At 41.0% G+C, this 202184-nt stretch overlaps 1 protein-coding gene and 1 non-coding gene across 2 annotated transcripts; both read left to right on the forward strand.

Annotated features, from left to right (window-relative positions):
• Positions 1 to 41143: 41143 nt before the first annotated feature.
• On the forward strand, positions 41144 to 173322 carry NPSR1 (neuropeptide S receptor 1). Its single transcript, XM_065883563.1, is given in 11 exon segments — positions 41144 to 41335; positions 64430 to 64562; positions 131534 to 131637; positions 137211 to 137304; positions 143373 to 143574; positions 153708 to 153764; positions 153766 to 153782; positions 166620 to 166634; positions 166637 to 166705; positions 171970 to 172150; positions 173232 to 173322. Coding segments are annotated over 11 exon segments (1155 nt in total).
• Positions 151082 to 151188, forward strand: LOC136128674 (U6 spliceosomal RNA). Its single transcript, XR_010656259.1, has one exon. It is a non-coding gene; the product is annotated as a U6 spliceosomal RNA (small nuclear RNA).
• Positions 173323 to 202184: the final 28862 nt, after the last annotated feature.

Below are 202184 nucleotides of genomic sequence, written 5' to 3' on the forward strand. Positions count from 1 at the left end.
CCAATATACTTATTTGTTTCCCCTTAGCTAACAGCAATAAAAAGCTCTTACATCCTTCATAATCACATATGTAGTTTTTCAATTGTAATCATATCATAAAACAATAACTAGGTGTATCCTTATTTCCCCCAGTCATTAAACACTCTTCAAAACACAATTTGTAAATGATATGCTTTTTAATCTGACTATATAAACGGATACATTGTGTAATACTTGGAAGTGCAAGAGAAGCAATAAAAAATTAATTTAAAAAATAAATAATTAATTAATTTAAAAATTCTCTGTATGCCTACTACTTGCAGCTAACAATTGCTATCTTTCTGCTGTCTTTCCTTCTGGAAATATTTTAATACAGGTAAAGATATTGAAAGTGACATATACATATCTATCTATCTCTATACGTGTGTATATACACTCAATATGTATAAATATTTTATATTTACATGCATTTTATATTTACAAAAGTATGATCATAGTGTACCCTGCTTTGTAAACTTCACTTCACTTTTACTGAACAACGTATGGTAAATATTTTCCCATGTCTGTTTTTCACAATACCAACCCATCCAATATGTTATGAAAATTTTCAAACATTCAGAAAAGTGTAAAGATTGTGCCTTGTGTGCCCATATACCACCACCTAGATTCTACCATTGATGACAACAGTTCTCATTACTCTTAGGTGGAGAGTGTTCCTGGGACTCCCGACGTGCTGGGCAGCAGGGATGGGTGGGTGCAGTGCACTCTCCCACAGACAGCAAATACCCCCAGGCAGTGCAGGACCTTTCTTCCAGTGACACTGCGGTGGGTGAGGGTCTGTGGGTGGGTCACTGACAGCTACAGAAAGAAAGCATCTCTGGTTAAATGGTCCATGGTCAATGCTCTACTCATCACACTTCTTGGAAGCCTTTCTCTGAGGAAAGGTTTTCTGGTTCCAATATTGTCAGTGTGAAGCAGTCATTTCTGGGTTGGTCAGCATTTGTTGTACTGCAAAGAAACTTTATTTTTGTTCTTGAAAATGTTTGAGATTGGTCTTTTAGCTTTACACTCTAGAACCCCCGAATACCCTTGCTATTTGAGCATATAACGATCCTTTAAGAAAGCACAGACATTTATAACAACAACAACAAAAACCCACATTGACCATAAAAAATATAGCAGTTAGGGAAAAAAGCACTGCACTCAAATTCTATATGAAACAGCCTCAGTGCCTGTGGTCTAAGTGGTACCCAAAAATCTGCAGAGGTGGAAACAGCTGAGCTGGCTCTCCCAGAGTTCACTTCCCACCAGTGGAACTCCAGAAAGAGTTCCCCTGTCCATCAGGGGATGAGATGCCACACCCTCTCACTGAGCAATAAAACGACCTTAATCTTGACCTCTTCCCCTCAACAACTCTTTCTCAAGGGTAGAATGAAGTAGCAAAAAGCTTTGAGCTTCTCCCTGAGAAAAACAAGTAATAACCATGAACTTTCAACAGCCCCATCCTGACATTATTTCATTTGTGTTTCAACTACCTTTGTGTGAAGTAAGGAAAAATATGATCACTCCCCCATGCTGGAGAACTTGATTCAGAGACTCAGACAGGTGTTCAAATCTACATTTTTTGACACCTAACCGACTGCTCCTTCCACCACGCTACCACCCTTACTTACCTCTCCTCAAAAGCAAAGAGGAAATTGGTCAAGACAAAAGGCTGAACAAAATAGCGGGCAAAAAATATATATATAGCGGGCAAAGTAGCTTTATTAAAAATTACTCAACTGACAGCTTTCTTTCGTCCACAATATGGTGTCTATAAAATATACATGGCCTTCAAGGAATTTAAGAAGTTCAATCTTCCTCCTTTTTCTCATGCAAGTCCCTGAGAAATGAAAGCTATTCTGATGAAATGATTGAAGGGAACAGTGTGCTTGCACCAAGTTTCCTTAACTCTCATTCTGCTAAAGTAAAATTATGAGGCAACTGCCCACCTGAGAAACTTTAGACAAAGTAATAGGGCAGGGTCCATTAATAATTAATAGGGCTGGGCATTTGTTTACCCCCGTCTGGTTCTGGCTCTCTGATGACCACCTCCTCAGCCTCCAGGCCACAAAAGAACCTCAGTAATTTAGTCATAAAAATGAAAAATCACTGCATGGAAGTGAAGTAAATGAGTTCTGTGCAATGAATAGGAAATGATTTTTTTTTTCCTCCCACAAAGTGCTCATATCAAAGAAAAGGACTAAATCATGGAATTTCCAAAGAGCTGTCTCTTCTCTTACACAAATCGGTTAACCTGAGCTCCTGGTTTACACTCACAGGAATCTGTCATTTGGCCAATGTTTACTTCTCATGACGATTTCTATGGGGTTTTTCCAGAAGGACCAGGATGTTGCCATATTTGACCAGAGAAATTTTAAGTCATTTTCCTTTAACGATTTATGTATGCATTATCTCCACAGTGGTGGGCCATCTTGATTTTGATATTAACAGGCTTTTGAAAGATTAAAAGCTCACATCACATCAGAGCCTCTGGCACTCAGCAGTCATTCCCCCGCCAGTGAGTGAAAAGATATAGAGGCAGACAGAAAAGTGGAAATCCTGAAAAAGTAAGCTTTTCCCCAAATGAAACAAATATGATAACTCAGGTGTCAGCAGATTTTTAAAAATCCTACTCTAACACATTTAGATCTCACCATTTATTTCCTCTGATCTTAATTAAGGAAGCCCTTGAGTCTCCAAGGCCTGCCCAATCATCCAAGGACAAAAATTCCAGGAATTCCCCAGTCTCACCCACGGGAAAGTTTGCAGCTAATCAATGTAAGCAATTATCATGATTTCCCACAGAGACCAAACATAAGAACCTACTAAACGTCCTACTTTATTGAGTTCCAGCCTTCTATTTCAAATCTACAGCCTCAAGCTCTTAATCTGCTTGAAATCCTAGTTGACATGGAAAATTGATATACAATCTAGTAATATTTCATGGGGTGATTTGGCCACTTTGGGCTCACGTGGGCACACTACCTTGTTTCCTGGGCTGTAAGATGAGCCCATGGTGCTAATGTATTGTGCTTCATATATTGTGCTTCCTTTACCTTCTCTCCCTTCCTGACTTCTGCAACCACTAACCTCTTCTAACATTGCTGTCTACATCTTTATTTTAATAACAGCTTGTGTGGCTGGCATAAGTGTTTTGTAATTAGTCCCAGTGAATCACACAAAGTTAGAGTGGGAGAAAAAAAATGAAGATCACCTAGTCAAACCTCTTCCTTTTTAAAATTGAGAAACCACACTCAGAAAGTTAAGTAATTTTCTCAAGGTGTCGCTACTTGTTTTGACAGAAGATCTATCCTGATCTTCTCACTCAACACTATACTCTTTACACACACACCACTGGTTCACAATATTTTTAGCCACTGGACTCTTTCTCCAGATGAAATAAGATGGGGAAGGCAATACAAAAAGATGATAAATTCAAAGCAGGAGTGGGTCCTGGAGAGCCACCTGCTGGATCCTCCCCACCTGCTGGATCCTGCCCTGAGGCATAGCCATAAGACCTCTAGGGAAGGTTATAATGAGAATATTTAACCACATGGTAAGGCAAAGTCACAGAACAATCAAAAGGAATGCACCTGTCAGCCACACAAATGCATACTGGCTGTTCACCACTACTGCCTCCAAGGGTCCGCAGCACAGTCCGAAAACCACTACACTCTTCTGTGTTGGCAGGGCTGCAGGTGGAAAAACATTAGCCATCCGGGATATCACCAACCAGAAATGTCTAGAAATTGGACTTTACCACATTGCCTGATAGAGCACTCATGTCTAGTCACTGTTGAGTCACAGTATCAATTTCCTTTGAAAGAAACTACATAAAAAATACCGATAAAGTTAGTGCAGGGTGCTTCAGCTAAGCAGAAAAAACTCAGTGTGGAGAATAATAACTTTGCCAAAATTTTACACAGTGGGAAAGCAGGAAGTGTCAACAATCCATGGAAAATGGCAGGCATTTGAAAAAAAATAAAGTTTTATATATATATATTTTAAATTTATGTATGAAATAAATATGTATTTGTGTGTGTGTTTGTAGGTAGTTCTGAAAAGTAATGTGACAACTGAAAAATACTTGCTATGAGTCATGCTTTTTTAAAAAGCATTTAAATACACACACAAAATCCTAAGACACCTCTCCATCACTTGGCAGATGGAAAAAACCAAGAGGCTGAATCAATGTTATTTTCACTCACATCAAAACCATACTTTCTCTTAGTTGGAAGGGTAAATATAGGAAAGAAAGTTTAGAATATCTGGAAAATGACAAGTATCAATAAGTAGGTTTGAAAGTCTAAAGTTTTCCACTTGTTCATTTCCTGGTTCCTGTCCCGGGGTGTCCATCCTGTGTACCTCAAAGACAGTGTCACCCAGCAGGTCTGACTTTTCTCTTCCAGCTCAGTTTATGATGCAAGGGACGAGTCATGGAACCACAAGTTAGAATCCAGACCCTGTTTGATTTACACTACTCTCCTGGTTCTAAGAAATCATTAATCTTTAGGATCCTCAGTTTCCTCATCTGTTAAATGTCACGAAGAATTTGTATTCACTTTGTTGCTAAAAGTAATAGCTGCAGATTATAATTTTACTGCTATTATTAATATTTCATGTTTAAATTATTTTATTTAATTAACACTTATACAGCCCTTATTATATGTAGGGACTATTTTTAAAAGCTCTGTAAATATTAGCTTATTTAATGCTCAAACTTATGAGGCCAAACTTTTCCCAATTTACAGAGAAGAAAACAGAGACACACAGAGGTTAAGTAATTTTCTCAACACCACACAGCTAGTAAGTAATAAGGTTGAAATTCAAAGCCAGGTAACTGATTCCAAAGTTCTTGTTCTTACTTATTGCACTATGCCCTACGCAGCATTGAAAGTAAAATATTATTTTTAAAATATTTCTTGACTTTGTAGAAATTGAAAAGTAAATCAACAGCCTCAAACAATGTATTAGGCGTAGTGGGAACCAACAATCAAAAGGTAGAATGATTTCCCTAATCTCCTCTTGACTGCTGGAATTGTGTAAGTATTGAATCCTCTTCATGCAGAGTATTAATCTTCAGCAAGTGGGTGCCTCCTGAAAGTCTGGAGCGATAAACTAAAGTGAGTCTTACAGACAAAGCCGTATTTTAATTGCACTCTCTGCATTAGCAGAATGATGAATGAGTAGGTTTGGGGCTATAGTAGAGTTCCTCTACAATAGCCTTCCTCCAGCTTTATAGAAGCTGTTTGAGCAGAAGCTACACTTATTGCTGTAAACATAAGGTTGCAATGGCTATTATCCTGGGGTGATCCCTTTCATGGGGACTTAAAACTTAAGTAACTGAGTCAGAGCCCTGAAACCTACAATGTCTCTTTATTTTCTTTGCAAACATTAAAGAGAACTGCCTCTCCCTACCATGTTTGTCTGAGAGCCCCAAATCATGAGTAAAACACAATAAGACATCAAGACAACAAATGACTGAACTGAAGCATATAAAGGACATCTCCTTGATCATGGGGACTCCATCTATGGGTCCAGGAAGGATGCTACTGCATCTTCAGCAGTAGATCAAGGTAGGGTCAATGTCATTGCTAATATGTAAATTTGAGTTCCTCAAGGGAGCCAACTCTAGCTTCTCTTTGGAAGAAGATACATAATCATACTAGTTAATGTGTTTTTCTTTAGGTGATTCAGGAGAAAATAAGCTATAGCCCCACAGATGGAGAAAGCAGACATGTAACTTAAGCCAGTTACCCACCCCCGTGCAAAAAAAAAAAAAAAAGAATCATTCCACCCTCTTCAGAACAAAGAGAAGCCCAGGAAGAGAAAAACTTCATTAGCGTAGAGCTGTAGACCAGGGCCAGTGTTTGTTAGATGTGGGGAGAGTTAATGGGGCTACTGAGGAAGAGGAATGTCCTGAGAAAGGAGAGAGAATAGAGAGATTAAATACAGAAGACTGTAGAGGTGGAGACGGTTGGTTGAAAAAGGGAATGTCCCACATGGGACACTCTCCAAAGACCTAAGCAGAAGGTCTTGTCTCTGACTTCTCCTGCAGCTCTCTGCTTTCCTATGGAGTTCAAGGAAAACCAGATAAAGTCACAACTCCCAGCCCTCAAATTCTGTACTGATTTAGGATACTTACTTGAACGCTTTAATGGAGAAAGTGGGGTGCTGGTAAGACAGATCTCTCTCTCTCTCTCTCTCTCTCTCTCTATATATATATATATACACACACATATATATGTGTATATATATATTTAAAATTCCTGATTTGTATCATAGGCCACTTTCCTTGATGTAAATATGCCCATTAATGCTGATTTCAAGCTACCAAGGTGATGGCCCTGTATGCAGAGTTTGTAAGCAATGCCCTCAGTCTCTTTCTCCTGAGTCAGTACCGTCTGGCTTCTGCTCACGACTCCACTGGATGGGGGCCACATCCTTTTTAGATCATCAGCCTATGTCTCCTGCATATCTCATTCAAAAGCTTATAAACCAGCAGTAGTAGTAGTGCCCGCAGTTGAGAGACTGTTGGACTAATTTCCCTGCCTCTCCCTTCCCCCAGAAAGTTTGAAAGGGATGAGTACAACTAAAGTAACGGCCATGAAAATGCATGGTGATTATAAATCTATTCAGTGTAACAGTACCATGATCCATGACCTTACACAGGGCAAGTAAGTAGTCTCAACAACATCCAAGTACTGATATCCACCCAACATGAAAAATAAGTCAAAGAGTAAGCAGAATATCTTATTACTGGAAACAGTTACTAAAGGCAGGGCTGGATAACAGAGCTTATATCTGTGGTCAAGTGGGCTTCCAAATAGGAAATTCCCTGGAAGTAAGGAGTCTGGAGGAGTAGATACCTTTAAAATGAGAAGCATGGAGGACAGTAACAGAATTTATGCTCTCTGCAGGAAGATTTTCTCCCAAGAGAGTTTACAGGGAGGAAGTGATGGAAGACTATGACTCAGATTGAACAGGTAGGGCTTCCCTGGTGGCTCAGTGGTTAAGAATCCGCCCGTTGATGCAGGGGACACAGGTTTGGGCCCTGATCCGGGAAGATCCCACATGCCACAGAGCAACTAAGCCCATGCGTCACAACTACTGAGCCTGAACTCTAATGCCCGCGAGCCACAACTACTGAGCTGGCACGCCACAACTACTGAAGCCAGCGCACCTAGAGCTGATGCTCGGCAACAAGAGAAGCCACGGCAATGAGAAGCCCGCGCACCGCAACGAAGAGTAGCCCCCATTCGCGGCAACTAGAGAAAGCCCGCACTCAGCAATGAAAACCCAACGCAGTCAAAAATAAATAAATTAAATAAATTAAAAAATTTTGAACAAGTACATATCCTGACGCATGCAATACTGGAATACAGGGTTCCTAAAACATCTTATGGATTCTCAGTCCTGCTAAAGGATGAGATTTACAATGTAAGGAGCAGAGAGGAAAATGGGTTCTAGGACCTGATATACTCTTCTGAGAACTCCCTAAAAGAAAGTTTTCTCTTTCTTGTGGAAACACCTTTACATCTAGGGCTCCTTCTCCTCACCAGTTTCCCACTGGCCCTGAACATCCAAGGGCAAGACCTTAATCCAGGAATAAGTAAGAGAAGGGTGGACAGGGACCCAGTGGGAGAGATACAGGCACAGAGAAGGAAAGCTGGGGAGCTCTCTTTCTCTCTCTCTTTCTTCCTTATCATTTTGTCATTTCAGGGAGAAGAGAAATGCCTTAATAACTGCATGAGATTATTACAGATAACTCCAATCAATATGTGATAAAAGCATAATCTTCTTTTCTTTCCCACAAGCTTTTCTGGAAACTGAAGAACCAGGTTATTCTAGCCCAAGCTATAACCCAGAAAATTGGGTAACTGTGAAACTGAGTCCCCCTAAAACTGAGTTCCCTTACTAAGTTTATAAGGGAGGGGAGAGGGAAAGACTGGTCCTGTTTCCCCTACATAACTCACCATCAGATAAGCTATTCCAGAGGCCAGGAGTATCACACTAATGGATGTCCCACACATGAAGGGAGGGAAAGGTATCAGCCCCAAACCCTTACATCGCCTAGCTTATTTTTATCTTTGTCCATTGAGCTTAAGCTTTTGATCAGCTTAGGGGTGTGACTGCTCCCTGTGCAGAGAAGATCACCACAGGGCTTAGGGAAGACCTGTTTCCACTTTCATTAGGTCCCTGCCCAAGCACGGACTTCTGCTACTTTGTGTATCCTCATGAGACTGCTGATGGGCAATATACAATTTGCCTCCATAAGGCTTTGAAATTGGCCAGAATAGTTAATTAATTAGGACAACCACAAGGCTATCCAGTTACCAAGCTGAAAATTTGCTCTCTATTTTATTTCCTATGCCAAATTATGTCCAGCCAGCATATCAGAGGTTCTGCAATAAAAGCAAATGAATAAAATGCCAACTAGATAGATACACCCTGAATGTGATTACTAAAACCTCTCCCTTAACCAAATTCCAGAGAGAAATTAAAGTTCTAAGATTAACAACACCCTTGCTTGTTGGAATCCAAAATTTATTCTCTCTAATCTCATATTTTGTTCATCTCAGCTAAAAGAGTTATTCTAGAGCTTTTAATTCCACCTGTAATGGTTTCTTGCAGAACTCTCCAGAAACCACTCACACAGCTGACTTACCTCCTTCCAGCCTCACAGACCTCATGTAGCAGTACTAAGGCCCAGGGTTCCTTCACTCCTCATACAACATGTCCGTATTCTTTCTCATTTTCAGTGTCTCCCCTTCCCCTTCCCAACTCCCTATTACCTCCTTCTTTATTATCCCAAACAATAGAATTAGGATGGAGTTGAAACACACAGATGTAGATGTGAAGATGTTTCTCATCTCCTGCTTCTGTATGGTCACAGACTTCGGTGGATGTTCCCACTTGTTCAGATAGAACAAGCAAACTGGACATTTGATACACTCCTTTTTCTGTTATTAAGAAAGGATAAACCCCAAAGGTTTCTATTCTTCACTTTTGGAAAACACAGATCTCTATGGTCCATGCCTCTGCCAAAATGTGCTAATGTCACCTAGTAAGAATCTACTCTTCCAGCCTTCTGGGAATTTCTGAGCATTAAATGTGTTAGGCCAAAAAAAAAATGTCCATTTTTTTGCCATGCTTCATTAAGAGAACCTTAAGTGTCCTCAAGGACCATGCCATATAATGAGACCTACTTTGCTTTGGAACACTGCTTCATAAATAAGGAAAGTAGTTTTACTTACCTAAAGCTATAGTATCAATTTTTCTACTTCTCTAGTCCTTGCAACCAACTTTGATAAATAACTTCTGACATTTAAAATGCAGCTCTTGAATCTCCCTTCTCATTAAAAGAAAAAAAAAAGTTTTGGAAATAGCCATCCCTCCTGGCCCTATTAGTGGATGGATCACTTTTTAAATAAATGCTTTCAATATAAAACTAGAACATGCATATTAAAGAACATTTGGAAAACCCAGTAAAGAAGACAGAAGGAAAAACCACACTTAGTCCCATTATCCAAGAAAAAAACACTGATAGCACTTCAGTGTTTTCATTTATGATTTCTTCTTAGAATTTATGCTTATAAGGTATTTCCGCAGATTGTAAATAGGTCAATTACCCATAAATAAAGCTATCCATTTAATGTAACTCTAAATTGTGATTCTTAATTAGAATGAGATTGTAATAAAAATCCCCATGGGTTTCTTCTAGAACTTGATTCACTCTAAATTCAACCTAAAGTATGAGTGAATGAGACTATGTAAGAAAATCTTTTGGAACAGCAAAAAAAGGGAGTTCGGTAACATATATTAAAATTAAATATGCGTACACTCTTTGACCTAACAATCTAATTTTAGAAAACTTTTTTAAAAAGTATAACATTAGTATGTACTTTGGAGTGGATTGTTTGTTTTGTTTTGGATCTGCAGGTGCAGAGCATTGAATTCATCACACTTCCCAATTCATGGAACATTAACTGATATCATCCACACAGGGAAGGAACAAAGGCCTCTTGTTTTTGTTTTTATTAGTTTCCTTTTGAACTTCAATCCTCATCTCCCTACCCCTATTTCTTCCTTCCCCAGTAATCACACATTATTGCATTACAATAATCTAGTCTTTTAGGAATGGCACCTAAATTGCCTCAAGAACCTTTTAATCACAATGCAGCAATGAACATCCCCACACACTTTTCCTTATGAATCTATGTACAAATTTAGCTGGGACATAGAAGGGAGGGAGAGAGAGAGAGAGAGACTTACTTTTGCAAAGTACTTTTGAATTGCTTTTCATATTGCTTGTATCTATTTTATTCTCACCAGTGGTCCATGAGGTTACCCCTCTCATTCTCACCAATACTTGTTATTAACTTTTGTCGATGTAATGGGAATAAATAGCAGTTCAAAATTGTTTTATTTCACATGTACCCGATTAACTAATGAGTTTGACTATCACTTCATATACTTAATAGCCACTTGATTTTTCACTTCTGAGATCTGAGTATACATGTTCTTTGTCCACTTTTTCTTTTTTGGTGTCCTGACTTCTTCCTAATGTTTTAGAAGAAATCCTCTAGTCTAGATTTTAATTTCTTCCCAGTCTTAGATTTGCCAAATATTTTTGTCTAGTCCATTGTATGTCTATTAATTTTGTCCATGATGGTTTTAACAGAAATCCAGTCATAACGGATTGTTCTCCAATCTTTTGGTGTAATCCAATCTTAATATTTTATATTGTGGATTATACACTTTTGAGTCTCCTTTAGGAATATTCATCTGACCTGAAGTCAGAAAGATAATCTTCTATATTTTTTTCTATGAGAGTTTCTGTTGCTCCACATCCTTATCAGCATTAGATGTCAGTATTCCAGTTTTGGCTATTCTAGTATGTGTATAGTAGTATCTCATTGTTGTTTTAATTTACAGTTCCCTAGGGACATATGATGTGGGGCACCTTTTCATATGCTTATTTGCCATCTACGTATCTTCTTTGGTGAGGTGTCAGGTAAGATCATGGCCCATTTTTTAAGGGTGTTGTTTCCCTATTATTGAGTTTTAAAAGTCCTTTGTATAACAGTCCTTGATCAGATGTGTCTTTTGCAAATATTTTCTCCTAGTCTGTGGCTTGTCTTCTAATTCTTTTGACATTGTCTTTTGCAGAATGGAAGTTCTTAATTCTAATGACGTCCAGCTTATCAATGATTTCTTTTATGCATTATGTCTTTGGTGTTGTATCTAAGACACGCTGTACTCAAAGTCATCTAGGTTTTCTCCTATGTTATCTTCTACTATTTTTATAGTTTTTCATTTTACATTTAGGTCTATGTTCCATTTTGAGTTATTTTTTGTGAAGATGTGTATCACTCATATTCAGCGTTTTACAGGAGTCCCTACTCAGCACAATAAGATAAGAAATAAATATATATAAGGAAAAATATAAAACTGTCATTATTTACAAGTGACAAGATTGTATACACAGAAAATCCAAAGGAATAGGCAATATTAGTTTTAGATTTGAAACATGAATTTATCAAGGCTGCTGAAATCAAAGTCAATTTGCAAACAATGACTGTATTGCTATATGCCAGCAACAAACAAATAGAAAATATGTTTTTAAAAAGAGTCCATGTAGAATAGCATCATAAAACACCAAGTAGTCAAGAATAAATCCAACAAATATATGTATGGCTCTAGATTCAAAGCTACAAAACATTATGGAGTGAAACTAAGAAAGATTAAAATAAATGGAGACATATACCATGTTTGTATTCACCTGCTCAGGCTACCATAACAAAATACCATAGACAGCGTGGCTCTAACAACAGAAATTTATTTTCTCACACTCTGGAGACTAGAAAGTCCGAGATCAAAGTCCCAGCTAATTCAGTTTCTGATGAAAGCTCTATTTCTAGATTAAAGATGACTGCCTTCTGTCTGTGTCCTCACATGTCAGAGAGAGCAGTCTCTCTGGTGTATCTTCTTATAAGGATAGTAATCCTATGGGATCAGGGCTATCCTTATGACTTCATCTAAGCTTAACTACTTCCTTAGAGGTCACACTAGAGGTCAGACTTCAACATATGAATTTTGGGGGGAACAAACATTCAGTCCGTAACCATGTTCATGACTAAAATCTTCCATAACCTAGATGTAGGTACAGGCAGTCTAAGACTCAAAATAGAAGAAGAAAATTCCTAAGTTCTTTTAAAATTTTAATAAATTTTTAAAACCTTCTGCATGGCATATATATATGTATATATAGCAAAGCCAAAAGACAAATTGCAAACTTGTGGAAAATACTTGCAACATACATTGTAAGTAAAAATTTAATATCCCTAATATACAAAGAACTCTTTAAAAATGAAAGAAAAAGACTAAAATTCTGGTAGAAAAATAGGTAAATGACCTGAACAGAAAATTCACAAATAAAAGATCTAAAAATGACTCTTAAAACATATGAAAGTATATTCAACTTTTTTCACAGACATAATAAGAGAAATGAACACTTACATACCACTTCTCACCAACCAGTGTGACAAACATTAACAACCTTCACAACAAATTCTATTAGCCAGGCTATGGGGAAACAAGCACTCTCCTACGCTGATGATGTAAATGTAAACTGTTACAGCCCTCAACAAAGGGAATTTGGCAATTTCTAAAAAAATCACACATGCATTTATACTGCGACTCAGGCTTCTCACTTCTAAGAGTTTTCCATGAAGTTACACCTCAAGCAGTAGGAAAACACATATGCACAAAGTTATTCTTTGCAGCTTTGTGATTGCAAAAATATTGTAAATAATCTAAATCCCTATAAACGAGAAAGTGTCTGAATAATCTATGGTACATCCACACAATGGAGAACTATGCACCTATTAAAAATAATGAGAATGATTTTTAAAAACTGGTACTTTGTGCAAAGTGGCCACCACTTTGGAGGGCAAATTATGCAGTTGTCTCAGAGGGTACAGAAGGACAAACTTACCAGGATGGTGGACTCTTTGCCTCTCTTCGTTTATAGATCTCAACTCTCTAGTAATCCTAGGCAGGACAGTTCAGTACACAATGTAGAGAGCCTAGCACTTCATCTGTGAGATGCTCACATGCTTGGCACTGGATCCAAGTCATTCCTGAGCTTTCTTGCTCTCAGAGTGATGCTACCAAGCCAGGATTCCACTGCAGGTAGGTGAGCACCATCCTCAGAGGTAGAAACTGCACCTAGGCTGTCCTCCTGCTGGAAACGAGTGCATGACTGTGCTTTCCGTGGTGGGACTTCCATCAGTCACTTTTGCTCTTTTCCCAAAGTTTATAGCCTTTGGGAGCCTTACTTGGAGGACTGAGGACATTGTCAAAAATTAGTGATAGAGAAAGGGGCAGGATTTTGTGACCTGGAAAGTTGAGTACACATAATAACTGGCTTCCACTTTCCTGAAACCACTTAACCAGGGAAGAACACTTGGGCAGACTCTTTCCTAGGAAAGTTCTAGAGAAAGGTAAAAGGAGGCTTCCAGCATTCCCTGCAGTAGAGGGAGAAGGAGAGGAAAAAGCCCCTTCAGTAGAGAAGCTCCTCCCTGGAACATAAGCCTTAGGGAGACTCAAGAAATCTGGAATGGACAGGACAGATCTAACCTGGAGAACAGAGCAGGGGAACATGAGCCACAGAACTGGCAGGTGTTCTTCCTGCTTCCTCATGTTTATCCTTCATGTCTCAACTTCTGGTTACAGTGGTGTAAGGAGACTATGATTTACTGAACAGAGGGATGCAGAGTGGTTCTCAGCAAATTGCCATCACTTCCTATGAAATGGTTCTTGAGCAGGTGAAAGCCTGAGACCCCTTGAAGAATGTGCGGCAGACCATCCTATCGCTTTCCTTCAGGCACTGGAATAGGCTAGGAAGTCACCTGTTCATCCTCAATGAAAAATAAATATTTCAGTGCCTACATTTATGGAAAATTTTAGTTTGGTAAACTAATTCTATTCACATACCTCCTTATGAGAGGAAAGAATCACATTTTCAAGGAAACTTTTAGAAATCATTCTCGTCTCATTATGAAACAAAATGCAAAAATCCATTAAGAATTTATGTTTCTATTATATGTAAGCTTACTGTAAAAAATACCGTAATAAGAAAGGTCCAAATAAAAGAGAGCTAGAGATTATCCTAATAAATATTCATTTAGCAAAAATCCCAATTGTCAGATCCCTATCTCCTTTATTCTCTTGCAATAAAAATTGAAACAGCAGCTGAATGAAAATGTACATCAAAATAAATTGTTTTGAAAGATTGCATGAACACTATCTATCATAAGGGTCATAATTCATAAAAAGGACATGCTCAAAATAAGTTTTCTGTACTCAGCCTGACAATTTGTCTTATGTCCTTATCTTTGAAAATAGAGTTTTAAAGAAAACAGGTCTTTAATGGTTTGCTCTGTGCTGTTTTTTGTTCTGGTCAATATTTTTATTAAGGTCTGGGACATGGATAGCAAAGGTATGCTGATCTAATAACCCTGGCCAAAGAGTGGGGAGATGAGCCTGACTACACCAGTGTGAGAAGCAGAGATCACTCATATGTCAGAGGTGGAACGAGGGTCCAATATGGATCATCATATTGGCTGGGAGTCATTCTCTATCAGCCAGGCATGTGTTTATTTGGCTGCAAGTTTTAGTAGAAAGCAACAGTTCTAGGTGGCTTCCAATATAGTTGATGTTAAGTCTTAAGTTTGCATGGTATCTGGAAAAAGGAAGGTCATAGCCCCAATGTGTGCTGAGCCCGTCATAGAGTTTAGCTGCGGCATGGGGTTTAGTTCTAGATTCTACATATGAACAGTTACTCAGACAAACTGCAGCCAGTCCAGAGGACAGCTGAGATAGTGAAGACATGGAAGTATTGTCACACGGGGAGCAGTTGAAGAAACAGAGAGAAGAGAAGATTTATGGAAGACATTATATGTGTTCTCAGATACTTGAAGGGCTGTCATACAGTGAGAGGACAAGACTGATTGCTACTGCAGAGAGGCTGGCTGCACAGCTGTGGGAACCAGAGCAAGAAAAAAATACATAGGCTGCCTGAGTAGGAAGTGAATGCCCCAACACGGAGGAGTCCAAACAGACCAGCATTTGTTAGGGCTGTTTGGGGGCATTCTTGGGTTAGAAGTAGTGGTGGCTGGAGGACTGGAAGACTGGCCTAGGAAGCCTCTGCAAAATTCTACAAGGTCGTAGGTGTGAATTGGATTTCTGATGTCTCCCTCCCCCCGTCCCTGTTGCCTGGAAGTCCCCTCTTCTGGGTGCTGCCTTCTTCAGTGACAAAGAGCACTTTTTCCTCTTGTTTTTTTAAGACCCCCTAACAGTACTTGCCACATTCTGTTCTGTACCACACTGCTCATTTACCTGTCCTGTCTTTCTTCCCCATCCGACTGTGAGTTCTGACGTGTTAGGAGAAGGCTCTCACTCCCAGTCAAGGGCATGCCCTTTGCCTGAAGGCTTCTTGTCAGAGGTGAATATGTGCACATTTGTAGATACTTGTATAAACAACTCTGAGAAAACAGAAGAATCTGCTTTGAGAAAGGTGGGTGGGGGTGAGGTGTTGGCGAGGGAGAGACCTCAAATAGTTGTTATGAGGAATGCAAAATTTAAGAGAACAGGCCAAGCACAAATGTTCCATTATGTAACCCGATAATACTGTACTTATGTAAAAAATAATTTCTTCTGAACTGGAAAATATCCTTTATATGTTGAAGAAACTAGTGTTTTCTGAGGTCAACCATACTGCTGCTCAGGGATGAAAAGAACAGAAATCAGGAATTCAGAAACACAGAGTAGGGGCTCATTAGAGCATTGTTGGAAGCCCAGCGTTCTGGTTACACTGAGTCTCATGTGCTGGACAACCAAGCCCCAGACAATATTTGTTAGTTTTACAGAATCATTAAATGGGTAATTTTATCCATCCATCTTCTGGATGTTCACCTCTTCATGGGGTTCTACTTAGGTGACCTGAGGTCCAGAGTGGACCTGCAAAAGTGTCATCTTCACTCTGTGGGGAGAAGTTATGGGTCGGTTCTTTCAGATTCTTCAAGCCCTGGGCGAGCGGCACTGTGGATGCAGCCTGGGGAGCTGCCAGCCTTGGCCCCAACTATTACAATGGCTGGGAGCAAAGCAAAAGTGCACACGTTCAGTAAGAAAAGATATATTTGAGACCAATATATTTAAGGCCGTCAGGAACAAAGTTATTAGAAAAGTTTCTTGTAATGACAGAATTAGAATGTGCTTTCATGTCATTGTTTGGAATTCACTTTAATTTTTAAATAATTTGTGTTAACATCTGCTCATGCATTTACTTCTCATCAACATCACATTACACAGAGTAAGGGTTTAAAGCAAACAGAATAAGGAGGCCCTGGCTTCAGGGCGATTATAGGCCCTCTGGGGTGTAAGTCTAGGATTTAACACAGGTTAACGTCAGGAAGTAAGGGACAGAAGAAAAGCCAAAAGAATTGGAATAGTGAGTATAGGATATAGCACTGAAGTCTATGACATTAAAGTTTGTATAAAGTTCAAGACAACCAAGATCTGAGAAAAGGTTTAGCACAAAGGTGGTGATGGTGACTGGAGACATTTGAAAATGTGTTACCCCTTATGTGGTGGGGATAGAAGTCAGAATAGAGAGGGTTTAGAAAGGAGCGAGGTGGTCTGAGAAGCTCACTCACTCTGGAGAGTAAGAAGCAGAAGGAAGGAAATGAGTTAAGTAGCTAAATCAAGTACCGGATCATTGATTTTTTAGTAGAAGGGACAATATCACAGTAATATTAAAGGGCCTTTGAAAGAGATAATGATAATAAACCATCCATCATTCTGCCCTCGTGTTTATTCATATTACCATGCTTGCTATTTTATAGTCAAGTTTAACTATATATTATGTCAAGTACTTTCCATATTTGTAAAAACATATTCATAGTAGCTTCATGTTTCATTATGCTTTATGTACCATGGTTCATTAAACCATAAGTATTTAGGTCTCTCACTCCCTTTTTTTCTTTTTTCTAAAATGAGTGGTACTACAATGTATGTATTTGTGTATGTTCTCCTTCCAATAGATTATTTCTAATCCCCCATGTGGCTGTAAATGGAATAAGGAAGCAACTGAAGTTAAATGAAGTCATAAGGTCATAAGGTCACAGGGTAGCATTACTGTTCTTACAAAAGAAACATCAAAGAGCTCACTCTCCCTCTTCTCTCCCTCTCTCTCTCTCTCTCCCCACGTGTACTGACAAAAGGCCATATAAGGATACAGCAAGAAGACACCCACCTACAAGCCAGGAAGAGAGCCCTCAACAAAAATCAAACTTGTCTGCACCTTAATAATGGACATCCAGCCTCTAGAACTATGAGAAAATAAATGTCTGTTGTTTAAGCCACCCAGCCTGTGGAATTTTTTATGGCAACCTACACAAATACATCATGTCATAAAAGTGTCAGTTCTTCTCAAATTAACCTATAAATTAAAATCATTTCAATCAAAATGTCAATGAATTGTTTTTGAAAAGTTAACTTTGGTGCCCCCTACAGCCCCTTAAAATTTAATTTGAGAAACAAATTATTTTCTCAAATGAATGGGAAGAAAAAAAATGCATGCTACACTAGCATGCACCAACAGTAAACCACATGGTTATACTAAAAGAAAGGCTGGCACGTAGTAAGTACTCATAAAATGTTAATAATTATTGTCATCATCCCACTCATTATTATTACTCACTTTTGGTAGATATTAAATGTTTTAACCTGCATTGAGGGAAACTGGGCAAAATTTGGTTTAAAAAAAGCCATAAAGATGTAGTTAGACTAAAGGGCCAAGATGTTTACTGTTTATAATGGCATGAAACTGAAGCATCCCTACTGTTCAATGAAGCAGTATTAAACATATCATAGCATATGCATAAAGCAGAAAAGGTTTCAGCAGTAGAGTCACTGTCAGTCACAGTGCAATCAGGGAAGTGGTTACACAGGTGACAGAAAAACTGAGAAGGCAAATGGGATGATGAGGCAATGCAGCATTTAACAACAGCAGGAAGCCACTCACATCTCCACACCTGGATTGATGATGGGGAGGAAGTGGTGTCACTGGAACCAGAAGTCGAGACCTTCTTATGGGAGGTATGGTCCCAGAGCAAGGTTCCAGGCGAGTCTGGGACCATAAAGGAAAGGTCTGTCCTACTCTTGCTGGAACCACGGAAGAAACTCATGGCTGTCAAAAGTAATACTCAATGTAAGGAGAAAGGCAGAGAAATACCCTGGTTTTTTCCTTTCCAATCTTCCACCAGTTCCTCCCTTTGGTGAATCTCTCTGCAAACTAGTGAGGCAATAGCATCTGGGATATGTAATTCCCTGCAATTCAGAGGAGTGTAGGACAAGATGGGGAATGAATCTGAGAGGAAACAGGCAATAAGCCAACATAACTATTCTGTGATACTTACTGGTGAGGAAAACATATTCATGATATATTTTAAGGAAAGAAACGGGTTATAAACATTTATATATTTCCAAATAGGCATATAAATACATACATAAATACTTAAGGACATAGAAAAACGTCTAGAGAACACACACCAAGATATTAATGCTAGCACTGTCTGGATGATAGTACTTTTGGCTTATCTGTATTGTCTAGTTATTCTAAAATAAATATTTAACACTAATGACTTAAAATAAAAGGATAATTGTGTTTAAGAGCAATTAGATTGTTGGCTCCTTGAATACTGAATATAAAGATGAGCTATCTTTATCACGTTTAGAGCCTTTGTGTTAGAGGGGGGGAAAAGAGCTTAAATTCCTCTACCAATATGAAATACACAACTGCCTCTCTTGACATTGACCATCAGACAAAATGTTCAACGTATTTTGACTTCTGCTTGCCCTTCTCTACTTCCACATATAACTGAAATAATAAAGTATACTGCACCTGATTCCTTTTTATCTCTTTCAACAATACATTATGAATCACCTCCATGAAGAATTCCTTTCACATTTGTTTCTTTTATTATCATGTTAACCTCTATAATTCAGGTAGGTCCATTTTATGGTTCTCATAGTAACATTTATTCTATAACATGTATTCCCTCTCCCTTAGATTTTAATTTTGTTTCTTTTCCCTCTCAAAACACCATCCATATTATTTGAATAGTATTAGAATGTAGTTCTTGTTTGGGAGGATAATTCTGATGCCAACCTGAAATAGTAAAATGAGAACCCCTTAACTTCTCCACCAAAAACCAGTTAACCTTCCTCTAGGTTCTTCTCAGTCGAGATCCAGCCTGAAGGTAACAATCACACCAATTATTTTTACAAAAAAATGTAATACAAAGTACAGTTAATTAGGTTTTGGAGAACTGAAAATGCAAACAAGGGACACTGAGGTATTACACAAGTTGTAACGGCAAGAATTAGCAACTATCCCTAGGGTTGGGAGGACAAAGGGAAGGAACTGGGATTATTAAAATGTCAATGCTTAGAGGAGGGGTCCCAAGGAACTAGGATGGAGACCTCTGAGGAGAGGGTACCGCCCGGTTGGTACAGCCTTGTAGAAGGCTTCCTGAGGAGCTGGGACTTAAAACCTCTTAGCAGGGGTCCCTGGCCGGCCAGCGCTGCAATCCCTGAGCGGACAGCATGAGGCTGGTTCTACCAACAAACTGTGTAACTGCTGCTACTGCCAGGGTGAACAGCCACTGATACAGTGTTGCTGGGATGAACAGGAAACAGACGCATGAAGCTGTCCCTTCTCACTCTTCCCGCCGGCCACCCTCCCTCTAGCTCCCCCAGACATAGCAGACATAGCAGGGAGCAGGCTGACAAAGCAAATGGTGTTTGCAGAGACCTGGTCAGAAGCCGAGTACAGAAGAGTGTTTTGAAGCTGAGAGATATTAGCAAAAGTACATGCCACACAGCTCCTGTCCAGAGTGTCTGCAAGTAACAGGACTCTATGCCTATTTCTGAGAGTGACAAGGAGGACTGGGGACCAAAACAGGGTAAAATAGGCTTAGAATAAAAAGTGGGGGGAGTTGTTTACCTTAATTAGTAAAATGGCAAAAGACAGAATGGTCTTCCCCCACCCCCCCCCACCCCCGCTCAGTCAGTGCTCAAGAGGAACAGGCTTTGAGCTTCCTGATGCTGAGAGGCCCTCATACCTTATTATTATATTTATTCGGCTCTCTGCAGTTCCTGGTATTTTTACCTCATTTCCTGCTCTTAGTGCCCATTGAACCAAATAACAAGTTTGAATTTCTGAATTTGGACCCTAAGAGCCCTCCCTCAGGTACAAACTATATTCACTCTCAGGCCTTCTAAATGATATGCCCTCCCCCACCTCCAACAATACGGTGGTGCATCGTACCCTGGCCTTTTATCATGTACTCCCACAGACCTGTGTTGGTCTTAGAGAGCCTTATTCATCCATGTATTCATCCATTCACTAACTAATTCATTAAGTGTTTGCTTATGACTTTCCGTGTTGGACATTGTTCAACACACTAGAGATACAACAGATCTGCAAAGCAAAGCAGATCAAGTCTCTGCTGGAACTGCCATTCCAGGGGGCGCTGAGAGGGAAAGGCAGGAGCGAGGCAGGTAATGCACAAATACGTGACAGAAGGTCAGGGGATAATAAGTCCTATAGAGAATAATACAGCAGTATGAAAAGATAGTAGCAGGGATCTAGAGAGTGATCAAGAAGGACTCTGAAAATATAACCGTTGGACAGAGATCAGAATGATATGCATCTTAGGAACATCTGTGAACAAAGCAATACCAGGTCGAAGGAAGAGCAAGTGTAAAGATGCTGAAGCAAAAGCGTGTCCAGCATGTTGACAGAGAAAAGCAAAAAGGCCAGCGATGCTGGAAAGGTGCTGGCTTGGAGTCAGGCAGGAAGCTGAGGCCAGAGAGGCAGCGGGTCACACAAGGCTGTATCAGCCATGGTAAGGACTCTGCAATGTGCTCCAAGTGAAATGAGAAACTACTTAGAGGGGATGACCAAGAGAGAGAGAAAATAGTTGATTTAAGTTAAGAAAAAAATTCTCCTGGCTACTGTGTAGATAGTACGTCATAGACTCTAAGAATCAATGAATTAAAAGAGACAACGTTGTATGTACCACTAAGAAATTATAAAAACAACAACACTGCTAATTAAACCACACATGAAGCTTTCTAATGAATCAGAAAGTTGTTTAAAAAAGCTGTTTTAAGTTTATTCAGATTTTTATCATATATCACTCTTGTACATACAGAAAAGGAAAATATACATGAAATTAATTGGTTAAAAAGTTTGTCTTCACATTCAGAGTTCAACCCTTCTGAGATGCTTTTCAATTCAAAGTCATCAAGGAAGCTCAGCTATTCACTGGTTCTTTCATTCGTTCACTCAACAAATACAACCAAGCACATGCTCTATGGTAAGCACTGTTCTTGGTGCTGGGAGGCATTAGTTAAATATGTTAGACGCAGTCCATGGCCTCACCAAGCTTACAGTCCAGTGGATCACAAAAAGCAAGGAAAGGTAAGGGCAGCAAACAGAGAGGAGAAAGCAACATTTCTGCAAATGCTCTGTTGTCATAAGGCACCATTCACAACAGGAACTTTAATGTCAGACAAAGCTGGGTTTGAAACGTGTCTCTCCATTTACTACTGAAAATGTATCCTTGCATCTTGGAAACAATTGTTTAATCTCCCTGGTCATCGGTTTCCTTCTAATATCCACCTCATAGAGTTGTTATTAAGGTAAAATACAATAGTGTATGTAATTCCCTTGGAGGAGCATTGACTCTAATCATGGAATTCATGGTTACTATATGAGCATATATTTGTTTGTATTTAAGTATGTCTTGTATGGTTCTCATATTAATTCACATGCTCATGATACCCCAGATTCTTCTTGAGTCTGTGCTTATTCCTTCTTTCTGTAAACTTTTAGGTCTTCTAAATATGCTACAAGCACAAAATTGTAAAAACATGACTATTTTGTCTTCTCACAATTATACATTGAGTTGACATCTCGTTTCTCTGTCCCCTAGCTCATAAAATCTCAGGGAAAATAAAAAGCACATTTTGCCTCCCATTGTGTAAAGAAAATTGTTATCTGCCACTCCCTTTGTTTGGCAGAGGTAAAAATTAAAGGACTGAAAGGAAAGTGACTGGAACACAGCTCAAAGACCCTGAAGGAAGGTACCAGATTACTGCATCTAAACAGGTTGAAGGAAGTTAAAGGAAATATTGGACTGGCTCCATCCAGGAGCTGCCACTGTTTACTTGGGTCTCGTGTGAGTCACTATAATAAACAGTTCTCTGTCGATTCATTGAGTTCCATGTGAAAGATCCCTTAGCCCTACAGCCAGGAGGCTGATGACAGTCATAATAACACACTTTAGGATGCTGTATTGTAATCACTGTTCTAACAGAACTTAAAGTATCTGTGGCCTGGTCATATTCCTGGCCAAATATTTAAAACTTTGATCAGGCACTGTTTGTTTCCACTTCAAAAAGCCTTATGTAGACAAAAAAAAAAAAAAAACACAACTACAACTGTTTCTTTCCTTTAAATCTTAAATGATATAAATTGTTTCTTGGTTGAAGTTTTCTTGGCAAGAGCTTCTTAGAAGCAAAGTAGATAATCTATCTCCAAAATGTAGTTACATTCTCTTTCTCTTTTAAATTCTAGACCTGATTAGAGACCTCATTCGCCATCTGGCTCAGTTGAGAGAATCCCAAAAAGCTGGAGTTATGAATTGGAAAAAATATATATCTTCCTATATGTATCCTCTATTAATACGTTAGCATAGTGCATGTACGATCAGCACTATTTCCATGTGTGTGAAAGAGGTAATGTTCTCCCTGCCAACTCTTTCTGTTCCAAAGCAGAAAAGATCTCAGAGATCAGACAGTACAACCTTAGAATAAAGAGGACGCCATGGTTCCAATACAATTATGAGGGCATAAGGTACCCTTTCAATTCCTAAATGTTTTTAAATAGATGACAAATATATATATGTACTATTTGATTTATTCTCTTCCAAAAGATGTTTTCATTGTAATGAGCAACTTGAGGCAATACGGATCTAGAGAATGGTCACAAATGGTTAATGATTAGAGTCCCATTACAAGCAAATAACCAAAAAGCAACGAGGAGAAGAATGAATTCTTATCCAGGCAACATACGGCCTTTAACTACAACAGACACATGAGTGTGTTCTCTGTTTACAAATTTTTAATTTTTCAAAACATTCCAAGCAACTCAGATGAATTGTCGGCATGTGTTACTTCCAGTATATGTGCTGCTGAAGCAAGCACGTGTGTTACTTCTTAAAATACATTCCATCTTTTGATTCACAAAATACAATTAATTTTTTTTCACCTGAAGGTTTAACTGATGTGGATAATCAGATGTCAACTGTGTAGAGAAATTAATTTCATCCAAATTATGGGTAAATTATTTTCTAAGTCAATGATGTTTATTTCTTTCAAGTCTTGCTTGTCTTGCTTTCCACACAATTCCCTTTATGTCCTGATCTATGTTATATATTAATTCCTCCATCTTTTAACTTGCCAAAGGGTACTGTGGAGCTGAAATGGGACATGCCCTGTACAAGGCTCATACTTGATTTCCTCTTTCTCTTGAAATGTTCTCATTTTACTCCTTATATTTATCCATGATGATGATGATAATGATATCTTTATTTCATTCATTCAAACGTCATTCAACTGTCTAGCACTAGAGTGCTCCTATACCACTTTCACATTTATTACCTCATTTAATCCTCATATCAATTCTGGAACAAGCAGGACAATAATATTATATCCATTTTTATAAATAGTTTAAGAGGGATTAAGTAATTTCACTGCATTGTGGAGTTATTAAGGACTGGTGCTCAGAATAGTACCCAGACTGCCTAACCCCAGCACACAATGTTTTCTGTGATGTCCTTACGAAAATAATTTGAGTTTTGATATCGCACATACCTCAGTTGGAATTTCCTCTCATAGCTAGCTAGGTGAATGTGATTTAGGTAAACTTTAAAACTCTCCTTGAGCTTCAGTTTCCCCATCAGCAAAATGGAGATAATAAATAACATATATAAACCACCTGGCACAGTTCCCAGTGCAGCCTAAGTTTTTAATAAGTAGTTATAGAGAGGATGTTAGTTGGTGCAACACAGACGTTCCATAAATGCAGGTTTCTCCCCTTGCAGCCAGATCACATCAAAGTTCATTGCAAGTGAGACTTTCACTAAATGGGGACTGACAGAGTAAAACATATTTACAAATTAAGTTGAGCAATTACTACTAATAACATTTATCGAGCACCTACTATGTTCCACACACCGCCTATTCTAAAATGCATGACATGTAAAATGTATTACTATTATTATCTTCGCTTTACTTATTAAGAAACTGAGTCACAGATGGGTTAAGTAACTCCCGAGATCACACAGCAAAGAGTGCAGGAGCTGGGATTTGAACCAGTTAATCTTGTTCCAGAATCCTCCAGGTATAGGTCAGTTCCAATATCAATACTATATCCAAATTATATACAAAAATATATGCCAGAAACATGCAAAAATAATCCAAGCCTACATAAGAGGATGCCCTGCTTTGTTTTATACTTCTGTAATAATCAGTTTCTGTCTTTCCATCACTCAAGTAGCTAAACTTAAAAAAAAAAATTACCAATGTCTTGACATAAGGCATAAAGTTGCTCCTGAGAACCAGCAGATTGACATCTATTTTTTTAACCATCAACTATCAATCAAAATGTCTTTAAATATTAGGATAAAGGAGAGAAAACTTTCCCTCAGGTAAATCAGGATGGGATTATACCACTTCCTTGCTCAAAAATCTCCAATGCCTTCATTTTTCTTACAGAATCAAGTTCAGATTCTTTAGCTTGTCACTGAGGATACTCCAAAATCTGCCAGCATTTAGTTTTTGTTTTATCTCCCCCTACTCACAGCCTGAAGTCTCCACTCTTCTTCTAATATTACTTTCAAGTTCTTATCTCCACAACTTTTCTCTAGTTATTCCTATATCCAGACTGTCATCTTGCGTCTCTCTTGTCCCTACCTATTCCCAAGTTGCACACAGTCTACACAATCGGCAGCATTTCTGTGAGTTACCCTCACTTTCACTATCTTCAAGGGGTCCTTTTCTCTCAACTCTGGGAGCACACTGACTACTCCAGTCATTTGTTGTTAATCCTCAATTTGATTGAGCACCTATGTTGTTCCAGGTGCTCTATATGTAAATTTGCATTTACTCCTTACAAAGCCTGGTATGTACATCACTGCCTTCATTTCCCTTAGGAAGAAATCAAAGCTGAGAGATTTAACTTGCCAGAGGTAGCTAGTTACTGAGAAGTGAATTGGATAATCAAATCAAAATGGTCTAAAGCCAGAGATAATATTTTTCTCAAAAATTTCCAAAACAGAACCTAGATTCTACCTTTTAAGCCAACCTGATTAATTTCTCATGGTACTATCTTGAGAATAACTGCAAGGATATACTAGGGTGCAGCAGGACTAAGTGCCGTGGTCCATTAGTGGAGTCCTCAGTGGGTGTGGGAAAGGCGGCAGGCATGCAGAGTGGGGAGTGCATCCAGGGCTGACGTACAGAAGGAGAACATGTTGACATAGAGTTAGGTTTCTTCCCCCCTGACTTCCTTGTAGCCATTTCCCAACTCAGCTACTCTTCAGTCATCTCTAACACTCTTCTTCCTTGCTGTCTCCCACTACTGAGTCTTTAAAAGCCAGACACTCATTTTCCAGACTCGCTTACAGCTAGGGGTTGCTGTGTGCTCTCCTTTCTTGCCACCAAGATACAAAGCGATAACTGCCAGTACCTTCATGAGCACCATGAAAATGTTTTCCTCTAGGAAAAGAGACACAGATAAGAAGAATGCCCTCCTCCACCAACCCCCACCCTTTTTTTCCCATTATCATCCTTGCTTTTTGTTTTGGACACTGACTTGTGAAAATATGATGACTAGGCATGGCAGCCATCTTGTAATCATGAGGGGACACTTTGGCAACATGATAAAAATGGTCAAGAGGTCCCCTATGGCCTTGTTAGACCACCAAACCTTCCCTGATACTGCTCAGCTCCAGCCTTCTGTGGTATAAACAATATGCCTCCATGGTTTAATCTACTGTGAGTTGAGTCTTCTTCTCCTTGCAGTCCACAGCATCCTAAAGCAGATGTACCATCAAATGGACAACAGCAATAACTTCCTACATGCTCTGCCCAATTTGTCAACGTAGATACAGCTCAGAACGAGGAAGTCACTGACTCTTTAAGTGACGCTTTTAAAAAGCGGTAGGAGCAAAAGGCCCATAAATCTTGGAAGCCTTAACTTTTCACTGTTAGATCCAGATTCTTCCAAAAATTCCTGGTGAACTCAGAGTCTAAAGTTTATACAGTAAGGCAGGAGGAGGAGCATTCAACCTAACAGCTGTTTTCTCACTGTACACAGGGAAGATAAGAATAGTTCCTATAGAGGATTGGAAATGAAGAACAAGAAAATAGATGTTCATGTTGGGGTCTGACTTCTGGATGCCCTTTTCTGCAGGTTTGACCCATTGACAGGGTATTGGATAGAATAGGCTTGGGAATGTGAACACAGAAAGGGCTTGTACCACACTTTTTGCCTGGAATTCAGAGAGAAGACAGCCATGCAAAGTGCCTTGCATCAACACATGTGGACTGCTATAGATTAGTAATAGCATAGCAAGACCAACCCATCTCAGACCTTGGAAGAGATTCAAAAATTTCCCAACCGTTCCCCAGAAGGGGCCCAGAAGACAACTGAGAATTAAAAGCTGGAGTGCAGGGCTTCCCTGGTGGCCCAGTGGTTGAGAGTCCGCCTGCCAATGCAGGGGACACGGGTTCGTGCCCCGGTCTGGGAAGATCCCACATGCCGCAGAGCGGCTGGGCCCGTGAGCCATGGCCGCTGAGCCTGTGTGTCCAGAGCCTGTGCTCCGCAATGGGAGAGGCCACAACAGTGAGAGGCTGGTGTACCGCAAAAAAAAAAAAAGAGCTGGAGTGCAGTTAGGGATCCATGAGCTCATAGCAGATGCAAAAAGTGATGACATCAGAGACATGGGAAGAAAAAGTAGAAAAAGAACAATTCAGAGATTGAGTTTTAAATGAGTTACCTGAAAATTAAAAGACTGGAAAAATGATGCTTTTTTTTCTACTATAGAACAGAAATGGTATTTCATGAACTAAGTTGATTTCTGTAATAAAGTTTCATTTTTCCCATCTGAGTTGGTATTATAAATTTTAAACTTTTAGCAGACAATTTGACATCCCTGGAATACAATATGTTAGGAATCATCTATCTGAGATAACAGCGATTTTCCCAAAGATTCACCAGCAGCAGCCCCATTGCCATGATGTCTGACTCTGATTTGTCTAAGCCAGAGGACTATTGACTTGTGTTTCCATCTGACCCAGGGGAGAAGACCCAAGTTGAGGATCCCGAGGTGCAGAAATCCTACAAGCTAAGAAGTTTTAAGCATGAATTTTATTTCACAACTGCAAAGAGGAGGCACAAGCCCACCAGATGAAGATGGCTTGATCAGCCTTTCCACCTCTCACCACAGAGCACTTCCACACTCGAGAATGGACCTTGTTCACAGGAAGCATCACTCAACTGGGTCTGTCTCTGATACCAGCTTCTTGGGGAGACCTGCCTGTTGTAAGTGACATTTCATTGTTGACACACAGGCTTCTTAGTTCACTGTGAATGATGTTTTATGCCATTCAGCATTCTAAAGAACCTAGAAAGAGAAAGTTCAACTTACAGACCCAAGTCAGATACCACAAGAGAGTTTAGAGCAACCACCTAGGCCACTGCAGAATATCAGAATGGTCATGGATGTGGAATCAGACTACCTGGGTCAAATCCCTGTTCCATAACCTCCTCTGTGTATTACTCTTTCCTCAATTTCCTCATTTGTGAAGTGCGAAGGCTAAAATCTATCTCAGCATGTTTTTCTGAAGATTAAAAGAAGTAAAAGCGCTCAATTCCACTGACTCATAAAAGAAATATAACAAATATCAGTTTCTTTTTCTCCCTTCTTTTGTTATTTCATGCTCTAAATTTTACCTTGTTCTGAGTTTAAGCACAATGTGTTTATGCTAAGGTTTAACAACTGTGGTGACTTCATCCTTTAGTCAATCTAATTAATTTCAGCATTAGCTGTACCCAGTAGCCACTGTAGATAATAAAAGGACCATTAAACATTAAACTCTCAGGCACACACCTGTAATCCACTTAAATAGCTAGAGATGGCTCCACTGATACTCATTCAACAAATGTTCACTCTGTATCAAACGTGTGCCAATCTCATCCACAAGGCCAGAGAATAGAAAAGGGGATAGTCCAGGCTCTGTAACACATGGCAGAGATAAAACAGGGTGATACAGGACTAAGATGAAAGATATCAAACTCAAAACCAAGACTTAGAAGCAAGGAGGCTGTATCAGACTGTTTCAGTAATTCAGGTGGGAGATGATGGTGGCCTGAAGTAAGATTAGCATGGTAGAGATGGAGAGAAATAGATAGTTTCCAAAAAGCATCACAGGGGAGCACTGGCAGACTTTGATCATTGAACAGATATAAATAGCAGGTGGAATAGAGGAGGTAAACATGACAACATGATACAGTCTATTAATTCTAATTCAGGGTCTGGGCCGGGGAGACACCTAGGTTATTTGGGAGATACAAAGAGAAGAAGCCACATTCCTGACCTCTACAAAATTTATAATATTTATTTAAGGAAATTTATTTAAGGAAATAAGACATAGCCCCCTTTTCCCTTCTCCCCTAATTTTTTTATTTTTTAAAGGGCCCTATTCGGTTATCAGGAAAGAAAAAGGTAGTGAAAATGCAAAGGGGTGGGGCATCTGGGAAGAAGTTTTGGGAAGCCTCAAGGAAATCCCATTGAAACCTCCACATAATCATTTTTGTCTTACAGAGAAAGTGGATGAGAAGAACAGCTTGTGTCATTTACTTCTGAGCAAGGTACCCCAAAGCCTAGGGGTCCCTAGTTTCATTTCACTAAAGAGGAAGGGAAGGGGCTTCCCTGGTGGTCCAGTGGTTAAGACTCTGGCACATCCACTGTGGGAGGCACAGGTTTGATCCCTAGTCGGGGAATTAAGATCCCACATGCCATGCTGCGTGGCCAAAAAAATTCATTATGCTGTACACCTTAAACCCATATAGGGCTGTATGTCAATTACATCTCACTGAAATTGGAGAAAAAAAGAATTTGAGAAAGAAACCACAAAACGTAAAAAAAAAACTGAAGAATGCTAATAATACTGTATAAGTTGGAATCGAATAACATACATGAAACTTTAGTGTTGTTTACAGTAAGATGGATTACTTGTTAAACAAGAGAATCCTACACTTAAGTTCAGTCAATCCAGGTTATCCCTGACAGACTGCTTCTCCTCTTGTGGGGTTTTAAAGTGTAAAGCATTTCATAAAGAGAGGAATCAAATTGGATTTGTTACTGCTTTAAGCAGTAGAGGGCGATATGATAGCGGTGATGCTATGTAATTTCAAAGGTTAGGTCATAAAAGGCCATTTCGCTGTAACTTCATGCTCACTTTGGGATCCCTGAGCCGCCATGCAAGATGTTCAATTATCCTGGGGTTGCCAGGCTCTGAGGAAGCCATATGAAATGACTCTGTGTAGGCTCTCTGGTCAACAGTCCCAACTGAGCTCAGCATAGAGACATCCCAGCTAGAGTGCCAAACATATGAGTATAAAGTTCTCAAAAATATTCCAACATTCTGTCATTTAAATTATGCAAAGTTTTCAAGTTCTCCTAGGGAGGCCCCAGACATCACAGAGTAATGACAAACCATTCCTGCTATGACCTGTCCAAATTCCTGATTCCCAGAACCTGTAAGCCCAATAAAGTGGTTGTTGATTTGGGCCACTAAGTTTTGCAGTGGTTTGTGACACAACAATACACAATCAGAACATCTCCAGACTTTTAGGCAAGAATAAACTATGTGATTAAAGTCTTAGGTATTTACGAAGTGTTGTTCCATATTGTTATGCTTTTGACTGTGCTTAGTGTTTGAAATACTTTTTGGCCAACCCAATAGAATGCATTCTAAAGACAAAAGTCAAGTAAAGTAGGACGATAAGAGCTCAAGAAATTTCTACTAAGTATAATCGAAGTTTGAACCACAGCAGAATATGCATCAAAACAGCCCACAAATCTCCTTTTTTTAAGGCTCTTACTAATTAAAGTTCTCAAGAAAATATCTTAGTGCAGTGATTCTCAAATTTTGATATGTATCAGAATCATCTGATAAATAGTTAAAATACAGAGGCCCAGGCCTTTACCTACTTAATGTGTCTGAGTCTCTCTATTCTTCATTAACTCTCCAAGTAATTGCGATTAATGTTTGAGAATCACTGATACAGTGTTATGGAAAGTAAGTAAAGTGCAGAAAGTAGGTAGGATGGCAACATTTCCTGCCTCTCTACCTGCGGCATGTAGGAAAATTTTGAGGAGAGGTTCAGCTGAAGGCAAAGTGAGTATCCTTTTTCAGCTTTTCTCAGACAGTTTCTTAATTGTAGTGCCTTCTTCCTCTGACTTGAGTGAAAACCCCATACCCGCATACACACTGCCAATCTGAAAGTTATGTGGCCATGCACACAGGCTAACCAATTTACTTGCCAACTAAATGTGCAGGGGTGGGTCATTTATTGTCAACAGACAGAAAACCTTCAGGCCTAACCGCTTTGTTTAACTCAGTACTTCTCAACTTTGACTGCACATTAGAATCACCTGCAGAACTTTTTAAACTCCCCATTGCCCAACCTGTACCCCAGGCTGTTATGACAAAATCTGGAGGCGAATCACAGGAAAACGGTTATGTGTAAGGCTCCCCATGTGATTCTATCCAAGGTTGAAATTCTATCCAAGGTTGAATTCTAACACAAATTCTCACAAATGAGGCTGATTCATCCTGACTTAAGAGAAAAATCTGTAACTCTAAGGTTACTTTTTCTATTAAGATACTCTTATAATTTGGTATCAGATTAAGTAGTTTAAAATATGAGAAAATATGCAGGAAGTCCCAGAGATCTGATTGTCTGGATTCCTGCCCTCTCCTTGCAGTCCTCAGTCTAAATGACACAATGTTAATATAAATCTGCTCTTTTCAGGAAGAAAGCATCTACCACATTAGTATATGGAAATAGAAAGGCTGTATAGACTACATCCCTTTCTAAGATGATAAAGCAATAAACAACAACAACACATATAGAAACCATAATACATGAATAAGTCTTTCAACTCAATAAGAAGACAAATAACCCAATTTTTTGTATGGGCAAAAGACTTGAATAGACATTGCACCATCGAAGGTATCCAAATGACTGATAAGAACGTGAAAAGGGCTCACTACAGTTAGCTATTAGGGAAATGCAAATCCAAACCACATAAGATAACAGTTTATACCAACTAGATGGCAATAGTCAGAAAGACATATAATAAAAAGTGGAGGTCATAATGTGGAGAAACTAGAATCCTCATACATTGCTGGTGGGAATATAAAATGGTACATCCATCTTGGAAAACAGTTTGGTAGTTTCTTAAAAATTAAACACACCACAACCAAACGGGATTTATCCCAGCTATGCCAGGCTTGTTCAACATTCTAAAATCAATTAATGTGATCCATTACATCAACATGCTAAAAAAAAAACCAAACAAAAAAAACCACACGATCATATCAATAGATGCAGAAAAGACATTTGATAAAATCCAACACCCATTCATGATTAAAGACCTTCAGCAGCCTAAGACAGAGGGGAACTTCCTCAACTTGATAAATAATATCTACAAAAAATCTGTAGCTGACATCATACTAAGTGGTGAGACACTCAAAGCTTTCTGACTGAGATCAGGAACAAAGCAAGGATGTCTTCTCTCACAATTCTTTGCAACATATTTCTGGAATTCCTAGCTAATATGATATGATAAGACAAGACAAGAAAATGTATATAGATTGGGAAGGAAGAAATAAAATTGTCTTTGTTCACAGATGATATACTGCCTATGTATACAGAAAATCTGAAAGAACAGACCTCCCCCCACCCAAAAAAAGAAAGAAAAACCCTCCTGGAACAAATAAGCAATTATAGCAAGGTTGCATGATAAAAGGTTAAAAGGTTACTATATGAAAGTCAATTACTTTCCTGTATGCCAGCAATGACAAGTGGAATTTGAAATTTAAAATATAATACCATTTGCATCAGTCCCCCACCCCAATTACTTAGGTACAAATCTAACAAAATATATACAAGGTATAATAAATGAAAAAAGTACCAAACTCTGTTGAATTAAATAAAAAAAGAACTGAATAAATGGAGATACATTTCATGTTCATGGATAGAAACAATATTGTCAAGATGTCAGTTCTTCCCAGTTCTTCCCAGCATGACCTGGGTTATAGAGGTATAATGCAATCAAAACAAAAATCCAAGAAGTTATTTTGTGGATATCAACAAACTGGTTGTAAAGTTTATATGGAGAGGCAAATGACCCAATATAGCCAGCACAGTATTGAAGAAGGACAATGTTGAAAGGCTGATTTTCCTGACTTTAAGACTTACTATAAAGCTGCAAAATTCAAGACGGTATGGTATTGGCAAAAAAAAAAAAAAAAAAAAAAAATAGACAAATAGATGAATGCAACTGAATAGAGAACCCAGAAATAGATCCACATAAATGTAGTCAAAAGATCTTTGACAAAGGAGCAAAGGCACTACAATGGAGCAATGACAGTCTTTTCAACAAATGCTGCTGGAACAATTAGACATTCACATGCCAAATAAATAAATAAATAAATAATCAGTCTAGGCAAAGACCTTACACCCTTCACAAAACTTAACTCAAAATGGATCATAGACCTAATGTAAAATACAAAATTATAAAACTCTTAGAAGATAACATAGGAGAAAATCTAGATGACGTTAGGTATGGTGATAACTTTTTAGATAAAATACCAAAGGCATAATCCAGGAAAAAGTTATGAATAATCTGGACTTCATTAAAGTTAAAAACTTCTGCTCTGCAAAACACATTATCAAGAGAATGAAAAGACAAGTCACAGACTGGGAGAAAATATTTGCAAAAACCACATCAGATAAAGGACTGTTATCCAAAATATACAAAGAACTCTTGTAATTTAACAATAAGAAAACAAACAACTCACTTAAAAAAATAGGCCCGAGACTTCCGGGAAGATGGCGGAAGAGTAAGACGCGGAGATCACCTTCCTCCACACAGAAAACACCAGAAATACATCTACACGTGGAACAACTCCTACAGAACACCTACTGAAGGCTGGCATAAGACCTCAGACCTCCCAAAAGGCAAGAAACCCCCCACTTACCTGGGTAGACCAAAAGAAAAAAATAAACAGAGACAAAAGGATAGGGACGGGACCTGCACCAGTGGGAGGGAGCCGTGAAGGAGGAAACGTTTCCACACACTAGGAAGCCCCTTCACGGGCGGAGACTGCGGGTGGCGGAGGGGGAAAGCTTCGGAGCCGCGGAGTAGTGCACAGCAACAGGTGTGCGGAAGGCAAAGCGCAGAGATTACCGCACAGATAATCAGGGCCGACTGGCACTCACCAGCTTGAGAGGCTTGTCTGCTCGCCCGCCGGGGCGGGCGGGGCTGGGAGCTGAGGCTCAGGCTTCGGTCGGAGCGCAGGGAGAGGACTGGGGTTGGCGGCGTGAACACAGCCTGCAGGGGGTTTGTGCACCACGGCTGGCCGGGAGGGAGTCCGGAGAAAAGTCTGGACCTGCCGAAAAGACAAGAGACTTTTTTTTCTTTGTTTCCTGGTGTGCGAGGAGAGGGGATTAAGAGCGCCACTTAAGGAGCTCCAGAGACAGGCGCGAACCGCGGCTAAAAACACAGACCCCCAGAGACGGGCATGAGACGCTAAGGTGGCTGCTGCCTCCACCAAGAAGCCTGTCTGCGAGCACAGGTTACTATCCACACCCCGCTTCCAGGGAGCCTGTGCGGCCCGCCACTGCCAGGGTTTTGGGATCCAGGGACAACTCACCCGGGAGAACGCACGGCGCGCCTCAGGCTGGTGCAACATCATGTCGGCCTCTGCCGCTGCAGGCTCGCCCCGCCCTCCGTGCCCTTCCCTCCCCCGCGGCGTGAGTGAGCCAGAGCCCCCAATCAGCGTCTCCTTTAACCCCTTCCTGTCTGAGCAAAGAACAGACGCCCTCTGGCGACCTACACGCAGAGGCGGGGCCAAATCCAAAGCTGAACCCCGGCAGCTGTGCGAACAAAGAAGCGAAAGGGAAATCTCTTCCAGCAGCCTCAGGTGCAGCGGATTAAAGCTCCACAATCAACTTGATGTACCCTGCATCTGTGGAATACCTGAATAGAAAACGAATCATCCCAAATTGAGGAGGTGGACTTTAAGAGCAAGATTTATGATTTTTTCCCCTTTTCCTCTTTTTGTGAGTGTGTATGCATATGCTTCTGTGTGAGATTTTGTCTGTATAGCTTGGCTTCCACTATTTGTCCTAGGGTTCTATCCATCCGTTTTTTTTTGTTTTTTTTACTTTTCTTAATAATTATTTTTTTATTTTAATAACGTTATTATATTTTATCATATTTTATTTTACTTTATCTTCTTTCTTTCCTTCCTTCCCTCCTTCCTCCCTCCCTCCCTCCTTTCTTTCTTTCTTCCTACACAACCCACTGAACCAACCTTAGCCACTGGGGACTGACACCAAAAACAATGGGAACTACGAATCTGCAGCCTGCAAAAAGGAGACGCCAAACACAGGAAGATAAGCAAAATGAGAAGACAGAAAAACACACAGCAGATGAAGGAGCAAGATAAAAACCCACCAGACCTAACAAATGAAGAGGAAATAGGCAGTCTACCTGAACAGGAATTCAGAATAATGATAGTAAAGATGATCCAAAATCTTGGAAATATAATAGACAACATGCAAGAAACATTTAACAAGGACCTAGAAGAACTAAAGATGAAAAAAGCAACGATGAACAACACAATAAATGAAATGAAAAATACTCTAGATGGGATCAATAGCAGAATAACTGAGGCAGAAGAATGGAGAAGTGACCTGGAAGATAAACTAGTGGAAATAACTAATGCAGAGCAGAATAAAGAAAAAAGAATGAAAAGAACTGAGGACAGTCTCAGAGACCTCTGGGACAACATTAAACACACCAACATTCGAATTATAGGGGTTCCAGAAGAAGAAGAGAAAAAGAAAGGGACTGAGAAAATATATGAAGAGATTATAGTTGAAAATTTCCCTAATATGGTTAAGGCAATAGTTAAAGTCCAGGAAGCACAGAGAGTCCCATACAGGATCCAAGGAGAAATACAGCAAGACATATATTTATCCAACTGTCAAAAATTAAATACAAAGAAAACATATTAAAAGCAGCAAGAGAAAAACAACAAATAACACCCAAGGGAATCCCCATAAGGTTAACAGCTGATCTCTCAGCAGAAACTCTGCAAGGCAGAAGGGAGTGGCAGGACATATTTAAAGTGGTGAAGGAGAAAAACCTGCAACCAAGATTACCTACCCAGCAAGGATCTCATTCAGATTTGATGGAGAAATTAAAACCTTTACAGACAAGCAAAAGCTGAGAGAGTTCAGCACCACCAAACCAGCTCTACAACAACTGCTAAAGGAACTTCTCTAGGCAAGAAACACAAGAGAAGGAAAAGACCTACAATAACGAACCCAAAAGAATTAAGAAAATGGGAATAGGAACATACATATCGACACAGATTGGCTGCATGGATACAAAAACAATACCCATATATTCGCTGTCTACAAGAGACCCACTTCAGACCTGGAGACACATACAGACTGAAAGTAAGGGGATGGAAAAAAGATATTTCATGCAAATGGAAACCAAAAGAAAGCTGGAGTAGCAATTCTCATATCAGACAAAATAGACTTTAAAATAAAGACTATTAGAAGAGACAAAGAAGGACACTACATAATGATCAAGGGATCGATCCAAGAAGAAGATATAACAATTGTAAATATTTATGCACCCAACATAGGAGCACCTCAATACGTAAGGCAAATACTAACAGCCATAAAAGGGGAAATCGACAGTAACACATTCATAGTAGGGGACTTTAACACCCCACGTTGACCAATGGACCGATCATCCAAAATGAAAATAAATAAGGAAACACAAGCTTTAAATGATACATTAAACAAGATGGACTTAATTGATATTTATAGGACATTCCATCCAAAAACAACAGAATACACATTTTTCTCAAGTGCTTGAGAATGAAATATCATTCTCCAGGATAGATCATATCTTGGGTCACAAGTCAAGCCTTGGTAAATTTAAGAAAATTGCAATTGTTTCAAGTATCTTTTCCGACCACAATGCTATGAGACTAGATATCAATTACAGGAAAAGATCTGTAAAAAAATACAAACACATGGAGACTAAACAATACACTACTTAATAACGAAGTGATCATTGAAGAAATCAAAGAGGAAATAAAAAAAATACCTAGAAACAAATGACAATGGAGACACGACGACCCAATAACCCCAGGTTATTCCAATGTGCAACCAGGACTGAGAACCCCACCCTGGTGAGCAGTAAGCATGTAAAATACAGGGCTTTGAGGGGGCTCCAAGTTTCTACAGGGAATGTAGAGGTTTGAGGTTCACTTCATTGCAATCTGTCAGCAAACCATTTACTAAGGCTTGTATTAGGGAGGTGGCATGGTGGGTAATGGTGCACTGCCTCTAGTGATATACTGGGCAGAGACCAGTCCTCTCAAAACAGAGTAGAGTCACTGTGAGCGTACCTGTCAGGCTCTGCCATGAGCCAGCCCCCAGCACTGTTGGATATTCAAGGCAAAGATTCTCTACTGCACCATCACAACATGCTGGGTTTGTGGGTATTGTTGTTTTTGGGTAATAGCTAATTAATAAAGTCAAAGTACTGACATTTTCCAATGATTTACGTTTTTTTGTTAAATTTAAAAATTTTCAAGGTTATCCTTGTAACAACACCACACTCACACACTTGCACTCTGATGGGTTCATTCATTCAACAAATATCTATTTAATGCCTATCATACGTGTGCCAAGCACCGTGCTAGATGTTAAAGATAAAGCAGTCAACCCAACAGCTGTGGAGCTTATCATCTATCAGAGAGCAGAGATATTTAAATAAAGTATTAAACTGAGATGAGCAATATGATGGGCAAAGTAAAGGCTACCAAGAGGTCACAAAGCAACAAGCTCTTGGAGGTTCAGGGAAGCTCTTTCCTGCCATGAGACCTGACTGGTAAGTGTTGAGTGAAAGAGCAAGGGATGATGTTACAACTAAGGATGAGGAATTGCCCCAAACGAGGTGCCTATTCCCAAAGCTATAGAAAGTCACTATCCCTGAAGGAAATGAATTGTAACAGTTATTAGCTATCATAATATTGTGACACAGTTTACTTCCCTACAGATTTGGGGCAATTCATCAAAATCTCAGTAAACACAGGAGAGAATGTTCTAGGCATGTGAATACCATTTTTATATGCATCATGTTAGAGAACAACAGAATTGATTCTGGAAATATATCAAAAGGTATGGGCTGCCCTGGTGGCGCAGTGGTTGAGAGTCCACCTGCCGATGCAGGGGACGCGGGTTCGTGCCCCGGTGCGGGAAGATCCCACATGCCGTGGAGCGGCTGGGCCCGTGAGCCACGGCCGCTGAGTCTGCGCGTCCGGAGCCTGTGCTGCGCAACGGGAGAGGCCACAGCAGTGAGAGGCCCGCGTACCGCAAAAAAAAAAAAAAAAAAAAATGGTAATCACATTCATTTTATGCCTAAACGCCAATGGATGCATTTCAATCCCTCACCAATTCCACTCATGCTCCTCCACCCAACATCATTCCGTTCATCCTTCTCATGACACCATGAGTTTTGGCATGCTTCTCTGGGAGAGTGCTTCTCAAACTGTAGCAGGCTTCAGAATCACCTGGAGGGTTTTTTAAAATACAAATTCCTTAGCCCCACCCCTAGAGATTTTGATTCAGTGGTTATTGGGTGGGGCCTCAGAATTTGCATTTCTAGCCAGCTTCCAGGTAACGATGTAGATGATCCCAGTCCTTAGGTCACACCGTGAGTATCACTGGTCCTTGAAAGAAAATCCCAACTAAATTCACAGTCACCTGAGACCCTGCTCCATTCTTTAGCTCTGACTACAATATCCACAGAAGCTTCTGAAGACAGATGCAGACTTGGAATCTGCTATCCCCACATTTTTGCTTTGTAGCCCCTGCAAATGAACTTCCAGAATCAGGTTTCCAGGTGTCAGCTACTGAATATGGCGAATGTGATAGTCCATTATTTGGACTCTTTGTGTGGTAAATTTATATTAGGACTGAGGAGGCCTCCCAATTATTGACCCAATAAAAGGTATTGGGTTGGCCAAAAAGTTCGTTCAGTTTTTCCATGTGTTTCGGAACAATCCAAACAAACTTTTTGGTCAACCCAATACTTGCCTTAAATAGCAAAAGATGAGGGTTTTTTAAATGTATAAAAGTCATATCATCATGTGTAAAATATGCTGCTCTGCAGAATGGTGTCAGTAAATGTCTCAAATTATACATTTGTTTTTCTTTCTTTTTGAAAATAGTCTGGTATTCATGTCAAGATCATCTGCCAATCGTATCACCCTCCAAACTAGATCACTTTGGAGCCACGAATGTCAGAAAAAAATCATTATTTATACTCACACATAAATTATAACTTTTCTAGATACAAAATTCTAGGTACTTGCATCTGATATTATTAACAATCAGATACCTATGTGATGTTTGTTTCTTTGTAAGAGTTCTGCTTTTCCTCTTTAGAAATTTTTAGAATTTTCTTGTCTTCAGTATTCTTAAATTTACTATTATTTGTTTAGACTTTTATGCTCCAGTTTCACACTTGCTGTAGCCTTTCAATTTAAGGCCTTACACCATTCTTTAGCCCTGCGAAATTTTACATTTGCTATAGATTATTCATTCTCATCGATGTATAGTATTTCATTATATGATTACATAGAAATTTATTTATCCAGTCTACTGTTGATGGGTATGTGAGTAGTTTCTGGTTCCGACCTTCTCAATTGATTTTGTCACCATAAATATTTAGGTTACTTCTGGTTTGTTTCCAAGCAATACTGCAAAGGCATGTTTGTGCATGTTTCCTGTACACATGCATAAACATCTCTCTTGGGTAGCCACAGGTCAAAAACTGATCCAACTGGACCATGAGTGGAAAGAAAACAGCACAACCCGAGGTTCTCTCTCCACCTATTCCCTGTCCATGGCATCTACCATTTTCTCTCTCTTCTTCCTGACCACACTATGACTTAACTGACTTCTGTCCTTCCCCAGAAGTTTCTCACAGATTTCATTTTATAAATTTTTATTGAAGTAAAACAGACCTACAAAAAACGTGCATGCATTTTATGTGTGTAGTGCAGTGAATTTCCCTAAATTAAATACCTGTAAGGAACCCAGATAAAGAGATGGAAATTATAGACCGTGTAATTTCAGCTTTACTGGATACTGACAAATTGCTCTTCAAGGTGACCATATCAGCTAACTCTCACACCAGAAGTAAAAATGTACACCCATTTCTTCTCATCTTTGTCGACACCTGGGGTAGTCAGACCCTAGTTTTCACTATGCCAATGAATAAAAATTCTGTCTTAAGTTGTTTTTCTTTAATTTAATGTTTAAGCACTTTTTTCGTGTTTGCCAGTCAGAATACTCTGCTCATTTTGCTATTGGGTTGTCGTCCTGTTTTGACCCTTTCCCTAAGAGTTCACAGCTCATCCTGTTTTCTGAACAGCTCCCTCCTATTTGCTACCCCTTCAGTATAGACTTAACATCTTCTCATCTCTATCACACTGCACTCTTTCTAGGTGGGATGGATTATGCTACAACTTTCCCAGGAAATATCATGGGGGCTATATTCTTTTATGACCATCACTACCTCTTATACTAGGTGTCGTTAACCAGGGGCTGTGCATATATGGCTCACAGAACATTTTCAGTATAAGTTACCAGGTATCATGCTTGGTTGTAATACAAGCAGCTTAGTCCTTTTGCTTTGCACCTGGCCTGCTCCCCTTACTCATGTTAACTTCTTGCCTCAATAGGCCCTTGAGATTTGATGCAAATCAGTGTATGTTACAGTAAAAGCACCTCTGTCTAGGAATTTCTGAAGAAATGAGTTATCATCTCATTTCCATCACCAGCTGTGGGATCTGAGCAAGTCATTTCATGGTGAGAAGCAGTCTCTTCTAGTGTAAAATGAGAACATAAAGATATGTTCCCTGCTTACCTCGCAGAGTTGTTTTGAAGATCAAATAAAAGAACATCAAGGTGATAAGAGTATCTACCAGGCACCAATCCCAGTCGCATCACGAGGGGTCGTGGCTGACTGACAAACACAGACCCCAGGCTTTTCTGAGCACTGCCCTCTGAAAACCTAGAATAGAACCACGGGTGTGAAATACAAATGTGCTCTTTGCCCACATTTACTGAAATAACGTACAGGCTACTAAGTAAATGACTGGGTGAGGATTTTAAGTCAGAAGGCACCCTCAGCTGAAACAAATGCATCATTATGATTTGATTTCAGAAATGCAAACATGACCTGAATGAATCGACTGTCTGTTGAGTCCAAATTCCTATGTTGTTGAAGCTGGAGCAGATGTGTGGTGGTCTGTCCTGGAAGTGAGGAAAAGTACAACTGAGCAGGGAGGCCTGTCCGGGGAACCACGTGGATCGCTGTGAGGGGCTCCTGCCTGTTCTGGGGACCAGGCCCCCTGTGCTGGGTGGGAATGTGGGGTGTTGAGCAGCACGTGCTTTCAGGAAGCAGGCAGGGCTCTCTAGTGAGGTGGGCTCCACAGGGCTCCGTGTCTCTGCTCAGCTGAGCTCCAGCAGAAGCTTAGGGAGGCAGGGGAGGTGTAGAGCTGCAGCTGCTGTCCCGCTCTCATGAGAGGGCAGGACTCTGTCCCCGGCTGCAGGCGCAGAGACAGCTGGGCTCAGCCCCACCTCACAGAGGGCAGCCCCAAGTCCAACGGGACTGGGCAGACACTGGATTCTCCCATCCTCTGCACGGAAACAGTGACTTTCACTGCAGTGGTGGAAGGAGAGGAACGGGGCTCCTTCTACTACTCCTTTAAGGTGAGTTTCCTGCCTTCCACTCTGAACACTGATTTTAAGTCATAAGACAAAGTAGAATGCTAGACTGAGTTAAAAGAGTGTAGCCAATATTGTGAATTAGTGTAGTTTATTTTCTTTACTGAAAAGAGTTTAAAACAAAAAACTGATGATCTAAAGCAATGAATTTTTCATACTGTGCAAGGACCTATATTGTAATTTCTTAAGAGTACTGGTGGGGTCTGTCGGTTTGTTTTTCTGCTGCTGCTGCAAATGTGTGAATCATGAGTAACATTCATGAGTGGATGACTTTTTAATTTTCCCCTTTTCCTTAGGTGAAAGCACTTTGAATTGATCCTGTAGTAGTGCTTGAAATGTCTGTTTCTTGTAAGGGTTACTGTTGTGAGTTTTTTGCTAGGAACATCAGAGGAGTGGAAAGCCCACATTGCCCAGGACAGTACATGATGCAGTGAGAGACAGCGCTGAGGAAGGAAGGCAGGATCACACTTTCTTTGTTGAGTCTTTGCATTGAACATCAGTGAGAAATAGGGTCTTTGACTGTAGTTGGTGATGTCACTGTTTGCAACAAGTTGCCCTCCTAAAACAGATGCGGAAACCGGAGTTCAGTGAGTTTCACCTTCAAAGTATCCAAGGGCCATATTGAGGAAAATGTCCTCATTAAGCTAATACTGTTTGCTCTTCTGAACAAGACTGTGGTCAGGAACAAACCAGGCATCTGGAAAACAGTGTCCTGCTTCTTGCATGGGAATGCTGGGACGTCAGGTTACTTCACAGGCTGCCTGATGGTGCTTTCAGTTGTTACACTAGTTCCCAGGGCTCAAACTGGTCTTTTATACCAAAAAGGAAAATACTTCAGGAAAAATTCTAGCAGTTTTTTTTTTTTTAATCCTCTGGGTGTTCTTGAAATTATTATTTTTTACTGACAAAGTAGAATTGCTGTAATATCCATGTTGGAGCTTTGCTTCTTTGCCAACACTCAGAATAAAGCTTTCAGCAGGGAGCTGTCCCGGGAGCCAGCCTCACTGGTGCTGGAGAGACCAAGAGACAATATAGCAAAGCAGAGCCGAACAAGTCACTTGAGCTGACTGCACAGGACCTATCCCTAGGCACCACCTCCTAACGCATGAATGCTCACACACAGCCCAGCTGCCCGGCTCCACGACAGAAAATAGAAGCTGAAATTGGAGTTTGGGGCCATTTACTGTTGACTGAATAATCCCCTCTATGAAATCAGCCTGCAGGTCCAGAGATTCTTAGAGAAGCAGGCTTTTTGCACCCAGGAAACACACCACTCCTCTCAGCGATGCTGCCTCTGCAGCCTCTTTGATATTGATAGAACATGACAGCAAACAGAATGAAGAGAGACGGGCCACTGCAAGAGGGATGATAATCAGCAATAAGGCAGTTGTTCTGAGATTCAGGCAATAATCATTCTCAGCTGAAATCTCATTTGCCATTTTTTGAATACAGCTCCTAAGGGGATGTTCTGAGTATGTGGACAAACAAATCCCTGCTCAGTCTCTTCTAGTGTTTGTACTCTGTGCTAGCAACATCATCTCCAGGCACTAAGGAACATCACATCGTTTTCATCTCATTTCTATTAATAAGTTTTCTCTCAAGAAATTGGACCATTAGACAAGGAGAGGAGCAGAAAGAGAGTAACTATGTTTGGCCAGGAGCTTAGAATGTTGTTTCCTTTTTTGAGAGGTATAATCATTCATTAAAACAGTGATTTTTAGTTACGCAGAAGTCAGTAGTGGTGTTGGTGGGAACTAGCTTAAGTGTCTTAGTGTAACTTTTTCCATGGTCCCCTTTGAGCACAAGCAGTTTTGATGCACTGTTGATACAGAAACAGCTCTGATGCACTCTTGTTCCTCTTGTTCTGATGAAAACTGTCACCCTTTTATCCTACAACCTTCTCAAGAAGAAAGTCAGAAATGTGCTTCTTTACTGTCACCCAAACTTGTCCTTTTCATCCACTGCCTTTTCCAAAAGCAGTAAAAATGTCATCAAAATTGAAATGGTAACAGCCTTACCAGAACTAATAGCAAGAGCAATAGTCATACCCTTCATTGGCTGTGGGCTTTCCTGGTGGCAGGAAGTTTTCTAAACGATTTTTGCGAAGTATCTCATTTAATTCTTAGCCCATGTTGTATCTTCCCATCTGGAATTGCCTTCCATCTTCACCTGTGTTTATCTAAATTCTTCCCACTCTTTAAGGCTCCTCTTGGGTTGTTTCCTCCCTGAAGCCCCCCTGACCCACCCCTCCTCTGAGTTCCAGTAGTGTCCTGGAGTGTACCTCTCTCCTTGCCACTTAATCCAACACTCCTTAACTGCTCTTGCAATAAGCATCAGGTAAATGGGTAACAGTTATTAAGCTCCTTGAGTGAAAGGAATGCCTGATGTTTGTTTCCTGTTTTCTCCAGAAATGAGCACCATGCTAGGCTTACTCATAAACACTTCCTGCATAAATGAAAGGTGGTGTTCTGTTTCTGTCCACTGTCTACATGTTGTCAGACTGGGCAACAGGAAGTTTGCTTTCTTAGTGACGGAGGTGGGGGTCTTGTTAACTGCCGCTCCACACATCAGCCCCTGCCCTGCTGGGTCTCTATCAGCTGTACTCACCGAGGTCTTTCTCTGCAGGTACATTCAGCTCAATCTATTCCATTTCTAAACCAATGTGATGAAGGTAAGTTATAGTTGCCAGCGGGTGGGTACGGAAGTAGCTGTGCCATCATACCTCGTACCTGGTTAAGCCCTGGAGAACCCATACCCACCCCGTTGCCGCCTTACCTAGCCTCAGCTGCCTTATTGAGTCTTCATGCCTGGACTTCTAACCTAGTTACCAACGTAGCCCTGTACTTCTCTGAACCCAAAGCTCTCTTGGCAGGAGGCAAGACACCCCTGTCTAGATCTTACTAGCCCCTTCTTCACAAGCTCAGAGCCTTTTCTTTCTTCCCCATCTCCATCTCCAAATTCTTACACCTGCTCCCCACTGCTCTAACCTACTCTGTCAACCTAAGTGTGTCCTTGGATATCAGCGGGGAAGGCAGAGGGGAGTTCACCTCCCCCTTCCTCTATCCTGGGCTTCACATGACTAATGCTCTGTGGTCCTGGGTTCAAGGTTCTCAGCTCAGGCCCCAGTTTCCTTCACAGTTTCCAGTTTCTCATATGTTCAAGGTTTCATCCAGTTCACCTCCTCCATTCCTAGTCCCCAGCATTAAGCAATTATATGGGCTTCAAGAGTCTACCAGATGCTTTCAAGGAAGATGGGACCTGGCTCATCAGAAAGTGAATGGAGGACCTGAATATAAGCCTGCCCAAGTGGAAGACAAAGATGAAACTCTCTTCTTAATAGCCTTTAATTTTTTTTTTGTTTTGTTTTTTAAAAATATTTATTTATTTAGGCTGTGCTGGGTCTTAGTTGTGGCACGCGGGCTCTTTTAGTTGCGGCATGTGGGATCTAGTTTCCTGACCAGGGATCGAACCGTGGCCCCCTGCATTGGGAGCGCGGAGTCTCAACCACTGGACCACCAGGGAAGTCCCAATAGCCTTTAATTTTGACTGTGAATTTGTTAGCAATGTTTCTTGAATCCCTGATTCTTAACGATGAGAAAATTAATTCAAAGTAACGGGGAGGGAAACCTGCTTGAATTAGTAAATTGCCGAAATTATAAAATAATGCAAATGAACTCAGTTTTATTACTCTCAGGTGAGGGGAGACATGAACCAAGACTGTGAATATATCACCTGAAGAAGATCTTCTATTGAATCTCCTTCAGTGAGTCATTACAAATGATATGCAATTAGTCTAACTATTGTTTATATGTAAATGGCTGCTTCTAAGTGCTTGAGGGTGATTGGACAGTTTGTTGCCTTTGTTTTGCACCCTTTGCTTGCAGTCTTACTGTTAATTTTGTTAACACACCCTTCCTCCATTAATATAACAAGAGCAAATTCCAGTTCAACCCATGCCCCAATTATTTCACACTAAGCTTTAGGAAAAGCTTAATTTAAGAAGCTTAAGTATACTGTGCTTGTTTTTATTATATTTAGGCTGACAAGTCATTTCTAAGAACTCTCTCTACCTACTGTGTACCAGCATTTTCACCTTCAGTGACTGTCACTTCAGCTCCTCTCTGCCCACTTGCCTGCTTCCCTGAACCCTCCTCTTGTCCCATCACAGCCCTGCAGGACTTGCCTGTCTCACTTCCTGCTTGGACCCCAGGACAATGTCAGGGATGCCCTTCCTGGAATCCAGGAGCCCTCAGTCCTAGACCTCCCAATGTATCTCCTGCAAGTTATAACAAGGGTCTTGCATTTACATTTTTTTGTCCTCTTCTAATCAGTTTAACTCAGTATGTTCATTTTGAGTTTCGAGAGTTGAATATTGTGGCTGTTCATAGGGAAATTACTACTAATTTTGCCCAGTTAGATAATTATTAAAGAGCTGCTATCACTGCCTTTTTCTGCACACCACTTTCCAATCCCTTGCCCTGGGCCAGCTCTACCATGTTCACCTTCACTCCATGTCCTTGAGAAAAGCACGTGTGTCATCTGTTGGCTCCACAAGGCTGTTGTGCAGTTCCCAAGCTATGTACTCTAGCGTGTGAGAAAGGGTAACTTCCTTAACTAACTTTCTCTTTGGGTCACTAATATATCTGATGCCAGGAAACAATCCTAGTTAATTCAGAGTAAACTCAGAATTGCAGAGTTTTCCAGCCTGTGAAGGGTTTTCCCACTTTCTGACTCAGGAAAGGCATCTAAGCTCTAGGAATGATGCTTCTACAGTGTGTGTGTTCACATGTGTGTGGTCAGAGTGAGGGAGGGAGGCTGACCTTGGGAGGAATCTGGGCAAGTTGGCGTCAGCTAAGATGAAGAGGACTGTCTGGGCTTCATAAGTGGTCATGCTAGTTCCACACCCTTGTCTGGATCCCCGTCTGGCCCGGGTCAGACTGCACTGCTTTCTGCAGCAGCATACCTTTGTCTCGTTTCCTTCAGGTACACGGGTGCCCACATCTCCCTCTTTCCCTCCCTCAACTTTGGCTGAATTTCTGGATCCTGCCTGGGAATAAAAAGTTTGACTGCTTCCCTCCCAAATTTGGGCTGGTCTTCTCTCTCCCCATGTGGCCATCGTATCTATTCAACTCCCACGCCATAAAAATCTGGGTAAATCCCCAGGGGCTGCCATCCCCTGGTTCCTATACAGTAAGTGTAGCTCAGCACCCTTTAATCCTGTGCTCGCAGCCTTGGTCTCTTCCTCTCTTTGTGGTAGCCTTATAAGGGGCCAATACAATATCCTCTCACATTCTGTACCACTATCGTACCGTCTGACACTCCTGTCTCCTGCTGCCTGCTTTCTCTCTGGTGGGGAAACGGACTTGACTGTTTTCTGACAAATTTATTATTCCAGACACTCTGCTCTGAATGCTCAAATGACACATCCTCTTGCAAAGGAAAAAGACACTTCTCTTCAAGCTACTTATGATATCCTCCATGAGGTATTTTTGAAAGCCCCGGGCTGACTTTTGTCTCTTTGTCTGCACTGCTGGAGTAAAGACTGCCCTGAAGGCAGATCGGGTAGAGCTCTCTGGCTGCCTGGACTCTGGGAGTTTTTCTCAAGGAAGTAGAAAGGAGCATATCCATTAATGCTTCAAAAAAAAATGTCACCCCGTCATCCTTGAAATAATTTCCTGTTGATAGAGTGGGTAAGAATGTTTCGAGCTATGTTCTCAAGTGGACAAGAAATGTAACTTTATTTTCTGTAACTGAACTTAGCTTCTCTCTGGACCTCTCAGTCTAGCTGATGGCAGAAGAAGTAGCCTAGTCATCCCCAGGTAAACTCAGGCTCTCGACTCTTCCCCATCACTGTAGAGAGGCACAGGCTGGAAAGTCAGACTGCTGGGGTCAGGTCCCAGTGCCACCACCATCGAGCTGTGAACTCGGGGAAGTTTGCTTCCATCTGTGCCTTGGTTTACTTACCTGACAAATGATTCTGAGAATTAAGTGTCCTTCAGAGGGCTGTTGTGACAAGTTAACCCTGAATCTCAGTGGTTTAACACGTCAAAAGTTTATTTTTCTCTCACGTCCCAGTTGCAGGCAGATCAACTTGTAGCTCTGCCTTCTAGCACAAGCAGTTTCCAAGGGAGATGGCAAAGCTTCTCATCTGCTTTGGCCTGAAATGACACATGACTGACTCCGATTCCATTGGCAAGAATTAATTAGCTGATGGGCATAGGAGATGTAGCTTAACTGAACGCCCCCAGTGAGGGGAACATAGTACACTGCTGTAAAGCTTGGTTTGACCTTCACCTTCTGCACAATAAAACCCAAACTCTTCAGCCTGGCCTTCTGGCTCTGCACAGTCTGACTGGACCCCCCCCCCCCGCCACCTCCCATCTCCTCTCCTCTCCTCCTGTACCATGCTGCACTGAATACCATATTCCAGGGAAATATTACCTTTGGCAGGAATGCCTTTCTCATAGCTTTTTCTTCTGATATCACATCTAAGCTCAATTGCCCCCTCATCTGTGAAGAATTCAGATTGTTTAGTAGATCAGCATCATCACTATTCTTATGCTTCCAAAGCACTTCAAATCTCTGTGCAACAAGATTCATCTCTTGACATGCATGTCTGCCTACACATACACAGACATACGTGTGCACATAAACATAGACCAACATACATACACACACACACACACACACACACACACACACACGTCAATCATTTTAAGGCAGCTCTAGATCCCACTACCCCTAGCGTAGTGCCTGACACATGGTAGACAAATGGTCAAAAAATATTTTGTTGAATGAAAGGGCATATCAAGAAACAATCTGTATAACAAGTTTATTCCTAAGGTCTCAGTAAATTCGTGTGAACGCATTAGAGTGGATGGAGTCTTAATCCTTATTCTACAAGCCACTGGGTTTGAACTTAAAGGTACCATGATTTTAGGGAATTCCTGACACCACAGCATGCCCTATTGGCGGGGAGGATGCATAGACAGGTCATTAGACCTGAAGCAAACAACATCCAAGATCTGTCTGTTCCCCTTCCCTTGCCACCAGCTCTGGTTCCACATCTGAGACCTGGAAGCCATCCACTTCTGAGACCTAAGACATCGGGCAGGTTTTGGAAAAGGGTGTTCACATTCACATCCCTGCTCTCCACTTATGTGTTCTGATGCCTGATTATAGAAACTCAGCCACAGAGATCTTCTGCAAAGTGCAGAGGGCAGAGGGCACCACCTGTGGACAACAGGATCTGCTCCAGTGGGGTGAAGTCAGCCTTGTCTACTAGAATCTCAATCAGGTAGTCACACATCGTTCCTGTCTGCTGCCTCTGGACACTTCAAGCAGGAAATGTGTCTCTGCTGTGAACAGTGAGACTACAACGGCTTTCGCTGGGTGGAACCCTATACTAGGGACTAGGGAGCCAAAGAGGATTTATCACTGTCCTAAGGGGCTGGGAAACTAATGCTTTCATTCAACAAATATTACTAAGGTGATTTCAGCCTTTTAAATTCTTAACAACTATAGATAAACATAAATATTTCTCTCTCAATTTAAATTTCAAAATAAATTAAATATCATATCTAAAAATAAGTCAAAGTATAAACATGCAGAATACAATCTTCTAAACTGTATTCGTTTATTCCCCATATGTCATGTACCCCTTTACCTTACCCAGTAGAGAATCACAGATGGGCTTGACTATTACTTTAGGCACTGGGGTTTCAAAGATGAACAAAACAGGAACGTCATTCTCAGACAATTCTGTGTAATGGGGGAAAGAGAGAGCCAATAATTATGATACAAGGGAAGAGAATGCAGTCACTTAGATAAGGGGAGAAAAGACAGGGGTGAGGGGGAAGTGACAGAACGAGGCATACGCAAATTAAAAAGGAGGATTTCCACAGAACTAGAAGAAAAAATTTCATAATTTGTATGGAAACACAAAAGACCCCAAATAGCCAGAGCAATCTTGGGAAAGAAAAAAAGAGCTCGAGGAATCAGACTCCCTGACTTCAGACTATACTACAAAGCTACAGTAATCAAGACAGTATGGTACTGGCACAAAAACAGAAATATAGATCAATGGAACAGGATAGAAAGCCCAGAGATAAACCCACACACATATGGTCACCTTATTTTTGATAAAGGAGGCAAGAATATACAATGGAGAAAAGACAGCCTCTTCAGTAAGTGGTGCTGGGAAAACTAGACAGCTACATGTAAAAGAATGAAATTAGAACACTACCTAACACCATACACAAAAGTAAACTCAAAATGGATTAAAAACCTAAATGTAAGGCCAGACACTATTAAACTCTTAGAGGAAAATATAGGCAGAACACTCTATGACATAAATCACAGCAAGATCCTTTTTGACCCACTTCCTAGAGAAATAGAAATAAAAACAAAAATAAACAAAGGGGACCTAATGAAACTTAAAAGCTTTTGCACAGCAAAGCAAAACATAAACAAGATGAAAAGACAACCCTCAGAATGGCAGAAAATATTTGCAAATGAAGCAACTGACAAAGGATTAATCTCCAAAATTTACAAGCAGCTCATGCAGCTCAATATCAAAAAAACAAACAACCCAATCCAAAAATGGGCAAAAGACCTAAATAGACATTTCTCCAAAGAAGATATACAGATTGCCAACAAACATATGAAAGAATGCTCAACATCATTAATCATTAGAGAAATGCAAATCAAAATCACAATGAGGTATCACCTCACACCAGTCATAATGGCCATCATCAAAAAATCTACAAACAATAAGTGCTGGAGAGGGTGTGGAGAAAAGGGAACCCTCCTGCACTGTTGGTGGAATGTAAATTGATACAGCCACTATGGAGAACAGTATGGAAGTTCCTTAAAAAACCAGAAGTAAAACTACCATATGACCCAGCAATCCCACTACTGGGCATATACCCTGAGAAAACCATAATTCACAAATAGTCATGTACCACAATGTTCATTGCAGCACTATTTACAATAGACAGGACATGGAAGCAACCTAAGTGTCCATCAACAGATGAATGAAGAAGATGTGGCACATATATACAATGGAATATTACTTAGCCATAAAAAGAAACGAAATTGAGTTATTTGTAGTGAGGTGGATGGACCTAGAGTCTGTCATACAGAGTGAAGTAAGTCAGAAAGAGAAAAACAAATACCTTATGTTAACACATATATATGCAATCTAAAAAAAAAAAAAAAGAAAAGAATGGTTCTGAAGAACTTAGGGGCAGGACAGGAATAAATATGCAGACGTACAGAATGGACCTGAGGACACAGGGAGTGGGAAGGGTAAGCTGGGACAAAGTGAGAGAGTGGCATGGATATATATACACTACCAAATGTAAAATAGATAGCTAGTGGGAAGCAGCTGCATGGCACAGGGAGATCAGCTCTGTGCTTTGTGTCCACCTAGAAGGGTGGGATATGGAGGCTGGGAGGGAGATGCAAGAAGAAGGAGGTATGGGGATATATGTATAGCTGATTCACTTTGTTATAAAGCAGAAACTAACACCATTGTAAAGCAGTTATACTCCAATAAAGATGTAAAAAAAAAAAAAATGAAGTGGGAATTAAAAAATAAAAGGAGGATTTCTACATAGAAAATCAAGTCGCTCTTCATTGAAGACAGGTAAACAGAAGCTTTGAATTTAGATAAAAGAGAGAGATAAAAAGACCCAAGTGGACCATTAGACTAAACAATATGGAGTTTTTTCCTTATAGGCAAGAAGAAATCTTTGAAGTTTTATTAGCAAAAGTGTTAGCAGTGAAAACTGTGACTGAGAGAGATTAATCAGGCTGCAGAGTGCTGGATGGGATGTAGGGAGGGGACACTGAGGAAAGAGAGTCAGTTATAATGACCCAATGAGTGGTGTCAGTGCTCAGACAAGGATTGCCATGGGACTTCCTGTCCAATCATATGCAGGTTTGGGGAATTAGAGAAGATTGGCAGAGGCAGGGAAGGACGATGACATGGGGGCTCAAATTGATAAGATGATTCTAAAATGTATGTGGAAAGACAAAGGAAATTGAACAGCCACAACAATTCTCAAAAAGAATAAAGTTGGGGAACTCACACTAGCTTGTTATGACTTACTATAAAGCTACAGTGTGGTATTGAGGAAAGGATAGACAACCAGAAATGGAACAAATAGGGAGTCCAGAAATAGACTCAATCATATACGGTCACTTAATTTTTGACAAAAATAAAAAGGCAATTCAATGGAGAAAAGCAAAATTGTTGCTGGAATAAATGGATACCCATATGTAAGAAGGGAACCCCTGCCCAAACCTTACACCCCATAAAAATTAACCCCAAATGGATCACATACCTAAGTGTAAACGCTAAAATAAAACAAACCTAAAATAAAATAAAAAGACAATATAGAAGATAAACTTTGTGACCTTGGATCAGGCAAAAATTTCTTACATACAACACTAATGGCACAATCCATAAAGGAAAAATTTATTAAATTGGACTTTGTTAAAATTAAGAACTTCTATAATTTAAAAGATGCTATTAAGAGAATGAAAAAGCTAACCACATACTAGGAGGAAATATCTATAAACCACAAATCTAATAAATAATTTTTATCCAGAAGATATAAATAATTCTTAAAGCTCAGTACAAAGAAACAAAAATCCCAACTTAAAACAATAGGAAACTTTCAAACAGATATATCACCAAATGGTGACTAAGCACATGAAAAAATGCTTAACATCCTTGATCACTGGTGAAATGCAAAATAAAACCTCAACGAAATACCACCACACACTTATTAGAATGGCTGAAATAAAAATATACTGATGATATCAAGAATTGGCCAGGGCATGAAGCAACTAGAACCAGCATACATTACTGATGGCAAAGCAAAATGGTAAAGACAGTTTGGAAATTTTTGCCATTTTCTTATGAAGTTAAACATACATTTATTATACAACTCCAAAATTCTACTGCTGGGTATTTGCCCAAGAAAAATAAAACTTATATCTACATAAAAGCCTGTATGTCAATACTTATACTGGCTTCATTTGAAATTGCCAGAAACTGGAAACAAATGTCCAGCAGTTAGAGAATGGATAAACTGTAGTACATCTATACAATGGAATATTACTTGGCAATAAAAAGAATAAACTTACAGATACAGAAAACAACATGGATGAATTTCAAATGCATTATGCTAAGTGAAAGGAGCCAGACTCAAAATGCTATAATGATTTCATTTACATGATGTTGCTGAGAAAACAAAACTCTAAGAACAGAAAACAAATCAGTGGTTGCTGTGAAGAGGTTGACTACAAAAGGGCACAGGCAACTGTCTTTGGGTTATCGAACTATTCTACATCTTGATTGCAGTGATGGTTAAGTTTGTCAAAATTCACAAAACTAAGCATTCAAAGGCTGAATTTTCCTCTGTATAAAGTATTACTTAATAAAAAGTATTCTATAGCGATGTAACTTTCCTCAAAGCATGTTTCATTTAAAAGTTGTAAACCCCCAAGTGACAGCATAGTGGAGGTAATTCTACAACCCCCAGAGGACCTGAAACAGGATACAGATTTAGAAGGTTAGTACGGAATTCAAGATGGAGGAGCCTCCGAAAGCACAAAGTATGGATCAAAATAGACAGAATAATGAAGTTCTCACTCCACATAGGTATTGCTTAAACGTCACCTCCTCAAGAGTCTTTGATTTAATGACATTATATGTCTATGCATTTGTTATCTATCTCATGGTGTCTACAAACTATGCTCCATGAGGACAGGAGCTGTATCTTGTTTTATCACTTGCCTCCAGTGCCACCAGTCATGCCTTGACAAGACCCTCAGAGAGTCTTGAAGAGTCAGTGAACCCTATCACAGACTTAGCACTGTGCTAAGTATAAACATTGACAAAGAATTCAGGATATAGCTCCACGAATGTTTTCCAAGGGTCCTCTTTATTCTACTTTACAAGTAGACATCAACCATTAGCCATTTAGCATGAATCTTTACTATATAATATTTAGTACTAGTGAGGAATATTGAGGATGCTACCAAATTTTGGAAAACATCAACAACATTGGTGAAAGGAGGAACTACATGAGCCTGGAGAAGGGGAAAGTGTGTTCAGGAACAGGTCCTGAATAGACTCCTGTAAGATAGCAATGCTGTTTGCCTGACCCCACAGTTAATCTCAACATCCTTCTCGCTTTCCCAGCTGAATACTCCCTTGTAGTAAAAGGTAGCACAGTTTGAGAAACTAATTGGAAGTCTATGAGATTTCTGATAAAGGTTTCTCTCTTTTTTTTCTTTCTTTTTGATAAAAAGAGAAAGACATGGCTGGAATTTTACTTCCTCCCTTGAATTCAGATACAATGCATGGAGCTGCAGCAGCCATTTGCAAACACAAAAGAAAAGCTAAGGCAATTTCAATGAGTTAGGACAGCAGCTAATTATCTTCAGATTTCTTATTATGTGAAAAAAATAATTTGTTTAAGCCATGGTTAAGTGGGCTTACTTTTACTTTTGAGCTGAACACTTTCCCAAGCGATACAAATACCAAGTGCAAAACTACACATTTAGAGTACTGAAGCCAAGCCATTGAAAGTGAGAGTCAAATAGACATTTCATATATTCTACCTTTGGGTGGTGCAGGGCCTGGCTCTTCTCATGTTTCTCATCCTGCTATTTTCTAGATTACAAAGGTATTGAACAGAGTTTTATAAACAGTGATTCAGAATGGATTGTATGTTTCCGAGTAACCAAGGAAGAGAAAGTTTCTCCCCCTTCCCAAAGAAAAGAGCCCTAAATTTTTCAGAATTATTCTTCACATTTCAGATAATGACCATGTGATTCACTTAGGTAATGCTATGAAAAAAAAATACTAAAAGTACTTTTAAAAACACTAGTTCAGGGCTTCCCTGGTGGCGCAGTGGTTGAGAGTGCGCCTGCCGATGCAGGGGACACGGGTTCGTGCGCCGGTCCAGGAAGATGCCACATGCCGCAGAGCGGCTGCGCCCGTGAGCCATGGTCACTGAGCCTGCGCGTCCGGAGCCTGTGCTCCGCAACGGGAGAGGCCACAACAGTGAGAAGCCCGCGTACCGCAAAAAAAAAAACAACAAAAAAAACACTAGTTCAAAAAACTACCCAAAACAATGGCTCATTTTTTCATGATGGCTCAATAAGAGGATTTTTATTCTTCTCCCTGAAGCACAAGGAATCACAACCCTTCCTGACATTAAAACAACCAAGAAAAGTGTGATAAATGAGCTGTCGACCCTAAACCAATACTATATGGTGCTACCCCGACCGCATCACACGGTTTCTCTGGACCCAGGCAGCTCAGCTGTGGAAGCAAAACAATAATGATGTCCCTGCAGGATGGTGAAGAATGGAAGGAGTCACATCTCATGTGAAAGGTGAAGTTTGTGGGGAGAGAAGAAGGAGGATGATCATGGAGAAGTTCTACTCACTAATCTCTTGGGAGGGTCCCCCCAACCCAGAAGGGGTTAGGGGTGAGGGTGGGCTAATGCCCTTCTCCTCAAAGACCAGCCTCACAGACTCTTCATCTTCCCACACTCTCCACCCATCCAGACTATTACCCATTCTTAAAGGTACACAGAGCAGAAACGTCCCCGGACTCCTCCTCTTTTTAGTTCCATTGATAGTTCTCCTACAGATAGAAGTAGGTGGTTAGAGAGAAATAAGAAGCAAGCATAACCTTGACATGATTCACAGGAAAGTAAAGAAACCTGTTTAATTCTGCTTAACCTGAATTTCCTAAATTTATTTGACCACATAACATTACAGTATTACCTCTAATTATACGCACCATGGAGACAATGTCCCCTGGAACATACCTCAGGAAAGGCTCTGCAACATCGTGTTGAGAGGTCCAGAGAGGTAAAGTGATCTTACCAAGGTCACACAGCGATTAAATGGTAGTCAGGACAAGAACCGTAGTCTCTAGAAAAAAGTCAGAACTCCTGGTCGGCTTGTTGAGAGGATCATGAAAATAAGAGGGTACTTTATAAACTAGAAAGCACTAGTCAAATTTAAGATAGCAATAACTCACAATGCTAAGCATTACTGAAGTATATAGAATATTTGAATAAATGAAAAGGTATGTGGTGCTTCAGGATAGGAAGACTAAATTTTGTGAAGATGTCAATTCTCTGCAAATTTCTTAATAATGTTAAAATTTTTAATCAAATCTTCAATGTGACTATTTTAATTTGACAAAATAACTTAAAAGCTCTTTTAAAAAAGGTAAGAAAAGCTAAGAGATTTGAATACAGATGCTAATGAGGAAGAGGGATTTTTCTCTATCAGTTATTAATAAATATAAACCTGCATTAAGCAAAACATTTTAGAATTAGCACAGTAATTGAAAGATTAATAATAAATAATTTGCCCTGAAAATAAAATCCTAGTACATATATGAACTTACTACTACAAAGACACTGCAAAAATTAGTAAGAAGAAATGAATGTTTTGTAAAGTTGTAAGATCGATTTCTGTTGGATTTCGTAACTAAGTTTTTACAAAACAGACAGCAAAAAGCATAATTAGCAGAGTAATTTTGGGATGAGCAATAACTTTCTAAGCCTAACAATAAAAATGTAAGGGGAAACAAAGAAAAGTATTTTCAATAAAAATAAATATATAATATTTATATGTACATAAACATAACATTACATATTATAATATGAAATAGTTGTACTACAAATATAACATGACTAAAGTCCTTAATATATAAAAGCTCTTAGAAGAAAAAAGATATTTCTAACAGAAGAAACAGGCAAAGGAAATAAAAAGAGTTTTAGTTTAAATGCCGACTTAATGTATAAAAAAATGTTATTTGCTTGTGGTCTGAACAATTCAAACTTAACCATGAAGCATAATATAAGACATATCAAATTAGCAAGGATTAAAGACAAATGTTACAAAAGCATGTGACAGTCTTGTAGACTGTTGGTGGGAAAGTAAATCGGGACAACTTAACCCAACTTTTCTAGTAATATACAGCAAGCATAAACAGCACATTTACACTTGGACTTAGTTAGTAGGTCTACTTGCAGGATTAAACCTTAAGAATAGTAAAGAAATATTCAAGGAAACTTTAGACATAGTCATTTGTGTTAGATTATTTCATTGAGTACATATCTGACAGTAGAAAAGTGAAATTGTGACACAGCCACAGGATGGAATATTAAGAAATATTATGCACCTATAATAATCATTGTTCCTTATTCAATGTTAAACTTTTTAAAAAGCACAATAAACTGCATATATAATATATTCCAAGTTTTACAGATATATAAATACCTATTCATATCCAGATATATAGCCAGAAAATATAAAAAGGAATATACCAAAAATGGGAAAGTGAGAAATTCTCTCTGGCAGATAGGGTTTTGTCCTTGCACTGTTAAAATATTTCACTAAATTTTTGACAGTGAGCACCTATTACTTTTATTATCAGAATCAACAAAATAATCATGTAAAATACACTATGTAATGTCTCAAAAATATTTTGCAAGTCGCAGTTCCATGAGAGCAAATGAAAGGATCTATTTCCTCTGCAGACAAATCACAAGGGAGGCTCTAAGAGGCATCTGAAAGCAGACACCTTTGTGATGGTAAAGCAGGCCAAATGGAAGAAGAGGAGGTTCCAGATAATGCACTTGGCCCCCAAGAATCACACATCGAAGGGTCTGAAGACCTGCCAGCGTCTCCCTAGTAATGAACTGTCTGGGTGCGAGAGGGATGCAGTCTTTAAATAATGAAGTTTACACACTTTCAGAGCCAAAGCAGAATTCAGGAATTTAGTGATGAATGCAGTGATTCTCCTAATTCATTTCTTTCTCTCCTCTCTCATATTGCTCCTCTTAGAATTTTTTCCCCACTCTGACCCCCAATTAGTATCTTAATAGTGATTTCTGGATTAAGCATGCAACATGTGAATTATCTATTCCTTTAAAACTCCGTTTTCCAATTGTGTCATTTTTCTATTATCATTGGGATGGGCTGAACCATAAAGTGCACTTGGGCTTCCATGTTAAGTTGAGAATAGTAGGTAGGTGGATTAGACAGAGGCAGGCATCAGGCTTAGAGAATCAACCTGGCCCAGGGCACTAGCCTCTGCTAGGAACCAGGGCTCCTAAGCATAGGCCCAAGGTGATGTGGCCAACTCCATCGAAATCCAAGAGGCTCGGGTGGAGTGGGAGTGATGCTCAGAGTCAGGCAGGTGCCTGCATGTGTCGACTTTGGATAGGCTCCCAGGGAGCCTATGAAGTGACTAATAAGAGGTGGAAGGATTAGTGTTCAACCCTGGGCTGGGAAGGCTTGCATGTAGGGGATCAGATAGCATGTAGGGGACTAGAAACACAGGCAAGAGAATGGGAGGACAGTGGAAACCAAGGCAGATGACCAGCGGTCATTGGATGTACACCAATCATTAGCTTTTTAAATTCTGTTGACCAGCCACCCAACTTAGATGCACAGAAAATGAAGCCGCCAAGAGTAGCAATATAGGACTAGAACCATCTCCCTGGAATCATACAGAGCCCTTCTCAGGCCCCTTTCCCCCACCTGTTCTCATCTACCAGGATGTTCAGCTCCATGCCCTGGCCTCACATCTGCTTCTGTCCTTCCATTTGCTCGCTCCCCCAGATTTCTCCTAGCTACCTGATTTTGAGCCTCCTGGAAGGACTGGAAATGACAGATTGATTGTATCATGGTCTGAGCTGAGATAAGCCCTCAGGGGGATGTTTCCTTGGACACTTTCCCTGTTGAGTAGCACCTCCAAAACAGAAAACAAATTCCCACAGTGTTATTTTTTTAATTGTGTGGATCATGAGGAAGAATAGTTTCTTGGTATTTTTATTACATAGAATTACTTTGGTTTCTACTACATTGTAGAGATTTGGACCTAATTTATCCAAATGTTAGTGTTCTAAGTTTCAAGGATCTAGAGCTCAAATAGCAATTTAAATGTTAATCTCAGTTCTTGGTACACAGCAGACACTTCATTTATTTGTTCAACAATATTAATTTCTACCTAGACTGGAGCCCAGTGGGTTTTAAGATGATTTCTAGCATCTGTGGTCTGATATACTATGGGAATTCAGATGGAATCCCAGAATTTAATTGCCTCAAAGCTTCCAATGTACCCTATTTGTGATTAATCCGGAGGTCATTTTGTGATTCAAGAACGAGTCACAAGAAGGGACTCACATTAAAATGAATGTGGGACATGTGCATTTCTGTTTCTGGTGAAATTCAAGGATTCACTAGTAACCAGAAAGCTGAATCAGCCTGTCATGTAAAGGCAGTCCCTGATTTGCACCAAAGCCTGATATGAATGAGAACAATTAGGCAGTGGGAAGTTAACACTCTAATTAAACTCGAAATATGACCCATGGCAGTAATGATCAAATACTCCAGACTAGTAACTAACCCTTTCTGGTCAGAGTAGAAAGAGCTGTATTGAATAATACAGTTATTCAATATGTCCTGGAGGCTAAACTAAGAAATAAATGTTAGACAGTGAATTGCTTTCTTGTTCAGCCCCAGCTTGAGGGAGCTAAAGTTGTATTCTGTCACCTATGATGATGGTGTTGAGAAGTAGGGCAAAGGTAGTACATGCAATGAAGACAATTGGGGAAGATTCCAGATGGGGAGGAATCTTTTCTCTTGGTAGCAAGTTCTTTTAACTAAGGACAAAGACTCAGTGTGGACCTTTCTCCACTTTTAAAATAGTTTTTAGGACACAAGTCCAGTTTCTCATTATAGGCCTTTCTCTGATCTGTGACCACACTTAACGTTCCTGGATGGTGCCTGTCTGTCATCACTAACCTGAAAGTTTTCAGTCTGCCTTCATGCATACTCTTGCCAAGCAACCTACTTGTTTGTTTGGCTACTTCTACTCATTTCTCAGACTCAACTCACATATTAATTTCTCCAGGATATACCTTTTGACCAACCATGACCAGTCCCTCCTCAAGTTCTACTACATGTCCCTTATTGGGGATCCTACAGCATCTCCATTACAGTAGTTCACACTGAACATTTTTGTTTACATATATGCCTCTACCACCAGACTAGAAGGTCCCTGTCCTAGCCTTCCTTCTATGGTACTATGGAACTTCTGTGGAACTACGGTAAAGTTCCCAACGTATGTTGAACTTAGCTGCTAGATTCTCAATAAATGTTTGTTGAGCTTGATTATACAGACTGTAAACCAGTATAATCATTGTCACAGCAACATGACTTCAAGGACAGCTTCCTACTTTGGGCCTGAGTATCATTTCTACACCATCGTATAGGTATATGCCAAGGCTCTCCCTTCAGGGTAAATGCCTTCCCCCTCTGGTACACTACATGAGAGATCACAGGATGACACTTAGTGCCCAACTATTGATATTTGGGACCATCTTGGTCCACAGCCCTGCCGTCCACCTCAACAGACCCAGGCTGTGACAATACTTCCCATTCCATTCACGTTCTCTCTTCTACATGCAGGAGGCCTCCTGCCAGCTGGTCCTACCAGCCCCTAGTCAGAGGGTGCAACCTACATTTCTGTTCAAGACCCCTGTTAAAATGATATTAAGAGCCTTACAAAAATATAAGACTGGAATTAACATCCACACTTACATGCAGCTTTATGTAATTCTCTAATTTTTTTTTAATTTAAACTAATTAAATAATAAACTATAAATATATAGTTTATTTATAAATAATAAACTAATTACTTAAATTAATTTAAGTAACTAATTTAAAAGTCTCGTTATATATTTTTTCATAATTGAGTATTAGCAATGAAGGCTATCCTGAAAGTAATCCAAGACGGAATTCCCAGAGGTCCAGGTAAAACAGCTAGAAAATGTGAGTGCAGATAAGTGGTTGTGATGACAATAATTCCATGGTATTTGCAAGGATGTCTCCAAGCTGGGTTACTGGGAGGGTGGTGAAAATGCAGATTTTCCAAAGGGGAATCGGCAGGAGGAGGGGGTCGTGGGGAAGTAGCCGAGGCAGAGGCTCCCATGAGCAAGCCTGGTCCTACCCCCGTGCCTCCCGCTTGACCTCCTTAGTGATTGCTGACCACCTGGCAATGCTTCTGAAGCAGCAGGTAGCGCGAGACACAGGGAAAAATTGGGACAAACTCCTGAATGACAGGTTTCCGATGGTTCAGAAATGGTCACTGCCCAAGGGTCTACAGATCCTCAATCCATCTCATTCCCCAAGTCTAATGAGGCAGCTTTGGGAATCCAAAGCTTTGCAGTCTGCTCCTGCCTATCTCACTTCAGATTGTGTGTTCCCTGTGGTACAAAGTGATTCAGCCTCAATGGAATTAGATGCTTTCAGAGCTCTGCTTTTGATATTTCCAACCCACCTAAGCCAATTACTGAGGCTTGGAGCAGACCTCAGAGCCTGATGCTGTGAATGACAGGTGGTACACTGGTCTCAGTGACAGGACAGCAGAGCTTCTTGGACTGCTGGCTGAGAACTGAGGCTGAATCATAACCTTGAGACTTCATTTCCTCTCTTGGGAAGTATGATGTATTCTCTCCTTCCTGTGTTTGAGATATTCATCTTCAACATCACAGAAATAACAGGAACCATAAAATGAAACATAAAAATGTAAAGGGTAGAGAAAGCCCTGTGATCCCTGGGGCAGACGACGCAGCTGCATCTTGTGCAATATTTACGACTTCTGCTGTGTGGAAGCCACACGTTACTCCAGAGTCCATCCATCCAAACACATACTGAGCATTGACCTTACTCTCAGTCCTGGGGAAGACAGTCATGAAACCGACTCAGCTTCAGAAACCCAGCTTCAGACAAGTTTGGGTCAGAAGGAAAATGAAGATCAGTTTCCCACTTGAAAATTGAAAAGAAATGAGGCAGCTTCACCGTCTCTGGCCTAATATTTGAGCAGAAAGCCACTACAGTAAGCAGGGCATGGACTTTCAGTCAAGCAAAGCCATGTTCAAACTCCATCTGTATCGCTTATAAGCCAGGTATCCTAGATAGCAACTTCTCTGAGCCCTACTTCCTTACCTATAAGAATGAGGACAGTGTCATCTCATCAGTCAGGCTGTGACGATTGGCAGCCTGACCAATGAGTACCTATTTACTGAGTACCTATTATACATTACAAACTAAGTCAGTCAGGTGCTAGATTAAAAAGTGATTCGCTCAAATAATGTTAGTTCCTATTCACTCTGTGATTGTTAAAGATACCTTAGAGTTTTTTTGTTTGTCTTTGTTTGTTTTCAGTTTCCGGGACTGCAAAGGAAAAGAGGATTATTATTCCTTGGATTTGAATACATCATGTCTTCCTCTCCAGACAAATCTGACATATCTAGTTTCAACAAGTCATACAGCTAAATGTCCTGTATTTCCTGAGATAATTTTCATTTCAAGTAACCTCTTACGATACTTATAAGTACCCTTGTCCTTGTCATCAACCATATATTCATCCATCAGATATTTATTAATCACTTTCTATCGGGAAGATAAAATTTCAGTCCAAAATGGTGACTCAGACTTAATGTCTGGCCTCATGGAAATCTTTTTGGCTCTGGAAACATATCCCATGGAATCAAATCCCAGGTATCAGCCCCATGGCAGCATCAGCATCGTCAAGAGAACACTGCAATTCATCCCTCTCAAACCAAGGTTGTAATTTTCTGCTCTGCAGGAAGCTGGGGTCACTGCGTGACCTCAGTAACTTGAGGTTAAAAACCAATTAGTCATAATCCCACAACTATTTAACTGAGCTTAAAACAGTCTCTAGTCACTGAAAAATTCCAAATTCACCTATTCCCTCTACTCACTATTGAGCATCTGGCTTGAATTTTTGCCTCACATGACCACTAGGGGGCGTTTAATCCCCAACTATATTCTTAAACACTGGTTCTGAGAATGGTGTTGGTATACCATCCGTACCTGTGGGGAAGAGGCGCAGGTGGAAAGCCTGTGAGGCTCAAGTGAAACTTCAGCAGACTGGAACTGAAAATAGGACAAAGAGGGTAAATTCAAGTATCATTCTTAAAAAGTAGTGAGTTATTTATAAATCACTGCTCAAACCTAAATGTAGTCCATGAAACTAAGAAAGGAGATAAACCAAGTTCTCCAAACCCTCGTATTACCCTGGGATGCATGTGTTTAGGTGTATGTGCAAGCATGGGTTTAAGTATACTATGAATAAATGATCCTACAGCTATGTAATTGTTTTCATACTTAATGACCTTTGTACAACTTGATGAAACAGGACTTAATTTTGGCTGGGTATAATTTATACAATCTACATGTTTTAGTCTCCTTTGTAGTGCCAACACTTTATACTAGAGACAATTCACTGATACTGAATGAATTAACAAATAAATAAACATGGCTCTTGGAAAGCAACAGTAGGGAACTTCTCTCATCTGGAAATTTCCTGGAGCCAGTGACTTAAGGTTAAGATTGTCTTTCAATAGAAAACTCCAAAGCAGAAGGAGTGGACCTGATTTCACAGGATTTGTTCAACCTGCTCCACACACATCATCTAATCCCAAGGAGAACAGACCCTGACCTGTTCACAGAGCACCCTGGGACACCCAGCCCAAAGCACAGTTACTGCAAGCTCCTAAGAAAAGGCTCAGCCGAGCCAGCACTGACTGCTCCAGCCCTCCTGAGGCTTGACCTCCAAGTCACTGATACAACTAACCGGGATAATTTGATTTGCAGTGTTTCAGACTGGCAAGTCTGAAATCCTTAAAGGATATAGCAGGCTGGAAACTTAGGCTTGATTTCTATGTCCCAAAAGGAATTCTTGAGGAAGCATTCCTTCTTCTCTGAGAAACCTCGGCTTTTGCTCTCAAGGCTTTCAACTCATTGGTTGAAGTCCACCCATATTAGGGAGGGTAATCTGCCTTTATTTAAAGTCGAGTGATAGTAGATGTTGATCACATCTATAAAATACCTTCACAACAACCACCTTACACTAGGGTTTGACCAAACAGCTGGGTCCTCTAGCCTGGCCAGGTTGACACATACAATTTTACCATCACAAGGGGTTTCTTCAGGCTCTTCTTACCATCTTCTCCAAACAGAAGCACTTCTCATCCCAGTCTTAGACGTGTGCATTCTTACCAGGACTCTGCCCAGACCTTTTGGGCTGAAGTCTCTTGGCTTCTGATTTCCGACTTGCCTCTGGATTCCCTTGGCTCCCTGTTCCTCACCCACAGCTCAGCCCACCCCGTCCTTACGTCCAGCCCATCCTGTTGCCCCGGGATTCTGCTTATTCTGGGCTATGGACTTTAGGTAGATGGAAAGTTCCATTTGAAGGAAGAGTGGAAAACTTTTTATGAAGAACTTGACATTTTAAATGAGTAGCATTCCTGCTTTTTTCATCTTTACTAATTATACACTATTCAGTGGAACTTTAATATTACTATATTATATAATTCTGTCAAAGGAGAAATAGTAAGATAACCCATAATCACACTACCCTAAAATAACCACGCTTAACATTTTAGTATACTTCAGTCTTTTCCCTGCATGTATAATTTTGCAGAGTTGTAATCACACCCAACATACAATTTTATTATGTTTTTCCATTTACCATTATAAGCATTTTTAATGTTGCCACATAATCTTCATGTCTTTGTTAATAGCTACATAATAGTTCACTGAATTGAAGTGCTTTATTTACTTAACTATCCTATTATCTTTCAACAATTTCCAATTTCTTCTTACAGTAAATATGCGTAGTGATTGTAGTGCTCTTTTTCAAACTTAGAATTCTTTCACATAGGCTTAAAATTGTTTGGCAAGAATACTGTGTATACATTTTTATCTCTTGACATATATTTCCAAATGGATCTTTTTAAAGGTTGCATCAATTTACACTGCTGCCAGTGTAAATAAGGACCACTGTGTCTTTGTTCTCTTGAGAGTAGAGCTTTGACAGGTGGGGATAGGAGACCAGGAGGAAGACATTTCAACACCAAAGCCTGAGCCTTGCATTCTGTAAAGTACCCTGATCCTCACTGATACACCAGTTTCGTGTTGCTTTGTTTCTCACAGACTGAGCAGTTGATAACTCTGTGGGTCCTCTTCGTTTTTACCATTGTTGGAAATGCCATCATGCTGTTCTCTACACTGAGAAGGAAGAGGAAGTCGAGAATGACCTTCTTTGTGGCTCAGCTGGCCATCACAGGTACATAACTGCAGTGTGTGCAGAATTCCAATGGCTCCTCAGTTTCAATTATTTTACCAATAGAATTGGTGTATTATCAGTCCAAAATGCAACCGCAAATTTGGGAGAAATTTCTTTAGGGATATAAAGCTCAAATTTGAATTTTTCTTCCAGCAAATTTAACATATTTAAATATTTATAAGATTCCATTATAAAAATAACTCCTTATACAACAAACTTGAAAATATCATTATCAGTGCTACCAAAGCATTCTAAAGAGTTCTACTTTCCCTATACACAGCAGCCTCCATGGTTCACTAAGGTGATATTACCATATCATTCCGTCTTATGAGCTTAAAGAATATATCCCAGTAAATAGAGTAAAGGGTAATTAGGATTACCGAGTAAATGCAAAATTCTTGGATGAGGGTATAATAACTTTATTGCACCATATTTTTTTAATTACAGTGTTGTAACCCACATTCTACAAAACTATGTGTTCTTCTAAAGTGTAAGAATTTAGAGGTGGTAAGGATATCAGCTTAGAATTTAAAGTACTGTCAAGAATAATAATAAATGAACTGAAATTTCACCATCTATTGTCAAAAAGAAGAGTTGCATGTTCTAGTCAAATCCATAGTCTGCTGTGTTAACCTGGGCTTAATTTCTCACGAATGTTCTAGATAGTCTAGATAAATTAATTTGTTAATTCCCTCTGGAAAAACTCAAGGGGTCAGATCAGGAGCATTTCAACTGAAGAATTCTTGGAGAGAGAAAGTTTGCCTAGAGTCTGAGATTAGGCTAACTTCTTATTTAAGGTGTTAAAATTTCCTTCATACACATTTCACCATGATCTCAGATCCTGTAGTAAGCGATTTGAGAATACATATCTGAGTCTTTAGTATGTATAAAAAGGTTACTCTGGTATCAGCTGAAGGATCCTATTCTTTCAGATTTACATAAATTTGATTTGAGTCCCCTATACTATGCTAATGGCCTCCCCAAGATTTCTTCAAATTTTCTGGACTTTATATTTTTAGTCATCACTTCTGGTTCTTACTTGCTAACTCTGCTGAACCTTTGCTCTCTTTTACAGGCATCTCACCTTCCCTAGTCTTTTTTTTTTTTCTTTTTAAGCCATACTGACCCTAACAGGGCACTCAGCTCCCCTTTCTTTTATATTCTTTAAAATCATCCACAGAAACATAACTTTCTATGTTTAAAAGACTTTGTCAAATGTTTCTGGCAACAGAGGGAGATTGCATTATAGCAAAGCAAATATATTAAAATTGAATATTATATATTTTTGAAACTTTCAGCTACAACCAGTTGTGTCTTTGACTCTCCAATGTTGTTTTATAGGATAACCAAATTTTTTCACATAAACATATTCTTGAATCATCAGATTCAACTGACATCATCAGTGACACACATATTTGGAAAATTAAATTCAGAGACATTAATTCTTGGCTCTTCTGATAGAGAAAAATAAGCGTTAAGAGTTATTACTGGGTAAGGCAATATTAATGCCCTTCATTAAATAATATTTTCCATCATGACTCACCTCCTAAGAGCAGCTTCCTACTTACAGGCCGGTATCCTTGAGTGATTCTTTAAGGAATATTTTGATTTCCATTTAGTAGGTGAATCAATTAGAGTCAGATTCATCTGCACATCTATAAAATCCAGATAATGGTGGCTTAAGTTTACAAGGATTTATTTTCATCTATGTAAACAATTCTGGAGGTAGACGGTCCAGGGCTCATATTTTATTTTCTTATCACTGGCGTCTCAGGCTCCTGTATATATATTTTTACTCTATTAAAGGATTTTCATACTCAAGGTCACCTCATGGTATGGATGGCTCTTGGTTCAAGGTGGTTGCTAGAACTCCTGCCATCATCCCCAGATTCTAGTCTAACAGAAAGGACGAGAGGAGGAAGGACAAGAGGGGCTCATGTCAGATATGTGTCCTCTTAACTGGCATTCCCAGAACTCCCACCCATTCATTTTTGCTTGCATCTCTGGTAAATGCTGGTAAATGTTTTTGTTTGTTCATTTTTAACCCATTGGCCAGAATAAAATCAAGCTTCTTTTCCTAAGGAAGAATGAGAGAACAGAGATAAGTAGCAGTCTCTGGCATAGCTTGCCTTCCATATTTCAGTTTCCATTGAGAACTGAGAAGTTTAGACAATGAATCTCTGTTTGACTACCCATTTGACTGCTTTGAAGGTGCTTCCTCCAGAGTGACATGCTTTCTTCTTTAGACCTCATGTCTTGGAAGGCCAGCACTTCGCATGTTGTCCAAACACTGCAGTGACCCATTGGATGACTGCCCCATTAAGTAGATAAACTCCTATTGTTGACTATTCACATAACCTCCCCCCCCACCACCCAGTTTTTGGCTATTATTAGCAATTCTGCAATGAATATTCTCACAATTAAATCTTGTGAGCATTCTTTATTATTTATTTAAGAAAATTTATAGACATGAACTTACTACATCAAAAGAAGACACTTGTGAGCTTCAAACTGGCCAATGTCCTGTTAGGTCACCCAGGATTAAAAGATGATGAAAAATGTCATGGGACAAATGCTCTAAAAGCTACCAACACAGATCCACACTGAGTCTTGTTTAAAAAGGACCCTGAAAACAAAAGCCCTACTGGCTTGCAATAGTTATAGAATCATGACCAGTTCCTTGAGGACACGGATTCTCTTTGTTCGCCTATAAATGTTCTATCTGTACCTACTCAAGTCTAATTTGCTTATTTTAAAAAGGAGCATTTTCTTCCACCCTAGCCAGTGTATCAGAGAAGAAGCCACACCTGATTTGGCCTTTCTTTCCCCCACAGTAATTATAGCAGCACTCGTATTTGTGAAAACAAAGAACACATCATTTACAAGACATTTGAAGAATTGTTTTTATTTTGCATCTGTATATTTTAATTCACTTCCCTCTTCTCCACATTTCTGATCCCTTCAAAAAATCTTACCTAATTCTTCTCTATATCTTCCATTAGGAATTTTAACTGTAGGTTTAGTCTTGAGAACGGAAGGAAACCAGAAGTTCTTAAAGCTGCTATTTTGGCATATTCTGCCATTCTTAGCACTTCCATTTTAACAATCTATTGGATGAATTTAATGACTGTTTATATTTTATGAGCTAAAGTGCCAATTAAAATTTATTAGTCATTTATCATCTTCAAGACTGACTTGTCTGTTTTATTCAAATGTCATAAAGAAGGGGAGCTAATGAGAGTAACTCCCATTGAGTGTTCAACCAAGGAAAGACAGAAAATATATATTTTTTGGCACATATTCAAATAACGTCCTTCTGATAGGACCAAATCTTCTCACATTGGTGGAAATTAGCTTTGCCTCAAAGCACTTTCTGGAGAGCAATTTACTAATAAACGAAGGTATGTGCCACCCTCAAAGCCTTCCTGTTAATTATCTGACAGCAGAGAAAATTGAGAGGTTCAGGCAGGGAGGTGAGACCAGGAAGACTGAGGTATTCAAGGCCATCCATGGAGTTCACTACCACTTCCAATGCTAATTTCACTCACTTTTTCCCTGGGGTTTTGAGTTGCATACTCAGTTCATTTATTTATTTTAATTCTGCTCATTCGTTTTTAAAATATTTTTTCAGCTTTATTGAGATAAAGTTGACATAGACTATGTATAAGCTTAATATGTACAAAGTAATGATATGCTGTATGTACCTATTGCAATAAATTCAGTTAGAATCCATCACCTCACATAGTTACAATCTGTGTTTGGCGGGGGAGGGGAGTATGTTAAGAACTTTTAAAATCTACTCTCTAAGCAACTTTCAAATATACAATACAGTATTGTTAATGACGGTCACCATGTTGTACATTACATCCCCAGAACTTATTCTTCTCATAACCAGAAATTTGTTCCCTTCGACCATCTTCACCCATTTCCCCCAATCCCCACCTCTGGTAACCACCAATTTGTCCTCTGTTTCTATGAGTTCTTTTTTTTTTTTTTCAGATTCCACATATAGCATTTGTCTTTGACATTTCATAATGCCTTCAAGATTCATTTATGTTGTAACAAATGGGAGGATCTCTTTCTTTTTATGGTTGAATAGTATTCCATTGTGTATGTGTACCATGTATTCTTTTTTTTATAAATTTATTTTATTCATTTATTTTTGCCTGCATTGGGTCTTCGTTGCTGCGTGTGGGCTTTCTCTAGTTGCGGCGAGTGGGGTCTACTGTTTATTGCAGTGCGCAGGATTCTCACAGAGGTGGCTTCTCTTGTTGCAGAGCGTGGTCTCCAGGCGCATGGGCTTCAGTAGCTGTGGCGCTCGGGTTTAGTTGCTCTGCGGCATGTGGGATCTTCCCGGACCAGGGCTCGAACCTGTGTTCCCTGAATTGGCAGACATATTCTTAACCACTGCGCCACCAGAGAAGCCCTATACCATGTATTCTTTATCCATTAATCCACTGATGAAAACTTAGGTTGTTTCCATGTTTTGGTTATTGTATATAATGCTGCCATAAACATGGAGGTACAGATACTTTGAAGAGAGAGATTTTATTTCCTTTGGATATATATACATAGGAGTGAAATTGCTGGATCATATGGGAGTTTTTAATTTCTTAAGGAAACTCCATACTGTTTTCCATAGTGGCTACACCAATTTACATTCCCACCAAAAATGTACAAAAGTCCCCTTTTCTCCACATCCTCACCAATACTTACCTCTTGTCTTTCTGATAATAGCCATTCTAACATTTGTGGTGATAACTCTTTGTGGTTTTGATTTGCGTTTCCCTGGTGATTAGTGATGTTGAGTATCTTTTCTTGTACCTGTTGGCCATTTGAATATTTTCTTTGGAAAAATGTCTATTTATGTTCTGTGTCCATAATTTAAATGGATTATTTCTATTTTGGCTATTGAGTTGTATGAGTTTCTTATATATTTTGGATATTAACCCCTTATCAGATATATTGTTTGCAAATATTTTCTCCCATTCCATACGTTGCCTTTTCATTTTGTTGATCATTTCTTTTTTTATGTATAAGCATTTTAGTTTGACATATTCCTGCCTGGTTATTTTTTTTGTTACCTATGCTTTGGGTGTCATATCCATAAAATCATTGCCAAGAACAATATCGAGGAGATTTTCCCTATGTATTCTTCTAGGAGTTTGATGGCTTCAAGATCTTACATTTTTCTTTAATCCACTTCAAATTAATCTTTGTGAGCAGTGTAAGATAGGGGGTCCAGTTTCATTGTTTTGCATGTGAATATCCAGTTTTCCCAGCACACTTATTGAAGAAATTCTCTTTTCTCCATTGAGTATTCTTGGCTCCCTACAGTCAACTATTAGTTGACTTTATATTCATGGGTTTATTTCTGGTCTCTCAATTCTGTTTCAATGGTCTATGTGTCTATATTTATGCCAGTACCATACTGTTTGATTATTACAGCTTTGTAGTATATTTTGAAATCAGAATGTGTAATGCCTCCAGTTTTGCTCTTCTTTCTCAGAATTTGTTTGGGTATTTGAGGTCTTTTGTGGTTTGATATGAATTTTAGGAATTTTTTTTCTATTTCTGTGGAAAAAATGCCATTGAAATCTTGACAGGGATTGCATTGAATCTATAGATTGTTTTGGGTATTATGGACATTTTAACAACATTAAATTTTCCAATCCATGAACAGGGGGTATCTATTTATTTGTGTCTTCTTCAATTTCTTTAATCAGTATCTTACAATTTTCTGTGTGCAGATCTTTCACCTCCTTCATTAAATTTATTAATAAGTATTTTATTGTTTTGGATGCTATTGAAAATGGGATTGTTTCCTTTATTTCTTTTTCAGATAATTGTTAGTGCATCAAAATGCAGCTGACTTTTGTATGTTGATTTTATATCCTGCAACCCAAATCAGGCAAAAATACCAACTAAGCTCCCTAGCCAAATGGGGTCACCATCTGTGATCTTTGCTCTGGTGCATGTGTGAAGAGAAATGTCACCTGCCAAGATCTGAGCACTGGTTGTTATAAGCTCCACCCTTCTTCTCTGCTTGTTTCTGATCCACAGTGGTCAAGCCCTGCAGATTTTCCCAGTGATTCTTGTGAGTTGAGACCAGAGAGGGCATCCTGGGAAGCATCCTGTAACACTGGGGGAAGTGGATGTTCACTTTGGGATATTTTTTCCCCACTGGAGAAATTGTAGGCCCAGTAGGGCCCTCTCAGTGTGGCCTTGTGCCTACCTGGGGGAAGGACGATGCTGTCAGAGTGTAGTTCTTCAAATTACCCTTCTAACGTGGTCCTTCTTGGTCTCTGTGGTCCAGGGGGTTGTTTCACATCACCCCTGTGTAATAGAGTTTTCACAATCATGTCTTGTCTATGGACACTTGCTAGTTGGTCTTCTTGTGAGGGGGACTGAAGTCAGGAATGATCTATGTTGCCATCTTGATGACATTACTTGTAATTCTTCCCTTTCATAATGAAAATGCTTAAGACTAAGGATTTTTTTCTGAATTCATAAATTTTATGAGATAATTCTTATTGTTTTTATTTTCCAAATATTTTAGTGTTGAATTTTTAATTTCCTCTTTCACTACTAAATAACTATTTAGTAGTTTTTTGTTATTCTTATCTTTAATTTCCAGGCAACTTTATTTTTCTTTAACATTTTGTAATTCACATTTAATTTTATTGCCTTGCAGTCAGAGAATATTTTTAGAAGGATTCCTGCTCTTTGGAATTTACTAAAAGTACCTTTGAGGTATAACATGTAATTATTTATTTTGAAAAATATCTAACGTTTACTAAAAATTAGGACATAATAATTAAAATTGGGGAAATTAAAAAAAAATCACCTAAATGAAAAAGAGCAATGGTTGTTTACTTTAGAGCTTACTATAGCAAGGAAGTCAGTCAGTATCATTTGTGTTGGCAGGACTCAAAGGTAGGCAGAGGAGTGGGAAAGCTTTGTAACACACACAAAAAAAGAAAAGGCTGCAGGTGTGCCCTGATTGGAAACTGTTGGCATGGGAAGCAGTAGGCAGACTAACCAGAAGCACAGCATCCTATGTGATTGGTTAGCATTGCATATTTGTCTTTCTCTGTTTGGTCCTAAGTTGGAAGCAGAGTCGGTTATTAATAAGGGAAGCTGTCAGTTATTAATCAAGTGCTTCCTATTTGGGGCATATCACTACAGCAGTTATTGTTTGGCTTTCTGGACTGGTTGCTACAGATAGTAGGCTGGCTTCCTGAGCTGGTTACTTCAGGTTGCAGTTCAGAGTTCCATTTTTATATACAGTCTGGTCATTGTCCATATGTATATTCAGTCTCTCAATGTATTCTTTGTGCTTATCTTTCTGAATTTGCCCTTATTAATTACAGTCTTCAGATTTTCTCTATTTCCGTATATGTACTTCTTGCCTATTTGATATGTCATGAGTGACTAAAAGTGCTGTTAAAAAGTTTCACACTTTGTCTCATTTTCTCCCAGTATTTTTTATCAATATTTATTTTATAAATTTTAACATTTTGTTATTTGGCTCCTAAAGGCTCCTGACTAATTTATCTTTAATATAGGTCTGAGTGCTTAATGTTATAAACACACACACACACACACACACACACACACACACACACACACACAATCCTTCTAGTTTCATTTATTAGCTTGCTTAAATTTTATTTATGTGATATTAATATTAAATGTGTCTATTTAATTTTTATTGCATTTGTTTTCCAAGCACGGGACTAAGCATTTTAATAAAATCTCATTTAAAAAATATATTTATCTCATTTGTCTTCTGCTTTATGACTATGCTTGCAATAATTATCAGCAAGTATTTCTATATTTGAATGTTTCAATGCTCACCAATAGTTGGCTTCCCCATTCTTGGTTCTTTTATTTTGATAGAGCTTCCAATTTTCTGGAATACTTTGAGTGCTAATATTTTTCCTCATTCAGCCTGGATAGGATTCTCAAGCACCCGGCATCAATGAAAAAGACTTTCTCTTGCCTCCACAACAATGGCAGTATAGATGAGGAAACCTTGAATTCACAACTCAGATGACCATAGATGTTGCTCCACTGACTTCTGGCACCCCACGTTACAGAGAAGTCTAAAGTCAGCCTGGAATTTCTTCCTTTATAGCTTACCAGATTTTTTCTTTTGTTTCCAGATTTTCTTTTCCTTTTTTTGCTGTGCTGAGCTGGGTATGAGATCTTAGTTCCCTTACCAGGGAAAAAACCTGCACCCCCTGCAATGGAAGTTCAGTCTTAACCACTGGACCTCCAGGGAAGTCCCTAATTTTTTTTTTTTTTGAGGATTCACACTTTTACCTGGTTATATCTATTTATTGATCTACTATATCAGTTCTGCTTTTTGCCAAGTAAGCTCTTTGGATCTGCAGATTGAAGTGATTTCGTAGCTCATTTTATTTATGTCTGAATATTGATTATCTTCCATTTATTCTTATTGTATGTTCAGGAGCACTAACTATTCATACATCAGTAACTATGGTCCTTCTCTCTCACCATTTAGATATCTTGGTCCTATTCTTCTAACTATTACAACTTTTTCTAATTATTGATTTAATTTTGATTAGCAGTGTTAACTCTACTTTTTAATGTTTCTAAAGTATCTTAAAAGTTCCTTTTCCTTTGAGCAGTTTCAAAACATTCATTCCTTACATTATCCAGTACCTTTTTATCTGTCAACTTCTCAGTATTTCTCTTTTTACAACTTACCTAATGTCTTATTATCTCATCTTTCTCCTTTTACGCCACAATGTCAAAGTTTTTCTAAAGTGTAAAAAGAACACAAAACACACTGCTTAAGATTTAAGTATGTTTCCTGAACTAAAAGGGGTTTTTTTAAAGGATTTTTTTCTGACATTTGTGTATTCTTTTCTACTTAATATTACAAAATTTCTCTACCATATGACTCACTCATTCCACTAAAAGTTGCTTGATTGGCTAACATCTGAATAAATGTGCATGCTTTTCATTTAGATTACTCATACAGTGGCTAGACAATACCATCATTGTTTCCCACTCTGAGAAGAGATGGTCTATGTTTGTAAAGCAAATCAGTTTCTCTTGAGCAGGAAAAGAAGGTATTGTCCTTTCACTATGGGAATAATTTAACTAAAAGGAATGAACTCTTATCCCAGGAAAACTTTTTCTTCTTTAGAGAAATTGGGTTTTTTTTTTTGTTCCCTCCGTTTGCTCCACCATTAGCACACTGTGTGACCTGGAAAGGGCACTTAATCTCACTAAGTGTTCGTTTTCTCATCTCTAAAATGAAGGAGTTATCTGGATGATCTTAAGAGACCAGAAGTGATCTGGCTCTAGTAGTCCTGTGCTTCTAATTAGAAATTTCCAGTTGTAGAAATTGAGAGGAATTTTTACATTTTCAGATGTCTGCCAATTAAACAACTTTTGCTATAATGAGTACAGGTCACCTTTATGAATTAGCTCTGTTGCTTAAAAATGGTAATATCTGTCTCCTGGTCCACATAGAACGTGTCCAGTGGAATGTAGTAATAATAGTAATAAGATTGACTCACTCCTCTGCTGCTTGCCACCTCACTGGGCTTCCCAGATCAACACACTACAGTTCTTTTTGTGGCTTATTCTTTCATTCCTTCCTCTAGTCATTTAACAAATACTATTAAGCACTTACTACGATGAGGCTTGGTTCTAGGTTACTAAGGACACAGTGGCGTACTTGGTTATTAGTTACAGTTGAAACAATAAAGCAAAAAGGGGGACAATTTTGCTTTTGTCATGCAAAGTTCAGTGACAGAATAAGCTCAGGGCTTGATTTGCTTAGCGATTCAGGAATGCCACCAAGGACCCTGTCTCTGACGTGGTAGAAGGCATCACTCTCAGCCTTGTTCCTCATCCTGGTTGTAGGATGTTGTATTCATTTGCTAGGGCTGCCATAACAATTACCACAGACTGGGTGGCTTAAACAACAGAAATTTTTTCTCACAGATCTGGAGGCTAGAGGTCCAGGATGACGATGTTGCCAAGTTTGGTTTCTTCTGAGGCCTCTCTCCTTGAAGTGGTGGCCATCTTCTTCTTTTGTCTTCTGTTGACCTATAACAAATAGACTGCCAACTATTTCTCCAGAAAAAAAATAGGGTTTATTCAGGATCAGTAAAGAATTGCCATTCAGGGTGTGCAAGTATGGCAAGCCATGTGCAAATCCTCTCACAGGAAGGAGAGGAGAACTCTTTTAAAGAGGGGAAAGGGAAGCTGGGAGGGCTATAGGAAACAAAGGGTCCACCGGAGGACTTGAGAGTTCAAAAGATAATGGTTTTTCATTGGCTGAGTTGTGCTGACGTTTTCTCATTGGCTGAGCTCTTGCCAGGAAAGAAGAGAAAGTCTTTCTTCTTCCTGTTGGGCTCTGCTGTCTTCATAGGACAGGAGAGCTCCCCCTTCTGGCTTCCTGACTATTTTAATTGAGGTTGCTGTTTATCAATTTTGACACTTCACATGGTCTTTCTTCGAGTGTGTGAATGTCTGTGTCCTAGTCTCCTCTTCTTATAAGGACATTAGTCAGGTGGATTAAGTCCAACCCATATGACCTCATTTTACCTTAATTACCTTTGTAAAGGCCCTATCTCCAAATACTTTCATGTTCTGAAGTACTGGGAATTAGGACTTCAACAAATACATTTTGTCGGGGGGGGGGGGTAGGGGGACACAAGTGAACCCATAACGGATGCTTACTAATGACTCCTGGGGAACTCTTGTCCACATGCACAGAGAAAGACTGTGATTTTTAGAAATTTTCTTAGAAATGTAGGAAGCCACCCTTCCCGGCAGTGCTTAGCAAACACGTACATGACCCTCACCAACCTAACTTGAGCTATATGCTCATATATGAACTAATCAGTGTGAACAAGATATGCAATTACTGATGAGCTCAATTGAAGTCAAATGCCCCACTCCTAGGGATTCAGCTTTCCCCAGAGCACACTGGCTGGGATGAGATATTTGAACTAAAAGTTGGGTTCTTACTAAAAGAAGAAGTAGATGTTGGAGAGATAACCTCATTACAAATGGTAGGGTGGAAAAGACAGAGTGCTTAATCCTCAGGAGCTTCTATTCAGGGGAGGGGTCGGGGGGAGATTTTTCTCAGGGCTTTAGGACTGGGGCAGCTGGGCAGTTAATGCCTGGAATCCAGAGCAGGACAGAATATATCTCTACCCAAGAGTTGGGAGCCTCCCAAATATATCTGAAGATTTAAAACATTAAAACTCTGCCTGAGAAAAGTAAAATTTATGAAGTTATAAAGTTAGCTTATTCGATTCAACTCGGGAACTTACACAGATCAAATGAACTGCAATTGTGTTTGTCTCCCTGATATTCAGATAGAAGGGTGATTGGTGAGCACAACCCTTCAGGATGTTTACAAATATCATCACTTTCAAGTTTTATACCAGCCTTGTGAGATAAATATTCCCGTTTTCCAGATGAGGACAACAAGGCTCAGAGAGGGTAAGTGGCCTGGCAAAAGTTTTCGAGTGCCTTCTGCCCTGCCCCATAGCCCCTCTGCAGCGTGAGGACACAAGAATGAGCAACCTGGAGTTGCAGGTGGTTCTTTTCCCCTAAAGGGGTTTGAGAGCCACCAGCACCTGTTCAAGGGGTCCTTGTGGTCACACCTTGAGGATCCTCCGAGTAGAGCAACTTAGTATACAGACAGGCACCACAACTCTGTCCTGTGCAACTCTGTCCTTGGCTCAGCAATTATTGGCTCGATTCTAGATGAACTCTGCCAAAAATTTTAACATTAAGAATTGTTGCCTGTTTCTAATTTTAATAATTAATGGAAGTTTTACAACTCTCAGTGACTTTTAGCTCAGTTTTCTTTGGCTTACTGTTTCTTGGGCAGTAACAGTGTGATCACTGTTATACAAACAAAGGCTGGACATGATCTATGACCAACTTCTTCCTCCATGGTAATATCGTTGAATGCTTCTGAATTCCCCAGCTTTTTGTACAATTGGGTCACTGTCTCAAAATTCGAGCAATCAACACTTGAGTTTAAAACGTGTCCTTGTAGCATACTTTTTAGGCTAATCCAATTCACGATGCTCTGACTTTTGTTGCCAACCGCTTACTTGACACGTCTAAAAATGCCCTTCTTCATGCACAGCTTTCCACACCTCAACTGCTGCCAGCACATCTTTATCGCTGCTTAGAACAAACAAGAAGTCATCCTAGACTCCTCTCTTTCTCTCACACCACACATGCAATTCATCAGAAAATCATCTGCCTTAAAAAAAAATTCAACCACTTCTTGCCATCTCTATTGCTTCCACTCAGTTCTGAGCTTTCAGCATCTCCTGCATGGATTACTTCAATAGCCTCCTGATAGGTCTTCCTGTTTCTATAGTTGCCTCTTTATAGTCTATGCCAAGGGTGGCAAACTATAGTCCTTAAGTCAAACTCTTTCAACTGCCTGTTTTTGTAAATAAAGTTTTATTACAACACAAATAGGCCCATTTGTCTATATATTGTCCATGGCTATTTATGTGCTACAATGGCACAGAAATGAACAGATTTGACAGAGATCATATGGCCCACAAAGCCTAAAATGTTTACTATCTGACCCTTTAAAAAGAAGGTTTTCTTCTCTTTAGGTCCCTGGAATACTCTCGACTTGGCAATCTGAAACGTCCTTTTGAAATAAAAATCAGATCAGGTGATGCCACTGCTCACATCCCTCCTATGACTCCCCAGTTTACCATGAGTAAAATCCAAAAAGCTTTACAAAGACCTTTTAAGGTTACATCATCTGGCTTTTCCATTACCTCTCTGATTTCTTCTACTGCTATCTCCCTCATTCACTCTGCTCTAGCCCAAAGGAACCCTTGCTGTTCTTCCAACATGCCAGGCACAATCTTACCTCAGAAACTTTGCACATGCTGTATCTTCAGCTTAGAGAGCTCTTTCCCCAGATGTCTGCATGGCTCACTCTCTCGTGTTCCTCAAATCTTTGCTCAAATATCAGTTGCTTGTGGGTTTCTAATTAATACAACCCACCAGCCCTATATCCCAGAATTCCTGAGACTTCCTTCACACTGTTCTATTTTTCCTTTTTTTTTGCATAGCAATTGTTACATTCTACTATGCTATAATTTACTTATGCATTGAGTTTATTGTTTGCCTACACTCCCTAAAATATAGGGCAGGGATTTTTGTTCTATAACAACTTAGAAAAGGACCTGGACACATAGTAGTCATTCAATAAATATTTGTTGAGAGAATGAATGAACAAATGAATAAATGAAAAATGAATATAAAATACTTACAGGTCCTAACATTCTGCTAAGCACTATTGGGGAATACACACACACACACACAAACACACAGAAACACACACACACACACACACACACACTCCCCAATATGTGACATGTTCCTCTATCTCAAGAATTTATTATCACACACAAAGTTGAAGGAATTTAGGAAAAGTATAATGGAATATAATTAGCACTAAAATGACTAGTATAGCCAAATGTACAGAGTAGATTAGAATAAAAGAGAACAAAGTAGGACAGAGTTGTTTGGGAAGGCCCCTTGAAACACCATGAACCACTCCCAGAAAAGTAGAGAGAATTAAACTCAATTAAACAGTGGTGGCAGGAGGAGCTCACAGTATTGCATATGAAGGGCACAGCATAAGCAAAGCCAGGGAAGCGAGGAAGAACAATCTTTACCACACCTGTTGCTCAGCAAATTATTAGTCAGCCCTAGCTTAACAATCCAGGGTTGAAGTTTTGATCTTCCTCCATCAATCGTCAATCAATCAATGGGACATTGAGGAGCTTGGTCTAATCCACCTAGAGAGTCAGTACAGAGAAAACAGGCTATAGAAGGGAACATGGAGCCCTCTGGAAGACCCCTGGCCAGGTAGTGCTGGAAGAGCACAAGTGCAGGGTATGCCTTTAGTAGAGCTTCTTGGCATCTGCATGTAGGAAATCCTGATGGACATTCACAAAGCTCCAAGCCCCGGACGTAAAAGAAAGGGAAAGAAGGTTTCCATTTAATAGTTAAATTTATTAAACCGATCCATGATGGGAAAAGGCAGAGTCTTCTAGATCCACTGAAATAGTTACTTTGCTATAGATTATTCAGTAATATGCAATCCTCTAAATAGTAATATGATAATATAATATGTAATAATACATGTATATACATTAGATATATACATTATATAATATATATCTATAACTGTATATATAATATATAGAGAAATATATATAATATACAGAGATACAGTTTATAATACATGCAGATACATTATATCATATATATGGATATATATTATACCTATATGTCTATATATCACATATCATATATATCCATATATATCTATAGATTCAAAAAGACTGACAATATGAAATTTTTTAATAAAAGAAGAGAAACCATGGAACTAAGTATCTACTACCGACCAAGGGAGAGAAGTACTAAATCAGGTCACTAGTGTAGTGCTCTGTCCTTTGAATCAAGGATATGTCATCAGGCCTCACGATGATTATGTATCCATTCAATTAATCAAAGTTCATGGAGCATCTACCATGCACCAGGCTTATGCTAAGTGCCAGGGATTGAGTGGTGAGCAAAACAGACAGTGTGCCAAGCCCTGAGGAACAGAAGTCTCGTGTGGGTGCAGATATTAAACACACACTGGTCTAGGACAGCTTGGAGGGGTCTCCAAGACCAGCCACCAATTCTTTCTCTGATTATATGATCATGAAAACCCCTTCTGATGACTACTTAAGTCTCTCATATAGATTGTTCAGGAAACTGTGAGGTTTGGGGGAGGTGGCTACAGATTGAAAACCTAATTTCTGAATCTGCCGTGCTGAGGACTAAACCATAGATTTCAAATCACCACAGGAAAGTCACTCTGTGAGCCTCGTGGGGGCACCTTCCTGCTGGCTACATACTCTGCTTTCAAGAGAAATTTTTTCTTGAGCTTTCTTTCTTTTTCCCATTTACATTTTTTCTCACATCTTCTTTTTCCCCCCCTAAGTCTTCCTCCAAATAAGCTTGTCTTGACTTACCTTGAGTTCATTTTGTCAGATTGTCTGTTATTAATTCCATGTCATCACTGCCTCTCTCCAGGTTTTGCTTTGCATCACAGGGGAGAAGGCTGCATTTCCCAGAATTGTTTTTCCCATTTACTTCCAGGTCACATTCTGCCACTGAGGGGTACAGACATGAAATTTGGAAGATAGTTGAGAAGGAGAAACCACTTTCTCCAGTGGCAGTTCTGCCAGAACACGAGCAGATGGCAAACATGCGATTATCAGCAGCAACTTCTAAGCAAGTTCTTGTTAGTTACCTGATTTCCTGGTGCTTCCAAAGATTCTTGAAGTTTGCAGGCTCCTGGTGAGCCCCTGTAAACCACCTGCTTTGGTGCCACGGGCAAACTAAGGTCATCTGCAGGTGCTTTGTAGCCACTCAGGTGCTTTCTGCTTTTATGAGCTCAAGCCAAAGCCTCCCTAAGCCCTCTTAAGTCTCATTCCCTTTATCTAAAACCTTTTCTACTTGGAATACCTAGAAAGGCTACTTTCTGACCAAACTTGAAAAGTTCAGTAAGTTTGTATGGGAAGGACTATCCCCAGTTATTTTGGCCCCCTCCCCAAGATCCTTAAACTAAATATACAATGGCCTCCCTTCAGGTAGAGAAGAGAAAACAGAGGGAGGAAATGTAAATTACCTGTTTCTAGATTCCACTATTAGTGACTAATGTGCTCTTTGTGCTTCCTATACTGGAGCCTCACAGACCAATCAGAAGCTTGAAAAGAAGTCCTTTAGCCAATAAGAGAAAAACCTTTTTACCTGACCTCATATTGGATAATTGAGAAGCTCTCCTTGGCCTGTGGGTCTTCTTAGTGATGTTTTCAGGATATGGAAAACAGGCTTGCTTGGCTAGGGAACAGGGACTCCATAAAGGAGTGAGTAGGTTTATAAAAATATGATCACCTAGTGGACTCCAAAGCTGGTGGTTCTCAACATCCTGCAGATAATCAACTGCAAGAGCAGTTACAAAAAAAAAAAAAAATGTCCAGACTCATACCAAAGATTTGATTTAATTGATCTGGGGCCAAACCAAGACGTTAGTAGTTTTTCAAAGTTCTCAGATTATTTTAATATGCAGCCAGGGTTGAGAAACACTAAGAAGATGTCCATGAAATGCTCAGCACAGATCCTGCTCAAGAAATGTTAGCTCTATCTTCTGCTGTCATTGTTGGGAAATCTGAGACTTGAGCCCAGGCTTCTTGGAGGATTGTCCCTTCCATTTCCCCACAGCAGCCCGGAAGCGTGGATAAGACCATACAACACACTCCTGGGCACTGACTGAACATTCCAGTCAATGGAGACTTTGCAAAAGTACTGATGCCTGGTAATCCTGACCCATTAAATCAGCGCCACTGGGGTGGGACCCATGCATCAGTATTATTATTAATTATTCCACAAACATCGCCACATGATCTGATCTCTATACCCCATTATAATTTATTTGTAGCTCTTTATGCCACTTCAGTCACAGCTGCTTGTTTATATTCTCTCTCCCACTGTACTGTGAACCACCTGACGTCAAGGTGGATGTTTTGTTTCGTATTGTTTTCATACATTCTCTTTCCCCTTACCCTCAGAACCCACCAGAGTTCTAACATTTTGTATATATTTAAGTAATATTAATTTAATTAATTGTCTAATGCTGCAGGTACCCATCTGAAGCTCTCCCACTTCTCCAATCTACTTTTTCACTTACATTCCCAGCTGTACTTTCTTCTTTTGTTGTTTTATAATATCTTTTTTCACACTGTAGCCAAAATGATCTTTTCAAAATTCAACTCTATCATTGAAGTCTGTTGGTGGGTATGGTAGTATATAGACAATGATATAATTAGCATTTTTGTGTATGTGAGAAGGCACCCACAATTTACAAATGTCCCCAGTGATTCAAAAATGCACCCAAGGTTAAGAATCACTATTCTAGGGGTAGATTGAGGCCAGATTGCAGAAGCACCTGAGACCCAAGACCAACCCTAGGAGTTGGAGTGTAATAAATGCGGGCACTGGGTCATCACTGATGTCTTTGAGCAGAGATGCAGTGGAACCGGAGACGTGTTTAAGTGTATAAGCCAGAATGCAGCATGTGGATATAAGAGAGATTTAATTACTTCTGAGAGGGTCCTTTATTCATTTCTCAAAGGACTTACATAATCATCTCAGTTCTGTTTCCAGTTTCCTTCCTTCTATAATTATTTTTTCCTCCATTCACTTGCCCTGATAGCCTTATACTCATTTGAGCAACTGTCAAAGGGTCACATTTCAGTATATTAATTCTCTTGCTGAATGTTACAGATGAATTCCCATCTGCTAGTTTTATTAAAATATAAATGGGGAAAAAAACCTCTACATTATCTAGAAGATCCATGTGAGCAGCCTGGCTCCATTAGCTGTTGTCTACAGTGGATATGGGTTATGAGCGGTCATGATCCTAAGGACACAGCTCTTTGTTAAAAAGAAGACCAGACTGGGCAGAGACGGTGCCTCCCTGATTTGTAACTGCCATTGCTGGTCCCCACAGCTAATAGAATTTCAATCGTCAGAGCCATCCTGGAACAATAAACTATAACTATGAATTTAATCATCTAGAAACCAACGACATAGTTTCATTTTTCTGAAAGAATTTGCATCTTTTAAAAGAGTTAGCACATTCATGGTTTTGCTAGCACAGTCTTGTGATGTGGGGGGCAAATAACCAAAAATATTCTAGAAAGAAGATAAGGTAATGAGGTTAAAATATCAGATGGAGCAGCCTCTGGAACGCCTCCTTTGCAGCCCACCTTCACCCCCACCCCAAATTAAAACTTCTAGAAGAAAAAAACATAGATTTTTTAAAATTAATAACTTATCATAAAGGCAGAAGGTGAAATCTTCACGTGCCAGAAATAAAGAGCAAATCCTTAGGCTGGAAGGCTATGGGAGCTGAACCTCTGCAGAATATAGTGGGAATCAAGATGTGATATTTTAGATGCCGTGCTGTCACATCTCTGAGACGGTCAAGGCTTCAGGACTCGAGCACGGAACTGGACTGCCTGAATGAAGCCTGGAATTGGGGAAACTGCATCGTCTGTAACTGAGAAATGGAAACTCTCCCCACTGGCTGGGAAGCCAACCATTTGTCCTAGGCCTTGTTTCAGGACCCTCCAGATATGAGAGCCTCAGGAAATAGGATCTCAAACCCACTGTGCACCACACACCAGGCACCAAGTCCACTGGACACCTCTGGAGGACCTCTTTCACATAAACAAGGGTCCCCTGTTCTGGTCATTGATTGCTATGTGACAAATAATCCCAAAAGATAGTGGCTTAAAATATCAGTTTACTGCCCCTCATGTTTCTGAGGGTCAGGAAATCAAGCAGGACACAGCAAGGTCCATGACGTGGACTCCATGATGTCTGGGACTTGTCTAGGAATAGCGTGAATGGCGTGGCTGGCATGGTGACGCTCACTGACCACGGGAGCTTAGCAAGGACTGTAAGACAGCTTCCTCAGCTCCTCTTCACATGGGTGTCTCCAGAGCTTCCTTGGAGGGTGGCAGCTGGGTTCCAAGTACACGGGGTAGAAGCTGAAAGGATACCTATGGACCAGGCTTAGAAGTCATGACGTGTCACTTCTGCCAGATTTCATTGACCAGGCATGAGCCACACACCAGCCAGGATTCAAGACGAGACCACACAAGGGTGTGAATAACAGGAGACTCGGTTCTTGCCGTGGGAGGCGGGCCGGGAGTGGATTTTTAGAGACTAGTGACCACACTACTGGAATCAGGCAATGTGTCAGTCCCTGGCTGCGGTTGTGGAAATTCCCATGTAAAAGCCAAATAGAAACATGGATTCAGAATAAGACAATCCAATGGTGCCCTTCAGAAATGATCGCAAAACTCCTCCCATAGAAGGACCTCTTCTCATTAGAGCACCTGCAGGACGGCCTCGGAATTCCCAAAGGTGATAGGTCCCCGGGAAGATGAAGTCAGGTAGAACGTAGGCGCCATTTAGCTGGGATGTGAGCTCCAAGGCTGACTAAGTGGGGATCTGCAGGGTTGTTCACCACCGAAGACCCAGACCCAGTTCCTGATTAGCCTTAGGAGTAAAGCAGAGCTGGGGTCAGGGCGAGATGGGTAGATGGGCTACCAAGTGAATTTAACTATGCATTAAGGAGTTCCACAGAGACCAGGAGTCAAATGAATGAAGATGTGCCATTATTTTGAAGAACATAAGACCACATGCACGTTTATAAGAAATTTTACTAGGATCACAAACCTCCCATGTCAGCCCAGCATTGATATCTGAACGGAAGCCCCAGGGTAGCACAATTCACAGTGGAGATGTGTGCTCAGATTAGCACAAATGACAAGTCCTACTGTGTTTCCTCTGTCTGGAAGAAGAGTAACTGAGGACAGCCTATGTGGGGGAGAGCGTGAGAGGAGCATAGCTGTCAAGGTTGTGGCAGGTTCCTTTCTGCCCTGCTGATGCTTCAGAATAGAGTGGAGATCTATGACTGCCTCACAATTCAGACTGCTTGAAAGGCAGCAAAGAAAGAATACCTAATTTAATAAATCAAGAAGCTCAAGCATGGAAAGGCAATGCTATCCCAAGCCAGTACTCCTGTTGGAATAAGCACATGGGAATGTGAATTCAGAAAGTCCTTCTCCCAAGGAAATCCCCTTTTTGACAGCTAATCCAGCACAAGTGGATAAAGTAGCTCATGCAATGAAACATTTAGAAATGCTTCAGAAAATCATATCATTAGAGCCTCTACCAAGGAATTGTCAGTCAGCCGTATAGAATATTCTGTGTGACCTTACCTTAAATGCTTAGCAGAAATACTTCTTCCCTTCTGGATGGGGTCATATAATTCGTTCAAGCCAATGAAATGTGAGCAGAAGTGATTGTGTCACCTCCAGGCTGAAGCCATGAAAAAGTCCCTTTAAGATTACCCTGTCTGGAATGGCCATCATCAAAAAATCTACAAACAATAAATGCTGGAGAGGGTGTGGAGAAAAGGGAACCCTCTTGTACTGTTGGTGGGAATGTAAACTGATACAGCCACTATGGAGAACAGTATGGAGGTTCCTTAAAAAACTGAAAATAGAACTACCATATGGCCCAGCAATCCCACTACTGGGCGTACACCCTGAGAAAACCATAATTAAAAAAGAGTCACGTACCACAATGTTCACTGCAGCTCTATTTACAATAGCCAGGACATGGAAGCAACCTAAGTGTCTGTCGACAGATGAATGGATATAGAAGATGTGGCACATATATACAATGGAATATTACTCAGCCATAAAAAGAAATGAATTTGAGTTATTTGTAGTGAGGTGGATGGACCTAGAGTCTGTCATACAGAGTGAAGTAAGTCAGAAAGAGAAAAACAAATATCATATGCTAACACATATATATGGAATCTAAAATAAAAAGAAAAAAAATGGCTCTGAAGAACCTAGGGGCAGGACAGGAATAAAGACACAGACATACAGAATGGACTTGAGGACATGGGGAGGGGCAAGGGTAAGCTGGGACGAAGTGAGAGAGTGGCATGGACATATATACACTACCAAATGTAAAATAGATAGCTAGTGGGAAGCAGCTGCATAGCACACGGAGATCAGCTCGGTGATTTGTGACCACCTAGAGGGGTGGGATAAGGAGGGTGGGAGGGAGACATAAGAGGGAGGAGATATGGGGATATATATATATGTATAACTGATTCACTTTGTTATAAAGCAGAAACTAACACACCATTGTAAAGCAATTATACTCCAATAAAGATTTTTTTTTTTTAAAAAAAGATTACCCTGTCTGTCTCTCCACTTGCAATAATGAGTATGGAGGCTGTGTTGACACATCAGGGTCTTTAGAGCAAAGCAGCCTGACTCACTCTGCATTTGGAGGTCGTCTGCTACTGCAGGCAGCATAAGCCTCATCTATGCTGTTACTCTGGAGACCTGGCGGGCTCATTTTGTATTCCTAGAGGTGCCCTGATGCTGGAGCCCTCTCATGGGAGAGCTATTGGTGGGGGCAGCACAGGGGTGGGAAAGCTTGTTGTTCAGCTTGGAGAGGTGTTAGCGGAAGCAGTCCTAGGATGTGCCTCCAAGAGAAGAAAGCTGAGTGAAGCCACAGTCAGAATGAGGGAAATAGTATTGGTTAAACTCAAAGAAGGAAGCAGAGAAAACCTGGAGAAGGAGTGATGATGTGGTGGCCCCCAGAGCTGAGGTGCCAGGACATGGTATAAATTGTGCTCGGGATTGAGCTGTTCAGGTCTCAGCTTACAAACAGGTAAGACATGCTTCAGTGCCCATTCAGCAGAGAACGTACTTCAGATGAAGGTTGTGCTCTAAATTCTATTAATGGAGAGTCTTGTTACTTGAAGCGTGAGATGATTATAACAAAGACATCGTCATCCATCCACCACAGAGGAAATGAGCCCATGTGCGGTATTTACCAATGTATAAAATGATGACAAACATCACACTCCTCTGGGCACTTTAGCTGGTACCTTGGAAAAGTTGAGAATTGTCACAAAAACGCTGTCTTCCTACATCAACCCTGACCTGAGAAGAGCAGGAGAGCATACATACTGGCAGCAGGTTGCAGAGACAGTGTTTCTGCTTCAGATCCTTGCTCTCCCACTTTCTATTGGGAGATCTTGCAAGGTGGTTATTTGACTTCTTTCTGCTTCTATTTCCTCATCTGTCAAATGGAGATGAAAGTGTTTCTTTTTTCATGAGGTCAGTATGAGAATTATACTGGATCAAGAAGAAAAGTGCTAAGTACCGTGTCTGATACATGAGTCCTAAATAATGCTAGATATCATGATTTAACCAGGACCCTTTAAAGTACTGGACAGGTATCCCTACCCACCCCCTTTCCCCTCTTTTCCCATCTAAATGCCTAAGACAGGTCACTTCTCCCCTCTCCACACCTGCCACACAGTTCCTGGGAGTACAGAACTACACTGTGGGATCTCGTTCTGGAATGAGGGCATCACAACTTGAGGGTCCTAATTCCCTTCTGTCTCTAACTTGCCACTATTCTTGTCTGCTTCACGCCTAACCGGGGTGTTTAGGAGCAGATTACACGTGGCCCTGCAGCTGCTGCTTTGTGAACGAGGGCTTCTCTTAGAGGGAGAGAAGTCAGACAATTCCCTTCTTGGTGCGCTTTACTGGATACCAGAAAATTCCCACTACCAATAACATTTTACCACCATTCACATTCTCATGTCTAAAATTCTGTAAGGCAGGGCACATTCGTTTAGCTAAAATATAAGAATTCCAGGGAGAAGATATATAGCAAGAGTTATCGGTCACATTTACCTCAGTACAAATGAATTTCTCAGATTTATTTTCTGAAAGCAGGTTAGACAAGGGGGAGATATAAGAGAGGATGAAAAGCCTGAGGATTTCAGAAGCAGCTGAGAAGGAAAAGGATCCAAATGAGAGCCCTGGGAACTCCAGAGATGCTCACTGTGGAAGTACCATTTGGAGCAGGGCTGCTCTGAATGGGCCATGTCCCCAAATGAGTCGTATCCCCAGAGGCCTCGTAGGGTTCTCAGGGTCTCACCCGAGGAGGAGAGTACTTTCAAAGCCTGGGATTGCAGAGTGTATAACAGTAATCTGAGGAGCTATTCATCAGCGAACAGGAAGTAATCAGAGTGCACAGCCAGCAAGTGTGGGCTTTGGAACCAAAGGCATTTTTTTTAGGACACGTCCCGCATGGGGGATTTTGAGGGCCAATAAATATGTCAAATGTCCACCCTGCCCCTCAGTTAAAGGATTTGAGATCGCCTGGACCTCTAAATGTGCCACTGTGGCCCTTTGGGGGAGTATAAACATAGGAATAAACACAATGGATGAGCAAATCTAGCTGGGATTTATTTGGGTATCATATTTTAGAGGAGAAGTTTAAAATTTTTTAGTTTACACACTTTAAAATAATATTGAGGCTCCCAAAGAACTTTTGTTTATGTGGATTAACTTATCTCTAGAATTATTTACCACTTTGGAAAGTAAAATTGAGAAATTAAAAATATTTTTATTAATTTATTTTAAATAACAGTAATAAAATATTAACAGAAATAACATACATTATGAAAAGTAACTTTTTTTCCAAAAAAAAATGATTGCTTTGTTTCTTCATCAGTCAGCTATGATATTGTATGTGTGATATAGTAGGAAATACATATATTTAATCTTTGTCCCATCCTTGGCTCAGAGCTCCTAAAATCCCTGTAATTTCCTGAGCGATGGGGGTGAGAGAAGCACTTTTTGTTATTCCTAAGAAGCCCTTTTCAACTGTACCTGCGTTTATACTAATGAGGTGACTCTTGGAGGGCCCCCAGATAGCTTCAGGGTGAGAGCTGGTACACAGAGGAACCAACCTTGTGATTAGAGGGTTGGAAATTTCAGCTCCACCCCTTCTGGAGGGACTGGAGATTGAGTTCAATCAACAATGACCAATGATTTAATGTAATGTAATGAATGTAATGAAACCTCCATAAAATCCCCTAAACAGGGTTTGAGAAGCTTCCTGGTTAGTGAACACATGAAAGTGGTGAAGGGCGGTGCTCCTGTAGAGGGTATGGAAGCCATTTGTACACACCTACACGTTGCCCTGTGCTTCTCTTCTGTTTCCTGAGTTGTATCGGCTATAATAAACTGGTGAACATAAGTAAAGGGTTTTCTTGAGATCTGTGAGTTGTTCTAATGAATTATCAAACAGGGGCAGGGAAGGTTGTGGGAGCTCCCAAATCTGCAGGCAGCCAGGCAGAAGTGTGGGTCACCTGGGCTCCCCATTTGTGGCAGGTGTCTGAAGTGGGCATTCTTGTGGGACTGAACTCTTAACCTGTGAAGTCCATACCAATTCTGACAGTCAGTGTCAGGATTGAGTTGGACCGTTGAATACCCAGTTGGTGTCAGAGAAACAGAGGCATATCATGTAGCCTCTGGAAAACACCATATGAAAGAATGAGAGAAAAAGCAGTAACATCTTAGCATTGTTGTAAAAATAGTTTTGACTTTGCAGACCACACCCCCTCCCCAGAAAGGGCCTCAAGGGACCCCAGGAGTCCCTAGACCCCACCTGAAGACCGCTGTGTTAGAGGATTGTTTTCTGTGATTGGACTATTCTGAAACTATCCATTCTTTAGCTCCAGAATACATCATACAAGTCTCAAAGGTCCAAAAAAGGTTAAAAATCGCTTTTTCATAATTAAGATTTACGATGAAGACTCCAAGGAGTCCTTGGAGTTTGTGTCCAGAGACAGCACGGAGCAGAGAATGGTGGAAGATGGGATTTGTTCTGTAAGTTTATCCAGAGCTCATGGCGTATGGTGACTATGCCAGGAGTGAATGAGTACTCAGTACCTAATAACGGCACTGGGGAGGTATATACAATGAATGGGAAATGAAACGGTAACCTCACTGGTTGTCAGAGGGCTAGAGTGAGGAGAAAGGCCCTCAGAGCACGTGTGCTGGGTATGCAAAACCCTCCCATCCCTGCACCTCTCAAGGGAAGGGTGGGAGGGAAGCCTGTCCCTCCTTTCATTTAAATGCTGATGCCTGCCATAATTTGCTGCAAAGCCGTTTTCTCTCTCACAACTTAGGAGAATGGAGTCAGATGGTTAGCATGCTAGACTGTTCAGAGCTATGTTGAAGCAGCAGGTGACCTAGAAAGATCTGCCCCCCCAAAAAAGCGATAACACGCTGTCCCTGCATAATGATGATATTTTGCCTCTATGCACTGTTAAGAAGTTTCAGAAATATTATGGGAAACAAGAAAGGGATTTTTCATACAGCTGGCACCTGACTAAATAAATGTATATTTCATACCTGATTCTTTAACTAGGATCCCAAATGCATTCTCATACTTCTGCCAGACAGATTGTTTTCCTTTTCTTATGCAAAAAATCTAGATGGACTTCCAGCTCAAGACTGTGCCTGGCTAACAGCCCTCAATACAACCTGTCCCATTTTCTCACTTTAAAAATATGGGAAAAAATGAAAACTCTCACTACTGTTGAAGACCATCATCGACAGACAACCTAATGTCTGAATCAGAGAGGAATAGACACTACTTATAAAGCAGATGGAGCCACACTGAGAAACGCTAAGCCAAGGAGCCTCTGCACCGTGCAAACCACAGACTGTCAACAAATGTGAGACAGAGGCATTGTCTGCAGCCTGATCTGACCCACCCATCGAGGAGAAGCTCATCCTTAGATGCTGCCAGGCTCTGAGGCAAGCAGAGGATGGACTCTGCCTCATTAACTACTTTCTAGAAAGAATACAAGTCCCAGGGGAAAAATGGTCCGGATGTAGGAGCGGACTCAGGATATAACGTGATGTGTAGTCCCACAAGTGAGGAGCTGGGTGTATGAGCAGAGAGAAGTCCCCTGGTAACGGGCCACACTGGGAGTGGGTGGGAGTTGTGTGGTTTTGTGTGGTGTGGTGTGTGTGGGTGTGGCACGTGGGGCATGTAGTATATGTGTGGATGCCTGTGTGCGCATGTAGCATGTGTAATGTGTGGTATGTGTTGTGTTGTATTGTGTGGTGTGTGTGTGTGTGTATGATGTACTGAGTGAGTATGTATGTGTGAGTATGCAGTGTGTGTATGTGATACGTGTATGTGGTATGTGTTTGGTGTATATATGTATGTGGATGTGGTATGTGTAGGGTGTGTGTGTATATACCTAACTACTATAAGTAAGACTCCTAAAGAATAAGGCAATTGAAAGAGAGGGATGAGTTCCCTTGGAGAAAGACCCATCAGAAACTTGGAGTTGGCTTGGAGCTGTTTGCGCACGTTGACCTGGCCTCCGGATGCAATAAAAGGTGGTTATTATTGGTTCACCATATGCTGAACAGAGAGTGGGAATAAGAGTCTTTCATTTACACTATCTGCCTCTAAGCATCAGATCTGAAAAGAAATCTGGTTATTTTTTGAGAAAAAGAAGAAATCCATCAAATAATGTGTAACTATAGAAGCATAATTTATACCAAGAAAAAAGAAATAACATCTGGAAGGCTCCGAAGAAAAAGACATCTCTAAAAAAGTATACCTCAATGACTAGAAAAAAAGATATTTCAAGGAAATGTTTTAGTGTCATGAAGAGATAGAAGAAGGCATAAGCAGGAACAGGGCTGTAAGCAAAAAGGCAGGGAGAGGAAAGGAAGAGGCTGGCATGAAAGGCGCCATTGTGGGGAAAGGAGCCACTAAAACAAAGCTTGAGGCAGCGACAACCAAAACAGGTCAATTCGTGGTGCAGAAAATCCCATCAACTACTGGAAGTGCAGGTTTGAGAAGCCTTTCCAGAATGCCAGGTGAAAGGATAAGGGAGTCAAAACAAAGTAAGAGGAGATAGGAATAAAGTCAGCAAAGAGTGTTCCTGGAAGAGAAACAAAAATAGAGAAAAGCAGAATCAATCCTATAACATAAGAAATCTTTCCTGAGCTTGCAAAAAAGGGGAGAAAGAGGCTTGTGGAAGCAGATTCCAAGAGCTTACCATACTTAGGCACAGTAACTGAAAATATACATGGGGTATCCCCACCTCCACCATCATCTAGTCATGTCTTATCAAAGCATTTTTATTCATTCACTCAACAAATACTTATTTTATGTGCCAGGCACTGCAATTATAACGATCAAAGGAAAAGTCCTCAAAGATTTAGGCAGAACAAAATTGTTTACCTACAATACCCACCGTAAACCAAATATTAGATCATTAGAAGAAGACATCTATCATCTTAAGGGATAGTTTGGGGGCTCAGGGATTTCTTAGGCTTCCAAGCTACCTTTCCTGTATGAACGTAACAAAATGACAAATGCAGGTATACATTTGTTACCAAACCAAACTTGGATCCACTTGCTTGCCTCACAGCCAAGCCAATCTACTTACACCCGGTTGTGGTGGAGGAAACTGCAGCATTTATTGCAGGTGCCAAGCAAGGAGAATGAGCAGCTCATGCGCAAAAGACCCAAACACCCCACGGCTTTCAGGCAGGGGTTTTTAAAGACAGTGTTAGGGGAGGGGATCATAGGAGCATGGCCATCTCATGGACCTTCTTCTGACTGGTTCATGGTGAGGTAACAGGGTGGTGTTTCAGGAATCTTAATCATCAACTTTCTGTTTCCAACCAGTCTGGGGTCTACCACCATCCTCCACCTGGGCAGTAGCGCGGGTCTTCGATCTTGCAGAACAACTTAAAGATACATGTCAGATTGTTTTATATATATATCTCTTGAGGAGGAACTATTGCTGAACTGTTGATCTTGACTACTTTTCCTTTGTTTCTGCATTCTCTCACTTCCCTAATTAGTAACTGGTTGAGTCTGGTCTTTGGAACTCAGGGAAGGGGGCTGGGAGACTAAAGCTTTTTTTCTACAAACAAAAAATGGGGGACATGAGGGGCTTTTGTACTCGGGACAGCCCCACAGGTTCCTGCTTGGTTTCACAGAGGTGTAAAAACCATGGCATTAGTATTGAATATTTAAAAATATATGTAAATGTTTTCTACAACTAGTGGAGAATTGGAGCAGAGTTAAAGGCCTAAAACTGGAGAAGTCATTCATGTACAGAAGTCCTAAAATTATTAAAACACAGATAATCATAAATAATTGGTACATGTGGTTGTAAACTGAAAACATGTACCAAATATTATACTAGAAAAAGGATGTATATAAATGTACATACCCTTAGCGCAACAATTCTATGAGTAGAAAAATTTCCCCCAAGCCAATTACTTAAGGATGGTTTAATGGTTTCTAAACAAGGATATAATTTAGTGTTAGTTACAAAATGAAAAAAAAAAAAAGAATAAGAATAAAACAGTGGTGGCATTGGTTATATAAACAATAATTTATATCTACGATGAAATAAAATAGAACAATGTAGATGATGTAGATAATGTCCATTTATAGGGTAATAAGCTGTGATATTGTTATCTAAAATATGGGTTCACTTCTTGGTAGGTGTCAAGCCAAAAGACATAACCAAGCCAAAGATCGGGAGAAGGAAGGATTTCTTATTACTTGCAGCAAATAAGGAGAACACAGAGACTCTTTCCCAAAGCAGTGTCTCCCCAGCAGCAAAACTGGAGAAGTTTTAAGCTAAGCGTACATGCATATTCATGAAGGGGCTTGGGTGGTCCACTGAGTCCAAGCTTTAGCTGATAGAAGTCATGAGGGTCAGAAAACGTCGATATCATCATCTGTTGGGTTCCGGTTGATCTGGTGGTTGAACACTTTAGGATAATCTTTACCATTGAAACAAAACTGGGAGTCTTTAACAACTGATATATAATCTTTGCTATTGCTTCTCTTTTGCCTGATAATAGTTGTTTGTTCTTTTGTTCCTTTAAGATCATTAATTACTGAGACATGTTCAAGGGCAAGCATTGTGGCCAGGCCTAGATCATAAAATGGTTTAGGCCAAAAATGGCTTCTCTTATGTCAAAAAAGCCACGCCTGGTTCTCTTTCTCCAGGGATCCCCTGTCCTGTTTGTTTACAATATGTTGTCATGTTAAAAAGAAAAAAAGCAACTTAAAACCCAATATTTACAGTATAATTCTACTTTAGAAAAAAATATATGGGGCTTCCCTGGTGGCGCAGTGGTTGAGAGTCCGCCTTCCGATGCAGAGGACGCGGGTTCGTGCCCGGGTCCGGGAAGATCCCACATGCCGCGGAGCGGCTGGGCCCGTGAGCCATGGCCGCTGAGCCTGCGCGTCTGTGAGCCTGTGCTCCGCAACGGGAGAGGCCACAACAGTGAGAGGCCCGCGTACCGCAAAAAAAAAAAAAAAAAAAAGCATGTAAATAAATTCTAAAAATTTCTGCAGTTGAATGTTAATAGTTGTTATATCTAGATGGCAAGATTTTGCATGCTTGTTATTTTCTATTTTATCCTAGTTTGGCTCATCTGGATTTTCCAGTTTTTCTGCAAGTTGCATGTAAGCGATTTAAATAAGGCTGTGACATAATTAGATTTTCAAGGGTAGAAACAGGATTGCAGGGCCAATATAAGAGACAAAGTAATTGAAGCAAATCAAATGAGAGATGATGGCAGCCAGAAGCCAGGAAGTGGCAGTGGGAATGGGCAAAAGTGGGCAGACTTGAGTGATTCCAAAGACAAGAACTGATGAGCTTGAAGATTGGTTACTTATGGGAGTGAGGCTGCAGATACCTACAGTGCAGTAAGAAATCATGCTTCCTTGGAGTTTAAAATAAGGATGAGTCAGCCAGATGGAGAGGGAGGGAAGGCCGTTTCAGCCAGAAGTGTGTGTCCCATTATTTGACCTGTCTTACAGTGGCCTTTCCCAGCCAAATTGCAAACCCACCCACCAAAGTTGAATTAACATTTTCAAAGGGAGAGGAAAGCATAGTTCCCTCTGGAAACTCTGAGCACATTATGTCAAAGTGAATCCATCCATCCTGGCTACAGCAGTTTCCAGACAGGCTGCCCAAGGCTGCTTTGCAGAAAAGGCTTATTCTGTGCTGAGTACCTCATTTACACCTGAATGGAGAACTCCTGAGAATCCTGGGCCAGCCAAGCACAGCACAGTTACTATTTCCAGAAAATTTTCATTTGACCCCAATGACTTACAATAACAGAACAATGTCCCATTACCCAGTAATAATCACTGTGACCTTCACTGGGAATGAAGGGTCCTTTCCCACAAGGACCTGATCCAAAATACCATCCAGCAGACGGGAGCTCCTGTCAGAACATGAAGATCCATCACACTGACAGGTTCTCCCTGAAGACCCCAAGTGCCAGAGGATTTGAACAAAGCATCCTTTTATATGCAGGGTGAAGGAGGCACAAATTTCTAAATGGCACACAATACAGTAGCCTGTAATTATCTATTTTTAGCAGAATTTTTAAGTCAATAGGACAGGTCAATGGGATTTCCATTCCAAATCTTCAATGAAGTTCTTTATCAAAAAAAGACTGTTTTTCACTTGACCTATTCAACATTTCTTACCAGATATAATTTCTAACAATAATAATGATAATCATAATGAAATAGTATGAATATTTCTTAGTTTGCCAGACCCTATTACAAACCTATCTCATTTTATCTTTATAACAATCAACATGAAGAAGGTAACAATTTCTACAGATGTCAGGGAGAAAATGTGTCCATTTGATTGAACCAAAACCCATCTACCTCCCACACTGAGGAGTTAGGCTTTTATTTTAAAGAATATGCTGTTATCAAGAAAGACCTATTAAACATTTGCTTTGACCTTTGCCCTCAAAGTCATCCAAACCTGAGTTACCGGTTGGTTTCTCGAAAAATGTAATTGTTGACTTTTCTTTTCACCACCTTCGGCATAACTAGTATAAAGGAAAACCTCTAAAATAGTATAGCCATATTGCCACAGAAACAGATTCAGAAAAACAAACCTGAGAATGCTAGAGAAAGGAAACATATTATGTAAGTTTTCCCTTAGAGTTTGGCAGCCTTTGTTCATAGTTGGCTATAAACTCATTTAGTTCTACCAATAAGCCCACACAACTTTACTTCCTGACATCTGTTCTCTCCTCCAATGATCTGGAAGTTTTCTTTCTTCTGATAAGTGTAAAACATTTGTGGGGGTAAGATGTGTTCAGAAAGGGACAGAAAGCAGACAGCCTGATTCAATAGGTCTTGGCAGGGGGGATCCCAGGAAGCTGGATTTCTTTAAACAGCCCCTTCAAAGTTTTCCTTACCCAAGTGGTTTTGGAACAATGTTTTGAGAATCTCGAGTCAGGTATTTGGTGGTGGTATGCACATAGTGATTAGGAACATGGCATCATAGGGTCCAGAGTCAAATCCCAGCTCTTTGTGTCACCAACTGGGTGAAGGTGGCAAGCCAATTAACTAAGTCTCAGTTTTCCCATTTATCAAGTGGGTGTGATAATAATATATGTAAATTAATGAGCTAATATATATATATATATATATATATGCAAAGTGCTTAGCCCAGCATCAGGATTATAGCAGGTAATCAATAAATGGAAGTAATTATTATCATCATCATATTATATGAAAAGTTAGCTAGTAATATAGTATGCAGTGAAGCCCTCATTTTCTTGGACAGAACTAACTAAGCACAAATCCCCATATGTCTGTTGCCCATGGAGTTAGGTGAGAGAAATGTCTAATGGTAACACACAACATGTGTTAACAAGCTACCCAAATTAATAATCCAATTAAATTCCACTTTAAACAGGAAAAAAAAGGGAGGGGACCTCTAAACCCCTTCTCAGCACAAGCTCTCAGAACAGTAGACTGCTGACTGTCACCAAGGTGACTGTAGATACAGCTTTCATAACCATTCCTGAAATCACTCATATTCCAAAAAGAGAACATACTTCTAAGAGTAAAACTTAGTAATTAAGACACTCAGCCAAAAAAAGACATCACAATACATATCATAACACCCATAATAACACTTTTAGAGAATTGACTATGTCCCATCAACTGTGCCATGCCAAATCCCCTACTGGAATTAGCTCATTCTATCCTGACAGCAACCCTAGGATGAGTGTTGGTTTGATCTCCATTTGCGACTGAGGGTACTGAGGACAGAGAGATTAAGTAAGTATTTATGAACACCTCATGGGCAGTAGAACCAGGTTAAACCCAGGATAACACATCCCAAAGCCTGTGCTCCTAATCAGAAACCACACGCAGAACTGCTCACGCAGTCAGGAGAACAGTAGTTTCCCCAGAATGTGGGCAAAACCCAGTGGAGAGGCTGTTTAGTGCACTATGCAAGCTAATTGTTGTCACCAGCTTGTTAATGAACAGGAAGTGGGTCAAGATAATGAGAAGACAAGCCACAGACTGGGAAAAAATATTTGCAAAAGACACATCTGATAAAAGACTGTTAACCAAAATATACAAAGAACTCTTAAAACTCAATAGTTAGAAAAAAAAAAAAAACCAATTTAAAAATTGGGCAAAAGACCTGAATAGCCACCCCACCAAGGAAGATATACAGATGGCAAATAAGCATATGAAAAAACACTCCACATATGTCATTATGGAATCGCAAATTGAAACAACAAGATACTGCTATCCACCTATTAGGATGGCCAAAATCCAAAACACAGAAAATATCAAATGCTAGTGAGGATGTGGAATAACAGGAACTCTCATTCATTGCTGGTGGGAATGCAAAATGGTACAGCCACTTTTGATGACAGTGTGGTAATTTCTTACAAAACTAAACATACTCTTACCACACAATCCAGCAATCACACTCCTTGGTATTTACCCAAAGAGCTGAAAATTTATATCCCCACAAAAACCTGCACATGGATTTTTATAACAGCTTTATTCATAACTGCCAAAACTTGAAAGCAACCAAGATGTCCCTCAGTAGATGAATGGATAAATAAACTGTGGAACATCTATACAATGGCATATTATTCAGCGCTAAAAAGAAATGAGCTATCAAGCCATAAAAAGACATGGAAGAAAACTTAAATGCATATTACTAAGTGAAAGAAGCCAATCTGAAAAGGCTACATATTGTATGAATTCAACTATATGACATTTTGGAAAAGGTAAAACTATTCTAAAACCATTCTATTCTAAAATTAAACTGGAAAGAATAAAACGATCAGTGGTTGCCAGGGGTTAGAAGAGAGGGAGGGATGAACAGGCAGAGTGCAGAGGATTTTTAGGGCAGTGAGACTATTCTGTATGATACTACAATGGTAGATTCATGTCATTATATACATTTATCAAAACCCATAGAATGTACAACATCAAGCTTGAACCCTAATGTAAACCATGGACTTTGGAGGTTCATTGATTGTAACAAATGCACCGCTCTGGCGGGGGATGTTGATAGGGGAAGAGGCTGTGCATGTCGGGGGTGGGGGGTATATGGGAACTCTGTACCTTCCTCTTCATTTTGTTGTGAACCTAAAACTGCTCTAAAAAATTAAATCTATTTTTTTTATAAAAAGAAGTGGGGCTTCCTTGGTAGCGCAGTGGTTGAGGGTTCGCCTGCCGATGCAGGGGACACGGATTCGTGCCCCGGTCCGGGAAGATCCCACAAGCCGCGGAGCGGCTGGGCCCGTGAGCCATGGCCACTGAGCCTGCGCGACCGGAGCCTGTGCTCCGCAACGGGAGAGGCCACAACAGTGAGAGGCCCGCGTACCGCATAAAAAAAAAAAGAGAAGTGGATGCTAATCTTCAACACGTGCAGCTTTTTATAATTCATTTATAAACAATGATCTCCAAGTGGGGAAAGACTCATGTTCATCTTGCTAGCTTTTTGAAAATTTATTTTGAAATAATAATAAATTCAAAGGAAGTTCAAAAACAGTAGGGTGAGGTCCTCATACCTTTTATCTAGTTTCCCCAATGATGTTTGTACAACATTTTGCATAACTCTGATACAATATCAAATCAGGAAACTGACATAGGTAAAATGTGTGTGTATAGCTCTATGCCATTTTGCCACATATGTAAATTCGTATAACCACCACCACAATATCTTGATCAAGTGCCGACTAAGATACTCAGTAAAGATACTATTAAAGACTCATTGAATGAACAAATAAGCAAGTGGCTGAGTGGATGATTGAATGCATGAGATAAACGGCACATAGATCTTATCTGAATATAGGGTCAGTCAATCTCACAAATCATTTTTATAAAGTCTTGATCTGAGGGTTGTTTATAAATGCATGGATTGGAAGCACACCACCACACTATTAAGAGACATTTCAACTTGGCTAATTGAGCCTATGTGTGTTCAGTTGCCCTCCCCAAAAACATTGTTATTGAAATAATATAACATAAATATAGGGGGAAATGTGTACATATATATATGTATCCTTGATGATAGGAAAGAGTGCTATCCATGTGGCAAAAAAAAAAAAACAAAAAAACTGAGACTTTCTTACCATATTCAGAGCAGCCTGTGGGAAGAAAAACAAAAACCTCCCTTTGTAGTAAGTGGAAGGGATACCCGTCAAGAATCCATTCTCCATCCCAGAACTCAGAAAACCAAGAGATGGGGCAGTGTCTCAGCCCTTGACAAAGTTCAAAAGCTCTAGGTGGAGCTAGTGCTCTGGTCTTAGTCTCCAAAAATAACTGGACTTTGAACTGGCCCAAGTTCTCCCTCAACTCTTGTCTACTCATCCAAGGTTTTTTCAGAAACCATCCAAGTATCTGAACAAAAGCGACAGCATCTCTGTAGAAATACTCTCAGCTCCAAATTTGATGTTATGAAAGACCCTCAGGAAAAACCCCTCTGCTGGGCTTCAGATCCCTGACAACTATATCCACTGTTTTTCTTCTCACAGGAAGCCCATCGGCCTGAAGACTGTGGTGCTTAACCACGGTTTCTGTGGGTCATTTCTCAGGTGAGCTGCAAACAGGAGCAGACAGAGAACGTAAACTTTCTCATTGCAGCTCTTTGTTTAGAACGCATTTTTGCTTGCTTTTTTAGCGAGAGTAGAGAAACTTGCTCCTCTGCCTCCCAAGAGAAAACTGAAAGTTAGATTCGATTTCAGAGGGTGCCCACAGTTTCTGACCTAAGGATATTAATCAGGGTGTCTTAACCCCTCCCATCTACCCTTTGCAAGAACCATCACCTATTTCCCCCGTCGGAGGTTCAGTTCTGAGTAAAACACTCCTGAGCACATCATCCTCTCCCAAGGAGCCTTGTCAGCCCCAGGATCCAGTCTATGCAAGCATCCCACCTGCCCTGGAGTTGTGGCAGTGCGGTGATCTCTGGAGACTTCCACTTGAAAGGGAATAAAGGAGGAGCAAAGCCCATTGACTGATCTCTATTTGCCTCTCTGTGTCCTAAAATTTCCATCTCCTTGTGAATAAAAGAATCAAAGTATGTTCAATCCCAGTGCAGAGCTATATCCCTGAACTTTACAAGATTTAAACATCTTGAAAAAATAGAACAACCTCTGATAGAAAAATCAATGAACACGTACAAAGTTTCTGTAGTTCAAAAGGAAGCTCTCTAAGGAATTTAGCTAATACAATCCAATAAGAAGACAACAGAATAAATGGTGTAAGTGAAAAAAAATGAGTGAAAATATCAGTTTGCAAATGATGTGACTATTTTAGAAGGAAACACAAGATTGTTTGGAAATCCCATTGGTCCTAATAAGAGATTTAATTAAAGTAGCTGATTATAAAACCAATAAATATAAAAAGCAATTAGCTTTTCTATATACTAGCAATAACCTATTAGGAAATATAATAAAAAACTAAAGATTGCATTTTCAATAACACAAAATGCATATGAATCCACTTTAAAATAAATGTAGTGACTTATGTGAAGAAAATTATATCAATAGAAGTTAACTTAGTGACATTTTTTAAATTTAATAATTGAAAATTCATTCAATGTTTCTGGTCAGAAAAGTCCACATTGTAAAGACTGCAATTAAAATTGTGGTTCCATGCAATTCAGATGAAGACTCCAATTGGATTTTTAATTTTAAAACGAGCAGATACTATTTTAAAGCACATCTGGAAACACATATTCTTGATATTTTTCCAAGAAATTTATAACAAGGGAAACAATAAGTAAAACGTAACTGCTCATCTTGAAACAAGGCTATGTTGGCTTAAGATTCAAAAATGAAGGAACAGAATGAAAAGCTGGAAAAAATCAAATATACATAGGAATTTAGGGAATAAGAAAAATGCTTTTGAAATGAACAAGGGGCAAGAAAGGTGGTTGAATAATCAGAGCAGGATGTGTGCTCCAGCAGATTAGCCCTCCTGCTTTCCTGCACATACTTAACCCTGTGCTGGCTTGGCCCTCTGACTTGAAGTCTTCCCCCAAAGCTATTCCTTGTCTCTGCTCAGTGTTCCCTCCACAGAGAGGTCTTCCTTGGTCCTCCTAACTAAAATAGCACCCTGTAGAGGGTTTAAGGGATTTGGGGGTTGATCAATGAAAAAGATGTGACCACAAGGTACCAGTAACACACACAAGCTTTATTTAGGTGCCACTTTGACAAGTTTGCGTGTGAGGAAGTCCCTCACAGCCAGACTGTCACGTGGCTATGGTGCAGGGGTCACCGTTCAGAAGGGAAGGAAGGTAAGGTGGGAGTGAGATCAGAGAGGGGTTTATGTGTCTAGGTGATATCTTTCAGCAGCACAGCAGGGAGTCTAGGTCGGGGAGTTCCAAAGTTGACAGCATCTGCTTGAGGTCTTTTTAGTCTATGGCTATAGCTATGGCTATAAAGCTAACAGATGTTGGGCACAGTTTTTTAGGGTATACAAAACAGGAAGGCTGTCAGTGGCTAAAAATCTGCTTATATGGGCTATATATAAAATAATTAGATGTAAAAACTTGAGTTGGTGCCAGTGTACCTTTGAGCTAACGGATCTCAGTCTGCAATGAAGAAACAAGCAACCTAGGAGCTAATATACAGAGACCATCTTTGGCTTATTTATATAACACACTTCCACCTGATTCAATGTCAATACCCCGCTTGATATTTTGTTATAGCACTTATCCCTCTGTGCCATTATAATCTATATTATTTGGTTTTTGTGTTTTTATCTGTTTTTCTCATTACAATGTTAGCTCTATGAAGATAAAACTGTGTCATCCTTATACATCGATGTTTCCTCAGTGCCAAAAAATTAAGTGTCTGAACAGAATGGGTACTTAAAAAACATTTGCTGGAGGAATGAAGAAAGGAAAGGAAGAAAGGAGGAAGCCATACTAAGATAAGCATCAAAATAGAGTTAAAATTCCAACGTAAACATGAAATTGTTTTTAGGAAAAATATTTCAATAGTTAGGGTGGGGAAGAATTTTTCTAAGTGGGACACCAAGGTAGAAATTATTAAGGAAGACTAACAGATTTGAATTCAAAAATATAAAACATAAAATTTAAATTATGAGGTTCAAATTTTTAAAAATAAAATTATAAACTAATTTAAATATTTACAGTATAAGTAGTATTTGCATAGCTGATAGAGAGTTAATATCCTCACCAAATAAGGACTTCCTACAAATCAATAATAAAAAGAAAAATACCTGATAGAAAAACAAACACAAATATGTGAATAGGAAAACACAGAAAGGAAATGCCATTCCCCACTGTCTATTTTAAATGTTTAATGTCATGAACTAAATAAATGCAAAAAACAATAACAATGAGATGCCATGTCTGCCTACTAAGAAAAGAAAGTAGGTTTCAGGAAACTGGTACTGCATCAGGCCATTTCTATTAAATACAATCTGGAAAGGTATCAACAAAGTGTTAGAAAGTGTTCTATGGGTCATGTTTTGCTTTCCGATACTTTAAAATTTTTCATCATTACATATTACTTATGCAATAAAAAAGTAATTGTACATTAAAAATGAATAGTTAGGGTAAATCCCTGGCTCCTAGGGTGGGCCAATCACGGAAAACAATGTCCCAATACTGAGAACGGCCTAGGTCTGTTGCAACTTTGGTAGCACAGAGGAGAGGGTGATGATTTTCTCTGCTTTAGATGAAGGCCAGGGGACGAGAGTTAATTCTGAACAGTCTCAGCAGAGGTTTTCCAGGTGCCCAAAGGAGGAATGGATTGTAGGCAAAATAGAATGTGCAAGAAGGAGATGGGCACAGGACGGCATGGGGCGCAGTAACAGCTTGAACTCTCAGTTTCCAGAATTCACACTTGACACTGAATGTCTATCAGGTAATAGGGCTCAGGTTGGAGTTCACCTCACTGGTTATGGGTAAAAGACAGATTTTTTTGATGAAATTTGCAAAGCGAGGGTTAGTAAAAAGAGCACATTTCCCTAATGTCTTACCCCGGGGAGTGCTGGGACTGACCAGAGTGTACCTTCCAGGGGAGGGACCCAGCTTCCCCAGTTGCTCATCTTTGTTATTTATCAAGGGATAGAACAAGTTTATCAATGGGGGGAAGGGTGTGGTGGTGGCAGAAAAAGGGCCTTGACCACTAGGCAGTCTGGTGTAGAGGTCAGTTGTTTACCGCAGTTGTTTAGGAAAGCCAGCTGCCAGCCTGAGACCCATGGGAGTTGAGTTCAGGTGCAGTCCCACCTCTTGACCTGGGGAAAACGCACTGTCCCCACTGGCTCATCACCTAGGCCACTCGGTAAGAATTCCCAAGTTGCTTTTGGACTATTCTATTTATCCGTAAAAGAATCTTAGGGTCACTTTTGGACTATTCTGGTGTCCATACATTTCACTGATTTTAATTTCACTGAGGCTAGATTTGACTCACCCATGCTTTAAGGGTAGTGTGCAGAATACATCACAAAACTAGTGCCTGAAGTTAACTACGTGCCCAGCAGTCACGTCTCTATTAGACGTCTTTTTGTGTATTTGTCAGCACATACACATACACGCTTATGATACAAGGCTGTTCTTTTGTGAAAAGTAGCCACAAAACTACTTTTTTTGTAGTTTTTTGTACTGACTTTTTTTCGTAGTTTTTTGTACTAACTGCCAATGCTAGGTGACAGAGAGTGAAGGGTTAACAGTTCTTGGACAGAAAAGAGAAGTTCTAAATGACAAAGAAGAGAAATATTAACCCATGTTATCGGTTAAAGTTTGAGTGATAACAAGGGCAACATTTAGAAAGAGGTAAAGGGGATCCATGAAACTGTTTTAATGATTGCCTCACTAATTCAAAAACTGCTCATCCAGTTAGAGATAAAATAAATGAATGACAAAATGGTGATTAACTTAGAGTGTTAGTAGGTGTTTGACTGTACAGGAACCCCTGCCCAGCAAAAGTGCCATAACAGCTTTAAATAGTATATGTTGAAAAATAAAAGTTGGTTGGAAATTTTTAAAATATATTTTTTCCTTGCAGAATGTGGACAATAGGCCTTTGTGAGGTGAGGTCACCTTAATCACACACCTCTGTACAAATGTGGATTCTATAAGAATAGTTAACATCATTCATCATTCTTGGTTAGTGTTACTGTAGAGATGTAATGCAATATTGTGTGATTATTTTCATGACAAATATACTGTGATTGCTATTTAAATTACCTTAGCCCTGCATTTATAGAGTCATGGAAGTCACAAATTTTTCAGTTATAGAAAGAAATTATGTGACATTCAAGAAAACAGAGTTCCACAACTGTCTTGAGATATTTCTGTCTTAGAATATCAAAGACTACACTGGTACCGCTACAGAACAAACTGGGAGGGGGAAGTCACGGGAGATAATACTGAGGAGATGGGAGGTGGGAAGCCGACCATGAGTTGAGTTTCAAGCCATGTATAGGGATTCAGTCGGAAGGCTCACAACCATAAGAGTGATGAAATCAGATTGGTTCTCCTGGAAACCAATTTCACTGAAAGATTCCCCTGGAAATGGACAGACAGATTGGTGGAAGACAGACTGGTAAGAAACCAGACTGGAGGAGTCAAGGTAACAGCTTAAGAGACTATTTTCATTGTCCTAAAAAGATGATAAGGATCTCAAATCCAATGGTCCTCAACCCTGGTTGGATCATAAGAGTCAGCTGGGGAGCTTTGGAAACTATGGATTCCTGAATACCATTCCAGATCAAACACATCAGAATCTCTGGGGCATCACTATTTTTTTAAGTTCCCCATATGATTCTGGTGCAAGATGAGAAGTGAGAATGCTGCTCTGAACTACGCAGTCGCAATAGATGTGGATATATTCAAAAAACATTCAGGAGGTAAACCTTCATGATGGCTGACTGATGGAAATGGAGGAACAGGAAGTGTCTAACTTCATGGTGTAGGTCTTGGACAGCTTGGAGGATGGGTGGCACTTATTAAGATGGAAAATATGGAGAACTTCTTGAATATATTTCAAGCTTTGAATACACGTGTAGTCTCTTCAAAACCTAACCTGCCCTACAAATCTACAAACTTGGAGTGGCAATCAGCAAAGAAAGCTTATATAATTTGAGAAATAATTCTTTGCTAATGTCAGGAAAATTATATTCTTTCAAAAGTTACAAGAAAAATATGGCTTGACTATAGATGCCTGTTCTCAATGGAGATCTGGATATTGAAATAGCAACATCTCATTGTGAAGATTTTGCTCCTATCTGAGATTAGATTCATCATTTCTTTTCTTTAAGACTGAGTTGGAGTATATCATCAGAGGACACTATTTCTCAGCAAACTGGTCTATATAGCTATAAAGTTTCATAGCAATTCTTAGATTTCAGTCTTCTTGAAAACCCACGTCCACCTGCAAATGTGTTCTCTGTCAACTCCTACTGGTTTTACCTGTTTTTCTCTTGCTTGTTCCCTCATTTAATGGTTTTATTTTTCCCTGCGAAGGTATTTCTCCCAGGCAGGATCTCTCCACAAGGAACCCCAGCAGCATTAGGTTTACATTATCCTTAATGCTAATAAACAATCACTATGACAATGGAGTAGACAACTCTGATTGGGTCATGAGTCCACACTAGGTGGGGGGCATGGAGTCAACACCACCTAAATCATGTGGATTAAGGCCTTCTCTGGGAAAGGTAATTAAGATACTGTCATCAGGAGAAGAAATATATGTAGGGTAAGCAAAACCAACAGATGACCAGTAAAACCTCAATGAGTCTCTAACTTTCCATTTCCCTGAGCCTCACCATGACTGGGTGACTCACAGGAATAATCCATGGTTTACTGTGTTCCCTCCCCAGTCTCCACGCATACCCATGTGTGGAGGCAGAGATGGTCATGCTTCATGGGGAGGCCCTGCAAGTTTCAGAGAAAAGACTACCCTGGAGGTTAAAGCTAAAGTGAAGGCCAACTTGTTGTGCCATTCATGGCAGGCCATCCCTCTTGTTTCTTATCCCGGAGCCCTGTTCCTCTCCTCCTTTTTGCTGACTTTGATAACTCAATGAGTGAATAAATGAAAGTATATTTGGGTGCCACACATATGGTCCCTACAAACCCCATGCCAGCCTTCCTTCTTTCTTCCAAAAGATGAACTGAGTGATTATTGGAATAAAAGAGCTGGAAAAGTGAGAGCTCTCAACGCCAGACCCAGAGAAAAAAGAATGGGGCTTGTGAAAAGTAATGCTTAATGAGTTAATTTCCAAAAGCCTAAAACAGAGCTTTAAAAATGTTCATTTCTTTTAAATAGTGGTTAAGGTTTTGATAATCTACCCTGAGGAGGTCATATAAAACTGCTGATAAGGCTTTTTGCAAAGAAATTTTGCAAAGCTATTTATAAAGTAGAAAACTATAAACAAATTAAATGTCCAACTTTGAAAGAACAGTTAAATAACATATGCTACATCCATTCAAAGAATATAGTTTACCATTAAAAATAATTTTAGTAATAAATTTATAATAATTTTGAAAAAATCTCCTAAATAAGTGAAAAGCAAGATAGAAAATTATATATGCACAGTGAACTCCAGCTATATAAAAAAGTAAAGACCAGGCTTCCCTGGTGGCGCAGTGGTTGAGAGTCCGCCTGCCGATGCAGGGGACACGGGTTCGTGCCCCAGTCCGGGAAGATTCCACATGCTGCGGAGCGGCTGAGCCCGTGAGCCATGGCTGCTGAGCCTGCGCATCCGGAGCCTGTGCTCCTCAACGGGAGAGGCCACAACAGTGAGAGGCCCACGTACCGCCAAAAAAAAAAAAAAAAGTAAAAGCTTACATGGAAAAATGAACTCAAATAACTGTTGTTTTTGGTGATGATACAACGTATGATCCTCCTCTTCCAACTTTCTACTTTTCTTTAGTTTCCATATTTTTGGTAAGCATAACCGATGTTCAGTTCTCAATCATCTTGATTGACCTGTCAGCAGAATTTGACACAGTTGATCACTCCCTCCTCCCCAAAAAACTTTCCAAACTTGCCTTCTAGAACACCATACCCTGCTGGTTTTTTTTTTTTTTTTTTTCTTTCGGTACGCGGGCCTCTCACTGTTGTGGCCTCTCCCGTTGCGGAGCACAGGTTCCAGACCTGCAGGCTCAGCGGCCATGGCTCATGGGTCTAGTGGCTCCACGGCATGTGGGATCCTCCCGGACCGGGGCACGAACCCGCGTCCCCTGCATCGGCAGGCGGAGTCTCAACCACTGCACCACCAGGGAAGCCCCTACCCTGCTGATTCTTCACTCACACATTGGTCCCTCCTTCCATCTCCTTTCCTTGCTCCTCATCTTCTCCCTTATCTCTTAGTGTTGGGTGTCCCAGAACTTGGTCCACAGATCTTTACTCTTAATTAGCCACACTTCCTTAATGGCCTCACACAGCAGCATGACTTTACGTACCATCTATATGCCAACAAGTCTCCCACTTATATCTCCAGACTAGTCCTTGCTCCTGAACTCTAGACTTGAATACGCAACCCTACTATACATGGATGCAAAAAGATATCTCAGACAATTCACGTCCCAAACTAATTCCTGATCTTCCCTCCCCAAACCTATTCCATTTGGGTTCTTTCTCATCTGTACCAGTCAAGATTTGGTCTAGAAATCAGTTACTCTAATTATTATAGGAATCAAGGGATTGAGTAGATGAATTGGTGCTTTCCTAAGCATGAGCAAAGTTACAAGAGTGAAGATCAAGAAGACTGAAGCCAGAAGATCAAAGAAATACTTCCAAAGCTTGTGGTTCTTAAATGTTCTTTGGGGAACTGCAGCTTTTCTCAGGGTCTATGCCAAAGCTCCCATCAACTGTCTCAACTGAAGAAGCAAAGCAAGCTCTTCCAGAAGCCTGAGAAGCTATACACCTTGCAGTTGCTCATACATCTGCCTTGTATGGCTACTGACAATAATGGCCTCTCCTCACTTTTCCTTTTCAAATTTCTCATTGAAAAACTCTAACCTGGAACCACATGGGGAAAGAGAATCTAGAAAATATGGTTCCTAGATTCTTCTCCATCATGCAGAGGAGTCCCCTAGAAGTAGACAGATAGGTCAAAACAAACAACCACAGCTCTTTGAGAGTAAGGTTTGTATTGCTCCCTGTGGCACTAGCAACCTGCACTAGGTGTGCAGTGTCTTTGTGGCCACTGTTGACCTGGGGAGTGGAGGATGGCAAGTGGGAAATTTAAAATTTTGTAGCAATGGGGGAAAATATTTGCAAATGAAGCAACTGACAAAGGATTAATCTCCAAAATTTATAAGCAGCTCATGCAACTCAATAAAAAAAAAAAAATAACCACCCAATCCAAAAATGGGCAGAAGACCTAAATAGACATTTCTCCGAAAAGATATACAGATTGCCAACAAACACATGAAAGAATGCTCAACATCATTAATCATTAGAGAAATGCAAATCAAAACTACAATGAGATATCATCTCACACCAGTCAGAATGGCCATCATCAAAAAATCTAGAAACAATGCTGGAGAGGGTGTGGAGAAAAGGGAACCCTCTTGCACTGTTGGTGGGAATGTAAATTGATACAGCCACTATGGAGAACAGTACGGAGGTTCCTTAAAAACCTACAAATAGAACTACCATATGACCCAGCAATCCCACTATTGGGCATATACCCTGAGAAAACCATAATTCAAAAAGAGTCATGTACCAAAATGTTCATTGCAGCTCTATTTACAATAGCCTGGAGATGGAAACAACCTAAGTGTCCATCATCGGATGAATGGATAAAGAAGATGTGGCACATATATACAATGGAATATTACTCAGCCATAAAAAGAAACGAAATTGAGCTATTTGTAATGAGGTGGATAGCCCTAGAGTCTGTCATACAGAGTGAAGTAAGTCAGAAAGAGAGAGACAAATACCGTATGCTAACACATATATATGGAATTTAAGAAAAAAAAATGTCATGAAGAACCTAGCGGTAAGACAGGAATAAAGACACAAACCTAGTAGAGAATGGACTTGAGGATATGGGGAGGGGGAAGGGTAAGCTGTGACAAAGCGAGAGAGAGGCATGGACATATATACACTACCAAATGTAAGGTAGATAGCTAGTGGGAAGCAGCCGCATAGCACAGGGAGATCAGCTCGGTGCTTTCTGACCGCCTGGAGGGGTGGGATAGGGAGGGTGGGAGGGAGGGAGATGCAAGAGGGAAGAGATATGGGAACATATGTATATGTATAACTGATTCACTTTGTTATAAAGCAGAAACTAACACACCACTGTAAAGCAATTATACTCCAATAAAGATGTAAACAAAAAAAGAATTTTGTAGCACTCTCTTACTACAGTGCACCAACTTCTTTCTTCACTAAGCTTTCTCCTGCTTGTTGTAAGTTACTTACTATTGGGTTGGCCAAAAAGTTCGTTTGAGTTTTTCCGTAAGATGTTATGGAGAAAGCCGAACGAACTTTTTGGCTAACCCAACGTATTCCAGAGCTCTGTGGAAGTTGATCCTGACAGTTTTCACCAGCGCGTTAGCTGCTGGAATGATGGAGCACTGGAGTTCCCTACCCTGTCAAGTTCAGCAACATCACCCCCATCTTTTTTACGTTCTTAAGTTAGATACTTGGATAATTTGGCTTCACGCTTTCCTCTTTTCTATTACAGGCATTTAGGCACCATAAGTATTTGTCAAAAATGCTTTAATTTCATCTCACAAGTCCTGATAGATATTATTTTCATTCTATCTCATTATGATTAATTAATCTAAAATTTCTATTATGATTTCTTTCTTGACAATTTTGACAAATTTTTTTTAGAACTTTAATTTTCAAAAGCACCAGTCTTGTCTTTGTTATTATTCTCTAGCTTAACTTCTTCTATGTTTTAGGTTTTATGAAATTGGAGGAAACTTGACATACCGTGTAATGCATAACATTTTTAGAATGTGCCATGTGCCTTTGAAAATATGTGTGCTCCGGATTTGAGAAGTATCATTAATTATTTACATCAGATCAAGGTTGTTTTCTGCATGATTCAAATTTCCTCTATCCTTAGTGATGTTTTATCTACTTGATCTATAGATAACTAAAAGAGGTTGCTAAAATCTGCAGTTATGGTGGTGGATTTGTCAATTTCTCCCTGCAGTTTTTTTTTTTTAATTTATTGATTTTATTGTTTTTTTTTTTTTTTTTTTTTGGCTGCATTGGGTCTTTGTTGCTGCACATGGGCTTTCTCTAGTTGCGGTGAGCAGGGGCTACTCTTCGTTGCAGCGTGTGGGCTTCTCATTGCTGTGGCTTCTCTTGTTGCAGAGCATGGGCTCTAGGTGCGTGGGCCTCAGTAGTTGCAGCACACAGACTCAGTAGTTGTGGTTCGCAGGCTCTAGAGCACAGACAGTAGTTGTGGCGTACGGGCTTAGTTGCTCCGTGGCGTGTGGGATCTTCCTAGACCAGGGCTTGAACCCGTGTCCCCTGCATTGGCAGGCAGATTCTTAACCACTGCGCCCCCAGGGAAGCCCATCCCTGCAGTTTTATTAAGTTTTTACTTTATTTATCCTAACAGGTTTAGAACTGATACATCTTCCTGGCGTATTCAGTAACTCTCTTTGTCTCTAGTAATGCTTTTAACGTCAAGGATTTTATCTTATATTGGTGTAGCTATAGTGTCTTTCTTTTACTTAATATTTGCCTGATATGTCATTTTTATTTTAATATTTTTAGCTTTTATGTTTTAGGTGCTTCCTTTTTCTGCTTTCCTGAGAACAAGTACTCATGTATCTAGCCCTGTGTCTGGTTTGACCACCTGCTCCCAAGGGGTGGGGGTAGACCTCAGGATAAGAGGAACAGGGAGAGCAGAGGAGATGCGAAGAAGCCCTGATCCTTCATCTGGCATCAAGGTGAATTAAATGACCAGGCCTTCTCTCCAGTGTTGGCCTTGGACTCAGATAAAGTTTCCTCATGACCTTTTTGTGTTTGAAACTCTAGGTGTCCAATGAAGAAGCCCTGATCCCCAAGTGTTCTGTTCACGATAAACACTCCATTTGGTTTGTGATTCAAAACAACATCCATTATCTCTGTGAAACCATTTCCTCTTCCAAAAGTTGTGACGTTGTCTGAAAATAGTATGAGATATTTTAAATGGGGACTTTTTCAGGTTTCCTGTACCCGAGACTGACATCCTACATTGATTGTATAAAATTCCTAGGCACTATTTTTTGCATAATGCCTCTTTTCCATTCTCTTTATCATCTCCTCCAGGAACTCCAATGAGATTTTTATTAGATTTCTCATTCTGTTCACTATGTCTCTTAACTTATCTTTGATCTACCTCTTTGTCTCTCTCTATTGCCTTCAACTTGATTTTTTCAGATCTCTCTTCAAGCTTACTGATTCTCTTTTCATCTGTTTCCAGTCTTCTCTTTATCATGTTTATTGAGATACTAATTTTAATTATTATGTAATTTTTTGTCATTTCTAAAAGTTTTACTTTGTTCTTGTTTTAATATATCTGGTCAATTAGAGAGTCACTTTTTAATATCATCAAATTTATAATTCCCTGCTTTATTTCTTTTAATGTATTTTTAAGTGCTATATAATATTGTTTTTTCTGATATTTTCAATACATGGAATTTTTGAACACTTAATTTCTGTGTGTACACAGATGTTCATGTTTGCACAGTGGAGTTTTTCAAAGGTCATAGTACACTCATGACAGATGAAAGTAAAAAAGGCAAATAAAGTCTTAGTATTATTATGAAAATAATTTTGACCCGAAAGATTGAGGGTCTCAGGGACCCTTGGGGATCCTCAGATCACACTGAGAATCACCTCCCTAAAGCATCCATTGATTTAAATGAATTCTTCCTCTCCTATGCATCGAGAATTACCCTTGGGACTTGCCCTTGGCACTTTTAGGAAAATGCCAACGCTGGGAACATTGAGAAAATGAAAGCTCCAATCATTTTCTCTGGCACTCTGGTTGAGACAGACTGCAAGCAATTAAAAAATACATCATATAGCTATATATTTTTGATTCTTAACCAATGTGTTTTCCCCTTCTCCTCTTTAGAATTTCTATCACTACACAATCCTCCATTTGGACAGCTATATCATGAGGTTTTTGCTGCTACAATGAAGGTTTATTAAAGGAACATGAAAGCAAAATAGTCTACTTCTTGACTTTTGAGTTTCAAATGATTTGGAAGAAAAAATGAAAAGCCAGGCTATGTGGATCTAAGAATGGGAAGGGATGCAGAGAGCACATGCAGGAGACAGGAGCTTGAACATCAGGGCATTGCTGAGAAGGAGACCTTGAGCCCTGAGCCACCACAGGACAAACACTGCAGAGGATATGGGAGGGGAGATACAAGCTGGAGAAATTCAAGAGGAAGAAGGTCTGTGACTCACTCTACCCACTTTCTCAAGAGGCAGTCCAGGGCATGAGTGAGGCACTGGGATCCCCCTCCACGTAGCGCCAAAAGTGAGAAGAAATGTGCATGTGGGTATCTAGGCAGAGAGCCTGAAACAGCCACATATGATCTCTGGACACCTGCATTCTGTTGTGGGGACAGAGAATGTATTCTGAGCAACCAAGAGCAGAGAGAGCTGGTGCCTTAAAGGGGTCCTGCAGTTAGAAAAAAGGGAGGCACCACTTTGATCTACTGACAACCAAATGCAAGATGGAGTTGGGGACATCATCATCTCAGTAGATGTCAATGAGGGTAAGGAATGATGCCAATGACCAGACCCGGCCCCCGCACACACACAAGACTTGACACTGAATAAGCTTTCTAGAACTTTAAGAGGACTACAGAGACAAGAAGGGTAAACATTTAATTGACTGCAATTAAGTTTTGACATCCAGCAGAGTAAGAGTTCATAGTAGCAATTAATTTCAGTTTTAGAAGATGAAGAATGTTATTTTTCTTGTACAACCACAAACAGAAGTGTAACGATTGCTCGGATTCCAGGATTCCTTAGCTGGGTGACAGGTGGGAAGAGATGAAGAGGGGATGCAGGGAAGGGATCTGGGTACCGCTGCCTCGCTGCTTTCTTTCTATGGAGACCGCATCACAATGAGCCTCATCGTGGCTCCGGGAATGTTTACCGTCTGGTTCTGCTCAGCAAGGCTCTCAGTCAGAGAACATAACTGATGTGTACAAAGCCGGGCCTCTTGCCAGCTCATGGAGCAAGGGCCTGTAATTCAGAAAAAAAGGAACTGGGCCTCTGCCAGTCATGTACCTTTTATGCTTCATACGGGCATCAGTCAGACCCTGATTTCAGGCTGACAAACCAGGAAAAATAAAACCGTCAGAATGCAGGCAGGCTCTCGACGGGGACTGTTAGCTTGGTAATGGAAGGGAATGTTATTGCTCTAGGCATTTGCGTAATATTTATTGATCAAGCCTCCTCAATGCTACTATTCTTCCTGAGAGGTTCTGGCAGTGCAGGTGGATGGTTTAGGCTCACATCACACCCTCTGCACACTCAAGCTGGGTCACAGTCACTGACGCAGCTCAAGAATGGGGCAGGGAGCCCCAGTGTGACCAAACAAGAGGCAGAGCCTCCATCAGTGTGAGACTGGAAGTCAAGGTAGCTGGGTTTTACTCACAGCTCTACCACCACCTCGCTGTGTGACCTTGGGCAAGCTGCCAGCACATTTTGTTCCTCTCTGCATTCCACACCACCTGGAATCCCTCCGTTAGGGAGTCCCTCCTGGGCCAAGGTTTGATGCCCCCATTAAAACGAAAATGCTGTTGCGAGAATTAAGTGCCTTTAGCCATTAGCTCCCGAGAATTAGTTTGTCAGTTCGATTTGTTTACAGCTGAGAGCTCTTCGGCTTTGGTGGGCTGACATGGGGGTGGGAGCAGGTGGGGGAAGGCTAAGTGGAGCGTTGGGAATCTCCTGCCTGGGAGTGGGATGGATGACGCAGGGAAGGATCCCAGTGAGTCATTATAGAACCATAGACGCAGGTGCATCCCTCTCCCTGCAGTGCCTGAATTCTTGACAATGAACTGAGGATCTGTGGTTAATCATCTCCTCCTAAGGCAAGCTACTTGGAAGCTCCAAGATAATACAGAGAGAAGACCCTGAGCCCAGCCCTATATTAGCCTGAAGTCTAATGCTCCTCCCAGGTGACAGCCTTGAAGGGAAGGCGTGACAGGCACAGGCTGAAGTCAAGAGTGTGACCTTGAGTCTCCTCTTCTTCTGGATAAATCATGCCCTATCCCTTCCCTGCAGCCCTAACAACTCCGAGCCCCCTTTGTGGCTGATCCCGGCCTGATGTTTCTTCCAGAGAAACCTCCACCTTCGGTCTCAAGGAAACCTCTCAGAGGCAACGGCGTTTACCTGAGGCAGTAAACTGCATGCAGCATGGCAAAATGTCTTAAACTGCCTCTGGGTCCATCCATTTACCTCTCCCAAGGTCTCCACAAGCTGCTCAGAATCTCTTCATTCACTGCCTTCTAGCCTCTCTCTTCCCCCAAATTTCCTCCTGAACATTCCAAGGAAAAAGGGAAGAGGGTAGAAAAGAAAGTGAGGAGAAGAAAGGAAGGAAAGCTTACATTATTGAGAGTCTATTATGTTTCAAACACTTATACCATTTAATCTTTACGAAGTAAGTATACTTACTTCAGTTTTATAAGGTAGCCACTGAGACCCAAGATGTCTAAGTAAGTTGCCCGAGGTCACAGAGCAATTCAGTGGCCAACAATGGATTCAGATAGTGACTCTGTCACAGGTCAGGCCCAATTACAATCAAAATAATTCCTGTCCTCCTGAGAACCTGAGAGCCAAGCCCCAGGAACTCAAGGGTGGGGCGTTGAATAGGGCAGAAAGTGAGGAGGACACCAGCTGCTCATCACAATTTGGCCCTGATTATAATGACTGCTCCAATTAGAGTTCAATTTCATCTCTTTAGAAGGTTTCCTTTATATTCCAAATCTGATGAGAAGTTCACATTCTAAAAATGCAAATCTGTTAGAATATTTAAAATTCAGGTCTTTGGTTACATCTTTTAAGAAGACTCTTCCTGTGTTTGCCCTTACTCTTGTGTCTATCTAATTTAATAACTAGAATTTTACTAGGTTTTGGGGGAAATGGGGGATAAAGAAGCCAAAGTTATGAGTCTTATCCATGAGTCTCTCACAATCTGGTTGGAAAGACTAGTAAATTTAATGACATAGACATATTAAATGGTGAGCCCTTCTCTCACTCTGGTCTAACAAAGCCCGGCTCATTCTTCAAGGTGCAGAGCTCAAGGGGTACCTCTGTGAAGCTTGCCTTGTACTCTTGGTTCCTACTGTAGCAGATTTAATCAATTACTGCATCTTTTATACCGATATCATGTAATACTCTTTGATATTTTACATGCCTCCCTTTGACACTGGAATGTGAGCTACTTGAGGACAGAAATAGAGTATTCTTTCTTGAATTCCCAGCATATGGCATGGTATTTGAAGCTTAGTAGACAGAAATCAATAATTATAGACTGATGATTATGTAAATAAGTGCTAAATAAAGTGATGCAAATCAGAGACCTCCAGGGAAACCTGATGGAAACTTCATGGAGGGGGTAGAGCTTCCATTGGGTCTTAGAGGATGAATAACATTTGGGGTTGTTGATGCTGCTAAAAGTATAGGAGAAAGTTACCAGCTACAAGGGTAAGACAGAATAAAAGACAGGAAATACAAGAATATCTTCCCAGATGTTTCATGGTGGTCCTGGTTTCAAATATCTCACCCTATTGTCAGACATTGCCAGCTTCAGAATGAGGAACATTGTTTCACAGAGAAGAGGGTGTTATTCTGAATCACAACCCGAGCTGAATGTTCACCATGAACAGAAGGCCTGGGGAACAGGACTGCCCAATGGGATACCTAGAGTTTTAAACACGAAGAAAGCATAGGATGACTTTATCTGGGGCCCAGTCCACCACTAGGAAGAAGGCCCAGCCATCTTGAAGCACTTAAATTCCCTTTGACAGTTCAACGAACATCTGTGGAAACCTTGCCAGGTCCAAGAGGGTCACCCAGCATCAGGACCCCTTCTCACCTCCTCTGCTCTACCTGACCTTCTCCTAAGATCTACTATCCCCTTTGCAGCAGGTGGTTGACTGAACATAGGACTAGGTACATCAGAACTTGCTCTCAGACAGAGGATTTTCAGGGCAGTGAAGGATACTATAATGATGGATACTTGTTATTATACTTTGGTGCAAACCTCTAGGATGTACAACACCAGGAGTGAACCCTCATATATGAGGACGCTCTGTACTTCCATTCGATTTTGCTGTAACCCTAAAACCGCTCTAAAAAAATAAAGTCCTTATAAAATAAAACAAAAACTTGTTTTCAAGAACGAAGAAGAATAACAATAATAATGCACATGTTACATACAGGCGGACACGTTCTTATCCACTCAGTAACTGTCTCTGGATATTCAGTTTGATGGTAACAGTGGCTGCTTCTGAAGAGGGGACTGAGCGACTAGGAGTCAAGAGCAGGAGGAAGGTGCCTTTTTATTTTTAGGTTTTATTATTTTGTCAAAATAGGAAGTCTAATCCTGTGCAAGCATTTACAAGAATCAGCTGACAAATTTTCACAAACTGAACACACCTGTGTAACCAGCACCCAAATCAAGAAACAGAGCATTACTAGCTGCCCCCCAAGCCTTCTCCCATCAGCTTCCCATCATCACCCCTCACCTGCACCCAGGGTAATCCCTGAGGCAAAGGTGAGATTTCTCCTGATTCTGTACCTTATCTAGGTGGAATCTAGGTGTGTGCTTTGCTGTCTGGCTTCTTTTGCTCAGCATTTGTCCAAGAGATTCGTCATCATTGTTGCCTGTAGTTATAGACCATTCACTCTGTTGAACGGCATTCCATTGTATAATCATACCACAGTCGATTTCTCTGTTCTACTACTGATGGGCATTTGGGTAATTTCCAGTTTAGAGCTATTATGACTATTACTGCCTTGAACATCTCAGACTCATTCTTTGCTGAGACATTTATTTTTATTATTTGTACTATTTGAATTTTGTATTGTGTGTTTGCATTACTTTTTTAAAAAAAACACAGAAAACATGTTTTAAAAACACCTTCTAGGGCTTCCCTGGTGGCACAGTGGTTGAGAGTCCGCCTGCCGATGCAGGGGATATGGGTTCGTGCCCTGGTCCGGGAGGATCCCACATGCTGCGGAGCGGCTGGGCCCGTGAGCCACGGCCGCTGAGCCTGTGCGTCCGGAGCCTGTGCTCCACAACGGGAGAGGCCCATGTACCTCAAAAACAAACAAACAAAAAAAACACCTTCTAGGGCATTTTAACTTGAATCACAGACTTCACTCCTTCCCTGCTGACAAGTAAGCAAAAAAATTAATAACAATAGCTAATATTTATTGAATGCTTACTGAACCAACTCTTTGCAAAACAACAAAAAACCTTTTTATCTTCTCATTTAATCCTCCAAATTATCTAAGCTATGGATACTTTTTTTTTTTTTTTTCCCAGTACGTGGGCCTCTCACTGTTGTGGCCTCTCCTGTTGTGGAGCACAGGCTCCAGACGCGCAGGCTCAGCGGCCATGGCTCACCGGCCCAGCCGCTCCGCGGCATGTGGGATCTTCCCGGACCGGGGCACGAACCCGTGTCCCCTGCATTGTCAGGAGGACTCTCCACCACTGCACCACCAGGGACACCCTATAGATACTCTTATCACTCTCATTTTTGACCTATGGAAACTGAGACTGAGGGAATTTAAATAACTTGCCCAGAGTCGTAGTTAGCAAGCAGAGTTCAAACACAGACCCTGACTCTTGTACTTTAACCTCTGGTGCGCAGTCTCCATTAGACAGGGCTGGGCGTCCAAGGAGCCGGTCAGAAGTGACGAGAAGGAGCTGAAATACAGCAGCTCCAAACGCCCACTCAGCCCAGCCCAACAGCATGGATTGTTCTTTTCCCCGTTCACGTCCTAGTTAAGCAGATCCTTTTGAACATGAAAGAGAGTGAGATTGGATTTTGGCTAAGGGGAAGGAAGGGAATCTGTCCCATCTGATACCTTCAAACCTCTCCAGTGTAAGCCAGCAGGAAGCACTTCAGGGCAACCTGCATGGCAATTTAATAATTCCCCAAGAATGCCAGAAGATTTGTAAAGTCACAAGCAATCTGGATCCACCAGCACTTGGGCATAATGAAAAGAGCAGGAGTCAGCCAGCTTTTTCTGTTAAGGGCCAGATATTAAACATTTTAGGCTTTGGGGGGTCATATGGTCTCTGTCTCAACCAACCACCTCTGCCTTTGCAGCATGAAAGCAGTCATGGACAACATGTGACTGAATGGGCATGGCTGTGTTCCAATAGAACGTTAGCTGTGGATACTGAAATTTGAATTTCATATAATTTTCATGTGTCACAAAAAATTTTTCTTCTCTTGATTTTTTCAAAAATTAAAACATTTTGGGCTTTCCTGGTGGCGCAGTGGTTGAGAGTCCACCTGCCAATGCAGGGGACACGGGTTCGTGCCCCGGTCTGGGGGGATCCCACATGCCGCGGAGCGGCTAGGCCCGTGAGCCATGGCTGCTGAGCCTGCGTGTCCGGAGCCTGTGCTCTGCAACGGGAGAGGCCACAGCAGTGAGAGGCCCGTGTACCGCAAAAAACAAAAACAAAAACAAAAAAAAAAACAAAAAAAAAAAAAAAAAAAAATTAAAACATTTTTAAAGATTCTTCATCTGAGATAGATGTGTCTTTATATTTTATCTTTTTTATTAGAGAATCCTTGGTATGAAATTACTGAGTAGAAAAAAAATGTTTTCAAAATTCTTGAAAAAAAAAAAAGATTCTTAGTCTGACAGCTGTACAGAAACAGGCGGCAGAGTCTAGAGATCTGGGTTTGAAGTCTGGCTCTACCGTTTATTATTTCTGTGGCTTTCAAAACATTACTTAAATTCTCCTAGCTTCCTTCTCTCTGGGGAAATGAGAAGAGCAGGAACCATGCATTCAGGTCCTCCTTTGTGGTTAGCACTGAGACATCCTTTACTTAATTTAATCCTCATAATGACCACAAGAAGCAGAAATTATATTACTGCCTTTCTTTGGACAGTTACGGTGTTTGTTAGAAAGAGATTATGTACATAATTTTGTCTGCCCTGGCCTTCATTGTTTATTGAGGTTCATCCTCATTATATACAGAAGTCTCTATGTCGGTTCAATGGTAGTGTTCCTGCTTCTTCTAAGATTCTGTGATTTTTTTTTTTTTGAGTATCTGTAGTTGTACTGCACTTTAGAGTGAATCGCTTCATCTGATTAGAACTATTCTATTCAATTAGAAGTACGTAAAAGTCCAATTTATACTCCAAATTTCACTGAACCAAAGTTGAATGCACACTCTGAGTGGTCACTAATTCTATTTATGTGCAAAGTAGAGTTTGCCTCAGATACATTCATACAAAACACTGCACTAAATAAGAGCATGTCTGTGAGTTGCCTAGCACAATGCCTGGCACAAGGATAGGCTGCCAATATTTGTCCCCATCCTGCTTAAAGACAAGGATCAGAATCAGAGAGCTATTGCTTGGGAAAGGCATCACCTGGAAAGTTGAGGCCAAGGCACTTCTTTACTTCCAGGCTCATCTTGTACTCTTCCCAGCCCCAGGCCTGAAATCAACCAACTCCAAGGAGCCACGTAGACCAGGATACATTTGAGTGAAAGGGCTACAGGAACTGTGAATGTTCTAGGGACATCAGCTTATATTCTCAATCTAAGCCCAAATATCCTTTCATACTTCAGAGATTCTCAACTAGAAGCAGTCCTTGGGCACTTAGAAACGGTGGGGCATTTGGAGTTATCACAGAGTCCAGGGATGCGAAATTTCCTGTAATGCACAGAGCCGTCTAGCCTAACAAAGCATGGCTCCACCAACAGCATCCCTGCTAACAAATAGCTATCCAATCCCTGAGCCACTCAGCACAGCTCGTCTATCTTGAGTTCTGTTCCCTCAAGTATTGGCTGGGTTCTATTCACCTTGTCAGGCACTCAGTTAACTTAATCACCACCCTCTTCTTAGTGGATGCCAAATGTATTCAATTAACTACCGTGCCTTATAGCAGATAAAACAGCCAGTCTTTACTGTTGATCGAGTCTAATCAGAGCCTCAACCACCTATTTATTATTTTCAGAAAACTATCTTCCAGAAATTGGTTATGAGCTCAGAACTTACCTTACAAGGAAGCCCCTTTCATGTCCAGTCCATGCAGCACTCCGTCTAGTCATTCAGCCCTATTCATTGCATCACCCCCAATCAGAGGTACTCAGGGTTTACACCAAGCGTTTTACCAAGCAGTTTGCATGCATTATCTCATTTAACCTTCACAATAGCCCTATAAATCACGTACTCTTATTACCACATTTTTACAAAGAACCTGATGTTCAGCATGGTTAGTGACATGCCTAAGATGGCACAGCTATTACGGGGCAGAACCTGCATTCAAATCCCTACAGCCAGGCTCCAGGACCCATGCTGCATCCACTGCCTATAACACGTAAGACATACCCAATAAAGTGAGAAATACAAAATAAAATATGAGAGCCATGGGAAATATTAAACTATACAGAGACAACAAAATCAAAACCAAATTTAAGCTTTGAGGTACTACAAAGTTACTGCAACTGAGCATATTTCATTCTGTGCTTCCTAGTAGCCAAAACTAAGGGTAAAAACTCCTCAGATATGATTCCTTCCAGCCTTGAGGGAAATGCACCATAAGATGTTTCCTGAGCATGAACACTGATTCTGTGGAGCTTATATACAGGACTTGGATAAGACTTCAGTAGAATGTTCTCAACAATGTCTTTTACAGTAAGTGAAATCAGTGATTCTCATAGACCTTCAATAGGATCTGAGAGCATGAAGCCTGCTGGAGGACAGAGGGAATGAAAAGTGCCCATTGAACTGAGAAGGCACCTTTTTTTATACGCTTTTTTCGGTACGCGGGCCTCTCACTGTTGTGGCCTCTCCCATTGCGGAGCACAGGCTCCAGACGCGCAAGCTCAGCGGCCATGGCTCACGGGCCCAGCCGCTCCGCGGCACGTGGGACCTTCCCGGAGTGGGGCACGAACTCGTGTCCCCTGCATTGGCAGGCGGACTCTCCACCACTGCACCACCAGGGAAGCCCCCTGAGAAGGCATCTTGAGACCAAAAAAACGAGGCAGGAAGCTCCATATACTCAATGGATCAGTTAATTATAGGGTAACTTACTCACAGGATGGGATCAGGTTGAGGCAGATAACGATCCAGAAGCATTGGCAGCTGTAGTCCACTCTGACGAGGGGCCACTGAGACAATTTTATAGTTAATCTAGGGTATGGGAGTAGGTGTTTGGAAACAGGACATGCATTCCTAACTTAAGATTTATGGATGGGTAACTAGTCTCATGGATGGGTGACTAGTCTCATGGGCATCAGGAATATATCAGCAAAGGTTTTCATTGTTTGGGGATTAACAGAGCATAGAGGCTACCTGGTACTCTATGATTATTAAACAATATATATTAACTACAAACCCTTTGACGACAGAGAAGTGCACAGTACAGTCCTGGGTAGGGTCAGTGAAACAGGATATTTGCTAAGATCTTAGATTATGCAAAAGGGCAGCCATAAAGACCATCCCAAGACAATGAATGATCTTGTGTCCCTTCCTGCCTTACTTCCTGTTACAAGTTGGATTCTTTGGGAAACAGATGTTAGAATAGAATCAGGCATGCAAAGGTTTTGGGGGAAGTAACACCTATGAAAAGAAAAGAAAAGAAAAAGGAATGGTCAGGAGGACCCATCAAAGTATGATGGCAACCTACCAGATTCTGCCAGCTCATTAAAGGATTCCCATGTTGCACAGAAATGACTAGACCCTTCTACCTGTACCTCAGGCACTGGCAGAGCTTGGATTAAGAATAACATGACCTCAAGCTGAGGCAAACCTTGAGAATCTAACAGCTGGAGGATGCCAGTGAACCGCACTCCTTGCAGCTCAACAGCAATTTCCTGAAGAGGGATCTGAGTAGTGTATCTCCGTGTCTGCCTCATGTCCCTATGTACAAATTTATACCTGGTTTCAGCAGGATGAGATGAGAACCAAATATTTCTTGTTACTATTGACCACTTCCGTTCCAACCTGTTACAACTCACCTGTCCTTGGGCAAGAGTGCAAAGGGAAAAAAAAAGACATTCAAAGAACTGTCTCTTGGATAACTGCAAATGGAACTCCTCACCCCTACACTTAGATTTCTAAACATCCCAGGTCATTGATGTCAATTCTTCTTACTAGGAAAACACAATCTCATTGAAAGAGGAAACAAGTTGTCCATTTCTTATATTTATACTGAGTCAATTTGAGTCCCGTGTTGTGCAATGATGACTGAGTACAACCCTGCCTCAAGAAATTTCCCCTTAAAGTGGAGTGAAGAGGAGACATAGCAGTGACTCAGTGCCTTATCTTCCCTCATTTCAAGCAAACATTTTCTCTTGCTGAATCTGATGTTTGCACGTACCAGTGTAAGACTTCTTCACCACTCAGCAATGATTAGTGACCCAGGCTGGCCAGTTGGCCTCATCCAATGAGATTCTTGGCTTTTGAACACAACAGAAGCAAAGGGAATAGGTTTTAGGAGGACTTGGGTTTCTTTAATTAGACACATGATTTTTATTTGTTTGGTGGACCAATGGAGAAAGGAAGACATTAGTGGCATTTTATGACTTGTTAAGACTAATTGAAAACTCTCAGGAACAAAGCTTTCTGTGAAGAGAGTGCTCTAATGAGAATGGATGTGATGATTATTTACCTAACTGAGCAGTAATGACCGAGGTACAGGCCACTTTCCTGGGATTAATAAAGAGCTGGGGAGTGACAGTTTAGGCCATTAAGCTCAGCTAGTACTTAATCTTGGCGGAAGGGCACAGTGCCAGAATCATATTAGTATTGTAAAATGAGCCCAAAGCTTAGAGACACAAGAACTTACTTTTTTGAGAAATAATTTTAATTGGCAGTTAAGCACCTGACATCAGTTTGGGCAATGCAAGTTCTATCATTAAAAATCTTTCACATAATGTCTTGAAATCTTGTTTCATTTAGAGTGTTCTCAAGCATATGGTTGTTAAAAAAGAAAAGTGGGAGAGAGTGGGATCCTTAGTAATACCAAAAATAGTTTCTTGTACAACTGCAAGCAAACTATTATCACCTCCTCTGCTTTAAAAACAAAACAAACAACACTAAAGGCATTGAATTGAGCTAGAAGCATCAAACCTGGAGATTCACAGTTGAAACTGTTACCCAGAGTGTCCCTACAGTAAAACCAGAGCACCTGTCATCCGTAACCCATAGTTGGAGCTAAAAGGATCTTACATTATCAGACATGTTGATGTTATAAATATTGTGTTTGTATTCAATAGCCCCTTATCCAGCGCAACAAATGTTCATGTACTACTCACTTACCAAGAAAAAGAGTTACTCAGCTTGCTAGGTGTTCATTGTTCCTATAGTTCTACTCTGCATGGGAAAGTTCAAACATCAACTCAGAGCAAGTAGAAATCTAAGAAGTGGAGCTTCAACTTGCTCTCTATGCAGAGTGAATCCTACCCTGGTGGCCTTGCATTTTCAAGACGTTTGCAAATCTGTTTTATAAGCCAACGTTCCCTTCTTTATCTAGCAAGCACTGAGTGTCTTGCAAGACACCATAAAAAGGGATGAGACTATAAACATGAGTAAGGCACAGCCACTGTGGTCTTGCAACCTAGCTGAGATCTTAGAATCCGGAGAGCTCTTTTAGAAATCTGCTGAGGGATCAAAATTTCCAATCATGTTCTTCCTTCCAGCATCTGGATTCTGTAATCATTATCTTAATCTACATTGAAGGAGATCGTTAATGTGGCTCAGTCTGCTCTGTGGCACCACCTCCGCTGCAGCCAGCCAATCAAGCAACAGCAGTAATAATGTAGTCATTCACTGAGTGGAAAGTTACCAAGCTCTTACCACTAAATAAGACAATGTTAGGGTCCGGAGACGTGAAGGTGAATAAAAGAATCTCTGTCCTCCCACGGTATAGCGGAATTAGAAAGAAAATTTTAACATGTTAATGTGTTACAGGTACTTCGATAGTAGGGTAGGGAGAAGCCCAGAAGAGGGAATCAGCCAATCTCAGTAGTCTTCAGGAAGAAGAGAAGAAAAGGCATCATAAAGGAGGTAACATTGAACTAAACCTAAAAAAAGTTAGGAGATGTCCTTCAGGTAGAGGTGCATAAAGAACCTCCTAAGTCAAGGGACCAACATAAAGAAAGGGGCTGGCAGAAGGAACAGCTGGGGATGGTCAAGGGAGTAAGGGCTTCCCAGTAGAAGCTCTCTGCTACATCTTAAGTGCCTCACTGGATTAACTAACACTTCCACTCTTTCTGCAAACTAGCAGAAAACACCCTGACTAACTAGCGTCCATGACAAGATGGATGGACCCTAATGAGCCTGTCCATTTCTGCTTCCACCTCTTGGGTTATTTGAGTCACAGATGTTTGTTTCCAGTTTATGCCAGTTGTACTCATTACTGAAATTATATAATTAACATAAACAACATTGAAGAGTTGTTGCTTCTGTGAAAATTAAGTTGGATACTTTGAAAAGACTTGACTTTTTTATTTTTACTGAGTCACTAAAAGAAGTTGCAATAGAATTAAGCCCAGAGAATGGAAATATAAAAGAATGAAGGAGGATTATAAAAAATCCCTACAATGAAATTCTGTCTCAATTGCTTTGCTGATATCTCAAGTTCTCATTCTAATCTAAAGAAACCAGAACTGGCAATCATAAAAAATGCATTGGGCACACAAAAAAAGATGAGGCATAAAATCAAATAAAAGTCTTGGCCCTATGGTAAAGGAAAGACATATAAATGTCCGTGAATGTTTTACGTTAAGATATTTTAAGATGAGTTTGTGGGTGCGCTTCCTTTCTTTAACCAATGTTTTGACCAACTAACTGGATGTCACTATTAATGTGCTGGTTGAAAGGGTTTCTCTTGAAGTATGAATTTAGGATAGGATGAGAAAAGATCACACTGAAGAGAAAGGCAGGAAGGATCCCAAAGTCACAACAGGGCATTTGGAGTTTATTCTGTAGACCAGGGGTTGGCAAACTACAGCCCAAAGGCCAATTTCAGCCCAAAGCCCATGTTTATAAATAAAGTTTTATTGGGACACAGCCATGCCCATTCAGTTAGAGGAGTGCCCATGGCTGCTTCCACACTGCAATGGCAGAATTGAGGCGTTGTTATAGAGACGGTGTGCAGGTATACAGGAAGGTTTAGGCCATGCCTGCAGGAAAGGCATGAAATGCTGCCCTCCTGCCAGTCACTTCTCTCAATAAAAACCGTAGGCCACCGTGGGACCAAATTCTATTGCCCCCAAAGCACAGAGAAGGGCACAGAAACATTAAAAACCCTCAGTCTTTGGGATGGAGGTATAAAGCAGCTGGTCCAGGATACTATACCAATGCCATTAGAAGTCTCCTACCACTAGAGGAAGAGATTGAAACTCTCTCCCACACATGACCCACCACAGATACAAGGCAGGAGTTTGATTGCCATGGGAGGGAGGAATTGGAACACTGAAAATGTCCCAGCCCCAAGGCCCAGGTGCACAGGTCTATGTGAGACTGAGGCCGAGCCAGGACAAAACAGAGCATTACAACCACCAGCTTAGCAAGCATTGCGTGGTAAATCGTAACAGTGCTACAGGAATAGAGATGCATCTGAAAGCCGAGAGTGCAGCATTAAAACCCTCCGGTACCCCAGCTCCCACCATAACAGAGCATCCAAAGAGGAATTTGAAGCCTGTACAGGGTGAGGATGACCATAGCAACAATGTCATTAACCATTAGGGAAATGCACATTGAAGCCATAATGAGAGGCCACTGCATACATTGTCAAATGACTGAAAGAAAACATACAGACAATACCAAGTGCTGATAAGGATGCAGAAGCACTGAATCATACTTTTTCGGTGAGCATCACTGTGGTGCAGCAACTCGGTAAAACTGTTGAGCAGTTTCTTAAGAAAGGCCATACTTACCCTATGGCCCAACAGTCTACTCCTGAGCTTTTACCCTGAGGACATGAAAACTTATGTTCACACAAAATCTTAGGAAGCCTGGAAGCAACCCAGAGTGAGCTTATCCTCCTGTATTTGCAGGAAGCGCTACCATCTACCAGGGCCGCGTAAGCCAGGACCTTAACATTGGGTTGGCCTGAAAGTTCGTTCGGGTTTTTCCGTAAGATGTCACAAAAAACCTGAACGAAATTTTTGGCCAACTCAATACGTTGTCAACTTCTCCCTCTACCTCACCTCTAAAACATCTAATAGTCACCAAATCCTTCTTATTTTACCTTATAAAATATATGTCAATTTTGCATCTTTCTCTATATTTTTACTCCAATTTGACATATACTAGGTACCAGTGATTTTTCTTTTTTTTTTAACATCTTTATTGGAGTATAATTGCTTTACAATGGTGTGTTAGTTTCTGCTTTATAACAAAGTGAATCAGTTATACATATACATATATCCCCATATCTCTTCCCTCTTGGGTCACCCTCACTCCCATCCTCCCTAATCCCACCTCTCTAGGTGGTCACAAAGCACAGAGCTGATCTCCCTGTGCTCTGTGGTTGCTTCCCACTAGCTATCTATTTTATATTTGGTAATGTATATATGACCATGCCACTCTCTCACTTTGTCCCAGCTTACCCCTCCCCCTCTCCATATCCTCAAGTCCATTCTCTAGTAGGTCTGCGTCTTTATTCCTGTCTGGCCCCTAGGTTCTTCATGACCTTTTTTTTTTTTTTTCTTAGATTCCATATATATGTTAGCATACGGTATTTGTTTTTCTCTTTCTGACTTACTTCACTCTGTGTGACAGACTTTAGGTCCATCCACCTCACTACAAATAACTCAATTTCATTTCTCTTTATGGCTGAGTAATATTCCATTGTATATATGTGCCACATCTTCTTTATCCATTCATCTGTTGATGGACACTTAGGTTGCTTCCATGTCCTGGCTATTGTAAATAAAGCTGTAATGAACACTGCGGTACATGACTCTTTGTGAATTATGGTTTTCTCAGGGTATATGCCTAATAGTGGAATTGCTGGGTCATATGGTAGTTCTATTTTTTGTTTTTTAAGGAAGCTCCATACTGTTCTCCATAGTGGCTGTATCAATTTACACGTGCACCAACAGTGCAAGAGGGTTCCTTTTTCTCCACACTCTCTACAACGTTTATTGTTTGTAGATTTCTTGATGATGGCCATTCTGACCGGTGTGAGGTGATACCTCATCATAGTTTTGATTTGCATTTCTCTAATGATTAATGATGTTGAGCATTCTTTCATGTGTTTGTTGGCAATCTGTACATCTTCTTTGGAGAAATGTCTATTTAGGTCTTCTGCCCATTTTTGGATTGCGTTGTTTGTTTTTTTGATATTGAGCTGCATGAGCTGCTTGTAAATTTTGGAAGTTAATCCTTTGTCAGTTGCTTCATTTGCAAATATTTGCTCCCATTCTGAGGGTTGTCTTTTGGTCTTGTTTATGGTTTCCTTTGCTGTGCAAAAGCTTTGAAGTTTCATTAGGTCCCATTTGTTTATTTTTATTTCCATTTCTCTAGGAGGTGGGTCAAAAAGGATCTTGCTGTGATTTATGTCATAGAGTGTTCTGCCTATGTTTTCCTCTAAGAGTTTAATAGTGTCTGGCCTTACATTTAGGTTTTTAATCCATTTTGAGTTTATTTTTGTGTATGGTGTTAGGGAGTGTTCTAATTTCATTCTTTTACATGTAGCTGTCCAGTTTTCCCAGCACCACTTATTGAAGAATCTGTCTTTTCTCCACTGTATATTCTTGCCTCCTTTATCAAGATAAGGTGACCATATGTGTGTGGGTTTATTTCTGGGCTTTCTATCCTGTTCCATTGATCTATATTTCTGTTTTTGTGCCAGTACCATACTGTCTTGATTACTGTAGCTTTGTAGAATAGTCTGAAGTCAGGGAGCCTGATTCCTCCAGCTCTGTTTATCGTTCTCAAGATTGCTTTGGCTATTCAGGGTCTTTTGTGTTTCCACACAAATTGTGAGATTTTTTTTCTAGTTCTGTGAAAAATGCCAGTGGTAGTTTGATAGGGATTGCAATGAATCTGTAGACTGCTTTGGGTAGTATAGTCATTTTCACAATGTTGACTCTTCCAATCCAAGAACATGGTATATCTCTCCATCTATTTGTATCATCTTTAATTTCTTTCATCAGTGTCTTATAATTTTCTGCATACAAGTCTTTTGCCTCCTTAGGTAGGTTTGTTCCTAGATATTTCATTCTTTTTGTTGCAATGGTAAATGGGAGTGTTTTCTTGATTTCACGTTCAGATTTTTCACCATTAGTGTATAGGAATGCAAGAGGTTTCTGTGAATTAATTTTGTATCCTGCTACTTTACCAAATTCATTCATTAGCTCTACTAGTTTTCTGGTAGCGTCTTTAGGATTCTCTATGTATAGTATCATGTCATCTGCAAACAGTGACAGCTTTACTTCTTCTTTTGCAATTTGGATTCCTTTTATTTCTTTTTCTTCTCTGATTGCTGTGGCTAAAACTTCCAAAACTATGTTGAATAAGAGTGGTGAGAGTGGGAAACCTTGTCTTCTTCCTGATCTTAGTGGAAATGGTTTCAGTTTTTCACCATTGAGGATGATGTTGGCTGTGGGTTTGTCATATGTGGCCTTTACCATGTTGAGGTAAGTTCCCTGTATGCTTACTTTCTGGAGGGTTTTTATCATAAATGGGTGTTGAATTTTGTTGGAAGGTTTCTCTGCATCAGTTGAGATGATCATATGGTTTTTCTCCTTCAATTTGTTAATATGGTGTATCACATTGATTGATTTGCATATATTGAAGAATCCTTGCATTCCTGGGATAAACCCCACTTGATTATGGTGTATGATCCTTTTAATGTGCTGTTGGATTCTGTTTCCCAGTATTTTGTTGAGGAATTTTGCATCTATGTTCATCAGTGATATTGGTCTGTAGGTTTCTTTCTTTGTGACATCTTTGTCTGGTTTTGGTATCAGGGTGATGGTGGCCTTGTAGATTGAGTTTGGAGTGTCCTTTCTCTGCTATGTTTTGGAAGAGTTTGAGAAGGATAGGTGTTAGCTCTTCTCTAAATGTTTGATAGAATTTGCCTGTGAAGCCATCTGGTCCTGGGCTTTTGTTTGTTGGAAGATTTTTAATCACAGTCTCAATTTCAGTGTTTGTGATTGGTCTGTTCATATTTTCTATTTCTTCCTGGTTCAGTCTCAGAAGGCTGTGCATTTCTAAGAATTTGTCCATTTCTTCCAGGTTGTCCATTTCATTGGCATATAGTTGCTTGTAGTAATCTCTCATGATCCTTTGTATTTCTGCAGTGTCAGTTGTTACTTCTCCTTTTCCATTTCTAATTCTATTGATCTGCGTCTTCTCCCTTTTTTTGTTGATGAGTCTGGCTAATGGTTTATCAATTTTGTTTATCTTCTCAAAGAACCAGCTTTTAGTTTTATTGATCTTTGTTATAGTTTCCTTCATTTCTTTTTCATTTATTTCTGATCCAATCTTTATGATATCTTTCCTTCTGCTAACTTTGGGGTTTTTTTTTGTTCTTTCTCTAACTGCTTTAGGTGTAAGGTTAGGTTGTTTATTTGAGATGGTTCTTGTTTCTTAAGGTAGGATTGTATTGCTATAAACTCCCCTCTTAGAACTGCTTTTGCAGTATCCCATAGGTTTTGGGTCATTGTGTTTTCATTGTCATGATCTCTTTCTTGAATTTCTGCACAGTTCCCTAACAAATCTAAATGGTAATTCCAGTACTGGAACTACCAAACTGATCTCCCCCTCCCTCCCTGCCACAACCACTACAGTAACTAAAGAAATCTATTTAAAACATGTCTGAGTACATAAACATTTAATTGTTCCCTCAGTATATGAGAAAATAAAAGCTTCTTTAATTGGCACATAAGACCCTAAAATCCCTGGATTCTTGTCTCTCCACGCCCATTTCTCGCCACTTTCAAGCACCTATTTTATCCTTCAACAAATTGTTGTTGTTTCATATGCACAAGCCATTTAATTTCTCATCTCACTTTGTCTCACCTCCATAACTTTGTTCATGCTATCATCTGTGCCAGAATCAATGTCGTTCCCTCCCTTTTCCCCTGACCTATCCTTACTGACCCTTCAGGGTTCAGCTCAGGTGTCATCTCATTTTGACTTCTCCCCACTCCAGTCATATTCAGGCTCGGACATGGAACCCACAAGAACCTGTCAAAGGAACGCTACAGCCTGCCGGGAGCTGGTTTTGGCTTTTCTGAGTGTAACCGTTTCCTAGAATCGTTCACAGAAGAAATTTTAAAAAGCAAGAGTAATACATGGAAGTGATTAAGCCTTTAAAGTGTACACTTTGTTCCTAAGGTCCTGTTAATTACCATTTAGGAAAGGCTTATTTGCATTGTCCTCAATTACTTAGGCAACTAAATAGCTTTTACCGATCAGATTGAGCAGCATTTGCTTAATAACAAATGCAGTGGCACAGTCTATTGATAGTCTCCTCCCAGAGATGGGCTTATTTAAGCTTGAGCTCCAGGGGGAAAGTTTTTTTTACTGGAGTGCATTATAATTGTTCATATAACCACTTAGATCTAGAGAAACATAAGCTTGGGGGGTTTTTCCTCACTATTTTTAAATTAAGGAATAAGTAAACCAAAAGAGCATATCCAAGTAATTCCAATGTCCATTCCACTCATTCAATGAGTCCACATCTGCCACGAAAAGCTCTGTAAAATTCCTATTTGATCTAATCACAACCCCACAACTCTGAAGACCCTGCTCTCATCTGACCTTCTCAGTTAGAACTTCTCTGACTATCCAGAACTGCCGTGAGATTTCTCTCCTCCAATTTTTCTGACAATTTTCTGGTAGTTCCCGTGTGCTTGCCAATGCTTCTAATTGTTGTTACTTATAGAGAAACAAAAAGGAAGAGACAGGCAGAACACTGGTGTTCAATATAAAAATGCCAGCTGGGGACTTGACAAGAGGCAGGCAACACCAGATCGTGGAAGGCTTTGATGCTAAACTAGGGGCTCAGACTTCACCCTATTAATGGTGAAGATCCAGAAAGAGAAGATTTACCCTCCTGCCTCTCAGGTCCTGGACAAAGTGTTATAACTCATCTCCCAAGAAAGTGACCCTAAGTCAGTGAATCAGTCTTAAGTTCTAGTCCTATTCATCAATCAGCAGAGAATCCCTGAAGCACTGTTTTGAGAAAGATTCTGGATCACATAATCAATTAAAGATATTTGTCATGGGGATGGGGGGAGAAGGAACTTCTAGACATATAGCATATTTTACCATAGCTTCTGTACAACTTATATAGTCTGTAACTTTAGAAATGAGCACAAAATCTCTAACCTTGGTCTCATATCTTGGTCTCAATTCCTCTGTAGTTTAACCAACTAAGTCAATGAAATTGATAAATCATGCACTTGACTTTTTCCAAAGGTGGATTTGAAAGGGGAAAGAAGAAGAAAGCAGAGGAACCTGGGGAAGGGGGCCATACCTGGATGTAGGGAGGTAACGAGAGGTCCAAGTTGTAAAATGATGGGTGCAGAAAGGGAAATTTTGAGGGTCTTCATGAGAATAAATATTTTCCTTTTCTTAGTTTTGCACTTTATTGATCCTCACACAGTCCTTGTTTTAGTACAGGTCTAAACACCTTTAAAACTCCTCTCCTCTGACTTAAAAGGTCAACTCTGTGATTAATATAATTCCTCTTTAGTCACTTCAAAACTCCTTCCTAAGTAGCTACATCTGAGTGGCGAGAGGCTCTAGTAATAAGGTCAAGTAACTCCTGCCTTGTCTTACATTCCCTTAATGGCCACCTAACAAATCAGAAAAAAAGAAAAAAAAAAAAATCTCCCCAGGAATTCATTTCTACTGTAGCATAGCTGCAAATTTGAAAGAGGCTGAAATCAACCACTTGTGTGTTTTTGTTAGACTCTTTCACAGGACTGGTTAACATCTTGACAGATATCATTGGGAGATTCACTGGAGACTTCATGGCACCTGATCTGGTTTGCCAAGTAGTCCGCTATTTGCAGGTATGTAGCACCTTCCAAATGTGATGAGACAAACTGACATCAAAATTAGCTCTTGGATTCTTCATAAGGAAGATAATATAAAACCCTGCACTCTGATGCAACAAACTGCTCACTTCTTCCTAGTTGAAAGGAGAAGCAAAATTTCTAAGATTTTTTCCATGGTTTTTTTTTTTTTTTGGTTGTTAAAAATAATACCTATATAAAGAAAATACAAATAAGAAACAATAAGAACATAAACATTCATATTTCAAGCATTAGGTAAAATTTCTGGGTTACTATTCCTTTTGACATATTATGGCTGTCTTAGTCCATTCAGGCTGCTATAACAAAAATACCACAGAGTAGGTGGCTTATAAAAAATAAACATTTCTCTCTCACAGTTCTGGCAGCTGGAAATCCAAGATCAGTGTGCCAGCATGGTCAGGTGAGGGCCGCCTTGCAGACTGCAGACTTCTCATTATTTCCTCATACACTATGACCAAGTGGGGTTTATTCCAGGTATGCAAGGCCAGTTCAACATTCAAAATTCAATTGATGTAATTCATAACAACAAAAGGTAAGAAAAGATTATATGATCATATCAATAGATACAGGAAAAGCATTTGACAAAATCCAATACCCACTCATGGTAAAAACTCTCAGAAAACTGTGCATAGAGAAAAGCTTCCTCAACTTGATAACAAACATTTACAAAAAACCTACAACTAACCTCATACTTAATGGTGAGAAACTAGAAGCTTTCCTCTTAAGATTGGAAACAAGGCAAGGATGTCTCCTCTCAACACTCTTATCCAGGATCATACTGGAAGTTCCAACTAATTCAAAAGAACTAGAAAAAGAAATAAAAGGTACATAGATTGGGAAAGATGAAATAAAAACATCTTTGTTCACAGATGACAAGTTTGTCTATGTAGACAATTAAGTAAAAAATAGCAAGGTTGCAGAATACAAGGTTAATATACAGAAGCCAGTTGTTTTTTCATATACCAGCAATAAACAATTTGAAGTTAAAGTTAAAAACACAGTACCATTTATGTTAGCACCAGATATATGAAATATTTAGGTATAAATCTAACAAAATATATGCAAGATCAATATGAAGAAAACTGGGAAAACTCTGTTTAAAAAAAATCAAACAATATCTTAAAATGTATAGATATTCCATGTTCATAGATAGGAAGGCTCACTATTGTTAAGATGTTAATTCTTCCCAATGTGATTTATAAATTCAATGCAATCCCAATCAAAATACCACCAAGTTATTTTATAGATATGGACAAATGCTGAAGTTTAAGGCAAAAGACACAGAATAGCAGACACAATATTGAAAAAGAAGAACATGGTTGGAAGATTGACACTATCTGATTTCAAGAATTACTATAAAGCTACAGAAATCAAGACAGCATGATATTGGAAAAGAATCAACAAACAGATCAACAGAACAGAATAGATGGCCCAGAAACAGATACACACAAAAAGTCTAACTGATCTTTGACAAAGGAGCAAAGACAATTCAATGGAGAAAGGATAGCCTGTTTAAGAAATGCTGCTGGAGTCATTGGACATCCACTTGCAAAAATAAATAAATAAGAATCCAACCAACTTTACACATTTCACAAAAACTCACTAAATATGGATCACAGACTGGAATGAAATATGCAGTACTAAAAAACTACTAGAAAATAACATAGGAGAAAATCTAGGGGACTTTGGGTCTTTCAATGATTTTTTTAGATACGACATCAAAAGCACAATCCATAAAAGAAAAAATTGAAAGTTGGGGTTTTATGAAAATTTAAAATTTATTCTCTGCAAAAGACACTGTCAAGAGACTGGAGAAACAAGGCACAGATGGGAAAAATATGCAAAACATACATTTGATAAAGAATTTATATCCAAAATATACAACAAAATCCTAAAACTCAACAATAAGAAAACAAACAACCCTCTTCAAAATGGGCAAAAGAACTGAACAGACACTTCACCAAAGAACATACACAGATAACAAACAAGCATATGAAAAGAAGTTCAACATCACATGGCATTAGGGAATTACAAAGAAAAACAACAATGAGATACCACTACACACCTATTAGAATGGCTAAAAAAAATTTTTTTAATTGAAGATATGAAATGGTACTGAGAATGTGTAGCTACAGGAGGTCTCATTCATTTCTTGTGGGAATGCAAAATGGTACACTTTAGAAGACAGTTTCATAGTTTCTTATAAAATTTAACATACTCTTACCATACGATCTAGCAATTGTGCTCCTAGGTATTTACCTAATTGAGTTGACAACTTATATCCACACGAAAGCCTGCACAAGAATGTTTATAGCAGTTTTATTCATAATTGCTAGAATCTAAAAGTAAGATACCCCTCAAAAGCTGAATGGATAAATAAGCCAAAATGAGCTATCAAGCCATGAAAAGTCATGGAGGAATCTTAAACACACATTGCTAGGTGAAAGAAGCCAGTCTAAAAAGGCTACTTTTGTATGATTATAACTACATGACATTGGAAAAGGAAAAACCATGGAGACAGTAAAAAGATCAGTGGTGAGCTTCCCTGGTGGCGCAGTGGTTGAGAGTCCGCCTGCCGATGCAGGGGACACGGGTTCGTGCCCCGGTCCGGGAAGATCCCACATGCCGCGGAGCGGCTGGGCCCGTGAGCCATGGCCGCTGAGCCTGCGCGTCCGGAGCCTGTGCTCCGCAACGGGAGAGGCCACAACATTGAGAGGCCCGCGTGACGCAAAAAAAAAAAAAGATCAGTGGTTGCCAGGGATTTGGAGGGATTGAATAGATAAAGCACAAGGGATTTTTAGGACAGTGAAACTCTTCTGCATGATACTGTAATAATGGATCAATGACATTATGCATTTGTCAAAACCCATGGTTCTGTACAACACAAAGAGCAAATCTCAATATAAACCTTGGACTTTAGTTAATAGTAATGTATCAATATTGGATCATCAATTTTAAAAAATTGACCACACTAATGTAAGATGTTAATAAGAGGAGAAAGTGTGGGGAAGGGGGGCTAATATGGAAACTCTCTGTCTTATCTGCTCAATTTTTTCTGTAAAAGTAAAATTGTTCTAAAAAATAAAGTATATTGACTTTTTTTAAAAGTCGGTTCAGAGATTCTACTTTAAATGAATCCAATCTGGCATTTTTCTAAATAAAAATTTTTAAGTTTTCTGCATTTAAGTCTCACTTTTCTGCAAGAATTTTTTTGTTTTTTTGGTTTCATATTTCCTAGGTCATTTTTGTCAGAATTGAGGGTGGGGTAGTGAGAATTTAGACATATGTCCTCAAGCTGCCATCTGTTCTACAAATGGTATCCCATATGTTGTTGACGTGTAGAATTTTCATTGTTGACATTTATGAATTGACTATAATTATACTTTAATTTCCTTCTTGACTCAAGTTAATTATAAGGGTGTTTACATTTCCAAGTGGTATTTTAAAAAAAAGAAGGTACTAATTTCAGCTTTTACTGCTTGTTGTTTTAGATATGTGAATTGTATAAATTCCACTTTTTGGAATCTATTGAGGGTTTTTCTTCTCGGTAGTTTAGTTTATGACTAATTTTTGAAATATTGCCTAGATATTTTACAATAATGTGTATTATTCTTACAGTTTGTTTAATTATTTCTACCTATGTATTATTGTGTTTTTTTCCTCTGTAGAACTTTGAACATCTTAGTTATACATTTAGTGTTATGTTACTTGTTACATTTAGGTTTATTAATATTCTACTGCCATTGTGTCTTGTATCTATTATCACTATAAATAATCCTTTTATTCCATGTAGTGTTAATTGCTTTGAATTTAATTTGTCTAACAGTAGTACTGTAATGAATGCCTTCTTTTAGTTTTCAGTTGCTCAGTATACGTTTGGTCATCACTCTATTTTTTTTTTAACATCTTTATTGAGGTATAATTGCTTTACATTGTTGTGTCAGTTGCTGCTATATAACAAAGTGAATCAGTTATACATATACATATATCCCCATATCCCCTCCCTCTTGCATCTCCCTCCCACCCTGCCTAGATGTTTGAAGGCTCCTGAAGTTAAATACTCTTTTTGCCTGTGTCTCAAAGTAGATCTCTTTTTATTGACTTTGCCTGCTCCTCTGGGCACTCTACTGTGACCTTTCCTCCTGCTTCAGATTCTGAGCTTGTGTGAGCCATCTCACTCAACACAGCCGCGGATGCCGCCATTCTTATGACCGTCTCATCACAACATTCTACCCGATGGGGTTCTGCCCTTGGGAGCTCTCCTTCCCATCCTTCTCTGATGCCATCTCTTCAACTGAGTGTGGCCAGCCTTAACAATTCTGAATTCATGGATCCCACATAAAAATCCCAGTTTTCTCTAAGGAGACAGTCATCTTATTTTTGTTGTAAAATTTGGCCATCATTTATCTCTCTGACCGTTCATCACCTTTTTAGCAAGACCAGAACTTCTTCTTATATCCCTCAGGGGAGCCTTCAATCTCTGATCACTCTTCAGAACGCCCTCCCTATGGCACCTTCTACAACACTGATGCTGGGATGCATTTGTGGTAGTGTTACAGAGATAAAAATAATAAAGAACAACGATGTAGTTGATCGTTGTTTGTCTGAGCCAGGGAATGAACAAAAAGATACAAATTCAGACAAAGGTTACTACCAAAGTCATGTTATTTCTATTTCATCTTAGAAGAAATTCAGACACTCACCCTTAGATTTCACTCTTCGAGTTACTTTTCTACCACTCTGAATTTGACCCAAAGATTACAAAGCAGTGATATGGCTAGACTCCTGGTAGAAATGAGGCTCAAAGTTATTTGAAAAATTCCCACCCTGATCATCCTTTCAGGGGTATTTCATTTAATTACCTTTTGACTATGCTCTTCACAGAAGAGAGATTAACTTCTTATATCGCAATTTCCTTCTCTGCAAAGTATGCAAATATCACTAAAGGGCATGGGTAAGCTTAATAAAAGAGAGGGTGGGAAGGAAGAAGAGGGGACCCAAGGGCTGACCCTAGTGAACAGCTCTGCTGCAGAAGTGGATGAGGAAGGGGAGCTCTGAGAGTGTCAGCACAGATGGTGATAAATGATTCAAAACAGCACATGCCTCCCTGAAGCCAGATCCCTTCTATCATCTCTCAACAACTCACATTGATAAAAGGCAAATGAATGTTTGTTTCTAATTATTCTGGAATGTCAATTGTGGCAGAGAAAATTAGTTTAGCTTTAAAAGTCAATTACAAACACATGTACCATGCAAATGTCAAGAGGAGCTGATCCTTGGAGAAATGCAGCGTCTCCGAAAAGCCAAGTGAATGCGTGAACAAGCGAGAGCTGGAAGCACTCTCACTTGTCACAGCCAGCAGTGCAAATCCCAGCACCATGAACAGCAATCTTCCTGACATGGGAGTCAGTCATTCCTGTCCGTACTCCAAACGTCATCCATCCCTTGGTTCAGTGCCAAGGTTTCTAAATAGCACAAAATGCTCTTCTTTCCATGATGTGCATTTCCTCACCTCTGTGAGGCCACTCACCTCTCATTTCTGTCTTCAGGTTGTGCTGCTCTATGCCTCTACCTATGTCCTGGTGTCCCTCAGCATAGACAGGTACCATGCCATCGTCTACCCCATGAAGTTCCTGCAAGGAGGTGAGCTGGCTCAAACAAATACGATCCTTGGGTGAGGGTTTTCACTAATATTAGCCTCTTAGTAATGGTCTTTTCCTCCCCCTTTCTTCTCTTCCACTTCCTCCCCAACTTCATGAGTCTGATTGTCCAAAAAGATGTAGAAAAGAAAGTTTGGGTGCCTGGGAAAATGCTGATGGCTTCTATGGATGGCCAAGAGACATTAGTAAAGGTGCTTTGCTGGGCCTACTTTGTGACCATTTACCTTGACGCTGACACTGCCAGGTTTGTTTGTTTTTTTTTTAAGAGCAGTGTCAACACGCATACCTATCCAAACTAATGAACACTCCCACTTCTACTTGCTTACTTTCCAGAAACAAGCACCTTGCTCTCCTTACCCTAAAACCATGGAAATAATTGGAAAGATGTCTTAATTTATAATTATAATAGAAACAAGGAAAACCCTCTTTGATCCAGAGATAGCAAAGAATCCCTGAAAGAAGGAAGCAGATGGGTCAGAGGGAAGGCTGAAACCACACAACCCACAATACACACAGATGATGATGCAGCAATATGGCAGAAGTCTTCCTAAATAGATCGTGTAAATTTCCAGAGCAAGAAGGAATCAAGGAAACTGGCAGGATGATTCCTGGAGTACAATGAGGACATTTAATCACAGCACATCTCCCTTCCCACTGCCCTTCCCCTTTCCAGGCGTGCAGGAGGGATGGAGGTCTCTGCTTCCAAGTAGTGGAGATATTGGATTTGGAGAAACAGAGTGGGGCCCTGGGAAGCAGCTTGGAGGGATGGTGGGTACCTAGTCACAGGACTAATTGTCCATTCCTCCGCCCACAGGCAGAGCCCACTTACCTCTTTGACCTCCAAAAGCAAATAAGAAGCCAACATACTACACTTTCCCAAGCACGGTGTGAAAACGGTAAAATGAAGAACCTAATAGGAAATCTTGCCTACAAAAATGAGGTGCAATCAAATATCACAGAAAATGTGACAAAAGCCAAACTGTGGAAAATAGATAATACGTTTAAAATACCATTCTGCAGAATTTACAGCTAAGGAAGCAAAATTAATAGAGCAAGCAGAACTTTAGAATAAGTAGAATTAATGTCATCAGATTAAATACATCAGGCAGTACTGACACAGATACTTTGAATGGCAACTTAATAATATCTAATCAAATATAAAATGTGCAGCCTTTTGACATAGAAATTCTACTTCTTGGTATCTTCTCTGGACAAACACTCACATGTGTGCATGCACACGCATGTGTTGTATGTTGCAGCATGCTTAGAATAGCAGGAATTCAATGCTGACCTTGGTGTCCCTCAATGGAGGAAAGGCTAGCACCCTATGTAGAAGTTTCAGTAGATTAGGTTCATTGATTGCATACTATGTGCTATTCATGATTCTAAGTTCTTTACATATGTTAAATACTTTAATCCTCACAACAGCTCTGTGATGTCAATTCTATTATTATTTGCATCTTAATCTGGGCAATTACAATTCAAAGAGTTAAAGTAGTTTGCCCAAGGTCACACAGCTAGTAGGTGCAGAGGCAGGATTTGAACCCAGATGGTCTGGGTTCAGTTTAGTTGTCCTTGATTACTGTCTCTCAGTGAGGAGGTGGTAGAACCATGGAGAATAATGTGCATTGACATGAAAATATCTACATCATATATTGAGTAATAAAAAAAACATACATGCAGTATGCATACTGTATGATAACATTATTGTAAAGAAAAACTCAAAACAATGCTAGATATTGTGTACAGACAGAGAGAGAAGAGTGTGAGAGAATGCAAGAAAAAGTGAGGTCTCAGAATAATAAACAACTGCCTGCAAAAATGTACACCAACTAGTCCTCACGTCTGGGGATAGGAGCTGGACTCTCCATAGAGAACACAGGGACTTACATGCCTTTAGGGAATTTTTATACCAGAAACATATCAGTGTGTTGTGTGCAACTGAAAGTAATTTTAAGATTGAATTTATACCTGTTTCTCAGGCTTTCTGTAGGTGTGAGTGTAGGAAGATGTGCAATTAGCACCAAGCTTTCCAGACAGTGTCATGCTCTAGCATCTTCTCCGGCAGAGAAGCATTGCAGGGGAGGGCACGAGGGTAAATGGGAGAGACATTTTATGATATATGTATGCAAAAGTGTGATACTCTTACTCAGCCAACCACTTATTTACGTCCTGCAGGCTCTGGGAAGGATTGCATCTGGTGTACAAAAAGACACCCACACCAGGGTATTTCAAGGCGAAAGAAATAGGAGTAAAGTGAACTTAAGTATAAGAAAACATGTGAGGGGTGTCCCAGGACACTTGCTGGAGGTCGAGGCTTTGGGATCCACAGTCAAGAGGGAAACATGGTCAGTTACATGTCTCACCACCGTATTCATTAGATAAAAATTAATCAACTGTTTAGCTTATGGGAAATATGAGTGGTTCTGGGAGATACTGTGCAATATTATAAATCATGTCCTAAATTACAGGAAAGGCAGGAATGAATATTATCGTGTTCTTTAAAAGATGTAAAGCAATTTACTTCCTCACTATGAAATTAACAGACGCTTCAGTTAGGGCACTTGGAAAATAATCATCTCTAATAGCTTCAGGGAAAGATGCAAGCTTGGAAGCAGAAATTAGCCGTTTTCCCTTCCTCTGCCCAATCCCAACTGAAGTCATGGAAGAAGCCTACAAATAGGAGGAGACCTGCAGCTGGGATGGGAGCCAAGGAAAGACACCATCCAAAGACCAGAAACTTCAAGGAATTCCCAGCACACAAGGAGCAGATTAAATATTAACAAGGATGCCAAGCCCCTTAGGAAAGCTGCATGGCCTTGCAGGAAGTTGAAAAGGCCTGGACGGTTATAGGATGTGGTAGTTGGTGGAACAGGGTGTAAGAAGGTCCAGGGAACCCTGGGCTAGAGTCATCTTGCTGCTCCAGCACGTTGAGGGGCAGGGTTGGGGGTTTATGTGACGGAGCTGAGAGAAGGCGGGAGAAAGCGATTCCCCATAGAGCAGCACAGAAAATGGAGCCAGTGGAAGCCAGGAGGAACTCTCCTGTGGCTGAGCAAGCACATGGCAATGGTAACAAAACCAAGGGAAGGAGAGCAGAAATGGGGGGGGGGCACATTTTCACTGATGTTTTATTGCTTTTTACTAAAGTGGTTATTTCCTTAGCCAGCAACTCCAGAGGAGTTGTCAGTTTTAAAGCTCTTTAGTAAAAGTAACTGTGAGAATAATTAGAAAAACATCAACCCATAATGAAGAGAGATATATAGTGCCAGGTATGAAAATATAATATAAAACTTTGATAATTATAACAATATGATACTAAAACCTATCTAAAGCATATAGAATACCAAATCAGTTAGAAAAGAATGAATTTGCCAGTGTATCGTGTTAGAATAGCTGTCTAGCCATTTAAAAAAAATAGATCACTACATGTTACAGTTAATTACAAAGTAAATTCCAATTGGATTGAAAAAGCAAAAATTTTAAACATAAGAGGGTATGGGTATGGGTAAAACGTTCATCATTTTGGTGAGGAAAATATCTTTCTAGGAAAGAAGTCTTGCAGTTCTTTAGTAGTCAAAAAGATCATTTGTATATATCGTTCATTTACTTGTCGCTTTGCTTCTTAAAAATTTCTCAAAATTTTTTCATGTCCTTTGCTCACTTTTTCAATTGGTGTGATCTTATTTCTTTGCCAGAGTTCTTTATAAGAAGAATATTAGCCCTTTGCTTGTCATATATAAATATTTCCTATTTGTCATTTTTTTTTTTTTTTGAGGTACGCGGGCCTCTCACTGTTGTGGCCTCTCCCGTTGCGAGCACAGGCTCCGGACGCGCAGGACCAGCGGCCATGGCTTCACGGGCCTAGCCGCTCCGCGGCATGTGGGATATTCCCGGACTGGGGCACAAACCCGTGTCCCCTGCATCGGCAGGCGGACTCTTCTCAACCACTGCGCCACCAGGGAAGCCCTCATTTTGCTTTTTAAGTATGTTTACAATGTTTACTATTTATAAATAATTTAAAATTTTTTATTTAGTAAAAACTATTTTTATTTCCCTTATTGTTTCTGCTAATTGAAGAACTGCAAGATTAAATATTTGGATAGGAAATCTTACCAACAAGATAACTAGAGTAAGAGGAAGAATCCTCAGTGTTGGGCAACAATAAGGAAAAGGACACTTCTGTACACTTCCAGTGGGAGCCATAAATTGTAGACACTTTGGGGGAAACTTAGCTATATTTGCCCCAATCTTCAGTTTCTAAGAGTTCATCCTAAGGAAATAACCAGAGCAGTGCAAAGAGATGCATATGAATTATTTATAATACAAAATAATTGGAAACAATTTAAATACTTAATACTTTGAAAAACTGGAGTTTAGTCTAACCATGGAAAAATTTTATTTTGTCCGTGTTTTTTATTTATTTTATTTTATTTATTTATTTTTTGCGGTACGTGGGCCTCTTACCGTTGTGGCCTCTCCCGTTGCAGAGCACAGGCTCTGGACACTCAGACACAGCGGCCATGGCTCACGGGCCCAGCCACTCCGCAGCATGTAGGATCTTCCCGGACCGGGGCACGAACCCGCGCCCGCTGCATCGGCAGGTGGACTCTCAACCACCACGCCACCAGGGAAGCCCATCTACTTATTAATTTTTAAGTTCATTACTACATTGAAGCACTGCTTACCACGTAAGGTGACTGCAGGGGCTTTTTAACTACCTAATTATCACTGACATCAAGGGGCTGAGTTTTCAAACAGGAGCATAAGAGCTCCCACTCCACTGGATCACTGGATCCATGTACGGGGACGACAGAAAGACCTAAAAAGACTGTATTATAATTCCACCCCAAGGTTCCTGCTTGTTCAGTGTGCCAGTAATATCTGTTTTCTAAATCTTTCTAATAACTCTTTTCAGAGTGACAATTCAGCAAGAACAGAAGCCCAGATATTATTCTCCCAAGTATTTGGGATTCAAGATTCTACTAGAGTCGCTAGTTTATTCTAGAATTGTTCTCACTTCTTATAGCTCCTTGACCACACCCTACACACCTCTCTACGATACCACCAGACTCTACATTTCCCTCCCCACCCAGAAACATGCACCTGCTTTCCAATTTGAAAGTTGGAAGGTGGAGGGAGGTCTCCTGTCCCTGGATGAAGAAGGGCTGCCAGGGCCAGTCAGCACAGACAGCACAGCTACAATGGGGATGAAGATGAAGACCTTCAACAACAGCTTAACAGAAAGCATCACATCAAAACAACTCTTTTCAAAAAGCACTCTCATGTATATTAATTGTCTCTCTGTAGCCCCATCATGACTTGATTAGGTGAGCAGAGTGTGTATTTTTTTTTTAATCCCACTTTAGAGAAGAACTCAGGCTGAGACTTGAGTGATTTGCCCAAGGTCAAAATATCACATCTGAAAGAGCCCAAATCTAGTGTGTAGGGTCATATCTACCAGACTTCGGGGCTAGGTTTGAATGAACCCTGCTCTCCAGAACCAAGTCCAGTGTTCTTTCTCTGCCTTACAATTCCTCCCTTATTCCTTCAAATAAAAGAAGGCTACTTAACATTTGGCAAACAGCTTTCAAACACTGTCACAGTGCTTCACAGTGCTAGGTACAAGAGAAGGATGACAGACAGACCAAAGTCCCATCCCTGCCTTTGAGGATGGGCAAGGTACAAGAGACAAGCATTCGCACAGCAACCTATCAAATGTATGTGGTACAAACTGAGCTCCACAGTACTTTAGAAATGGGTGCATCAACATCTCAATCAAGCAGGTAAATCGGGGAAGCAAAAGAGGAGAAACTGGGGAACACTGACCTTATACCAGGCAGTGTTCTAGTTTCTGTGTAAGCATACTCTTTTTAATCCCTGCATCAGCCTTAGATGCTGGTCCTATTATCCCCCTTTTATGCATGAGGAAACTGAGGCTCTGAGAGTTCCAGAATCCCTCTTCCACCATGATATTTTTCCACACTAGATGCCAAGTGTGCTCCCAAAGGATGTTTCCAGATGCCCAAGCATCCCTCTCTTTTTTCTGAGTAGAAAAGCAGGCCAAGGTCCTCAGCGTGATTGCCTGGAGCCTCTCTTTCCTGTTCTCCATTCCCACCCTTATCATATTTGGGAAAAGGAAACTCTCCAATGGTGAAGTGCAGTGCTGGGCCCTGTGACCCGACGACTCCTACCAGACCCCATACATAACCATCGTGGCCTTCCTGGTGTACTTCATCCCCCTGACAATCATCAGGTTAAGAGGCCAGCAGGCCAGACCCATACAGGGGCTTTCCCGGTTCACCAACTGCTGCTCTCCTCCCTTACAGGTCATTCATTGCTCCTAGTGTCCTTTGGGGAATGGGCTAGGTGACAAGGTTTTATCTAAAGATGCTATGTACTAAGCTCAACTCCTCCAAAGTGGGACAAAGAGGAGGGAACTAACATTTTCTGAGTATGTGCTGTGGGGCAGGCATTGTACCAGGTGGTTAACATTGATCTCATCAACCACACTACAACTCTGTGAAATAACTATTATCCCCATCTTATAAAAGATAAAACTCGAACTTAGAGAGGTTAAGTAACTTACCCAACGTTACGCAGGATTTAACCCCAGGTTTGTCTGATTCCATATCCTGTTCTTTCTCCTATATCATGCAACCTTTCAAATATAAGACATAGTACCAGTTTCAGAGATCTTATAATCGAAAAGACAGACAAACTTGAAACAAAATTGAGCAAAAAAATGCAATACACACAAAAATATGCTAGACAATGTAGGCGATGAGGTCAAATAATGGCAGGGAACACTTCTTGGAAGCATCCTTTGAAGGAAGGAAGGCTTCAGATAGGAGAAGGGGACGGTGGAGAGAAAGCAGTTTCCCTGGTAACAGGGGGTCAGAGTGCGTATGGTGACAGGAAAGGACAGGCAGGCAGTGCCGATGGAAAAGAAGTTGGCAATAAGCTCTTTCTGGATGGGGTGAGACTCAATTGTGAAGGGCCTTAGTAACCAAGCCATAGTATGTTCCCTTTGTCCTGCAGCCAATGGTGGGCCAAAGATGGTCTTTCAACAAAGAAGACCACAACCACCTGGGCAAGGCAGGGTCTCCCTTGGTCACATGGCAGGATCATCTCTGAAAGAGTGGCTCTGCACTGGTGGATGGGATCAGGAATTGCAGGGAGATACCTGGCATGATGAGTATGTACATGGGTCTTGCTCATCCTGCACCTTCTGAGTGTCCCCAAGCCGGCTATCGAATGTCACGTAATTCATCCTGGGCAAAGGAAGATCAGCCTTTGGGTTTCAATAGTATAAATAATGCTGTGATAAAAATCTTTGTACTTAAAATTTTCATGAGTCTCTGACTATTTCCTCAGAACTCATTCTAATGGAATTGCCAGATCACAGATGATGCTCATTTTAAGACTTTTGATGCATATGCATAAACCGCCCTATTAAAAAATGTGTATTCCTGCCGACAGCAAACAAGAGCTCTCATTTTTCCTCCCCTGACCCAGAGGAAGGTGGTGTCATTTCTTTATTAAGTCTTTGCTGACCACAGAGGTTGAAAAAGTATCTCATTGTTTCAATATGCATTTCTTAGATTAATTGATGGCATATTCTTCAAGTGTTTTCTGACATTATAGGAGTCTCTTGTTCTTACTCTTTGTTCATCTTTAGTCCCTTAAGATACTAAAGCTGGAAAAATGTTATCCACCACATAGTCCAGCCCCTAAACTTTTTACGAGTAGACTTAGGGCTAAAAGAAGCAAAATGACTCGCTCTCCATCAGCAGCAGAGGTTGAGCTGGACAGGAGCAGAGTGATTCCCACTGTTAGCCCCTCAGCCGTACTGAGATTGGATATTGTCCAGTCATCTCTGCTGAATCTACAAGTTAACACCTATATTGTATTTCAACTTACTGCTCTCCTCTCCACCAAGCTGAATCTGGGGGGAAGCCTGAAGGGAAGATGAAGGTTATTTAGACAATGAATCAAAGGTAAGTAACAGCCACATTAAAAGAAGCCCATGGAAGAGGAAAGAGGCCAGTTGCAGCGGTAAGAAAGTATTTGGAAAGAAGTGACTCATGACGTCACAGGCAACTGACACATCGATTTCAGTGGCAGCAAATGTCCCAGCTTCTCTCCTGATTAATTTCCCATCAGCTCCTGAAATCAGTCAAAACCCCTGCTCAGCAGGGCGGATGCAGCCGTGAACCACAGGCTCCCAACGTGCTGTCTGGCCAGATCCCTCATGCGGGGCTTTCACTGTCTGAAATTTCCCCCATTAATTCGAGCTGCCTCTTCTTCTCCTCCAATTTGCCTATGGCCCAACTTGTGCATTTTTGTAGTGTCTTTGGAAAATGCAAAGTCTAATTTAATGATTAAAGGGGATGATTTCAAAATCACTCAGCCCTTGTCAGACAAAACAAAGGCCTCAGTAAACCCTGCTCCTTGCTTCCAGCTGGGGTAGAACCATGAAAATTCAGAGTGACCTTGCTCTGTCTGTCCTTGAGCTTCCCTGAAGCATTTCCTACCTACTCAGTCATCATCTTCCCTCTTCCTCTTCCATGGTCAGGCTTCTGCGGGAGAGAAAGCTTCTCTCTGGGGGATGCAGCATAGCAACTCCCCACTTCTTGAACCAAGACCAGGCCCAGATGGAGTTTTGTGAAGAATTTGTTTGCCAGCTAGTTGAGGGATAAGTTGCTATAATTTCACCTCTCTCAGAGCTAAAGCTCAACTCTTTTTTTTTGTTGTTGTTTTTCTTAATCACATTTTGGTACCCTGAGCTTGATTCTGTTGCTAGTGACTCTTTCAGATAAGGTTAAATTCTTAATTCCAAGACTGAGTAGACAAAAGAAACAACACAGATAAGGTGTTCATGCTCTTTATTAACCATGCCTCATGCTTTATTGTCCCTCATGCGTGATACATTTATATACAGATATATATATGTATATTCTTACCAAATTGATAGGCAAAAATACATATATACTATTGTTTTAATTCACATTTCATTCATCACCGATGAGGTTGAACACATTTTATATGTTCGTTATTATTTTTGTTTTTTAAGTAAATTACCTATTCGTATTCTTTTACCCGTTTTTCTCCATTTTATTTTATTTTCTCTATTCTCTGTCTTTAGAGATATTTTTTACATAAAAACTTTTCCTGTTTTTATACGATTAGGATATTTCCCTAGTTTGTCCCTAGTTTGCCTTTTCATTTTGAATGTGATTTTATTTTGCTTTCAGTTAATAAGACTGACATAATTAAGGAGAGAAATCATGAATACCTAAATTAGAAAGTCAAATGACTCGATTTAAAAAAAGAATCATAGGAAAGCACTTTGCAAAACTTTATATAAATGCATGTGAAAATATGAATGAAGTGTATATGGCTTTTCTGTAATATATAAGCATTTTATATTTTAGTGTATTCACATTGACACACAATTTTCTTTACATTTTTTCATTTCTTTTCTTTCTTAGGAAATTGTCCCTTTCACAAACTTATCTATACTTTAACTTTTTAATGATTTATAATTTTAATTATTTGAAAATAATTTCAGTGTTGAGAGCATGTTAAAAATATCACCTTAAAATACTTTTTATTCGATTTTGATGTTTAATTTGATTTTTATGTAATATGAATTAGAGATCTAAGTTTAATTTGTTTTTGTTTTTTTTTTTTTAATGCTGGGTCATTTGTTCCAATATCACTTACTGAATGATTTATGTTTTCTCTACGGTATGAAATGGTAATTTTATCATATGCATATTTATATTATAAACGCTCTTATTGTTTCTGAGCTTTCTATTCCCTTCACTTTATTCTGTTTTTATGTTCTCTATTCTCTATCTTTAGAGAATTCTTTATGCAATAACCTTTTTCTTTTTTAATATATTGCAAAAATTTCCCTAGTTTGTCGTTTGTTTCTTCACTTTGAATATGGTTTCATTTTGTTTCCAGTTTGTAGTGATTGACATAATTAAGAAAAGGAGAAAACACACAAATAACTAAATTAGTGGTTTTTCTGCCCCTAACACCACATTGTTTTCATTACTGTAGCTTTATATACATTTAATATCTGCTAAGACAGATCGCTGGTCCTTTTCAGATTCCGTGGCTATTCCTGGAGAAGCTGCTCACACACTCTCCTTGCACCCACTACTGCAGCCAGAACAAGCCACCTCTTGTTTCCGGGACACCCCACACTCCTCTCACCCCTGGGCTTTTGTGCACATCATTCCTTATGCGTGAGCACTCCTCCAGACTCACCCTGCCTTGCTTCTGGCAAAATGATTCACATTCTTTCTGTCTCATTTCAAATACCAAACCCCACACAGAGCTGCCCCTGCCAATCCTAGGCCGCATCCCGCCTCAGCTTGTCCATGTTGCCATTAAGGCTTCATGGGAGAGTCACTGCCTGCTAGTGTGGCTACATTTCTTGAGTACATGGACTCTTGTCTCTTAATCTCTAGACTCCAAACCCAGCACATGACAGACACTTCATAAATGTTTGATTAAATAAACAATGCAGACCTGACTGATGAACTTCATCAATCAGACAGAAGTGTCATGTCACTCCATCTCTCTCTCTCTCTCTCTCTCTCTCTCTCACACACACACACACAGACACACACACCCCTAGTATGTAAATTTCTGGTTATTTAGTGCCTAGATCAGTTTCTGGCATATGGTAGATACTCCATAAATATATGTGAAAGGAAAGAAGGAAGGAAGAAAGGCAGAGAGGGAGGGAAAGAGAGGAAGGAAGGAGTGGTATTGTCAGTGGCAAACTGTCATGAGAGCTGTGTATGGATAAAGATTCTGTCATTAATTAAATCAGGCTGCCAAGACTTGAAACCACAGTGACTGACAGTAAAGGCAATACACTGTCTTTCTGGGTCAACACAACTCCTGTTGTTTCAAAATTTACTTGACACAACTGTCTAACTGCTGCTGGGAAAGGTTTTTAGCCCTGGTGTGACTGCTTTACTTTAGCTATGGTTATTTTCTTGCTACCTAATTGATTTCTCATTCTCCTATCATTTTTACTCTGTGAGACAAAGGCAGAGGCTTAAAAGATGCAGAGCCGACAATTGCAAAGGAATAAGAGGAAGAAAGCACGCTTGTCATGGAGCACTGATTTATGTTACACGAAAAAAGAATCCATCTTATTTTGCTTGGGGAAAGGGGAACAGACTGTGGGAAAGCCCCAAGCTGAGGTCAGTACAGTTCTATGGACTACAAGGCCATGGTGGGTAAAAGGGCCCAAGATCCTAGCCAGCACTGTCCATGACATGAAGTCCAAGGCCAAGGTCGGATGACCCATCGCATCAGTCAAGGAAGTGACATCCTATATATTTTTACCTGAGGGGAGACAAGAGTTAGGTCTTTTGAAAAAGCCATTATCACTAGCCTGCCAGGTTATGGTAGATGCTTGTGTTTGAATTTCCCATATCCATTCCACTCTAAGCCACTCATGGCAACCCCTCCCCTCGGCATGTGAATGGTTCAGGAATGGCCATGTCATCCAATTCTAGCCAATGAAATGTGAGCTCTCTGAAGAGCTTTTGGAAAGATTTCCCCATTCGAAGCAACAAAAGAGTATGAAATGAAAAATAAAAATCTTCCTTCCACTTCTGCCCTGTCCCCCTCCTCAGAAGTAGCACTGTTAAGAATTTCTTATATACCAGCGGTTCCCAACCTTTTTAACACCAGGCACCAGTTTTGTGGAAGGCAATTTTTCCACGGGGCGGTGGGGGGGTGGGATGGCGGAATTGCGAGTGATGGGGAGCGGCAGATGAAGCTTCACTCCCTCACCTGCCGCTCACCTCCTACTGTGTGGCCTGGCTCCTAACAGGCCATGCACCACTACCGGTCCGCGGCCCGGCGGTTGGGGACCCCTGCTATATACCCTTCCAGGACTGTTCAATTCATATACCAGCATATACACATGTATAGAAACAAATTATACATGCTGAACAATGTCTGATCTTTAAAAAAACATGTTAATCAATCATTTTACTTTCCTGTTTAGAGCCATTCAGTGGATTTCCATTGTTTCAGGATAAAGTCCAAGACCTCTAACCCTGCACTAAAGGCCATGTGTGATTTGGTTCTTGCCTCACTCTCCATGCTTATCTTAAGGCACACAAGCTGCCTTACTCACCATGCTTCAGCCATGCTGGCCTTCTCTAAGTTCTTCAAATGCACACGATCCCTCCTGTTTCAGCAACTTTGCACATGCTGTTCCCTCTGCCTGAATGACCGTCCTCTTTTGCATTTAAAAAATCAATTTTATCCTTCAGATCTTCGCTGAAACTTCACCTCCTCTGGGAAGGCTTCCATGACCCCCAGAACAAGTCTTCTATTATATACTCTTGTATCTCCCTATATTTTATCTTCATAGCATTAGTATTAGTGAAATTAACTAATAAAGGGGAGAGACGTTTTTGGTCAGGGAGCATCCTTAAGCCCCTGCTAGGAGAAGAGTAAAAAGGACCGTGCTAAGTGAAGCATCAGCTCCCCCTACACCCCCTCCCTATGCTTGGCCTCTAATGAGAACTTCAGAGCACAACTGGACATCATCCTCAGGCCCCAAAATGAGGCAAAGATGCAGGCAGAGACGGAGCCTGTGGCTCCAAGACTGCGATGGGCCTCCTTCAAGTCCCCAGGCCTGTGCTGAGTCCTGCAGCGTTTGTGAAAGGGGCACTTTTGGTCTGAGTGGAATGCTCGCCATGTGTCTTGAGGACAGAGAGAATTTTTGTTCTGTTTCCTGACACTCCTCATACACAATCCAGAAGCAAGACTCAGGAACTGGCCTCAGGCATCCTCTTAAGTACTTAATGCCACTTGAAAGGTCTTCCTCTGGCTTAGACTCCCGCACTCTCCCACCGCCAGGAGCTGCCTTCATGAAGGTAATGAAGGAAAACGGGTCTGTGTCTGGACTGTCTTCCATAAAATCAAGAAATAAACCAGCCAGTTGCAGGGAAGAGGTATTTTACTCAATCTTAGTGACCCTTAGGTTTTCAGATTTCTAAGAAACTTGAAGAAAAGCTACAACCGCTGAGGGAGTGGAGATAAAGAAAAGACATGGAAGAAGTTGACCCAAAAGAATGGAAGTGCTATTCCTCAGCTCTGTTTCTGAGAATGGGCTATTTCTAGGTCTGCTTGATCTTTAAGATACAACTGCCATAGACAAAATTCAGCGTGCCTAGTGTTACACCGGCATGGAAGCCCCAAGGAAGGGGGAGCTAACTGTCACTGAGGAACAGAGGCAGCTCAGAAAGGTTTCACAGCAAAGTGATATATAGAGAATGGGCTAAAAAAAAAATAAATGTATTTTCAGGAAGAAAGGAAAGCAGACACAGAGAAATGGAAGACCTTGGATCTCACATTCACCCAAAGTCAACCACATACTAAGCATGGAATCGGGGTTAGTTTAGTTGGTTTCTCCTGTTGCCCACATGGAAAAAATGTGTTGAGAGACAGTGGGGAGTGAGGGAGGCAGGATGATAATCATAGAGATGAAGAAAGCAGAGACAGATTGTGGGAGACTCTGGATGCCCTGCTTGAGAGACTGGATACCGTCTTATAGGAAAGTGGAGGCACTGGAGGGTTTTTAAGCCAGGGAATGATGCTCTGTCCCAGAGCTCCAGTTCTGATGGCGGGAGGTGTGGGCATTCAAGATGCTAGCAGAGTGGAGGTGTTTAGAAGACTATGTCAAATAATCAGGCAAGAGATTATAAGGGGTGCTTGCTTTGTCAGCATGTATACTAAAATTAGAATGATACAGAGAAGATTGGTATGGTCCCTGCATAAGGATGACACATTAACTTGTGAAGTAATGCACACTTCTGTGTTTAACGGGTACAGAGTTTCAGTTGTGGAAGATGAGAAAGTTCTGGAGATGGATGATGGTGATAGCTGCAGAGCAATGTCAGTGTACTTAATGCCACCGAACTATACACTTAAAAATGGATTAAATGGTAAATTTTATGTTATGTTTATTTTACCACAATAAAAATATCATCAAAATATCAATATTAAACAAAAAGAGATCATAAGGGTCCGAAGTGATAGTGAAGAGCAGAAACGGAGAGGAAGGTACAGGTGATGGAGACATTTTGAAGGACAGTCCGTAGAACTTGTTGATTAATTAGGTGAAAGAAATCAGCAAGAAGAAGGAAATGAATGTATTCAGAGTGCTCTCTGACGCATGACTGTTACACCCTGAGAAGTGGCTGGATTTGGGGAATAAGCTAAAGAGGCATCTTACTTATTAGTTTTCCTGGCTAACAGTAAAGCTGCTACTGGCTTTCCACCTGCCTGCCTGATCCTAAGGAGACAAGGTGGGGGTGACTAAAGCCCAAACCCCTAACACATAAAATCTTTCTTAATTTTCCATTGTACATATGGTTGATGGTCAATAAATATTTGAATTATTGATCAATTAAGCCCTGGGGTTGCAATTGTAGTACACAATTAATGCTTGATGGTGGTTGTAACCTTTCCTTGTATTTCATTTACCTGGGAAAAAGTTTCCCTGCTCTAACAAGTATTCAACTTAGGGTAAAGAATAGACTCATTAGCAGTTTTCTTTCTCATTTTTTCTTTAATGTAGACAAACAATTTCCAGGAAAGTCCCTGGGCAGGTATATGAGAAGGAGTGAGGATGCTCCAAAAAGGCCCCGAGCTTTCCTGGAACACTCAGAGGGGTTCTCTGAGCGGGGGAAAATCAACAAGGAGGGTTTTACCACAGCCATTAATTAAAGTATATTCTAAAGATCATTAAAAGCAATTAGTGCTTTGTCAGCTACTGCAAACTAGAACTCTGATTTTTTTTCAACCAAGTGATTCTCAAGAGGGAAGTTGGTGCAGTTTTAAAATGAAGAAGTGCTTTGTCTCAAAGTTTTTAGTCAAGGTTCTTAATAAATTAGAAATGTCAAATAACTAATTAAAGGCATGCATGTTTATATTTATCAAAGGGAACAAAGGATACAAAATTTGCTAATGCTTTTACACTTTTTTCACTTTTAGGTACAGATTATATCATGTAAAAGTAGGTGTGATATTATGTGAAAATTGGGGAAGAAAGAAAATGGCATTTATTGAGCCTCTGCTAATTTTCAAGCCCGTGCATAGCACTTTAAATGTTGTCACATTTGATCCCTATAAACCTCTTAAGAGGTTTGTATTACTACCTCGATTTGACAGTCTCAACTGAGGCCCAGTGTCTTAGTGGGTTCGGGCTGCTATAACAAAATGTCACAGAGTAGGTGACTTCTAAACAACACAACTGTATTTCTCACAGTTCTGGAGGCTGGAAGTCTGAGATCAGGTTGCCAGTACATTTGGGTGAAGGCTGTCCTCCAGGCTGCAGACTTCTCCTTGTAGCCTCACATGGCAGAAGGGTCAAGAAAGTTCTGTGGGGTCTCCTCTTATAAAGGCACTAATCCCATTCATGAGGACTTCACCCTCCTTATGATCTAAGCACCTCCCAAAGGCCTCACCTCCTTATACCATCACATTGGGCATTAGGATTTCAACATGTAAATTGGGAGAGGAGAGGGACACAAACATTCCTCCTATTTCGCTCAGTGTATTAGTTATGTATTGTTGGGTAACATATTATCATGAGCCTGGTGACTTAAAACATATACTTATTATCTCACAGTTTCTGTGGGTCAGGAGTCTGGACAGTTAACTGGGTCCTCTGCTTAGGCAAGGCAGCCATCAAGGTGTCTGCCAAGGCTGGGGTGTCATCAGAGGCTCAACTGAGGAAGGATCTTCCTCCAAGCTCCCCTGGGCTCCTGGCGGAATTGATTTCCTGGGGCTGTAGGACTCACAGCAACTTGCTTTTTGAAAGCTAGGAATACAGAGAGACACTAGCAAGACAGGTGCTATACAATTATGTAATCACAGACATCCCATCACTTTCACCCCAATGCATTGATTAGAAGCAAGTCACAGGTCCAGCCACACTCAAGGGGAGAGGATGACACAGTGATGTGAACACTCGAGGTGGGAATCATGGAGGCACATGAAATCCTGTCTAAAATCAAGGTCATATAACCAGCAAGTAGTAGAGCTGGTTACAAATCTAAATCTTTCCGACCCCAAACCCTGTGTTTTGATTCCTATCTAAGCTATACCTCTGACCACAGAGTTATCTTGGAGAAATCAGTTAACTTCACCAGGTCCAAGCCTCCTGGCTTAAAAAAAAGAAGGAGCTGCCATCTACTGTGATTCTACAGAGGTGGGCAGACCGTGGTTGAGAGACCCCTGACTCCACACCTCACACTCAGGAAACTCGGAGTGGTCTTCACAGTATGGACCCACCAGACATTTTAATAGTATCTTTGGTCCTTTCCGCAGTGTCATCTATGCCATTGTGATCAGAACGATTTGGGTCAAAAGCAAAGCCCATGAGACTGATTTCCAGCTGCTCAGGTAAGTCTCTCATCTGCATTACCCAACTCTTAGCTAATTTTGCTTCTGTACAGGTTTTCCTCTAGCAAATGTGAGCTTGGGTTTTATAACAAGCCTGCTCTGTTATATCAGGGCCCAGCTGGCAGGTCAGACCCCCAAAGGCTGTCCTGGGCAGGCTCTGCTTTCTCCACGTGGCTTCCGTAAAAACTGAGGAAGGAGGACTTTGGGCCTGGCCAAGTTGTGCCAGCAGAGTCCTTTGAAGCAGCCTTTGAGCCAGGATCTGAGGGTCACCCTAGTCTGGCAGGTCTGGCAGAGAGGCCCCCTGGAGGACTCTGGGATGAAAAGAGAGGACAGTGCAGGGAGGAAGCCGCACATTCAGCAAAACATGAGGACAAACATTTCTACTTGGCTTACATTCTACAAGAAAACTGCCATCTATCCACAGAACAGTCCTGGACCCTAGGACAGTCAAGGCATGGTTCATGCCTTCCCCACTGTCCCAGCACACCACCGCACAGCAGAATGAGCCCGAGGCTGCCAGCTACAACCCTTCCCCAAATCCCGCTTCAGCAAACCTTAATGCTGAGCACCGCCTACACAATAGGTGCTGAGACTTGGAACGCCACCCTGCTTCCCAGGCAGACATTGCTGGGCCTCTGAGGACAACCTGGAGAGAACACAGCAAACCAACACGCCCGAAAGAAAAGAGAAAGTGTTCCTGGGTGTCTAGTTACTTTAATGCAACTAGTTCTGAAGGAGGGGACCAGCTCTGCTCCCATGGAGCTTCCACACCTCCTCCCATTCCAGGTACACGCACAAATGCACACAGTGAAACACCCAGTCTCACATACACACACACACACTTACAAGCCCATATGCACACACATATATATACTCTCCCACATAGGCTCACACAAGGGTAGCAAGGTATAACACCGATCCCTGGAGTAAGAAGTGCTCATTTCTGTTCCAGATGTGCCACTAAGAGCTGTGCCACCTTGCAAAGTCATTTAACCTCTCTGGACTCCAAGGGGTTAAAATGAGGGGACAGATTAGATTCTCTCTAAGTCTTCCTCTTTTCACACTTTCAGCTGTTACCTTTACTGGACCAAGACAGAGCTCATTTTCCTCCACATCGAAGCTACTTCTTTTAGGGTTACTGAGAGAAAGTTAAGAGGTTCATTACTGAGCACTAATAATCTGTATCCCTTTCCCTAGGAGAATTAGTAGAGATGTAAAAGTCTTGGTGTCTTCATCTGAATTCAGTTCAATTCTGCTGTGTTCCAACACGTGTCAGGAGTGGTCCAAAGGACCAAGAATGCTAAGGAGTAAATAGGATGGATCTTGACTATAGGAAGCCTACAGCCTCGTGCACTGGGTCTCAGCCCTAGCTGCACAAGAGTGTTTCCCAGGGAGCTTTACAAATGCACCAGTACCCAGAAACTGCTGCCTGAGAGATTCTGATTTACTTCATCTGGGGTGGGGTCTGGGCATCATTACTTTGGAAAAGCTCTTTGGATGATCTTAATGTGGATCCATGTTTGACAGCCTCTGGTCTAGTAGGAGACACTGTCACAGGTAGCTGACTTCCACTCTGAGTGACGAGTATAACCCAGAGGTGTCCACAGGCTGCTGGGAAATTTTCCACCCATGAAGAATCTATCATTTGCTTGTGGCTCAGCACAGATCTTTGTGCCTCCCTCATGCTGGTCTAGTCTTTGCACTCTGGTTCTTCTAGAAGAACAAGAGTAATCAGAGGGGATAAACACAAATGCATTCATTTTATTCTTTGTGGGTGGGTGGCGATGGTCAAAGATCAGAATATTTGTCTGGAAAAAAAAGATGGATGAAGGCATCCTTCCTATATCAGATATCAAAGAAATACACCAAATAGTTGTTGAACAATCATAGAATTACATGAAAGGGGGAATAGAACAGGACAGAAACTCTAAAGGAAACCTAAGGTATTTAGGGTATGATGAAGTAGTTCAGACTGATAGGAAAAGAGAGATTGTTTGAAAATTAGTGTTGTTGAGAAAACTAACCAACTATTTGGAAATAGATGGATAGGTAAATAAATAAAAAAAATACACATGATTGCTACCTTATATGCTATAAGGAAATACACTTCTGATTAAGGGAAAGAAAAGAAAATATACAAATTATTGTTTATAATCAGGAAAAATTGAAAAAGGTATGAACATCCTACAATGAGGGATTAAGTACATTAATTATACAGCCATACAATGAAATACTACAGCTCTAAAAATTATTGTATAGTATGCTTATTGCCTTAGAAAGATGTTTACGATGTATTAGATTAAGAAGGAGAAAGCTGTATGGTGTTGCCTTTATAAATGTGTGAATATATAATATACAATAGAATATATAAGTGCATGTACAGATAGATGATAGCTGGATGGATAGATAGATAGAAAATGTCAGGGAGGACAAGTACTAAATGTTATAGTGATTATCTCTGAGTGGTAGAATCTTAGTTGACTTTTATTTTCTTCTTTTCTTTATTTATTTTTTCGTGTGCTTGGACACTGAGAGGTCTAACGCTGAGACTGTATACACATATTCATTTTGTAAAAATTATCATCTATCTTTTACAAAAGGAAACCATATTAATTTTTAAATTATACATATCTGTATAGATATATCATTGCCTGGGGAGCTTTTCAAGTGAGTTGTCACTTAACAGAGTGCATGACCCTAGTGTGATGGTGAACAGATCAAGTGTAGTGCGACCAGAAGGCTTTGGAAGGTCCAGAGCTTTGGGCTGGAAGGATGCATGGGGAAAAGGAGGATGTTTTAGTATGCTCAGGCACCACAACAATATACCACAGTGAGTGGCTTAAAGAACAAATTTATTTTATCACAGTTTTAGAGACTCGAAACCCAAGATCAAGGTACCAGTCAGTTCTGTTCCTGGTAAGAGTTCCCTTCTTGGATTGCAGATGTCCGCTGCTGCCTTCTTGCTATCTCCTCACATGGCAGAGAGGAGAGAGACAGAGAAATCTTTCTAATGTCTCTTCTTATAAGGGCACTAATCCCATCATAGGGTTCCTGCTCTCGTGATCTCATCTAACTCTATTTCCCAAAGGCCCCATCTCCAAATACCATCACATTGGGGGTTAGCGCTTCAACCTATGAATTTTGTGGGGACACAAAAATTCAGTCCATAACAGGGGAAGAGTCAGGGAAAAAAAAGAGATGGTGGAAAAAACAAAGACCGACCAAATGAGAATAGACAAAAGCTATTTTTTCAAAGCTTGCTATAGCCAGGGAGTCACCCACCATCACTTGTCTCTTGGCAGAAATACAAAAGCAGGCGGTGGAGTGAGAAAGCCTCCAGGACGTCCTGATTGGTAGCTGTTGGCATGTGGAAGCTGTAAGTGTGCTGACTAGAAGCATGGCATCCTGTGTGATGAGTTAGGGGTGTGTATTTGGCTTTCTCAGGATGGCTTTAAGTAAAAAACAGGGGCAAATATTAAAGAAGCTGTCAGCCATTTATCAAGTCTTGGCTATTTGGGGTAGACTGTTACAGGTATTCTTATTTGGCTTATGGACTGTGAGATAGAGACAGTGGTCTGACTTCCTCCAAGTCTGAGTTGCACATAGCAGATTGGCTTCCTGGTCTGGTTACTGTAGATAATGGGTTGGTTTCCTGGGCTGGTTGCTGCAGAGTGTGGGTCAGAGTTCCATCTTAAATATGATCTGGCCACGATCCATTTGTTTGTTCAGTCTGTCAACACAGACTGACAAGACAGAGGGACAGACAGAACACTTACTGTCAGCTACTTCTGGGTCCTTTCCATACTTTACCTCCCTGAATCCTTACAGAACTGAGAGGTGATATTATCATCTATCTTTTGCACATGGAAGACAGGCTCAAGGGTAAAGCAATTTGCTTGTTTTCATAGGTAGCGCATAACACAGCAGGATTCAAATGCACACATGATTGGCTAGAAAGGCTATGTTTTCTCCTCTACATCAAGCTCCCTCTCAGGAAGGACATGACAGAAAGGAAGGTGGTGAATGACTGAAAAAAGAGTTCAAACTAAAAGAAACCAAACCAACCATTTTTTAAATTAAAAAACCCAAACAGGATTGTTGGCATGGCTGTCTTTCACCAGCCTCCCTGCTGTGCTTGGCCTTCAGAGCACTATTCCAGAGTCACCTCCCGAACTGTTTTGTTTTGATATATTTAAAAATCTAAAAGGTGACCTAATTTTGTTTAAGTAGGCTGAGCTCTTCCTGTACTTTCAGATTTAAATCAGATTGCTTTAAACCCTTGTCCTGTGATTTCTGCCAGTTCCAGGAGACTGCTGTGTCCTCTCTCCCTGTCCCTCTGAGTTCTTACCCCACTGTCTCACCTCCAACAGCTCTTCTGTTCCCTCTGATCCTGGTCCGACGAACCATGGAATTCACCTTATTTTCCTTAGGTTTGAGGTGATGAAAAGTTTCCACATTCTGTCAGCTACCCCACCACCCGGGGTATCTCCCGCCCCTTTTTTCTCAGCAGGACTTTCACCACTGTGGTTGGGCCCCTGTCTCTCTCCATAGTGCCCCATTTCTCACTGCTACTCGATTTTCCAGTCCCTGCACTCTTGGGTTTCCCCCATCCTCTAGTCCCTGAGATATTACAAAGCCACATAGAGATCCATTTTCCCACTGATACACAGTATGCCATTACTCCTCCCCAAAGGTGGAAATGGCTACAGTCAGTTTTTATTCTTTAATAAAAGTTTATATGTCCATCACACCTATTTTTTAGTTGTCTGTATCTTTATATCAGCACCACTGACCCCTTTCTGGAATGAGGAGCAGGCAGATGGTGGTTTCAAAAGCCTGTACACTCTCTACATCTTATTCATAAGCAGAACTCACTTGGTTTTCTCTCTGTCATTACAGCCAAGTAGCTCTGGAGTTGGCTGGTAAGTAGGATCTCCAGTGGTGTTAGTACCCCAGGATTACTGCTCATCAATGAGGGGACATAAGCAATGATTAGCGTGAACAGAAGCTCACTTTGTAAACACGGGCTGCAAAATTCAAGTTTAAGAATCACTCTTCTTTCTGGCAAGTATGTCTATTTCTCCCCCTCAAAGGCTGACAGAAAGGAAAAGAAAGAACTATTTAATAAATGATCTACAGACTTTCCCAAAAACAAGTGCGTGGAAGGCGAGAGGTAGAGAATATGAGGTTTCCAATCCCGTAGGTTATCTTTCATAAATGAGCTTGCTCTTGATGCCCAGGGGTGTTTACTCCTATAAAACAGAACATTTATCGCATGGAGGCAGGAGATGGGGGAGGTGCACCCATGAAATATATGAAGTATAAGATATCTGATATAACTGAGTCTGTCCATTATGACTTAGAAGATGTGATGTGATCCATGCTATATCCAAAGTACATGTTTCCAATTAAATGGGGCAGAACGAGGTGAAGAAAAATTTTTGGATTAGGAAGTGGGTTAGAGTCCTGTTCATCTCTAACTAAATGAACTTGAAATAAGCTCATTAAGTACATTTCTTCATCAGTACATGAGAGTAAAATGGCTTCTTTGCAATCAACACCATCAGCAAAAGACATAAAGAACTTTATGGAAAATATATACATATATAAATAAATGACACTCATAGCATGTTCGTGGATAGTAAGATTCAGTACCATAAAGATGTCAATTCTCCTCAAATGATCTACAGATTAATGCAGTTCCAATCAAAACTGAAATGGGACATTTTACTGAGCTTGACAAGCCAATTTAAAAACATACATGGAAATTTCAAGCACCAAGAAAAAGCCATGAAGACAGTTCTGGAGAAGTAGAACAAGGTAGTAGAGGTTTACTGAACCAAATATTGATTTATTATAAAGTTAGAATGATTAATAGAGTATGGTATTGACACAATTCAATAGAAAAATGGAAAATAAAACAGCCCCCAAACAGACCTACACATATATGAGAACTTGATACATGTCAGAAGATCATAGGGAAAGAAATGAAATTGGAACTTCACCTCAATTCTTAGGCAAAATTACATTCCAGGATGTTATAGACTTAAATGTGAAATGTAAGACTTTAAAAAATTTTTAAAGAAAATGTAGGGTGTTATTTTTATGACATTAGAATAAAGGAATTCTTAAATGAGATACAAGATACAAGGTACATTAAACCAAAAAATTGATGGATAAATTTGACTCTATTTATATTTAAAAGTCAAGCCAAAAGGTGGGAGAAGCTATTTGCAACACGTAATCTGGGAAAATGTTATGAAGAATGTATGAAGAACTCCTAAAAATCAATCAAATATATTTTTAAAAAAGATAAATAGAAGAAAAATGAGCAAGGCACAAACAGACATTTCACAGGAGGGAAAAGAGAAACAGCCAAAAATAAGATTCTCAACCTCATTGATAAATCAGGAAAGTGCGCATTTAAACTTCAATTAGATACAATTTTCCACTCACAGGACTGGTAAAAAATTTGAAGTCTGTTATTTCTAATTATTGACAAAGATATAAACCTCATGGTTCATCTGGCAATATCACTCCTAAAAAACTTAGTAGACTTCTGATTTATTTGCTTCCAGTCAGTTCCACATGCCAGCAATCACCATATTTAAAAAGTCTTTCTGAAAATAATTCTCAGGTCTGACTTGTTTCTTTGCTTCCTCATCCAATCCCTTTCCCCTAACTGAATAGAAGCTAGCTTGAAGCCATCTGAAACAATAGGTGGGAGGCCACATCCTTAGTCTGGTCTTTCCCTCATTGCTGGTTTAAACTCCTCACTGTAATAACTGAATTTGGGTTCAGGCTTCATCGGCACAAGACCTGCACACTCAGAAGGTATACACATTCGCATTTTCATTTTGTACCCGGCCACGCAAAGTATATAGCTGGTGCTACGAGGGGCTAGGAGCAATTGACCCTTGCAACGCTACAAGATCCCAAATTTTAGGACATTCTTTTAACTTCCTTTCATTTTTGTTCATAAACCAACCAACTCTTGTCTGAGTTCATCTCTTTTTTCTAATACTTTGCTAAACACAGCTGGTGGCAATCAACACACACTATTAACATTCTGTTTATCAACTGTGTTAGTTAATTTTGTGTCAACTTGATTGCCCTAGACAGACAGCTGGCAAAACATTATTTCTAGGTGTGTCTGGAGGGCATTCCTGGAAGCATTTGAATCCATAGACTAAGTAAAGAAGATCGTCCTTACCAATGCCAGTGAGAATCATCCAATCCACTGAAGGCTTGAAGAGAATAAAAAGGCAAAGGAAGTGTAAATTTGCTTGAGCTGGGACATCCATCTTGTCCTGATCTCGTGCATCAGCATTTCTGGTTCTTGGGACTTCAGACTAGGATTTAGAGATTTACACCATTGGTTGCCTGTTTCTCCAGCATTTGGACTTAGACTTATACCATCATCTCCCCCATGAAAATGCCTTTGGATTTGGGCTGAATTATACCACCAGCTTTCCTGGTTCTCCAGCTTGCAGACAGCAGATTATGGGATTTCTCAGCCTCCATAACCGCATGAGTCAATTTCTATTACAAATTTCCACATATATATATCCTATTGGTTCTGCTTCTCTGGGGAGTCCTAACTCCACACCACCCTTGTACCCTCCCTGGGGGTCCAGTCTCAGTAGGCACACAATCTGCCTTCCAAAGCATCATATATAACAGTTCTATCCAATGCATCTCTAGTGTCCCAGCTTTCCCTATCAGTTTCCTTATTACCTGCTGCCTGCTCACTAGGCCAATGCCACATGTTTCAGGTTTGTGTTATCACAGCGCTGCATATGAAGCAACAATCTCTGCTTTAGTTAAGGAAACTCTAGCAGCTACACCAGAGAAACCCCCAAATACAGTAGCCTTAAAATAGAAGTTTGTTTCTTGTTCAATTAAAGTCCAATTAACAGTAAAGGTTAAAGGGATGGATACACAGTCATTCAGAAACTCAAGCAGATGGAGATTCTGCCACTCTTAACAGATGGCTGCTAAGGTATTGCTTAGCATCAGCATCCAGCAGTCTGGGGAGGGGGGAAGAGAGAGTGAAGGATTACTCAGGGGGTTTATCTGAGCCAGGCCTGGGAATGGTACATATGGATTCTTCCCATGTTCCTAGAGGCAGAACTTAGTCACATGACTACCCCCTGCTGAAAGGGAGACTGGGAAATGTAGTCTCTCTGTGTGTCCCGGGGGCAAAGAAAGGATTTGGTGTATAGCTAACCTGTCTCTGCCACAATTATTTTAGGTCTGTCAGGGTTCCTGGCTCTGCCTGAGCTGAGGCGCTGAGGAACAGAAAAGGCTGTGAGTTAGGTAAGTTAGGTCATACCTCCTCCTATCTAGCTATGACCCCCTATAAAAAATAAAAGGAAGTGGCCAAAGTCCTGCAGCTAAGCAGATGAGACATAACATGTTAAAAATAGTTAACATTCAGGTTATATTCGTAGATAAAGAGGTCATCAATGATCAGAAATTGAAAATGAATTTTAAGTTTAAAAATTTTAGAAATCAGGCAATCAGGCATAACCGCTAAAATGTTTAATTTTTAAAATAAACCTGAAGTACGTAAAGTTCCCAACATATGAAAAAATTTATTTTAAAATATTAACCAGGTAGTCTTCCTTGTTAACAAACAAATCACCTGGACTCATTGTAGGTCCATTGTAGGTCTCCTCCACCCACCAGGAATAAATTCTGCTTCACTTAAAATCCCTAGATACCACCGGTTCCCCTTCATGGGCTCAGCGCACAAGAAAAATAGGTTCCCAGTGACTCTGCAAGGGGCATGAAGTATGGGAAGGTAGGGAGCAGGAACTGGCCACTTGGACACTAACCCTCCAGCGTGGGCCCCCACTAGGGATGCACCCTTGAACTAAGACAGCCTAAGGCAGCATGCTGCTTTCAGTCCTGAATCTAATTGACCCACCGCCTCTAGCCTACCCCCTATTAAGGCACAGTGACTGCTGAATTTAACTGCTTTTCTGGCTCCAGCTCAGGCCCACGGCCTGAGTAGAAATAATCCTTTCATCTCCCAATAAAGGAGAATACTGGGATTTTATAGCTCAGCTCACTTTGAAGAGCCATCTTTAGGAGCTGGAGGCTTTGCATTTCCTAGAGTGGTCAGATTAAATATGCTTTTCACTGATCTCATTGGGAGATCAAAGGGCAGGAGTTGATTATATCGTCACCCATTTGCTCTATGGAAATTACTGCAAGTTTCCATTTTAAGCAGATTTCAGAGCACAAATGTCATTCTCGAGAAGTTTTCTGAAAAACCAACTAAGTCTTCAGAGCCATACTGTTTAGAAGCCAGCTGTTAGTCCAGCAAATGGAGATACTTTGAAAAGATACAATTTAAAAAAAAATAAATTTATTAATTTTATTTATTTTTCTATTTTTGGCTGCATTGGGTCTTTGTTGCTGCACGTGGGCTTTCTCTAGTTGCAGCGAGCGGGGGCTACTCTTCGTTGGGGTGCGTGGGCTTCTCATCAGGTGGTTCTCTTGGTGCGAAGCACGGGCTCTAGGCACGCGGGCTTCAGTAGTTGTGGCACTCGGGCTCAGTAGCTGTGGCTCACGGGCTCTAGAGCACAGGCTCAGTAGCTGTAGTGCATGGGCTTAGTTGCTCTGCGGCATGCGGGATCTTCCCAGACCAGGGCTTGAACCTGTGTCCCCTGCATTGGCAGGTGGATTCTTAACCAATGCGCCACCAGGGAAACCCAAAAAGATACAATTTGATCTGCTGTCTTTTTTTTTAAAAAGAAGATGTTGGGGGTAGGAGTTTATTAATTCATTTATTTATTTTTGCTGTGTTGGGTCTTCGTTTCTGTGCGAGGGCTTTCTCTAGTTGTGGCAAGCAGGGGCCACTCTTCATCGCGGTGCACGTGCCTCTCACTATCGTGGCCTCTCCTGTTGCGGAGCACAGGCTCCAGACGCGCAGGCTCAGTAGTTGTGGCTCACGGGCCTAGTTGTTCCGCGGCATGTGGGATCCTCCCAGACCAGGGCTCGAACCCGTGTCCCCTGCATTAGCAGGCAGATTCTCAACCATTGCGCCACCAGGGAAGCCCTGATCTGCTGTCTTTTACTTGTCTCCCATGGCTATAATCCCACCCTGATAATTATTTGATGTATACAATTCCTAAATACAGATAACATTGTATAATAGCCTATCTAAATGTATATGGTAATACCTTCTGTTCACTTCCATAAAGGCAGCTCTTACCTCCTGAAATACCGTTAAAACCTATTCATCCCAACTAATAAGGGAATTGACATTCTCAGTGTGGGGCTTGGCATCTTGAATACATTATTTTATTTTAATTATCAAAATAACTCTGTGAGTTTGATGTTTTATGCTTCATGTTTGAAAGTGGGAAACTGAGGCTAGAAACAGTAGGCAATTTGCATAAGGTGACACCGCTAGTAAGTTGTGGAGCTGGAGGGTGTATTCAGGTTTGACCCTAAAGTCTGTATCCTTCCCAAGATATCACCTTGAAAATCAAGGCTTTTCAGTCTTGACACTATCAGTGTTTTGAACTAGATAATTCTTTTTTGTGAGGGGCTGTTCTGTGTACTGAAGGATGTTTAGCAGCATCCTGGCCTCTGCCCACTAGATGCCAGTAGCACCCACCCCCAACCATTTGTGACAATCAAAAATGTGTCCAGGGCTTCCCTGGTGGCACAGTGGTTGAGAGTCCGCCTGCCGATGCAGGGGACACGGGTTTGTGCCCCAGTCCGGGAAGATCCCACATGCCGCGGAGCGGCTAGGCCCATGAAGCCATGGCCGCTGAGCCTGTGCATCCAGAGCCTGTGCTCTGCAAGGGGTGAGGCCACAACAGTGAGAGGCCTGCGTACTGCAAAAAAAAAAAAAAAAAAAAAAAAAAAAGTGTCCAGACATTTCCAAATATAACCCAGGGGGCAATATTGCCCTCACTTGAGAACCACGGCTGTAAATGCTTCTGAAGCACTTGCTTCCTTACACCACTGAAGTTTTATGGTGCTGTGAAATGCACGGAATGATTTGAAGGCCCTAATAGTGCCTAAGAGTGGCCTTCCAGGGGAGACATTAAGAAATAAAAATCAATTCTAATTAGCATTTCAGTTCATTGCACATAAAAAGCCCCTTATTCCTATGATTCCTGCTAACAGTTTGCCCTCTCCAGTGAGTAAGTGTTCCCGCTGTGAAAACACTCAGAAGCTTCGATGGCTGGTAGCTGTCTCAGAAATTCAGCCCAAACTCCTCAGGGAGACATTTAAGGTCTTCCCACTTTGGCCTCAGTTCTTCTCCCCACTCTCAAATCCAGCGTCCTCTCAGGCTCCAGCCAAGCGAGATGACTCACCGAGGTCCAAACGCTTCCTACATTTTCTTGTTTCCGTGTCTTGGCTGAGGACGTTCCCTCTGCTTCACACATCTTTCCCAATCCCACACCCCTACCCCCAGCTCTGCCTTGGGAATCTCTGCCTCTGCCACGCGGCCTCCTCTGCCTAACGGTAAGGGGATGGCTTACTTCTTCGTTCATAGTCGGTTTTTGGTTTTCGTTGCTCTCATCTCACCCAGCCGTGTGCGGAGTGTGTGATCTTTCCTGCTGGATTGAAAGTTCCTAGAGAAGAGGAACTCTATTTTAGCCAATTTTGTTCGGTCCTTATCTCTTAGCAGATGTGCTATGCTTGGTGGGTTGGACTGGATTGGATTGGAGAGGGGGTAGAATAAATAGTGCAAAGGTAAATTTCACACCAGTTTCCATGAGGATTTAAATACACTTCAAACGCGAAATCTGAACGATGTAGTGAGGACCAGCGAGCACAGTAGTTGGCCTCTAGGGTATAACCGCCCTGCCCCATATGACTTAGGTGCCCTGGGTGGGCCTCTGACCTGGGCCACCACTAGAGTTGTGCCCCTTGAGCCTTAATCAATGGCACGCAGCTGAGGGTGTGTGGGGCTAGCATTCTATCCATGATTCCCTCATTGAGGGTATGCCCTGGGGCAGGTCTGCATATATCCAGAGAGAGGGCACCTTTTCACAATTTTCACAAAGGCACCATACGGTCTGGTAGAAGCCCTGACAGTAAAAACTCTCCCACAACATCAAGGCACCTTGTGTACAACATCTCCATCCCCAAATTTGTCATCTAACTACTCCTTCTACTAAGAATTATTGCACTGAATTCTGCCCATCCTAATCAATATTTGTTTTACCACTACTTCTTGACTAGAGAGAGGTTTATATTAACTCGTTCAACAAATATTTATTCATCATTCACTAAGTTTAGAGGATGCAGAAACAACAAAGTCTCTGTCTCCATTAAGCTTACATTCTAGTGGGTTCTTATATTTAACCCTCACACGTTTTACTATCAAACAACCCACATAGGCTTAAAGTTATAACCAGGCTCCTACTTGGGACAGGTTTTTATTATAGCCCCGCTTGAGCTTTTCTCGAGAGTAGGGTTTCTGAGTTAAATGAGTACGTTAGTCTGGGGTAACAATTCTAGGCAAACCGCTTTGCCCTAGGCTGCTGAAGGGACAAGACGGGTGTCTCAGCATCGCCCCCTGTGGTCACATGGCTAATTCCAGCTTCAGTTGATCAGGGCATCCAGCCAAGCCTGTTGAGAGAGTCTGGATGTCCCAATGCATTTGCATTTTATATTAAGCTGCAAACTGAGCAGTTTCCAGCATCCAGCCCAGAGCCATCTTTAGGAAAATGTCCAAGGAGGGTCTTCCTGGGCATAGGTGAGGAAGATGGAAGTGGTCCCATGACAACTGTGGGTGTAACCTATGATGCTTCTATTGGCAGAAGCAGCATTTATTTTACCATTCTCCTTTTGTGCCTGCAGATGGAAAGTGGTGCACATTTCCAACTGAGGGCTCATCTCAAAGGCAAAAATCAACGCCATCAAGTATAGCATTGTCATCATTCTTGGTAAGCAACGTCCCTCCTTTTGTTGCAGAACTGTGTGGACATTTCAAAAGCAAATTTGTACCTAGAACCTGGTAGGTAAAGAGCCCATACAATTAAAAAATTTGTCTACGGGCACTTCTACCTTTGTCTGCTTAGATAAGAATATGTGGAGCTAATCAGTCCATCTATGCCTCCTTCAAGGGCGGACATTTGGTTTCTAATCACTCTCTTTATGAATATTGTTGTCCACCACAGCCCTGGGGTGCATAATGTGGAGAAAATCAATTAGGACATAACTGGCTGAAGCTGATGCTCACCATCATCCCGTTGACCCAGTTGCTTTCCTGAAGGCACACTCTCCCCAGGGCTGAAGTCCATCAACCAGAGGAAGACAAAAGTGGCATTCTATTTCTTCTGGATAGTTAATGTCAAGGTCACTATAAATCCTTCCCTGATGGATGCCTTATCTTCTCTCCACCCTACTGTCGTCTTCCCTTTCCTTTTCCTTTCTCTCTACTCTTAACACCCATAAAGTCACCTCATCTCAGGAAAAAAAAAAAAAAAAAGGTATTTCTAGAGTACCTAATATATGTCAGATTGGTGTACGTTCTTTGTTATTCTCAAACCTTCAAAATGTTCTCCCCCTTCCACCCTCTCAGTTAATGACCCTGATTCTTATTTCACTGAGAAAATACTCTATCAGAATAGAACTTCCTCATTCTCCTGCCTTCACATCCATGGACCTACCTGCATCTCTATCTGTCTTTTCTCCTATTACCATGGATAAACTGTCTCTGCTTCTTTCTAAATCCAAAATGCTCACTTGAGCCCTGTATCCCATTCCTTCCTGCCAACTCAAGATTTGCTTCTCCAGTCATCTCCTCACCCCCACAGATGTCTCCCTTGCCTGGATCGTATGCACACAAGCATACTGTAATAGCTCCCTCGATAAACTCTCCCATAACAGACCCTCTTTAACACTCTCTTTTCTAGCAGAACTCCTCCACTTTTCACCTCTCATTCTCTGGAGTCTATTTCTGTTAGCTTTCTTTCCTATTACTCTAGTAAAGGCATCCTTATCAAGGTCACCACAACCAACAAAATGCCAAGTATCAATTCTCAATCTTTACCTTATTTGACTTCTAAGCAACATTTGATTCGTCCTTCTTTGGAACACTTCCTTTGCTTGGAAATTATATCTATGATTTCTACTTGAAATCTCTGTGTATAATTTCTAATAAGCTTATCATACTCGACATGAAAACCCAGAAGTCTCATGCTCTCCTACCTCCTACAAGATAACTCTTCCTCCTATTGCCCCCAGTTCAGTAAATGACAGCATCTTTCAGCCAGTGTCCACACCAAAAACCTAAGAATCATCTGTCTGTCATGATTCTATTTCTCTCCCACCTCACATACCTAGTCCATCAGTAAGGCCTAGAGGCTTTACCTACAAAAGAGATCTCGAATCCAACCATTTCTCAGCATCTATGCAATTATTTTTTTGGTCTAAGCTCCCACCAACTTCTCCCTGGAACACTGCAGCTGATCCTCTCTTATTCCTTCCCTGCAAAGCAGCCAATGTGATCTTTTTAAAAATGTAAATCAGACACTATCACTACCCTGCAAACCCACATATAGCTTCCCATTACATTGGAATAAAGTCCTACTTTTTCCCATGTCTTACATGGCCTCTGTGATCTATCCCCCAGCCAAGTCTCCAGCCCCATTCCCCTGCTCTCCCCCTTTCCTATTCTATAACAGTCATAACGGTTTTCTTGCTATTTCTTCAAAATGTCAACTTGTTCATACCTTGCACTGTTTCCCCCACCTGTAATGTTCTGCCTTCAGATGGTGGCATGGCTTATCCCTCACATCATCTTGTTTTCCAACAATACCACCTCTTCAGAAAGACCTTCTTGATAAGTCTTAAATAGCTCTCCTGTAATCTTCACCCTACCTTATTTTTCTTCATATTTCTACTTCTACCTGACAGTATAGGACAGATATTGATCTGCTTATTGTCTGTCTCCCCTGCTGGCATAAGAAACCCATGAGAGCAATGACTTTTGCTTTTGTGTTCCTTACATTATTATCACCAAGGCCTTAGGGGGTCCACGCACACTAGGTGCTTAATTAATATTAGTTGAATGAATGAATGAGGTTATGCAAGAAGGAAAGGGATTTGTACCATTTCCTTTTTATTTAGCTCAAATACTACCCCTCCCTACCCTTCTTGCAGCTCTTGGGAGCTCTGGGAGCATAGCTCTCATGTTAGCTCTTCTAGTATATCAAATCACCAGAACCGTCCAGCTCACCTTTCTAAAATGCAGCTGCAAAATGCCAAACAGACCACAAACAGTGTGACTCAGCGAGCAGAACATAGTCACAAAACAACACTGCAGGCAGACCTGGGAATAGAGCATATACCACCCACCAGGGCTCAAAATCCTTTCCCAGAAGCTTCTGAAGTAGATCAAAGATTATCTTGCCTTCCCAGATAATCAGAAGCACAGATGTGCATTCCCTGGATGTTGAGTTAGGAAACATATCTTATACATGTGTTTCAGAGCCAATATAGCCTTTCGTAATCAGGCACTATATTCCCAGGCACTGGGCTCCCTTTAGTCAGAGAGCAGTGCTGTCCACAAGGAGGTCAGCCAGTGTCAACAGCCCAATCAGACCCAAACGCTCCTTCCTATAACAAATATTTTGTAATGCCCCTTTACCACCCTGAAATGAAATGTATACATAAAACTATCTAGTTAACATAATTCTTAAAGGATCAATATACAATAATATAAAGGAAGAATAGAAAGAAAATAATTTATAATAAAATAACACAGATTTCAATATAGAAATACTTGGGCACAGCTCAATGAAGTAGTAATAGCTCCAAATGAAAACCAATGCACGTGTGTTTTCATGGAGACATGAAAACTAAGCAGTATTGCTGCCAGTGACTTTATTTTCCCAGCAGGTGAGCAAATCCTGCTAAAGTTCCAAATTAAACAAAGTAATCTTTCCTCTATTTGCAAGGGAATTACACTTCTGGAAGACTCAGTATTTATTTAAAATATTGTGCTCATATATAAAACAGAGTTAGGTTTCTAGATTGGGATCATTATAAACAGGGTTCTCTGCTACATAACATTTGAAGGATGTATGGGACACAGGTGGGACTGCCCATATAGTGCACAAGGACCGGTATCCCTAGGAAAACCAGAATCCTCCCCTAACACACACAAATACATAAACATGCATTTAAAAAATTCCCCCAAATGGAAGCTTTGCCCCTCCATGCCCCAGAACCACTATTCTGGGCCAATGCCAGGCTTCACTACCTGAGCCCAGGATGTTTAGTGGTCTTTGTGTTTGAATTGCACCGTTTTAATAGATTGCCAAGGTCTGGGGTAAAAAATGTGTCAGTCCGGGCTTCCCTGGTGGCGCAGTGGTTGGGAGTCCGCCTGCCGATGCAGGGGACGCGGGTTCGTGCCCCGGTCCGGGAGGATCCCGCATGCTGCGGAGCGGCTGGGCCTGTGGGCCGTGGCCGCTGGGCCTGCGCGTCCGGAGCCTGTCCTCCGCGGCGGGAGGGGTCACAGCAGTGAGAGGCCCGCGTACCGCAAAAAAAAAAAAGGTCAGTCAAACCGTTATGGAGGAAAGTTGGTTCCTGCAGCCAGATGGCAAAGGAAGCCTGACTTCTCTGAGGAAAAATCTATGCATGAGAAAGGGGGAGAAAAAGGGTGGAGAGGATGCAGCAAGAAAGTAGGGGAGCACATGTGTGTGTCCAGTCAACCCCAAGAAGGATTATCTCTGTGGTAATAATCTGGGTTCTCCAGAGAAATAAAAGATAGATATATACGTAAAGAGATTATTATAAGCAATTGGCTCACATGATTGTGGAGCTGAGAAGTCCCCAGATCTATAGACCCAGGAGAGCTAAAGGTATAGTTTCAGTCTGAGTCAAAGTGAGAAGCTAGAAGATAGTCAAGCTGACAGAGTGACTTGCCTCTCACTCAGCCTTTTTTATTTATTTAAATTCTTTCCCCTAACCAGTGTTAGGAAGATATTTTCTTTTTAAAAAATATTTATTTATTTATTTTTGGCTGCGTTGGGTCTTCATTGCTGCGTGTGGGCTTTCTCTAGTTGCAGCAAGTGGGGGCTACTCTTCGTTGCAGTGCACGGGCTTCTCAATGCAGTGGCTTCTCTTGTTGTGGAGCATGGGCTCTAGGTGTGTGGGCTTCAGTAGTTGTGGCACGTGGGCTCTAGAGTGCAGGCTCAGTAGTTGTGTCTCCTGGGCTCTAGAGCACAGGCTCAGTAGTTGCGGCACGCAGGCTTAGTTGTCCGTGGCATGGGGGATCTTCCTGGACCAGGGATCAAACTCATGTCCCCTGCATTGGCAGGTGGATTCTTAACCACTAGTCACCAGGGAAGTCCCACTCAGCCTTTTCATTGTATTCAAGACTTCAGTGGATAGAATAATGCCCACTCATAGTGGAGAAGACAATCTGCTTTTTTTAGTTTACAAGTTCAAATGTTAATCTCATTCAGAAACAGTCTCACAGAAACAACCAGAAATAACATTTAACCAAATATGTGGGCACCCCATGACCCAGTCAAGGTGACACATAAAACTGGCCATCACACTCTGGCTCTCCATTTCTCATCCCTTTCCTCTGAGGATTTGGATCCAAACAGAAATCAGACAGAGTCTTATCCACACCAACTGATTTGTAAGTGGTATAGGGTGGGTGTTTTCTGAAGTGGCTGACTTAGAAATGGAAAAGAAAATTGAGAATCTTGTGACTTAGCCAGGCTGTGTTCCGAAACAGTAGGTACCACACTTCGCCTCATCAACCCTAAATCAGGAGTCACCATCGGAGCAAAGTGCTCCCTTTTCTGTCTTTTCCCATTGAGTCTCCAAAGGGATTTGCTGGGTTTTCTTTCACACTGTGTAGAATGAGAGGCTAAGGCTATGCTGAACAGTTCCCAGCCTTTCAGTAATCCCTACAGTGGTCAAATTGGAGCCTCCCTTTACAAATAGAGAAGCTCCAGCAAATTTACTCAATTTTAGCAATGCATCTGTGGGATGTAATGTATGTATGTGTAGATGTGTGTGTTTAAGTAAATATGACATTAATGTTAACACACACACAACTGTTCTAAATATTTCTGAGAGATTCCAGGTGCTAAGGAAGCTCCTAGTTGAAGCTGCGATCAGGGCCAACACAGAGGGCCCCCTGGGCTGTGGGCTGCTATGGTGCTAACGGCTCTTTCCTCCCCAGCCTTCATCTGCTGTTGGAGTCCGTACTTCCTCTTCAATATCTTGTACAATTTCAGCCTCCTTCCAAACACTAAGGAGCGTTCCTATGCCTCTGTGATCATTCAGAACCTGCCGCCCTTGAATAACGCCATCAACCCCCTCATCTACTGTGTTTTCAGCAGCTTCATCTGCTTCCCCTGTGGGTAAGGGGCATTCCTGCCTGGGTCAGACATGGGGATGCCCACTGCAGTCACTTCCAACCTGTGTCTTCCTCATGCCAGAGCTCCCTGGCAGATTATAGATGAGACACTGGAGGGTCAAAAATGTTCCGCTAGTATGACAAATTCAAATCCAGCCTCATCCATGGCTCATGCTTTCTCCTATATTACATCACCTCTTATAGCAACCATCCTAATCAGGTCACACATAGAAGACTTTTTTTTTTAGTTCAAAGCTTCTCTACATGAGTTGTCGCAATACAATGCCTTGGTGATAGCAGAACATGAAGCATTATTATCATTTTACAGATAAATTCAGGCTCACAAGGTTACATGACATTATTGAGATTATATGAATAATTAGTTGCAGAGCTGAAATTAGATCCCTCCCACATCTACTCAGTCTGCTGTTTTTCAGCTGTTTTACTGCACAAGCTACAGGGAATAGGTGGAAAAATCCATAGGATATAGAGCAGTAGAACGGTTTCAGGTTTGGGTTTGATGCCCTCCACTGGATCTCTCCTCCATCAATTGACAAGATCTTTCAAGTCCTTCTAGAATTATGGATGGTAGCATTTCTCAATGATCCTAAAAATCTTTGATAAGTACTAGGATGGCTACCACCCCCTGCCCCCCCTGGCCTCTGGCCTCTCGCTCGTCGCCGCACTCCCCTCCCCTCCCCTCCCCTTTCCTCTTGTCTCCGTGATAGAATCGTAGAGTGGTTTCAGGATTGGGTTTGATGCTGCCATTGCTGATTCATAGCTACACGTGACCTAGGGAAAGTTATTTAACTTCCATAAACCTCTGTTTCCTCACATGTAAAAAGGGGCTAATAGCAGTGCCTACCTCTTAGCCAGCGATGTCTCTGTCCATTGGGCTCTGGTCCTGACCAGCAGGAAGGAGGGCTGTGAGTGGTGGGGAAGGAAGGTGAGGGGTATTACATATAAAGTGCCTAGCATAATGTCTGATTCTTAATACATTCTCCATAACTGTTAGCTCTTAACATCCCTACTTCCCTTTTCATCAGGTCAAATTATTTTTCCTCTCTGCTCTGTTCTTTCTCTAGGGAGCAAAGATCACGGGATTCCAGAATGACATGTCAGGAGAGAACTGAGAGGCATGAGATGCAGATTCTGTCCAAGCCAGAATTCATGTAGACCCTGAGGCAGTGGTATTGCTAGGCTGAGCCCCATCAGCTCTCCTCGGTCCCCATCAGCACCCTGGGCATGTGCACGAAGCCTGAGCCAACTTCTCCACCCTGCACTTTTCATCACTTGGGGGATGCACAAGGAAAACACCCTAATGAGTGTGTGTCACCTGCATTGGCAAGTTCTAGCCAATATGAAATCACATACTATTCACACCAGCCAGGAAAGATGCCCTGTCTTTCCCCACCACTCCCAGCTGTCCGTCCCACTGGTCAGCACCAGAATCAATGGACAGAGACTTCACTGGCCCAGGGCCTAGGCTTGGGCAAGCAGAAGGGACTAAAGAAGCATGGTACATGTGTCTTATAATTACAGTTTAAGAAGTAAATAAAAGTCTTACCTGGGCCTAGATTTTCCTCCCATTTTTGGATTTAAGTTTCAGTAGTTGTAGCCAAAGAGATGTTTGTCTTGAAATGCCAACAAATTCACTTCCAGGCATTGAAGCTTTGCGTCTCCTCTGCAGACGGCCTTGGTTGGCAGATGGATGTGTTGGCAGCAGCCAACCTCACAGTCTCATTGTATCAACAAATGATTTGTAGAAAGTACACAAATGCTGGCCCTCCAGAGCAAGGTTGAAATTGAGGGGTACTTTCTCTGGTAGGAAAAGAAATAGTACAAAAAGTCATGGGTCCCTGACCTCCAGGCTCTGAGAGTTGGGACCTGGGTCTCAACACATGGCTTTTCGGCTCTCTGAAGGCTCCTCCCTTTGCATTCTACATTTAGGCCACTCTGGGCTCCATTCCTTATACCTCAGGGACACTTCTCTCTCTTTAGTTGGGAGCTGAATTCCTGTGGCTTTTCCAGGCATGATGTTGCTGGAAGATCTTTATCATTTTTGCATGTTGCACCCATTGTCTATCTAACACCTTGGCTGGGAAGCACTGGTGAGGCTTATTTTGACAAGTCCAGAGTTTGGTATATATAAGCATAATCCAAGTAAAATATGACTAAATGTTTTCTAGTCAACTTTTGTCATCAGATTTTTCCATAAGTGGAAGTGGAATAATTTAATTTGATTATATATACATCCACACCCACGGCTCTGGGATGCGCGTGAGCTCCTTATTTTTAGCCTCACATACATTCTTGACATTAAAATCTCCTTGGCAAAACCCTTCTTCCCAGAATTATTCTGAGCTTAAGCCTTTTTTTTTTTTTTGGTCTACTGCTAGTGGAGTTATTAAAATCTGCAATATATTTTAATAGCACTCTATTCCTCATTATGGTGTCAACCCAAAGATTTCACATTTAAGGTCATAGTGGCATTTTCCCCATAAACTCTCTTTCCAATTCCATCTGACCTTAGGGGAAAGTATTTCTTAGCCAGAAATCAGATTCCTCAGTCACCATCTCTCCGAATTATTTTCTGAATTTGAAGAGACTGAATAATCTAGTTGTACGTCTATAGAACAGTTTTGAAGGCTGCCTTCCTTTCTGTCCAATCAGTTAAAAGTGAGAAACCCTGGAAGCTTTGAGTGGTTGAGAAGTGCTTTTTGACATTTCACTTTAAATCAAGATGTGCCACAGAAGACCCACAGAATCACTGCTAAAAGAACTGCCTGCATGGGAGCCTATTAACAGCAAAATCTGGCGGCTGTCCTCACTGGCAAAACGGGAGGCCTGGGTTCTTTTGACAGATGCTTTCAATCTCTGTCAAGCTCTGGTCTGCAAAAGTCATTACAAACCTACCTCACCCATCAATAGACCCTGAAAGTTAAGGAGAGAGTTGAGTGAGGGGCTTTGTGCTCCTTAAAAACTGTGAATGTGATTTTGTAGTTGTTGTGGTGCTGTGTCTCCCATTCCCAGTGAAGACTGGAAATCAGTAAGATGATGGTACAGGCTGCTGCAGGGTAAGCTGCCATTAAAATGAAACTTGCTTCATATTGGGGTGGATTCTAGAATCTTCATTCTCATGTATGTTCTGAGCTTGAGGAAACATGATTTAAACATTGAGGAACACTGGTAATTGTTCCATAGTCTTATGACCTTGGACAAATTATTTAATGTCTCTGAGCATCAACTGTCTCATCTGTAGGATGGGAACAAAATAAGTCTGGAGCAGAGGGTCTTGTGGGTTCTTTAGAGATACAGGTTCTGAGATTGTAAAGACTTAAATTACATCCAGAGAGTCAGAGCTTCTGGAATTTCTTCCCCAGGGGACCAATGACTGTATGACTCAAAGCTGAGTTATTTGCTCTTTAGAAGTTGTAACTTCCCCCTCTATCACCATGAAGTGAGAGAAACATCATTTCCTAATTGGGAAATACAGCTTGAGCTCTTGGAGAAAGTGAGCAGCTTAGTGCTGTGATGTCACCGCTTGTAGCCTTGGATGCCCAAGTTGGGGCAGAGAAGCCAGCAGGGTTCTATATAAAATAAAGGTGCTTACTTCCCACATCAAGATGTCAAAGAAATGGTTACATTATCTCATAGCTTTAGGCACAGGTGAAAATTTAGGATAACGAGAATAAGTGGGTTTAATATATTTAGCCATGCTAGAGAAAATGTGTCTCCGCTTTACTGAACTAAATTAAATATAAATGGTAAAAACTTCTCTACTTTCAGGGCTTGTGTTGAGCATAATTTAATGGAAGTTTAATTTTGCCAAGCAACATCTCCCACTTTTTCCCCCCAGAAACTGGTAATACCTTTTTAATGGCTTTAGTTTGTGATTATGATGAGAAAAAACGTATTCCTTCTCAACCAAACAAACATGCAGCTTAAATTTGCTTCCTCATTTCATTTGGACAAATCTGTACATCCATATACAGAAAGGACTTTGCCTCTTCCTTCTGCATCCACAGTGCCAAAAGGGACCACAAGCCTGGGTCTGCTGGGGAAACAGGAAAACAAAAATATTTTGGCAGGAAATAAAGCAGTTCTGCCCTTCTAGGATCATCTTGGGTGAACTACAGGGCTACTGGCAACTACAGTTCTTTTATCATCATCTGAATATACCTCATTTTATATGCAGATCTACCAGTGTTTTCTGCAGCTTTTCAATTGTATTTGATTGAAAGGAGATGGTCCTGTTTAGGGGCCAACCTCCTCGCTTTTGGAAACCTGAAAAACACATGCTTCATTTCTCTGCAGTTGCATTTTAAGAAAGCATTATCCTCAACAGGGCTGGTTTGGTTAACATTTTTAAAGTGCAATTCCACGCGTATAGAATGTTAAGGTGGATGGAGGCTTGGGTCATGTAGTCTCATGGTTTTCAGTCTGCTCAGGGACCCCCTGAGAAGTCCCAGAGAGGTGACTCAGTATTCATATTTGTACACACAAAAATAGTATATGTGTAAGTCTAGAAGAAACTAAAGATAGTTAAATTGCTTAAAATCCTTGAGTTACCTGGAATGAGGGCAGAATATAGATTACCATTAGACATTGATACACCAAGAATGCATGTTTTAATTTCAAGAATCCATGTTGTAATCACTAAAATAATAGAAATAAAGTATATAACTTCGAAACTAAAAGAGAAGAAAAACAAATGATAAAATCACTCTAGCAGTCCAAAAGAAGGCAAGAAAAAAGATATAGGAACATGAACAGCTGGGACAAATAGAAAGCACATAGGAAAATGGTGGATTTTCTTTTGTCCAAATATATCAGTAACTGTAATAATGTAAGCAGATTAAATGCTCCAGTTAATAATCAAAGATCGTCAGACTAGACTTTTGTTTGCAAAAGACATGCCTAAAACACAATGACACAGAAAGTTTGGAAGTAAAAGAGTGGACAAAGGCATTCTATGGAAACAGTACTAAAAGAAAGCTGATGAGACTATATTAATAAAACCTAAATAAACTTTAAGGCAAAAAGCACTAGTAGAGTTAAACAGGGACATTTCAAGTGATAAATGTTTTAGTTCAATAAGATGATATAATAATTCTGAATTTCTATGCATTTACAATATGGCCTCAAAGTATGTATTCCAAAAAGTCAGAACTACAAAACAAATAGATAAATCTGCAGCCATAGTGGGGAATTTTATCACTCTTAATTCCAGTAATTGAAGCAGGCAAAAATAAGGAATGACCTGCATAACTGGAACATCATGAGTAACACAGGTAGGTCACTTTATCCTACCACCCCAGAGTAAACAGTCTTTTCAAGCACATGTGAAGCAGTTATAAAAGTTGACCATATGCCAGGCCATAAAACAGGCTTCAAAACTTTCAAAAGATTGAGGAGGCTTCCCTGGTGGCACAGAGGTTAAGAATCCGCCTGCCGGGCTTCCCTGGTGGCGCAGTGGTTGAGAGTCTGCCTGCCAATGCAGGGGACACGGGTTCAAGCCCTGGTCTGGGAAGATCCCACGTGCCACGGAGCAGCTGGGCCCGTGAGCTACAAATACTGAGCTCTGCGCGTCTGAAGCCTGTGCTCCGCAGCAAGAGAGGCCGCGACAGTGAGAGGCCTGCGCGTCTGGAGCCTGTGCTCCGCAGCAAGAGAGGCCGCGACAGTGAGAGGCCCGCGCACGGCGATGAAGAGTGGCCCCCGCTTGCCACAACTAGAGAAAGCCCTGGCACAGAAACGAAGACCCAACACAGCCAAAAATAAATAAAAAAAAAAAAAAAAAAAAAAAGAATCCGCCTGCCAATGCAGGGGACACAGGTTCAAGCCCTGGTCTGGGAAGATCCCACATGTTGCGGGGCAACTAAGCCCGTGCGCCACAACTACTTAGCCTGCGCTCAAGAGCCCGTGCTCTGCAACAGGAGAAGCCACAGCAATGAGAAGCCCGCGCACCACGACGAAGAGTAGCCCCCGCTCGCCACAATTACAGAAAGCCCACGTGCAGCAACAAAAACCCAACGCAGTCAAAAATAAAAAAAAATTTTAAATAAAAAGCTTTCAAAAGATTGAGCTCATATAGTCTGGTTTCTCTGATCACAATGCAATTATGCTAGAACTCAAGAGCAAGAGTATAACTAGAAAATTACCATATGTTTGGAAATTAGGAAATATGTTTCTTAATAACTTATGGTCAAAGAAGAAAATACATGAAAGTAGAAAATAATTGTACTGAATGATAATGAAATTATATCAAATGTGCGGGATACAAACTAACACTAGAAAGAAGAATTTTTCTTCTTTTCCTTTAAGTCAATGAATAAATCATCTATCTTACAAATGTAGGAAAATTCACCAAAATAGACCCAGAGGAAATATAAGGAAGAAAATAATAAGAGTAGGAGTAAAATTAATGAAATAGAAAACAAACATATGGGAATTCCCTGGTGGTCCAGTGGTTAGGACTCCGAGCTTTCACTGCCAAGGGTGCGGGTTCAATCCCTGGTCTGGGAACTAAGACCCGGCAAGCTGTGCATAGCATGGCAAAAAAAGAAAACAAACATACAATTTTAAAAGCTCAAAAGATAAAATTCTGTTTTTTGAAAAAATAATAAAATTATAAACCTCTTGTGAGACTGGCAAAGGAGAAAAAAAGAGGGAAGGCACAAATAAGCAGTATCATTTATTTTAAGGATATGACTGTAGGTCCTAAGGTCAATAAAGAGATAATAAAAAGATATAATGATCAAGCTTATACTAAAACAAACTGAAAATATAAATGAACAGGACAACTTGCTATAACTGACAGAAGAAGAAACAGAAAATATGAGTAGTAAGTATCATTACTACTAAAGAAAGAATATGGCTTCATTGGTGAGTTCTACCACCACTGAAGTACAAAGCAACTCCAATTTTATACAGTCTTCAGGAGGCTACAAAAAGGGTGACTTTTAAAATATTTATGAGACTAAAAAAGCCTTAATGCCAAAACCCTACAAAGATATTACCAAAAGGAAAATTACAAGTGAACTTCTGTCATGAAAATTAAAAGTTCCAAATAAAATGTTAGCAAACCAAATCCAGCAAAATATAAAAAGACTAAAGCATGTGGCCAAGTTGTATTCATTCCAGGAATGCAAAGCTGGCTTAATATTAGAAAAGCACTTAAATAACAAGATTTAGCACAAAATTACAAGATTAAAAAAAAAATCAGTGTAATAGATACAGGAAAATGTTTGACAAAATTACTGGCATTCAGGCATGATAAAAGATTTTCAAAAACTTGAGATAAAAAGAAATTCCTAACTCTAAAGGCTATTACCAAAAAAACTAATGATAAAACTTTGAGGTGGTCCCTTTGAAATAAAGAATGAATGAGTAAAGAATGCCAGCATCATCACTTTTATTCAATATCATATTGAGATCCTAGCCAATACCGTGGAGCAAGCAAAAAAAAAGAAGAAGAAAGGTGTCAGAACTGGTAATGAATAATAAAAATCAGTATTATTGATATAAATGTATAGTAGAATATCAAAATAATATACAATTATTAGAGTTATTAATTCTACTATAATTCTAAATGAGATAAATTATTAGAATTAATCATGAGGTTTAAGTAAGGTTGCAGAATACAAAATCAATATACAAAAACCTACATCATTTCCACACGACAGCAACAAATAAAATTTATTTTTTTAAATTATTATTTACAATCCTTAAAAGATGAAGTTCATAAATGGTATATAAATCTCTATGGAGAAATCATAACACTATTAAGAGGTATTAAAGAAGAACTAATTACATGTAGAAATAAATACATCATGATTATTATTTGGAGGACTGAATATCATAAAATCATCCATTCTTCTCCAATCAATCCATAAAATTAATACAATGACAATCAGAGCTCCAGCAGGAATTTTATAGAACTTTACAAGGTGCCTCTAAAAATTTATATATAAAAGCAGAGAGCCAAAATTAGCCAAGATACTCTTGACTAAGACGAAAAAAATGGGAATGTTTGATTGACCACATACCAAAACTTATCACAAAGCCATAATAATAAAAGTTGTGGTATTGTGTCAGAATAGACAAATTAACAAACACAACAGAAAAAAGAGTCCAGAAAAAGATGTCCACATATAGGAAAACTTGATTTATTTCACAGATAGCATTGCAGAGGAATGGGAAAAGGGTGCTCCTTTCAATACATGATGTGAGGACAATTGTGCATTTACATGGGAAAAATTGGAAATGAAAGCCTGGTGGATTATATGCAAAAGTGGTTCCAGGTAGATTCTGGATCTAACTGCATGAGACAAAATGCCTGGAAGAAACAATGTAGGAGAATATCTTTAAGATCTCTGAATAGGGAAAGAGCTCTTTAAACAAAACAAAAAAACTGCTGCTCTAAAAGGAAAAGACTGATAAATTTGACTACCTAAAATTAGAAACTCTGTTCACCAAAAGACAACATAAAAAGGGTGAAAAGGCAAGCTACAGAATGAGAAATGATATTTGCAAATGACCAAGATGTAGTATTTAGAATATATAAAAACTCATACAAATCAGTAAGAAAAGACAATAGAAGGCAGATAGAAAAATGGGCAAGGCTTGACTTCAGAAAAGAGATTCTCCAAATGGCCAATAAACACATGAAAATGGATGTTAAATCTCATTAAAAGTCAGGGAAAAGTAAATTAAACCACAATGGAATACTAAACGTACCCACCAGATTGACAAAAATTAAAAAGCTTTGACAATATTAAGTGTTGGTGAGGATGTGAAGTATCAGAAATTCTCGTTCTGTTCTTGTGGGTAAATAATTAGTACAACCATTCTAGCCTTTAACTAATAAAAATTAAGGATGCATGTACCCTGTAGCCTTTAAATTCCATTCCTGAGTACAGATACTACAGAAGAGTATAATTATGTGTGCCTTGATATCTGTGAAAGAATATTCATAATAGCATTGATTTTAAGAACTCCAACTGGAGGAAAACAAATGCCCACCAGTACAACAGATAAATAGATTGTGGTATATTTCATACAATAGACTACTTTGCAGCAGCAGAAATGACCAAAACTCCCACGATAGCTGCCCGCCACAACATGAAAAATTCTTTAAAAACATAATATAAAAGTGAAGAAGATAGACACCAAAAGATACTATATGATTTCATTTATGTAAAATTCAAAAACAGCCAAATTATACTATTGTATTTGGGGATGCACCCATGGACATTAAAATTCTAAAGCGAAACAAGGAAACTACTTTTTATAAAAGCCAAGATTGGGGCACCTTTGTGGGGAGGGAAGAGCTGTGCTTAGGAGGGAGCCTGCAGAAAAGAGGCTGGCAGGGCTCTACTTCTTGCTCTGGGTGTTCACTTTCTAATTACTCATTAAGTGATATGTTTAAGTTTCGTGCACTTTTATGAGTGTGTGTTACATTGCACAATAAAAAGAGTTTCTAAGACTGTATTTTTTAAAAGCCTTTTAGGACCATTATTCTGGAAGCTGTGCAGAGAAGGGAGCCAGACTGGAAACAGAGAGGTGATCAATTGGGTCTCAGTTACATACAAGAAACAGCAGAGACGAGATGGTTCAAAGATCCTTCTGGGTTCCTTCTCTGCATCCGAGCCAGCATGTATCATTAGCATCCAGTAATAGGAATATTTGATGCCAACATTTTTCAGAATCTGCAGAAATATATCTTGGCTCCTCCACAGAGCCTTGGGTGTCAGTTCAGCAAAAATCAGTAACTAGCTTCTGTTCTCTTGTTGCCTATTCAGGGGTCCTTGAGTCCTGAAGATTTTACTCCTAGCCTCCCATGTACTTACAAAGAGTCTCCTCCTCCTGTTTCCATCCCTTCTGCCCTTTCTCCTCCCTCATGTATAGCAGATAGATAATACACGTGCTACGTTAATCCCAGATCACAGCTGAATCAGCATTCCTCCAGATAGGATTTCATGTAAATAGGGAACACTTGAGGTGGTGTTACCTATCCCCAAAGAACTAATTGCTAAAAAGTAGGTACTTTTGGCCTGCAGGAGGGGGCTAGAAGAAATATTTGGGGCCAAAATCATGTAATTCATCTCTATAACGATTTGACAGGGTTTAAGAAGGCTGATCAAATGGTCCCAAATCTGGCTGTATCACAGAATCACCCAAGGGGTTAGAAAAAATGTACAGATTTTGAGATCCCCAACCGCATTCTGAATCACTGGTTTCTGGGTAGAGCCTGGAAATCTGTATGTACAGCAAGCAACTCAGATGATTCTGGTGCAGGGGGCTCTGGTGCAGCTCTTCAATGGGCCAGTACTCAGGAGCCAGCACTCAAAAGCATGCCGGGTCATTAGAGCCCACGTTCCTCATGGCCAGGAAATGTGTGGGCCACCTTTGCTTACCTCCGTCCAGTTGCCCTGGGTCCAACCTGAGGACAAATGTTCTTCTAAGAGTCCAACTTGATCACCTTGCAACTCTCCAGATATCTGTTAGGTAAAACCAGGACAACTCTAATTTCTTCCCTCCACTCTGAACTAAATGCTGTTCCGCCCCCACCCAAGAAGACAGACCTTAGTATAAAGTAGTTCTGCATGCAGGTAGATATCCAAAAGAAAGTCAAGTGGGGAAGTATGGCCACAAGTTTATGTGATGTCCGGGAACAAAGAAGGATGCCTCTGAAGGGATGTTTTGGGGGCCGTAACAACATGCAAATGGGGTATCACATTGAAGCCCTTGAGAGCAGCCTTTCTTAACTTTTTGATCTCAGGACCCCTTTATGCTTGTTTATGTGGATTATACCCATAGATATTTACTGCATTAAAAATTAAAAGTGAGAAAGGGCTTCCCTGGTGGTGAAGTGGTTGAGAGTCCGTCTGCCGATGCAGGGGACGTGGGTTCGTGCCCCGGTCTGGGAGGATCCCACATGCCGCGAAGCGGCTGGGCCCGTGAGCCATGGCCGCTGAGCCTGCGCGTCCGGAGCCTGTGCTCCGCAACGGAAGAGACCACAACAGTGAGAGGCCCACGTACCGCAAAAAAAAAAAAAAAAAAAAAAAAAAAAATTAAAAATGAGAAAATGTTTAATATTTACTTATGAATTAATTTATAAATAACAATAATAAACTCATTACATATTAATATAAATATCTCCTATATGGAAAGTAACTGTAGTTCCCCCTTCAAAAAAAAATTTAGCGAGAAGAGTGACTTGTTTTAACTTTTTGCAAATCTCTTTAAGTTTGGCTCAATAGAAGACAGCTGGATTTTCAGATCTTCTGCATTCAATCTGTGGCAATATGTTGTTTTGATAGAAATATATAAAGAAAATCAGGCTTCACACAAATATGTAGTTAGGGAAAAAAGGAGTATTTTAATCTGCTTCTGCACTCAATCTGTTGTGCTAGTCCATGCCATGTAACCTCTGGAAAATTCCACTGTACACATGAGAGAATGAAAATGAAAAAGGCAAAAACATTCTAGTGCTACTATGAAAATAGTTTTAATCTCACAGACCCTCCCTGAAAGCTTCTCTCCACCCACCAGGATCAGGACCACACTTGGAGGACTGCTGCCTTAAAGAAAAACAGTGTGCACATTTGTTTGCCAGTAGCAACAGCTATTGTTTTAATACTGCTGTCTTGGCTGTACAACTGAGGCAGGGTGAGGTGGGTAGGCTAATGGACCACACGCCTCTGTTTGCAAAGCTGGGGAAAGCACTAATTATAGGCAATTATGATTGAGGCTTTGCTCCAAGACGACACCTCAACAGGTAAACCTAGTGATTAAACCTGTCTCTGCTGGGAGCCACAGCCCATAGTCCTACTCAAACAAGATACTCAGGGCATGTCCAGGACTGGGGACAAGAGGTGCTTGGACTGAGAAACAGACTGGCCAGTATTCACCTCAACAGTTGTGGTGTTTACAGGGTCCTGAGTGTGGGCAGACAAATGGCTCTCCTCATTTGCTCAATGCACTTGCTAGGTGAGCCTACCCAGACCACATTCTTTAATACTGCAGCTGCCAACCCTGCAATCCTGATCTCTCACGCCGTTCTGTGTTTATCTTTGCACCAGCACTTATCACCTCCCAATACACTATATAATGTACTTATTGATTATGTTTATTGCTTATTGCCTGCATCTCCCATGAGACAAGTATCTTTGTCTATTTTCTTCACTGCTATATCCTCAGGACCAGAACAGTGCCTGGGATAGAGTAGGTGTCAATAAATATTAGTGAACTAGTCAGATTTACAGAAGAAGGGGCAGAGAAGAACATCACCAGCCTGCAAGCAGCCTGCACCCAAGAGAGGAGGAGGGCTGAGCTGAGCATGCCCAGTTTATTCTCTCCAAATTCCTGACGCAGATTAGACCATTCCTTCCCCTTTGGGTGACTGAAGAGCAAATAAAAGTTGAAAATGTGGCATCTCCACATGAAAGGAAACATCAGAAATGAACAAGCATCACCAACCATCGACTTTCAATTGTTTGTTCTCAACCCCTTTGTGCTTTAACTATTTAGCCTATGGTCAACCAGGGGTGTGGTGATCCTCAGATGAGGAGACCAGAAGTTCTATCAAGACCTTTCTACTCCTCTTTCATCAGACACTCCCCCAGTGCCATCCACAGCATCTGGGCCCTTTATGTCCCTACTGTTTCTCAGCTCCAAGCCCACCCTCCACTCCACTTTTGATGCTGAAGGTGGGGCGGGGACTCTGCAAACCACATTTCCCAATTCCTTTGACAGTTGTTTCTTGTTAGGTAGGGTCCGCCAAAGGGAGATGGGCAGGATATTGTAAAAAAAGAACACATCTTGGGGAGTATGGGGGGCTCATTTCCTGTCTTCCAATCATCAGCTTCATCATCTCCTCAGAGTTACTAGCAGGATTCAGACCACACTTCTCCTCGGGTGCATAGAGCTTGACCCAGGAATCCCAGCATCTGCCCTGGGGGCCCTCCTCTGAACTCCTAGGGTAACTCCACGTCTTTCCTTTTGTTCCCCCAGTCTGAGGGATGGTAGCTGCTTTCTGCAGTTATTAATCTCTATGTTACAATTCTTCTTTGCTATTTAAGCTCTCCAGCACCTGTGTACCCAATTCCCTGCACTGAGACCCTTCTATTTGAAATATCTACAATGGCTCCTCTTTCCCTTGGATGGCCCCTGACTGGTACAGCTCCTTTGTGGATCCTCCTGGGACCACTGGTGGACAAGTTAGAATTGATCCCCAGAGGGTTCCTACATGAGTCAGAAAATCTCCATTAATTAAATCTCTACATTGCTGGAAATTAATTCCCTATTCCATTTCTCTTTCCTAATGATGTCCCTCCACATTGTCCAATATAGCTAGAGTGACTGTACAGCCCAGTTCAATCCAAACAGTATAGGTTTATGCCTGTTGTCCCAGCATAATTATTAACAGAGCCTCCTTTCTCTCTCAAAACTATCCTAGTTTGGGTGATAAATTATATCGTCACTCTAAATATAGATCATTATATGTTCTACAAAGAAATTAAATGACGGTAAGATACTCCAGCAATAAAATACCAATTACAAGATGTTCCAAGTTTGAATATCAACCCCTTCTCACCACGAATTTTCTGGGAAGAAATTAAATTTCAATGATTAAAGCCAATGATTAAGTTAAAGTCCAAAGATATTAAAGTCCAAAGGATTTAAGGTCTCAAATCATATTCTCTTCCCCTTGTGATTTAAGGGTCGAGGAAAATTAGAGTCCAATTCCCTCCCAATTTGTTATTCAACTCCTATGTTTTATTCCTCAATGTTCCAAGGACCTGCACCAAATGTTGGAGCTGAGGGGTCCAAAAATAGCCTCTCTCTTCCCATGAGAGCTTTGAACAGATTATAAAATAAAACAAAGGATGACAGAAGGGAAATTAAAACAACACCCTTATGTGCTCCCTTTTAGCATGATCCATAAAAACTTCCCATGCTCTCTCCAACTCCATCTGCAAGCTGAATGGAAAGAACTCTGAGGACTTAGAAAAGGGTGAAGCTAAGAAATTTTCAGAAGTTGTTTCTTGCAGCACTTAGGTCACCCTGCCTGATATACCCACCAGGTTCCTGGAAGCACTGACCCAGGACAGGTATTCCTACAGCAGGGAGTTAGCTGTGCAGGGGAGACATAAAGGAGCAGAAGAAAACTTCTGTACCCTGTGGACAGCCCAAGCCCAGGAGAAAGAGAGTGGAGCTGAGCTGAGCATGCTCAGCATCATCTTCCCACATTCAAGCCGGTCAGATTAAACTCCACCAGGTAGGACTGAGGGGTCCTCTTTCCAGAGACTAAGATGATCACACCTTCCCAGGGAAGGATCTATCTCCCCACCAAGAGAGTGTTTTCTTTTTGTGCACCCCCTGTTTTGACCTCCAACAATCTTTCCTTTGCTCCCCATCCAGATTCAATTAGCTCTTTCTCAAGACACACCCCCTCCTAACTTCCTTAGGTATAAAATAGAGGAGAACTACACTTGCTTCTCTCTTGTGACTAGCCCACGGAAAGCCAGCCAAATAGTCCTCGTTGGACAAAGTTGGGTGAAAGTTAAAGGAGAAACAACGCCTTCTTGACCTGCCTCTCTACCTGCTCCCAATTTCAGAGTCCACAAAGGGTCATTCTTAGTAGACATAACAGGAGATCCTTAGCACATTCTTTTATTGTTTCTTTTAAAGAATAGCGGCATTTCCTTACAAATCACCAGGCTTTTTCTGAGGGAAGTTTGTGCCCTCAGCAATTCCCTGCCTCAGATTCCACCCGCCCTGGAGACCACCTTCCTTTGCTTGAAATGGAGAGAGAAAAGCTCAGATCCTCACCATAGCAGGAATAATGCTGGCCTGGGCTCCCTTTAGTGTGCCTACCAGTCTTTTCTGAAGGACACTGTCCTGCACAGCCGTTAATACTCAGGCCAATGTTTGGTCCCATGTGGCCTAGCACCTCCTGGCCAAAGCGGATTAGACCAAGGTAGACCCCCAATCCATGGGGGCTCATCCACAGACTGGTCAGCATACTATGGACAAGAGACTGAGTCATTTAGGGGGAATTGAAACCCAAATTTCATATGATTCAAATGGGAGAGGTCACAATGGACACTTTCAAGCCCATAAGACAGCAGGACCCATGAGTAAGCAGAGGAAGTTGACTGATAGAGAAAGGACAATGGGGTAGTTGTACAGAGAAATGCAAATGGAGAGAGGAGTGGGGAGAGAGGCCCGAGACAAAGAAAGAGAGAGAGAGGACACAGCTTGGAGGAACCTATCCACGGCAGTATCTTGGATCCTGACAGTTGTTCAGTTCCTTCTACATCTGTCCTTATAATAACCCTCTTTTTCCTTGACTTAACTGGAGTGCATCACTGTGCCTTGTCTGACTAGAACAATTCATTTCCCTAAATGTTATCAAACTGTGATGAGTGATCCCCTAGAAGACCATGAACATGTGGGCTTCTTCCTACCTACCTGTCAGGTGGCTTGAGCAACTAGCTTTGGGAAGAAGTTGTGAATGAATAATAGAAAGTTTGGCAAGATCGGCACTTTGGGAAGAAAGGAGAATAAGTAGGTGAATCTTTGCTTTCTCCTTTAGGTTATTATGAGGCTCAGAGTTTAGGGTAAAGGAGAAGACATCACAGCAAGAAGAATTCTCCAGGCCACATGGGGAAACAAAGGTTTCTTCAAGGACATCGTGGTGCTGGACACTGTGCATGTGTACAGTCTCACATTCAATAAGGGAGTTCAGGTATGAAAAGGAGGCACTTCGAAATCTGTTGAATGAATAAACTAATGAGGCACGTCTACTCCAGATGGAGAAAGCCCGTCAGTTTTCTTAAAAGTTTCCAATCTTGGGACTTCCCTGGTGGTCCAGTGGTTAATACTCTGCTCTTCCTTTGCAGGGGGTGCTGATTCGATCCCTGGCCGGGGAACTAAGATCCCTCATGGTGTGCGGTGCCGCCAAAAAAAAAAAAAAAAAATCTCAATCTTTAAAATTTATAACAGGGGAAGCTATAATATATTGAATTATCTCAATCTTCTGCCCCCAAAATAAAGAAGTTAGTGAGGCCATCAAATGAGATGAATTTGACTGAGTTCAAACTAGCCGAGTAGCCAAATAATCTGGTGTACATTAGAGTACTATTATATAAACCTCTGGTGAATTTCCTTTCTTAAAGAGCAAGAAGTCAGCAGGAGAAAGGCAGCTTTCAGGGGGTATGCCAGAAGTAAAAGCGAGCTAGAGTCGGGAACCCCTCATCATCCTCCACTGGAAAGCTAGGGAGAGATGAGGCGGCAGTACCCCTCGGCACCTCCCCTCAGCATCCCCCAGCCAGCACCTCCCAGCACTCCCTTATGCCTGCCTGGCTCATCCATCTCTGAGTAGCTCTGACCTAGCTGGGGAGAACACTGAGACTGGGAATTGCAGCATCCCTGACCAATGAGAGTTGAAGGTCCCTTAGCAGAGAGTAATCCTCCAAGTCAAAGGAAGGGATGAGATCTGAACATAGAGCTGCACTAGACACCCAGCGTCAACCCTAGCAGGGCCCACCTCTGGGACACAGCAGCATCTGCGCTTGTCTAGGAGAGGGGTGGTGGTGAGCCTGCTCTTGCCATGAGAGAGAGTGAACTCCCACTAAAGGGAAGAGCTGGGTGCCCATCATGGTCCAGTAGTAACACAGGCCTGGTTCTTCAGAGGAGAGCAACTTGGGAGTCCTGTGGTATCCGTCACTGTGTTTGCCACCTTAGCAACTCCAGTTTAAACCCATCAGGGCTGCTTTGCCCCCCACCCCGTCAAAATAGAATATAGATGGGGAAGGAGGTACTGCCAGTCCTCACATTGCCAAAGGCCTGGGTGGGGATGGCCAGAAAGACGAGGGGCCCCGGCTGCAACACCAAGCCTGTTTGAAGGAAGTAGCGGCTCCAGGTGGAGTTGAGACGAACCTCTCATGAGGAATTGGAAAGACCTCACAGGAAAGCTCACTGTGCGTAGCATTTCGGGCCAGGGTTCTGAGGAAGAGAGTCCCATAATGACCACGGAAAGAAGACGGTCCACCTTGCCACCCTCCAAGACAGGGCTGACCCAGGACCCAGTATGATAGCAGACAGAACTGTTCCTGAACAACACTCTCTGGAAACTGCGAGGAAGGAATTGTCCTTCATTGCCAGGTGAGGGCAAGAATCAGTGAAACAGGGATTGGACAGTAAAACAATTCAAGTGAAACAATAAAACAATTCAAGGGGAGAAAACACAGGCCTAGTCATTTAGAGTGCTTGAAAGTGATTATTCTAAAATGCAAATTTGGTGACATCAGATCCTGTTTAAAATCGCTGCCTTTTCTCCATTCCCACACGCCCCGCCTTAGCTCAGACCATAATTAACTACCACTAGGATAATTGCCATAGTCTTCTGACTACCACCAGACTTGCCTCGCGCCCTCCCCACACACTGCTTTTGGGAATCACAACTTGAACCTTTCTTAGAGGGTGAAACCGGCAGGGCTGGGGGTGGTGGTGTGTATTAGTTGAGAGGCAACAGAAAGCGACATCTTTCTGAACTAGAACTCATGATTTTTGTGCCAAGTATGCTAGATACTTTCTCATGCTCCATTTCATTTAATTTCATTGTCACATCCCCTCAAGAGGCACATGTCAGTATCTGCACTTTAGAGGTGAGGAAAATGAGACTCAAAAAGGGCACGCAAAATGTCCAAGCCACATAGCCCCAAGGGGTATGGGGTTTGAACTCGGGCTTCCTGATATCCTGTCTCATGGTGTGAACCAGTGGTGACATTTCCCTGCCCTCATCTGCCCTCTTCTTTCTCTCTCCTCAAAGCCCCAGGACAACATATATGGATCTGGCTCCCAACATCTCTTCCTTGATCTGCTGTGGTCTATGACCTAACCAACCCTCACTGTCACCTTCTTCTGTCCACATGTCCTTTGCCCCTTCATCTCCCCCTCCCCACTCCCCCTCCCAAGACTCCATCAGAGTTTGCTGTAGCTTCACCCCCATTTTCTGGAGAAGATGAATAGACCTCAGCATGTCCAAGGCCTACAGTATTTCTGAGGAAGGTGGTAGGGCCCAGGCTGGGACTATGTGAACAAAGGCTGTTACAATAATGCTTTCAGGGCTGGACTAAGTGTGGTGTGCACACAATGCCTTGCATTTTGTCTCTTAATCATCCCCTCGCCTATCTGGCTGGTTCCTGACATTGAAATCCTGTAACATCCAGTGAAAAGAGAGCCATTGTTTCTTTCCAAAACAGAATCTGGCCTGTCATTCCAAATACAGATAGGAGCCTCGCCTTTTTAGTCAGTATCTGCAGTGCCACTGTCCCTACTTGCCCTTATTCTCCCCTAACAATAGCAGCCAGGTGTCACCAAGGGCATGAGCCAGCACAGCTGGAGGCCTCCAGGAAGCGCTGGGGCTTGACACCCTCTTGGAGAATTGCTTCATTCCTCACCTTAAACTTGGGGATCTCCAGGCCAATCCAGTGATGGAGCTGCAGGTCCGGGTGCCCTTACTGGGCCTCTCAGTGCCTTGCCTGAACTTGCAGCCTCTGATCTCACCCCTCAAATCAGGCCCTTGAGTGTAGGGCACCGGAAGCAGCTTTGCTCTTTAGAAGACGTTACCCCTTAGAACAGAGCTTCAGTGTGTATAGGAATCCCTTGTGATCTTGTGAAAATGCAGGTTTGGATTCAGCCTGAGATTCTGCATTTCTAACAAACTTCCAGGTGAGATTACTGTGTGTGTTTACTCACAAGGGCGTAGAGATTTGCTCAGTCCCGGGGACAGGATTAGAACTGACATCTGAGGGGCATCTGTGAGGCTGTGAGGAAGCCACTCAGCTGGAGTTGGCCATGATGCCATTGTCCCCTCAGCAGACCCAGACACAGCAGCAGGGTCCAGCCCTTGGGAAAGAGTTGAAGAGGATGAAAGAAATGATCAGAGATGCTCACAGAATAAAAAGGGGTAGGGGGAAGGACATCTGTGGTGGTATTCGTTGGAAGGTGAGAAACAGGGTGGAGTGTGGGCTATAGGTCCTGTGAGGAGTTATCAAAATGAGGTCACACATAGGAAGACCCCGGCACTTATTCATTTCGATAAACCTTTCCTCTTTTCCAGAGTCCTCTCTTCCGTGTCAGCTCCAGGAGGCTGACTGTGGGATGCACTCAAGGAGAAAGCCGGAAGCTCAGCCAGGGGGGCCTTCCTGGCTCCTCTGCTCTAACCACATGCTGCAGGTGGTCCCGGGCCCTCTGCTACTTCCTACTGCTCACGACGGCACACGGACACCAGTGGTTCTGCAAATGGGTCACAGCAGGTTGGGCTATGTCAGAACCAGCAGGGAGGCTTGTGAAATTGCAGCGTTCAAACCTAGAAATTCTGACATAGTAGCATGTGGGAAAGAGCCCAGGAATTTACAAAAAGGTTTAAGCTCCTCAGGCTGTTATGAAGCACAGCCAAACTTGAAAAGTATTGATTTATGCAAAATAATACTACCATCCAACTGTGTAAAATGCTGCTAAAAAAGGTAGTTAAATGCCAATATTATAGTGTAACTCCAATTGTTTTTGTGTGTGTGTGTATGTATATGTTTTGTAGTATATAATAAACAGTATACTTCCAAGTTTATAAATACACACACATTAGATATAGATGCATAGATATCTGGGTGGTAGGATGATAGGACTATAGGGTTTTCTCTTCTTTATTCCTTTCTCTTCTTTACTTCTGTTCTCCACCCCCACTGCCCAAAGGACGGGGGTGACCTCAGGCTCCCTTGTCCCTGTGTGCACATCTGATGACGTCACTCTGGTCTAGAGACAAAAGGTGGATGGGGTCAGGGAGGCCTTGGAGCAACACACATGTGCCCCAGTCCCAGCCTCACCACTTACAAGCTGGGCAATGGACTTCCATGACCCAGTTTCACTATTTGTAACAAAAGGCTAAATAGTACCTTCTTTGGGAGGCTGTTGTGTCCCTGACACAAGCACAATGTAGATACTCAACAGAATGTTTTCTTTTCTGACCCTTTTACTGGAAATTCCTGCAAATTTGATTCCAGTTAAGTCTCGAGAGTATTAAATAATATTTTTTCCACATATTTCTGAGTAGTACAGATGGTCTTCTGTGCATCAGCAAGAAATTCATGAACCCTTCCCAGGGTCTGAGGCCACTGTCTACGTAGCCTCTGCCACTCTGAATGTCCTCTAAGAAGATGAGAAGGGGGTTCTTTGTTATCCTCCCTCCAACATACGCACACCCTTCCACCCACACCCACCCAGAGCTTTCGGTCCTGGGGTCTATTTCTGTGTTAAAATGTACCCAGGTTTGCTTTAGTCAGGTATGACACAGACAAGACTGTCACAGAGGAAGAAATTTATACTCATGGATCCCTAGAAACAAGAGGTACACCATGCCATGCCATGAAGGGCCACATGAGAAGCACCAGGGTAGGTTAGGAGGCAGAAGAGGCAAGAGAAGAGAACATGGCCCAGAGCGTTTATTAGGGTTTTCCCCAGAGGGGATGGGCCAGGCAGGGTAGGTACAATGAGTAAACTTAGGATGGGAAAGTTTGAAGAATTTCAGCAGTCTCTGGGCTGTGTGGGTGGTCTCTAGGTGTCTGGCACCTGGCTCTAGGGTGATTAAGGGCAGGAGGAATACTGACTTGTTGTGTGCAAGTTTGGTAAAGGAGATGATGTATGTGTGGGCTCTGGGTTGGTTGGTTTGTATATGACAGGTTCACTCTTGGGGAAATCATTTGCTATTTTTAGGAATTAGCTGGCACTGGGAGGGGCAGTCTCTCCAAGATCAAGGCACCAAATGCCAGAGTATTAAGGATACAAAAAATTTTTTAATATAGTCAATACAAAAACAAACAATCCAACCAAAAAATGGGCAGAAGACCTACCTAAATAGAGATTTCTCTAAAGAAGACATACAGATGGCCAAGAGGCACATGAAAAGCTGCTCAACATCACTAATTATTAGAGAAATGCAAATCAAAACTACAATGAGGTATCTCCTCACACCAGTCAGAATGGGCATCATCAAAAAATCTACAAACAACAAATGCTGGAGAGGGTGTGGAGAAAAGGGAACCCTCTTGCACTGTTGGTGGGAATGTAAATTGATACAGCCACTATGGAGAACAGTATGGAGGTTCCTTAAAAAACTAAAAATAGAATTACCATATGATCCAGCAATCCCACTACTGGGCATACACCCTGAGAAAACCATAATTCAAAAAGACACATGCGCCCCAATGTTCCTTGCAGCACTATTTACAATAGCCAGGTCATGGAAGCAACCTAAATGCCCATCAACAGACGAATGGATAAAGAAGATGTGGTACATATATACAATGGTATATTACTCAGCCATAAAAAAGGAACAAAATTGGGTCACTTGTACAGATGTAGATGGATCTAGAGACTGTCATACAGAGTGAAGTAAGTCAGAAAGAGAAAAACAAATATTGTATGTTAACACATACAGGTAGAATCTAGATGGTACAGATGAACCAGTTTGCAAGGCAGAAATAGAGACACAGATGTAGAGAACAAACATATGGACACCAAGGGGGGAAAGCAGTGGGGCGGGGGTGGTGGTGGTGGGATGAATTGGGAGATTGGGATTGACATGTATACGCTAATATGTATAAAATAGATAACTAATAAAAAAATTTTTTTAAATAGTCAATACAGCTTTGCATAATCTACCCTCAAAAAATGCCACTGAGGTCTTTAAATGACACAGAGCAAAATCAATTGCAGGGTAAGAAGGTTTGTGTATTTTGGAAAATCTTGTGAGGTAGACATAGACTTCAGGACTCTTCTACCTTCCTCTTTAAATGACGGCCCTCGTAATTTTAGCACCAACTTTTACATAGCACCTTCTTTCACAAATTTTACTTTATTTAATTTCCATAACCATTCTATGAGATAAGCCTTTGGTCCCCACTTGATTTATAAAGAAACAGTCTGGTGGGGTATTTGGGGTCAGGGGAGTGAAAAATAAGGGACACACTAACATGTGTGAGAGCTTAACACATAGCTCTCCTAAAGGGTAGGTAGTGTTCTCCTCGTTTTACAGATGGAGATTTGGAGGCTCAGAGAGGTTCAATGGCCCTGGTCAAAGCCGGAAACTGAAAGGTCCTCCTGGGTTAGGCACTGAACCCATATTGGTTTGATCTCAAAACCTATACCCTTTCCACCATATTCACTGATTCAAACAATAGTGGTGAACCCCCATGTGTTCCAGAAGCTACTCTGGATGCTGGATGTACAAAGCTGAGCAAAATAGATGGCATATTCCTTAGTCTTGGGGAATTTACAGAATAGTGGGGGAAAGATATTAATCAATTAATCATCAAAAAATATAAAATCAGAACTGTGTTAAATACTTTGAAGGAACACTTCAGTGGCCCGGAGCCCACCTCTAAAATCCTGGGCCAGGAGCCCAGGTCTAGGGTCTATTTTACCAACAATGCAGCCCTGGTTGGGGTGCTGAAGCTGTTTCCTGGTCCATAATAACCACCAGGGCACCAGGGGCGTGCAACCTCCTTCATAACGGGTACTGCTTGACCCTTCACTGCCCACCTCCTCCAGCAGGTCCAGAAGGTGATGGCCACTCAAACCAGATTCCAGCAATACCAGAAGACATGGCAGAGAAGAGCCAACAAATAAATTGTTGAGGGCGGTTAGGAGGAAAATCCCTGGAATGTGAGCCTCATATGTTCACCTGCCCGAAAGAGTTTTCCTTCCTTAGGAGGAGTGACAGCATTTGTTACTGACACAAAGATACCAAGATTCTTCCCTTCCCTTTTTCAATTCTGACTCAGGGGGTGTGAAGGGAAGACTTTTTTGAGAGGGGGAAGCTGCTGAGAAGGTTCCCTTGCTCTTTAGGGGGAGCCACAGGAAGAGACACTCTGAGTATTGAAAGGTCTGGGAGTGATGCTTCAATGTGGCTGCTGGCACTGGGACACAGTCAGCGTCCGGGGGGCCTGAGCAGACAGACCTAGGTCCTCAATGCCATCAGTGGGCCAACAAATTAGCTGTGCCTGAAGTCCACCTACCTCAGAACTTCCTGTAACCTGAGATAATAAAGTCCTTGTTTAAACCAGCTTGAGATGGGGTTTCTTAAAGACAAATATATATATATATATATATATATATATATATTTTTTTTTTTTTTTTTTTTTTTTTTTTTTTTTTTTGCGGTACGCGGGCCTCTCACTGTTGTGGCCTCTCCCATTGTGGAGCACAGGCTCTGGACGTGCAGGCTCAGTGGCCATGGCTCATGGACCCAGCCACTCCGTGGCATGTGGGATCTTCCCGGACCAGGGCATGAACCCGTGTCCCCTGCATCGGCAGGCGGACTCTCAACCACTGCGCCACCAGGAAAGACCCAAGACAAATATATTTTAACTGATGCCTAAGAATAAGTTTTATGTTTAGTATCATGAAGTTTACTTACAACCTCATGGGAGCAAAGTCATTGATGCCTTCTACCTAGATCAAAGGTATCTTTTTAAATAAACGTTTTATTGAAGTATAGCCAACATTTTAAAATTTGTGCAAATCCTAGATGTACAATTTGATGAATCATGATAATGGAACACACCCACGCAACCACCCAGGTTGGACCTAGAAAAATGGGGAAAATTTGGATAAGTAGAAGGTAAAGGGCCAGCCAGGCGTGGTAGGTAAAATGAACAACGTAAGTCTAAGTCCCAAGGTAGGACCTTATGAGGTACACTAGGGAGGCTATAAGAGTGCAGACTTGACAAACATGGATAATTAGGATAAAGAAAGAAAGCGCATTCAGACTCATTCATTATGTGCATTTTAATAGACTTGTCCTGCTGATGCACCCTTTTGTCTGGACCCAACAATATCTATTCCTATTAGGAATATAAAGAGGAGGAATCCAAGAAGTACCAAATCTAAGGTCAACAGCAACTTAGAAAAACGCCGGTTAGTAAGCACACATATATTTTCTTGCTCTGTCAGCTAAGAGGGACTAAAAGCTGTGACACTCCAGTAGCAATGAGCACACAGTGATTTCAAATATCATTTTCTAATTCAAAAAGCCAGGGTTTATCCAGAGCTGATTCTACGGCTGGGGCAGGAAATATACAAGATGAGCCTGGAGCATCTTGTAGTGCCAGAAATAAGGGAGTTCTTGGGAAGGAAAAAACCCCACAGTGATGGGGGTATCTCAAAAGGACTGAGGAGCCAACTGAGAGAGCCCCCATGGCCAAGCTGGAACAACTTGGAACAACAACATAAAGTAATGTTGGATCATAATCCACAGTGAAGAATAAATATCCATGAGTCCATATTCATATTAAAATCATTAAATAAATTAATAAACAGAGAAGAAGAGACAACTCTTCCATACAGAAGAATTCTAAATAAGGTTGGTAGGTATTTCACCCTCAAGGATGTGGATTGTAACTGCCCATCTCTGAAGTGTGGGCTGCAGATAGTGACTTCCTTCCAGAGAGCACAGGAGGAAAAGGGAGAATAAGCTTTTCTCTCTGTGGTAGAGAAAGCTGACAAAACTACCTCAGCCAGGTGGTGAAGGTCGGCACCAGTAGTCATAAATCATATTGATAGTATGCACCCTTGATGTGATGTGATTAGAGTGTCACTTTACCTCTGGTCTTCCTCCCCAAGATACATAACCCCAGTGCAATCATGAGAAAATCATCAGACGAATTCCACTAGAAGGACACTACAAAATCCAAGTTTATCAAAAACAAGGAACGTCCGAGAAACTGTCACAGACAAGAGGAGCCTGAGTAGACATGACAACTGTATTAGTTTCCTAGGCCTGCTATAACAAACAACCACAAAATGAGTGGCTTAACAGAGCAGAGGTTTATGCTCTCACAGTTTTGGAGTCCAGAGGTCTGAAATCAAGGTGTTGGCAGGGCCATGTTCCCTCTGAAGCCTCTAGGGGAGGAACCTCCCTTACCTCTTCCAGCTTCTGGTAGTCCCAGGCATTCCTTGGGTTGTAGATGCTCCACCCCAATCTCTGCCCCCATTGTCACATGACTATCTTCTCCCTGTGTGTCTTCTCCTCTTCTTATAAGGACACCAGTCATGTTGGATTAGGGGCCCCCCTACTCCAGTATGACTTCATCTTAACACCTTACAGCAGCACCAACCCCATTCCCAAATAAGGTCACCTTCACAGGTACCAGGGATTAGGACTTAGTATCTCCTTTTGTGTGGTACATTTCAACCCAGAAACAATCCTCACACCAACTGTCGTTCCCATTTTACAGATGAGGAGCCAGGGACTCAGAAAGGGAAAGCAACTTGCTCAAGAGCACCTGAGTAGCAGAGTGTCAGAGGCAGGTTTCTAACTCAGGGCTGCCTGGTTCTCAGGCTTGAGCTTCTCCACTACCTTATACAGTCTTTTTCACATTAGACATCCGTTCCTGCCTCTGCCCTCTCTGTTCATTCCCTTCAAATTACAAGGGAGCAAATTGAGGTCTAGAAAGGGGTAGTGATTTTCCCAATGTCAAATAGAGGGGAAAAGGGCAACAAATTTTGATACTGAGACTTTGAATTGATGTATTTCAATTACAAATTCTTATTAAAAATCTCACCACTCAGCCATGTACAGGGAGAGGGAGAAAGAGTAAGAGAGAGAGAGAGAGAGAGGAAAAAAGCCTTGGGAATTGGTAGGATCTGGATCTGAGGGCCCTGTGTTTACAACAGAAGAGTTGCCTATGGCATTAGGTCTTCAGTTGCTTCCACAGTTTTTCCTCCCATGACACTATCTCTGAAAACAGTGACCAGAAGAGAAAAGAACCAAAGAAAAGGAATTCTTAGAACAGGTCATCTGTCTTCCATCATCTGTCAAAAAGTTGGTACATTGAGGGTTTCATGGTGTACTTAACAAGGAACCCATGCCATAAGTCCATAGACACATCCTCTGTCTTCTTAGCCTGGGAAAGTTCTGTGCATTTTTCTCTAAGAATGTTAGGGTCATCATCATTGGCACTCACCTCGTGATTGATTTTACAAAGGTCACAGCTATGATGAGAGGCTGGAAATGCAGTCACTTATCCCCCTTCCTTGCTGATGGCCACTGACAAGGCTGGTGTAAAGATGGTGTCATGTGTTGAAAACTGGTCACACAAATATATCAGGTTCTAACTACTGAGACCTGTAAATGTTATAAGGAAAAAGAATCATTGTAGGTATGACTAAAGTAAGGATTTTGACATAGGAAGATTATCCTAGATTATCAGGATGGGCTCTAAATGTGATTACAAGTACCCTTATAAAAGAGCACAGTGAGAGATCACACGCAGAGGAGAGGAAATGTGACCATAGAGGCAGAGACTGACGTAGTTACAAGTCAGAGGAAGAGATTGAAGTAGCCACAAGTCAAGGAATGCCGGCTGCCACCAGAAGCTGGAAGAATCAAGGAACAGATTCTCCCCAAAGTGCTGAGAGAGAGCACAGTCCTATGCCTGATACCAGCCCACTGATACTGATTTCAGATTTCTCATCTCCAGAACTGTGAGAGAATAAATTTCTGTTCTTTTAAGCCACTGAGTTTTGGGGAATTTGTTACAGCAGCCTCAGGAAACTAATACACATGGTAAAAGATGGATTCCACTAATAAGTGAGAAAACTCACCCTCCCACGTTCCTGATCTTCTCTGGTTGGTCCAGGTCTTGTCTTGGGTTCATAGTCTGTCCTCCTGGGACCCCACCCCCACCCCCGCCAGCTGCCCTAAGCAGTGACTGTCTCATCTGTCCCAGAGACAACACTTCCTGAGCAGAGGTCTCATCAGCATCCCCTGGGGGTTTCTCATTCATTTTCAGGTCTTTCTTAAGCAGGTCTCACCCTGAGGCACCCTCACCTATGACAAATCTCTGCTTCCTGCCCCCAAGTTGTCCCACTGGTTCTACTTCTGCTCTGCCCTTGGTCATCATGCCCAAAGCACTGAGACCTCATCCCTGTTCCCACATGCTACCCTCAGATTTTATCTTTGGCTTCAAGACATGGTATATTTCTGCATTTCTGTTGTAACATTAATGTTTTCAAACTTCACAGAACTTCTTGGGCCATGGTAAGCTTTCTGGAGAAAATGTTCAATTGAGTAGGGCCACAAGGAGAATAAGTGGGATGTGGATAAGAGAATCCAAGGATAGAACAATGGAAATGGCACAACCTGATCACTCTAGTGATGAAGAAAAAGTCCGAAAGGAGAGAAGGAGCTGCAAGGTCACTTGCCAGCAGAGTAAAGATGAGCAGCCTCAGGTTCAGTAGAGAGGTCATGGAAAGTGGCTAGGGTAGGCCTATCCTAGCAAGTGGGGTCCAGAGCTGCCCTCTGACATGGTGTCCAGTGCCGCCACACTGAAGGAGGCATTGCTGGGCTGGATGGGGCAAGGTTTGGTGCGGTCTCCCCGTCCCACACCACCACCAGCTGTGGTCCCCCTGCAGTAGGTTGAGAAATAGCCCTCCAAAGATGTTCAGCTCTCAGTCCTGGAACCTTTTACCTTACAGTATAGGGAACTTTGCAGATATGAGTAAGTTAAGGATCTCTGGATGGGGAGATTATGCCCAATGTAATCACAAGGGTCCTGACAAGAGAGACGCAGGAGGCTCAGAGTCTGTAGCAGGAGATGCGATGACAGAAGCAAGAAGCTGGAGTGGAGTGGAATACAGATGGCTTCTAGACTTTGAAAAAGAGAAGGTAATAGATTCTCCTCTGAAGCCTCCAGAAAGAACACAGCCCTGCTAAGATCTTGGTTTTCGCTTTCTGACTTTCAGAACTGTAAAAGAATAGATGTGTGTTGTTTTAAGCCACGAAATCTGATTTAATTTGTTGCAGTGGCTGTAGGGGATGAATACACCTCCATATAGTGCAGGGAGGGTTGATGGGAGCACATGGGGGCTTTGGACATTTCCCAAAACTTCACGGGCCAAGATATGCTGCAAATGGCAACATCCATACCTTCTGCAGTCCCCAGGCCATCTCTGGGTCACTCACTCACTTGGTAAAATGCTTTTTATGTTGCCAACAAGGTCATCCACCTAGGTGGTGAGGCCAGTGTCCACCCAGAGCCTGTTGGAATCCTTCAGGTTGACGGCATTGTGTATGTTAGCGCCAGTGGGACACAGCCATTCCACCTGTCACCAGGTCTCTTAACTAAAGCGTGACCTGCATCACCCTGGCACTGTGGGGACAATGGGGTCTGTTCTTCTTTCCTGACTCTCACCCAGAGAGAGGAAAGAGAGCCGGGGAAAGCAAGTTCAGGCAGACTGTGGGATGCAGGGAAGGCACTTCTCCAGGCCCAGTCAGCCTGCCAGGCCAGTACCAACACCCTGCCAATCATAGCTGGCATCCCAGATGCTTGCAAATCGAAAGTGAAGAGATAGGAGACCTCTGGCTGCCAGCAGGCTCCATTTCTCCACTCTGTGTTCCATTCCCTTAGTAAAAGCAATTTCAAGCTACCACCCTGCAGAGCATTAGCGTAACCGGCCGAACCCTGGCAGTACCATCCTGATTCTTTCATTTGAAGCACATGTTCATTATAGACTTTCTTTCAAATAAATCATATTACTGGCTCCCAAGAGAATATTCCTCTGGGCTCACATGGCAACCCAGGAAACAATAGCACCACAGCCTCTATGACATGTCCGGTACTCAGGCCTTACTATCAAAAGCTGGAGAGTGCCTGGAATCAGAGCAATGTTCCTACTGTGTTCCTAAAATAATGACCACCGACCTGCAGGTGCATTTTCTGTGGGGAATAGTAATTTGCATGCACCTGCCCTGCTTGAAGGGGGCTGGAACACCATGCTGTAGGACAGCAGGGGGCAGGACAGTGGCTTAGATCCTGGAAAGCTATATAAGGCAGCCTTCCCAGGCGGAGGTGAGCCAGCACCAGAACACAGAACCTTCTGATTCCAATACCAGTACTCTCCACCGCCCATTCTGTACCGCCACTGGTAACCTCAATCCTTTTGCTGAAGGCCCCCAAATTCCAACACGCCTCCTAAGGGTAATCTAACTCTCCAATATCTACGTAAGCTTATGTTAGCTTTTTTTTTTAACCTAATTTTCTAAGTTGATCTAAGGGAGCAGACAATGATGGGTCCTTTGGCAGGCAGACCTGGGCGGGGCCTCAGTCTCTCGGCAGGCCCAGCCAGAGTTCCTTCTCTTCCACCTCCACTCTGCCTGTAACTGGGTGGGAAATTTAGGCTGAGGTCTTACATCTTCAGGGAAGGGGAGTGAAGCCTCTCTTGGATTCCTATCTTTACACTGAGAGTTGTGGCATCTGGCACTTAACGAAAAGACATCTTGAGTTCCTTTTGGCTATTGATGCTTGTGTGTAAACCTCTTACCAGGTATTGACACTGGGAGGCCAGTATAGTTGAGCCCAGAGCCCTTAACAAGTCCTACAGCTCAGGAAATAATGCCATAGGAGGTCATATGGTAGGCCTTGATCAGTAAGTAACTATAATTGAAGGGGAATGAAATCAATTATATGTCTTGAGCCGTCCACACATAATTATTTTAAAATCATATCATGGTATTTGGGCATTACTTAAATGACTTGAAAAATTGGTCTTGATAAAGCCAGTAACTGCATTTGATTTAGGATTGTGTTGTGGCCAATACTTGTAGGACATGGACAGACCTCTGTGGTAGGCAGAATAATGGCCCCCAAAGATACCCACATCCTAATTTCCAAACCTATGAGTATGTAAGGTTCCAGGGCAAAGAGGAATTAAGGTTACAGGTGGAATTAAGGTTGCTAATCAGATGACCTGAAAATAGGGAGATTATTGTGGTTTATCTGGATAGACCCATCCTAATCACAGGGGTCCTTAAGTGAAAGAGGGAGGCAGCAGAGGGAGAACCCGAGGCATGGCACCTGAGAACTTGGCCTGACATTGCTGAAGAAAGAGGGCAGGAGGAACAAGTTACGGAATGTGAGTGGCCTCTAGAAGCTGGAAAAAGCAAGGACATGTTTTCTCCCTTAGAA

Source organism: Phocoena phocoena, chromosome 9 (genome assembly GCF_963924675.1).
Source record: "Phocoena phocoena chromosome 9, mPhoPho1.1, whole genome shotgun sequence".
NCBI classification, from domain to species: domain Eukaryota; kingdom Metazoa; phylum Chordata; class Mammalia; order Artiodactyla; family Phocoenidae; genus Phocoena; species Phocoena phocoena.